This window comes from Moschus berezovskii, chromosome 7, assembly GCF_049115385.1.
Source record: "Moschus berezovskii isolate FMDL1 chromosome 7, NW_MosBer_1.0, whole genome shotgun sequence".
Taxonomy (NCBI): Eukaryota; Metazoa; Chordata; class Mammalia; order Artiodactyla; family Moschidae; genus Moschus; species Moschus berezovskii.
Genome location: NC_142466.1, coordinates 19,446,980 through 19,735,337, shown reverse-complemented (window position 1 = coordinate 19,735,337; position 288,358 = coordinate 19,446,980).

Genomic DNA, 288,358 nt, shown 5'->3' with positions numbered 1-288,358 from the left:
ATAATGGTAGACTCTAAATTTTAATAAGCATCTTATGTGATTCTTTGTACTCAAAGTATCTGGGGAAATGGTACTGTAGGCATTTCAGTTTGCAGCCCCGAGATGGTTAAGAACATGCAGCAGCATTAACCTCACAGCAAGAGTTGGTGATTTCAACACAGTATTAATTTATGGGAGTTTAATAAATGTGAGACACAGGAGATGCAGGTTTGATGCCTAGATAGGGAAGATCACCTGGAGGAGGGCACGGCAACCCACTCCAGTATTTTTGCTGGGAAAATCCCATGGACAGAGGAGCCTTTATCATGCCCTTCCCCGCCACACTGCGTCTGTCTGTTTCTTACCATAGTAAAGCAAAATCCCACAACACCAGGAAGGGAAAGAGAAGAGTGACCCTTGTAAGTCTTCTATCCTTGGCTCGTAGTAGGGGCTTAAGTAATATTTGCTGAATACATCTGAAAGTTGTAAATAAATCTTTAGGTATTTTCTAGTAAAAGTAGTTTTGTTGTATGAATATAAAGCGGCGAACTACAGTCCATGTGTTGCAAAGAGTTGGACACAACTGAAGTGACTGCGCATGCATGCATACAAAGCAGTAATGGTAACAGTAAAGATAAACATGATCATTCACTGAACATTTACTCTCTTCTGAGCATTATGTTAATAGTTAATTCTATACAAACATATTACATTTATACACACACAGTATGTAATTGACTCTTGACTGTGTGCTATTAATCCTAGCACCATAAATATTATTTCAGTGGTGTCAGTACTATTTTCCCCTGATTCAGAAAATGAAAACAAAGCCCAGAAAAAAATATATATACTATATTTTTAATGTTCTACAATTTTTACACATAAATTTTGAATCTGAACATAGGTAATATGACTTCAGAACTAACAACTCTAAACAAAATCCCTCTGCCCTATTAGTACAGATAAGAAATGATATCACAAGGAATAAATATAAAGGCATAGTGGTTAAAGGTGGATTCATGCTTATGTGACCTATGAATTCTTGCTCTCTTCAGAGTTTATAATTAATTTGGCAGATATCCCTGCAAAATAAGGCATGTTGCAGTTCATGGGCTTGTAAAGAGTTGGATATGACTTAACAACTGAACAACAAAATCATATTATAGACTTTGTCCCAAGAAGGTCTAGAAGAAACATATTAGTTATGATAAAACAAAGAGACTAAATTTATATGAAAACTGTGACTTGATATTGTGTATAAATTCACAAAATATAGAGACTGTAGCCCCCGGAAAGTTTTATTACAATAAAGTTAATTATATCCAATTTAAAGTAGAAAATATATCCATTGTTTTCAAGTATGGAAAAACAATTATTAGACTCATTGCCAAATTACTGAGTTATTATCTTCAAAACTAAATTCACCTTTCACTATTTCTTCCAGTATTTAGTATTGCATGGATGTTTAGGATAAACCTTATTTTGCTCTCTCATTCTTTCCTTCTCTCTCCTCCCCGTCCCATCCCAGTCTGGAGGCAGGGAAACTTCTTTATACTTTAAATTAAAAAATATGTCTCTAGAGTCTGGATTCTCATGAAGTGTGAATTTTGATTTGTTTTTTCATGAATATATTGTGCATATTAAATATGAATTCTAAATCGTTTCCCTTAATTGTCTTCTGGGAGTCTTACTGTCAGAGAGGATCTAGAAGGGAAGGTACTTACAGAATAGGAAGTGATGGTCAGCTCCTCCACCAAACAAAAAGCCACATAGTGAGAAGACCCACAGGTCCCACTCCGGATGGACTGATTCTGAGCTTACATTTTCAAGAGAGAGAGAGAGGATATTGGGGTGGGCAACTAAGTGACTTTCTTGTGCTTCTCTGTAGACTGTCCCACTCTGTCCTGGAAATATCTGTACAATGTTTGCTATTCTGAAGCCATTCTATCAATTTTATGGATAGAGAACATTTTGTCTAGCTTCTGGAATTTCTATTAGTATTCCTATAGTTGTCTCTGACTTTACTCTCTTTTATGTATGTCTTTATTTTATTGAGAAGCTGAGAAATTCTGTCAATTGTTTCAAGATAAATCTATCCTAGGAGTTCTTAAACCATTTGGTTTGGGGGGTTATTTCTAAGATACTAGTTCTACTCTGAAGTTGTTGTCCCACTTGAGACCCTCCAAGATTATTTATTTATTGTGAACCAGGGCCAGATGTGCTTCAGAATGTCTGCCCCTGCCATCTTTTGAACAGCTGTATCATAGGGCACTCTGTCAAGTGGGAAAAAAATAAATGTAGAAATGATTAAAGATTATAGAGCAAATGCCCAGTACTCATCTAAAAAGAATGCTAAATTATTTTATTTAATCTTCACAACAATCCTAACAGTAAAAAAATTATAATTATTTCTGGTTGAATGATAAGAAAGCTGTGGCTTTGGGACTTTATGTAATCTACCTAGTAAGAAACTAGGAGACACAGAGTCAAATTTAAACCTCAATTTTTGCCTAAATTCAAGAGCTGGACTCTAATTTATGTGTAAGGATGAGTTTGTATCCATACTGAACACTAACATAAGAAAAGACACACAGTAAGGAGAGTGCTTGTATACTGCTTTGGCTAATCAGAAAATGCAAATAGTCTAGAAAGTCCCAAAATAGTCAATTCTACCAATAACAGATGAAAAATTCTTTGGGGAAAATGTAAACTGTTTTGATAACACAGGCTGTTTTTCAGTATTTTTATCTAAGAATCATCTGCTTATTTTTTATTAGGAATATATATCATAAGACGTTGTCAAAGGAGAAACATTTTAGAACTCAAATCTTACTAAAAATCCCTAAACACCCAAAAGTCAACTTCAATATGTACACTACCATTAGCATATTATCATCAGAGAAAATATTCATAGGAGAGAGAAATATAGCGTGATAACAGAGGTGTTTTTTTTTTCTTCTTTCCTTTAGAGATCAGAATTATGACAGCTCTCATTGCTCATGTTAGAAAAATCTAATTTCACAGCCAGTTTCAAATCCTGCTGTTTCAGCAGAGCTAACAGAGATATGTGAATGAGTAAAGTCAGCCCTTATTGTAAAGCAGTTAAGAAATCTGTGGTTTCAATATCCTTTATGGGCAACTTTTATTGATAATGTTATATATCTTAAATGGGATTTCTATGGTGCTGGGCCCCTAAAAGTAGTAAGATACTCTAAGTGACATACATACCTACAAAGGCTAATGCCTCTTGCCAGAGAGGCATTTAATTGAATGTCTCAGTTAAAATATTGAGAAAGTAGGTTTTCATACAGACAGCATGAAAATAGGATGGACCAGGTAGATAGGAGCTGAAGTATACTAACATTTTATTTGCGAAGCCTGGAAATTGAAACTATAACCTTTTACACTTAAAAACTGGGGAGTCTGAAACTTTCTCTTAAATTTCTTCATTCTGAACATAGCAAAATTTTGCAGTAAGTAGTTTTGTTTTCTTGCATTTCCAAGGAAAATATTTATCTTCAGCTTTGTATAAAGTAAGAAATAAAACATATAGACTCCTTTACATTTTGCTAACCTACAAGGAATGTGGACAAACAATGTATCAAATTCTCGGTAACTGACAGGTTTGAGTGGTAGAATTTCACTTTTGACTACTACTACTACTACTAAGTCACTTCAGTCGTGTCCGACTCTGTGTGACCCCATAGACGGAAGCCCACCAGGCTCCCCCGTCCCTGGGATTCTCCAGGCAAGACTACAGGCTTGCAAATATTGTTAAATTACATCCCTAATGAACATGGTTTAAAGATTTGTGATGTTGAAAAGTAACAGTGTCATAGTGGATAATATTCATAGGTTTATTAATGCTCAAAATAATAAATATTTAATCACACAAGTATAAACTATATTTAATCTCTAAATATTTCTTTTATTTGTAATAAAGTTGACACACAAATCTACTTTTTAAACCTAAGAACTTAAAAACAAGCATTTTTATTACTAAATACTTATAAAATTTTGTTTTAATTTCCTAATACTAAAACATATTCTCTATTATTTATTCATTTATCAGTAAATATATAAATAGTAAAATCTTAAGTCATAATTTTAACCTTGTCTTATGAGAGAAGTGTTCCTATTATGACTCAACTAATGTTATTTTCATTATAACACTAACAATTATATTTAAGATGAATATTTCTAGAATATATAGAGGGGCAATATATAGAAATTAAAGTAGAACATGTAGAAGAGGAGTACATTATATGTCAAAATGATATTTATGCATATATCCACAGATGATTAAAACAGAGTAAACAATATCAGTCAATCAAGTGTATTTATCATTGGAGAGGATGTGGCACCAATTATCTTCATCTGTATTTTTCCCCACTACCTCTCCCAGTATCTTCCATATAGTGAAAGTTCAATACACACTTATCAACTATTTACTGAACATTTTCTATCTTTCTAGAACTATGAAAAAGTTAGTCTATTATTTCTTATATGCAGCACCACACTCTATTAATTTACATTCTAACGATATAAAGTTTTAAAATTAGTTTCGTAAGTGCCACTGGAGCATGTATTCACCATCATTTGAATGGTTCACTTCAGTTCAGTTGCTCACTTGTGTCCGACTCTTTGTGATACCATGGACTGCAGTACTTCAGGCCTCCCTGTCCATCATCAACTCCTGGAGTTTACTCAAACTCATGTCCATACAGTCGGTGATGCCATCCAACCATCTCATCCTCTGTTATCCCCTTCTCCTCCTGCCTTCAGTCTTTCCCATCATCAGGGTCTTTTCAAATGAGTCAGTTCTTCACATCAGGTGGTTAAAGTATTGGGGTTTCAGCTTCCACATCAGTCCTTCCAGTGACTATTCAGGACTGATTTACTTTAGGATGGACTGGTTGGATCTCCTTGCAGTCCAAGGGACTCTCAAGAGTCTTTTGCAACACCACAGTTCAAAAGCATCAATTCTTCGGTGATCAGCTTTCTTCACAGTCCAACTCTCACATCCATACATGACCACAGGAAAAACCATAGCCTTGACTAGATGGACCTTTGTTGGCAAAGTAATGCCTCTGCTTGTTAATATGCTGTCTAGGTTGGTCATAACTTTTCTTCCAAGGAGTAAGCATCTTTTAATTTCATGGCTGCAGTCACCATCTGCAGTGATTTTGCTGCTGCTGCTGCTGCTGCTAAGTCACTTCAGTCGTGTCCGACTCTGTGTGACCCCATAGACAGAAGCCCACCAGGCTTCCCCGTCCCTGGGATTCTCCAGGCAAGAACACTGGAGTGGGTTGCCATTTCCTTCTCCAATGTGTGAAAGTGGAAAGTGAAAAGTGAAAGTGAAGTTGCTCAGTGGTTTCCGACCCTTAGCGACCCCACGGACTGCAGCCTACCAGACTCCTCCATCCATGGGATTTTCTAGGCAGTGATTTTGGAACCCCAAAAAGAAAAGTCTGTCATTGTTTCCACTGTTTTCCCCATCTATTTGCCAGGAAGTGATGGAACCAGATGCTATGATCTTAGTTTTCTGAATGTTGAGCTTTAAGCCAACTTTTTCATTCTCCTATTTCACTTTCAACAAGAGGCTCTTTAGTTCTTTTTCACTTTCTGCCACAAGAGTGATATCATCTGCATATCAGAGGTTATTGATATTTCTTCCAGCCATCTTGATTACAGCTGTGCTTCATCCAGTCCAGCATTTCTCATGATGTACCCTGCATATAAATTAAATAAGCTGGGTGACAATGCAGCCTTCACATACTCCTTTCCCTAATTGGAACCAGTCTATTGTTCCATGTCCAGTTCTATCTGTTGTTTCTTGACCTGCATACAGATTTCTCAGGAGCCAGGTCAGGTAGTCTGGTATTCCCATCTCTTTCAGAATTTTCCACAGTTTATTGTGATCCACACAGGCAAAGGCTTAATCAGATTGATTATATTATTTGCAGCCAAAGATAGAGAAACTCTATACAGTCAGCAAAAACAAAACCAGGAACTGTCTATGGCTCAGATTAGGAACTCATTTGAATGGTAGTCTCAGTCAATTAACTCCCTTTTGAACATTTTGTATATTCACCATAATAGAATAGATTAAAGATCACAAAACAAATAGGCATACTCCTACACACTGAGATCCCTGAGAATGATGAAAACTGCAGACTATCCCCCAGAAAAATGTAATGATCTATGTATACTTTATTTCATGCTAATTTAGAAATGGCTCCTAAGACTAATGGACTTACAGTTTAAAAAAAAAAAAAAAAGACTGTAGAAAACTTCACACATGACAGAGTATCTGGTACTTGCCCTTTTACAACTAGAAATTTGACAAAACATGTAAAATAACTGTTTTTCAAATATTTCACAATAGACATCAGAGTACTTTAATCCTTGAGAGAAGAAACAATAAAAATGAGAAAATAATTGCCCTAGCTTTCTGACTAGACAGGCAAGATCTGCCTTTTCAGATCATGTCACAGGCAGAAGAAACCAAAGCACTGCAGTCTTGTTGAGTTGAGGAGACAGACGTTGAAGTGTGAGGAGGTCAAAGTAGGTGGAATTTAGGAGTAAAGTACTAAAAGAAAAAGTTACATAAATAATACTTCAGAAATATGCATAGGATCCCTTGAATTTTTGGAGGAATCTCAGGCAGCACACATGCAGTATTTAATTCCACTAAGCAGTGCCAAAAAAATGAAAATGCTTCTGGATGCCTATAAATCTAAACAATTTATAAAGTTCCTGCAAGCCACAAATGTTGAGTACAAACCACCACAATGGAGAGACCTTGCTGCATATTTGGGGCATAGAGCAAAGACCCAAGGAAAGTCACTCCTTGGTAGTAGGGATAAACAAGCTCTACAGAAAGACTACTATAAATCCACCTATTAAAAAAAAAAAAAAGTCTTATAAATGATGCATTGACTAAATTGTCCTTCAGAATAAAATCAAGTACTGTAAAAGGAAGAGAAAAAACTCCAGACACACATCAACATATTGATTTCATTTAAAGTGTCTGAAATTTTTAATTTCAAATGTCTGCTACAAAATATGCTTAAAAATTAAATTTTAAAAATTTTATATTCATTAAAACAGTAAATTATTTTTATTTATTTTATTCATTAAAGTAGTAAACTCTTTAATAGCAATTGCTTATAATAATAAACAATTAAATTATAAAAATAAGGGCAAAAAGCAAAATATGAAAATTTTATATCATGCAAGCTAAACATAAGACAGCTGCAATGGCTATATTACTAACAGTATGATCAAAGAGAAATTGGTAAATTCTTTAATGAAAGAGTTTGCAAGTCATCAACAAGATATAACAATGCTAAAAATGCATATATTCAATAACAGAGCTTCAAAAATAAATGAAAACTCAAAACAGGAAGTATATGTAAGCATATCCACAATTACAGGAGATTTTTAAACTCTCAAAATTGATTGAAAAAGCCACCAAAACGTTAGTAAGAATATACAAGATTTCCATAACTCAAATAAATGGACCGGGCTGACATTTGCATAAGAACCAAGGGGTAATGGAGCTGGAGTAATTATATCCATCAGCCTTTGGTCAAGAGCTACCCAGATATGCAAATTCTTTGACAATTCCAGCCTTTTGTGCTTGAAGGCAAAGAGAGTTCCGGTAGCCTAGGAGAACAAACCCTTATTAAAGGTATGCTGGTGCCTTCAACTGGAAGTGAAAGCCCAGCAAAAGACTTTGGGGAGAGAAAATAATATATAGAGCAAAAGGAGAAGACACTGGCAGTTTCAGAAATGGGATTAGGCAAAGCCCAGATAGCCTCTGGGAAAGAAAGAAAGGTGTTTATAATGACCAACAGAAGAGGAATCAAGATCCACAAAGAACAAATTAAGTTGGGAAAACATGAGCATATTTGTTACAGAGTAAGGGCAAATGTGTAGAATGTTTATAATGAGCGCTTGCAGGTAAAAGAGCAATTGTGACTCACAAAAACATTAAAATCTAAAGGACACAGAAAAATGTTATGATGGACTGAGACAGTGGAAGGAAAAAGGTGAGAATGAAGTAGAAAGAAAACCTAGTGAATTATTGGGTATTTACTATGAAGCACTGGTGGAGGGCATGGCAACCCTATCCAGTATTCTTGCCTAGAGAATCCCATGGTCAGAGGAGCCAGGCAGGCTACAGTTCAGGGGAGGGTCACAAAGAGTCGGATACAACTGAAGCTACTTAGTACACAAGCCCCATGAAGCACACATCATACCAGGAACTTTGGATGTATTAACATTGTCACTCCTTAATCTTTCAAGATATGTGATAATAACATTCCCATTTTCCAGATTAAAATTTTGAAATAAACGGAATACAAACAGTTAAACTGAAGCACTCTGGTTGCAGAGTCAAAGGCTTAGCCTACCTCCCTTCATGAATTACATTTTGTCTTATTACTTCAAATGGGATCTAATTCCTGAGGAGGAAGCCTTGGTTAGCCATCAGAGTAAATTGCTATAGTTATAAGAGGGTCAAAGTCCTAGCAAGTAAGGACATCAGAGGAGCAGAAGGCTGACCTAAATTTCTCACGGTGGGGCAGTTACTTGGAAAGAAATAGGAAAAATAAAATGAATGTGACAAAGGAGATAAAGTGAAAAATGGGGACTTTTACACTGAAGCATGCTTCATGAGCTTGAAGCATGTGAGACTCAATAGCAAATGAATGCTAACCTCATTTTAAATTTGAGGGACACAAGGTTTGCAGGAGAACGGAACCTTGGTATAGATTAAAAGAATCTCAGAAAACAATGATTAATACTACCTTAATGGCAAAATCTAAAATATATGAACCAAGTGGAACAGAATTCCTCAGGCCTGGAAGAGTTCGGTGGAAGTCACGGTGAGGCCTCCGTGAGCCCTGAAATCAGCTCCACTGCTCTGCAGAGTAGTGTTTCTCATCGCCTACTAACTGCATGGTAAGCCTCTCCTCCACACACAATCTGTTTAAGCTTGTCCTAACAGGAGGGTGTAAGAGTAATACCAAAGCAGGTCCCTTGAATATTATGATCATAGGCATAATTTTTTTTTTTTGGATGGTGGGGACTACTCTGTATAGCACGCTTCATTCTATCATTCTCACTCTTTGTGTCCTATTCTAAACCCCCTTCACTGCCTTGATTCTTCGCATTGTGACTATAATTATTTATATGTGTTTTCACTTAATATGTCCTAGGGCTAACTGCAGTCTCTTTCTGTCCAATCAGTTTGGATTGGGAGCGATTGAGGGTAGGAGGAGACGGGGACGACAGAGAATGAGATGGCTGGATGGCATCACTGACTCGATGGACATGAGTTTGAGTGAACTCCGGGAGTTGGTGATGGACAGGGAGGCCTGGCATGATGTGATTCATGGGGTCGCAGAGAGTCGGACACGACTGAGCGACTGAAATGAACTGAACTGAACTGAATGCAAACTTAATTGCTTATCTGTATTTGATCCTTGCATTCTGCTTTCCTATTGCTATGGAACAGCCACGCTAGGAAAATGGCCTTCCCTAAATATTTGTCTGCTCACCATCAATGCCTCTTAGCATGGATAAGCTGCCAGGGCACTCAAAATGGATATATGCCAATTTCATTCTTGGAATATCTCACATAGCAGTTATATAACTTATAACATATAGTAGATATTTAAATTATTAACAACATATACTAGATATTAAAATTATTAATACTATTTTTTAGTGCTTAAACATGAGCATGTGACTACTAAGAAAACTATAAATTTAGAGAAAGCAATTTATTGACATCCAAGGCTATCCATAATGGGAGAAAAAGGGTATGAAATGGAAATATACTAATTTATAATACTTTTTTCTACTTCTAGGAATAAAATTGGTTAAGAGAGTCAATGTAACACATAATTACATGTAACATTCAGCTACAGGGAAAGAGTATGCCAAAATGAGATTAATAGTAAGGATTTTAAACTGCTGAAGTGGAAAGTAAACACTCTTGCACAAACACATACTTGTTTTTGAAAGTTCCAAAAGAGAAAAATATTAAGCACTAATACTAAGCATTTTAAAGTTTAATGTAAGGTTTAATTTTATATATATAACAAATTAATAGAAAAAATATACTAAGCACTGATTCTAAACACTTTTAAAGTCAGTTTTAATTATGTATATATAAAAAATTGGAAATTTTTCTTATAGTGAAATTTAAGCACCAATATGAATGAATAATGTAGTACTTGAAAACTACATGCATTATGGATAATTTTGAAATGTATAAGCATAAGTCCTTCTGGATATATCAAATTGTTAATTAAAATTTCGAAAAAAAAGTATGATTAATGGAAATTATAACAGGAAAAGGTATATGGAAACATAGAATTTCAGTTAAGTTCAGTTCAGTCGCTCAGTCATGTCAGACTCTGCGACCCGATGAAAAGAACATAAATCACTTTTTTTTTTTTCCGAGATACAGACCATTTACTTATGAATGTGTAAAACTCAAGAAAGTCCACATTATTCCTACAACATGTTGAAAGTGCTTCAGAATTCACACAATACTAATTTTCTTATGGTTCTGGTTAAATTATATATACCAGTTTATAACAAAAGGTAAAATCTGTAACTCTGCTCAAAGTTTTAAAAGATTACTTAAGAATAGTTTCTTGTATTTCTATGCCACCTATATAGTTCTGGTTTCTCATTTCTTAATTAGTAAATTCAGCATGCAGGTTATATCCCAGGCTAATTTATACACTTCCGGAAGGAATCGCCTCTTAAATCCACAGAGTGTTGAGGTGGGGAACCCCCAACCACGTCAAATTCGTTTCACATATGATAATATACATGTTTCATGTATATTATCCCATGAATTTCATGTATATTACCCCATAAATCACAGCACGCCAGGCCTCCCTGTCCATCACCAACTCCTGGAGTTCACTCAAACTCATGTCCATCGAGTCCGTGATGCCACCCAGCCATCTCATTCTCTGTCGTCCTCTTCTCCTCCCGCCCCCAATCCCTCCCAGCATCAGAGTCTTTTCCAGTGAGTCAACTCGTCGCATGAGGTGGCCAAAGTATTGGAGTTTCAGCTTTAGCATCAGTCCTTCCAATGAACACCCAGGATTGATCTCCTTTAGAATGGACTGGTTGGATCTCCTTGCAGTCCAAGGGACTCTCAAGAGTCTTCTCCAACACCACAGTTCAAAAGCATCAATTCTTCGGCGATCAGCTTTCTTCACAGTCCAACTCTCACATCCATACAAGACCACGGGAAAAACCATAGCCTTACCTAGATGGATCTTTGTTGGCAAAGTCTCTGCTTTTAATATACTGTCTAGGTTGGTCATAACTTTCCTTCCAAGGAGTAGCGTCTTTTAATTTCATGGCTGCAATCAATATCCGCAGTGATTTTGGAGATCAAAAAAATAAAGTCGGACAATGTTTCCACTGTTTCCACATCTATTTCCCATGAAGTGATGGGACCAGATGCCATGATCTTTGTTTTCTGAATGTTGAGCTTCAAGCCAACCTTTTCACTCTCCTCTTTCACTTTCATCAAGAGGCTTTTTAGTTCCACTTCACTTTCTGCCATAAGGGTGGTGTCATCTGCATATCTGAGGTTATTGATATTTCTCCCAGCAATCTTGATTCCAGCTTGTGCTTTCCAGCCCAGCATTCCTCATGATGTACTCTGCATATAAGTTAAATAAGCAGGGTGACAATATACAACCTTGATGTACTCCTTTTCCTATTTGAAACCAGTCTGTTTTTCCATGTCCAGTTCTAACGTTGCTTCCTAACCTGCATGCAGGTTTCTCAAGAGGCAGGTCAGGTGGTCTGGTATTCCCATCGCTTTCAGAAATTTCCACAGTTTCTTGTGATCCACACAGTCAAAGGCTTTGGCATAGTCAATGAAGCAGAAATAGATGGTTTTCTGGAACTCTCTTGCTTTCTCCATGATCCAGAGGATGTTGGCAATTTGATCTCTGGTGTCTCTGCCTTTTTTAAAACCTGCTTGAACATCTGGAAGTTCACAGTTCACATATTGCTGAAGCCTGGTTTGGAGAATTTTGAGCATGACTTTACTAGTGTGTGAGATGAGTGCAATTGTGCGGTAGTTTGAGCATTCTTTGGCATTGCCTTTGTTTGGGATTGAAATGAAGACTGACCTTTTCCAGTCCTATGGCCACTGCTGAGTTTTCCAAATTTGCTGGCATATTGAGTGCAGCACTTTCACAGCATCATCTTTCAGGATTTGAAACAGCTCAACTGGAATTCCATCACCTCCAGTAGCTTTCTTTGCAGTGATGCTTTCTAAAGCCCACTTGACGTCACATTCCAAGAGGTCTGGCATTAGGTGAGTGATCATGCCATCGTAATTATCTGGGTCATGAAGCTCTTTTTTGTACAGTTCTTCTGTGTATTCTTGCCACCTCTTCTTAATATCTTCTGCTTCTGTTTCTGTCCTTTATCGAGCCCATCTTTGCGTGAAATGTTCCCTTGATATATCTAATTTTCTTGAAGAGATCTGTTGTTTTCCTCTATTTCTTTTCATTGATCCCTGAGGAAGGCTTTCTAATCTCTCCTTGCTATTCTCTGAACCCTGCATTCAGATGCTTATATCTTTCCTTTTCTCCTTTGCTTTTCACTTCTCTTCTTTTCACAGCTATCGGTAAGGCCTCCTCAAACAGCCATTTTGCTTTTTTGCATTTCTTTTCCATGAGGATGATCTTGGTCCCTGTCTCCTGTACAATGTCACGAAACTCCATCCATAGTTCTTCAGGCACTCTATCAGATCTAGTCCCTTAAATCTATTTCTCACTTCCACTGTATAATCATAAGGGATTTGATTAAGGTCATATCTGAATGGTCTAGTGGTTTTCCCTACTTTCTTCAATTTAAGTCTGAATTTGGCAATAAGGAGTTCATGATCTGAGCCACAGTCAGCTCCTGGTCTTGTTTTTGCTAACTGTACAGAGCTTCTCCATCTTTGGCTGCAAAGAATATAATCAATCTGATTTCGGTGTTGACCATCTGGTGATGTCCATGTGTAGAGTCTTTTCTTGTGTTGTTGGAAGAGGGTGTTTTCTATGACCAGTGCGTTCTCTTGGAAAAACTCTATTAGCCTTTGCCCTGCTTCATTCCATGCTCCAAGGCCAAATTTGCCCGTTATTTCAGGTGTTTCTTAACTTCCTACTTTTGCATTCCAGTCCCCTATAATGAAAAAGACATCTTTTTTGGGTGTTAGTTCTAAAAGGTCTTGTAAGTCTTCATAGAACCGTTCAACTTCGGCTTCATCAGCGTTACTGGTTGGGGTATAGGCCTGGATTACTGTAATATTGAATGGCTTGCCTTGGAAACGAACAGAAATCATTCTGTCATTTTTAAGATTGCATCCAAGTACTACATTTTGGACTCTTTTGTTGACCATGATGGCTACTCCATTTCTTCTAAGGGATTCCTGCCCACAGTAGTCGATATAATGGTCATCTGAGTTAAATTCACCCATTTCAGTCCATTTTAGTTCACTGATTCGGCCCTGGTGCAACTGACCACATGCAGAAGTGTGGCTGAGAAGAGCTGCCCCACGCCCAAGGTCGGGGGCGGCGGCCGAGAGGAGCTACCCCACGTATAAGAGACGGTGGCTGTGCGGGTGCAGGAGGGCCGAGGGTAGCTACTCCACGTTCAAAGTCAGCAGGGGTGGCCTTGTGGAGATACCCCTTGTCCAAGGTAAGGTGCAGTGGCTGCGCTTTGCTGGAGCAGCTGTGAAGAGATATCCCACGACCAAGGTAAGAGAAACCCAAATAAGACAGTAGGTATTGTGAGGGGGCATCAGAGGGTAGACACAAAATTGGAAGTGGTCAAACAGGAGATGGCAAGAGTGAACATAGACATTCTAGGAATCAGTGAACTAAAATGGGCTGGAATGCGTGAATTTAACTCAGAACATAGAGTTTAGGATTCCTAAAAATAGGGGAAACACAAATCCAAACAAAAAGGTATTGTTTACAAGTGAACTTTGTTTTAAAGAAATGTTTGCAGACTACGTAGATCAAGTGTATCCATAATAGATCTTTCTAGTAATAATGAATGTGGTGGGAAAGAAAACAATAATTGAGTAACAATAATTCAAATAAAGGATACTTGTTTAATAACTAAAGATATCAAAGGATAAAGTACCAAATGGATTCTCAGGGTTCTTAGGGTTCACAATACAATCCTTTAAAACAATTAGAACTATAAAACATGTAACTCTGATGTTCAGTTCAGTCACTCAGTCGTGTCTGACTCTGCGACCCCGTGGACTGCAGCACGTCAGGCCTCCCTGTCCATCACCAACTCACTCAAACTCATGTGCATTGAGTCGGTGATGCCATCCAGCCATCTAATCCTCTGCCGTCCTCTTCTCCTCCTGCCTTCAATCTTTCCCAGCATCAGTTCTTTTCCAGTGAGTCAGTTCTTCACATCAGGTGGCCAAAGTATTGTTCTGATCGCCAAACTCTGATGTTCAACTTTAGTTAAAAAGTATTTTGTAATGTAATTAACCCATCTTACTAGGTAACACAGTACTTGCTAGTGACTCAGTCCATTTTTTTTCCTTCCAGTAAATAAATTTATATTTTGGTATTAACATTTAGTCATCTGTTGTACCATTTTATCCACATACACATATAAGCCTGGCTCTACAAAAAAAACTGAGGCTGTGACACTAATAACATTAATAGGTCTAGAAATCCATTCCAAAGCTAGGAGTGTCCTGGAAATCATCTTTTCTGTGTCATAGATTCCACAGTTCAACACAAGGCTAATATTAAAAGACTTCCACAAAATATGTCTTTTGGCCGTATCTTTTTTCCTTAGAAATACCAAAGATCAAAGCTGACTTACTATAGTGGGTTAATTGTTTCTCGCCAAGAGATATGTTGAAGTCATAACTTCTAAGGTCTGTGAAAAAGATTAGATTATATTTAGAAACGGGGTCTTCGCTGATGCAATCAAGTTAAGATGTCATAATGGATTAGAGTGGGCTCCAAATGCAAGGACTGGTGTCCTTATAGGAGATACGGAGACACACATGCAGAAGGATGACAGCTATTTGAAGGCAGACAGAAACTGGAGAGATGCAGTTACAAGGGAAAGAATGCCAACTACCACAAGCCAGGAAGGAGGAAAGTGGTATCTTTTCAAGAGAATTTAGTGGAAGCATGGCGTTGCTGTCACTTTTGTTTTGAACTTCTGGACCCCAGAACTGTGGGAGAATACATTTTTATATTTTTAAAAGCTAAGTTGTTGGAATTTGTTATGGCAATCTGAGAAAACTAATATGTACTTTTGACAAACATCTTTGTATTTCTTTGTGTTTTCACCAAAGAATCACATTAGATTAGAGCTTCACTGGTCTTTTAATGTGAGGGAGATAATACATCATCTTCTTAGATACTTAGTGTATTAGAAAGGACATGAGCCTGGAGTTTGACCGACTTAAATTTGCTAAGTCTGAGATCAATGGCAACTTGAGCACTGTGTCGTTTTTTTGACTTTTGACAACATGATGCCTCAGTTTTTTGTTTTTTTGTTTTTTTTAAAGGAGGGGTTAATAAATTCTACTTTATAAGCTTGAAATATTATTTTTTGTGATAACAGATAATATATGGCATATAAGCAGTTCTTATATCTTAAAGTGGCTTTGATTTTAAATGATTACCTTCTCTTTTAGAATACACAAGGATATATGGCAACAGGGAACATTTCCACATTGATTTCCAGGATAAAATTGACAGCCAAAATCATTTCAGCATTATTTTCTTATTCTCTGTGCCCTGTGACAGCTCAATTTGACGTTCATTTGAGGACTCTGATTCTTATCTTTCATTATTGAAGAAAATGGGATCCTTTAATTATTTTAGTAACTCATTCTCATTTGGCCATCCTATAGTCTTTGTACAAAAGTACAGGAACCAATATGCCTCTAAGTTCTAAAAAGAAATATAAATTAGATGGGGCAGTGATTTTCACCTATAGATTTAAAATATACAACATGAAGTTTCCAATTATCATGCCAACACTGTGACAAGCCTCAAAATGAGAATTCAAAAAAGGCCTAAGAAGAAAGTTATATATGCATATTAATTTTAACCTAGGAATAATTTTTATAGTTTTAGTTTGTTGAAGAATTAATTATCTGACAGCAGTTCTGTTAAATGTAGCTAATATAAGTAGCCCAGACTAACCTTGTGTGTATGTGTGTGGACCTGTGTGAATGGAAACAGTATTTGCAAAAATCCTACTCATGCTTTCCCCACATTAACCCATTGAAGGCCAGATAAACAGAGTAGATTTAAGCAACAGAAATGCTTTATTATGAATGCTTTGCAATTAGTTCATTATAAAGGTGAGAACAGAAGAAATGGAAAGAAATTGATAACAATTAAAATAAATCTAACCTACATGGAAAAGATATGTGCATACTTTGAGTACTGCTTTTATAATATTCATGCAATATAAGTATAAACATGTGTTATTATTAATAAACTTCTCTAAAATGGGTCTTTATTAATATAACAATAATAATAGTAAAAAGTGTTGTATTATATATAGATGACATATAGATGACAGCACAACTCATAAGTATAAAACTCAAACAATTTTCACAAAGTAAACATACTTATGTAACCAGCAATAAGGAAATGACATAGATTTTACCAGTACCCTAAAATCCCCATGAAAACTTTTTTCTTTCATTACACCTCTGTGGAAGGTAATTACTCTCTTGTCTTTCATCTGTTTTCAAAGATGAATATAATTTCATATAAATGGAATCATACAGGATGTACCCTATGGTGTCTAGCTCCTTTGGTCCAGCCGTACATTTGTGGGATTCATTTTGATTGTTGATTTAGAAATAGTTTGTTCATTATTAATAATTTATAACATTCTATCATTTAAATACAACGCTATTCATACGATTGTTTCTGGGTTTCCAATTTTTGTTCATAATGAATAGTGCTGCTATGAACATTGTTAGTGAATGTGCGGTGCTGCGCTAAGTTGCTTCAATCATGTCCAACTCTTTGGACCCCGTGGACTTAGCCTGTCACACTCCTCTGTCCATGAGATTCTCCAGGCAAGAATCCTGGCGTGGGTTACCATGACCTCCTCCAGGGGATCTTCCTGACCCAGGGATAGAACCTGCCTCTCCTGTGGCTCTTGCATTGTAGGCAAATTCTTTACTGCTGAGCCACTAGGGAACCTTACTAGTGAGTATGAATAGGTAATTTTCATTAGGAAATGTTTTGGTGTCTGATTTTAACACAACTACTCATTCCTTTGGCTTCTTTCTGTGTTCTTATTTTAACATGTGCATCTAGTAATGAATTTATAGTTAAACTTTTTTAAAGATGTCTGAAAATCTTAGTCTTTGAATTTTTACTTCATTTACACTAATAAGATTCCTTTCATATCCAGCTTTATCCTACTAGTTCATTTAAATAGTTTTTCTCTCTTTCTTTCTTCTTGTAGATGATTCAACTTTAAAAGTATGTGTATTATACAGAGTGAAGTAAGCCAGAAAGAAAAATATCAATACAGTATACTAATGCATATATATGGAATTTAGAAAGATGGTAACCTGAACCCTGTATATGAGACTGCAAAAGAGACATAGGCATATAGAACAGCCTTTGGGACTCTGTGGGAGAGGGTGAAGGTGGGATGATTGGGGAGAACGGCATTGTAGCATGTATATTATCATAGTGATCAGTCCAGGTTCGACGCATGATACAGGATGCTTGGGGCTGGTGCACGGGGATGACATGGAGGGAGGATATGGGGAAGAGGGAGGTGGGAGGGGGGTTCAAGAAAGAGAACACATGTACACCCGGGGCGGATTCATGTCAATGTATGGCAAAACCAACCAATATATTAATGTAAGGTAATTTGCCTCCAATAAAATAAATTAAAAAATAAATAAATAAAAGTATGTGCTGCATCTACTTAGCCTGATAACTTACATTTTTTAGTATCTATTACAGTTTTCTCAAGTGTGGGAACTATAGCCTATGTCCAGGCTCAGGAAGGAGAAGAGATATGATTTCTTGATGAAAGTAGTCTCTGCCACAATGGTGAAGATGAACAGTTCACAGACTGCTAAGCAAAACTTGAAAACACAATGTGGGACTTCCCAGACACACAAAATTCTAAACTATACATAATCAAAAATATATTAAGTTCTAGAATAATTATGAGTTGAGTCGCAGTGGCTGAAAAGAGAATGCATACATGACATCTTGTATTATTTACTTCATATTGAAAAGTATGTTTTATAAATAAAAAGTGATGATATTCTGATTATAAAAGTATTGACATTTATTTTAGAAGCATGGGTATTACACAAAGTCATTTAAAAAATTCTCCTTCATTTCACAGTATGATACAGCCATTGCTAATATTTTTTTCTACTACCTACCTATTTTTATTCACATTGTATGTACTGTTTATGTTTTACAATATTAGAATTGACATAGTAAAAGACATCAAGCTGAACCATAAGAAAATGTTGATATTCAGCACTTTTGAATTATAAAGATGGCTATTTCATATAGCTTAAGGTCACAAACAGTAAAAATAAAGTGTAAAATATATCAGTCAGAAAATTAAACTATTCATACTTGCCTCTATAATGTTGTAATTAAACCATATGAGGTAGAATAATTAAATTAACATTTGTTAATTCATATTCTTTTATAAACAAGGTTTCTGAGGTTATTCTATATATGTTTTCAACAATATGAAAGAGGGAACTAATTGATAAGCAAGCATCAATAAATCTCTTTAAATTACTAAATGTAAAGAAAAATATATATTTATTGTGAAGATAATTAGAAAATAACAATTGGATGGGAAGGCCAACTAGAAAAAAACAATTTATATATATATATCAAAGCTATTTAAAACTTAAAAATAGCATTTTCACTAGAACATAATGAATAAGCCTTCAAAAAAACTGCTGTTTTACAGATAATGATATTTGTATAATGAACATGTTGAAATGTGAAGGGTATGATAGATGAGCTAATTCTATGTTATTAAAATTGTTGCTTCACCCAAAAGTTAATGATCTTCAAACTTGGCAAAGGTAGTAGCTATAACATTAAGTACTTAATGTTTTCCTAATTTTATGGAATATAGTAGGATAATAGAAGTTATTTTCTCTTATGAGATAAAACATGCAGCAAATTATTACCTTAAACAACCTTAATATATTAATTTAGTATCAGTTACTGAAAGACACGATTCACTGAATTAATGCTATTTCACTCAACAAGAGTGTCGATGCTTCAATAAGAATTGGACATTATTGAAATTTTATTAAGCTTCATTTTCTTTCTTATGTTTCTGTTTAATGTACTGAAGTGGAAATTTTCCATCTTGCTTGGTTGTTTCTACAAAGTCCTTGTTCTATCATTTCCTGTTCTGAAAAATTATACTTTTAAAATGACAACAACAAAACAAAACAAACATCTGGCAAAATTTGAGGTTGTGTGTTTTTATCATAAGTATTTTTGTATTTTAGCTGTAAAGAAAAAAAATACATGAGTGCACACATATATGATGACATGATAATATGTTTCAGAGATTTTAGAGACCTAATAAAGTCCAATCTTTCAGTTAACAGGTGAAAATATTACATATCACAGAGTTTCAATGATCTGATCTAGTTCTATTTCTTTGTGACTAGTTTTCCCTGTCATCTTGGCTTCCCTATTCTAGAAATTTATTGACTTAGGTTTCTTTGTATCTTCAGTTCTGTGCTGGGCACAGTTTTTAAAATTATTTTTTAGTGGGTTATCCAGTTGGCACTGTTAGTTGAGGAGTGATGGTCCCTTATATCTTTCTACAACTGACCCAGAAATGGAAGCCTTATTCACATTATATTTTTGTTTTCATCACAGGGGTTAATCTGATACCAACTATTTGATCCTATTCAGAACCAAATATTGTTAACTTATTAAATGGATTTTTCCTTCTAATATAAACTTTGTTTACATTTTAATTACCACATGGTAACTTTACTTCTTTATGAACATTCAGTTCAGTTCAGTTCATTTCAGTCGCTCAGTCGTGTCCGACTCTTTGCGACCCCATGAATCACAGCACGCCAGGCCTCCCTGTCCATCACCAACTTCCGGAGTTCACTCAAACTCATGTCCACTGAGTTGGTGATGCCATCCAGCCATCTCATTCTCTGTCGTCCCCTTCTCCTCCCGCCCCCAACCTTTCCTAGCATCAGAGTCTTTTCCAGTGAGTCAACTCGTCACATGAGGTGGCCAAAGTATTGGAGTTTCAGTTTTAGCATCAGTCCTTCCAATGAACACCCAGGATTGATCTCCTTTAGAATGGACTGGTTGGATCTCCTTGCAGTCCAAGGGACTCTCAAAAGTCCTCTCCAACACCATTGGATAACCTTTGTCTTCCATACAGTCTAGCCTATTTTACTGTCCTTTTACTTAGATTTCACTGTATCTTAAGTTACTCTTGTGTCTACAATTTAAAGTCCTCCATTTGATTTCTTGTTATTCCAAAAGGATTTTTTAGCTGTATAACGATCTTTTTTCTTATGCCAAGTACTTAAACTCTCATAATCTAGATTTAATATTTTATCTTTGATTATATGTATATTAAATCATTATCCCTGTTTCTTTACTCCTTTCTAAGCCCTTTGCCTTTTATAACTTGCAATATGTTTCATAGACATACAGTACACTCTGAACAACTTGATATATTTGATCATGTGACTTGATTCTTCAAGCAGTATATTAGTAGGCATGATGCCAAGAATGGGCTGAGATTTGCTTGCACATTTGGGTTTGCTCTCTTTTGTGTCTGCCTTTGCCATTAAATAAGCACACTCTGGCTAGCCTGCTAGTTCAGAGAGAGTAGAGGAGACATTGGGAGCCAACCAGTACTGAACCCTGAATTACCTAGCCAATGTCAATTTATATCAGCAAAGCCACTCCAAGTGATCTGAAGACAACTGATATATACATGATTACTATTTTTGCCACTGCTTAGTCTGTGTGTATGATTGGTAGTAAACACTGATTGATACACTGATTATATATATAAACTGAATGAATTCATGCTCTCATTATTTTCAACTATAGCACGGGGACAGCCAAATGTAAATTTTCTATTTTCTGTGATGATTTAACTCAACAATTGGTTCTCACTATTTGTACTGATGACTTCCTCTCTTTTCTTGCCTCATTTCCTTTTCAAGAAGAATTTATCTTTCAATATTGTTGTATTCTCTTTTTCTATTTTCCCTCCATTTTGCTAAAGGAGGGAATTGTGTCAAAAATTATCTTATTTTGGTTGACTGTCCCACTATTGTGAGAACTGTGTTAGTTTCTCCATAGAACTATAGTTAAAAGGTTGAAGAGTGCATACTGTGTTTATTGTCATGTAGTCTGAGGGAAAGGAAAGATCAGCTAAAGCAATGATCAATTTTGGTTGGTAGACCTGCTTTGTATTCTTTCAGCTCTGATTTTATTAAATGGGCCATACAGGATATATTCAACCTAATAAAAGTATTTTTCATTCTAATTTTAGGGAAGCCCATTAGACTTTAAAGATTGAGAACAAGTCATCTTTGGCCACTTTTCCCTGAATTTTAAATATCTTTTGTACATCAGCATTCATTCTTCACTCAAACTCAAAACAAGAACATGAAATTAATAAGTGGGTCAGTCTTTGACTTTGTTTATCATTGGAGGAGAGGAGCCTGGGGGAAGGGGAGTTTGAATGTCCCTAAATTTCTACTTCCTTTTAAGACAGTCTCCAATTTTCTTTTTTGTTCTTCCAATGGTTCATGTTGTTTAGGTTTCTTTATAGATGGGGACAGTCTGCAAGTTTCCCTTGAACTTATTATTGTTCTATACAGCATAAGCTGTGAAATGAAGAGAAGCAAAAAGCAAAGGAGAAAAGGAAAGATATAAGCATCTGAATGCAGAGTTCCAAAGAATAGCAAGGAGATATAAGAAAGCCTTCCTCAGCAAACAATGTGAAGAAATAGACGAAACCAACAGAATGGGAAAGACTAGAGATCTCTTCAAGAAAATTAGAGATACCAAGGGAACATCTCATGCAAAGATGAGCTCGATAAAGGACAGAAATGGTATGGACCTCACAGAAGCTGAAGATAGTAAGAAGAGGTGGCAAGAATACACAGAAGAATTGTACAAAAAAGAACTTCACAACCCAGATAATCACGATGGTGTGATCACTCACCTAGAGCCAGACATCTTGGAATGTGAAGTCAAGTGGGCCTTAGAAAGCATCACTGCAAACAAAGACTAGTGGAGGTGATGGAATTCCAGTTGAGTTATTTCAAATCCTGAAAGATGATGCTGAGAAAGTGCTGCACTCAATATACCAGCAAATTTGGAAAACTCAGCAGTGGCCACAGGACTGGAAAAGGTCCATCTTCATTCCAATCCCAAAAAAAGCAATGCCAAAGAATGCTCAAACTACCGCACAATTGCACTCATCTCACACTCTAGTAAAGTCATGCTCAAAATTCTCCAAGCCAGGCTTCAGCAACACGTGAACTGTGAACTTCCAGATGTTCAAGCTGGTTTTAGAAAAGGCAGAGGAACCAGAGAACAAATTGCCAATATCCTCTGGATCATGGATAAAGCAAAAGAGTTCCAGAAAAACATCTATTTCTGCTTTATTGACTATGCTAAAGCCTTTGACTGTGTGGATCACAACAAACTGTGGAACATTCTGAAAGAGATGGGAATACCAGACCACCTGACCTGCCTCTTGAGAAAGCTGTATGCAGGTCAGGAAGCAACATTTAGAACTGGACATGGAACGACAGACTGGTTCCAAATAGGAAAAGGAGTATGTCAAGGCTGTATATTGTCACTCTGCTTATTTAATTTCTATGCAGAGTATATCATGAGAAACCCTGGGCTGGAAGAAGCACAAGCTGGAGTCAAGTTTGCCGGGAGAAATATCAATAACTTCAGATATGCAGATGACACCACCCTTATGGCAGAAAGTGAAGAGGAACTAAAGAGCCTCTTGTTGAAAGTGAAAGAGGAGAGGAAAAGGTTGGCTTAAAGGTCAACATTCAGAAAACTAAGATAATGGCAATCAGTCCCATCACTTCATGGGAAATAAATGGGGAAAACAGTGGAAACAGTGTCAGACTTTATTTTTGGGGGCTCCAAAATCACTGCAGATGCTGATTGCAGCCATGAAATTAAAAGACGCTTACTCCTTGGAAGGAAAGTTATAACCAACCTAGATAGTATATTAAAAAGCAGAGATATTACTTTTCCAACAAAGGTCCGTCTAGTCAAGGCTATGGTTTTTCCCGTGGTCATGTATGGATGTGAGAGTTGGACTGTGAAGAAAGCTGATCACTGAAGAATTGATGCTTTTGAACTGTGGTGCTGGAGAAGACTCTTGAGAGTCCCTTGGAGTGCAAGGAGGTCCAACCAGTCCATCCTTAGGGAGATCAGTGCTGGGTGTTCATTGGAAGGACTGATGCTAAAGGTGAAACTCCAATACTTTGGCCACCTCATGCGATGAGTTGACTTACTGGAAAAGACCCTGATGCTTGGTGGGATTGGGGGCAGGAGGAGAAGGGGATCCCAGAGGATGAGATGGCTGGATGGCATCACCGACTTGTTGGACATGAGTTTGAGTAAACTCCGGGAGTTGGTGATGGACAGGGAGCCCTGACGTGCTGCGATTCATGGGGTTGGAAAGAGTTGGATACGACTGAGCGACTGAACTGAACTGAAGTTGAAGATCAATCGTATGATAATTGTTAGGGAAATCTACTTTTTGTATTTTTATTATTTTCATATTGAACTGCTTTCCTTCTCTGCTAATTTTAGGAAACTGTTGTATAAGATTGTGCCTCTTTCTTGCTTTCTGTTGTTTAAGATTTGCTAGGCTTTTTTTAATTTGTTTGCGTTTAGTTACTTACTGTAGAACAATATGCTACTATTGGACTTCACTATATCACTTTGAATTTCTGCATAATACTTAGGATTTTCAATTGATTTGCATTGCAATTAAAACTGAAAAATAAAACTTTCTGTCATATTTAATTATTTATATGTTAATTCACCAACATTTCCAATTAAGACTCTAGTATTAAGTTTGGAATATAAGTCTTACAATTGTTGGCTTATTTGATACACAGCATATATCTCAATTTTCATTAGTTTTTCATTAAAAATGATTTTTTGCCTCGTATTTCTTTTTACTTACTGTGTTAACACAGATATCTTAATCTTTGTAAGGTAAGAATGCTTCGCTAAAGTCATTTTTTATAAATGGTGAATACTTTAAACACGCTCAATGTCTTTTCTGTGGCAGCAGGTCAAATTAGGACTACACATATTTGTCTTTCATTTTCTATGTCTCCTAAGTTTTGTGTCCTTTACACCTGAAACTATATTCCATTCTCTCTATGACTATTTTTTCAATTTTAGTATGCATTCTTTTCTGTCTCCTCTGCTGAATTCTAGTTAAAACAGGTGGTTACTTTTTCAGACTGAAGCTCTCAAATCTCCAAACAGTGCATTAGAAAGCTTCAGAAGCGTAGTTAATTGAATAATTGAACCAACTGTACTAATTGCTAAACCCCGGTATTTGTACCTGTTGAAAATTCTCACAAGTGCACATTAGATGAAAAATGCAAGCTCTGCATAGATACAAAAGGAATCTCCAGTCCCTGATGTATTTTTGATTCTCTACAGCAAGAATAAAGTGAATTTGCAAATAATCTTCTTAAATTAATTGATTTATTAGTAACACATACTGCTCTCTTTCAAACAATGAATAACTATGAATGCTATACTGGGAATCACAATCATACTAAAAGATAATAGCAAACACTTTCGGCTTTTCTTACCTACAAAAATGCTCAAGTATATTTTATACCAGATGTTAAGTCTGTTGCCAAATTACACATGTTCAAGAAAATAAAACTTAAAATAACTGTAAAGAGAGAAGGATGCTAAGTGGGACTGTGTGTTAGTGTTCAGTTGTGCCCCACTCCTTGCAGCCTCATGGGCAGCAGCCCTCCAGGCTCCTCTGTGCATTGGATTTTCCAGGCAGGGATACTGGAGTGGTTTGCCATTTCCTTCTCCTAGTGGGGGTAAATTATATAACAGAATTAATACTGACCACTCAATATTCTGCTTTATAGTGATTTAATTTATATTATTAAGGGAAAAATAAGTGTGATACATTTTTAATATTTAAAATTTGTACTCAACTATTATTTTTATGTTTGTATTAACCTAAACTCAAATTCCAATTGATCAATAAAAGTGAAATACGACTGCTTCTGCTAAGTCGCTTCAGTGGTGTCCGACTCTGTGCGACCCCATAGACGGCAGCTCACCAGGCTCCCCCGTCCCTGGAATTCTCCAGGCAAGAACACTACAGTGGGTTGCCATTTCCTTCTCCAATGCATGAAAGTGAAAAGTGAAAGTGAAGTCGCTCAGTTGTGTCCGACTCTTAGCGACCCCATGGACTGCAGCCTACCAGGCTCCTCCGTCCATGGGATTTGTCAGGAAAGAGTACTAGAGTGGGTTGCCATTGCCTTCTCCTGGAGATGTATAAAAGAGAACATATTTGTAATGTTAGCAAAATGCCATGGATAGACTAAATCTTCAAATTTCCCAAAAGATAATATGACAAATAGCTCCAGATATTTAATGAGACCACACTAATACTGTTGTTTCTCCAGAAATGCAAAGGTTAATGTAATAGTGGGGCAAAAATAATATTTTATTTAAAATATTGCATGTAATTGAATTGATGAGCTATTTGTTCAGTTTCAAAGCACCTTCTTATACTTCAGTTTGGTTACTGTGGATGAGACTAAGAAACATTTCAGCTTAGTCAACTGATATCCTGTGAGGTAAGTCATTAAATATAGCAGCCTTAATTTTATACATTACTTAAAAAGAATATTTCATGGTCTACCTGGAAAACCATGTGGTCCCTTGGTAGATTAGGATTCTGATTTGCAGAAACTCTATTCTATGAAGAAAGACAACATAAGAAAGAGGATGTGACATGTCAACTGAATATGAACCTTGGAAGCACATCATGGACTGAAAGGGAGCAAGGGGTGAAACTGCTTCTGATGTGATCTTCCTCTCATTTGTCCATTCCCCTTTGAAATCATTTATCCTCACAAACAGGACCTAACTCTTCTATGTCTAAAGTCAAATAAGAAGCAGAGATTGCATACTGAGCAATTGTTAGATATGCGGAGGAGGTAAGGTTTTTAACAGATATGTGGAAATAGAAAATAATCAGAATTTGCTTTTTTAAAAATCTTGTTTTTTTCTATTTTTTGGCCACCCCTCACAGCAAGCAGGATCTGTGACATGCAGGATCTTAGTTCCTGAGCTAGTGATAGAAATTGCACCTGCTGCAATGAAAACACAGCATCTTAACTACTGAACTGCAAGGGAAGTTCAACATTCATGCTTGTAACTGCTATCTTTGGACGGAAAGGTGGTTTCTATCATCCATGTTCCTCTCAAAGAAGGATATAAAGGTCAGCAACCATTGGAATGCACAAGTCTGAAAATACAGGTGTAGCAATATCATGTTTTCTAATAACTTTCACTCTTTTCCCTCTAGATTTTACCATTTATTAAAATGGAAAAAAAAGATCCTTTAACATACACACAAGCAGAAAGAGAGTTAATACAATTTTTAGAAGTGATGAAATCATTCCTCAGCCACTCATTTACTGAAAATACCCTGTAGTGACTTTATTAGCCTATATTGTCCCTGCTTATCAATCCATTTGTTTCTGTGCAATAAGAAGCCTTGCAAAACTCAAAATGCTAAATTAATTATTTCTGCATTACTTTGCCAACAAAGGTCCGTCTAGTCAAGGCTATGGTTTTTCCAGTGGTCATGTATGGATGTGAGAGTTGGAGTGTGAAGAAAGCTGATCGCTGAAGAATTGATGCTTTTGAACTGTGGTGTTGGAGAAGACTCTTGAGAGTCCCTTGGACTGCAAGGAGATCCAACCAGTCCATTCTAAAGGAGATCAGTCCTGGGTGTTCATTGGAAGGACTGATGCTAAAGCTGAAACTCCAATACTTTGGCCACCTCATGTGATGAGTTGACTCACTGGAAAAGACTCTGATGCTGGGAAGGAGTGGGGGCGGGAGGAGAAGGGGACGACAGAGAATGAGATGGCTGGATGGCATCACCGACTCTGTGGACATGAGTTTGAGTGAACTCCGGGAGTTGGTGATGGACAGGGAGGCCTGGTCTGCTGTGATTCATGGGGTCGCAGAGAGTCGGACACGACTGAGCGACTGAACTGAACTGAACTGAATATTTACAATTGAAAAAAATTCTATCATTCTGTTTCAACATGGGTCCATTGTTCCCCTTAATGTTTCTCTTTGCTTTGTCCTTTTTAGCAAGGTCCCCCTTAGACACTATCAGAAATTATCATACTTAAATGACTGTCTTTATGTTTTCCTTCATCTGGTGTTATAAAAGAAAAAAGAGTCTAGTGGAAAAGAGTGTAACAAAATTAAAGTAAGTGTTTCTACTAAAACTTTTTTTTTTTTTAATCACAGGTCACTAAGTAAAGGAGTGAAAGGGAAAGTCTTCAAGTCCACTCTTCCCACCAGGAATTTTTTGAGAACTCTTTTTATGCCGGACACCATGTTAGACTGTTTTGTCAAAATAAATGAGATATACTTTTGTCTGATGACTGTAATTTAGATAGGAATTTACTGTGCTAGAAGATAAATACAATAATGCTGCTGCTATATTAAAAATGAAGACATTTAGTGATACAAGAGTAAAGCCAGCTCAGAACTTGAGATAAAACTTATACTAATTACCAAAAAATTATCTGATAACGTTTTTAGTAGTTTAAGATGATTAAGTAGTTAGGCAGTAAATGATTAATGGAGGCTGTAAGTAAGTCTTCCCAAACTAGAGTTCTGTTTGGCCATTCACAGGTTGTAAGATAATGGACACACTACTTACTCTCTTTGAGCATATTTCTCTGACTGTGAATTCAAAGTGATTATGGAACTGACTTTTTGTACTTTTATAAATATCAACTTCTTCTTGCCACAATTTGAAACTGAAAACTGATGGTACAGCTTTATATCTATCCACCTAAATGACGGGCAAATGCTGCTCTTAATTATTGCTATGGTATTTCTTGACATTTTTTTCCCTAAGTTGAAATTCTGCAATTTGTTTTTCAACTAAATGCTTCCTCTGTACTAGAAATACCATAAGACAAAGAGTCTCTTTATTTTGTCAACTTAATGATACAGCTGCTGCTGCTGCTGCTGCTAAGTCACTTCAGTCGTGTCCGACTCTGTGCGACCCCATAGACGGCAGCCCACCAGGCTCCCCCATCCCTGGGATTTTTCAGGCAGGAACACTGGAGTGGGTTGCCATTTCCTTCTCCACAATGATACAGCACTGTACCTGAAATTTTGTATTATTAAAGAAATAAACTTGCATATTATTAAACTATCACGTTTGTCATATTCTGGGCTTTCCTTGGTTAAAACTGTGTCAGAGAGAGATAGCCTGTTTCTTGTGAGAAAAAAAAGTTCTCCACCTTAAATCTTAAAAAAAAAAACAAACTGTGAAAAATTATCAGAGTATAAAAATGATGGATCTCAAAGACCTTCTGTTCAAAGAGAAGATCCATATTATCACTTCAGTCTATGATGAAATTGGGTTTCTTTTTCCTTTCTGGGTCAAAATAAATTTTGATTTTCAAAAACATTTTTCTGAATAAAGCAAATAGACAGCAAGGGAATGACATTAGTCAAGTTTTCACTCTTTCATATTCCATCTGGTCTCTGATCTTTTGTTTGAGGTGGGAATCTTTCATCTCTAAGCAGTCCAGAATTTTGTGTTTGGCCAGTTTACTCAGTTCAGCTCAGTCGCTCAGTCGTGTCCGACTCTCCGCGACCCCATGAATCACAGCATGCCAGGCCTCCCTGTCCATCACCAACTCCCGGAGTTCACTCAAACTCACGTCCATCGAGTCGGTGATGCCATCCAGCCATCTCATTCTCTGTCGTCCCCTTCTCCTCCTGCCCCCAATCCCTCCCAACATCAGAGTCTTTTCCAGTGAGTCAACTCGTCGCATGAGGTGGCCAAAGTATTGCAGTTTCAGCTCTAGCACCAGTCCTCCCAGGACTGATCTCCTTTAGAATGGACTGTTTTACTCAGAGATGAGGACAAAGATGATGTCTTGTCTTTTTGTCTTTGTCTTGTCTTTGTCAATTTGCTACAGAGTGACCTCAGATTTGCTATTTGCTATAAATTGACCTCCGATATTATACTTTAGGGGCCAGGGATTGAAGACTAGCTCGGGAGTGTTTCTCAAATGTTTTACTGTTTATTCAGGTTGGAAATTACAGTCATATGATGACATCTAAACACACACACATCCTTATTTACATTTTTCCAGATGTTTATTTGTATTTTCCTTAATCAACTATAAAAAATAAAGTAAAGTTTTCAATAAGAAATTTGGAAACTTTGACATGTCAATATTTATATATTATATCTTAATTTCAGATATTTAGATATTGAGAATTCAAATTTTCCACAGGAAAGAGGCAAATTTTCATTCCACTGGAGCTCAGAGACTTTAGCACACTTGATATAAAAACAAAAGCAAAAATCAGATAGTCTGTTTTCCTTCCCAGGAGAGTACAAGGTGGTACCCAGAGTATCTGATACGACACAGATTCGTTTCCCAAAGATATTCCATAGCAACTGGACAATCCAAATTAGAAAAATCAGTATAAATTTAAATTACCTGACCTCTGCTGCAAAGATTAAATATTATTTTCTCATTTTAAATATATATATATATATATTTACTGGGTAAGCAATAAACAACAAAAAAATCATCATCATAAAGTCATGAAGTTAATAGTATATTTTCGAGTTAACAGACAAATCACTATGATATCCTACATGCTAGGGTAGAAAGACCACAAAGTAGCATATAGGAAGTACAGGCTATAAAAGTGAAGGACATACTATTTCAGACAGGAGAAACCTATACGTAATGGGACAGACTTTAAAGAAAGTGTGATGCAGTTAGAGATGTATAGAACATTTAGTATGATTCCATTTTGTAAATGAGATGGTATTTAGCAGCAAACAGAAAAGATAAATTGAGTAGAGAACATCTTATAGGATATCATTAGAATCTGGGGCTTTTACCTTAGCACAGTAGGGAATCATTTCAAAAGTTTTATAGGAGAGAGTGACATGGTTATATTTGCATTTACAAAGATCATTCTGATCTCAGTGTGAAGTGTGTGTTAGAGGGAAGTAAAACTAGAGATAGTGGGATTGTTTAGAAAGCTGTTGAGTTAGTCCAGGGACATAAATGGTTTTCTGTTTTCATATATGTATGTTGGAGATGAATAAGTGGGCCTTTGTAATTTACTGATATGATTTGTGATAAAAAAACATATATGAATGAAACTAACATAAATATGGTAATCAATCATAGAAGAACTTCTGAACAGGGAAATTCCACTCATTTTTGTAATTGTGATTCATAAAGATTGTAAAACATACAATTGCACCTGGCAAAAAGTTGCTCAATTTATGGGTTTGAAAATCAGTAGAAATATTATAGTTGATGTTTACAGCTTGATTAGAGGTCATCAGGGTATGGATAATTGCTGAAGCCAAAATGTTACTGAGTGATTGCATCCATGAAATGTAAGATGGAAATAAAGCTTAAAAAGAACTGTGTAGATCAATATTTAAAACAGATGTTTAGGAAATGAAGCCCAGAAAAGGGCACTGGGAAAGGAGAAACACAAAACATGGACTGATAGCCAGAATTACATAATTAGTTATGCCAGTGAAAAAGAAAGTTCTGAAGAAGTGGTAAAGAGTTAAAATTGCTAAGACTGATCATGTAGGAGTAGTGCAGAGAGAAGTTAATTCGATGCACTAATCAAGAGGACACTGATGTCTTAGAGCAATGTGAGTTAAGTACAATAAATCAGATTCTATCAGTTTCAGTGAGGTGAGTGAGTATTTAGAGCAAATATAAACAACTTTTTCATGATGATTGTGAAGAAAAGGAGTTAGTACAGAAGTTGTTGTCAACTACAAATTGACACTTACCACGAGCATTGCCAATGACTGAACAACAAAGGCGTGTGCCATCTGCGTCTATGGAGACAACCCCATGCTGCTATAGCTGCTGACCTTCAACAACCCCTGCATAAGTTCAGGGTGGAGTGAGGCACTGTGTGCTCCAGGGAATCTGGTGGGGCAGGTCTTTAGATAGTTGGATGTTATTAGGAACAGATTTTGTGATTTCAATCCTTGCATCTCCTCATATCTGGAGGAGCACTAAATCCCTTCATGGTGACATCAGATCCTCATGACTAACAAAAAACATTTTGTAAATTGAGTGTTTCATGGTATTGAACTCCCCTTCACCAAAACCTTATATATTGACCTTCCCCGACTGCCACTTTGGAGCAGTCTCTCAGAGCTGAGATGCTGCTTCCCGGGTTACAGTCCTCATCTTGCACCAAATAAAACTTAACTCAAAACTCTCAAGTTGTACATCTTTTTTAGTTGACATTGTGAACAGAGTGTGTTTAAAGTAGAATTTGCTTAAGGTAGAGAGAATTCAGTTCAGTTCAGTTCAGTAGCTCAGTTGTGTCAGACATTTTGTGACAGTCCACCAGGCCTCCCTGTCCATCACCAACTCCCAGAGTTTGCCCAAATCCTTGTCCGTTGAGACGGTGATGCCATCCAACCATCTCATCCTCTGTTGTCCCCTTCTCCTCCTGCCTTCCATCTTTCCCAGAATCAGGGTCTTTTCAAATAAGTCAGTTCTTCACATCAGGTAGGGCTTCCCTTGTGTCTCAGACGGTAAGCGTCTGCCTACAATGTGGGAGACCCGGGATCGATCCCTGGGTCAGGAAGTTCCCCTGGAGAAGGAAATGGCAACCCACTCAAGTATTCTTGCCTGGAAAATCCCATGGACGGAGGAGCCCAGTAGGCTACAGTCCATGGGGTCGCAAAGAGTCGGACACGACTGGTGAATTCACTTCACTTCACTTCACATCAGGTGGCCAAAGTATTGGAGTTTCAGCTTCAGCATCAGTCCTTCCAATGAATACTCAGGACTGATTTCCTTGAGGATTGATTGGTTTGATCTCTTTGCAGTCCAAAGGGCTCTTAAGAGTCTTCTCCAACACCACAGTTTAAAACCATCAATTCTTTGGTGCTCAGCTTTCTTTATAGTCCTACTCTCACATCCATACATGACTACTGGAAAAAACATAGCCTTGACTAGACAGACCTTTATTGACAAAGTAATGTCTCGGCTTTTTAATATGCTGTCTAGGTTGGTCATAACTTTCCTTCCAAGGAGTAAGTGTCTTTTAATTTCATGGCTGCAATCACCATCTGCATTGATACTGTTGAGCTTTAAGCCAACTTTTTCACTCTCTTCTTTCACTTTCATCAAGAGGCTTTTTAGTTCCTCTTCACTTTCTGCCATAAGGGTGGTGTCATCTTTATATCTGAGGTTATTGATATTTCTCCCAGCAATCTTGATTCCAGCTTGTGCTTCTGCCAGCCCAGCGTTTCTCATGATGGAATCTGTGTATAAGTTAAATAAGCAGGGTGATAATATACAGCTTTGACATACTCTTTTTCCTATTTGGAACCAGTCTGTTGTTCCATGTCCAGTTCTAACTGTTGCTTCCTGACCTGCATACAGCTTTCTCAAGAGGAGGGTCAGGTGGTCTGGTATTCCCATCTCTTTCAGACTTTTCCAAGGTTAGTGGTGATCCACACAGTCAAAGGCTTTGGCATAGTCAATAAAGCAGAAATAGATGTTTTTCTGGAACTCTCTTGCTTTTTCTATGAGCCAGGGGATGTTGGCAATTTGTTCTCTGGTTCCTCTGCCTTTTCTAAAACCAGCTTGAACATCTGGAAGTTCACAGTTCACGTATTGCTGAAGCCTGGCTTGGAGAATTTTGAGCATGACTTTACTAGAGTGTGAGATGAGTGCAATTGTGTGGTAGTTTGAGCATTCTTTGGCATTCCCTTTCTTTGAGATTGGAATGAAAACTGACCCTTCATATTAAGATGAGGTGGCAAGAATACATACAAGAACTGTATAAAAAAGAGCTTCACAACCCAGATAATCATGATGATGTGATCATTCACTTAGAGGCAGACATCCTGGAATGTGATGTCAAGTGGGCCTTAGAAAGCATCACTACGAACAAAGCTAGTAGAAGTGATGGAATTTCAATTGAACTATTTCAAATCCTGAAAGTTGATGCTGTGAAAGTGCTGCACTCAAATGCCAGCAAATGTGGAAAACTCAGCAGTGGCCACAGGACTGGAAAAAGTCAGTTTTCATTCCAATCAGACACTTTAGGTTACAGTTATTTTTGTTTCTCCTTTTAGTCTATATCCCAATATACTAGGGACAGCAAAAAAATAGAAAAATCCAATAGTCCAACATATAGGTGAGTGATGTCTAGCCCAAGGCTTTCTAACACGCTGACTACAATATTATAAGCAAAAGCTTCAGAGTTTTGGGCTTTCTTTTACTCACTCGTAAAATGGGTGGCTGGAGGAAATATTCTATATACGATCTTTTACAGCACAACATCTTTTAGCTCAAGTTCATTTTTAAATTTAGAAGTCTGATGGATCCTATCTATTAATTAAACCACACACAACTTCACCAACTTTGAGAGTAATACACAACACACAGTCCTGATACCCACTTATTCCATGTAAGGGATTCCAGGTTACAGAAGCTAGTACTTATCATCTGTTAGGTTTTCAAATCATATTCTATATTGAATAAAATTGAGAAAGGTTTAATGATTCAAGATGTCACTGAAAAACACCACAAAAATAAAATTACACACTGCAAAAATCATGTAATTTCTTTTATATTAATTGTGAGATGACCGAATATTCATGAGCTAAGTGTACTCATTGCAGCCAAAGCATATGAGACAAAATTCCTAGAAAACTACTCCCATTGTTGCATATTAAATAATGAATGCAGATATCAAAATATCAGTTACTGCAACTGAGAGGAAGAGGAAACGACTCTCAAAAGGAAAAGATCAAGACTCACATATTACAGTGCAAAATTAATTTATTTCAGCTCATCACTGGAGGAAAATATTTTCATTCATTTAATGCCTTAAAAGGTGAGAAAAACTGCAGTGTGCATACAGGGGAAAAAAAGCACGAATGAAAACTAGGATGTAATAAGATACCATTTTGTTCGTTTTATGTCAAAAGGGTCAGAAAGCTAAGAAGCTATTGTTTCAAAAATATGCACTTTAGGAAATAACATAGCTTGTCATACAGTTGCAGTCCTATAATAGTAAGCCTTCCAAAACAATTGGATGACAAATCCGCTTAATAGTGAAATTCTAACATGATATTGCTATTCAAATAATACTGAGGATTGACCTAAATATATTTATTCCACAGAATACATTTTGAAGACTATATATATATTATATATATATATATATAATATATATATGCATATATGAACCAAGTAAATGAGCGGAAAAAAGAAAGTCTAGTAGCTTTACTAACTTGTGTCTGTTCTACATAATTTGAGATGGTCTAGTCCACTTCAGTATTACTAAACAAGTGAATTTACTCCAGGGCTTTAATGAGGGTCATACATGTGTAGTTTTAGTAAATTTAGAAGTGACTCTCACAGTGTAAATGCCAATTGAAATGGAGTTAGGAAGAAAGAACAGGTTAATTGGAAATAAGGCAGGGATATAAACAACCCAATCAAAAAATAGGCTGAAGACCTAAATAAACATTTCTCCAAAAAATACACATAGATGGCCAACAGGCACATGAAAAGATGCTCAACATCACTTAATTATTAGAGAACAAAACTATATTGAGATTTCATCTTATACCAGTTAGAATGGCCATCATTAAAAATTCTACAAACAATAAATGCTAGAAAAGCTGTGGAAAAAAGGGAACCCTCCTACACTGCTGGTGGGAATATAAATTGGTACAATCACTATGGAGAATAGTATGAGGTTTCTTCTAAAACTAAAAATAGAATTACCATATGATTCAGCAATCGCACTTCTGAGCATATACTCAGAGAAAAACTTAATTGAAAAAGACACATGTGCTGTAATGTTCACTGCAGCACAATTTATGATAGCCAGGGAATGGAAGCAAGGCAAATGTCCATCAGAGGAATGGATAAAGAACATAAGGTCCATATATACAATGGAATATTACCCAATCATAAAAAGAATAAAACAATGTCATTTGCAGCAACATGAATGTACCTGGAGATTATCATACTTAGTGAAGTAAGTCAGACAGAGAAAGACAAACATCATATGGTGTCACTTATGTATAGAATCTTAAAAAAAAAAAGATGATGCAAATGAGCTTAGTTACAAAACATAAAATGATTCACAGAGGTAGAAAATAAATTTATGGTTACCAAAGGGTAAAAGTGAGTGGGAGGTATACATTAGAAGTTTGGGACTGACAAATACATTCAGCTATATATAAAGTAGATAACCAACAAGGACCTACTGTACAGCACAAGGAATTCTGCTCAATATTCTGTAATAACATAAATGTGGAAATTATTTTAAAAATGTATATGTATGTATAAATGAATCACTTTCATCTACACTTAAATTAGCACAATACTATATATCAACTATTGTCCATTATAAAATAAAAATAAAAAGGAGGAACAAAACACCAAGACCCCTACCTTGCCCATCCTGGGTCCTGCCTGTTAACATCTGCACAGTAGTTAGCAGCATTATCATTGGCTCAGCAGGTCAGCCTTGTCCCTCCTGAAGCAACCCCTCCTGCAGTTACTCCACAAAATTTCCCTGGAATGGCTCCAATTCAGTCGGTTTGGGAAAATGTAAGCCATTCCACTAACTTAACTTGTGAAAAATGGAGAGACTAGGGAAATTCAGTCCCTCTTCTCCCCATCATACTGATTATTTGTGACCTCACTCCTTTCCTTTTATTTGACTAGTAGAAAGGGGGCACTCTTGGCATGATAGCATAGATTGCATCAGTTCAGTTCAGTCACTCAGTCGTGTCTGACTCTTTGTGACCCCATGAATCACAGCACGCCAGGCCTCCCTGTCCATCACCAACAACCAGAGTTCACTCAAACTCATGTCCACAGAGTTGGTGATGCCATTCAGCCATCTCATTCTCTGTCAACCCTTTCTCTTCCCAACCCCGATCCCTCCCAGCATCAGAGTCTTTTCCAGTGAGTCAACTCGTCCAATGAAGTGGCCAAAGTATTGGAGTTTCAGCTTTAGCATCAGTCCTTCCAATGAACACCCAGAATCTATCTCCTTTAGAATGGACTGGTTGGATCTCCTTGCAGTCCAAGGGACTCTCAAGAGTCTTCTCCAGAACCACAGTTCAAAAGCATCAATTCTTTGGCGACCAGCTTTGTTCACAGTCCAACTTTCACATCCTAAATGACCACTGGAAAAACCAGCCTTGACTAGATGGACCTTTGTTGGCAAAGTAATGTCTCTGATTTTTAATATGCTATCTAGGTTGGCCATAACTTTCCTTCCAAGGAGTAAGCGTCTTTTAATTTCATGGCTGCAATCAGCATCTGCAGTGATTTTGGAGCCCAAAAAAAAAAAAAAAAAAAACAAAGTCTGATACTGTTTCCACTGCTTCCCCATCTATTTCCCATGAAGTGATGGGACCAGATGCCATGATCTTTGTTTTCTGAATGTTGAGCTTCAAGCCAACCTTTTCACTCTCTTCTTTCACTTTCATCAAGAGGCTTTTGAGTTCCTCTTCACTTTCTGGCATAAGGGTGGTATCATCTGCATATCTGAGATTATTGATATTTCTCCCAGAAATCTTGATTCCAGCTTGTGCTTCTTCCAGCCCAGTGTTTCTCATGATGTACACTGCATACAATTTAAATAAGCAGGGTGACAATATACAACCTTGACGTACTCCTTTTCCTATTTGGAAGATTGCATAGTCACAGCTTATGCTTCCTCAACAATCCCCGAAGAAGCTGATTCTTTACAGTTTCATTTTCTCACTTCTATAATACACAAGGAAATAAGTGGAGAAGCATCCTCGTTATATCATTTTTATATAAAAAGCATGCCTGCAAAAAACAATAAACAGTACTAATTTCATATTAAAGATTAGAAATAAATATTCAAATTCCTATTATATAAAATTATAGATTCTTGGGAGAACATACAGTATTTCATAAATACTTAAAAATATTTCATCAGAGTATTTAGAAGTCATTTTATAGTTCAGAACATCTACAAGGCAATTCCAAAAAACAGCAATCATTTAACACAACCAACAAAACAAGAGAAGACTCTCCACAAGGACATCAGCAGATGGTCAATACCAAAACCAGAATGATTATATTCTTTGCAGCCAAAGATGGAGAGGCTCTATATAGTAAGCAAAAACAAGACCGGAACCTGACTGTGGCTCAGATCATGAACTCCTTATTGCCAAATTCAGTCTTAAATTGAAGAAAATAGGGAAAACCACTCAACCATTCAGTTCAGTTCAGTTCAGTCGCTCAATTGTGTCTGACTCTTTGCGACCCCATGAATCACAGCCTGGCAGGCCTCCCTATCCATCACCAACTCCCGGAGTTCACTCAAACTCATGTCCATCGAGTCGGTGATGCCATCCAGCCATCGCATTCTCTGTGGTCCCCTTCTCCTCCTGCCCCCAATCCCTCCCAGCATCAGAGTCTTTTCCAATGAGTCAACTCTTCACATGAGATGGCCAAAGTGTTGGAGTTTCAACTTCAGCATCTGTTCTTCTAAAGAATATTCAGGACTGATTTTCTTTAGGATGGACTTGTTGGGTCTCCTTGCTGTCACTCAGCTTTCTTTATAGTCCAACTCTCACATCCATACATGACTACTGGAAAAACCATAGCCTTGACTAGACGGACATTTGTTGGCAAAGTAATATCTCTGCTTTTTATTAAGCTATCTAGGTTGGTCATAACTTTTCTCCCAAGGAGCAAGAGTCTTTCAAGTTCATGGCTACAGTCAGCATCTGCAGTAGCTTTTGAGCCCAAGAAAATAAAGTCTGTCACTGTTTCCACTTTTTGGCAATCTATTTGCCATGAAGAGATGAGACCAGATCCATGATCTTAGCTTTCTGAATGTTGAGTTTTAAGCCAACTTTTCCTCTCTCCTCTTTCATTTTCATTAAGAGGCCCTTTAGTTCTTCTTGGCTTTCTCCTATAAGGGTGGTGTCATCTGCATATCTGAGGTTATTGATATTTCTCCCAGCAATCTTGATTCCAGCTTGTGCTTCATCCAGTCCAGAATTTCTTATGATGTACTCTGCATATAATTGAAATAAGTGACCTAGAAAGTCTATTAAAAAGCAGAGACATTACTTTTCTAACAATGGTCCATCTAGCCAAAGGCATCAAAGGTATGGCTTTTCCAGTATTGACGTATGGATGTGAGAGTTGGACTATAAAGAAAGCTGAGTGCTAGAGAATTGATGCTTTTGAACTGTGGTGTTGGAGAAGATTTGAGAGCCCCTTGGACTGCAAGGAGATCAAACCAGTCCATCCTAAAAGAATTCAGTCATGAATATTCATTGGAAGGACTGATGCTAAAGCTGAAACTCTAATACTTTTTCCACCTGCTGCAAAGAAATGTCTCATTTGAAAGGACTCTGATGCTCAGAATGATTGAAGGTGGGAGAAGAAGGGTACATCAGAGGATGAGATGGTTGGATGGCATCACCGACTCAATGGACAAGAGTTTGAGTAAATTCCAGGAGGTGGAGATGGACAAGGAGGCCTGGTGTCCTGCAGTCCATTGTGTCACAAAAAGTCAGACATGACTGAATACCTGCACTGAACTGTACACAACCCGGTTTTTGTTAATTTCTGCAAGCATTATTTTTCTTCCTGTCTCCATTCTTTGCTTATATTACCCATGTGCACACTCATGTTCTCAATTAAACTTGGAACATTGTTTTGTATTTACTGTATTTTCTTGACTGCAAATGCAACTTTACTACTGTTGCATTTTCAGTACTTCCAGACTCAAGTACTGCACACTATGCTTTCTAAAAAAGGTAAAATAAAAACCAATTTTCATTCTTCTAGGAGATAATATTTTTAAGCATTTAATAGGTAGCTCTGTGTACGGGTGTTTTGTTAGTAGTCCAGTCGAGTCCTACTGTCTGCAACCCCGTGGAATGTAACCCAGCAGGCCCCTCTGTCCATGATATTCTCTACCTATCATTAATTATATCTTTATTATTTGACACTAAAATGGCTGATCACACTAAACAAATACAGTTCAGGTGGGCACAAATGTTAAAAAATAAATACAAGGACTACTTTTACATTCCAAATTAGTCACCGGAACTGGAACTAATGTGCAATATGATATGTGGTAAATGCACAGCTACATACATGTGATTTTTTAAAATAAGGTTTAAAATCTAATCCTAACATTAAAACAAAGTGTCAGTAGATAGGGCCCCACTGCTATTCTTGAATTTGTTGAATTTCTTTACTTTGAGAAAGGCTCTCTCACCAGGTGGTAATGTACTCCTTTTGAGGAATTGCTCCAGTTAGGTTGCCGTGGGAGGTGTTTAGTTTTATTGCATAATATATCATTGCCAGGTATCTCTTATAGGAAACTTGATTTCTCCAGGAAATGTGTTCATTTGTGTGGCTTTTAGATAAATCAGTTTGGTGAATGGTCAAGAGACCTTCAGCTCTTTTTCATTGCTTTGTTAAAAGTTAAATGGGCACTCTCACAGTTTCACTGAGATGAGCAAGACAGCTGAAAAATTTCTGAAAATATATGTAAGCCTCTTAGGTAAAACACTGAAAACCTATATGATATTCAGAAAAATATAAAATAATAAGATTAAGTTCTAAAATGTATGAATGCTGTAAGGGGAGGAATTAGTACTAATATGTAGGCTTGGGATACAAATAAAGTGCTTAAAGAATTCAGAAAACATACTTGCAAAGTATTTACTCTCAACTAGTTCCTCTCCAACAGACGGAGAAACAAGCATCACAGCACATCTTTTGGGGAGCAGAGAGAGAGAACAGGAGATTTTATTGATAATTAATAGAACATCAGAAATCCATCTTAAATGAAACTATAGAAAAAATGCATTCAATGAAACAGGTTCAGTATCAGAATAAAAGGATTAATACAACTAACCATAAAAATAGTAATAAATAATTAATAATATATAAATGCTGATAATATTATTGAAATAAATATTAGACTTACAGTTCTACCAAAGGTAACAACTGAAAGAGAAAAGAAAAATATTATAATATAGTATGATTTATATAAAAGACTATAAATAATAGAAATTTAATGAATAGAACATGAGTCAAGAAATTGAGAATAGATAATAAACAGAGAACTCACTTTTTTATACAAGAATAAAATGCAGATATCAAAATAGTAAATCTAAGTATGCTCAAGATTTAAATACGCTACAAATAATACATAATTTATCATGCTACAAGACTAAAATGTGTTTTTTCTAATGAGGTGGATGAAACTGGAACCTATTTTACAGAGTGAAGTAAGCCAGAAAGAAAAACACCAATACAGTATACTAATGCATATATATGGAATTTAGAAAGATGATTAACGATAACCCTGTATACGAGACAGCAAAAGAGACACAGATGTATAGAACAGTCTTTTGGACTCTGTGGGAGAGGGTGAGGGTGGGATGATTAGGGAGAATGGCATTGAAACGTGTATATTATCATATGTTAAATGAATCGCCAGTCCAGGTTCGATGCATGATACAGCATGCTCGGGGCTGGTGCACTGGGATGACCCAGAGGGATGATATGGGGAGGGAGGTGGGAGGGGGGTTCAAGATGGGGAACACATGTACACCTGGGGCGGATTCATATCAATGTATGGCAAAACCAATACAATATTGTAAAGTAATTAGCCTCCAATTAAAATAAATAAATTAAAAAAAATTATCATGCTACAAGACTAGAATATGTTTTCTTTCTTTTAAATTTTTTTAAAAATTTAGGGTTTAAAGACATTATAATTAAAAGGACATTTCTCAGGGAGTTAAAGAATCCATTTCCTTTTGTTTCTTCTCTGAAAATTCAATTCATAAAAATGCTAATTCAAAAAACATATAATAAGGTTTAAAAGATAAAATTCATTGGCAAATTAAGGAGATGATTTTATTCTGGCTATTGTAAAAAGAAGATGCTTATCAGTTTAAAAATCTCAGAGAATGGAAGGAAACCTGGGATTCCATAAGAGAGGGAAACAAGGGAGTAATATGCAACGGTTAATGTGTCAACCTGTCTAGGCTACCGTGCTCAATCATTTGGTCTAATGCCAGCCTAGGTGCTGTGAAGGTATTTTTTAGATAAAATTCACATGTAAATTAGTAGAATCTGAGTAAAGATTATACCCTACACACTGTTAGTGGGCCTCACAAAACCTATACATTGGTGTTAATAGTAGCTTCAATTGTAATTGTCCAAACTTGGAAGCAACAAAGATGTCCTTCAGTAGGTTAATGGATATGTAAACTGTGATATCTCCAGAAAAATAAATTTTATTCATCTAAGAAAATGTAAAACTATCAACTCATGAAAAGATATAGGGAGAACTTTTTAAAAAGTACTTATTCATTTGGCTGCATTGGGTCGCAGTTGTGGCAGGTGGGATATTCACTGCATCATACAGGATCTTTTGATGCAGCACATGGACTCTAGTTGTGGTGCACAGACTCAGTATTTGTGGCATGTGGGCTTAGTTGCCCTACGGTAGTTCCCCAACCAGGGCCCAAACTCATGCCCTTCTGCAAGGCAAGGTGAACTCCCTACCACTGAACTACCATTGACGTCCTTATGGAGATCTTAAATGCATATTACTAAGTGAAAGAAGTCAACCTGAAAAGGTCACCTACTGTATGAAAGATATGCATCCTGCAAAACTATGGAGACAGTAAAAAGATCAGTGGTTGCGGGTGGTTAAAGGGAAAAGAGTGGGATGAACAGGCAGAGTGCAGAGGATTGGCAGGGGTTGGGGAGGCAGTGAAAATAATCCTATGAAAAGAACTCCTGTATAATAACATAATGATGGACACATATTGTTATACATTTTACCAAACTTATACAATGTACACAAAGAGTGGGTGATTACGCTCTGACAGTGTAAGTTCATCAACTGTAAAAAAGAAAAATGTACCACTCTGGTGGAAGACATTAATAATGGGGAAGTGAGTGGATGCAGGGGTAGACAGGAAATTTCTGTACCTTCAGCTCTATTTTCCTGTAAAGCTAAAACTGTTTCCAAAAAGTCAGGTCAGTTAAGGACTTCCCAGTGGTTAAGAAACTGTCTTCTGATGCAGGGGACACAGGTTCGATCCCTGGTCGGGGAACTAACATCCTCCATGCCATAAGGCAACTAAACCTGTACACCTCAACTACAAAACCTGCACTCTAGAGCCCACTGGCCACAACTACTGAAGCCCACAAGCTCCAGAAACTGTGCTCTGCAAAAAGAGACCTGTGCACTGCAAGGAAAAACCAGCACACCACAGTGAAGATGAACACAGCTAAAATGAAGAAATGAAAAATTAAAAATAAACTTTAAAAAAGTCAATAAAAAACCCCACATAAACACACTACTATATATAAAATAAGTAAACAACAAGACTCTACTTATAGCACTGAGACTATACTCAATATTTTATAATAACCTATAAGTAAAAATAATCTGAAAAGAACAGATATATATGTATGAAAAACTGAATCATTTTTCTGTATACCTGAACTAACACAACATTGTGAATCAACTATACTTTAATGAAAGTTGAAAAAAAAGCACAGCAAAACCCAAAAGAGATATACATTATTTGATATAAACACAATTATATTCTCATTTCTATCAATCAATGAAAAAATATAAGGTGTAAATTATGCTATTCATGAGATAATATTAACAGTTTTGAAGTAGGATAAATCAAGACAACTAAGAATGTTCTTAAAAACACTGCTTTCAATGTATTTCATCTTTGTAACCTTTACAGTAACTTCAAAATAATAATAAAAACTCCCATTATTTAATATTGATTCTTTGCCAGGCACAGAGGTATATTTTATATATGTCTTTTAATCATTACAGCAAATGAGAGAATACCATTTTCCATATTTTATAGTGATATGAGCAAGCCTTGGAGCTAGCCAGAGGCAGCAACAGAGGAGCACCTAGTCTAAGCAACTCCAAGCTATTCATCATCACTGTCTTACTCTGTATAAACATTTTATTTCTGATTTCAATGCAATAATGGTTAGTGAAGTAAGAAAATTTAAAAATGGTCTTGTATATAAGTGCTAGCTCATCAGTAATTAGGGAATACAATACAAACCTTACATCCTAATGACTAAAGCATTATTGAAAAGAAAATATGCTTACATTTATGCTCTTTCATAAAGAAAGGACAAGAAACACTGTTGTACTAAAATATATATATTAAAAGATACAAAAAATGGAAGACAAATGGCTTTAAATGTGGAAATTAAAAAAAAACCACTGGAAAATTAAAAAGAAAAGTCATTGCAAATGCCTAAATTATTTGGTTAATTCCACCACATTTCATAAAGAAACACAAAATACTAATTTAAAAAGATAACTGTGTGCGTGGCAGTACACACAATACTGGCAACACATGAAAGAATATTATATGCCATTATTTGGAAATATTTCTACTTTTCATGAAGAAATAACAGAGATTGAATAGATAATCTATAGAGTTTTAAAACAGGGGATGGGTCCATTTTAACATACAAGAACATGAAATAAAAATTTTAAAACCACTAAAGACTGCTTTGTCATTTCACAAAATTTCTAATATACAAGATTAGTATTTGAATAATGTGCACAGGTTTATATTCTCAGATAATTTTCACATATTTACCCTGAAAAATTTGGTCAGAAAAGGTAAACGTTAATTTAAATCCACATATTAAATAGTTCTCAAATAGATGGTATACATAACATAGAAGAGACATGTTTCAAATTGATTAATTCTATTTTCCATCACAATTTTTCAGGATGGAAATCATAAAGTTTCAAAATTCAGATATACATCTTTGCTGTGAAGATTTGTTAAATGTGTGCACAAAAGGTAAAGTCTCTTTTTCTGATCTCCACCCATCAATACAACTGTCATGGGAATGGTTAAGCAACAGCAGTATAGGAGTTGCTGCTGCTGCTGCTGCTAAGTCACTTCAGTCCTGTCCGCCTCTGTGTGACCCCATAGATGGAAGCCCACCAGGCTCCCCCATCCCTGGGATTCTCCAGGCACTGGAGTGGGTTGCCATTTCCTTCTCCAATGTATGAAAGTGAAAAGTGAAAGTGAAGTCGCTCAGTCGTGTCTGACCCTTAGCGACCCCACGGACTGCAGCCCACCAGGCTCCTCCATCCATGGGATTCTCCAGGCAAGAGTACTGGAGTGGCTTGCCATTGCCTTCTCCGAGTATAGGAGTTGCTATGGTGTAAATGGGTAAAATCCTGTACAGGTGTTGATGTCTAGGTGAAGCATCAATTCTGTGTTAGTTCTCAGGTTTAATGACAAAAGAACCTTTAGTGACACAATTTGTAAGAAGAGAAAATAAGAAATCAAGTGCAGGTTAATTTAATCTAAACTTTAAACAAAATGGAAGATCTTCAGAGATCAGTAGTATCAAACTGATTATATCAAGTAATAAAGCATGAAGTTGAAGAGATGGATGCTTTGTCCTTATGCTTTGATGTTTGTCTCAGAACAGCAAGTTGTTATGCTGGGAAGGTGATAATTGCACCTAATAATTATTAGAGACCTGCTTCTGCTCTGATATTTACAAAAGAAAAGATTAGGATCTGAAGAATCAAGATTTTTTCAGTACAAAACAAACGTCACATACTTAGCTGGATGAACTCCAAAGATCTCGCAAATATTTTACAAATTATAGAATCAAAGGATTCTAGAATAGGACGAGAGCAGCAGCGATCAAGCCTAAGCTGGCTGTTTCTTATGTAATGATAACAAGGATATAAGATGAGGATTAAGTTTGGTTTTGTCACAGATCTATCAATCATTAGCAATTTAAATAAACGTGTATCTGACAATGGTGATGAGAGATGACAGTGAGAATGATGAGTTGCTATTGTATTCATATGAACTATGAAACTAAACCCCTATACAATCCTCATTCCCAAATCTTATTCCCTTGAAAATATTCAAACAACTTCAATCATTGAGGGTGACTTTAATTAAATCATTACTCATTAAGGATCAAAGTGTATAACTCTTTTTTTCAACTAAATAAAATGATGTGCTATGAGATGTTGGGAGTTTAAATATTGGTAAGACATAATGGAGAAGCACTGGACCCTGAGTTGGAAGATACTGAGTTAGAAGTTACTGTTCTAGGCTCAGGATGCATAACTATAGCAAAATAGCTTCTACGCTACTCTGAGAGACTGAACAACTCCTATTTCAGTATTCCCTAGTACTTTAATTTGTTTTAATATCAAGAAGAGTGAAACTTTGTAACAGTTAATATTCATATATAATGTTATTTATGATTGGCATACAGATCTCAGAATTTCTGGCCAGCTAGCTTTGCAGCTAGAATATCACTGACAATTTTATTAGCTCAAAATAGCGTGTCTTCTCATTTCACGTAGTAATATTTTATTTTTACATCCTTTTGCTTTGGTTGTCTACTGTTGCGTAACAAACCACCACCAAAGCTGCAGATTGCAACAGCAAATCTTTTTATCTCTTATTGGTGACTGCAGCCACAAAATTAAAAGACTCTTGCCCCTTGGAAGAAAAGGTATGACAAACCGAGACAGAGTATTAAAAGGCAGAGACGTTACTTTGCCAACAAAGGTCTGTATAGTCAAACCTATGGTTTTTCCAGTAGTCATGTATGGATGTGAGAGCTGGACTATAAAGAAAACTGAGTGCCAAATTTATGCTTTTGAACTGTTGGGGAAGACACTTGTGAGTCCCTTGAACAGCAGTGAAACCCAAGTCCATCCTAAATTAAATCAGTCCTGAATATTCACTGGAAGGACTGATGTTGGAGCTGAAACTTCAATACTTTGACCATCTGATGCAAAAAGCTGACTATTAGAAAAGACCCTGATGCTGGGAAAGATTGAAGGCAGGATGAGAAGGGGATGACAGAGGATGAGATGGTTGGATGGCATCACTGACTCAATGGACATGAGTTTGAACATGCTTCAGGAGCTAGTGAATGACAGGGAAGCCTGGTGTGCTGCAGTCCATGGGGTTGCAAAGAGTCGGACACTACTGAGCGACTCAATAGCAGCAACAACTACAAGGTTCTGCGTACTGACTGGGCTAGGCTAAGCCTTTCTTCTATTTTGCTGGGTGTCTCTTTACTGGTTGCAGTCAGATGGCTTCTGGGGCATGACTCACCTGGAAGCTAGTACAGAAGGTCCAATGTTTGTGCCTCAATCTCTCTTGTTCTCTCTTTATGCAAATAAAAGTCCTCTCTCCCTCTCTGAAAGACCTTATGTGCAGTATCTGCCTATGACCATCTCAGTAATACAGAAAGATTTCTCATATGAGCAAACAGGTACCTCCAGTGTGAGAATCTCAGTGACAGAAGCTGACAACTTTCACAACAGCTAGTTTGGAATGGATTCAACATCCCTTAGATACATTCTACAATCACAATGAATCAGGAAAGACAGACAGAGCCAGACCCAAGGACTGGGCGTTTGGTAGAAGCAAAGCCACCTCCTTGTTTCGTACTTAATGAGACCATGATGCATGGAAGAACGGTATCTAAAACAGAAACTCTGTAGCATCCGAGCAAAAAACTCTGACCATGAAAACCATGGAGTACGTGATAGAAACCCACACATTGCTGATGACCTTCCATATATGGGGCTCAACTATTAAGGGAAATTTTAAGAGAAAACAGCTCTTAGAGTGCATGTTTAGTGTCTTCAGGAGACAGATACATAGGACTGGGAGCTGATGCACCTGGTGCAATCCAGACCCACATCAAGCCTCCCGTTAAGAAATATTCCACATCTAATCAAAAAGACACCACTCATTCAAAAGGCTAAAAATAAGATAAAAATTGGGATCAACAGTCCTGAATGGAGCCCTGCATTCATGAGGACTCTGGTGCTCTTCTCTGAGTAAGTAAATTTCACCTCTACTCTAAAATAAACTGCTTTTTTGTTCTTGCTCCTCAGCCTCAGTGTGTGTGTGTGTGTATCTGTGTTTACTTTTCCTTTAAGATTTGTGTTCCTCAACCAAATTCTTTTGGATGAATCAAACAAGAGCTTGAACATTTGATAAAGTTTTTCTTGTTTCAACAAGGTCAGCTTGAAATCCAGTAGGAGCCTAGGGGTCTCCTGGGCACAGAAGATTTTCTGTGTTCCCTGTTCCTTGTTTATAGGGGAAATACTTCAGTCTCTATGACCTTCCCTGAGTTCCAAAGGGCAGAGTCTAACAGTTGCTAATCCGGGATGGGAGGGGACACAGAGACAATGGAGAAGCAGTCAAGAAACAACAGTACAGCCTTGGGGCAGGATCCTGGTTCAGCCTCAAGGGATACAGATAATATTTTTGAGCTCTTTATAGTCAAGGCTATGGTTTTTCCCGTGGTCATGTATGGATGTGAGAGTTGGACTGTGAAGAAGGCTGATCGCCAAAGAATTGATGCTTTTGAACTGCGGTGCTGGAGAAGACTCTTGAGAGTCCCTTGGACTGCAAGGAGGTCCAACCAGTCCATCTGGAAGGAGATCAATCCTGGGTGTTCATTGGAAGGACTGATGCTAAAGCTGAAACACCAATACTTTGGCCACCTCATGCGACGAGTTGACTCACTGGAAAAGACTCTGATGCTGGGAAGAATTGGGGGCGAAAGGAGAAGGGGGCGACAGAGAATGAAATGGCTGGATGGCATCACCGACTTGATGGACATGAGTGTGAGTGAACTCCGGGAGTTCGTGATGGACAGGGAGGCCTGGCATGCTGTGATTCATGGGATCGCGGAGAGTCAGACACGGATGAGCGACTGAACTGAACTGATAGAACTAAAACTCCCAATAAAGGGAAGATGTTAGCATTCTTCATTCCAGAGAAACCATCTGAGGTCAGCTTAAAGGAACCAGAGAAGTTCATCAAGAGATTGTGTGTCCAACTCTGGTGTTCCATGGACTGTAGCCCATCAGCCTCCTCTGTCCATGGGATTTCCCAGACAAAAATACTAGCGTGGGTTGCCATATCTTCTTCCAGGAGACTTACGCAGGGATTGAACCTGGGTCTCCTGCATTGGCAGGTGGGTTCTTTACTGCTGAGTCACCTGGTAAGCCCTATCAAGACATTTTCTGAGACTAGATGAAAGGAGTGCAGGCCCTGTATACACCTTAATCCATATCAGCAACTCTGTCCTTGAACCACTGCAATAAAACTTACCATATGGGGTTGTAACATGCAGTTTTTGAAGGGTACAAATTCACTATTTCCCCGTTTTTATGGCAAAGCAAAGGAGCTATTCTTTTATACTTTACACAAAACTGTCTCTAAGATTTGATTTGGCACCAGCACACAAAGGCCAAGTTTTTAGCAACAAACCTAGATTCAGTATGTGAAAGACAATACAAGAGCATGACTAATGAAGATATGAGACATATAAGGTCATATTTGGAGATTAACTACTATACCCACTTTAGATTCAAAATGAGAAGGCATTCTTTATCCAAACAATAAGAATGTGTGGGGGCACTGAGGCACTTGCCTATTGCATGATAGAGATGGAAATGACTATGAAAGGGGAAGCTTAATGGATGGTTTCTGATATTTCCCCTAGTCTCTGCAACACCTAAGGAGTTACTTTTTCCTTTTTTTAAAAACTTCTTAAGTTTATATGTAGAATCTAAAAAAAGAAAAAGGAAAAAATACAAATGGACTTACTTACAAAACAGAATAAAATCACAGATGTAGAAAACAAATATGGTTACCAGTGGGGGGATGAGGTGGAGTAAATTTGGAGACTGCGATCGACATATATACACTACTATAGGTAAGGGGCTTCCCAGGTGGTGCTAGTGGTAAAGAACCCTCCTGCTAACACAGGAGACATAAGAGATGCGGGTTCCATCCCTAGGTCAGGAATGTACCCTGGAGGAGGGCACAGCAACCCACTCCAGGATTCTTTCTTGGAGAATCCCATGGACAGAGAAGCCTGGTGGGCTACAGTCCATGGTGTTGCAAAAGAGTCAGACATAACTGAAGCTACTCAGCAATGCACTACATGTAAAATAGATAATTAATAAGGATCTACTGTATAACACAGGGAAATTTACTCAGTACTCTATAATGATTTGTATGTGAGAAGTATCTTAAAAAAGAGTGGATGTACATGCATATTTGTAAATGATTCACTTTGCTGAACACCTGAAGCTAACACAGACTTGCAAATCAACTGCACCGCAATAAAACTTTAAGAAAGAAAACAAAATAAAATAATTCTTGAAACATTAACTCAAGACACTTATAGGACCAAAGCAGATCCAAAATTCATGAGGATTTAGTATAGAGAACTACATATGGAAACAAGCATCTATACTTCAATGTCAAATTTATTTATTTAGTAACAACTAACAAAGATCATGGCATCTGGTCCCATCACTTCATGGGAAATAGATGGAAAAACAGTGGAAACAGTGTCAGACTTTATTTTTTGGGCTCCAAAATCACTGTAGATGCTGATTGCAGCCAGGAAATTAAAAGACGCTTACTCCTTGGAAGGAAAGTTATGACCAACCTAGATAGTATATTAAAAAGTAGAGACATTACTTTGCCAACAGAGGTCCATCTAGTCAAGGCTATGGTTTTTCCCGTGGTCATGTATGGATGTGAGAGTTGGACTGTGAAGAAAGCTGATCGCCGAAGAATTGATGCTTTTGAACGGTGGTGCTGGAGAAGACTCTTGAGAGTGCCTTGGACTGCAAGGAGATCCAACCAGTCTATTCTAAAGGAGATCAATCCTGGATGTTCATTGGAAGGACTGATGCTGAAGCTGTAACTGCAATACTTTGGCCATCTCTTGTGATGAGTTGACTCACTGGAAAAGACTCTGATGCTGGGAAAGGTTGGGGGCAGGAGGAGAAGGGGACGACAGAGAATGAGATGGCTGGATGGCATCACTGACTCTGTGCACATGAGTTTGAGTGAACTCCGGGAGTTGGTGATGGACAGGGAAGCCTGGCTGCTGTGATTTATGGGGTCGCAGAGAGTCGGACACGACTGAGCGACTGAACTGAACTGAACTGATCCTCAATTAAGATTCCATTGCATTCAGGAATAGAAGCTGGCCATGTACTATGGAGGGGGCTTCATAGAAAAAAAGTTAAAAGCACGGACAATACCCTGGAGTTGATGAGTTCCCTGAACTGATTAGTCTTTTTTCACCCAGTTTCATTTCTTGTTACCATATATGTCCCAAATAAGGAGGAGCTTCATATTGGGATACTGCCTCCAAGTTATGAGTTTTAACTATGCTATTACCTATGCCATTACCTATGCTATAGCTATAGCTATAACTGTGCTATTCTTGTCATGTTGCTGTGTTCTGTATTCAATCTCACAGTAACATCAATTCTGGATGAAAGTCTGTTACATTTTGTAGCTTTATTGTCAATGTGACCAAGGCACACTTGGCAGTTGAGAACAATGCATGTGTACATAATCCAAACTATTTTGAACCTTGTCCTCATTTATTCTCTTAGACACAAGATAAGGTACTAACTCATTAGGTGAAACACTTTCCTTTGTGATGGATACAATTTATAGATTCAGTGTCACAGAAGTATCTTCAAGAATAGCATGGCTGCATGACTTTGACAGTGTTGGAGTGTCTGTGTTGGAGGCAGAGAGTGTGATCTCCCATTATTACTCCCTGCTCCTGTCACTTAGAATCATATCTACATATCATATGAAGCAGGGAAATTAATTTGGAGCTGATAAAGTTTCTATTCTGGAACTGATCAGTGCTGCAAGGCATCTAATTACTAGCAACTCAACTACATTAGCAAACTTGGAAAGAAAAGACAATGCTAGGTACTGACAAACCTGTTATCTTTCCTTCTTGGTCAACAGCCATATCATTTCCTCCAGCTTCTTTGTTTCTGTGTTTATCTGCATGACAAAATGTTGCCATGGAATTAGAGTGTAAATGACGCGTAACTTCCAGGGTAAATTGATCAAAAGTGAACGTATCTTTTCCATTGTTTTATTCCTCATTCCCTGATTGCATTATTTTAGGTCGATCTTGAAACTGCAGATTGAAGTTTGAGAGAGCTTAGGGCCCTGAATCATTGTTTGTGGAAGACTTCCTTCATGCCTACAACACAGATACACCATCCTATGCTGAATAATGGCAGAAAGTGAAGAGGAACAAAAGAGTCTTTTGATGAGGGTGAAAGGGGAGACCAAAAACGCTGGGTTAAATTTCAACATTCAAAAACTAAGATCATGGCATCCAGTCCCATCACTTCATGGCAAATAAAAAGGGAAAAAGTAGAAGCAGTAACAGAGATTTTATTTTATTTTTTTTTATATTCCAAAATCACTGTAGACAGTGACTGCAGAAATGAAATAAAAGACACTTGCTCTTTGAAAGGAAAGCTGTGCAATGCAGATGATGACTGCAACCATGAAATTAAAGGATGCTTACTCTTTGAAAGGAAAGCCATGACAAACCTAGACAGTGTATGAAAAAGCAGAGACATCACTTTACCAACAAAAGTCTGTATAGTTAAAGCTATGTTTTTTTTTCCAGTAATCATGTATGGATGTGAGAGCTGGACTATAAAGAGGCTGAGCATTGAAGAATTGATGCTTTCAAATTGTGGTGATGGAGAAAGAAGACTCTTGAAAGTCCCTTGGACTGCAAGGAGATCAAACAAGTCAATCCTAAAGGAAATCATTCCTGAATACTCATTAAAGGACTGATGTCGAAGTTTAAGCACCAATACTTTGGTCATCTGATGCAAAGAGCCCACTCATTGGAAAAGACCCTGATTCTGGGAAAGATTGAAGGCAAAGAGGAAGAGGGCGAGTAGAAGAAGAGATGATTAGAATCACTGATAGCATGATATCTTCATGATAGCTTCACTGACTTAATGGACATAAAACTGAGCAAACTCCAGGATACAGTGAAGGACAAGGAAGCTAGCATGCTCAGTCCATGGGGTCGCAAAGAGTTGGACATGACTCAGTGACTGAATGATAACAACAATGCTGGATAGTCAGTAAAAGGACTAATATATATGTTTTGGTTTTACAGCTGAAATTTTAGAGTTTATCAATTCTGGCAACTAACATTATGGACCTTAATATAGAAATTACTGCAAGTAATTGGAATTCTGGTCTGACAAAAATTAAATATTTGGATTTACACTACTGGGCAGCAAGAAATCAGTTCAGTTCAGTTCGGTTCAGTCACTCAGTCGTGTCCGACTCTTTGAGACCCCATGAATCACAGCATGCCAGGTCTCCCTGTCCATTACCAACTCCCGGAGTTCTCTCAAACTCATGTCCATCGAGTCGGTGATGCCACCCAGCCATCTCATTCTCTGTCATCCCCGTCTCCTCCCACCCCCAATCCCTCCTAGCATCAGACTCTTTTCCAGTGAGTCAACTCGTTGCATGAGGTGGCCAAAGTATTGGTGTTTCAGCTTCAGCATTAGTCCTTCCAATGAATACCCAGGATTGATATCCTCTAGAAGGGACTGGTTGGATCTCCTTGCAGTCCAAGGCACTCTCAAGAGCCTTCTCCAGCACCACAGTTCAATTCAAAAGCATCAATTCTTCAGCGATCAGCTTTCTTCACAGTCCAACTCTCACATCCATACATGACCACGGGAAAAACCATAGCCTTGACTAGATGGGCCTTGGTTGGCAAAGTAATGTCTCTGCTTTTTAACATGCTATCTAGGTTGGTTATAACTTTCCTTCCAAGGAGTAAGCGTCTTTTAATTTCATGGCTGCAATCAGCAGCAAGAAATAGAAAGCTATAAAGTTGATGATACATGTCTTTCAGATATTTAGAAAAATATTTAGAAAAATTGTTGTCTGTGAATAACTCAGGGAACAAGGTTCAAAATGGTAGATCTGATACTGTCTGGCAAAACAGCTAGAATGATGTTTTAGAGGCTTCTCTGGTGGCTCAGTGGTAAAGAATTTGCTTGCCAACACAGGAGACAAAGGTTTGATCCCTGGTCCAGGAAGATCCCACTTGTCGCAGAGCAACTAAGCTCATGCCCCACAATTATTGAGCCTACCCTCCAGAGCTCACCTGCCTGTGCTCTGCAATAAGAGAAGCCAGTGCAATGAGCAGCTCTGTGCACCGCAACGAGTGAGTAGCCTCGGCTTGCCACAACTAGAAAAAAGCATATAAGCAATGAAGACCCAACACAGACATAAATAATAAATGAAATTAATTAACATTTAAAAAGTTTAAATGTTCACAAGTTATTTTTAGCCACTTGACAGTGTGGTAAAATAAATAGAGGAGCTCAGGAGAATTACTACGATTTAAGCCAATATAAGAATACACTTGTAGAGTCTAAGAATTTGAATTCATTATGGTTAGAGAACTCTGAAGAGTAAGACATAAAAGCTTGAAAATATTGTTTTTAGAGAAAAATTTTTAGAGGTGTAAACAGTAGTAGGTGAATTATCACCATTGTACTCTGCATGGGGCAATAGCATGATATTACTAATGAGCAGAACTAAATGTCAGATTCTGTGAGATAATCCCTTAACTCTGGAATGTGGGGTTAACAAGATAAGTGATATCAGAAACATCAGTCCCTTTCCTAATGTGATCACAAGCTGGATTACCATTTTTCAGCTTTTGCTGAAAATGGTACCAGCCTTATCTTCCATCCTTGTTCCTCCTTTTAGCATTAATATTCAGAGTTGCTTTTTCTTTAAATCTGAGACATTAGACACAATTAACTATTAAGGCACAGAAACAAACAAATAACATTTTTATTTCCCACTTATTCTCCATCTACAGATGAGCTAATTAAAATTCACAGATAATAATGTTTTCTAAAATTTTTTTGGTAGTTTTAAGGATACTGATGTACCAATCCTGCTTAAATACATCAACGGGTAACTAATAAACTTCAAACAACAGTGTCACACCCAAGATAAGCCAATGAGAGTGATTGTGAAGGTGTAATTTGGGGAGATCATCTCCTAAAAAACTGACTCCCCAAAATATAATATATGGTTTTGTGGCTCAGATGGTAGAGAATCCACCTGCAATTCCAGAGACCTGGGTTTGATCCCAGGGTTGGGAATATCCCTGGAAAAGGAATTGGCAACCCACTCCAGTATTCTTGCCAGAAGACTACCCAAAATATGATATATAATAATATACAATTCCATTAAACAAACATTCAGGATTCATACAAACCTCTAACTTACTATTTCAGTTTTTATTATTAGTTTGTTGCAAATATTGGGGAAAAGATACTTTCTACACACTTGTTCAAAGGTGTCTGTGTCATTGGAGTCTATTCTTTGACCCTATAATAATTTTAACAGGAAACACATTATTATATTAAAAATTGCAATTTGGAATACTTTTGGATAGTTTCAAGTTATGTGTGTGCATGTGTGTGTGCACCCAACAAAGTATATTTAATTTTATGACTACTAGATACATACCTCGGAGAAGGCAATGGCACCCCACTCCAGTACTCTTGCCTGGAAAATCCCACGGATGGAGGAGCCTGGTAGGCTGCAGTCCATGGGGTCGCTGAGGGTCGGACACGACTTCACTTTCACGTTTAACTTTTCACTTTCATGCATTGGAGAAGGAAATGGCAACCCACTCCAGTGTTCTTGCCTGGAGAATCCCAGGGACAAGGGAGTCTGGTGGGCTGCCGTCCATGGGGTCTCACAGAGTCGGACATGACTGAAGCGACTTAGCAGCAGCATCAGATACATACCAAGTGGGTAACATAAAATGTTGGAATTTTATTAATTCAATATTAGAGAACTGATGCAATTTTTCTAAATTTTATTTAAATAATTTGATTTTATATACTTATCTCCTTGTTCAAAGCCCAAAGTAAATAGGATTGTCAACTTTAGTGCACTGGAATGTAATTACTTTGCTTATTACTCATTTATAAAATGAGCCATCTCTATATACAGTGTCCACTCAAAGGAAGAACAAAGAAAGTATAGGGAAATGGGAATAAGCAACTATAAATGAAAATCAAAACCTGTTTTAAGAATATTAGATTATTTCATAAAACACAAATAACTGAACAGCTGTATTTAGGAACAATTAGAATAAAATCAATGTAGATTGTGACTGCAGCCAGGAAATTAAAAGATGTTTCCTTGGAAGAAAAGTTATGACTAACCTAGACAGCATATTAAAAAGCAGAGACGTTACTTTGCCAACAAAGGTCCATCTAGCCAAGGCTATGGTTTTACCAGTAGTCAAGTATGGATGTGAGAATTGGACCATAAATTGATGCTTTTGAATTGTGGTGTTGGAGAAGGCTCTTGAGAGTCCCTTGGACTGCAAGGAGATCCAACCAGTCCATCCTAAAGGACATCAGTCCTGAATATTTATTGGAAGGACTGATGCTGCAGCTGAAACTCCAATACTCTGGCCCTCTGATGTGAAGAACTGACTCATTGGAAAAGACCTTGATGCTGGGAAAGACTGAGGGCAGGAGGAGAAGGGGACGAGAGAGGATGAGATGGTTGGATAGCATCACTGACTCAATGGACATGAGTTTTAGCAAGCTCCAGGAGTTGGTGACGACAGGGACGTCTGGTGTGCTGCAGTCCACGGGGTCTCAAAGAGTCGGACATGACTAAGAGACTGAACTGAACTGAAGAACTGGTTTATTGTTGGAGACTTCAGGAGCAGGTGTTCCTAAATATTTCAAAATGTCTGGGTTAGTCTAAATTTCTATGATCCTAAAAGTATTATTGGTCCAGCATGGATTCAGGTGTTTACTCCCAGAACAAATGATAAAACCACCGATGCTGGAAACCACTTCAATGGTGAGAGAGGGAAATCCAAAATTAGCAAAACAAAATCTAAATTTTGGTATCTATCTATTATAGATCCCAGAGACAAAAGGGGTAGGAGAAGAGCAGAAAAAAATAGTTAATTCTCTAGGTCTAGGTATTGCACACATATAAGAAATAAACTTGCTTAGCTCTTCCAATTTTCTAAGTATGTAGGGAGAAAAGCATATTCAGTACTGACCCATTCATTGGACTACTCTGCATGAAGCTTGTTATTCTGGTACTGTACATTAAGAATTCTATGTATGATGGCAAACATTTTTCAATGTTAAAACATTAGTACAATTATGTAGAACACTTCAATAGGTTGTATAATTGTGTTCCCTGAATGACTTGGTTAATATGCTAGTATGTCCTTTCATATATTTTATATTCCAATATGTGGTACAGAAAAAATGATTGGGACAAAAATATGACCTATCTGAATGATTTTTAAAGATCAAAGCATTACCCTCATTTATAATATATGTAAATTTTACTATTCAAATTGATACTTTATGCCATGGATTCAGTTCAGTTCAGTTGCTCAGTCGTGTCTGACTCTTTGCGACCCCATGAATCACAGCATGACATTAAGTCTGTTCAAATAGACTGTGATTAGAGCTATGAATCATATAATTCTGCTGTATTACAATGATTACAAGACTGCAAATTCATTTAAAAATATTTACTAATTCTTCGTTCACAGCTCTTGCAAATTGTTTCCATTTGAGTTTGTTGTCTCAACATTGGCATATACTTTTACTTTTCAAAATGCAATTTAAAAATTTTATGTAAAATATTTTAATTATTGAATAGTCATATTTATCATTCCTTTTAATAGAAGCTAAATAAGACTTTTACATTTTAAAAGCCCCTTCCATATTGTTAATTAAGACACTATTAAATGCTGTTATTTTTCATTCTCCTGAAAAATTTCAGCATACTTACTAAAGAGTATTTTATACTTCTACCAACTGACAGAATCTACTTATATCTATGTAAAACACACAAGCATAAGATTTACCATTTAAATCACATTAAAGTGCATAATGAGTAGCATTTAGTACATTCACAATTTTGTGCAGCCATCACCATTACCTAGTTCTAGAACATCTGCATTATACCCCTAATAAACCATACCCCTATTTCCTCCTCCCCTCAGCCCTCAGAAACCACTAACCAGCTCCCCATCTCTAAGGATTGGCACAGTGTGGTAATTCCATATAAATGGAAACGTACAGCCTGTGTCTGGCTTCTATCATTTAGCGCAGTGTATTATTTTTTAAAAAGCAAACAAAAAACAAGACAAAATGTTCACTGGAATTTAAACATACTTTTAGAAAAAGTAAATTCTTATTCTGACAAAAACTGCAGTACAGATAATAAAGTCAACTGATACAAGAACATGCTTATTCTAAACATGCATGTGTGCGCGTGCGCTTAAGTACAGAGAAAGCACTTTTGATTTATATCCGGTAAACCATAGTAGATGTCCTTGCTGTCAGTGACATCGTGGGATAAATTAATTATCTCCTCTTTTTTCCCAGTCTTATTTTTGTACCAACCAGGCAATAAGAAAATGAGAATTCACTTTTCGATGGCTTAACTATAAGGTGCTTTCTAATATTTCTGTCATTACAGAACCCTACTTATTGGCCATTTACATTTTAAAATATACAAATAAACTACTTTAAGGTAAAAGTGTAAATAGATAACTGATTTGCAACTTCCAGATAGAAACAAAAGAAAATGTCTCAGAAGATAAGCAAGAAATACAGCTCTGTATTTATAGAAATACAGCTAGCATTATTTGTGACACTACCTCAGTTGTGAAGGAGCACTATCCAATCTATATTGTCAAAGAAGTTTGGAAAGTTTTGTGTTCTTTCTTCTATTTACTTGTTTACTTCTCTGATAACTTACTGCTTTTGCACTTTATTGACTGTGTGCTTGTGCATGTGCTCAGTTGTGTCCAACTCTTTGGGACTCCAAAGACTGCAGCCTGCCAGGCTCCTCTGCCCACGGGATTTTCCAGAATTTGGCAAGAACACTGGAACAGGTTGCCATTTCCTACTCCAGGGGTTTTCCTGACCCAGGAATCAAACCCATGTTTCCTGTGTCTCTGGGCTTCCCTTGTGGCTCAGCTGGTAGAGAATCCGTCTGCAATGTGGGAGACCTGGGTTTGATCCCTGGGTTGGGAAGATCCCCTGGAGAAGGGAAAGGCTACCCACTCCAGTATTCTAGCCTGGAGAATTCCATGGACTGTATAGTCCATGGGACAGCGAAGAGTCGGACACGACTGAGCAACCTTCACTCACTCATTCACTTCACTCACTTGCATTGGCAGGTGTATTCTTTATCACTGAGCCACCAGGGAAACCAGATAAGACTGTGATAACAAAAATAATAGTTTTAAAGGAATGACTATCTCCTTTTTTCTACTTTGTGAAGTTATACTTTGCAATTAAAATGTTTCAAAGGCATCAGTATTAGAACAGAATCCAAAATGAGATCTGCATTCCCTGTATTCTTATCCCTAAATCTCAACCCTGAGGATGTCAGTCTTATCCCTAAACACTAAAGTGCTATTTTAAAGTGTATTTCTAACTAATACAACTCATACAAAAGAAAAAAAATATAACCACATATGATGAATAATTAAGAAGTGGCACAAAAAGCAATTTTCTAATTTGAAGATAAAAATAATTTTGTGAGCCAGATTAATCATATCAGTGTGTGAAACTCTAAGAAAGCTATTTTAGTTAAAATTCGTAGAAATGAAAGGTGATATTTCACAAATTAGAAAATATTAAAAATTATTTGAGACAGTAATAAACTCATACTTAAAAAAAAGTTTAGGTAAAAGAAACATCTACCTAATAAATTGCATCAGCAGATTTTAGAAATAATTCCAACATGATAATACTTTTAAGCAAAAGGCTTAGATAACGGGGGGTACTGTATGATTTTTTTTTTCAGTTATAATTTTAAATGAGACACTAATATGTGTAAGTATTGCAGTTTTCCCTAAGTCAGAAAAAGTTCAGCATGCCTTGTTATCACTTGAATGAAATGTTAGTCAAGATGATTTGGTTCTCTGATTGTTTTGATGTCTTGCTTACTGAAGCGAGTAACAACTTTGCCTAATACTCACTTATGTTTTTAATTTAAGCTAATATGTTTATAAAATTAAAATGATTTTTTGAACTTTGTATTAAACTAAAAGTGTTTAATAATCCTATTAGAATTATCATGGTTCCACTTTTCAGGGGGAGATCCTTTCTCTTCCTATTGAATATGAAGAAGATATATGCAAATCTGATGGCAACTTCCATGTACATAAAGGGACACTTCTTAGGGATGAAGAGATCAATGAAAACAAGAGAGTGAAAATCTGAGAGAATATGCATTCTCATTGGCATATATAACTCTCAGACTCTACTATTATTCTATGCCATTTTTCCTTTGAATTCCAAATACAAAGAGCTATCAAATTCCCCATTTATATAATCCAGTATGAACTAAAGCTGAAAGTGAGATAATTACTTCTCAATGTGTACATTCACTTGGGCAGAAATTTTGACTGTCCACAACAGTATACCATTGTCTCCTTCATCTTTCTTGTGTCAAAATGTTGACTAAAGTTTCATTTTCTTCTCTGTCTTGCATGGACATATATCTAGGTCCTGGCCAATGTGATACCAACAGAAATACATTATTGGAGCAGACGGTGAGAACATGTCAAAGAAAGGAGTTCTTATCCTTTCTCCCTTCTGATTTTTTTTGATATGTAGATATAAAGCTACAGCCTTGAGGACACATGTTTTACGTTAGTGGAGACGTATGGGAAAGGACGAAGCAGTTGTGTTGTCACCAGCTATTCATAACTGATTAGATGTTGATGATTTTTCACATGAGAGGGAAATAAATTTCTACTTTTTAGTTTGAGTTTATGTGTGGAAAGTCAAAACTGTTCATAGCTTACATTGAACAACAACAACAAAAACTGATTATTATTTGCTGGTTATTTTAAAAATAGGATTAAAATGTTCTATATATTAATATTACCATTTATTCATGAGTGTCCTGTACATTTGATTAGTGTGAATCTGTCCAACCATGGAACTCTAGTAGTATCCATGCTCCGAAACTAATCTCCGTATTTCAGCTGTGTGACCTTGGGAGGATACTGAACTTCGCTAGGATTTGTTTCCTCATTGTATCGCCAACAATGCATGCAAGCAACTCCTGTGTACAAACAGAAATCCTTTGATACATGTTGCTGCTGCCGCTGAATCACTTCAGTCGTGTCCGACTCTGTGTGACCCCACAGACGGCAGCCCACCAGGCTCCTCCATCCCTGGGATCCTCCAGGCAAGAACATTGGAGTGGGTTGCCATTTCCTTCTCCAAAACATGCATGCATGCTAAGTTGCTTCAGTCATGTCTGACTCTGTGCGACCGTATGGACACAGCCCACCAGGCTCCTCCGTCCACAGGATTCTCTAGGCAAGAATTCTCTGGAGTGGGTTGCCATTTCCTTCTCCATTGATACATGTTAGTTGTTGCTATTTTAAGACTTGAGAGAAAAGCCAAATGATGCTGACTCAAGTGAATTTTTGACCATTCTGAGCAAGCAACTGAAGTTCCACCACAGTTCACACAATTCTAAATTATATTGATTCCAAGAAGTGAAGAAATATGTGGCTCTTCAAGTATTCTACTCTGAGGTAAGGTATTTTAAAGAATTAAAATATTTTACTGAAATGCAATTAAAGGATTTAAATATTTTTACTGAATTACTTTGCTATACACTTGAAACTAACACAACACTGCAAATTAACTGCATGCATACTTCAGTAAAAAAAAATAAGTATTTTAAATAAACAGTCCAAGCATTTAAATATAGTTCCCAAAATAAGCATTGCAGAATTGATTGCATCTCATCCAGAGTGCAGAATATTATGAGGAAGTAATTATTGCTAATAATGGGGGAACAGTGAGGATAAAGGGGCATGGTAGGCAGATTTCTAAGACTGTCCCTGTATTACTTTCTAGGGCTACTCTAAAGCTGCCACAAACGGGATGGTTTAGAGAAATTTATTTTCTCACAGTTCTGGAGGCTATTAGTCTAAAATCAAGGTGTTGGCAGGGTAGGTTCCTGCTGAAGACTGCAAAAGAAAAATCTGTTCCAAGCCTCCTTCATATAAATAAGGCATTCTCCTTGGGTCTGTGTCCAAATATCCCCTACTTGTAAGGACACCTATCATATTGGATTAGAACCCACCCTAATGAACTCATTTTATCTTCATTACAAAGATTATATTAATATCTCCAAATAGGTCATATTCTGAAGTACTGGAGTAGAGAGTTCAAAACACAGGAATTTTGAGATGACACAATTCAACTTATGACATACAAGAGCCCAGTCCCCAGTACATGTGTTCCGCACTAACCCATGCTTTTGACTGCAAATGAGTAGTATGGGATAGCCACTCCCTTTGTTAGGTAATATTATATGGAAAAATGAAGGAACTTTTCAGATCTCCTTGAGGTTTCCAGTCGACTGAATTTATCTTAATCAAAACAGAAATAATTCCATGGGAGTCTGACCTAATTTGGCTGGTATTTTAAAAGAGGATCTAAAGATCAGAGGCAGAGATGCTCTTTAAAGACCTTGGAAAAGCAAATTGCCATGTTTTGGGAGAGGGTCAAATGGCAGTGAATGGTGAGCAGACTCTAGCACTGAAGACCTTAGTGTTTTAACTGCAAGAAACTGAATTCTTTCAACACGGAATATAGTGAGAAGATCCTGAGACTTTCTGAGATACAAGCCTCAACTCATACCTTGATTTCAGCCTGGTTGGGTAATGTGCAGAGCACCCAATTAACCTGCACCTAAGCTCATGACACATGGAAAATGTGAGATAATACATCTGTGCTCTTTTAAGCTGCTAAACTGTGGGAACTTGTTAAAACAATGCAAAAAGTAAACTAATACAAGAGAAAACATATGTTAACAAGTACATACCATATGAAAGGTCATACATCTTTGAAAACATATTTTACATAAAAATGAATATAATTTCAGTTCAGTTCAGTTCAGTCGCTCAGTAGTGTCCGATTCTTTGTGACCCCAGGAATCACAGCACGCCAGGCCTCCCTGTTCATCACCAACTCCTGGAGTTCACCTAAATTCATATGCATCGAGTCAGTGATGCCATCCAGCCATCTCATCCTCTGTCGTCCCCTTCTCCTCCTGCCCCCAATCCCTCCCAGCATCAGAGTCTTTTCCAATGAGTCAACACTTCGCATGAGGTGGCCAAAGTGTTGGAGCTTCAGCTTTAGCATCAGTCCTTCCAATGAACACCCAGGACTGATCTCCTTTAGAATGGACTGGTTGGATCTCCTTGCAGTCCAAGGGACTCTCAAGAGTCTTCTCCAACACCACAGTTCAAAAGCATCAATCTTCGGAGCCCAGCTTTCGCCATATCCAACTCTCACATCCATACATGACTACTGGAAAAACCATAGCCTTGACTAGACAGACCTTTGTTGGCAAAGTGTCTGCTTTTTAATATGCTATCTAGGTTGGTCATAACTTTCCTTCCAAGGAGCAAGCATCTTTTAATTTCATGGCTGCAATCACCATCTGCATTTACCAGGATATATATACTTTCCCAGACGGCGAAAATCTGCCCACAATGCAGGAGACCCAGGTTCGATCCCTGTGTTGGCAAGATCCCCTGGAGAAGGGAATTACAATCCACTCCAGTACTGCTGCCTAGAAAATTCCATGGATGGAGGAGTCTGGATAGCTGCAGTCTATGGGGTCACAAAGAATAGGACACGACTGAGCGACTTCTCTAATTTTCTTGAAGAGATCTCTTGTTTTTCCTATTCTGTTGTTTTCCTCTATTTCTTTGCATTGATCACTGAGGAAGGCTTTCCTATCTCTCCTTGCTATTCTTTGGAACTCTGCATTCAGATGCTTATATGTTTCCTTTTCACCTTTGCTTTTCGCTTCTCTTCTTTTCAAAGCTATTTGTAAGGCCTCCTCAGACAGCCATTTTGCTTTTTTGCATTTCTTTTCCATGGGGATGGTCTTGGTCCCTGTCTCCTTTACAATGTCATGAACCTCCATCCAGAGTTCATCAGGCACTCTATCTATCAGATCTAGTCCCTTAAATCTATTTCTCACTTCTACTGTATAATCATAAGGGATTTGATTTAGGTCATATCTGAATGGTCCAGTGGTTTTCCCTACTTTCTTCAATTTAAGTCTGATTTTGGCAATAAGGAGTTCATGATCTGAGCCACAGTCAGCTCCTGGTCTTGTTTTTGCTAACTGTATAGAGCTTCTCCATCTTTGGCTGCAAGGAATATAATCAATCTGATTTCGGTGTTGACGATCTGGTGATGTCCATGTGTAGAGTCTTCTCTTGTGTTGTTGGAAAAGGGTGTTTGCTATGACCAGTGCATTCTCTTGACAAAACTCTATTAGCCTTTGCCCTGCTTCATTCCGTGCTTCAAGGCCAAATTTGCCTGTTACTCCATGTGTTTCTTGACTTCCTACTTTTGCATTCCAGTCCCCTATAATGAAAAGAACATCTTTTTGGCGTGTTAGTTCTAAAAGGTCTTGTAGGTCTTCATAGAACCGTTTAAATTTGGCTTCTTCAGCATTACTTGTTGGGGCATAGGCCTGGATTACTGTAATATTGAATGGTTTGCGTTGGAAACGAACAGAAATCATTCTGTGGTTTTTAAGATTGCATCCAAGTACTGCATTTCGGACTCTTTTGTTGACCATGATGGCGATAAAGGACAGAAATGGTATGGACCTAATGGAAGCAGAAGATATTAAGAAGAGTTGGCAAGAATACACAGAAGAATGAACAAAAAGATCTTCACGACCAAGATAGTCACAATAATGTGATCACTGACCTAGAGCCAGACATCTTGGAATGTGAAGTGAAATGGGCCTTAGAAAGCATCACTATGAACAAAGCTAGTGGACGTGATGGAATTCCAATTGAGCTATTTCAAATTCTGAAAGATGATGCTGAGAAAGTGCTACACTCAATATGCCAGCAAATTTGGAAAACTCAGCAGTGGCCACAGGACTGGAAAAGGTCAGTCTTCATTCCGATCCCAAAGAAAGGCAATGCCAAAGAATGCTCAAACTACCGCACAATTGCACTCATCTCACACGCTAGTAAAGTCATGCTCAAAATTCTCCAAGTCAGGCTTCAGCAATATGTGAACCGTGAACTCCCAGATGTTCAAGCAGGTTTTAGAAAAGGCAGAGGCACCAGAGATCAAATTGCCAACATCCCCTGGATCATGGAGAAAGCAAGAGTTCCAGAAAAATATCTATTTCTGCTTCATTGACTATGCTAAAGCCTTTGACTCTGTGGATCACAATAAACTGTGGAAAATTCTGAAAGAGATGGGAATACCAGACCACCTGACTTGCCTCTTTAGTAACCTGTATGCAAGTCAGGAAGCAACAGTTAGAACTGGACATGGAACAACATTCTGGTTCCAAATAGGAAAAGGAGTACGTCAAGGTTGTATATTGTCACCCTGCTTATTTAACTTATATGCAGAGTACATCATGAGGAACGCTGGGCTGGAAGAAGCACAAGCTGGAATCAAGATTGCTGGGAGAAATATCAATAACCTCAGATATGCAGATGACACCACCCTTATGGCAGAAAGTGAAGAGGAACTCAAAAGCCTCTTGATGAAAGTGAAAGAGGAGAGTGAAAAGATTGGCTTGAAGCTCAACATTCAGAAAACAAAGATCATGGCATCTGGTCCCATCACTTCATGGGAAATGGATGGGGAAAGAGTGGAAACAGTGTCAGACTTTATTTTTTGGGGCTCCAAAATCACTGCAGATGCTGATTGCAGCCATGAAATTAAAAGACGCTTACTCCTTAGAAGGAAAGTTATGACCAACCTTGATAGTATATTAAAAAGCAGAGACATCACTTTACCACCAAAGGTCCGTCTAGTCAAGGCTATGGTTTTTCCCGTGGTCATGTATTGATGTGAGAGTTGGACTGTGAAGAAAGCTGATCGCCGAAGAATTGATGCTTTTGAACTGTGGTCCTGGAGAAGACTCTTGAGAGTCTCTTGGACTGCAAGGAGATCCAACCAGTCCATTCTAAAGGAGATCAATCCTGGGTGTTCACTGGAAGGTCTGATGTCACCGACTCTGTGGACATGAGTTTGCGTTTACTCCGGGAGTTGGTGATGGACAGGGAAGCCTGGAGTGCTGTGATTCATGGGGTCTCGGAGAGTCGGACACGACTGAGCGACTGAACTGAACTGAATTGAACTGAGCAACTTCACTTTCTTACCAGGAAAAGTCCTGTTTTCAGCACATATTGATAAGCCTAAAGATTCATGTTCAGAGCACTGGAGCTTATTTACGTACACAATAGATTTTGTATGAGAAAGGGGGTACTGGGTGTTTGGGCAAAAAGTTGCTGCTTGCTTCATACAATGTATTTCATGATTGTATCAGATATGTATTTCATCTGTTTTTCATGGAAAGGTATTTTATTTCAAATATATCTGTTTGCTCATGTCAATCCCCCAACAGCCTTCTCCCCTGGTAACTATAGGTTTGTTCTCTAAGTCTGTGAGTCTGTTTTGTAAAATAAGTTCATTTGCACCATGTCTTTTTAGATTCCACATACAAGTGATATCATATGATATTTGTCTTTTTCTGTCTACAGAACCTATTTTTGAGATATCAGATAACTGGTTGAAAAGTGAGAAGAATAGAGGGAAAAGAGAATGATGATTATGATTATTACTTTTTTCAAACTAGAAATTTGTTCATTATTAATTTGACTAATGAGGAACTCTGTTAGTAGAACTGATTTTAACCAAGTACTGACAAAATAAAACAAAGCTATAACATTAAAAAACAAAATATGTACAGCATCATTTAAAAGAATCTGTTTCAAAATCATCCAGATTTTGTTTTTTTAGCACTAGATTCTAAATTAGTACTAGATTCGAAATTTAGTACTAGATTACTGGTTGGTATGAAATTCATTTCTATCTATTGGCAAAGGAATTAGGGAAATACATAGTATTCCAAGGAATAAGATAGGTTTGCCTCAAGTCCTCATTGGTATGTGATTTAATATCACAAACTATGAAATCTACACTTTAATATGTCACATTTTTTAGACTTCAGTTCAGTCACTCAGTCTGGTCTGATTCTTTGCAACCCCATGGACTGCAGCACACAAGGCCTTCCTGTCTATTATGAAACCCAGATATACTCAAACTCATGTCCATTGAGTCAATGATGCCATCCCAACCATCTCATCCTCTGTCGTCCTCTTCTTTTCCCACCTTCAATCTTTCTCAGCATCAGGGTCTTTTCCAATGAGTCAGTTATTTACATCAGGTGGTCAAAATATTGGAGTTTCAGCTTCAGCATTAGTCCTTCCAATGAATATTCAGAACTGATTTCCTCTAGAATGGACTGATTGGATCTCCTTGCAATCCAAGGGACTCTCAAGAGTCTTCTCCAACACCACAGTTCAAAAGCAACAATTCTGTGGTGCTTAGCTTTCTTTATAGTCCAACTCTCACATTGATACATGACTACTGGAAAAACCATAGCTTTGACTAGATGAACGTTTGTTGGCAAAGTAATGTCTCTGTTTTTTAATATGCTGTCTAGTTTGGTCATAAGTTTTCTTTCAAGGAGCAAGCATCTTTTAATTTCATGGCTGCAATCACCATCTGCAGTGATTTTGGAGCCCCCCAAAGTAAAGTCTCTCACTGTTTCCACTGTTTCCCCATCTATTTTCCAGGAAGTGATGGGACCAGATGCCATGATCTTAGTTGAGTGAATGTTGAGCTTTAAGCCAACTTTTTCACTCTCCTCTTTCACTTTCATCAAAAGCCTCTTCAGTTCTTCACTTTCTGCCATAAGGGTGGTGTCATCTGCATATCTGAGGTTATTGATATTTCTCCCAGCAATCTTGATTTCAGCTTGTGCTTCCTCCAGTCCAGCATTTCTCATGATGTATTCTGCATATAAGTTAAATAAGCAGGGTGACAATATATAGCCTTGACACACTCCTTTCCGTCTTTGGAACCAGTCTGTTGTTTCATGTCCAGTTCTAACTGTTGCTTCCTGACCTGCATACAGGTTTCTCAAGAGGCAAGTCAGGTGGTCTGGTATTCCCATCTCTTTCAGAATTTTCCAGAGTTTGTTGTGGTACACACAGTCAAAGAATTTGGCATAGTCAATAAAGCAGAAGTAGATGTTTTTCTGGAACTCTCTTGCTTTTTCAATGATCCAGCAGATGTTGGCAATTTGATCTCTGGTTCCTCTGCCTTTTCTAAATCCAGCTGGAAAATCTGGAAGTTCATGGATCATGTATTGCTGAAGTCTGTCTTGGAGAATTTTGAGCATGACTTTACTAGTGTGTGAGAGAAGTGCAATTTTGCGGTAGTTCGAGCATTCTTTAGTGTTGCCTTTGTTTGGGATTGGAATGGAAACTGACCTTTTCCAGTCCTGTGGCCACTGCTAACTTAGGAAAGCCATTTTATTCTCACATTCAGTGAGGGTCATTTCATTCTTAAAGTGTAAGATTCATATTTTGTTCAGCCTTGCTTGCATAGACTGAAATTGGAAAAAAATGAAAATTTCTTTACTGCTCAAATATTTCTGTTTGTTTTCTTATTTTTAATCTTTTTCTGTATGGCTGTGGTTCTCAATGGGCTTCGCAGAAGGCTCAGTGGATAAAGAATCCATCTGCGATGCAGGAGACAAAGGAGACGTGGGTTTGATCCTTGTGTTGGGAAGATTCCCTGGAGGATGAAATGTTAACCTACTCCATTATTCTTGCCTGAGAACTCCATGGACAGAGGAGCCTGGTAGGCTATATTTCCTACGGTGGCAAAGATTTGGACATGACTGAGCATATGACACATGATTCTGGTTACTAGTTTTTCAATCCAGTGCACACCTCACCAATACCAAAATTTTACACTCTTACACTCATACAGTTCAACACTGGACCAAGAGAGAATGGATATTTTAGAATGAAGTTTTCTCCCCAGCTTCTGCCATATACCACTCTCTTCTTCCTGCAAGAGCTAAATGGCAGAGGACAGGACCCAATCATGTGTGAAGATGTTTACAAGACTTTGAAGTGATTCTTAATGCTCAGAAGTGGGGTAAAAAGAATACCCAGTGAAACAGAATAAATGCTATGCCACCTTTCAGGATTTTTTCTCACCTAAAACCTTAATTTTCAATATTTTCAAATACTGTTTCTTCTTAAATTCATCCCACTTCCCCCAACCCACCCCATAGGCAGTCACATTTTTGACTTTCTGGTTTTAGAAAATAATTCTCTTATAACCTCTTAATTTTCTTATAATGTGTGCATACTGGACTTAAGGCATTTCTATTAAAATCAATACACTAACATTTCACAAAATTTGGTTTATAACTTTCACATTATTAGAAATAGAAACTCCATCTCACTAACATCAGCAATGCTTTAAAAAAATAATACAGCACACTTTTTAAACCATCAGCTTTCATGATAGCTAACGCTCTTAGCTATTCAAAAAACTTTCCAGCCCATTTTCTATTTGATCAATTTCCCTGGTAACATATTTTCTATTATACCAGTTGATAATTATAGCACTACAATATAACATTTTAATCACTGATATTAACTGAATACCTATTCTGGTCCATTCTGAAGTTAATATTACTAAGTAATAGTAATGCTAATCTGTTTGTATATGTTCTGCATTTCTAAAAGGACTGCATTGTGTTGCTTTATTTCCTTGATTTCTAAAACACCTCTTTGGAAAATGCAAAATTATATCCTTACAGATAAAAACATGAAACTTCAAATACACACACTACATTGTTTTATAAATTACATTATGATTTAACACTTGAAGTACAAATCATTTTTCTTCAACTTTCACTGTCTCTTCTCTTTCATGAACAATAATGAAAAAGATAGTCATAAGAATATTTCATTCATTCTTCTTGATTTAAAATCTTATTCCAATTGATAATATAACTGCTAAGAATACAGATAAATCAAAAGAAGTAGGGATATGTAAATGATTCGTCCTTTCTAAGTTCATCTCTAAGTGAATCACCCAGCCTCCAGTATTTTATAGCTAATAGCCATTTTTTTGTTTGATATGAATCTTCCATGACAGCTAAGTCAACTAGGAATGGGTATATTTCCCAAGGGCAGTTCAACCAACTTCCAAAGGAATCAATTTTTGCTGGCAAGTAAAGAGCTGAAGTGGAAGAGTCAGGATCCTTAATGAGCCAGGCAGGAGTGTTTGCAATTTCTTGTAATTAAAATGCCTAAGTAGAACATTGAATAATGTCATTATCATTTATTTAAAATAATGCATAATTTAAAACTATTTGCCTCATGAAAAAATTAAAACTAGAAAGTGTTAGAATCTTTAATCCATTAAGTAGAGTTCAAATACTTCTTGATTTCTTTTCAAGTTAATACTCAATGTTCTTCTAGAACACATTTATAAAATACATATGTGATAGTTGAGACACAAAACTATTACATATAAGCTGGTATACATTACATATTACACATAAGCTGGCACATACACACATATGTATTGTGTGTGTGTATATATATATATATATATATATATATATAGATGGATGGATACATAGATGGATCATGAATAGTTTGAAAAGAATATCTGCACAGAGATATATCCATTATAACACTATGTACTTACATTTTCAAGCTTTTTCCATTAATGATCTGTAACTAACATATCAGTTTGGCCTGTCCCACAAAGATATTGTCAATTCATCTGGAACTGTGCTCCTTATTTATTTAGGGACACTAGTTTCTCAATTTTTAAAATTTCCTTTCAGGTTTCTTTTTCAATAGATAGATATGGTATATATGGCATAAGATCTTATTCCCTATTCAAAGCAAGATTATGAGATAAATGTGCATAGTTTTATAATCTTTCTCTTACTATGTCTTAAATCATATACAACAAGTCATGATGCAGATGTCAGTTGGGAAATTTGAAAGCAAGAAGATCTGTTGAAACATAGCTTTAAGCCAGTATTCTAGCCGATGTGAGAATTCTTATGCAGGAAAAAAGATGTTGAGAAAGTATCAAAATGTTGGGATTACATTAGAGAAATAAGATGGCAGTTAGAGGCATAGTGGGATGAATAAAAAATACTCATATTGCTCTGCAATGCACTTTAATTTTTTCAAAAATTTATCATGCACATATAAAAAGCATTTTTGTTGCTTTGACTGAGTATTCAAACCTATAATTTATATAAGTGATCCTCTATTGGTGGACATCTAGATCAGGTTCATCTAAATTCATGTTACAATAACTACTGTACATATACGACACTGACATATGTACATATGTCAATGTCTATGACTAAGGCTATATTTACAACCATTCATGTCTGTACTTACATACAGTAGGACAGTATCCATGGTCCATATTCCACTTGCTCCTATTTCACTTTTCCACTATCTCCTGACACTGCTATAAAACAGTTTCTTCAGGATAGAGTTGATTTTAGGAAAAAACTGATAAGTAGTATAAGACATCAGCTTGGAGAAATTATCACCTTTGGTAAAAATAAACTTTAAGCACCCAAAGTGTATAATTACCACTAATTTGTTACCATAGTAATAATATTTAAAATAGCATCTATGTTTACTGAAAAGTATCATTAGTTGCATGTTTACTTGGTAAGCCAGTAGAGGATTATGGTCTTTTCCCTCTTTTCCACTTGTGTGACATTTGGAAAGAATGGGCTCATAGAAATTAGTAATAGACATCTAGAAGATATGAAGTTTAGTAAGAAAAGTAAATGTAAATGTACTTAAATTCAGATAGATTGGAAAAAATTCCACAAAATGGCTTAAACCATTTACATTCCTACTAATAATTCATGAGGGGGTACCCTTCCCACACTCATAAGTACCCTTCCCCTATATGAAGGGTACATAAGTACACTTCCTAACTTGTGTATATGTATGGCTGAGTCACTCTGCAGGACACCTGAAACTATCACAACATTGTTAATCAACTCTACTCCAATACAAAATAAAAGGTTAATAAATAAATCAAATTTAAAGAAATAAAGAAAAATCAAGGAAGGTTTTCATAGAAACTGTGAGTATATTGTCTTTGTTAAAGGCTTTAAAAAAGATATATTATCAGAAATAAAGATGTGATAAGAAATAAATCAGTAAAACATAATATGATAGAAGCCAAGAGAGGATAAAGTTAAAAGCAGCAAAATGCATTTGACAATGCATTGGAAGGGACAAGTGGATGAGAGATGGATTGGGAAAATTGTATTGAAATCAGCAATTTTTAGGCTGTTCATTAAGCTAAGGAGTAATATCTCTTTTCTGGCAAGCTAGATACTAGACTGAAAGAGATTAAAAGCAAATTTAAAAGTTAGACAAATATATGTTTATACACATATATGAAATTTTTTTACAGAAGCATAGCTTACATACAGAAAACTGCAGAAATTATAAGTATATAATCAGAAGCTCCCCTTGTATCCTCTTCAAATCATTACCATTCTTTTAAACCAAAATTTAACTGCTCACTACTTTGACTTTTAATACTAGGATTTTTGTGCATTTTGGAATTTCATATAAAATGAAAAGGACTACATATATTATTTGATGTTTGGCTTATGTTGCCCAATATTATGAGATTCATCAGTATTTTTGCAGGTAACAGAGATAATTTGGGGCATTTCTGGTAGCTGAGATGATAAAGAATCTGCTTGCAATGCGGGAGACCCTGGTTTGATCCCTGGATGGGGAAGACTGTTTATTTTCATACTTGTATAGTTTTCCACTCTATGAATTCCTTGTAATTTGTTTTGTATCACTGGTGGACATTTAAGTTGTTGGACAGCATCAGTTCAGTTCAGTTCAGTTCAGTTCAGTCGCTCAGTCGTGTCCGACTCTCCGTGACCCCATGAATCACAGCACACCAGGCCTCCCTGTCCATCACCAACTCCCCCTATTCTATTTCCTCTCAGATCATCTAAGTTTTCCTGTGCCTGTAAACTGTCTCTGGCTTGCTAAAGATTTCTCTGCTTGAGCTCCTCAAATTTGTATTTCTTCTCTACTAGAGGGCCTTCTGAGACACTGAGGGAACTTGAACAGCTATGTGCAGACCCAATCTAGGAGGGAAATATAAGCCACTGGAGCAACTCTAAAACCATGGGGAGTGGAAACTAGTAGAAAATGCCCCAGTCTTCTTATCTTTCTGAGGACTAATTCTGAGCTATTACCCATATGTCACAGAGGGTCCCCAGACGGCTGGTCTCTAGTGTTTGCTGTTCTAAATTCTATTAGCTTCCCTTTCTTCCTTCTCTCACTTTCACCAAGCATATTCTCATCTGTGTTTCATAAGTAATCTACCTCATCCATGTCCTTGACAGTGTGTCTGGTTTGGTGCTGGAGGGGGTAGTGTTGGGAGTGGGGGGAAACCAAGACTAGAGCAGCTAGTCATGGAACTTTCCTTAGAAAAAGGACATCAATATTTTATTCTGGAATTTTGATGATCAAGTGGGAGCAAAAAACACACTGTTAGTAGAAGTTCGGTTGACAGCAATACCTGGCATTCTGTCACAATACTATCATTAAGACTTTCAATTTTGGTGGACAGGGATGAATAGTAAGTGGACAAGTGAGTAATTGTTATGCAAAAGTTCTGGCAATAACAGATTTAAGGCAGAAAGTAAACTGGCTGGCTGGCTTTTGTTAACTTCTCCAGAAGCTGGGAAGGAAGAGAAGGCCATGTGTTAACTTTTTTCTCATATTCTTTTCTGTGCCTCCCACATTTTTGTCTCTATTTGCTTGAACTTGAGTATTTAACTACAAAATATTGTTCAAAAGACTAATTTACTCTTTAGCTGTACTGAAAAGCTACTAAACACATCTTACATAAAGTTATTTTCTAGTACTTAAATTTCCATTTGATTTATCTTTGTAGTCCCTATTTCACTCCTGAAATCCTCCACCTATGTTTTATTTCCTGATTACACTATTTCAAAATTTATATCCCAAATTCTCATTAGTTTTATTCCCTTTGAGTGTCAAATTACTGTGATTTTCTTGAATTGTTAAAGTTCTCTTGCATGTTTCATGGGTTCTTGATTCATGGTTTCAAAAGGTATATGAATACTTTCATACATCATTTTAGTTCAGAGAAGAATATCCCTTTATATCTTGTTAAGAAAGTTAGACTAGGTGACAAGTATCTTAAGCCAATCAAAAATTGAAATGATGGTGAGCTTGACTTCAATTCTTGAGAGAAATGATCTATTTCACAGATACAAGAAGAACATTCCTCTTTTAGATCTTTGCTAGAAACATAACATGATTTGCCAGCTTCTTCACAGATTCTGCACTTTATTTGTTTCCTATCTGTATAAGAGTGCAGAAATATCTGCTCAAGGCATTCTTGCCTTGAGAATCCCATGAACATGTAATATATTTATATATTTAATATAAATAATATTGCCCTTGCTTTTATTGCAGATATTTGGGTAGTTTTTCTTACATATCTTCATAAACAATCCTGTATGATAAACTCTCAATACTATTAGTATATTGAAAAAAAACTATATTTTTGTTGTTTTTGTGTATTTTTCTTTTTTCCCTTGATGCTCTTAAACTAATGCTAAAATTGGATCTGTTTCAATTTAGCTAAATTTTTCTTGGTAATAAAAAGGATTTATTTTCATTTTACTCATCACTTTTCACTTTCTTGATTTGCAGTCACAGAATTGCATGTTATTTATCAAATTATAAAATACTTTTAGATGGCTGAAGCATTTGCTAATAACATCCTACAATGATATCTACCACATTTGACTCACTTGCAAATTGTTTTACTTATATGAAATATTCCATCGCGGAGAGTCAGACATGACTGAGAGACTGAACTGAACTGAACTGAACTGAATGCACCCTAGGAAGTACAATTTAAGTGTTCCTGTTTTGTTTCCTGAGAGGTAAAATTATTCCACTTTAAGATTCCAGGCAGTGCCTGATGCAATCACCTGCAACTTTATACATAGTGGGTTTTATTATAGAAAAAAATCGATCCAATTCTTAAATAATCTAAAGAATATAAACATAACAAAATTAAAATTGATAACTACTGTTCTAAGGACAACTAGCTTCCTCTGCCTTTCAACAAAGTAACATGTATGTCAGTATGATATTCTAAAACTATTAAAATAAGGCTAAAAAATCCCACAAAAGATATAGCATTATATAAAGTAAATGTTTAAGAGTAACTCAACAATATTAATTTTATAACTTTCTTTAAAAGAAAGATATTTTGAAATATTTTTATACCATTTAAAAACATTTTTCATCTTTAATAAATTTGGATATCTAAGATATCAACCTAAACTTTTTTCTGCCTTAAGACATAAACTGTAAGTTTTATACATATTTTATGTAATTTGAGGAGAGATACATGGGATAGATTTCTCTTAAAAGATCTGCTTTAAAGGTAACTATTAATTACTAAATATTTATTCTATTATAGCCACTCCTTATCGTCAAGGTAAACTGCTTGGATATATTTTTAAACAAAATTTCTTCAAGAATAACTTATTATAGTGTGCCCATTTTAAATGCACAGAGCAATACATTAAAAAAAACACAAAAACACATCCAGCTTCTCTGTAGACTATCCCCTTAGTCCCTTTGTAATCAATCAACTCTAGTCTATCAATGATCTGCTTTATACCATGATAAATTATAATTATGTCCTCTCTAGAATTTTCTAAAAATGATATTATATAATATGCACACTTTTTCATCTGATGTCTTTACTCAACTTACTGTTTTTGAGGGTAAAACTCAGTTTTAAATGTAATTATTTTAAATACTATACTAAAAACCTTTCAATAAATATATTAATCATGATATATACCTTTCTATACTCAAAATATGGGAGAAGGAAATAGCAAACTCCAGTATTCTTGCCTGGTGAAACCCAGGGACAGAGGAGCCTGGTGGGCTGCCATCTACGGGGGTCGCATAGAGTCGGACATGATTAAAGTGACTTAGCAGCAGCAGCAGCATACTCAAAATAAACAACAGTTAGAACCAAACACAGATCAACAGACTAGTTCAAAATTGGGAAAGGACCACATCAAGGCAGTATATTGTCACCCTGCTTATTTAACTTATATGCAAAGTACATCATGAGAAATGCTGGACTGGATGAATTACAACCTGGAATCAAGATTGCCGGGAGAAATATCAATAACCTCAGATATGCAGTGCTTCCCTTGTGGCTCAGCTGGTAAAGAATCTGCCTGCAATGCAGGAGACCTGGGTTTGATCCCTGAGTTGGGAAGATCCCTGAAGAAGAGAAAGGCTACCTACTCCAGTATTCTGGCCTGGAGAATTCCATGGATTCTATATTCCATGGGGTCGCAAAGAATCAGACATGACTGAGCAACTTTCACTTATCACTTCAGATATGCAGATGACACCACCCTATGGCAGAAAATGAAGAGGAACTAAAGAGTCTCTTGATAAAGGTGAAAGAGAGTGAAAAAGTTGGCTTAAAACTCAACATTCAAAAAACTGAGGTCATGGCATCTGATCCCATCATTTCATGGCATATAGATGGGAAAATAATGGAAGCAGTGACAGCTTTTATTTTCTTGGGCTCCAAAATCACTGCAGGCAGTGACTGCAACCATGAAATTAAAAGACTCTTGCTCCTTGGAGGAAAAGCTATGATAAACGTAGACAGCGTATTAAAAAGCACAGACATTACTTTGCCAACAAAGGTATGTATAGTAGAAGCTATGATTTAGCCAGTACTCCTGTATGGATGTGAGAGCTGGACCATAAAGAAAGCTGGGTGCCAAAGAATTGATGCTTTTGAAATGTGTTCAAGAAGACTCTTGAGAGCCTGTTCGACTGCAGGGAGATTAAACCAGTCAATCCTAAATGAAATCAACTCTGAATATTCACTGGAAGGACTGATGCTGAAGTTGAAGTTCCCATACTTTGGCCACCTGACGGGAAAAGTGGATTCATTAGAAAAGACTCTGACACCAGAAAACACAGAAGGTTGGAGGAGAAGGGAATGACAGAGGATGAGATGGTTGGATGGCATCACTGACTCAGTGGACATGAGTCCGAGCAAACTACAGGAGATGGTGAAGGAAGTGCAAGCCTGGCGTGCTGCAGTGCATGGGGTTGAAAAGAGTTGGATACAACTGAGTGACTGAACAACAGCAACAATACTCAAAATATGAATTATAATATTTAGTAACTTAGAACCCATTTGTTTCTTGGTTAAGGACACATGCTGACTTGATCACAATTCATTTTTATACTTTATTTTTACAATATATAGTCTTTATTAACATACTTTATTTTCCTTTCTTTTGGCATATATTTTGTCATGCAAGATATATTTTAGTTTTGCGCTCTGTGTATGTATATGTATTCATCCAAATATACAAATTATAATTAAGTATAATTTTTCTGAATTAAATTACAGATATAGGTCCATTTTCCACTGATCTAGTATATATTTCCAATTAAAAAATTAATATTTTCTTTTTTATAATGTCAGTTCAGTTCAGGTCAGTTCAGTCGCTCAGTTGTGTCCGACTCTCTGCGACCCTATGAATCACAGCACGCCAGGCCTCCCTGTCCATCACCAACTCCCGGAGTACACTCAAACTCATGTCCACAGAGTCGGTAATGCCATCCAGCCATCTCATTCTCGGTCGTCCCTTTCTCCTCCCGTTCCCAACCTTTCCCAGCATCAGAGTCTTTTCCAGTGAGTCAACTCGTCGCATGAGGTGGCCAAAGTATTGCGGTTTCAGCTTTAGCATCAGTCCTTCCAAAGAACACCCAGGATTGATCTCCTTTAGAATGGACTGGTTGGATCTCCTTGCAGTCCAAGGCACCACAGTTCAAAAGCATCAATTCTTCGGCGATCAGCTTTCTTCACAGTCCAACTCTCACATCCATACATGACCACGGGAAAAACCATAGCCTTGACTAGATGGACCTTGGTTGGCAAAGTAATGTCTCTGCTTTTTAATGTACCATCTAGGTTGGTCATAATTTTCCTTCCAAGGAGCAAGCGTCTTTTAATTTCATGGCTGCAATCAGCATCTGCAGTGATCTTGGAGCCCAAAAAAATAATGTCTGACACTGTTTCCACTGTTTTTCCATCTATTTCCCATGAAGTGATGGGACCAGATGCCATGATCTTCGTTTTCTGAATGTTGAGCTTCAAGCCAACCTTTTCACTCTCCTCTTTCACTTTCATCAAGAGTCTTTTCAGTTCCTCTTCACTTTCTGCCATAAGGGTAGTGTCATCTGCATATCTGAGGTTATTGATATTTCTCCCAGCAATCTTGATTCCAGCTTGTGCTTCTTCCAGACCAGCGTTCCTCATGATGTACACTGCATATAAGTTAAATAAGCAGGGTGACAATATACAGCCTTGACATACTCCTTTTCCTCTTTGGAACCAGTCTGTTGTTCCATGTACAGTTCTGACTGTTGCTTCCTGACCTGCATACAAAGAAGAGGTGGCAAGAATACACAGAAGAACTGTACAGAAAAGATCTTCACGACCAAGATAATCACGATAACGTGATCACTGACCTAGAGCCAGATATTTTGGAATGTGAAGTCAAGTGGACCTTAGAAAGCATCACTACAAACAAAGCTAGTGGAGGTTATGGAATTCCAGTTGAGCTATTTCAAATCCTGAAAGATGATGCTGTGAAAGGGCTGCACTCAATATGCCACCAAATTTGGAAAACTCAGCAGTGGCCACAGGACTGGAAAAGGTCAGTCTTCATTTCAATCCCAAAGAAAGGCAATGCAAAAGAATGCTCAAACGACCGCACAATTGTACTCATCTCACACGCTGGTAAAGTCATGCTCAAAATCCTCCAAGTCAGGCTTCAGCCATATGTGAACTGTGAACTCCCAGATGTTCAAGCAGGTTTTAGAAAAGGCAGAGGCACCAGAGATCAAATTGCCAACATTCGCTGGATCATGGAGAAAGCAAGAGAGTTCCAGAAAAATATCTATTTCTGCTTCATTGACTATTCCAAAGCCTTTGACTGTGTGGATCACAGTAAAGTGTGGAAAATTCTGAAAGAGATGGGAATAATGTCAGTTAAATTTCCACAATCAAAAAAACTAACATTGAAATAATACTGTTACTAACATATGATTTATATTTAGATATTAATAATTGTCACTGTAATGGCGTTGGTAAATAAAAGTCAAAGTATATTTATAGTTTGCTGTTTTTTTTTTCTCTAAGTATCAAAGCAAAAGAAAAATATACAGTATTTGCTTATGTATGCAAATACAGGAAGACAATAAAAACAATGAAGTAGGCTACAAGAAAGAAGTGAAAAGACACAGCATTAAAAGTATATCAGAAAAAAAATGCAAGAATAATTTTTGGAATATAGCTTTCTCTATATTTCTGACTTTTAGAATCATGATAATCTTTCATATAATGAACACAGAAAGAAAATCAATATGATCAACAAATAAATGCTGGAGAGGATGTGGAGAAAAGCAAACCCTAATTCACTCTTGATGGAAATGTAAATTTTTACAGCCACTGTGGAAGACAGTATGAAGATTCCTTAACAAACTACCAATAATTTACCATGTGACCCAGCAATCCTGCTTCTGGGCACACACCTTGAGAAACCACAATTCAAAAGGACACAAGTATACCAGTGTTTATTGCTGCACTATTTACAATAGCCAGGAAATGAAAGTAACTTTGATGTCCATTGATGGATGAATGAATAAACAAAATGTCGTGCATATATACCATGGAATATTCAGTTCAGTTCAGCCTCTCAGTCGTGTCCGACTCTTTGCAACCCCATGAACTTCAGCACGCCAGGCTTCCTTGTCCATCACCAACTCCTGGAGCTTGCTCAAACTCATGTCCATTGAGTCGGTGACGCCATCCAACCATCTCATCCTCTGTCGTCCCCTTCTCCTCCTGCCTTCAATCTTTCCAGGATTAGGGTCTTTTTCCATGAATTTATTCTTCATACAAGTGATCAAAGCATTGGAGTTTCAACTTCAGCATCAGTCTTTCCAATGAATATTCAGGACTGATTTCCTTTAGGATGGACTGGTTGGGTTTCCTTGCAGTCCAAGGGACTCTCAAGAATCTTTTCCAACACCACAGTTCAAAAGCATCAGCTCTCTGGTGCTCAGCCTTTTTTATAGTCACATCCATACATGACTACTGGAAAAATCATAGCTTTGACTAAATGGACCTTTGTCAGCGAAGCAACTTCTCTGCTTTTTAATATGCTTTCTAGGATGGTCATGGCTTTTCTTCCAAGGAGCAAACGTCTTTTAATTTCATGCCTGTAGTCACCATCTGCAGTGATTCTGGAGCCCAAGAAAATAAAGTCTGTCACTGTTTCCATTGTTTCCCCATCTATTTACCATGAAGTGATAGGACTGGATGCCATGTTATTAGTTTTCTGAGTATTGAGTTTTAAGCCAGATTTTTCACTCTCTTCTTTCACTTTCATCAAGAAGTTCTTCACTTCCTCTTCACTTTATGCCATAAGGGTAGTGTCATCTGTGTATCTAAGGTTATTGATATTTCCCCCAGCAATCTTGATTCCAGTGTGTGCTTCATCCAGCCCAGTGTTCCTCATGATGTACTCTGTATATAAGTTAAATAAGCAGGGTGACAATATACAGCCTTGACATACTCCTTTTCCTATTTGGAACCAGTCTGTTGTTTCATGTCCAGTTCTAACTGTTGCTTCCTGACCTGCATACAGGTTTCTCAAGAGGCAGGTCAGGTGGTCTGGTATTCCCATCTCTTGAAAAATTTCCACAGTTTTTTGTGATCTACAAGTCAAAGGCTTTGGTGTAATCAATAAAGCAGAAGTGGATGATTTTCTGGAATTCTCTTGTTTTCTATGATCCAATGAATGTTGGCAATTTAATCTCTGATTCCTCTGCTTTTTCTAAAGCTAGGCTGAACATGCGGAAGTTCCCGGTTCATGTAGTGTTGAAGCCTGGCTTGCAGGATTTTGAGCAATAATTTGCTAGTGTGTGAGATGAAAGCAATTGTGTGGTAGTTTGAGCATTCTTTGGCATTGCCTTTCTTTGGGATTGGAATGAAAACTTACCTTTTCCAGTCCGGTGACCACTGCTGAGTTTTCCAAATTTGTTGGCATATTGAGTGCAGCACTTTAACAATGGAATTTTACTCAGCCTTAAAAAGGAATGAATTTGAGTCAGTTGCATTGTGGTGGAGGAATCTACAGCTTGTTATACATTGTGAAGCAAAAAGGAGAAAAAATAATATTGTAAATTAATTCATACATATGGGATCTAGAAAAACAGTATTGTTGAACCTATTTAGAGAGAAGAAATGGAGATACAGAGATAAAGAATAGACTCGTGAAGACAATGGTGGAAGGAGAGTCTAGGAAGAACTGAGAATGTAACAATGTCATATACACACTACCACATGTAAAATAGATAACTAGAGGGAAACTGCTATATAACAGGGAACTCAGACTGGTGCTCTGTGATGACCTAGAGGGGTGGAATGGGAGTGGGGGAAGGCTCAACAGGGAGGGAATATAGAGATGTATATTATATATATTTTATGTGTGGGGTGTGTGTGTGTGTGTGTGTGTGCGTGCACACGTGTGTAAACTAAGAGCCCAGCATCTGGTCCCATCACTTTATGGCAAATAGAAGGGGAAAAAGTGGAAACAGGGACAGATTTTAATCTTGGGCTCCAAAATCACTGCAAACAGTGACTGTAGGTACAAAATTAAAAGATGCTTGCTCCTCGGAATGAAAACTATGACAAAACTAGACAGCATATTAAAAACCAAGAGACTTGAGTCATTACTTTTCTGACAAAGGTTCATATAGTCAAAGCTATGGTTTTTCCAGTAGTCATGTACAGATGTGAGAATTGGACCATAAAGAAGGCTGAGGGCTGAAGAACTGATGCGTTCGAATTGTGGTGCTGGAGAAGACTGTTCAGAGTTCTTTGGACTGCAAGGAGATTAAACCAGTCAGTTCTAAAGGAAATCAATCTGAATATTCATTGGAAATGAGAGTTAATTGTTAGGTAGGTTGATAAGGAGTCCAGGGCTCTCAAGGAGGTGAAAGGGGTCTGGGACCCTCAAAAGGAGAAAGGGACAAACTTTTTTCCCCCCCTACATTCCTTAGACTTTGTCACATATGATTTAGTCACACACTTTCTTTAAGCCCAGAGCTCATGATGACACAACAAAAATCATCTTGCTCAAGGGTAGATTTTCCTTAAGCTCTGTACTAATGATTATATAATAACAATTTATCTTGCTTGAGGATATGTTTCTCCTTCTTAACAAGAAAATTCTGACTCATCTTGTTATATTAAGACATGTGTTGTGGGAGTGGGTCTGGTAAGACCTTTCTATTGTTAGTTCTAATCTTGTTAATTTAAGATATATGTTGTGGGAGTTGGCCTGGTAAAAGTATATAAGGCCTTCATAACATTAGCAAGGCCTTCATAAGACTAGCAGTCTCCATCCCCCTTCTGATGTCTATGTCAGAAGCTTTCTTTGTCCCTTTTATACTTTAATGAAACTCTGCTACACAAAAGCTCTTGAATGATCAAGCCTGGTCAGTGGTCCCGAAGCTAAATCTGCTTCAGAGATCATGAATTGGACACCATTCACCATAAGCTATCAGAATGACTGATGCTGAAGCTCCAATAATTTGGCCACCTGCAATGAAGTGCCAACTCATTGGAAAAGATCCTGATGCTGGGAAAGATTGAGGGCAGGAAAAGAAGGGGGCAACAGAAGAAATATTATTATGAATTTATTAGTTTAATATAAATGTATGTAGACAGAAATCTATACAGAACTGTTCATGTGTATGCATAAATTCACAGATAACTATTTATATGCTTCAATGTATTAAATATACACATGTATGTGTGTATACACACACACAAGCACATATATTTGATTATGACTATACATGGACATTCTCTGACCCTGAGGGCTCAGTGGTATAGAATCTACCTCTCAATGTAGAAGATGCAGATTTGCTCCTTGGGACAAGAAGGTGCCCTGGAGAAGAAAATAGCAACTAACTCTAGTATTCTTGCCTGGACAGAAGCCTGGTGGGTTGAAGTCCATGGGATCACAAAAAAAGAGTCAAACACAACTTAGTGACTAAACAACAATAAATGGATATATGAACACATGGATAAAGAGTGTCAGAAAATTATACTTTTAAATTTTTCAAAGCTTGAAAATATTTTAAATGAATAGCTTTTAAATACCTTACTCAACTCATATTATTTTAAAATATTCTTCAAATTCTTTTTCCCTTTCTATGCATATTCTTAAGCAAAAGTGAAACATATACCCTCCTTTTCTTTCCTTCAAAATATTTTGCCTCTTTTAGTCTGTTCTGTGATGAAGCATTTCCTGTAGTTTCTCAGATTTTTGTTATTTTTCTTTACAACAGAACTTATTTGATGAGTTCAAGTAAAATGAGTGATTGAGGCTAGAAAAACCACTTCTGTCACAATAATTTTCATCTATTTATCAACTGAATCACTATTCATGTTTCCAGCCACTTTCTGCTATAAAATTTACTCATTAAGGTTGATCCATGTCATATTGTGACCATTAAAGTTAAGTATACTTGATATCATTCAGCAAAGATAATGACTTTAGAGTCCTAATATCTTTTCTTGTCAGTTATGACCAAAGTGACACAACTAAATATTCGTCTTGAAAACTGCATTTTTCTTTCTGATACACTGCTCTACACTTAATAAATATTTACAGTATCAGTTGTTTGTAAGTAACAATTACAGGATTTATCCAACAGTTTCATTTCTTCAATATGTCAATAGCTACTCAGCTTTGTACACAAAATTGTGTAATATTTTCCATTGCATTTATAGATGCTTATTACAGATCCCGGTAAGTGAATTTAATGGTGTGTTGGAGCTGGCTCATAGTGGCTCTCAAGACCTGACTGGGTATAACTCTTCCCAACTATCAACAGATATCTCATACTGACAGCTTAAAATCACCACGGTGAGCATATGACAATGTAGGAAGTGGTAAATGGTATCGACCAGCCCCTACTCCTGAACCCCTGCCCAGGCAAATTGAGAGTTAAAGTGTTAGTTGCTCAGTTATGTCTGACTCTTTGTAACCCCACAGACTATAGCCTACCAGGCTCCTCCATCAATGGAATTCTCCAGGCAAGAATACTTGTGGGAGGGCATTTCCTTCTCCAGGGGATTTTCCTGACCCAGGAATTGAACATGGATCTCCTGAATTACAGCAGATTGTTTACATCTAATTCACCAGGGAAGCCAAGGGAACCCTTTGCTATATAATTATTTGCACCTTATTGTTCTAAAATCTTGTAGGGATATGGAACATTCCATATTCATAAAATTTAAATGGAAATCTAGAAGTCTCCTCTTCATTTCAGCTTCATTACACAGTTTTTGCTGCTTTTCTTAGGACGTGAAAGCACTCAGTCATGTCCAACTCTTTGTGACACGATGGAGTATACAGTCCCTGGAATTCTCCAAGCAAGAATACTGGAATGGGTAGCTTTTCCTACCTCCAGGGGATCTTTGCAACCCAGTGATCAAACCCAGGTCTCCCGCATTGCAGGCCAATTCTTTACCAGCTGAGCCACAAGGGAACCCATTTCGTAGGAAAGTAGGCTCTAAAAGCAAGACTTCTACACTTGCTGTTTCCTCTGCATGGAACAGTATTTGTCCAGACAACTCCCTTCAGTTCTGCTAAAAAGGTATCAGTGAAGCTTCTCCTGTACCCTATGTGAAATAATTTCCCGGTGTACAAGCCTTCAGTAATCCCCTCTCCAGTCAATATAAGCTTTATTTTAATCAACAGCAGGTAACTCAATATGACGTACTCCTTATTGACTTCCCATTCATTCAGTTCAGTTAAGTCGGTCAGTCGTGTCCGACTCTTTGCGAACCCATGAAATCACAGCATGCTAGGCCTCCCTGTCTATCACCAACTCCCGGAGTTCACTCAACTCATGTCCATCGAGTTGCTGATGCCATCCAGCCATCTCATTCTCTGCCGTCCCCGGCTCCTCCTACCCCCAATCCTTCCCAGCATCAGACTCTTTTCCAGTGAGTCAACTTGTCGCATGAGGTGGCCAAAGTATTGGAGTTTCAGCTTTAGCATCAGTCCTTCCAATCAACACCCAGGATTGATCACCTTTAGAATGGACTGGTTGGATCTCCTTGCAGTCCAAGGGACTCTCAGAGTCTTCTCCAGCACCACAGTTCAAAAGCATCAAATCTTCAGCAATCAGCTTTCTTAACAATCCAACTCTCATATGTACACATGACCACAGAAAAAACCATAGCCTTGACTGGATGGACCTTTGTTGGCAAAGTAATGTCTCTGCTTTTTAATATACTATCTAGGTTGGTCATAATTTTCCTTCCAAAGAGTAAGCGTCTTTTAATTTTGTGGCTGCAATCAGCATCTGCAGTGATTTTGGAGCCCAAAAAAATAAAGTCTGACACTGTTTCCTCTGTTTCCCCATCTATTTCCCATGAAGTGATGGGACCAGATGCCATGATCTTTGTTTTCTGAATGTTGAGCTTCAAGCCAACCTTTTCACTCTCCTCTTTCTCTTTCATCAAGAGACTTTTGAGTTCCTCTTCACTTTCTATCATAAGGGTGGTGTCATCTGCATATCTGAGGTTATTGATATTTCTCCTGGCAATCTTGATTCCAGCTTGTGTTTCTTCCAGCCCAGCATTCCTCATGATGTACTCTGCATATAAGTTAAATAAGCAGGGTGACAATATACAACCTTGACGTACTCCTTTTCCTATTTGGAACCAGTCTGTTGTTCCATGTACAGTTCTGACTGTTGCTTCCTGACCTGCATACAGGTTTCTCAAGAGGCAGGTCAGGTGGTCTGGTATTCCCATCTCTTTCAGAATGTTCCACAGTTTATTGTGATCCACACAGTCAAAGGCTTTGGAATAGTCAATGAAGCAGAAATAGATGTATTTCTGGAACTCTCTTGCTTTCTCCATGATCCAGCAGATGTTGGCAATTTGATCTCTGGTGCCTCTGCCTTTTCTAAAACCTGCTTGAACATCTGGAAGTTCACGGTTCACACATTGCTGAAGCCTGGCTTGGAGAATTTTGAGCATGACTTTACGAGCGTGTGAGATGAGTGCAATTGTGTGGTAGTTTGAGCATTCTTTGGCATTGCCTTTCTTTGGGATTGGAATGAAGACTGACCTTTTCCAAACTGTGCCATTGCTGAGTTTTCCAAATTTGCTGGCATATTGAGTGCAGCACTTTCACAGCATCATCTTTCAGGATTTGAAATAGTTCAACTGGAATTCCATCACCTTCACTAGCTTTGTTTGTAGTGATGCTTTATTGACTTCACCTTCCAAGATGTCTGGCTCTAGGTCAGTGATCACATTATCGTGATTATCTTGGTCGTGAAGATCTTTTTTGTACAGTTCTTCTGTACATTCTTGCCACCTCTTCTTAATATCTTCTGCTACTGTTAGGTCCATACCATTTCTGTCCTTTATCGAGTCCATCTTTGCATGAAATGTTCTCTTGGTATCTCTAATTTTCTTGAAGAGATCTCTTGTTTTTCCTGTTCTGTTGTTTTCCTCTATTTCTTTGCTTTGATCTCTGAGGAAGGCTTTCTTATCTCTCCTTGCTATTCTTTGGAACTCTACATTCAGATGCTTATATCTTTCCTTTTCTCCTTTGCTTTTCACTTCTCTTTTTTTCATAACTATTTGTAAGGCCTCCTCAGACAGACACACTTAAATCATAGTCACAGAAAACTAGTTGATCTGATCACATGGACTACAGCCAAATGTGGTCCACTGGAGAAGGGAATGGCAAACCACTTCAGTATACTTGCCTTGAGAACCCCATGAACAGTATCAAAAGGCAAAATGATAGGATACTGAATGAGGAATTCCCCAGGTCGGTAGGTGCCCAGTATGCTAATCTAGATCAGTGGAGAAATAACTCTAGAAGGAATGAAGGGATGGAGCCAAAGCAAAACCAATACCCAGTTGTGGATGTGACTGGTGATTAAAGCCAGGTCCGATGCTGCAATGAGCAATATTGCATAGGAACCTGAAATGTTAGGTCCATGAATCAAGACAAATTGGAAGTGGTCAAACAGGAGATGGCAAGAGTGAACATAGACATTCTAGGAATCAGTGAACTAAAATGGACTGGAATGGGTGAATTTAACTCAGATGACTATTATATCTACTACTGTGGGCAGGAATCCCTTAGAAGAAATGGAGTAGCCATCATGGTCAACAAAAGAGTCTGAAATGCAGTACTTGGATGCAATCTTAAAAACCACAGAATGATTTATGTTCGTTTCCAAGGCAAACCTTTCAATATTACAGTAATCCAAGCCAATGCCCCAACCGGTAATGCTGAAGAAGCCCAAGTTGAACGGTTCTATGAAGACCTACAAGACATTTTAGAGCTAACACCCAAAAAAGATGTCCTTTTCCTTACAGGGGACTGGAATCCAAAAATAGGAAGTCAAGAAACACCTGGAGTAACAGGCAAACTTGGCTTTGGAGCACAGAATGAAGCAGGGCAAAGGCTAATAGCGTTTTGCCAAGAGAATGCACTGGTCATAGCAAACACCCTCTTCCAACAACACAAGTGAAGACTCTACCCATGGACATCACCAGATGGTCAACACCAAAATCAGATTGATTATATTCCTTGCAGCCAAAGATGGAGAAGCTCTATACAGTTTGCAAAAACAAGACCAGGAGCTGACTGTGGCTCAGATCATGAACTCCTTATTGCCAAATTCAGACTTAAATTGAAGTAAGTAGGGAAAACCACTAGACCATTCAGATATGGCCTAAATCAAATCCCTTATGATTATACAGTAGAAGTGAGAAATAGATTCAAGGAACTAGATCTGATAGATAGAGTGCCTGATGAACTCTGGATGGATGTTTGTGACATTGTACAGGAGACAGGGACCAAGACCATCCCCATGCCATTCATTACTACTTATTTATCATAAACGTAGATAGCATATTAAAAAGCAGAGACATTACTTTGCCAACAAAGGTCCACCTTCAAAGTTATGTTGTTTTTTCCCAGTAGTCATGTATGGATGTGAGAGTTGGACTATAAAGAAAGCTGAGCGCCGAAGAATTGATGTGTTTGAACTGTGGTGTTGGAGAAGACTCTTGGGAGTCTTTTGGACTGCAAGATTAAACCAGTCAATCCTAAAGGAAATTATTCCTGAATATTCATTGGAAGGACTAATGCTGAAGCTGAAATTCAAATACTTTGGCCACCTGATGCGAAGAACTGGCTCATTGGAAAAGACTCTTGTGCTGGGAAAAATTAAAGGCAGAAGGAGAAGGGGACGACAGAGGATGAGATTTTTGGATGGCATCACTGACTCAATGGACATGAGTTAGAGCAAGCTCCTGGAGTTGGTGATGGACAGGGAAGACTGGCATGTTGCAGTCCATGGGGTCTCCAAAGAGTCAGACACGTCTGAGCGACTGAAATGAACTATAACCAAAACAATGCAATTTCCATGACAACAGTCTTACTAACAATATTTCTTAAATTTCTATCTCTGAGGTATAAAAAAATGAGTCACATAAGTGACACTCAAAATATATGTTGAATGAATAACAATAATGAGAATAAAACTGTGAGTAGTATTTTAAAAATGCAAATTACATTTATAAAAATAGTTCAGAAGTATGCATATTACTAAAAATTGGGACTTTAATACATATAATTTCTGTTTTTTATTTATTTTACATTATCTTCATATATGTTTTCTTTAGATACTCCTTTATTATGACTTTTTATCCATATTACTAGGTATAGGTATTACATAAATAGACTAGCTATTATAAATATCACATTGAAGAGTTGTTTTGTTCATAAACAAATTTATGTTTTATGCATACAAAAGTTTTCTGTAAAAAATACATTTCTATGTTTTTTATGTGTAAAAGATGCTAACACTTTCAATACATGCTTTTTTAATTGAGAAAACATTTAAAATGTTCACTAATTGGTAAAACTATGTAATAATTTATAGTATAGTATGTTATTACATGTTCATTAATTCTTTCAGCAAACTCTCATTGATTAAATACCTTAAACATAGTTTCCTTGTACTAGCAACTTTATATCTTTATTTACATTTTTTATAATACTGAGGTCACAGAACTGAAATAGCATAAATTTAATATTTTATAATTGATCCCTACAATGGGGTTTAGTGTCACAAATTTATAGGTGATAACATCAAACAGCTTTTGATATATGAATCTGTTTTCCCTGGGAACAAGATGTCTAATTGACTTTCATCTTCCCAAATAATAACATCATCAGTTCAGTTCAGTTCAGTCGCTCAGCCGTGTCCGACTCTCCGCGACCCCATGAATCACAGCACGCCAGGCCTCCCTGTCTATCACCAACTCCCGGAGTACACTCAAACTCATGTCCACAGAGTCGGTGATGCCATCCAGCCATCTCATTCTCCGTCATCCCCTTCTCCTCCCGCCCCCAACCTTTCCCAGCATCAGAGTCTTTTCCAGTGAGTCAACTCATCACATGAGGTGGCCAAGTATTTCAGTTTCAGCTTTAGCATCAGTCCCTCCAATGAACACCCAGGATTGATCTCCTTTAGAATGGACTGGTTGGATCTCCTTGCAGTATAAGGGACTCTCAAGAGTCTTCTCCAACACCACAGTTCAAAAGCATCGATTCTTCAGAGATCTGCTTTCTTCACAGTCCAACTCTCACATCCATACATGACCACGGGAAAAACCATAGCCTTGACTAGACGGACCTTTGTTGGCAAAGTAATGTCTCTGTTTTTTAATATGCTTTCTAGGTTGGCCATAACTTTCCTTCCAAGGAGTAAGCGTCTTTTAATTTCATGGCTGCAATCAGCATCTGCAGTGATTTTGGAGCCCCAAAAAATAAAGTCTGACACTGTTTCCACTGTTTTTCCATCTATTTCCCATGAAGTGATGGGACCAGATGCCATGATCTTTGTTTTCTGAATGTTGAGCTTCAAGCCAACCTTTTCACTCTCCTCTTTCACTTTCATCAAGAGGCTTTTGAGTTCCTCTGCACTTTCTGCCATAAGGGTAGTGTCATCTGCATATCTGAGGTTATTGATATTTCTCCCAGCAATCTTAATTCCATCTTGTGCTTCTTCATAACTGTTAGATAATAAGTGAGAGTTACTATGAATGAATGAATTAATTAATTAATGAACAAATTTTCAGGATACTTGTATTAGAATTTCTAAGAAAGTAAATTTTTATAGTTATAATGTTGGAAAACAAATGAAGGACTCTTTCTTCAAAGATAAGTAGGAAACAACCTGGTTTTTCTTTTTTAATTGAAAAAAATATAAAGACAATTTTTAGAGCAGGTTTAGATTCACTGTAAAACTGCGGCAAAGGCACAGATTTTCCATAAACGTCTTGACCCTGTGCATGCACACCCCTCTACTTTATGAAAGCTCCTCACTAGAACAATGTATCATTACACATGACAAACCTACAGCTACACATCGTAAACACCACAGTCCATAGTTCACATTACTGTTCATCCATGGTAATGTGCATTTTTTTTGGCTTTGGACAAATTTATAATGACATGTGGGGCTTGCCCGGTGGCCCAGTTTTAAAGAATTTGCCTGCTGAACAGAAAATGTGGGTGTGATCCATGGGTGGGGAAGAATCCCTGGAGAAGGAAATGGCAACCCACTCTAATATCCTTGTCTGGAGAATTCCAGGGACAGAGATACCTAGCATGCTACAGTCCATGGGGTCATAAGAGTCAGACACAACTTGGCAACTGGGCACACACAGAGCATTTTCACTGACTTAAAAACCTAAAAATCATCTGTGTTCTGCCTATACATCCCACCATGCTCTCCTTCCATCTTACAGCAGTCACTGGGACAGATTATTCTGATCATACAAGGAAAAAAACCAAGGACAAGCTATTAAACTTACCTAAAAAAGTACTTATGATGATTCCAAACTCTGCCAAAGAGAATAAAAAAATTTGCTAGGTCAGTTCTATAAATTTCACCCAAACATCATTTTTGAGTATTTTTGGGATTGAATTTCTAATGTTTATATAACTTGTATATTTTAACAGGAAATTTTGTATTCCGAAGAGCCAATCACAGTATAATACTGGATATTCTTCTACACGTGAAATTAAACTTAGTACAACTTTTTTATATACAAATAAAATCACATCAAAAAATAAAATGTGTAGGAATAAACCTAAACAAGGAGGTGAAAGACCTAAACACTGAGATTTATAACACATTGAAAAAGGTAACTGAAGATGATGCAAAGAAATGGAAAAAATATCTGATGCTCTTAGATTTGAAAAATTAATATTGTTAAAATGTCCATACTAACAAAAGCTATCTAACGATTTAATGTGATTCCAATCACATTAACCATGACATTTGCACAGAACTAAAACAACAATCCTTAAGGTTTATATGAAGCTCCAAAAGACCTGGAATTTCCCAAGCAATGCTGAGGAAAAAGAGCAGAGCTGGACGCATACCCAGCCAAGATTTCAGACAATAACACAAAGCTACAATAATGAAACATGGTACTAGCAGAAAAATACAAGTCAATGAACAGAATACAGAGCCTAGAAATATAACCACATGTCTACTGTCAATTAGTCATCAACAAGGGAGACAAGAATAACAATGGAGAAAAGACAGTCTCTTCGGCAAGCGGTGCTGGGAAAGCAGGACACCCTCAAATAAATCCCTCATACCATATAGAAAAATAAACTCAAAATGATATAAGACTTAAATTCAGGCATGTATGTTAAGTCGCTTCAGTCATGTCTGACTCTTTGAACCCTATGGACTATAGCTCGCCAGGCTCCTCTGTCCAAGGGATTCCCCAGGCAAGAATACTGGAGTGGGTTACTGTGCCTTCCTCCACGGGGATCTTCCTGACACAGGGATCATCTCTTTATGTCTCCTGCATTGGCAGGCAGGTTCTTTACCACTGGAGTCACCTGGAAATACAAGAAATTAAATCATAAAATTCCTAGAGCACATGCAAAACATTCTGACATAAATTGTAGCAATGCTTTCTTAGATAAGGCACAAGAAATAAAAGTACAAATAAACAAATGGGGCCTAATCAAACTTAAAAGCTTTTGCATAGCAAACAAAACCACAAACTAAACAAACAAATCTAATGGACTTCCCTGGAAGTCAGTGGTTAAGACTTTTCCTTCTCATGCAGGGAGTGTGGGGTTGATAGCCGGTTAAGCAGCTAAGATCCCACATGCCTCATGACCAAAAAAAAATAAAAATAATAATAATGATAATAATAAAAAATCATAAAACAGAAACAACTTTGGCACAAATTCAATAAATAAAGACTTTAAAAAATATATTATGGACTGGGAGAAGATATTAGTAAATAATATGACCAATAAGGACTTAATTTCTAACTCACACAAATAATTCATAGAACTCAGCACCAAAAAATAAATAAAAAATAAACAGTCCAATAAAAAATTAGGCAGGAGAACTAAATAGGTATTTCTCTAAAGATGACACGCAAGTAGCCAAGGGGCACATGAAAAGATGCTCAACATCCCTAATTATTAGAGAAAGGCAAGTCTAAACTACTAAGAGATACCACTTCATACTGGTCAGAATGGCCATCATCAAAAAGGCTACAAATTATAAATGCTGGAGAGGGTGTAGAGAAAAGGGAACCCTCCTACACTGTTGGTGGGAATGTAAATTGGTACAGACACTGTAGAAAACATTATGGAAGTTCCTTAAAAATCTAAAAATAGATTTACCATATGAGCCAGCAATTCACCCTTGGGAATATATTCTGAAAAGATGAAAGCTCTAATTTGAAAGGGTACATGCAACCCAATGGGCTTCCCTTGTGGCTCAGCTGGTAAAGAATCTGCCTGCAATGAGGGAGACCTGGGTTCAATCCCTGCGTTGGGAAGATCCCCTGTATTCTGGTCTGGAGTATTCTGGTCTGGAGAATTCCATGGACTGTATAGTCCATGGGGTTGCAAAGAGTTGGACACACTAAGTGACTTTCGCTTCACTTCATACACCCCAGTGTTCATAGCAGCACTCTTTATAATAGTCAACACATGAAAGCAATCTAACTGTCCATCAACAGATAATGGAGAAATAAGATATGGCATACATATACAATAGAATATCACTTGACCATTAAAAATAATGAAATACTGCCATTTGCAGCAACATGGATGGACCTAGAGGATATTATACTATGTGAAGTAATTCAGACAGAGAAAAATCATTATATGATATTACTTACATGTGGAATCTAAAAAATAATTCAAATGAACTTATTTACAAAATATAAACAGGCTAACAGACATAGAAAACAAGCTTTTGTTTATGAAAGGGGAAAGCTGGGGTGAGAGGCATTTTAACAATATTAATTTTTCAAATCCAGATACAAACTACTACATATAAAATAGATAAAACAACAAGGATTTACTGTATATCACAGGGAACTATATTCAATATATTTTAATAACTGAAAATAGTAAAGAATCTGAAATAAAAAATATGTGTAACTGAAGGACTTTGCTGTATACCTGAAACTAACAAAATATAAAAATAGAAATTTTTCACTTTGAGTCTCAGTTTCTTCATCTAGAAAGGTTATTATTTTGGACAATCCTCTTTTTAAAGACTTTTTTGAGAAATAAATTGTCATAAAATTAAATTGCATGTGAAGCATACCCTTTGATCTCTTACTAGGTACTCATTCAATTTGGGTTCCGATTCTACCTTCACATTGATCACCCTCAGGATTCAAATTTCCAATTGATTTTAGTTTAGCTTTAGTTTAAAAAATGTATTATTACAAAGGGCAACATAACTCCATGTTATTTGTTTATGAGCCTTAAGCCAACTGCAGGAGACACACAGAGAAAGCCACAGGAGACATCTCTTTCTATTTAATAATTTATACTAAAATAAATGAAAACATTTCTAAGACACAAATATCTGTATGTTTTTTGTTGGAGAAGGCATTATTAATTTGCTCTGGGGAAAGCTGCACTTATTGGACATGATCTTTTTCCCTGTGCAGATATCCTCTTGCTTAGCAAAGGTACACAAAGAGAATGCCAGTTTAGTGCTCTGGAAAAGGCTGTCAGTTCTTCCTGAGCTCAGCTCATGCATCTTAATGCAGCATCAGATTTCTTGTAGACGACCACATTTCAGGCCCTTTGACAAAACCCATATAAAAAAGAAGACATGATGCTCAAGTAGAGGAGGTGGCTTGAATAATTTAACAGCTACATATAGACCTATGAAATATTAAAGGGACAATAGCGTTCAATGGGAATTTTATAGATTCTAGGTTGACATCAGTCTCCCCTTACATAACTAATTGGCTATTTGGCTACAGTGATAATATGTTATGATAGAGAGATGGTAATTACAATGGAGTTAATAAGTACTTTAATTAAAGCTAAACCAACTTGCTGACACTCAGGTATCTTAAAAAGTTTTTAAAAACTCAAATAATTTAAGCTTTCTACTTTGGCCACCTCATGTGACGAGTTGACTCACTGGAAAAGACTCTGATGCTGGGAAAGGTTGGGGGCGGGAGGAGAAGGGGACGACAGAGAATGAGATGGCTGCATGGCATCACCGACTCGATGGACATGAGTTTGAGTGAACTCCGGGAGCTGGTGATGGACAGGGAGGCCTGGTGTGCTGTGTTTCATGGGGTCGCAAAGAGTCGGACACGACTGAGCGTCTGAACTGAACTGAACTGAAGAATATTGAACTGATATTTTAAAAAAGGAATACTCTATCCTGGCTATTTTAAAATAAATTTGTTCTGAACAAGAACTGTTCAGCTAGCACTTGTATTTCTTTTACAAATATGATGGACTTCAAAAATCCCTTTGTAAAGTGAAAGGCAAGAAAGCAGGCACAGGGTCTCTGAGGTTGTTTTGTCACAATTTGAATTAATGCTTACCAATTCATATGGCACCTCCACACACTCTACCCCACTTTATTATCAGGAGCATCTCCATCAGAGACTGACTGTACTGCAGATACCCATATATGGCAGATGGCCTATGGAGGGACTTGCTTTTTTCTTAATTGTGAATCTTTAGGTTAGATATCTACAACATTCCTTAAAAGTTTCTGATTCTTTGTAAAATATATTTCTTTAATTTTCTTCACCTCTTTTGGCATAATAACGTGCTTACTTACAAAAACCTGTAATTAGACCAAAGTGTATTGTACCCACTTTAAGTGAAGTAAATTTTTGAGATATCTTATTTAAAAGAAAGGGACCTAATTAAACTTAAAAGCTTTTGCACAACGAAGGAAACTATAAACAAGGTGAAAAGACAGCCTTCAGAATTGGAGAAAAGAATAGCAAACGAAGCAACTGACAAAGAATCTCAAAAATATATAAGCATCTCCTGCAGCTCAATTCCAAAAATAATAAATGACACAATCAAAAAAATGGGAAAGAACTAAACAGATATTTCTCCAAAGAAGACATACAGATGGCTAACAAACACAAGAAAAGATGCTCAACATCACTGATTATCAGAGAAATGCAAATCAAAACCACAATGAGGTACCATCTCATACCTGTAAGAATGGCTGCTATCAAAATGTCTACAAGCAAAAAATGATGGAGAAGGTGCAGAGAGAAGGGAACCCTCTTACACTGTAGGTGGGAAGGCAAACTAGTACAGCCACTATGGAGAATAGTGTGGAGATTCTTTAAAAAACTGGAAATAGAACTGCCATATGACCCAGCAATCGCACTCCTGGGCATACACACCGAGGAAACCATAATTGAAAGAGACACGTATACCCCAATGTTCATCGCAGCACTGTTTATAATAGCCAGGACATGGAAGCAACCTAGAGGTCCATCAGCAGATGAATGGATAAGAAAGCTGTGGTACATATACATAATGGAATATTACCCAGATATTAAAAAGTAAACATTTGAATCAGTTTAATGAGGTGGATGAAATTGGAGCCTATTATACAGAGTGAAGTAAGTCAGAAAGAGAAAACATCAATAATACAGTATATTAACACATATATATAGAATTTAGAAAGATGGTAATGATGACCCTATATACGAGACAGCAAAAGAGACACAGATGTAAAGAACAGACTTTTGGACTCTGTGGGAGAGGGCAAGGGTGGGATGATTTGAGAGAATACCATTGAAACATGTATATTATCATATGTGAAATAGATCATCAGTCCAAGTTTGATGAATGAAGCAGGGCACTCAAAGCCAGTGCATTGGGATGACCCTGAAGGATGAGATGGGGAGGGAGGTGGGAGGGGGGTTCAGGATGGGGGACACATGTACACCCATGGCTGATTCATGTCAATGTATGGCAAAAACTGTTACAATATTGTAAAGTAGTTAGCCTCCAATTAAAATATTAATTAATTAAAAAAAGAAAGTATCATGTTATTTTGCTATTGCTTCTAATAGGCCTCAGTTCTGCACTTCTCATTACAGTGCTGTGAGTTTTTGCTTTGAAGAGACACCGAAGCATGAAGGAAGTGGAGGCAAAGGAGCTGGTTTCCCAAAGGGATACTTTTGTGCAATCGCTCTGATAGTGACCTCATTGTTAGAAAGTTTAACTCAGTTTTAGCAGAGATATTTCATTCCCACTGAATACACATCATATGTTTTAGGTTCTTGCGGTGTTTATGGAAATCTGTAGAGGCAATGTGTCTACAAAACAATGATTGCTATTCTCTGGACATTAATAGTCTCAGAATAGTCATAAAGTAAACCACTAACTAGTGAGGTAATTCTACTATCAAAACAGCCCCTTCACAATGTTTTACCATTTTTCAATTTCTTCCTCATATGCAACTTCAAAGGAAATATACTTAGCATAATGCCATGGGGAAGACTCGGAAAGAGGGGGTGCATTCCAGACAGAGGCAGTTCAGCAAACTAGACCTCGTCAATTACTGTGAATTCAGAGGTTCAGTTCAGTTCAGTTCAGTTCAGTCGTTCAGTCGTGTCCGACTCTCCGCGACCCCATGAATCACAGCATGCCAGGCCTCCCTGTCCATCACCAACTCCCGGAGTACACTCAAACTCATGTCCACAGAGTCGGTGATGCCATCCAGCCATCTCATTCTCCGTCGTCCCCTTCTCCTCCCGCCCCCAACCTTTCCCAGCATCAGGGTCTTTTCCAGTGAGTCAACTCGTCGCATGAGGTGGCCAAAGTATTGCAGCTTCAGCTTTAGCATCAGTCCCTCCAATGAACATCCAGGATTGATCTCCTCTAGAATGGACTGGCTGGATCTCCTTGCAGTATAAGGGACTCTCAAGAGTCTTCTCCAACACCACAGTTCAAAAGCATCGATTCTTCGGCGATCAGCTTTCTTCACAGTCCAACTCTCACATCCATACATGACCACGGGAAAAACCATAGGCTTGACTAGACGGACCTTGGTTGGCAAAGTAATGTCTCTGCTTTTTAATATACTATCAAGGGTAGTCATAACTTTCCTTCCAAGGAGCAAGCGTCTTTTAATTTCATGGCTGCAATCAGCATCTGCAGTGATTTTGGAGCCCCAAAAAATAAAGTCTGACACTGTTTCCACTGTTTCCCCATCTATTTCCCATGAAGTGATGGGACCAGATGCCATGATCTTTGTTTTCTGAATGTTGAGCTTCAAGCCAACCTTTTCACTCTCCTCTTTCACTTTCATCAAGAGGCTTTTGAGTTCCTCTTCACTTTCTGCCATAAGGGTAGTGTCATCTGCATATATGAAGTTATTGATATTTCTCCCAGCAATCTCGATTCCAGCTTGTGCTTCTTCCAGCCCAGCATTCCTCATGATGTATTCTGCATAGAAGTTAAATAAGCAGGGTGACAATATACAACCTTGATGTACACCTTTTCCTATTTGGAACCAACATCCTAAAAGATGATGCTCTGAAAGTGCTTCACTCAATATGCCAGCAAGTTTGGAAAACTCAGTGGTGGCAACAGGACGGGAAAAGGTCAGTTTTCATTCCAATGCCAGTGAAAGGCAATGCCAAAGAATGTTCAAACTACTGCACAATTGCACTCATCTCACACGCAAGTAAAGTAATGCTCAAAATTCTCCAAGCCAGGCTTCAACAGTATGTGAACCAGGAACTTCCAGATGTTAAAGTTGGTTTCAGAAAAGGCAGAGAAACCAGAGAGCAAACTGCCAGCATCCACTGAATCATAAAAAAAGGCAAGTCCAGAAAAATTCCAGACATCTACTTCTGCTTCATTGACTACGTTAAATCCTTTGACTGTGTGGATCACAACAAACTGTGGAAAATTCTTAGAGACAGGAATAACAGATCACCTTACCTGCCTTTTGAGAAATCTGTATGCAGGTCAAGAAGCAACAGTTAGAACCTGACATGGAACAACAGACTGGTTGAAAATTTGGAAAGGAGTATATCAAGGCTATATATTGTCACCCTGCTTATTTAACTTATATGCTTATTTAACTTATTTAACTTATATGCTTATTTAACTTATATATCATGTGAAATTACAGGTTGGATGAAGTACAAACTGGAATCAAGATTGCTGGGATAAATATCAAAAACCTCAGATATTCAGATGACATCATCCTTATGGCAGAAAGCAAAGAAAAACTAAAGAGCCTCTTGATGAAAGTGAAAGAAGAGAGTGAAAAAGTTGACCTAAAACTCAATATTCAAAAAACTAAGATCATGGCATCCAGTCCCATTACTTCATGGTAAATAGATGGGGAAACAATGGAAACAGTGATAGACTTTATTTTCTTGTGCTCCAAAATCACTGTAGATGGTGACTGCAGTCATGAAATTAAAAGACACTTGCTTCTTGGAAGAAATGCTATAACAAACTAGACAGCAAGTTAAAAAGCAGAGACAGTACTTTGCTGACAAAGGTCCATATAGTTAAAGCCATGGTTTTTCTAGTCGTCACATATGGATGTGAGAGTTGGACCATAAACAAGGCTGAATGAAGAATTGATGCTTTCAAACTGTAGTGTTGGAAAAGACTCTTGAGAGTCCGTTGGACTGTAAGGAGATCAAGCAAGTCTATCATAAAGGAAATCAGTCCCAGATATTCATTGGAAGGACTTATGATGAAGCTGAAGCTCCAATACTTTGGCCACCTGATGTGAAGAACTGACTCATTGGAAAAGATCCTGATGCTGGGAAAGATTGAACGTGGGAGAAGGGCATGACAGAGAATGAGATGGTTGGATGGCATCACTACTTGATGGGACATGAGTTTCAGCAAGCTCCCTGGGAGTGGGTGATGCACAGGGAAGCCTGGAGTGCTGCAATCTATGGGGTCTCAAAGAGTCAGACAAAACTGAGCAACTGAACAGAACTGATACAACATGGGTCACGCCTTTGGGAGCAAAGCTGCAGAGTTGGAAGAGCTAATAATCTTTGGAATCATTAGTAATTCTGTTTTCTTTTAAACAGTACCCAACTTTTCCAGCTTCACGACCACTAGTCTTACCTCTTTTGTTCTAAACTAGTTAAATGAGACAACTGCTGGATTCTATATATTCCCTGTTACAGGTATAGTAAGAAAATTGCCATAACTCATTCCTTGATCTTAGTGAAATAATCAATAATAGGACTATATATCACTGATGTGCGTCAGTAGAGTATTTCCCCAGGTAAACAATACCAATCAGTCAAATTGGCATTTGAAGTGAAATTCAGGCCTACTTCATTCTCACTTTCATCCTCTGATGCACTAATTTTCTTGGTCTTAGATACCTCTCACATAGTTCCAGCATGTACTTCATTAAATAGTGTTCTGATCTTGTTATTTAATAGTATAAACAATTTCCTTATTTAAAAGTCTCACACATTAGAGAGTTTACTTTGATTTTGTTACACAGTCAGGTTGCTTACATTCTTGTTTTATTTTGACACATTCTGTCCCTAGTTTATTCATTGGCAGGCCAATTCTTTACCACTATCACCACATACCATCAATTATTTTAAAAAACAAATTATAAATTAAAAATACAGAATCACCAACTGGTGAGAGGTTATAAGCTAACATGCTAAGCACACCACTTTACTCAAAATATTGCTTTAAAAGGAAGATTAAAGAAAGGTAATTGTGATGTTTTTGGTGGGAGAGTAAAGATTTAGGAAAAGCAAGAACATAGTAGGGAATTGGAGAGGTTCTCAAGGATATGATTATTTTTTGATCAATTCTGACATTTTTACTGCATTCCACAGGCATTCCTTTTATACATTTCAAAACTCATGATTATAGTCAATTGCTACTGTGGGTCAATTATCACTAGTTACATTTTCATCTATTTCTCTCACTACTCCCTGGAAAGTCTAGCTGTCAAACTGACCTGTTGTGACTGTTCATGGCCAGTGGGAACTGGCTAGTCAAAAGTATGAAACTTCTCCTTTTTAAATACCATTTCAAATATGAATTTTAACCTAAAAGACACAATTGTCTTAAAAATATATATATCCCTGCCCCTCATCCTCAAGTCAATAGTGATTTTCCTGTAACATAACTACATGCAATTTCACTACATAATTCTAATGCATGCCCAGAATTCTTCATACTCATGTTTTCCATTCCTTTTAAATCTAGTGCTTCTTGTTACAACCACCTATGCAGATGACATTTCAGAGCTTTGTGTCTAAACTCTAAGGTTAGAAATGCATGTTAAATTTTGCAAATGATTTATGGATTATAGGGTAGAATGATGTATATTATTATATAAGGGGTTCAGGAAGGGCCGTTTATGCACAATTAAGGAAAAACAGGTATAACTGTTTTTTCTCAAACCTTGGCCTTTTTCCTTTTAACCTTCTGAAAGTCATTATGTCATATTTCAAAATTCTTATTTTGCTTGAGGGAAAAATTTAAGTCACATAAGTAGGCCATAACAGTCAAATGTTCAAGGTTTGATTTTTTTTTTCTGTGTGATTTATAATAGTGCATGCTTTCATAATGTGTAATTTATCAGGTATGATGCAAGATTTTATGCCAGTTGTACAATTTATTCCTTAAATCTTTAATGGAAGAAGAGAAATTGATTGTTGAGAGTAGAACAAGTTGCCAATAATTTCTTCATGACATCTCTATAAGGCATCCATCACTCATTTCCATTTTTAAGTTGCCAACCTATCTACATATTTTTACCCCCATGTAGAGATTAGCATAGAAACCCAAGAGTAACTTTTCCAGTTTATTTTGCTCTCAATATACTATTTTCATTATTATCACTGTTGTCATTCTTACCAGCATAATATCTGTATAAATTATAGTGCTTCACAGGTTGAAAAATATCATGTCAGTTTCTCCCCACATTTTTTTTATTGAGGCAAAGATGGTGTGCAATATTGTATAAGATGCAAGCATACAATATAGTGAATCACAATTTTTAAAGGTTATATTCCATATACATGCTGTGCTATGCTTAGTCGCTCAGCTGTGTCCAACTCTTTGTGAACCTATGGATGGCAGCCCGCCAGGCTTCTCTGTCCATGGGGATTCTCCAGGCAGGAATACTGGAGAAGACTGTCATGCCCTCCTCCAGGGGATCTTCCTGACCCGGGAATTGAACTGGGGTCTCCTGAATTGCAGGTGGATTCTTTACCAGTAGAGCTACCAGGGAAGCCCATGTTCCATATATAATTACTACAACATACTGGCAGTATTCCTACGTTGTACAATATACCCTTGTGGCTTATTTTATAAATAAAAATTTGTACCTCTGTCTAACTGTACCTTGCCCCTGCTCCTTCCCCCTTCCTACTGGTAACCACTAGCTTATTCTGTGAGTCTGTTTCCTTTTTGTTATATTCACTAGTTTATTTTTTATATTCTACATACAAGTGATATCACACAATAATTGTTCTTCTCTGGCATATTTCACATAGTATAACATCCTCCAAGTCCATGTTACTGCAAATAGCAACATGTTGTTATTTTTATGGCTGAGTACTATCCCACTATAAATATATACCCCATCTTTGTCATCCGTTCTTGTGTTGATGGACACTTAAGCTGCTTCCATATCTTAACAACTGAAATAATGCTGCAATGAACACTGGGATGCATGTATCTTTTCAAATTCATGTTTCTGCTTCTTTTGGATATATACCCAGGAGTGGAATTGGTGGGTCATATGGTAGCTCTGTTTTTAGCTTTTTTGAGAAATCCTCATACAGTTTTCCAAAGTGGTTGCATCCATCTGCCTTCTATCAATAGTGTAAGACAATACTCTTTTCCTCCATGTCTTTACCAACATTTTTAAAGCTAGGCATTCTGACAGGTGTGAGGCCATAGCTCACTGTGGTTTTAACTTGCATTTCTCTCATGATTAATAAGGTTGAGCATCTTTTCATATGCCTGTTGGCCACCTGAATGTCTTCCTTGGAAAACGTCTATACAGATCTATTCTTTAGCCCATTTTTAAGTTGGGTTGCTCATTTTTCTGATGTTGAGTTACATGAGCTATTTGTATATTTTGGATAGTAACCCCTTCTCGGTCATATCATTTCCAAGTATTTTCTCCCATTCAGTAGGTTTTCTTTTCATTTTGTCAATAGTTTCCTTTGCCCTACAAAAGCTTTTAAGTTTTACTATATTAGGTACTATTTATTTATTTTGACTTCTATTTGCTTTTGGAGATAGATGCAAAAATTTAAAATACTGCTACAATTTATGTCAGGGAACATTCTGCCTGTTTTCCTCTGATTTTTATTTTTCCCTCTGGCTGGAAGCCATCACATCCATTAAGAGGGCCTTCACTGAACATCTGATCAGGAAAAATACTATCTTTTGAGCTCCTATGGTTAGTCACTCTCATGTGACCTTTAATATGTAATAGGCTAGACAATGTTTTAGTTGTGGCTAAAGTTATGACATGCTCTTTACATGATTATATGAATGATGAAATGATAATACTAATGTAGAGGGCAAAGACCATGAGTAATAACTCAGTTATCAAAGATTCCTTGAAGCAGTGTAAGTATTTGCCAATATCAATTACTATATATATATAAATAAGTAGCTCAGCAACTTTCAACATATCTACTGAAGGGTAAATCACATGCAATACAACTAACTTTTTTAAAGTATAAGACTCAATGGTTTCTAGTATGTTTTCAGTTCAAGGACCAAAAGGAACAAAATTCAGCCAACACCCTGAATGATCAAAGAAATGGAAACTATCTTAGAGCACTCATAATGAAACACAGCCTGCTAATATAGTGTTTTCAGACAGTGAGTATCACTGAAAAACAGAGGCATACGATGATATATTGGTATGGTTTGAGACACAAATATGGGGTAAATTGTTACAGAAGCATTCCCTTCTGGCCAGTAAGGTTCCACCAAATTTTTTTCTGATAGTTTCATAAGGGTTCCCTCAGGTATAACAAGTTGCATAACTGACCCCAGTTATTTGATCATAACTCTAACCAAGATACTTAAAATGAAGTCAAGTGTCTAAGAGAGTTTTCAGAGATTGGGACTGTACCATTTTATGATATTGTTGTTCAGTCACTAAGGTGTGTCCAGCTCTTTGTGAGCCTATGGACTGCAGTATGCAAGTCTCCTCTGTCCTTCACTATCTCCTAAAGTTTGCTCAAATTCATGTCCATTGCATCAGAGATGCTATATAATCATCTTATCCTCTGCTGCCTCACATTCTTTGGCCTTCAATCATCCCCAGCATCACAGTTTTTTCCCAGTGAGTCAGCCCTTCACATCAGGTGGCCAAAGTGTTGGAGCTTCAGCTTTAGCACTAGTACTTCCAATGAATATTCAGGGTTGATTTCCATTCGATTTCCATTCTGTCCAAGAGACTCTCAAGAGTCTTCTCCAGCACAATTTGAAGCCTCAAATCTTCAGCATTCAGCCTTCTTTATGGATCAACTCTCACATCTGTACATGACTACTGGAAAAGTCATCAATTCAGTTCAGTTCAGTCCCTCAGTCGTGACCGACTCTTTGCGACCCCATGAATCACAGCACGCCAGGCCTCCCTGTCCATCACTAACTCCCGGAGTTCACTCAAACTCATGTCCATCTAGTCGGTGATGCCATCCAGCCATCTCATTCTCTGTCATCCCCTTCTCTTCCCAACCTCGATCCCTCCCAGCATCAGAGTCTTTTCCAGTGAGTCAACTCATCGCATGAGGTGGCCAAAGTATTGCAGTTTCAGCTTTAGCATCAGTCCTTCCAATGAACACACAGGATCGATCTCCTTTAGAACGGACTGGTTGGATGTCCTTGCAGTCCAAGGGACTCTCAAGAGTCTTCCCCAGCACCACAATTCAAAAGCATCAATTCTTTGGCGATCAACTTTCTTCACAGTCCAACTCTCACATCCATACATGATCACTGGAAAAACCATAACCTTGACTAGACGGACCTTTGTTGGCAAAGTAATGTTTCTGCTTTTCAATATGCTATCAAGGTTGGAATTAACTTTCCATCCAAGGAGTAACCGTCTTTTAATTTTGTGGCTGCAATCAGCATCTGCAGAGATTTGGAACCCAAAAAAATAAAATCTGACACTGTTTCCACTGTTTCCCCATTATTTCCCATGAAGTGATGGGACCAGAGGCCATGATCTTCGTTTTCTGAATGTTGAGCTTCAAGCCAACCTTTTCACTCTCCTCTTTCACTTTCATCAAGAGACTTTTGAGTTCCTCTTCACTTTCTATCATAAGGGTGGTGTCATCTGCATATCTGAGGTTATTGATATTTCTCCCAGCAATCTTGATTCCAGCTTGTGCTTCTTCTAGCCCAGCGTTCCTCATGATGCACTCTGCATATAAGTTAAATAAGCAGGGTGACAAGATACAACCTTAACGTACTCCTTTTCCTATTTGGAACCAGTCTGTTGTTCCATGTCCAGTTCTAACTGTTGCTTCCTGATCTGCATACAGGTTTCTCAAGAGGCAGGTCAGGTGGTCTGGGATTCCCATCTCTTTCAGAATTTCCACAGTTTTTTGTGATCCACACAGTCAAAGGCTTTGGCATAGTCAATGAAGCAGAAATAGATGTATTTCTGGAACTCTCTTGCTTTCTCCATGATCCAGCGGATGTTGGCAATTTGATCTCTGGTGCCTCTGCCTTTTCTAAAACCTGCTTGAACATCTGGGATTTCACAGTTCACATATTGCTGAAGCCTGGCTTGGAGAATTTTGAGCATGACTTTACTAGCGTATGAGATGAGTGCAATTGTGCGGTAGTTTGAGCATTCTTTGGCATTGCCTTTCTTTGGGATTGGAATGAAGACTGATCTTTTCCAGTCCTGTGACCACTGCTGAGTTTTCCAAATTTGCTGGCATATTGAGTGCAGCACTTTCACAGCATCATCTTTCAGGATTTGAAATAGCTCAACAGGAATTCCATCACCTCCACTAGCTTTGTTCGTAGTGATGCTTTCTGAGGCCCACTTGACTTCACATTCCAAGATGTCTGGCTCTAGGTCAGTGATCACGCCATCATGATTATCTTGATCATGAAGATCTTTTTTGTACAGTTCTTCTGTGTATTCTTGCCATCTCCTCTTAATATCTTCTGCTTCTGTTAGGTCCATACCATTTCTGTCCTTTATCGAGTCCATCTTTGCATGAAATGTACCCTTGGTATCTCTAATTTTCTTGGAAGAGATTTCTTGTTAGAAAAGTCACATCTTTGACTATATGTCCCTTTGTCTGCAAAGTGATAAACCTCAATATTAAAGGCAGCTAGACTGTGGAAATTGAACATGAGTAAAGGGAAGTTTACTTCTCTTTACTCTGGATTAGTAAAATATCTGACTGTTATTTGGTAGACACAATGCCCTCTGTAATATTTGAATCCACTCTGGTATGAATTAGCCACATATGGTTAACAGAGATTCCATTTTGGTGCCAGAAAACATTGCCCCGAGAAAGTGGAAGAACTGGTATATTAAGTTGTTAATCTATTTCAATCCATCAATTTGAATATTCATTAAAACATGTCAGCAAGATAAAATGCAAATAAATAAGAAGACAATTTGCAAGGGTGTTGATAAACATGTGACACTGGTAAAATAACAACATAAAATTTATTAAATCAAGCTTAGATCCAATTAAAATCTTTCTAAGATTTTCAATGTTATTTCTCAAGGTATTTCTGTGTTTAGGAGGATGCAAGCCTATTTGTTTAGATCTCCATTTCCTCTATAGAGTCTACCTTCATATCTACAGTACATGATGCCTTTAGGAACAATTTTTTTTACCATTATCAGCTATCATTATACAGAAAACATTCAGGTTTATGTCTCTCAATTTGATAATTTAGCTTTGGCTGTAGATAATCTGATTCATAGTCCATCTACAGTGAATAATTGAATGTCAGAAATGTTTTAATTAAATTCCAACAAAGATGAAATGCTTTGTGGAGAAATCTTAATGTTTGTTAAGTTCCTGTCCTCCTTTTCATGGCCTCTTAATGGCTGCAATCTTGTATCCACTTTTCCAAAAAAAAGTCAGTACACTATTTAAGAATCTGTGGGGGGGAGCCTTCAGTCGTATTAAATTTCTCCCTCTGTGTTCTTTCACCATCTTAAGTACATTGTAAGCATAAAATAAAAAGTATAGCGATGGAAGAGGGTTTTTGACTGGGTGGCATAATTAACGTCATTACATATTTCATTTCCTGTTTATGGATGTAGATATAAGAAATAGGTCTGGTTAATGGTCTCTCATGGATAAATATAAAGAAGATTTTGGTGCAATTCAAGAGCAGTGGTCCTCCAATATATTCAATAGTCAACTGAGTTACCAACTGATAATATTGTAGAACTGGTAGGTAACTTATACATACATGCATTTTGATTTGTAGACTCAATAAATATTCTTATGTAATTGAAGTTCAGGGAAATTTGAGGTGTGCTGGCACTAATCTTGGTTTAGGGATAAAATATAAACTTCAGATAAAATTGACTTGGATTCAATTTCTAGTTGTTACTCTTTTATTATTTAGGTGATACTTGGAAAGTTATTAAATAATCTACTTCAATTTCCTCATTCATAAACTGGGAGGGAATTATATTGTCCTCATTTATTAATTCAATCAACACATATTTACTGTATATACATGATGAGCTAGCCATAACCAGCAAAGGATGAAAGATTAGACAACAAACCAAATTTCTACCTACATGGGCCTTAAATTCTAGTAAGAGACAATGAATGAGAAAATGAAATGTTTTAGATAATTATAAATATAAAGAAGTAACAGACAGAGAAATGATGTGAAGGTGGGTCATGGGTATGTGTATATATTTTGTGTGTGTACACAAGCCTTTCCCTAATTGTTTAATCAAGCAGTATTTACACAGTTTTTACAGTTTGGAGATTTTAATATATAATATAGTTTGCATGTATATAGCTTCCCTGGTGGCTCAGTTGGTAAAGAATCTGCCTGCACTGCAGGTGACCTGGGTTCAATCCCTGGTTTGGAAAGATCCCCTGGGGAGGGCATGGCAAGCCACTCCAGTGTTCTCAACCTGGAGAATCTACATGGACAGATGAGCCTGGTGGACTATAGTCCATGGGGTCGCAGAGAGTCAAAAATGACTCAGTGATTAAGCACCGCACAGCACAGCATTATATGTAACATCTGGAAACAGAAAAGTCAGCTATTATTTATTGGTAAAATAAACATTTCGTGTTGGAAAAATAGCTCCAATTTCATATTTCCTGCAAAACAGGAACCAGGTGTCCTATGGCACCAGAAAGGAAGACATAAAATTTCTAGATTCAAATGTGTTCTGTTTAATTATTAAAATACACACGAAGGGATGCTGATCACACAAGAAATGTTACTGAAGGCAGGAAAAACTGTCAAATTCCTGTGACTAAATATGCTAGGTCTAGCACGTGCTAAATGTTTTTTGTAACCCAAGAGGATTTTCAAGAAGAAAGCTTGACCCTGTCAGCAATTCTTCATCTGCTTTGGTTTCTTCTCTGTTCCCAAGAAGTGTGACTCAGTAAGTACATCCCTGTTGTGTGACATAGATGAAATCTATAAACATACTTGATGACTGCTTAACATGACACAGGTGTCTCGCCTTCTAAAACCCCCTATTAAATGGCTAACTCATTGTTACTTGCACCCCTTTACAAACACATCATTGCTGTAATGAACACATAAAACTTCAATATACTGTTTCTCACTGTTATGGGTTTTTGATGACCTGATTTTAAATTTTGTATGTTTTGGCTTTTTTATTGAATTAACAGACTAGTAAATCACCAGGCACATATTTATCATCATTAAAAAATCTCCACATTTTCTTACTTGCTCCTCTAAATATATTTGTGTTTTATGTGCTTGAAAGTCACAACATATAGGATCATCATATCTAAAATATATGTGGAGGAAAAAAAATCCTTAAATAATTGGTATTGTACATGATTTTTATTAATACTGTCCTATATTTTTTTTAAAAATTAATATTAGATTTTTAAAAAGTCTGTTCTGCAGTGTGCTCAGTTATATCGATTTTTTTGCAACTCCATGTACTATAGCCCACCAGGTACTTCTGTTCATGAGATTCTTCCAGGCAAGGATACTGGCGTGGGTTGCTATCCCCTTTTCCGGGGGAATTTCCCAATCCAGGGATTAAACCCACATCTCTTGCATCTCCTGCATTGGCAGGCACATTGTTTTTTTTTAAGTCACAGGTTAGAGAAAACAATTTTATATATACCAAATACTCTAAAATAAAAAAGGATACTAAGAAACTATCTCATCTAAAATATGAAACCATTTCATGTAAAATGAAAATTATCTAGAAGAACTAGGAGTGGTAATTGTTTTCACGTCTGATAACTTCTCCATAGTAAGAATATATCACCTTTACATCAAAAAAAAGTTTCATCTTAATAGCAAATTTTATTTTATATTATTTATCTGGATAGATGTCTTAAATGAGTTAAGTTCAATAATGTGTTATGATGATTCTCTTTCCGCTATCTAAACGCCCTAGGATAATTTAAACTTTGATAGATCATTGTCATCCACCAATAACAACTTTAAAATATGTATTTTATTAACTATATTGAGAATAGATTCCCAGATGCAGAATTTATCTCTAACACCAATTCTACTGCCACTGCCTAGTTAACCACCTGCTTCATCTCCAACAGGAGTTGCCCACTGTTGATTTCTGTCAGTATCGACAAAGAGAAGGTCCCCAAGCCAGAGACTAAGAAAAACATCAGTGTCATTTCCAAATACCGACTACATCCAGGACTTAGAAATAAACAGATATAGAGTGCCTGTGAGGGTCTTGGGATTTGGAGTACTAATCTGTACATAGGGTCTGTGGAGTCTTCCTCAGTGCCTCTTGGGTCTAGGAATTTACCCAGGAGTACCCATTTCAAACTACAACAAGCCTGACACCCCAGAAGGAACACAAGCAAAGAACTACAGAGGTGGCAATCAATCAGCTGGAGATGCGATTGGTGGGACTGAAACTTGTATGTTCTCAGGCTCCACTGGGTTCACCTACCAGATCATCTGGATTCAAGGGAATTCCCACACCAGTGTTTCTAAGCCAGACCTGCCCAGGGTGTCTAAGCCTGATATCCAGGGTCTGTCAGGAACCTGCATGCAGGCAAGAATGGAAGTCTCCTCTTAGGTGAACAGGTGGATGAAATTTGACAACCTTCCATGGGGACAGCTCTTAATATCTGTTGGATCTAAATGATTCTCCAAGAACATTCGTAACTAAGAGATCTGTCCATTTCCAGGTTTGCAAACTGGTTCTGAAAGGAGAAAAACTGCCTGCCCCTATAAGAGTTTAGGGTGCTCTGGCAACACTTACCTGACCCAAGCTTATGAAGCTAGGGCTTTACTATTACTGGGAAAATACCCAGAGATTCTACAGTCAGGGAAGGGCTGTCTACTTATCCACCCATTCTCCTGCCACATGCTTCCCAGCTCTGAATTTTATTTCCCTTCACAACCTTGGCTGGGTGATAAGAGAAACCAGAAGATCCTGGCCGTATCTAAGCTGTATTCAGAGGCATCCCAATGTCAAATAAAAGAAGGTACACAGATGAGAAATGTGACCCGTCTTCTTACATGTACACTTATCCTTGAATTTATACTCCAAATTTGTTTTTACTGGTTTGGAAATAATATTAACTGAGAAACCCTCTTCACCATTCCTGCTCACAGAAAGATCCGCGCCCCCGCCCCGCCCACCATGCTTTCTTTGTCAAGTATGAGATGAGCAAATTGTTATTTAGTGACTTTCTTTCCTATTGTTGTTGTTCAGTCATCAAGTCCTGCTTGACTTTTGTGACCTCACAGACTGCAGTGCACCAGGCCTCCCTGTCCCTCACCATTTCTTGGAGTTTGCCCAAGTTCATGTCCATTGAATCGGTGATGTCATCCAATCATTTTATCCTCTGTTGCCCTCTTCTCCTTCTACAGTCAATCTTTCCCAGCACCAGGGTCTTTTCCAATGAGTTGGCTCTTCTCTTCAGGTGGCCAAAGTATTGGAGTTTTAGCTCCAGCATCAGTCCTTCCAATGAATATTCAGGACTGATTTCTTTTAGGACTGGCTAGTTTGATCTCCTTGCTATCCAAGTGAGTCTCAAGAGTCTTCTCCAGTCCCACATTTCAAAAGCATCAATTCTCTGGTTCTATGCCTTCTTTGTGGTCCAACTCTCATATCTATATATGATTAATGGAAATACCATAGTCTTGACTGTATGGACCTTTGTTGGCAAAGCGAAGTCTTTGTTTTTAATATGCTGTCTATGTTTTCTTATAGCTTTCCTTCCAAGAAGCAATCATCTTCTTGTACATGAATGTGCATTCTTTTCTAATACATGTATGTATTTGAAAGGGTTGTGGAACATTCTGAAAGAGATGGGAATCCCAGACCACCTGACCTGCCTCTTGAGAAACCTGTATGCAGGTCCGGAAGCAACAGTTAGAACTGGACATGGAACAACAGACTGGTTCCAAATAGGAAAAGGTGTACGTCAAGGCTGTATATTGTCACCTTGCTTATTTAACTTCTATGCAGAGTACATCATGAGGAACAATGGGCTGGAAGAAGCACAAGCTGGAATCAAGATTGCTGGGAGAAATATCAATAACCTCAGATATGCAGATGACACTACCCTTATGGCAGAAAGTGAAGAGGAACTCAAAAGCCTCTTGATGAAAGTGAAAGAGGAGAGTGAAAAGGTTGGCTTGAAGCTCAACATTCAGAAAACAAAGATCATGGCATCTGGTCCCATCACTTCATGGGAAATAGATGGAAAAACAGTGGAAACAGTGTCAGACTTTATTTTTTTGGGCTCCAAAATCACTGCAGATGCTGATTGCAGCCATGAAATTAAAAGACGCTTGCTCCTTGGAAGGAAAGTTATGACCAACCTTGATAGTATATTAAAAAGAAGAGACATTACTTTGCCAACCAAGGTCCGTCTAGTCAAGGCAATGGTTTTTCCAGTGGTCATGTATGGATGTGAGAGTTGGACTGTGAAGAAAGCTGATCGCCGAAGAATCGATGCTTTTGAACTGTGGTATTGGAGAAGACTCTTGAGAGTCCCTTGGACTGCAAGGAGATCCAACCAGTCCATTCTAAAGGAGATCAATCCTGGATGTTCATTGGAGGGACTGATGCTAAAGCTGAAACTCCAATACTTTGGCCACCTCATGCGACGAGTTGACTCACTGGAAAAGACTCTGATGTTGGGAAAGGTTGGGGGCGGGAGGAGAAGGGGACGACGGAGAATGAGATGGCTGGATGGCATCACCGACTCTGTGGACATGAGTTTGAGTGTACTCCGGGAGTTGGTGATGGACAGGGAGGCCTGGCGTGCTGTGATTCATGGGGTCGCGGAGAGTTGGACACGACTGAGCGACTGAACTGAACTGAACTGAATAAATTTTAGAATCAAGCTTGTAGGTTTCACTTTTTTAAGTTCTTAGAGTTCTGATTATTATTTATAGATTGATTTAGAGTCTGACTGTCTTTACCAAAATGAGTGCTCTTTTCCAGACACCTGACATGCCATTCCATTTACTGAGACAAGTCTAGACTTACGTATTTTTTGAAAGTTTTTACAGGTTTACAGATTTTTTAATTACAGTGATCCTTCAGTTCTCTTGTTAAAAAATTCAATGAGTATTTACATTCAGTTGCCATCACTCATGTCTTTTTATTAACCTCCAAAGTTCTTGTATTTTCTTTTTACTATCGATGGAATAATTGACATATATTTTATTAGTTTCCAGTCTACAACACAGTGATTAGACTTCTATGTATTTTGACATCAATACAATAAGTTTAATTATCATCTGTCACGATTTAAAGTTATTGCAGTATGATTGACTATATTCCCTATTCTATATATTACATTTCCATGACTTATTTTCTTTATGACTAGAAGTTTGTGCCTCTAAATCGCTGTCACATACTGACTTGAAAAGAAGTGTTTAATTTTTAAATGGGTTATATGTGCCCACTGTAAATATTTCAAGAAGTGCTTTCATTTATATAATGTTATAAACTGGATCTGTCATTTCTTTCTTTTAAATCATTTTGTACATTTGAAAGTTTTTTGTACATAAATTTAAAATTCCTATATTGCTTATTTTAATTTCATTTACTATACTTTCAAGTAGAAAACTCGAAGAGTGTTAATAATACTCACCCTACTTAGTCTTCCTGAGCTTAGCAGTAATGCTTATTACAGTGCTATACATGACTTTGGTTTATGAATTAATTTTATGTTTACATATTCATCATTTTTATTTGTGTGTATGTGTGCTCAGTTGTGTCTGACTCTCTGTGACTCCACAGACTGCAGCCTGCCAGGCTCCTCTATTCATGGAATTTTCCAGGTAACAATACTGGAGTGAGTTGCCATGTCCTATTCCACTTTATCTTCCAGACTCAAAGATTGAATCTGCATCTCTTGAGTCTCCTGCAGATTCTTTACAACTGCACCACCTGAAGCAGTTTTTAAATAATATTTTGAACTTCATAAGTTTTCAAGGAAATTACTCTATAAATTTTATGCTGGCCTATTAATATGATGAATTGTATTAATATATTTCATAATAGTGAACCTTGTTACATTCTTGAATTAAATTTGTTTGCTGAATTTTTAGTAATAATTTTATACCAATATTAATAGTAAGACTGGTTTTGATATCTTCTCATTGCATCTGCTTATAAATGCATTATTGATATTTTCTGATTTCAAAAGATAATATAGATAATTTCCCTGGTGGCTCAGGTGGTAAAGAATATGCCTGCAATGCAGGAGACTCAGGTTCTATCCCTGAGTTGGGAAGATGCCCTAGAGAGGGAAATGGCAACCACTCCAGTATTCTTGCCTGGAGAATCCTACGGACAGAGGAGAATTTTTCCTACTTTAAAAGATATATATCTGGTGAATGTTGAGTTGTTACCAGGGCATTTTGAACCAAAATTTTTAATGGAGATTTATTAATGCTGTTAAAAATATTATTGATTTAAATGATTGGCTTGGTTGCTTTTGTGATAGTTTTGGAAAGTTATTTATCTAAGTATCCATCTAGTTAACATGAAAGTATGCTGTTTCCATATACATTGAGATGCTTCCATATTAATTATTTCCATCTAAAGTCTCAGTATTAACTCTGGTATCTATTTCATGTTGATTTTGAAATCAAAGTGATAGAATTTTAATATACATATTCTCTTCACATTCTTTCTAAGCAAATCCTTATTTGCATTCTACCTAGAGCATTTTAAAGTCATTCTCTTCAAAGAGAATGTGGTATTATTCATTTGCTTGTATCTTAAGAAGGCAAATTGTATGAAGGAAATAAATTTCGGGGACTGATACTTTTCTTGAAACTGTATATGAGAAATGCCCAGAAATTCATGGGTTGAATAAATAATAGTACAGAGTTACATGATCCGGTATACTATTTTCCTAAAGATACTAATTCTGCATAGACAAATCAGACAATTTTTTTTCTATTTTGCTGCATCATTGTTTTAGAATATCTGTGGCAAAACAAAATGTAAAAATAACAGTACTATAATACACATTTAGGAAAGTTTCCATTATTTTAAACTTAATATTTACAACTTTTTATTTTGTTCCTTCAGAAGTTGGGTGATATTTAATGTGATATTTTGACTCTTTTTAAAAATTATTGGTTAAATGCAGTAGATGAGTTGAGTCCATAGCTCGACTCATGAGATATATAGGACAAGAATTGAACAGAAGAGGAATGCACAGATAAATGGTGGCCCAGAATTGATGTGCCTTTCATTTGTATTACAACATGTAAAGTGATAGGTTGTTTTGTCAAGCCTAGGATGATACTCTCTGTATGGCAGAATCTCAGACTTCAAGCTGTCATTAACTTTCTCTGTGAGAGGAAAGCAGCACTCTTGAAAGGTAGTTCATTTCAAGCATAGCTGAACTCCAAGGCATTTACCACAGGTGGTTATAATCCACTCTGCCCTGTCCTGACAGAAAACAGATTAGCTATCTTTTAACTTTTTCTTCTCATAATCTGTATTCTAATTGTAAAGATTTAAGTGTTCAGTCCCTAAATTGCCCTACAGCAATCCTAGAGAACCTATTTACTCTGTAAGTGTAAAATTAAAGATTTATTAATCTGGCTAACATGTATGTATTTATGTTTTTTATTTCACTAGGATATTGACATGTAAGTAAAATATTCATGTCTATAGACTCCAGGTGCCTCACTGAGCTACCCTCTGATAAATAGGCTGGTTCTGCTAATTTAGGGAATTATTCAAGAAGCCTTCTTAAAATTAGTCATTATGTTCAACTACAGGACTGGAAAAGGTCAGTTTTCATTCCAATCCCAAAGAAGGGCAATTTCAAAGATTATGTAAACTACCACACAATTGCAATCATTTCACATGCTACCAAGGTAATGCTCATAATCCTCCAAATAGGCTTCAACAGTACATGAACCAAGAACTTCAAGATGTTAAAGGTGGATTTAGAAAAGGCAGAGGAATCAAAGATTAAATTGCCAACATCCATTGGATCATAGAAAAAGCAAGAGAATTCTAGAAAAAAAGTCAATTTGCTTCATTGACTACACTAAAGCCTTTGACTGCATGAATCACAACAAACTGTGGAAAATTCTTAAAGAGATAGGAATATCAGACTGCCTTACCTGCCTCCTGGAAAATCTGTATGCAGGTCAAGAAGCAACAGGTAGAAATGAACCTGGAACAACAGGCTGGTTCAAAATTGAGAAGAGAGTACGTCAAGACTGTATGTTGTCATACTGCTTCTTCAACTTATATGCAGAGTACATCATGCAAAATGCCAAGATGGATGAAACATAAGCCAGAATCAAGATTTCTGGGAGAAATATCAATAACCTCATATATCCAGATGACACAACCATCATGGCAGAAAGCAAATAGGAATTTAAAGAGACTCTTGAAGGTGAAAGAGGAGAGTGAAAAAGCTGGCTTAAAACTCAACATTCAAAAAATGAAGATCATGGCATCCAGTCCCATCATTTCATGGCAAATAGGGAAACAGTGGAAACAGTGCAAGATTTTATTTCCTTGGGCTCCAAAATCACTGTGGATAGTGAATGCAGCCATGAAATTAAAAAGATGCTTGCTCCTTGGAAGAAAAGATATGACCAACATAGACAGCATATTAAAAAGCAGAGACATTATTTCACCAACAAAGGTCTGTAGAGTCAAACCTATGTTTTTTTTTTTCCAGTAGTCATGTATGGATGTGAGAGTTGGATTATAAAGAAGGCTGAACCACAAAGAATTGATATTTTTGAGCAGTGGTGTTGTAAAAGACTCTTGAGAGTCCTTTAGACTGCCAGGAGATCAAACCAATCAATCCTAAAGGAAATCAACCCTGAATATTAATTGGAAGGACTGATGCTAAAGCTGAAACTCCAATACTTTGGCTACCTGATGCAAAAAGCCCAGCTCATTGGAAAAGACTCTGTTGCTGGGAAAGATTGAAGGCAGGAGGGTAAGGGGTCTACAGAGGATGAGATGACTGGATGTCATCAATGGACATGAATTTGAGCAAACTCTGAGAGATGATGAAGGACAGTGAAGCTTGGTATATTGAAGTCCATGGGGTCACAAAGAATTGGACATAACTCAGCTAATGATAAAAACAAGGATAATTTTAGAGGTTTATGAGTCTTTGTTTTTCTCAAGATGAGGTCGAATTAGAGGTACAGTTTTTTAAAACTCGAGTCTTAGCCACATTTTCTTGTAATGCTGTGCTCCTGATAGAGGTTTTCTTGCCTGTTACCTTAGCCAGTATTGACTTTTTGTTTATAATGTTATATATATATGTATGTATGTATGTATATATATATATGTTCATCCATAAGAATCCTTGACATGTACAGAGTATGACAGACTACAGCTTTCTGGAAGTTCTATGATATTAGAGTGTGATTAAATCAATTTCTAGTTAAAAGGGAAATAGTATGAGTTATTGGTGCTTGTCACCAGCACACTTGGGGTTCATGAGTTGGCTGCTGATAAAATAGTGACTAATCACGTGAAACTCTTTTTTTTAATCTTGAGTTTGGCAGTCACTGAAACTGTAAAGTAAAGGCAACTGTTATCCCAGAGTGTTAGCTTCAGCTTTCCAGTAACTTCACCAGGTTTCCACACTGTTGTACATTTTATCTAACGTCATTTTGTTGAGACTAATGCTAATGCTCTATTTTATGAGTGCTATATTTATCACTAGTATATGACAGTCATTAGAAGTACAACTTAAAGTGAAGTTTTATTACATATCCAAATAATATTTCAAGAAATCTACTTAAGTATGCTGGTGAATGCTTCCTGATATTTACAGTAAGTATGCTGCTGCTCAATCACTCAGTTGTGTCTGACTCTTTGTGACTCCATGGACTGTAGCACACCAGGCTCCTTGGTCCATGTGATTTTCCAGGCAAAAATACTGGAGTGGGTTGTCATTTCATTTTCCAGGGAATCTTCCCGACCTGGGTATCAAACCCAAGTCTCCTGCACTGCGGGCAGATTCTTTACCATCTGAGCCACCAGGGGAGTCAGTGAGTATATAAAATACTTTTCTCTGGAATTCTATAGACTATATCAAAGGAAATGGCAACCCACTCCAGTACTCTTGCCTGGAAAATCCCATGGACAGAAGAGCCTGGTAGGCTACAGTCCATGGGGTTGCAAAAAATTGGGCATGACTGAGCAACTTTTCTTTTTTTCCAACATAAAACCCCAAACTCCATCTAGTGGTATAATATTTAGATTTTGGTTATGATGGGAAAGGGAAGTCGCTCAGTCGTGTCCGACTCTTTGCGATCCTGTGGACTGTAGCCTACCAGGCTTCTCCGTCCATGGGATTCTCCAGGCAAGAATACTGGAGTGGGTTACCATTTCCTTCTCTATGATAGTTTGATTCAAATTGTTTGATGATTCTGACAATGACACTTTTGCAAGCTTTTTCAACAAAACATCACTATTTCATCTGACACTTTCTTGCAAATAGCATGGAATTTAAAAACCATGAATGTGATGGATCTTTAAAACTACATTGTCTGTAATTTTAAAATGCTATTAGTGTAAACAGATTGAAGGATAATAGATATATAGACAACTATGCCTCACAAAATGTAAAAATTAATTTGAGAAGGGCTTATCACCATGGCATTCAATTATCCTTATATTTCACTCAAGTCTGAGAGAAGGTAGTCCAACAATAGCCTATCATTGGTTCAGATGAAGATTGGCTTTAAATATAATTATTTTCATTCAGAGACACACTTTCTTTATCCTACACCTAATTTTTTTATCCTCCTCCTAATTCAAGAAGGCAATTAATTCAAATTTATGCAAGTATGGAATTTTAAAAGATGATGGTGTTGGAGACATATACACTTCCAGGTACTTCTGGCATAAGAAAGATCACACACATGCTGATGTACTAATTTACATCTTAAGCTTGAACACTGGACACTATTTTCATAGTGGTGGGCAATTACTTTTTAACATAAGACTAAGAAGTAATGAAAATGCTTCAAACTTGTATTGGGCTATTTGAAGTATTACTATAATTCTAACATGATGTATGGGCTTCACTAGTGGTTCAGTGGTAAAGAATTCCCCTGCCAAGGCAGGAGATGTGGTTTGATCCCTGGGTCACCAAGATCCCCTAGAGGAGGAAATGGCAACCAATTTCAGTATACTTGCCTGGAAATCCCATGGACAGAGGAGCCTGATAGGCTATAGTCTAAGGGGCCACAAAACAGTTGGACATAATTTAGTGACTACAACGTAACAAAATATGATGTATAATTATATTGTTTTATGATCAGAAAATAAATAGAAGTGATCCTTTATGAATTTTCCAGAATGCATTCTATGTGCTAGCTCATCCTCACTGAATGAGTGATTTCTATAATACCCTGGTGACACAACAAAAATGACAAAAATAACACTTACTACTTGCTAATGACAACTTTTTTTTCCATTTAGAGGAAGAAGGAATACATATAAAGCATGTTAAAAAAGCTGTAGAAATTAATAAATGACAGAAAAGAGAAGAGACAGGAATAATGTGGATGGGAAAACTGCAATTTAAAAGTACATTCTAATACCTGACACATCAAATTGCAAACATGGAAACAAATATTAAAATGTCTTTCTTTTAATATGAAATGATAAAGTTAAAAATAAGACCCAGCCTTACAGAAAAGAGCAAGTTTAATCACTAAATGGAACTCAAGATAAATCTAGTAAATTCCTGTTTTTTTATTTTTTCTTTAATGTTCAGGGGAAAAATTACTACTAATAGAGTCATGCTGGGATAAAAGTATGCTAAACTGTTAGTTTCTACACTTCAGAGGAAAACATCAAGGATTTATTCTTTTTTTAATTTTCTGACAAATATTTCCAAACAAGTACTGGTATTTTATTATCCAACATAGTACTTTATCTGTTATTTTATGAATTGTTCATTTACTTTGCATATTTGTAGACTATTTTTACCTCCAATGTCTAGACTTTAGTTCTGGACACATTTTACAATTGTTTGGCGGTAAATCTAATATCTCTGAAAACTCCTTATTTTTCACTAATTAATTTATTTTTTAGGACATATAAAATACATTCTAATGGGGCTTCCCTGGTGGCTCAGTGGTAAAGCATCTGCTTGCCAATGCATGAGACAAGGGTCTGAACCCTGATCCAGGAAGAGCCCACATGCTATAGGGTAACTAAGTCTGCACATCACAACTACCAAGCTCTTGTCCTGCAACCACTGAAGCACGTGCACCCTAGGGTCTGGGCTCTGCAACAAGAGAAGCCACCCCGCCACAAGGAGAAGCCAACACTGCAACTAGAGAGTAGCCTCCCACTCTCCACAACCAGAGAAAATTCTGCGTAACAATGAGGATCCGGCACAGCCGAGAATAAATAAATAAAATTAAAAGAAATCTGAAAAAATTATACATTCTAACTTGAATTAGTAAAGACTTGTTCAATGTCCTCTCTGATGAATTTAACTTTTATATGAAATTAGTATCTAAAATGTATGTATAGTCATCATGTATAGTGGCCTGCAGCAGGGTTGGGGGCACCTGGAGTAACAGGCAAATTTGGCCTTGGAGCACAGAATGAAGCAGGGCAAAGGCTAATAGAGTTTTGCCAAGAGAATGCACTGGTCATAGCAAACACCCTCTTCCAACAACACAAGAGAAGACTCTACACGTGGACATCAGCAGGTGGTCAACACCGAAATCAGATTGATTATATTCTTTGCAGCCAAAGATGGAGAAGCTCTACACAGTTAGCAAAAACAAGACCAGGAGCTGACTGTGGCTCAGATCATGAACTCCTTATTGCCAAATTCAGACTGAAATGGAAGAAAGTAGGGAAAACCACTAGAACATTCAGATATGACCTAAATCAAATCCCTTATGATTATACAGTGGAAGTAAGAAATAGATTTAAGGGTCTAGATCTGATAGATAGAATGCCTGATAAACTCTGGATGGAGGTTCGTGACATTGTACAGGAGACAGGGACCAAGACCATCACCATGGAAAAGAAATGCAAAAAAGCAAAATGGCTGTCTGAGGAGGCCTTACAAATAGCTGTGAAAAGAGGAGAAGCAAAAAGCAAAGGAGAAAAGGAAAGATATAGCATCTGAATGCAGAGTTCCAAAGAATAGCAAGGAGAGATAAAAAGCCTTCCTCAGTGATCAATGCAAAGAAATAGAGGAAAACAACAGAATAGGAAAAACAAGAGATCTCTTCAAGAAAATTAGAGATATCAAGGGAACATTTTATGCAAAGATGGGGTTGATAAAGGACAGAAATGGTATGGACCTAACAGAAGCAGAAGATATTAAGAAGAGGTGGCAAAAATACACAGAAGAACTGTACAAAAAAGATAGATCTTCATGACGAAGATGATCACGATGGTGTGATCACTCACCTGGAGCCAGACATCTTGGAATGTGAAGTCAAGTGGGCCTTAGAGAACATCACTACGAACAAAGCTAGTGGAGGTGATGGAATTCCAATTGAGCTATTTCAAATCCTGAAAGATGATGCTGTGAAAGTGCTTCACTCAATATGCCAGCAAATCTGGAAAACTCAGCAGTGGCCACAGGACTGGAAAAGGACAGTCTTCATTCCAATCCCAAAGAAAGGCAATGCCAAAGAATGCTCAAACTACCGCACAATTGCATTCATCTCACATGCTAGTAAAGTCATGCTCAAAATTCTCCAAGCCAGGCTTTTAGTTCAGTTCAGTTCAGTTCAGTTCAGTCGCTCAGTCGTGTCCGACTCTCCGCGACCCCATGAATCACAGCACGCCAGGCCTCCCTGTCCATCACCAACTCGCGGAGTTCACTCAAACTCATGTCCACAGAGTCGGTGATGCCATCCAGCCATCTCATTCTCCGTCGTCCCCTTCTCCTCCCGCCCCCAACCTTTCCCAGCATCAGAGTCTTTTCCAGTGAGTCAACTCGTCGCATGAGGTGGCCAAAGTATTGCAGTTTCAGTTTTAGCATCAGTCCCTCAAATGAACATCCAGGATTGATCTCCTTTAGAATGGACTGGTTGGATCTCCTTGCAGTATAAGGGACTCTCAAGAGTCTTCTCCAACACCACAGTTCAAAAGCATTGATTCTTCGGCGATCAGCTTTCTTCACAGTCCAACTCTCACATCCATACATGACCACAGGAAAAACCCTAGCCTTGACTAGGCGGACCTTGGTTGGCAAAGTAATGTCTCTGATTTTTAATATACTATCAAGGTTGTTCATAACTTTCCTTCCAAGGAGCAAGTGTCTTTTAATTTCATGGCTGCAATCAGCATCTGCAGTGATCTTGGAGCCCCAAAAATAAAGTCTGACACTGTTTCCACTGTTTTTCCATCTATTTCCCATGAAGTGATGGGACCAGATGCCATGATCTTTGTTTTCTGAATATTGAGCTTCAAGCCAACCTTTTCACTCTCCTCTTTCACTTTCATCAAGAGGCTTTTGAGTTTAGAAAAGGCAGAGGCACCAGAGATCAAATTGCCAACATCTGCTGGATCATGGAGAAAGCAAGAGAGTTCCAGAAAAACATCCATTTCTGCTTCATTGACTATGCCAAAGCCTTTGACTGTGTGGATCACAATACACTGTGGAACATTCTGAAAGAGATGGGAATCCCAGACCACCTGACCTGCCTCTTGAGAAACCTGTATGCAGGTCAGGAAGCAACAGTTAGAACTGGACATGGAAAAACAGACTGGTTCCAAATAGGAAAAGGTGTACATCAAGGTTGTATATTGTCACCTTGCTTATTTAACTTAGATGCAGAGTACATCATGAGGAACGATGGGCTGGAAGAAGCACAAGCTGGAATCAAGATTGCTGGGAGAAATATCAATAACCTCAGATATGCAGATGACACTACCCTTATGGCAGAAAGCCAGGCTTTAGCAGTTTGTGAACTATGAACTTCCAGATGTGCAGCAAGTTTTAGAAAAGGCAGAGGAACCAGAGATCAAATTGCCAACATCCGCTGGATCATGGAGAAAGCAAGAGAGTTCCAGAAAAACATCTATTTCTGCTTCATTGACTATGCCAGAGCCTTTGACTGTGTGCATCACAATATACTGTGGAACATTCTGAAAAAGATGGGAATACCAGACCACCTGACCTGCCTCTTGAGAAACCTGTATGCAGGTCAGGAAGCAACAGTTAGAACTGGACATGGAACAACAGACTGGTTCAAAATAGGGAAAAGAGTACGTCAAGGTTGCATCTTGTCACCCTGCTTATTTAACTTATATGCAGAGTACATCATGAGAAACGCTGGGCTGGAAGAAGCACAAGTTGGAATCAAGATTTCTGGGAGATATATCAATAACCTCAGATATGCAAATGACACCATCCTTATGGCAGAAAGTGAAGAGGAACTCAAAAGCCTCTTGATGAAAGTGAAAGAGGAGAGTGAAAAGGTTGGCTTGAAGCTCAACATTCAGAAAACAAAGATCATGGCATCTGGTCCCATCACTTCATGGGAAATAGCTGGAGAAACAGTTGAAACAGTGTCAGACTTTATTTTTTGGGGCTCCAAAATCACTGCAGATGCTGATTGCAGCCAGGAAATTAAAAGACGCTTACTCTGATGCTCGGAAAGTTTGGGGGCAGGAGGAGAAGGGGACGACAGAGAATGAAATGGATGGATGGCATCACCGACTCTGTGGACATGAGTTTGAGTGAACTCCGGGAGTTGGTGATGGACAGGGAGGCTTGGCATGCTGTGATTCATGGGGTCGCGGAGAGTCAGACACGACTGAGCGACTGAACTGAACTGATAATCATCAAATCTAGACATGTATATAGAGTATTTTTGCAGTAAAAAATAGAGTCATTTTGGCAAATAACTAAATTGAGTCAGAGTTTGGCTAGACCACTGAATAAACAGAAACAGGTATGCAAACTGCCTAATATTTTGTGAAATTGATTCTTGGTGATAATAAACTGCCACTTTCTTAACCAACATCCCAAAATTATCACAATGTAGTTTTTGTGATCAAGAAACTCACTTAACCACCAGTTTATTATTCTAACTTGGAAAAAACTCAAGATCTGAAGATGTTAAACAGCTTTTGAAATATATATGTGTTATGGATTGAATTGCAAGGCACTGGAGCCAACAGCGATAAGATACCCAATGACCAAGATCAGGAGCAACAGCAGCTGCTCAGTGCTGGGGCTAGCAGCACTGAGGAGATACCTCACGTCCAAGGTCAGAGAAACCCCGGTAAGACGGTAGGTGCTGGAGTGGCTGTGAGGAGATACCTTATGTCCAAGGGCAAAGGAGAAGCCCTAGCAAGATGGTAGGAGTGGCAATTTGCATTCAGAATCAAACCCCATTCCCGCCAGATGCTCAGAGGGTTCAAACAAACCTTTGGTACACCAGGACCCAGGGACCCCACAGAGACTGAGACAGAACTGTGCTTGAGCATCACCTGGGGAGGTGAGGGTCAGCAGGGGACTGTCACAGGGACAGGGGCTCTGGGTGCAGCAGACTTGGGTATGGCATAATCCCTTTTCGAGAAGGTCACCATTAACTCCACCACAGAGCTTCCAGAACTTACACAGGACCATGAAATAGTCTCTTGGAGGGCACATACAGAACCTTGAGTGCACCAGGGCCAAGGAGAAAGGAGCAGTGACCCCACAAGAGACTGAGCCAGACTTGCCTGTGAGTGTCCAGGAATCTTCAGTGGAGGCGTGGGTTGGCATTGGCCTGCAGCAGGGTTGGGGGCACTGAGTATAAAAGTACATGCATGGGACCTTTTGAATGAGATCATCCTTCCTTAACTCCACCATAGTTTCAGTTCAGTTCAGCCGCTCAGTATGTCTGACTCTTTGCGACCCCATGGACTGGAGCATGCCAGGCCTCCCTATCCATCACCAGCACCCAGAGTTTACCCAAACTCATGTCCACTGAGTCGATGATACCATCCAACCATCTCATCCTCTGTTGTCCCCTTCTCCTCCTGCCCTCAATCTTTTCCAGCATCAGGGTCTATTCAAATAAGTCAGCTCTTCGCATCAGGTGGCCAAAGTATTGGAGCTTCAGCTTCAGCATCAGTCCTTCCAAAGAATATTCAGGACAGATCTCATTTTGGATGGACCGGTTGGATTTTAGGATGGACTGGTTGGACCTCCTTGCACTCCAAGGGACTCTCAAGAGTCTTTTCCAACACCACAGTGCAAAAGCATCAATTCTTTGGCACTCAGATTTCTATACAGTCCAACTTTCACATCCATACATGACTACTGGAAAAACCACAGCCTTCACTAGACGGACCTCTGTTGGCAAAGTAATGTCTCTGCTTTTTAATATGCTATCTAGGTTGATCATAACTTTTCTTCCAAGGAGTAAGCATCTCTTTATTTCATGGCTGAAGTCAAAATCTGCAGTGATTTTGGAGCCCCAAAATAAAGTATGACACTGTTTCCACTGTTTTCCAATCTATTTCCCAAGAAGTGACGGGACCAGATGTCATGATATTAGTTTTTTGAATTTTGAGCTTTAAGCCAAACTTTTCACTCTCTTCTTTCACTTTCATCAAGAGGCTTTTGAGTTCCTCTTCACTTTCTGCCATAAGGGTGGTGTCATCTGCATATCTGAGGTTATTGATATTTCTCCCAGCAATCTTGATTCCAGCTTGTGCTTCTTCCAGCCCATCGTTCCTCATGATGTACTCTGCATATAAGTTAAATAAGCAGGGTGACAATATACAGCCTTGACACACTCCTTTCCCAATTTGGAACCAGTCTGCTGTTTCACGTCCAGTTCCAACTGTTGCTTCCTGACCTGCATACAGATTTCTCAAGAGGCAGGTCAGGTGGTCTGGTATTCCCATCTCTTTCAGAATTTTCCACAGTTTACTGTGATCCACAAAGTCAAAGGCTTTGGCATTAAAGCAGAAATGGATGTTTTTATGGAACTGTCTTGATTTTTCGATGATGCAGAAGATTTTGGCAATTTGGTTTCTGATTCCTCTGCCTTTTCTAAAACCTGCTTGAACATCTGGAACTTCATGGTTTACCTATTGTTGAAGGCTGGCTTAGAGAATTTTGAGCATGAGTTTACTAGCATGTGAGATAAGTACAACTGTGTAGTAGTTTGAGCATTCTTTGGCATTGCCTTTCTTTGGATTGGAATGAAAACTGACCTTTTCCAGTCCTGTGGCCATTGCTAAGTTTTCCAAACTTGCTGGCATATTGAGTACAGCACTTTCACAGCATCATCTTTCAGGATTGAAATAGTTCAACTGGAATTCCATCACCTCCACTAGCTTCGTTCTAGGTGAGTGATCACAGCATCATGATTATCTGGGTCGTGAAGATCTTTTTTGTACAGTTCTTCTGTGTATTCTTGCCTCCTCCTTTTAATATCTTTAGCTTCTGTTAGGTCCATACCATTTCCGCCCTTTATTGTGCCCATCTTTGCTTGAAATGTTCCCTTGGTATCCCTAATTTTCTTGAAGAGATCTCTAGTCTTTCCCATTTTATTATTTTCCTCTATTTCTTTGCATTGATCGCTGAGGAAGGCTTTCTTATCTCTCCTTGCTATTCTTTGGAACTCTGCATTCAAGTGGGGACATCTTTCCTTTCCTCCTTCACTTTTCGCTTCTCTTCTTTTCACAGCTATTTGTAAGGCCTCCTCAGACAACCATTTTGCTTTTTTTATTTCTTTTTCTTGAGGATGGTCTTGACCACTGTCTCCTCTACAATGTCACGAACCTCCATCCATAGTTCACCAGGCACTCTGTTTATCAGATCTAGTCCCTTGAATCTATTTCTCACTTCCACTTTATAATCACAAGGGATTTGATTTAGGTCATACCTGAATGGTCTAGTGGTTTTCCCCAGTTTCTTCAATTTCAGTCTGAATTTGGCAATTGATCAGTTTCAACTCTTTATCTACATTTGTAAGCTCAGAATGATTAAAAATAATTATGATTTGTGATTATATGTGTGTGTAAAAATGTTGTGAGTGTGTAAGTGCGTGTGTTTATATGTGTGGGGGTATGCAGGAATATACTCACTATAATTTTAGTTCCACAGAACTCCAGTTCTTACAGACCTTAATTTGTTCTAGTCACTGATGCAATTATTCCACAGCTATATTTAAGTTAATTTTTAGGAGTGCTACTTTTCTTTTCAAGCATTCCTGATTGTTTTAACTGCTGTTATGATCTCTGTTTTATACAACTATTACAAAACTAAATAAATCAAATGATTAAAAAAATTGGTTAAAATTTCTATATAATGGATCAAATAAAATAACAAGGATTACACTTCAGTTCAGTTCAGTTCAGTTCAGTCGCTCAGTCGTGTCCGACTCTTTGCGACCCCATGAATCACAGCACGCCAGGCCTCCCTGTCCATCACCAACTCCCGGAGTTCACCCAAACTCATGTCCATCAAGTCGGTGATGCCATACTCCTTAATAAATCAAAATGTATCTATTATGTAACAACCATTATACTCACTACTCTAAATGCTATTACACAATTTTAAAGCATAACTGCTACCATGAAAGGTCTTACAATTTAACTCAAGAAACAAGGATATATAATAATTCAATTCTAAACTCTGAACTCTAATAATTCTAAACTATGACAAAAGTATAATAGCAACACAGGGAATGGAGATTTATTACATTTCTGGTTAAAATCATTGGTAAATAGTTACTTGAAAGATTTGAAAATTTGTTATTTAGAGGGAAGAAATGTTAATATTTATGTTTTGTAAACTTTGGTAATCTTCAGTGCTGGTGCTAGTGCTAAGTAGCTTCAGTCGTGTCTTACTCCTTGGGACCCCTCAGACTGAAGCCTGCCAAGCTCCTCTGTCCTTGGGATTCTCCAGGCAAGAATATTGGAATGGGTTGCTATTACTTTTCCAGGGGATCCTCCCAACTCAGGGATCTAACCTGTGTCTCTTTTGTCTCCTGCAAGGGCAGTCAGGTTCTTTACCACTAGCACCACCTGGGAAGCCCTGATAAATCTTCATGCAAAGTGCGATGATTAGATATTTAACAATCATACACAAACAAAGAGCAGAGGAGGAATCTTGCTGAGATAGGCTCTGTCTCTTTAGTTCCTGCATCAATTAACAGAATTTGTAATAACAAACTTTGCATTGCTTTGGTAAATATGAAGCATTGCATTAATTTGAATATGCATATCTTGAGCTAAAACCAATATATAGTATTAATTTATTCTAAAATGGATATATTTTGAGTTATGCCTCATAGTTCTATTTTTTAAGGGCTTACCTTGTGGCTCAACTGGTTAAGAATCCACCTGCAAGGCAGGAGACCTGGGTTCAATCCCTGGGTTTTACCATAATTCCATAGATTAGTTTTTATAGAACCATTAAGTCCAATTTTATATGTAGTATTTTGCCATTACATTATCCAAGAGTAAGAAAATAATATTTAATATATCAAATGAAATATATTAAATCACATAGAAATTATAGTTCATAAGTGATCAAATAATAGACATTGTTTAGTGACCATTACAAAATGATCACTAAATCACTTTTATAAATCAGTATTATAAAGCAGCTATTTTGCTAGGCATCACACAAACTATATCCTATTTTTTCCTCACACAAGTATCAAATTTGAAATTTTTATATGCAAAGGAAAAATTGGGAAACTGTTTCAAAGTGTTTAAAAAACTTGACCTATTAATATGAAAGCATTGTTTATACTGTTTTCTTGAACTCCAAAGCCTGTTATACAGTAAAGCAAAAGTAACATATTCAGGAAGAAGGCAATGGCAAGCCACTCCAGTACTCTTGCCTAGAAAATCCCATGGATAGAGGAGCCTGGTAGGCTGCAGTCCATGGGGTCGCTAAGATTCGGACATAACTGAGCAACTTCACTTTCACTTTTCACTTTCACACGTTGGAGAAGGAAATGGCAACCCACTCCAGTGTTCTTGCCTGGAGAATCCCAGGGATGGGGGAGCCTGGTGGGCTTCCGTCTATGGGGTCACACGGAGTTGGACACGACTGAAGTGACTTAGCAGCAGCAGCAGCAACATATTCAGATTAAATTTAGTGTTTAAAAAATAAAAAATCTTAAATGTTAGTGTTACCAGATTAGGTTCTAGAGCCATTTCTTCTTTGCTATCTTTTTGGGAAAGTAAACAACCAATATCCTCATGGCTTCAGTTAATTTTATATATTTGACTCTGAATTATTTTTAAAATTCAAATCCATAAAGCAAACTAATCTCTCAACTTGAAGAAATCTATTACTTGATTTATCTATCACTGAATCACTGAACTTCTATTCCCCCAAACTTGCTCCTTTGGTATTGATATATTATTCAGTAATTCTACTCCTCATACATTATCCAAAGAGGAAGCCATGATATCAACATTGTCTTAACTGTCCACTGTTTTCACTGTTAATTCTAGCTCCTGTGTATTTTATTAGTCCTTTTCATCCTCTTTATGACGATAGCACTACCCTATAGGTCATTAATACCTACAGACTGAATTAAAACAGTTGAATGTAATTCTGCCTACCAGGAATCCACAACAAACTCAGAAAGACCTTTCTACAACAAAAATTAGATCAAGTTACCTCCAGCTTTAAGTGTTTTCAAAATCTCTCCATGTTCTTAATAAAAGCTCTGTTGCTTACCAGATTTGCAAGATTCATCATCTGGCTCAACTTTCAACTTAGTTTTTATTCTGACCTAAATTACCTGCTGAAACTATATTTTGTGATAGGTGCTCAGTCGTGTCCGACTCTTTGTGACCCCATGGACTGTAGCCCGTCAGGCTTCTCTGTCCATGGGGATTTTCCAGGCAAGAATGCCCTTCTCCACAAACTACTTTACTCCTTTTAAAAACTGGAATATTCCGTGTTCTCTCTTCTCTGCATTCTTTGAAATATGACAGTTTTCCAACCAGTGTGAGACCTTTCTGCCTCTTATTTACTGTGCTGCTTTCCCACCGCTACTACCAATTTTTTTTTTTTTAATTGACGGTTTACACTTTTTTGTGTGTGATATTGTATGACAGAATTCTGAAATGGGTCCGAATGGGCTACATTCATGCTGTTGGCAGGGCTGCACTGCTTTAGAAAGTTACAGTACAGAATTTCCTTGCCTCCTTTAAACTTCCAGGGCCTGCCTGCAGGTCCTTAGCTTGTTACTCTTTCTATCGCCAAGGCAATATGGCTGATACAGTGTTGTTCACATCATTTCCTCTGACACTGAGGATCCATCTTTTACTTATTAGAGCTTTTTAATTACATAGGTCCACCCAGATAATCCAGGGTAATCTTCTAGTCTCAAATTGCTTTATCATATTTGCAAATTCCTTTCTTTCCAAGTAAGTAACACGTTCACAGATTTGCATGGAACATCGTTATGGGTCATTATTTTGCCTACAATACTGATTCTTGAGTTTCCAGATTAAAGGTAAATTCTCCCGCAAAGCTCCATGTTAGTGTCACATGCCACTCCTATATGTTAGCATAACTTCTTAGTTGTTTTTACCAGGCACAAGTAAACAAGACAATCACTGATCCCATGGAGTTTATAATCTACTGAATTACAGAGAAGATTAAATAAGTATGTACACAATGCCAGGAATTTGGGTCACTATTGTATTCCCAGTGACCATCAAAATTCATTCCATCTAGTATGTTTAAGTATCTTAGATACTTAAATATTTTGACTGAATGAGTGAATAAGTAAGTAGAAAATGCATTTCCTACTTAAATATATTTAATACACCTCACAAAACATCTTCTAATCATTAATTTTATATGTATCTTTAAAGATATGTTTTAAACAATATCTCGTCCAGGCTTCAAGTCTTATCTACACTGTTTTCATTCTCTTTCTCCAGAAAAGGTATGCGTTACCCAAAACACTGATGACTTTGTACATCTGCCTCATTAAAAAAAAAAAATAGGGAAAACAATCTTCCTATACAATTGTTCATACACTCATATAGTCTTTCTGTATACTTGCAATGAACAACCTTGAAAATAAGAACACATGTTTCATAGTAAGATGAAAAAGGAAAGGAATAAAAACTAGGCATACACTTAACAAATGAAGTAAAAATCTTGTATAATATACAAAGAAAACCACAAAAGATCTTGAGAAATCAAATGATATCTAAATAACTAGACATAGAATCCATGCTCATGACTGAAAGATTTATCCTGTTAAAATGGCAGCACTCCCCAATCTTGTCTACAAGTTCAACACATTCCCCATCACAATGCCTGATGACTTCATTACTGAATCGGATAAGCTGATTGTAAAATTCGTATAAAATTATAAGTAACCAGAAGAGCCGAAACAACTTTGAAAAATAAAACACAATATATGACCTCATACTTTCCTACTTCAAAGATGGTAATTAAGACAGTATGAAACTCAAACTGGAACACAGATAAAGTTCAATGAAGAGAACTGGATCTCCCACAGGCTATCAGACAGTGTGAGAGTGACAGTGTGTGCTCAGTCATGTCCAACTCTTTGCAGCCCCCTGACCCTGCCAGGCTCCTCTTTCCATGAAATTTCCCAGGCAAGAATATTGCCATTTCCTACTCCAGGGGATCTTCCTGACCCAGGATAGAACTTTCATCTCCTGGGCCTCCTGCATTGACTGGCAGATTCTTTACCACTAATGCCATTTGGGATGCCAGTTAAATGGACGAAAACAGAAAATCCACACACATATAGCCAAAAGATTTTCTACAAAGGTGCCATGACCATCCAAAGAGAAAAGAAGAGTTTTTACAACTACTGATACTGGGACGACTAAATAGCCACATGCAAAACATCAAGATGGGCCCTTACCCTATAGCTTATTTAAAAATTAAATAAAAATTGATTGAAGACCTAAATATATGAGCTAAAGCTATAAAACTCTTTGAAGAAAACAAAAGAGTATTTCTCTTTTACCTCAGATTTGGCAAAAGATTCCTAGAATTGACACAAAAACATGGGCAATAAACAAAACAGAAAAACTGGATTAATCAGTATTAACAACTTATTGCTTCAAAGGCACCATCAAGAAAGTGAAAACATACAGAATAGGGAAAATATTTGCAAGTCATTTGTCTGATAAAGGACTTGTATCAAGAATGTATTAAAAAATTACAACTATAATAAAAATGCAAAAAAATTAAAAGATGAATAAGTGATCTGAATATTATTAGTATTTCTTCCAGGCAGATATACAAATATTTGGCCACTAAGCACATGAAAGGATGCTTGACATCATTAGAAATCATAAAAATGCAAATCCAGAACACAGTGTGATATTACTTCATATCTGCTAGGATAAAGTATTACAGGATAACAATGTATGATGGTGAGAAAATAGAGAATTGGAACACTGATATACTGCTGGTGGGAATATAAAATATCACAGCCACTTTGGAAAACAGACTGGTAGTCCACTCATGATTAAAGGTAGAGTTTTCCTATGACCCAGTAATTCTACTCCTAAATATATGCCCAAGATGAATAAATATATATGTCCACACCAAAAACTGTTTATGAATATTGAAACAGCATTATTCATATAAACAAAAGGTGGAAACAACATATATCCATCAACTGCAGGATAAATAAACAACATATGGTATGCACATACAATAGAATATCCAACTATAAAAGCAATGAAGTACTGATACATACAAGACAAATGAATCTTGAGACTATGTGGTAAATAGGGTAGTCAAAAATATCACAACTTCTATGACTGCACTCACATAAAATGATTAGAAAATAAAAATATAGAGACTGAAAAATAAATAATTGCTTAGGGATGGGCATAGAGACAAATGGATTAAAAAGATGATAGTCACAAGATATGGGGTTTCCTTTTGAGTTGATAAAATGTTTTACAAATGACCGCAGATTACTACACATATCTGTGAATATACTAAAACACACATACACACACACAAAATGAATTGCAAGCTTTGAATTGGTGAATTGTATGGCATGTGAGTCATTGCTCAATAAAATTGTTAAAAATAGTCAACTAATACAAATTTCATTGTATAATAAATGTAAAAAGGTCTTTAACATTTTATCTCTCAAATTCTAAACAATAAAGAGGAAAAATACACGACAATCCCACTATCTAAGGTAAATATATTTTTGTAAAATACTTAGGTGTTGCTTAATTTGCTCAATGCCTGTGACATCACTTGTATCTTAAAACAGACAAAAATGGAGACGAGTTTGGAAATTTTCCTGACCAGATGAAACCAGTTTAGTGCTATAAGCAAAGCTTAATTTAGCTTATTTTGCTAGATTAACATGACCTGGGTCACTTTTTATTTATACATATTGAAATCATAAACAGAACTAACAACTATTTCTCAAAATCTATAAGAGACAAACACAATTTCGTATCTATTAAGAAAATTCTAGTATTACAACCAATCTCTGTGAAGGACAGTTACTGCCTCCTCCTATATAAAAAAAAAATAACGATATACCCCTGAGTCTCATTCATGTTTGGTTTGAGTGCTTCTGGTTCACAAACAATATTTTTGATATGTGCACAATAAACTTTACTAAGAACTGCTTTGGTGATTCATTGGTTTTACCCCTGTTATTTCTGAACTTTTGACAGCACAAATATAGTGTCCCTTAGTGATAGTCAAAAGCTCCTTAAAGCTCTCATGTAGGTGTTTGAAATCAATTTCTATTCCTCTTTTACTAAATGATACATACTTATACCAAGCTGATACACTTAGGTTAAGAGAGACATTTCAATTTGTAGCTGTTTTATCTTTGTGCCTCTAATACTCTTTCTTTTATTCCTATTTATCACTTTATTCTAGTGTGTGTGTGTGTGTATAATATAATGAAACATCATAAATATCTTGACAGAGTAAGCACAATGCAAAATTATTTCAATAGTACCTAGAATAAAGGTCTGCCCCAAGAAGAGGGAGAAAATACGGAACTTACTTGTCACAGACTGACTTCTTTCAGAAGCAGACTCTGAAGCAGAAAGCAGGGAGGAGGCTGTGTTCTCTTGGGGTCATCAGCCGTGGATGAGGAAAAAGGAAGTTGAACAAGAGGAAGACATCAAGCTGCAAGGCAGTTTCAATGGAAGGTTCCAGTCATCTCTGCAACAAGTACTGAGGATGGGATGACCTATCCAAGTGGTTCCAGGGCTAGATGAGAAAGCATGACATTTTTACTCAGGCAGTCTTCATTTGAATCCAAAAGAAAGGCAATGCCAAAGAATGCTCAAACTACCGCACAATTGCACTCATCTCATATGCTAGTAAAGTCATGCTCAAAATTCTCCAAACCAGGCTTCAGCAATATGTGAACCGTGAACTCACAGATGTTCAAGCAGGTTTTAGAAAAGGCAGAGGCACCAGAGATCAAATTGCCAACATCCACTGGATCATGGAGAAAGCAAGAGAGTTCCAGAAAACCATCTATTTCTGCTTCATTGACTATGCCAAAGCCTTTGACTGTGTGGATCACAATAAACTGTGGAACATTCTGAAAGAGATGGGAATACCAGACCACCTGACCTGCCTCTTGAGAAACCTGTATGCGGGTCAGGAAGCAACAGTTAGAACTGACATGGAACAACAGACTGGTTCCAAATAGGAAAAGGAGTACGTCAAGGTTGTATATTGTCACCCTGCTTATTTAACTTAGATGCAGAGTACATCATGAGGAATGCTGGGCTGGAAGAAGCACAGCTGGAATCGAGATTGCCAGGATAAATATCAATAACCTCAGATATGCAGATGACACCACCCTTATGATAGAAAGTGAAGAGGAACTCAAAAGCCTCTTGATGAAAGTGAAAGAGGAGAGTGAAAAGGCTGGCTTGAAGCTCAACATTCAGAAAATTAAGATCATGGCCTCTGGTCCCATCACTTCATGGGAAATAGTTGGGGAAACAGTGGAAACAGTATCAGACTTTATTTTTTTGGGCTCCAAAATCCCTGCAGATGCTGATTGCAGCCATGAAATTAAAAGACGCTTACTCCTTGGAAGGAAAGTTATGACCAACCTAGAAAGCATATTAAAAAGCAGAGACATTACTTTGCCAACAAAGGTCCGTCTAGTCAAGGTTATGGTTTTTCCCGTGGTCATGTATGGATGTGAGAGTAGGACTGTGAAGAAGACTGATCGCCGAAGAATTGACGCTTTTGAACTGTGGTGCTGGAAAAGACTCTTGAGAGTCCCTTGGACTGCAAGGAGATCCAACCAGTCCATTCTAAAGGAGATCAATCCTGGGTGTTCATTGGAAGGACTGATGCTAAAGCTGAAACTCCAATACTTTAGCCACCTCACGCGAAGAGTTGACTCACTGGAAAAGACTCTGATGCTGGGAAGGATTGGGGGCGGGAGGAGACGGGGACGACAGAGAATGAGATGGCTGGATGGCATCACCGACTTGATGGACATGAGTTTGAGTGAACTCTGGGAGTTGGTGATGGACAGGGAGGCCTGGCATGCTGTGATTCATGGGGTCACAAAGAGTCGGTCATGACTGAGCGACTGAACTGAACTGAAGCAATCACTGGATATGGACTAATCAGAGGTGGGGTCATGACCTTTGTGATAGTCATGTTTAGTTGAGGCATTCATGAAGCAGGATGGTAGTAATCTCTTATAAGAACTGACAGCTGAGTGCTGGATGCCAGCAGCAGTCACATCAGCTGGGATACATGGATCATATCTCAAGACCATCACCCTGTTAAAAGAAATATTATCTTAAATAATATGGTATCTAAATTAATACTAAATAATCTAATTATAAGCAGAATGAAATAAAGCAGAAGAACACAATAACTTCACATACATTTTTTATTTTGAAAATGCATCTGTCAATCTTATTATTGCACATTTGAGGGCCTGTTTTTTCCCCCTTTGGCTGCTTTTCTGACTTTTTTCTTTTCTTTTTGCAATTTTCATTGCTTTTTCTAGACTTGGTTTTCTCTGTGTTCATCATATCTGGAGGCATAGAACTATTCTTAAATCCTTGGTGTTTTTCTTCCCTTTGCCCTGCCTCACTCCACTCAGTCCAATCTCCCAGTACTTTAATTAGGATAATTGACTTTCATTTTTGTCTCAAATGTTTCTTATGCCCTTTTCTCCATTTTCCATCCATTTTTGTCTTCAGATTGTACTGACCTATATTATACTTTTTCATGGGGTCGCAAAGAGTCGGACACGACTGAGCAACTGAACTGAACTGAACTGATATTATACTTTACTGATTCTCTTTGTGTTCATCCAATCTGCTGTTAAAACCATTTACGGAGATAGCAATCACTATACTGTATCTTCTTTTTTCTACTCCAACTGGTATCTCTTATGTATGAACTCTCCTGTGAAAATGTCATCTTGTTAGGTTCAGTTAGTTATGGTTCTTTTAATGTTTTTAATAACACAGTTTTGATTGTATTTGCGTCTATCTTTGTTGAATTTTTTGTGTTGGTTTTAAATAATTTAGTACTGTATTTAGATGTGTCTGGTAATTTTAGATGTAATACTAGTCACTGTGTATTAAAAAAGAAAAAAAGTTTTAGAAGTGTAGCCTTTCTCTCCCCCAGAAAGGATTTAATGTTTTGCTGACAATTATGTGTACTAGGATTCAGACTTCATAGGGAATGGCTTATTTATGGTTTACTTTTATTAGTAGAACATAGTTTTTTAGGGGACACAGCTACAAATCTAAAATATTCACTAGAGCTACTCATACTGGGTATGGCCTATACTCCACATTTTAAAACACAAATACTATAAGACAATCAAAAATTCTGATTAGTTTTCAGGACTCTTAGCTTCAGGATTCTGTTTGCCTTCCTGTCTTCTTAATCCATGCAAATAAATATGAAAATGCTTTCAGAGGTTACATGGCATAGACTATTAAGCTAATCTCTTTGCTGTTTTTTGTTTGTTTGTTTTTTCTTCTTCAGAACAGGCACCCCTCAGCTTTTGCTTTATCTTTGAATCTCTGAATTTCAGAGATTCTTGTGTTCTAACTCTAGGATACCACTAAAAGCACTGGGCTGCTACTTTCTTCTTTCTCTGTTGCCTATAGATAAGCAAAGGGGGAGGGTGACAGTCAATGCTTGGTGCAACTTACTAAAGCTCCCATTGAAGAAAATCAATAAATAAATAAATTTGAATTTTCCGTGAGACTAGTAAAAGGGTTTGTGAGCTACCCTGGGCTTTGAAGCAGAAATAAGCAATGCAAAAATGTAGAGGATACAGAAGGAGTGGAAGTCCCAGCAACAACCAGGCTACAGGGTTGCATTATGTCCATCACATTTGGCAGCACTGCCGTGATTCCCACACAGAGGATGTATCTAGCTTCCCTAATACTGAGGCAGCTGAATCAAGTGCTCAGAGGCCTGAGCAGTTGTGTTCTTGCTAGGCTGATCCTATGGCATGTTTTTCTCATGGTCCTTCAGCATTTCAGTGAGATGTCTAGTAAGTCTCAAATTATTTTCTGTTGTTTGTGCAGAATGAATTATATTGCATTCAACCAATTTATACTGTCACCAATGATGTTTACAAGTGTTTCCCACTCATCAAACTTTCAGGTTGCTGTCCACTGAATAAGTGAAAAAAGTATATTTCATTATTATTTTATTTAATTGAAATATGAGAAAAGACAATCATAATTTTGTATTTTTTAAAAAACAGCCATAATGTATTGATTGCTTGATATGTGCCACTTGTTTGTGACGTGTTTTACCTTAATCTTCCCATTTAACGCTTGGACTTCCCTGGTGGCTCAGATGGTAAAACTGCCTACAATTCAGGAGACCCAGGTTTGATCCCTGGGTTGGGAAGATCCTCTGGAGAAGGGAATGGCAACCCACTCCAGTATTCTTGTCTGGAGAATCCCATGGACAGAGGAGCCTGGTAGGCTACATTCCATGGGGAAGAGTCAGACACGACTTAGCAACTTCACTTTCACTTTCTTTCCCATTTAATACTTACCAACAGTAACACTTCTGATGTAGGTGCTAGCATCATTTCTATTGCATGATTGAGGAAACAAGTGTTTAGAAATACAAAATGACTTGCCTAATATACTATGACAATTGAGTTTGGAGATCAAATTTCAAGCCAAGTAGCATGGCTGCGAAGCCCATGTGTTTAAGTAATATGCAGCATTTCCACTTAATAGTGATATAAACTATTTTTATTTGTTCATTTAATTGACTTAAAATTGTCATATTTTTCCAAAAAGAAAACAAAAAGGTGAATCTTATTTTATAATCATAATGAAGACAATACAAATGAATTATTACTATAGAACCTTAAATACATGACCAGTGCTAAAGTAATTTAATACCTAAAGGTTAATAATTCACTAGGAAACTATCAGAAAAAAATGTAAAATTTAGCTATATGTTAGGTGTCCCATCACTTCATGGGAAATAGATGGAAAAACAGTGGAAACAGTGTCAGATTTTATTTTTTTGGGCTCCAAAATCACTGCAGATGCTGATTGCAGCCACAAAATTAAAAGACGCTTACTCCTTGGAAGGAAAGTTATGACCAACCTTGATAATATATTAAAAAGCAGAGACATTACTTTGCCAACCAAGGTGCATCTAGTCAAGGCAATGGTTTTTCCCGTGGTCATGTATGGATGTGAGAGTTGGACTGTGAAGAAAGCTGATCGCCGAAGAATTGATGCTTTTGAACTGTAGTGCTGGAGAAGACTCTTGAGAGTCCCTTGGACTGCAAGGAGATCCAACCAGTCCATTCTAAAGGAGATCAATCCTCGGTGTTGATTGGAAGGACTGATGCTAAAGCTGAAACTGCAATACTTTGGCCACCTCATGCGACGAGTTGACTCACTGGAAAAGACTCTGATGCTGGGAAAGGTTGGGGGCGGGAGGAGAAGGGGACGACCGAGCATGAGATGGCTGGATGGCATCACTGACTCTGTGGACATGAGTTTGAGTGAACTCCGGGAGTTGGTGATGGACAGGGAGGCCTGGCGTGCTGTGGTTCATGGGCTCGCGGAGAGTCAGACACGACTGAGCGATTGAACTGAACTGAACTGAACTGAACTAGGTGTCCCAAACTGGTAAAATGTATAAAATAAATAATTACTACAGACCTATGTTTTCTAACCAATTTTTTCTTCATATATATATATGTATATATATGTAATATATGTATATATATGTAATATATGTATATATATGTAATATATGTATATATATTATATATATATAATGCTATGTTAGTGTGCATACATATACAGAGACATATAATTGTATGTATGTGTGTGTGTATATATATATATACATATATATGTTTGTAAGTGTGTGCATGTGAGCACGTGTTTTGGGAGGTCTTCTGAATTAAAAAAATAATTTTAAAAAGTTCGATAATAACACAAATAGTGAAGAATGTTTTTAAAAACACTAAAGTGAAACAAGTCAAACAAAAGACACAGCCTGAAAATATTTCTTATGGGCTGGTCTTGAACAAATTATCTACTTTGCTAGAGAAACCATCTGTATCAGGAATTTGTTGGTCTCTAAATCAAGACTATGTAATCCTTTACATAGGAATCAAAAGTGATACCAGTAACATTTGATTAAATGGCCCTACATGATGGAATACAATATGAATATGTTCTCCAAAGGTATGTCAACTCCTCAGTGAATTGCTAATGGATGCTGTACGTTTTTACATTTTTGATCTGTGTCCTAAAGTCATCTTGGGGTTATGTTGATGCAATATAATTCTTATAACGTTTGTCCATTGTTAAAATTCTGAGAGTAATATCCAGAATAAGATCTCAATTTTGTTATCCTTTTCGCATAATTTTCCTTTCACATTTCTGACATTCACACCCAAAGCTTTATACTATGACAAGAACCAAAGGTATATTATGTTTGTAGATTGCTAATTTTTTTTTAAATATGATCATTGCTATTGGTATGACCTAGTTTTCTCTTTGGACTACTATATTTATGGGCTTCCCTGGTGGCTCAGCTGGTAAAGAATCCACCTGCAATGCGGGAGACGTGGGTTCAATCCCTGGGTTGGGAAGATTCCCTGGAGGCAAGGATACCCACTCCAGTGTTGTGGCCTGGAGAATTCCATGGACTGTATAGTTCATGGGGTCACAATGAGTCAGACACAACTGAGCGACTTTCACTTATGTACGTACTTACTACATTTATATCTCCATCAGTTCAGTTCAGTTCAGTTAGTCGCTCAGTCGTGTCCTACTCTTTGTGACCCCATGAATCACAGCACACCAGGCCTCCCTATCCCTCACCAACTCCTAGAGTTCACTCAAACTCATGTCCATTGAGTTGGTGATGCCATCCAGCCATCTCATTCTCTGTCATCCCCTTCTCCTCCTGCCCCCCCATATTTGAAGAAAAAAAAAGTCTGCTGCCCACTAGCATACTAACTCCTCTTCCCAATTGATACATTAAATGTACTCTTACTTTTGGCCATAATTCTACCAGTTTTTTAGTTCAGGGTTTTAATAAAAAGAGAAAGTGCAAGGAAACAACACTTGAACACATAGTTGATTGGAAGAAAATACGTTTTCTATCTCTCTTGAGAATAATAAGTTCCTGTCTTCTGACTGATTGTTTCTGGCCATAGCAATAAGTAAATATCTGAGTCAGGTTTAAGGCTGTCAGATTTGATCCACATTTGTTCTTCCAACAGCATACTTCTTAGAATCAGTCAAGCAGCAACAACCTTATTCTGCTCCCCAGACTTCTAAGATCAACCAATCAGGAAGAGCTACATTTAATAACATGCTTTCACAGAAGAAGTTCAGCCAATCCCTAAATAAGACCACTTTTCAAAGTCCTCCAATACATGAGAATTCTACTTCCTTTAACTCTTTACAAGATCAGATCACTATTCTTCCTCTCTCTAGGAAAAGACTGATTGCTAAAACAAAACAATACAATCTTTCTTTCAGGCAGTGAATGACGGTCTCTCCACTTCTTTATTCTTCAATGACAATGTAACTAAATACTCTTTACTGTTAATGTCAGATTCTGAAGAGAGAGAGAGAGAGAGACAGAGAAAACAAAGATAACCTTGATGGATTTACTAACAACTGAGATGAAGGAATTCGCAGGTGGAGCAAGTTTATGGGGCTAAGATGTGGAACTCAACTAGACATGCTGAATTGAAGAAACATAATTAGATAAACAAGAGTAGATTATGGCTCAACAAACCTGTCTTGATTTTAGTCTGGAGAAAATAGACAATCTATAAACAATCAATATATAAATGGAACTTTTAGTAATCATAAAAAAGAGATAAAGACCAACTACTGAGATCTGAGGCACTCCAACTTCAAGAGATCTTAAAATCTGGGGCCTTCTAAAGAGACCAAGAAGAAGCTACTTACCCGGCAAGAAGAAATCCGTGAGAGTGGGTCCCAGAAGCCAAGAGAAGGACTCCGCCCCTCCCCACGTATGAAGAAATGAGAGAGTGTACCAGATATGGCTTAGATGTCACAGAAGACGGTACTCCTGAAATATCCATTAAATCTAATAATTTGAAGGTCATTGAAAATTTTGACAAAAACAGATCTGATGGTCTCAGTGTATGAGCAGGAGTTATTAAAGGCTCTTTCAGGGAGTTAAAGGTGATATAAATGAAAAGTATTCATTTCTCAAGTGAATTTGATCCATGTCATCTTAATATTGTACATGTCTTTTTTGAATAAGCCTAAATTGATGTTCTAATATACAAATGTTGTGGATTTCTCAGGGGCTTATAGTAAGCAGTTCTTACCAAACAATGATAGAAGCCTTTTATTTTTTAAAATATTTGTAAACTTAATGTCCTATATATTTTGAAACTATAATCTTATACTTACTCATGCCTCTGGAATTTAAGAAAATTACACTAAAAGAAGGATTGATAATGTAAAACTAATTTAAGTACTCAGTGTTTTATAATTTTGCTTAACTGACTTTGTACTTACAGACTTCCAAAGTGGCTCAGTGGTAAAGAATCCACCTGCCAATGAAAGAGATGTGGGTTTGATCCCTGGGTTGGGAAGATTCCCTGGAGAAGAAAATGGCAACCCAGTCCAGTATTCTTGTTGGGAAACCCCATGGAGAAAGGAGCCTAGTGGGCTATAGTCCAAATAGCTGAACATCACTTAGTGGCTATGTACTTAGATGTTCTTAAATTGGCATGCCAAATCATATCTAATTCATGTCATGATTTAATTACTTTAAATTATATTTATGTCCCTAAATTCCTGAATTTAAATAATACTTTTAGGTCTCTCTAAATAATGGTATCTAAGCAAAACAGAAACAAACAGATTGAAAGTAGTCTATTAGTTCCTCAACTAGGAAGACAGCTAATCAAATGTCTGATGAAATGACATTTAATAATTTCACACTGAAACTGTAGCAATTCTTCATTGAATCCCTTAAGATTTAATACTATCAAGGTCATGGATTATCCCTCTTCCCTAAATTAAATACATACAATGTATGACTTTGGAGAAGGAAATGGCGACTTATTCCAGTATTCTTGCCTGGAGAATTCCATGGACAGAGGAACCTAGTGTACTACAGTCCGTGGAGTCACAAAGAGTCAGACATGACTAAAGCGACTTAGCACAATGTATGACTTCTCATGAGATGTACTAGCTTTAAAATTGCAGTTCTATTATTCAAGGCAGGAGTGCATAATTGTGTTTCTAACAGCATATAGTTTGTAATACCCTAATATCTCCAATAGAGTCAATTTTTACCTTTTTAGGAAATTGAAGGGAAAGCTGTTATTCATTAGGAAAAAGTACAATTCATTTATTCATGTATACAAATATGTGAGTTTATGAGTATAGATCCTTCTGAGGCATATTGGATACATATTATAGCATATAACAATTTGTTGTTGTTCAGTCACTCAGTCCGGTCTGACTCTTTGTGACCCCATGGACTGCAGCATGCCAGGCTTCCCTGTCCTTTACTATCTCCCAGAGTTTACTCAAACTCCTGTCCATTGAGTCGATGATGCCATCCAACCATCTCATCCTGTCACCCCCTTCTCCTCCTGCCCTCAGTCTTTCCCAGTAGCAGGGTCTTTTCCAAGGAGTTGGCTCTTTGGATCAGGTGGCCAAAGTATTGGAGCTTCAGCATCCGTCCTTCCAATGAATATTCAGGGCTGTTGTCCTTTAGGAATGTTTGGTTTGATTTCCTTGCTGTCCAAGGGACTCTCAAGAGTCTTCTCCAGCATCACAGTTCAAAAGCATAAACTCTTCCACTCTTAGCCTTCTTTATGGTTCAACTCTCACATCCATATATGACTCCTGGAAAAACCATAGCTTTGACTATATGGACCTTTGTTCGCAAAGTATGTCTCTGCTTTTTAATACTCTAACTAGGTTTATCATAGCTTTTCTCCCAAGGAGCTTTGTAATAACAGCCTTTTAATGAAGGCATTATTCTAATTTAACATGAAAGGAACTGAATGAAAATTAATATTTAAATTTTGCAATGTTCAACATCACATCAATATTTTTGCATATATTGGTTGCCTATCCTTGTGACCAAATTTATGCCTAAAAAATAAAATTCTAATTTTGTCCCATTATTGGAAGATATATATTTCATGGGTTTATCCCAAGACACAAGATTTAAATGATAATACTGTAAATCAATCTTTACAATTCTAGTGACATAATCTAAATTAATAAGACAGAATAAAGACTCTTGTGACTGTTTTTCCTGGTTTTACAAATGTCACAAGATAAATATCATTTTATAGGCTTTCCATACATTTTTGTAGGACACAATGTTGGGAGTTATTGTACTCAAGAAGCAAATAAGATACATTTCAAGACACAGAGAAGTTTATCAGACTTTTGCATTATTGAGTCACTGTATTAACTTGTCTTATAACAGCTTACCTCTGGACTTGTGGTTATTTGAGATAATAAACATCCTTAACATATTACCTGGATTCCTTTTACTTGCCAATGGAAATAAGTAATCTAGCTGGTAAATGTTGGTACAGTAATTTAAAACCATGACCTGTGATTCAAATTACTGGCTTCTTGCCATTGCAAAATCTGAAATATTTACAAACTTACAAACAACATTTACATCTATTGAAATGAAATGGTTATTGAAAATAGTTTTTTTTTTTCCTGATTTTTCAGTTCGTATAGTACAATCAGAGAATCTGCAGCATCAGAAAACAGTAAACAGGTAATATCCTCCCCAGGTTCTCTGGATCAGGAATCTGGGAGCAGGTTAACTGGCTGGTTCTGGTTCAGATTCTGGTTCAGCTACTCAGACTGTAGATGGGGTGTGGACTAGGGCTTGCAGTCATCGGGAGAGTTGACAAAACCTGGAGGATCTGATTCAAGGAGTCTCACTCACTGGCAATCAGTGCAGATCAGAGTCATGAGGGCACAGAGACTAGTCACTGGATCTCTCTAAAGAGATGCTTACATGTTCTCATGACATAGTACTTGGATCCCCCCAAAGCAAGAGTTGGACCATAAAGAAGGCTGAGCATTGAAGAATTGATGCCTTTGAACTGTGGTGTTGGAGAAGACTCTTGAGAGTCCCTTGGACTACAAGGAGGTCAATTCTAAAGGAAACCCAAATGCTGAGCACTGAAGAAACCCTGAATATTCATTGGAAAGACTGATACCAAAACTGAAGCTCTAATACTTTGCCCATCTGATGTGAAGAGCTGACTCATTGGACAAGACCCTAATGCTGAGAAAGATGAAGGAAGGAGGAGAAGGGGACAGCAGAGGATGAGATGGTTAGATGGCATCACCAACTCAATAGACATCAGTTTGAGCAAACTGTGGGAGATGGTGAAGGATAGAGAAGACTGCAGTCCATGGGGTCACAAAGAGTCAGACACAACTTAGCGATTGAACAACAACAACAAAGCAAGAAATCTAAAAGAGTGACGCAAGGATGAAGATGCAATGCCTTTTACAACCTAATCGAGGAATTTACACACTTCTGTCATGCTATTCACTACAAGCCATCCCCCTAGTTCACCTTGAACCGCTGAGAAGGGGTATCTAAGTCCTATCTCTCAAAAGGAACAATAGCGAAAGATCACAAACATACTGTTCAACCACTAAAGGATCTGTTTGGCTTTATTTAATCTAGATTTTCTACAAGTTACTTGACTTAGAATTCTAAAGTAAAAATGGTTTTAAGAATTCTCTGTGAGTACTCGACACAACAGAATTCTATGTGGCATAATTTGAATAAATAAATGAGAAAATTTTGTCATGCAAAAGTAAAGAGTTTTAGTATTTCTTAAATATTTAACCAGCTTGACAGCTTGATTTTAAAGATTTTCTTGAATCATATTTATAGTATTCACTTGCTTCTAATAATTTCTAACCACTGATTGTGATCTGCATTGGTAACCATGATTTTTGAATGATACAAATGGACATAACAATATAGATTTTGGAGACATTTCTAAATGCAACTTGGCATATACTGTTAATTTTTTTAGGTTTTAAATGTTTAAAATATTCTGGAATGTAGTGCTGTTCTAAGGAGGAGTGAAGTAATTTGTTTTGAAGTGAAATTTGTCTGTTTCCTCATTAGCTATTACATTGGCTGCTGCTGCTAAGTCACTTCAGTCGTGTCCGACCCTGTTTGACCCCATAGACAGAAGCCCACCAGGCTCCCCCGTCCCTGGGACTCTCCAGGCAAGAACACTGGAGTGGGTTGCCATTTCCTTCTCCAATGTGTGAAAGTGAAAAGTGAAAGTGAAGTCGCTCAGTCGTGTCTGACCCTTAGCGACCCCATGGACTACAGCTTACCAGGCTCTTCCATCCATGGGATTTTCTAGGCAAGAGTACTGAAGTGGCTTGCCATTGCCTTCTCCGATTACATTGGCAAAATGGGATATTTTTTAATGAATATGCTCCTTACTAAAAGCCTGAATCATACTTAGATGAATGGAACCCCAAAGAGTTCCTTAACCCTGACTGTAATAAAGGATTAATAATCAATGCCATAAAGGTCTCTCAAAGGTTTAACATAACTAGCCTAGTTCCTTAGAGTAGGCAAGTACATAGGAACTTAAATAAATGTCCTAGTCATGAATAATGGGCTTCAGGCAGCTTGAGTACCTCATAAATATCTCTCTACACAAAGAGTCGGACAGGACTGATGACTGAACTGAACTGAACTGAACTGAAGGTTTAAGTATCAACAAAGTCAGAATTACTTGAGGTCCAGGATCTTTTAAGAGATACTTAATATCTGCCATCATCAGTAAATTGCAAGATAATAACCAGAAAAACAGCAAGAGATAAGATACAGAAACATAAGTATGCTCAAACACAGGATGCACTTCTGGGAACACAGAGAAAATAAAACACAGAGCTTCATATTTGTTTTGTAGAGAAAACAGGACATGAGAAAGCCAACTGCTAGAGTTTAACTCTCCTTAGATTGCAGTTGCTTTCTTTATCTACTGTTTTGTTCCATACTCAGATTTCAGCAGAAATAGTACCCCATTTAGCCCCAGCATAAAGAATTGGACCTCTGGGAAATGACAGTTTTCCACAAGAGCAATTTTTATGTCAAAAAGACAACGGAAATATGAGAAGAATGGCTGTTGCTGTTAAAGTGTGTCCTCAGGATTATAAACTACATTATGCAGTCATGAACTTCTGTATTAATGTCATTTAACCTCTGGCAATATTAGTCTAGAGAGGATCTTGTGAAGGATGGTACATTAACTTTTAGAAGTGATGGGCTGTGATATTCCTGCTGTGATGTGGAATGGCATAGGCTGAACTTCAACACAGCCTTCTAAAGGACTATTTTCTTTCTACAGGGCAAACATAATGTGGGCAGAACTGTGAATTCAGATTGCTCAACCTGTCCTTTGAACAGGAAGACATAATGGTGCAATTTTTTAAAGGATTCTATAATATAGCCCACTTTCCTGGTTTCTGACCACCGTATTTTTAACACTTTCATCAATCAATTCATTCTATAAATAGACTAGGAGGCTGCCATGTATATATTAAAATAAATGTTATTTCCCCACAAATTCTGGACACAAATATTTAGCGTTAAATGTGGCTTGTGTAAATTACTGAGATAAATGGAAACATAACTATCTGACTGGATCAAAGGGTAAAGGCAAGCACTCCTCCTGGGAAGAATAAACACCAAGGTGATGGGTGGGGAAAAAGAAGAAGACAATAAATATGGAACTGAACTCAGATCAAAATAAAGCCCTTGCATTCTGGAACACTGACTTGACCTTTGCAGTTTGGCAACAAGCAAGAGGCTAGAAGGCAGTGGGCAGACTTGAAGAAAACTGGAAAAGCAGTGCAGTAAATGCTTCTGGAAGACAAGGGAAAAGTGACCATTTTTAGATACTACATACTAGTAAAACACTTCTAAATGCTCCTTGAGATATCCTGGTTATAAACTAACTTTTAAAATCTTCTGCTCTTGCTTTTCCTGCACTTCTGGAATGTTTTATCTCAAAATTGGTTAAAACAAGGAGGCTTAAATTTGCTTCAAAAATAAAATCCTTACTCTTCTATTTTTATCAGTGACTTTTGACTTACATGATATCTCAGTCATCTCATACTTCTAACAAATACTCCCCTTCTTCATTTTTATGTCCTAGAAGCAACTCAAATGAAATGTCCAAAATTTGTTCAAAATGAATATTTCTAAAACCTATTACATTTTCTGTGAAAGTATATACCTCTTGATGTAACCCAAACCTGATGAAATGTATCTCCATTTACTGATTCCATTTACATATTCTAGAAATTCAATGAAATTCCATGTACTACTAAGTATGTTCGAAATATTTCTCTGCAGACCCTCTTTTTGCTCCATCCCTTGTGACTTGGTGCAAACTTTCAGCATTTCACACTTAAGTGAGAACAAATTTCCAACAGGCAGTTCAATAAAAGTTGTCCTGCCACATAGCTCATTCCCCACCATGTGAGTCACATGATTTCTGTCTGATTCTATAATTTTTGCACAGAAACTGTCTAACCGCCAGTTGTTTTCATGATGTAGTCAACACTTATTAACAGCAAAATAAAGATCCTATTTTTATTCTTCCTAGCTGTTTTTGTTTCTTCTTTTAAAGACTCAGTTTTTGTTACTGTGGTTTATGAGCAATCTTACTTATTATATATTAAGCTTTTTGTAACTTTATCTAGATATAATTGATATACACAAAACTATACCTAATTATTATATATAATTTGATTAATTTGGACATATGTTTTTAATACCATCACTATAGACAAATTTCCATGGCCTTCCAAAATTTCCTTGGGTCACTTTGGCCCCCTCCACTTCTTTAAATCATCTTCTGCTACAAACACTGACCAATCCAATAGCAATAATAATAATCTGAAATACCTACTATTAATTGATTGCCTTCGGTCAGGCACAGTAATATGTATTTTACCAACATTTCCTACTCTAAAGGAGTTTATAATCTAGTGCATATACTTACCCTAATTTCATAGATGAACCCGTAGTGCATCAATTTAGTGAGTGACCAGAGCCTACACAGCAAGCAATTGGAGAACTCAGAATTGAATGTAGGTAATTTACTTCTAGAGTCCTTAGTTGTACATCACTGTATGTACACTGATTTGTGGTTCTTTGAATATCTTTTTTTTAACAATCATATGATTTTTCACATGTTCCTCCTAATAAGATATTACTGTAGTTCTACTTACACCAAACATTCACAACTGAATTTAAACACCTTCTCCAAAAAGTGTTTTTTTTATTACCTGACTCATTCATACTGAGATCCATGCAGATCTCTATTGCAGTCTCTAGTAATCCTGAGAGCAGGAGTGCCAAACTTTCATCTTGTATTATATAGTATATTCTATCTAAATATTTTCTGAGTTAATTTAGCAAATGATTGTACAACTTTTACAGAATCATGTTAACTTATTTATATCACATACTTTTCCTTTATGTTCTCCAAAAACCCATTAGTCCTGTTCCACACGACTAAATAATTCTTATAAAGTGTGAGTCAAATCGTATATTTCCGGTTTAATATATATGATACAAAATTCTTACTGCTCATTTATAACAAAATATGAACTACTTACTTGGTCTTTTGAAAATGACAGCACACAGTCTCTGCCACTTCCTCACCTCCTCACACCTTTCATCACAAGTTGTAAAATACTACAAATAAATTTTACTCTCTTATTGGGCAATTAGGGATGAGAATGACAGGGAATATACAGTCATGGAAAAAATGCTATTTGATTTATTTTAGGCAAAGAGTCAATTTAAAAGTGATGTTAACAAGTACTGACACAAAAAATGTACAGGAAGCTCTAGCTCTTAAAGGCTTAAACAAGTATTCAAAATGAAGACAATTTGAGAGGAAATATATTCTTCTATTTCTCTGTGTTAAAATGTAATGCTTATAGCTTATGGAGAAATTTAGCCAAAAAGTAAGATATAGTAAAATAAAAGTATGATCCTAAGGAATCGTGTTATAAAGATGACTTTTAAGTCTCTATATTTAAGTCTAAAAACATAAATTAAAACAGACAATTCTCTTAATAAGAATTATAAGACTATTTTCATTTCAAATCAGTTATTTTCAAACCAATACAACATTGTAAAGCAATCATCCACCAAAAATAAATTTTAAAAAATTTGAAATAAAAGTAGAAATCTCTATTATCTGGACACTGGGCTGAATTACCAGAGTGGTTATTCATGGTAACTAATTAATATTTAGTTAATTACTATGACTAAAACTGATATGTAAGTAGCCCAACTTGTGAATAATTTTTTCTCTATCTTGAGAGTAGCCGAACACTTCAAAGGACTGACAAAATTTTCCATTAGTTAGTGTTTGAAAAGTGCTCCCTAGGAGTCAGGGCTCAGACTTCAGTGAGATGAAGTAAAACCTCACCTAGAGATGAACTCTGAAGCAAATAAAAAATAAAATAAAGAATGTATATAGCAAAACGGAAGCAGACTCACAGATAAAAACTAGCGGTTGCCAGCAGGGAGACAGTAGAGGGAAGGAGCAAAATAAGGGTATGGGATTAAGAGGTATAACTACTATATATAAAACAGATAAGGAACTAATGAATTTATACATATCATACAGCACTGGGAAATATAGCCTTTATTTTGTAATAGTTTGAAATGGAGTATAATCTACACAATATTGAATTACTATGTGCTAAAACTGAAACTAACATTATACATCAACTAAACTTAAATAAAATAATGCTAAATCACTGCGAATGCTGATTGAAGCCATGAATTTAAAAGACGCTTACTCCTTGGAAGGAAAGTTATGACCAATCTAGATAGTATATTAAAAAGCAGAGACATTACTTTGCCAACAAAGGTCCGTCTAGTCAAGACTATGGTTTTTCCCGTGGTCATGTATGGGTGTGAGAGTTGGACTGTGAAGAAAGCGGATCGCCAAAGAATTGATGCTTTTGAACTGTGGTGCTAGAGAAGACTCTTGAGAGTCCCTTGGACTGCAAGGAGATCCACCCAGTCCATTCTAAAGGAGATCAGTCCTGGGTGTTCATTGGAAGGACTGATGCTAAAGCTGAAACTCCAATACTTTGGCCACCTCATGCGATGAGTTGACTCACTGGAAAAGACTCTGATGCTGGGAAAGATTGGTGGTGGGAGGAGAAGGGGACAACAGAGAATGAGATAGCTGGATGGCATCACCGACTCGATGGACATGAGTTTGAGTGAATTCCGGGAAATGGTGATGGACAGGGAGACCTGGCGTGCTGTGATTCATGGGGTCACAAAGAGTAGGACACGACTGAGCGACTGAATTGAACTGAACTACTATATTAATATCTTAGACGTTATAGTAATCATTGAATTAACAAATTTGTTTTATTTTTTAAGCCAACTTTTAAAATGTGTTGACCATATATCTGTCTTTTGTTCATGTAACAACTTCTATTACACCTCTGTAATTGTATTTGACAGAAATATTTGAGAAAAATTAAGCAATCAAATTTTTAAAAAATCATCAAAATTGTTAGAAAATCTATTAGTGGATTCCAATTGGAAATTTATTTGTAGTCTTCTTGACTTATTTCATTAACTTTTCCTATGTCTTCACCTTATTACCTCCTTCATCTCTGCTTTGCTGTGTGTTCTCAACATTTTCATATAAGCCCAGATTTCTTTGATCATAAATGTAGAATTTTAACATGACCCTAAATGATCCTAGTTTCCCAAATTGTTTCCCTTTCCATTTGTATAACACATAACTGAAGAGTGTGTAAATGCAATTTTTATAGAAAATATATGCTCAAACGTCAATAGATAACTATCAACAAGGTCAAAACAGACCAAAGTTTCCATTCAAGCTCGTCTCCCCATTCATGCCTACTCAGAAATTTATGAATCCATGGCAGTCTGTTCATTATGCTCTGAAGACATCATAGCTATTCAGTGTTTTAGGTCTTAATATTTGCCTTCTCCTGCCTTGCAGTAGTCTCCTACTTCACATATCCAGGTCCTACGTGCCCAGCTTTATTCAAATCTAACTCTGACTCATAATAATGTCTTCTTTCTATGAATTTATAGTATATTTTTCTATGCCAAGTAGTTGGCATTTAAATAGGCTTTGCTTGCTCTATCTATGTGACTATTTCCTAATAGTGTTTCTTGCATTTTAAAGTGCTTATCTTTATATCTACTTCGAGGAGTTTATCAATTCAGAGTTTACTTATTTGTATTCATTTATTAAACAAACATTATCAGGAATGTAATATAACTTTGACAAAATGTCTCGAACATTCAAAGATAAAACAATCTCCTTCCTACTTTCTGAGAGCTCACAGTCTAAGAGTAGAGATAAGAAAAAACAGATAATCACACTGCATTATACTTCCTTGTCACAGAGCAATGCATATATGAGGTGACATTATATAAATGCATATATAAAATGACTTTATACAGAGGTAACAAATAATTATTAGAGTCTTTATTTCCAGGCACTAAGTCATTCATAGATAAATAACACATTAAATTAATAAACATAGTGTCAGAAATAAATAATCCAAGAAGGTCTGCTTACAAAATTTAAATTTTAACTATCATCAGTGCTATTTTAGTTATTCCATTGCTTATTCCTATAAGGTAGGAAAGCATTTCTATTGAGATAAGGAGAATTGGCATAGGTATAATTATATAAAATTATTTTACCTTATTGTCATTGAGGTAGTATGTAATAAATCTAGAATTTAAACTCATCATCTTCATTCTAGGATCTGTGTTTTTCCAGTAAATAACCTTGACAAATGATTTTTCTCTCACTGCGTTATTAAAAAGTAAGAATGTGGTTGGGTAAGGACCATCTTATGCTAATACAAAATGAACTTAAAATTTCTTGGTCTGTCATTTCATTTCTCAACCAAGAGGCAAAGAATGAAAATATGAGTATTAGAGTGTGGCTGCTTTATTCTTTCCCCTTAGACTTTAACCCAGCTATACAGTTCAATCATACAGAGGTTCATTTAGTTTGTTCTGAAAACAGTAGGTGTTATTTGAAGAAATTTAACAGGGAGGTAAAAGGCAAGATTGATTTAAACAATGAGCATTGTCCACTTACAGCATTTTAACTCAAAACCTTGTATTTGAAGCTAGTACTTAGACTTTTAAATGCTGAGATTATCAGTTAATTTTCCATACATTTTAGAGAATGTGTGGGTCAGCCAGGGAGATTCCTGTCCAATGGGGCCTTCTTTTCAATAATGCACCATTTGCAGTCTCTCTGAATGAGCCTCGAAATGTTAAAAGTCCTCAGCACTACCGACTGGCACAGCCTAGACAATCAGTACTGTCTAAATGATTCATTATAATCCATCATAAATCTGAAAATGAGTAGAGTGAATTTATTAGTGCCATCCAACAGTGAGACCATAATATACTTTGTGTCTTTTTAATAATTACCACCATCACATGAATAGTGTATATAGTTATCACTAATAACATTTACCAATAATGTACTTCAGGCCATGCCACATCTTAAACTATATTAAGCACTTTATACACACAATCTCAATTTTATTAACTCTGTAAGGTAGCCATCACAGTTTTTTACCCTTTGGCACGTACAGAAACTTAGCCTTAGGTTAGGATATATAATCTAATACTTGGCAGAGCCTAGCTGTGGACCATAATTGTTGACACTAGGACTGCAACTCTTAACCAGTTCTATATACTGTTTATAAATACAGCTAGTTGGGAATGTAGGTCTAAAAGATAAAATAGGATGTCAAAGAACAAAAATAATGTCTTTTAAAACTGCAGTCTCAGCTACAGTTTTATTTATTTTATATTATGACATTTATCCAAATTATTCAACAGAAGTAACCATAGTAATCTCTCCTATTTTCATACATACTTTTTCTTAGAGCACTGATATACCAGTTGAGTCTGCCAGAGAACTTTCCCCTGGTTTCTTGATCTTTGGGATTTCTGAATTTCTGGTGAAGAGTCAGCTGTATTTTTATTAGAAATATGGGAAATTGAAGATTTGTTCTTTATCAAATGGGATCAAAAGTTATTGAGAAACATGTCGTGTTTTTATGACTTGCCTTATGAGATTCAACTCATAGTATCCAGCATGATAAAAGTATATTCATTCTGTATCAACATCTTTGGGGCTATATACCACACAAATCCAAAACAAATAAGAAGGTAGAGTTTTGAGGTGTTTTTTTTCTTCTTCTATGCATCATTAATAGAAAACTGTCTTTGAAGAAAAGTATCAATATATATTTTTCACTACTGATTATCACTCAAGGTTGTAGATGTAAGCCTAGCTTTTCTTCATAGTCAACCTCTGGCTCTAAATGGTTTGAAGGCAAATTTGACAACACAGCACAATTTAAGAACAGTGGTATTATTATCGGAGGTTTAAAATAAGCAAAGAGCATTCCTAATTTTTATGTATAAATTTTATGTCTAATTTTTCTCAACCGTTCATTTGGGAAAAAATTGATTTATATCAGCCTTGTTCCATTGCTGTGCTTAGTTGCTCAGTCATGTCTGACTCTTTGTGACCCTACTGACTGTAGCCCGCCAGACTCCTCTGTCCACTCAAATTCTCCAGGCAAGAATACGGGAAGCCATGCCCTCCTGCAGGGGATCCTCCCAACCCAGGGATCTAACCCAGGTCTCCAGCATTACAGGCAGATTCTTTATCACCTGAGCCACCAGAAAATCAGCCTTATCCCCAAATGTTGTGTAAAATATTACACAACATGCTGTTCCCAATGCTTTTTTATCTAATGAGAACTTAAAAAGCACTACACATACATGAAATGTAAATCTGGGAAACTTAGCTTCCGAAGTAAAACTAATTACATGTATTTTCATAGTTTCATGTTTATAAATTGATTTCATAACTTTTACCTTATTTACTTTTCACAACAGCTTGTCAGTCAGACAAGGCATAATCAGAATCATTTTACAGCAATTACAAATGCTCAGAGTGAAGAGACCTCCCTGCCACACATGAAAACAAATAGTAGGATCAGGACTCAAATTTTCCCACCTCTTCATTACTTCAATACATTTATTCGTCTATTATCCAATACCAGCCTAAAGAACAAATTCCTTGTATAATGAATATGCAACATTCATTAATATGGGATATCGAAATATATGTTTTAAGTCTAGCCATCTCATAACTTTTTGCATAGTTCAGAGTCAAAGCAATATTTTTTAGCTCCTTTCAAATTTGAAAAAGAATGTGCATTAACTATCAGAGTGAGAGGTATAATTGGCTGATTTGTTCTATGATATGGACACAAATTAGGCTTCATAAATATAAACTTAATCTATTTATGCTGTTCCCAGCAGGAATAAATAACTATTTTGAAATCTCAGAGATATAATAAATGTATACACTTTACTTAGCTTTTAGAACTTAGTACTTAATAAATGCTTGTCTTATTTTCATATACGAAGGAGAACCTCAATATTTTTAAAATATGCTCTAAACTAAATAAATATAAAGTTTAAAAGTTTATATAAGAATTTCAATATGAAGGCATTATAAGATAGACACTTTTGGATGTTGCTTATACTACAGTTATAAAAAAATATATGGAGTTTTACAAGTCCACAAAGAACAGACTTGTGGACAAAATGAGGGAAAGAAAGGGAGAGATGGACTGAAAGAGTAACATTGAAACATATACATTACCATATGTAAAATAGTGCAGGGGAAATAACTGTATATTTTATACAGTATAAAAATATAAATATAACCAAAATGGCACTATGGATATATATATATATATATATATATTTGAACATATATCTGCATATTCACATGTTTTGCATATGTATACACACAAAGGCAATAAATTCAGATATGCAGATGATGGATTCCCTGGTGGCTCAGAGGTTAAAGCGTCTGCCTCCAATGAGGGAGACCTGGGTTCGATCCCTGGGTCGGGAAGATCCCCTGGCGAAGAAAACGGTAACCCACTCCAGTATTCTTGCCTGGAGAATCCCATGGATGGAGAAGCCTGGTAGGCTACAGTCCACGGGGTCGCAAAGAGTCAGACACGACTGAGTGACAGAATGGAACGGAACCACCCTTATGGTAGAAAGTGAAGAGGAACTAAAGAGCCTCTTGATGAAAGTGAAAGAGGAGAGTGAAAAGGTTGGCTTGAAGCTCAACATTCAGAAAACAAAGATCATGGCATCTGGTCCTATCACTTCATGGGAAATAGATGGAGAAATAGTGTCAGACTTTATTTTTTTGGGCTCCAAAATCACTGCGGCTGCTGATTGCAGCCATGAAATTCAAAGATGCTTACTCCTTGGAAGGAAAGTTATGACCAACCTAGATAGCATATTAAAAAGCAGAGACATTACTTTGCCAACCAAGGTCCGTCTAGTCAAGCCTATGGTTTTTCCAGTGGTCATGTATGGATGTGAGAGTTGGACTGTGAAGAAAGCAGAGCGCTGAAGAATTGATGCTTTTGAACTGTGGTGTTGGAGAAGACTCTTGAGAGTCCCTTGGACTGCAAGGAGATCCAACCAGTCCATTCTAAAGGAGATCAATCCTGGGTATTCATTGGAAGGACTGATGCTAAAGCTGAAACTCCAATACTTTGGCCACCTCATGCGACAAGTTGACTCATTGGAAAAGACTCTGATGCTGGGAAGGATTGGGGTCGGGAGGAGACGGGACGACAGAGAATGAGATGGCTGGATGGCATCACCGACTCGATGGACATGAGTTTGAGTGAACTCCAGGAATTGGTAATGGACAGGGAGGCCTGGCGTGCTGTGATTCATGGGGTCGCAAAGAGTCGGACACGACTGAGCGACTGAACTGAACTGAACTGATGGCTGATTCATGTCGATGTTTGGCAGGAAGCTTTACAATACTGTAAAGCAATTATCACTCAATTTAAATAAATAAATAAATTTTAAAATGAAAACAACAACAAAGACACAAGCTGTTACCAACAAATTTAAATGTACCAGAGAACAAGCCACAAGTGTATTTACAGGAATATGGGAATATCTATCACTCAAAAAGATCAATTTCATAATTTTTGTCATTCAGTAAAAAAACTACCAGACATAAGATGAAGGAAAAATCAACCAAAAGGAACAGAGCAAGAATAACAGATTACAGAATTAATTGTTAAAGACGTTGAAATAGTTACTATTACTAAATACCATATAGACAAGAAGATAGGAAAGATATCGGGAATAGTAAGCAGGAATAAGAAAGATGTTTTAAAAGACCCAGTCAACCTTCTAGATGTAGAAAATATGTCTAAAATGAGAAATACACTGGATGGGACTAATAGAAGATTGCATGCCGCAGGAGAAAAAATTAGTGAGCTTGAAAGAAATCAGTAGAAACTATACGCAATAAGACACTGACTTGAGCATTTATGATACAGAAATGAAAATGTGTGTGAAAAGAAAGGCTGTACACAAATGTTCATAGAACTTCATTTGTAATTGCCCCAAACTGGAAATAATGCAAGTACCTTCAATGGCTGAATGGTTTGCAAAGTGTTATATCCATATCATGGACTACTCTGTGTGTGTGTGTGTGTGTGTGTGTGTTAGTTGCTTAGTCGTGTCTGACTTTTTGCAACCACATAGACTGTAGCCCACCAGGCCCCTCTGTCCATGGGATTCTCCAGGCAAGAACACTGGAGTGGGTTGCCAGTTCCTTCTCCAAAAGGAACTATAGAAAGAAAGTGAAGTTGCTCAGTCATGTCTGACCCTTTGTGACCCCATGGACTACCAGTCTCCTCCATCCGTGGAATTTGCCAGGCAAGAGTACTGGAGTGGGTTGCCATTTCCTTCTCCATCATGGACTACACTCAGCACTAAAAATAAATAATCTACTGCTGCGTGTAACAACTTCAGTTCAGTTCAGTTCAGTCGCTCAGTCGTATCCGACTCTCCGCGACCCCATGAATCACAGCACGCCAGGCCTCCCTGTCCATCACCAAATCCTGGAGTTCACTCAAACTCATGTCCACAGAGTCGGTGATGCCATCCAGCCATCTCACTCTCGGTCATCCCCTTCTCCTCCCACCCCCAACCTTTCCCAGCATCAGAGTCTTTTCCAGTGAGTCAACTCGTCGCATGAGGTGGCCAAAGTATTGCAGTTTCAGCTTTAGCATCAGTCCTTCCAATGAACACCCAGGATCGATCTCCCTTAGAATGGACTGGTTGGAACTCCTTGCGGTACAAGGGACTCTCAAGAGTCTTCTCCAACACCACAGTTCAAAAGCATCAATTCTTTGGCGATCAGCTTTCTTCACAGTCCAACTCTCACATCCACACATGACCACGGGAAAAACCATAGCCTTGACTAGCTGGACCTTGGTTGGCAAAGTAATGTCTCTGCTTTTTAATATACTATCAAGGTTGGTCATAACTTTCCTTCCAAGGAGTAAGTGTCTTTCAATTTCATGGCTACAATCAGCATCTGCAGTGATTTTGGAGCCCAAAAAAATAAAGTCTGACACTGTTTCCACTGTTTCTCCATCTATTTCCCATGAAGTGATGGGACCAGATGCCATGATCTTTGTTTTCTGAATGTTGAGTTTCAAGCCAACCTTTTCACTCTCCTCTTTCACTTTCATCAAGAGGCTTTTGAGTTCCTTTTCACTTTCTGCCATAAGGGTGGTGTCATCTGCATATCTGAGGTTATTGATATTTCTCCCAGCAGTCTTGATTCCAGCTTGTGCTGCTTCCAGCCCAGCGTTCCTCATGATGTACTCTGCATATAAGTTAAATAAGCAAGGTGACAATATACAGCCTTGACGCACTCCTTTTCCTATTTGGAACCAGTCTGTTGTTCCATGTACAGTTCTGACTGTTGCTTCCTGACCTGAATACAGGTTTCTCAAGAGGCAGGTCAGGTGGTCTGGTATTCCCATCTCTTTCAGAATTTCCACAGTTTATTGTGATCCACACAGTCAAAGGCTTTGGCATAGTCAATGAAGCAGAAATAGATGTTTTTCTGGAACTCTCTTGCTTTCTCCATGATCCAGCAGATGTTGGCAATTTGATCTCTGGTGCCTCTGCCTTTTCTAAAACCTGCTTGAACATCTGGGAGTTCATGGTTCACATATTGCTGAAGCCTGGCTTGGAGAATTTTGAGCATGACTTTACTAGCGTGTGAGATGAGTGCAATTGTGTGGTAGTTTGAGCATTCTTTGGCATTGTCTTTCTTTGGGATTGGAATGAAGACTGACCTTTTCCAGTCCTGTGGCCACTGCTGAGTTTTCCAAATTTGCTGGCATATTGAGTGCAGCACTTTCACAGCATCATCTTTCAAGATTTGAAATAGCTCAACTGGAATTCCATCACCTCCACTAGCTTTGTTTGTAGTGATGCTGTGTAACAACTTAAATGGATATTAATGGAATTATTCTCAGTGAAAATAAAAATATCAAAAAACACATTCTGTATGCAATCATTTATAGAATATTTATGAAATGAAAAGTAATTACAGAGATAGAGAATAACAGAGTAGTCGTTGTCAGGGGTTAGAGATTTAGACCAGGTTAAGAAATGAGGTTGTAAAGGAGTGGTCAGTTCTGTATCTTCATTGTACTGGTAGTTACATGAAGCTATGCACTGATAAATTCAGTATAAATCCATACAGACACACACAATACACAAAATGATAAATACATAATTTAAAATCTGAGTAAGCTCTCTGAGTTATACTATGTCAATGTCTTGGTTATAATACTGGATTATGAAAACAGAGTTATGAAAGATAGCAGCACTTGAGGAAGCAGAATGGAGGGATCATTAAATTTCCCTGAATGTTTGTCATTTCCTATCACCCTACAATTATTTCAAAATAAAATTTAAAAAAAAATGAAACAGAGAAAAAATAAGTAAATATGGAATTTGAAGTCACTATGCTAACTGAAGCAAGTCAGACAGAGAATGAGAAATATGGCATGGTAACACTTATAGGTGGAATCTTTGGGAAAAAAAGTCATATAAACAAGTAGAATAATGCTAGGGGCTGTAGTGTGGTTAGGGAGAGGTTGGTAACAAAGTATAAACTTTCAGTAATAAGAATGCTACCTTCTGAGGATCTACCTTGTAATATCTCTATGACAGTTGACATACTGTATTGTGTAACTGAAATTTGCTAAGAGAATAGTACTTCAGTGTTTTCAAACACAAGAAGCTAAGTATGTGAGGTGATGAATGTGTTAATTAGCTATTTAAGGGAAAGCTATTCACAATGTGTACATATATTAATTCATCATGATGCAGACTGTAAATGTCTTCCAATATTATTTGTCAATTGTAACTTTGATAAAGCTGAAACATTTTTAAATTACCAAGAACCTCTTTGCATCCACATTTATATTTTTTCTTTCTTTTCTGTATTTCCTCCATATTGCATGCATGCATGCATGCAAAGTCGATCCAGTCATGTCCAAATCCATGCGAACCTATGGACAGCAGCCAACCAGTCTCCTCTGCCCACAGCATTCTCTAGGCAATGATACTGGAGCGGGTTGCCATTTCCTTCACGATTCTCCATATTGCCTTTGCCCATTTGCATATGTGTTTGTCTTCTATGTCTCAGCTTCCTCATTTGTTAAGTGAGAATACACATAGATTCAACTCATGGAAAGTACTTAAAATGGTGACTAGGACAAAATAAGCATTCAAAATACTGGTTATTATAATTAACAGTATTATCAAACATTTTAACAAAAATATTTATTCACAATTCTACCATGGTAAAATAGAAACAGACTATTTTTCTATGCTCCTTTCTAATTCTTATCTATTTGCATATGTAATGTTCATAAAAATGGTTATGAAAAGATTAAACTTCAAACCAGTACCAAATTAAAGCTTTTATTACCACTTGCTATGACTTTCCTAAAATGTATGTTCATTTACTCAGCTTTTGAGGGGTATCATGGAAGAGCTAGAGAGAGAGATTCCATATGAAATTTAAAAATAATAAATGAGTTTATATTAATCAGAATATACCTGCATGTTAACATTATCTAATAGTTATTACTGAATCCTTAATTAAAGTAGCTGATAAAACTCTTAAAAAAAGTAATCAAAGTTATTTACAGACTATTTTATAACATGGCTTTTTTACAATAATGTTCAAACAATCATGCAATAGTGGGGGATGTCTGAAGCCATCTGTAACACAGATAGAAGAATTAGGGGTACAAAAGTTCAGTTCAGTTGCTCAGTCGTGTCCGACTCTTTGTGACCCCATGAACCGCAGCACGCCAGGCCTCCCTGTCCATCACCAACTCCTAGAGTTTACCCAAACTCATGTCCACTGAGTTGGTGATGCCATCTAACCATGTCAACCTCTGTCATCCCCTCTCCTCCTGCCTTCAATCTTTCCCAGCATCAGGGTCTTTTCAAATGAGTCAGCACTTCACATCAGGTGGCCAAAGTATTAGAGTTTCAGCTTCAACATCTGTCCTTCCAGTGAACATCAAAGACTGATTTCCTTTAGGATAGACTGGTTGGATCTCCTTGCAGTCCAAGGGACTCTCAATTGTCATCTCCAAAACCACAGTTCAAAAGCATCAATTCTTTGGCACTCAGCTTTCTTTATAGTAAAACACTCACATCCATACATGACGACTGGAAAAACCATAGCCTAGACTAGATGAATCTTTGTTGGCAAAGTAATGTCTCTGCTTTTTAAAATTCTTTTTAATATGTTGATCATAACCTTTCTTCCGAGGAGTAAGCGTCTTTTAATTTCATGGCTGCAGTCACCATCTTCAGTATTGATGGAGCCCAAAAATTAAAGTCAGCCACAGTTTCCACTGTTTCCCCATCTATTTGAAATAAAATGATGGGACCGGATGCCATGATCTTAGTTTTCTGAATGTTGAGCTTCAAGCCAACTTTTTCACTCTCCTCTTTCACTTTCATCAAGTGGCTCTTTAGTTCCTCTTCACTTTCTGCCATAAGGGTGGTGTCATCTGCATATCTGAGGTTATTGATATTTCTCCAGGCAGTCTTGATTCCAGCTTGTGCTTCATCCAGCCCAGCGTTTCTCATGATGTACTCTGCATATAAATTAAATAAGCAGGGTGACAGTATACAGTCTTGACATACTTCCTTTCCTATTCAGAACCAGTCTGTTGCTCCATGTCCAGTTCTAACTGTTGCTCCTTGACCTGCATACAGATTTCTCAAGAGGCAGGTCAGGTGGTCTGGTTTTCCCATCTCTTGAAGAATTTTCCACAGTTTATTGTGATCTACACAGTCAAAGGATTTATTGCATAGTCAATAAATCCAAAATAGATGTTTTTTCTGGAACTGTCTTGCTTTTTTGATGAAGCAGCAGATGTTGGCAATTAGATCTCTGGTTCATCTGCCTTTTCTAAAATCAGCTTGCACATCTGGAAGTTCATGGTTCACATATTTTTGAAGCCTGGCTTGGAGAATTTTGAGCTTTACTTTGCTAGTGTGTGATTGAGTACAATTGTGTGGTAGTTTGAGCATTCTTTGGCTTTGCCTTTCTTAGGGATTGGAGTGAAAACTGACCTTTTCCAGTCCTGTGGCCACTGCTGTGAGTTTTCCAAGTTTGATGGCTTATTGAGTGCAGCACTTTCACAGCATCATCTTTTAGGATTTGAAATAGCTCAGCTGGATTTCCATCACCTCCGCTATCTTTGTTCATAGTGATGCTTCCTAAGGCCCACTTGACCACATTTCAGGACATCTGGCTCTAGGTGAGTGATCACACCATCGTGATTTTCTGGGACATGAAGATCTTATTTGTACAGTTCTTGCCACCTTGTATTTTACAGTTCTCGCCACCTCGTCTTAGTATCTTTTGCATCTGTTCAGTTCAGTTCAGTCACTCAGTCGTGTCCAACTCTTTGCGACCCCATGAATCACAGCACGCCAGGCCTCCCTGTCCATCACCAATTCCCGGAATTCACTCAAACTCATGTCCATCGAGTCAGTGATGCCATCCAGCCATCTCTCTCTGTCGTCCCCTTCTCCTCCCACCCCCAATCCCTCCCAGCATCAGAGTCTTTTCCAGTGAGTCAACTCGTCTCATGAGGTGGCCAAAGTATTGGAGTTTCAGCTTTAGCATCAGTCCTTCCAATGAACACCCAGGATTGATCTCCTTTAGAATGGACTGGTTGGATCTCCTTGCAGTCCAAGGGACTCTCAAGAGTCTTCTCCAGCACCACAGTTCAAAAGCATCAATTCTTTGGCGATCAGCTTTCTTCACAGTCCAACTCTCACATCCATACATGACCACGGGAAAAACCATTGCCTTGACTAGATGGACTTTGGTTGGCAAAGTAATGTCTCTGCTTTTTAATATGCTATCTAGATTGGTCATAACTTTCCTTCCAAGGAGTAAGCATCTTTTAATTTCCTGGCTGCAATCAGCATCTGCAGTGATTTTGGAGCCCCAAAAAATAAAATCTGACACTGTTTCCACTGTTTCTCCATCTATTTCCCAAGATTCTGTTAGGTCCATACAATTTCTGTCCTTGATTTAGCCCATCTTTGCATGAAATGTTCCCTTGGTATCTCTACTTTTCTTGAAAAGATCTCTAGTCTTTCCTATTTTATTGTTTTCTTCTATTTCTTTGCACTGATCATTGAGGAAGGCTTTCTAACCTCTTGTTGCTGTTCTTGGGAACTCTGTATTCAAATTAGTATATCTTTTGTTTTCTCCTTTGTTTTTGGCTTCTCTTCTTTTCACAGCTATTTGTAAGGCCTCCTCAGACAGCCATTTTGCATTTTTGCATTACCTTTTCTTGGGGATAGTCTTGCTCCCTGTCTCCTGTACAATGTCATGAACCTCCTTGCATAGTTCATCAGGCACTCTGTCTATCATTCTAGTTCCTTAAATCTCTTTCTCCCTTTCACTGTATAATTGTTAGGGATTTGATTTAGGTCATACCTGAATGGTCTAGTGTTTTTCCCTACTTTTTTCAATTTAAGTCTGAATTTGGCAATAAGGAGTTCATGATCTGAGCTACAGTCAGCTCCTTGTCTTGTTTCTGCTTACTGTATAGAGCTTTTCCACATTTGGCTGCAAAGAATATAATCAATCTGATTTCGGTGTTGACCATCTGGTGATGTCCGTGTGTAGAGTCTTCTCTTGTGTTGTTGGAAGAGGGTTGTTGTTCGCTATGACCAGTGCATTCTCTTGGCAAAACTCTATTAGCCTTTGCCCTGCTTCATTTCGTGCTCTAAGGTCAAATTTGCTGTTACTCCAGGTGTTTTTTGACTTCCTACTTTTGCATTTCAGTCCCCTATAATGAAAAGGATATCTTTTTGGGTGTTAATTCTTGAAGATCTTGTAGGTCTTCATAGAACCATTCAGCTTCAGCCTCTTCATCATTACTGGTTGGGGCATAGACTTGGATTACCGTTATGTTGAATGGTTTGCCTTGGATACGAACAGAGATCATTCCTGTCGTTTTTGAGATTGCATTCAAGTATTGCATTTTGGACCCTTTCCTGACTATAATGGCTACTCCATTTCTTCTATGGGATTCTTGCCCACAGTAGTAGATATAATGGTCATTTGAGTTAAACTCACCCATTCCAGTCCCTTTTAATTTGCTGATTCCTAAAATGTCAATGTTCATTCTTGCCATCTCCTGTTTGACCACTTCCAATTTGCCTTGGTTCATGGACCTAATATTCCAGGTTCCTATGCAATATTGCTCTTTACAGCATCAAATTTTGCCTCCATCACCAGTCACATCCACAACTTGGTGTTGTTTTTGCTTTGGCTCCTTCTCTTCATTCTTTCTGGAGTTATTTCTCCACTGATCTCCAGTAGCATATTGGGCACCTACCGACCTGGGGATTTCATCTTTCAGTGTCCTATATTTTTGGCTTTTCATACTCTTCATGAAGTTTTCAAGGCAGGAATATTGAAGTGGTTTGCCATTCCATTCTACAGTGAACCATATTTTGTCAGAATTCTCCACCATGACCCATCAATCTTGGGTGGCCCTACCTGGACGGCATGTCTCAGGGCTCATAGTACATACATGCAGTTAAGGAAAGCTTTCCTTTTGGACAAGAGAGTTGCGAGTATTTTGTAGCTAATGAATAAGAAAAATCAGAAGGAATGGTATTTTATTCTGCTAGTGTGACATGGATTTCTTTAGTGTGATAACTTAGAAACTGATCACTTAAAAAGTCGATAATAATTCATCATTTTAAAAACCTGAGCAGAATTAGTTTTCTCAGAACACCTTTTATTACTTCAGTCTACAAAATTTTTAGGTATCAGATGCACTTCCTTGTTAGCACTATATTAGCTATTAACAAGTTAAATATGTTCCCTTTCAAAATATACTTTCCTCATAGCTCAGTTGGTAAAGAATCCACCTGCAATGCAGGAGACCCCGGTTCAATTCCTGGGTTGGGAAAATCTGCTGGAGAAGGATAGGTTACCCACTCCAGTATTCTTGGGCTCCCCTTGTGGCTCAGCTGGTAAAGAATCCACTTTCAATGTGGGAGGCCTGGGTTCAATCCTGGGTTGGGAAGATCCCCTGGAGAAGGGAAAGGCTACCCACTTCACTATTCTGGCCAGGACAATTCCATGGGCTGTGCAGTCTATAGTGTCGGAAAGAGCCGGACACGAATGCACAACTTTCACTTTCAAAGTATATTAACCTATCTTCATGTTACATCAAAATTTAAAATTTTTTATGCAGTGTAAAGATCAGGTCCAGAAATAGAAATTAAACATATTTTAGGACATTTATAAGCAATAGTTCTTAGAGAACCTGTATGTGCTACATCGTGGCTACATGTAGTTTAAATGTATTTAAGATCATAATTTAGTGATAGTTTCAGAGTTTCTTTCAGCATTACATTAAAAGCTTTTTCTATGTTTTAAAATGAAATTTATAATTAAAAACTTTACATAATTGTTCATAAAGGATTTATCACTTTGTTACTGGGGCACTTATAACCAGTTTTTAACTTACTTTCTCTGTATTTCATATATATTGCTAAGAATTCACAGGTTTGTATAACTGAATGGAATTGCAGAATTTCCTGGAGCATACTCATATCTGGCCTTTGAAAGGATACAGTACCCCACTGGAAATCTAAGAGATATACAGGTACTAGCTCCTGAAGTTCATTCTTATTCACACAAGAACCAACTTCATCTCCAAACTGAACTGCCAAGATTTGTGTGATGAATGTTGATTTCAGAGAGTTTATAGTTTATAGTCATGAGGCCCTTTACAATTCTCTGGTCAGCTAGCAAAGCCAAACTGGCAAATTGTTTATGCCGGGGGAAAGTAATTAACAATTTGTCCTTGGGTGCCACCAGAAGCATGCAAGATTTTAAATAGTTATTAAAAATCAGAATAAATCATAGTTGGTTCCCCTGTCCTGGCCAAAAATCGAAACATAACATTTAGTTTGTCCTCGTCCAGCTTAAAATAACTAATCCATCTAATGACCCACATATTTCCAGTTAGAAATTATAGTATGATTATTCATGCTTGTGCAATTTCTTTCCTTTGAATTCTTTTACTAAGATAAATTCACAAATGTAGAGAATGTAAAAGAATAAGCTTAATGATACTTGATAGATGTTATGCATAAAGAAATATGCTAATTTTGTCCTAACTCTACCAGTATTAGCTCATATATTTCTATAATAATCAATTTTTTCTTGATTACAAATGACATTTTATTTTTTCATATGTTTCATATGGATTATTCAAATAAGAAGTATTAAATGAAATAAAAATTAAACTACCAAAATGGCCATTTGTAAACTGAAGTATGTATTTTTGAAATGGTGATTCATGTAGCTCACATTATTTTTTGAGGAGTGATGGCATCTTTGGTTTACTCAACCCATATTGTCATTTTAGAAGTATTTGTGGCCACTGCCACATGCCTAAACGGATAGTGCCATATGCAAAGTCTGTGCATCAAGATCTTAATTTCATTAGCAGAGTTTTCACACCAAAAAAGCTAAATATATATGTCTTTTAAAAATACCATGTATGAGAATTTTTTTATATTTCTCAAAACTGTGATCCTACTTTTATGACCCTCTTGCAGATTTGTCTCTTCAATCCATTTCATAATGTCACATCATTGCTCTACAATAAAACAGTTCATATAATTTTCCTGCTGCTGCTGCTGCTGTCACTTCAGTCGTGTCCAACTCTGTGTGACCCCATAGACGGAAGCCCACCAGGCTCCCCCGTCCCTGGGATTCTCCAGGCAAGAACACTGGAGTGGGTTGCCATTTCTTTCTCCAATGTGTGAAAGTGAAAAGTGAAAGTGAAGTCGCTCAGTCGTGTCCGACCAGTAGCGACCCCATGGACCGCAGCCTACCAGGCTCCTCCATCCATGGGGTTTTCCAGGCAAGAGTACTGGAGTGGCTTGCCATTGCTTCTATTAATTCTTCTTTTCCTCTTTGGTCTCCTATTTTATCTAATTCTATCTTCTTGTTTTTGGCAATTATACCTGTCTCATATATTTAAAAAATGTAGGCTGTGTATCCAAAAATTAACCATTTAAACTCCATTTTTCTACACCCTTTTGTTTTAACTCCTCTCAAAACTATCTTACTCATCTTACAACCCTCTATATTGTACCAAAAGGATGCCAGATTGATTACTGCCTCTTGAAAAACCAAAAACTTGAGTAAACACACATATGTGAACTGAGAAATCCACTTTATTTATCTTATGAGATTTGATGTAAGAGCCTGAATATAAAGCAGCATTCTCCCCCAAACCCAATAGATAAGGCTTCTCCTTGAGTGTTCTTTAAATATTTTCCTGTTGTGGAATTTTCATTTTCCTAATGAAACATAAATATCACTGTCAGCATGCAAAGATCTCAAGTGAATTATGACAGTAAAATTTTGAAATTCAGGAAAAATCAAGGTTTATAATCCAAATGTCAGGAACAATAATTAAGAGAAGATGAAACCAATACCTTCCTGCCATACGGTTTATTCACAAAGTTTTCATCATTAGAGTTTTTTGAAGCATATTTGGTGCATTACTTAAAGAAATTGTACAGTTGCAAATTCTTCCAGGCTAGTGGAACAACAACAAAAAGCCCGCAGCGTCTCACTGTATATGGGCTTCCCAGTATACAGTGCTGGGAAGTGTACTGTGCTCACTTGCTCAGTCGTGTCTGACTCTCTGCGACCCCATGGACCATAGCCCTCCAGGCTCCTCTGTCCACGGGATTTTCTAGACAAAAATACTGGAGTGGGCTGCCATTTCCTAATCTAGGGGATCTTCCCCACCCAGAGATCCAACCTGTGTCTCTTGTGTCTTCTGCACTGGCAGGCATGTTCTTCACCACTGTGCCACCTGGGAAGCAGCCAGAACTGTCAAGTGGAGTAATGGGTATAGTCTATGCTCTTAGGATTCACAAGCTCTGTATTTGAATTCCATCCCTAACACCTTATTCTGGCCCAGCCTTCAGCAACTCCTTAACATCTCTCAACTTAGACTGGCAGTCTTATTTTCAAGACTACATAATATAGCATTTTTAAAACTTAAGAAGTTACCTAAAACATAGTAGGTATTAATTACTTTATTTGCTTTCTTCATTGCTTTATTTGCTTTGGTCTGAGAAAGACCTAGATTTAAACTCTTATTTTGTTATATATTAACTAAATAAGCATTGAAATAAGCTCTGTAAACTGGTTTCATCTGTAAGGTGGGAATAGTGATACTTTCTAACCTTAAAGAATTTCTCTAAGAGTTGAATGATGCATTGATAGAAAGCACCCTGTGCATTAGAACAGAGCTGCATGGGCTAAATGAATCTTCACCGTTGGTAAGCCTCACACCTCATTAAAGTGTAGAAAGTGACGAATAGTTCAGTTATCATTTTATAAGAATAATTAAGTGGACAACTTATCCAAGGTGGGCCTTTGTAAAGAAATGATTCTCAGGTCACTAATAATAGACCACATTTTAAAAGCATAACTTCCCTTTCACCATTAAGATGGTCATAATAAGAATTTTTGAAGAAGTGGCCAAAATACATCACCAGGATAAACCTCATACTGAACATACGATTGGCTTTGAAAGCAAAGCTGAGGATGTTAAAATTTATGCAGCAGACTAAAGGAATGCTTAAGTGACTTTTTAAAACAATTCTGAATTACCAGGCAGAATCTTAAAATATGTTGAAAGTAAAAGAACTTTGAAGAAGTAAAGCTACTGAAGAGACTAAGTCTAGATAAGCAATTCCGATCACCTTTTTTATAAGGGAATGGAGGTAGAGAGATATAGATGTGCATCAATAATGCTGACAGGGAGTTAGAGACATGAGGATGGAGACTTCCCTGGTGGCTCAGTCAGTAAAGAGTCTGCCTGTAGTGCCCGAGACTCGGGTTCAATCCCTGGGTGGGGAAGACTCCCTGGAGAAGGGAATGGCTGGCCACTTCAATATCCTTGCCTGGAGAATCCCATGAACAGACAAGCTCAGCAGTCTACAAGTCCATGGAGTCAGAAAGATTTGGATGGGACTGAGTGAGTAAGTGAAGGTTATTCAAATGAATTTTGAATATATCCCAGAATTCCTGTATTTTGGAGGGTGGAAAATTATGTGATAATAAAGTATCTTATAGGAAATGAATGACAAGAATCATGGAAGGAAAATAAAATTTTAGTCTAGGTCTTCATGTCTTCCAATATTCAACCTTGGGTCAAGTTGCAGAACCTGGAACTTAATGAAAAATCTCAGGAATTTAAGCATAATTTTGAATGTTGCCTGAACAAAAGATATGTACTCCTTTAACCACTAGTTGGACAAGTTCTAATTTATGATAAAGAAATGTAAATTAAAGCAAAGCATTTCAGAAACACTGCCTATATCTACATTGCTTCTAAATCCTTAAGAATCTATTAGTGCAAAGTTAGCAAAATCAAATTAAACAACAGATAACACTGTTAAAGAAATTGTGCCTCACTTAAATGTTACTAAAAATCAACATGTAACTGGAAAATATGGCTTAAATAAATGTAAAAATAATTCAGTGGGCTTGTTTTTAAAGATGAGTTTGATGAATATATGATATTATCATAGGGATAAACTTCAATGTAATATGTACCATACCTAACACACTTTCATATGGTGTATTTATTTTGTCAACCTAGCCTTTTTGTGCTTTCCTCTGAGAATCCATATGATATAATGAGACACAACAGACACAGTAAAATAAGACAAGGAAGAATTAACAACTCTTAGTATGTGGAATGTGATGTAAGAGTTGGACTATAAAGAAAGCTGAGCGCCAAAGAATTGATGCTTTAGAACTGTGCTGGTGAAGACTCTTGTAAGTCCCTTGGGCTGCAAGGAGATCCAACCAGTCCATCCTAAAGGAAATCAGTCCTGAATATTCATTGGAAGGACTGATGCTGAAGCTGAAACTCCAATACTTTGGCTGCCTGATGCAGAACTGACTCATTGGAAAAGACCCTGATGCTGGAAAAGATTGAGGGTAGGAGGAGAAGGAGATGACAGAGGATGAGATGGTTGGATATCATCACCGACTGTATAGACATGAGTTTGAGTAAACTCCGGGAATTGGTGACGGACAGGGAGGCCTGGCATGCTGCAGTCCATGGGGTTGCAAAGAGTCTGACATGACTGAGCGACTGGACTAAACTGAGCATCAGTTCAGTTCAGTTCAGTTGCTCAGTTGTGTCCAACTCTTTGTGACCCCATGAATCACAGCATGCCAGGCCTCCCTGTCCATCACCAATTCATGGAGTTCACTCAAACTCATGTCCATCGAGTCAGTGATGCCATCCAGCCATCTCATTCTCTGTCGTTCCCTTCTCCTCCTGACCCCAATCCCTCCCAGCATCAGAGTCTTTTCCAGTGAGTCAACTCGTCGCATGAGGTGGCCAAAGTATTGGAGTTTCAGCTTTAGCATCAGTCCTTCCAATGAACACCCAGGACTGATCTCCTTTAGAATGGACTGGTTGGATCTCCTTGCAGTCCAAGGGACTCTCAAGAGATTACAAAAAAATATGTCAAAGGTAAAAGAAACCAAAAGCTATACCACATGTTGTTTGGTCTTTTAAATTAATGTTTATGCTGAATTATCCTCTAGGAAAGATTCCCTTCAACATTAGCCTTGATGCCCATGAAACCAGTGAGTATACGATTAGAATGAAAAATAACAATTTCATGCTTACCAAAAGCAAACAATAAATATTTGTGGATGTCCTATTACGCATGGAAAACTCTTTAAAAGCTTGAAGTCTTAACATCATACAAAATGAAAACTGTGCCCATGCCCAAGATGCTTACTTTGGGAAAACAAAGGAATTAAGTGCTCACATAGAAATACAATTATTAAAAAATGATCCTCTAAAGGAAACAGAATGTCATGGGCATAAAGTCTGTTACATCTTTTAGGATGCTATTTAAACCAGAGACTAATCGTAAGTATTCAGAATCAAGTTGATTGATTTTATCAAGTTGATTCCGTTTAAAATTCAGAGGAAGAATTTGAGAGAGAACATTATATACAAAGGCCATCAGGTGATAAACATATCAGAGTATTTGAAGAACTGATAGTGGGTTGTAGGGATTACACTATACTAGAGTTGAGTAACGGGGGGAAAAATGGTTAAAAAAAAAAAGAGCTAGGAGAAGAAGGCAGGATAAATATAATTCAGGATCATGGTAACAAGTTTGAATTTTGTATTAAAACTAAACCCAATTATAGTTTACTAGATAATTGTAAATAAGAGGATACCATGATACCATATAAACTTTTAAAAGACAAATTTAGTATTTCCTCTTCCACCTATTGTGTAGAATGCTAGAAAGTTCAATGGCCCTGAAATAGCAATAAAAAAGTGTGAACAACACAATTATAGTTTTCTTGAGACCACCAGAGAGCTGAGTATACCAGATTACTAAATTAGTTTGAATGAGGGTGAGGATGGGATGATTTGGGAGAATGGCATTGAAACATGTATATTAGCATATGTGAAACAAATCACCAGTCCAAGTTCAACGCATGATACAGGATGCTCGGGGCTGGTGCACGGGGATGACCCGAAGGGAGGATAAAGGGAGGAGGGAGGTGGGAGGGGGGAGCAAGAAGGGGAACACATGTATACCCGGGTGGATTCATGTCAATGTATGACAAAACCAACCAATATAATATTGTAAAGTAATTAGACTCCAATAAAAAAAAATTAAAAAAAGAAGAATATGAGGGTTAGCTGTATTTGTCAACTTGACCATGTCACGGAGTACCCAGATATCTGGCTAACCATTATTTCTGGGTGTGCTTGTTTCTGATTGAGATTAACATTTGAGTCTGTAGACTGAATAAAGCAAATTACTTACCTGGATGTGGGTGGGCACCATACAATCTGCTGAGGACTAAACAGAATAGAAAAGCAGAGGAAAGAATAATTTACACTGTATCTGACTGGATGAGCTAAGACATTGGCCTTCTTCTGCATTTGGACTGAGATTTATATTAATTACATCAGCTTCCTTAGGTCTTTGGACTTTGGTCTTGAGCTGGAAGCACAGTAATTTCCCTGGGCCTCCAACTTTCAGATGTCAGATCATGGGACTTCTCAGAACCTATAATCCATTATCTGATTTTATACACACATACACCCACACACACATTTGAATATTCATTTTATATATAGTCCATATACATAAATTCCTTATATAATATAGACAGAGGGATGGGTAAATGGATCAGTTCATTTCAGTCGCTTAATCATGTCTAACTCTTTGCGACCCCATGGAATGCAGTACGCCTGGTCTCTCTGTCCATCACCAACTCCTGGAGTTTACTCAAACTCATGTCCATTGAGTCCGTGATGCCATCCAGCCATCTCATCCTCTTTTGTCCTCTTCTCCTCCCGCCCTCAATCTTGCCCAGCTTTACAGTCTTGGCAAATGAGTCAGTTCTTTGCATCAGGTGGCCAAAGTATTGGAGTTTCAGCTTCAACATCAGTCCTTCCAATGAATATTCAGGACTGATTTCCTTTAGGATGGGCTGGTTGGATCTCCTTGCAGTCCAAGGGACTCTCAAGAGTCTTCTCCAACACCACAGTTCAAAAGCATAAATTCTTTGGCACTCAGCTTTCTTTATAGTCCAACTCTCACATCCATACCATACCATCCATATCATCATCCCTAATGCCATTTCAGACTGTCTTTTCTTTTTTTTTTTTCAAATTAACAAACTGTAATTGTTTTCCCAAAGATACATTTTTCTTTCATACACATCCATCATACACTGTAACCTAAAAAAGCAGTGTACATGAAATAAGAGAAAATAAATTAAAAATCCATAGCATAGGTAAGGAGGCTCTAGTCTGGAGCACAGCTGAGTTTCCAGCAATATAAGGAGGCTCGAAAATTTCATTCATAAGAATGCCTGCTAGCAAGGGTTCCAGCCAGGTGGTTGGTTGGTCTGTAAATCAGTCTTGAGTACTTGAAACAGTTCTGTGTGTGTGTGTGTGTGTTTTACTTAGCATTTAGAATAGCCATCATTGTCCTTCAATAGGCAGAGCTATCATGTCCAGGAAAAATGAGTGAAGGAACCACAGAGGCAGCGTGAGACTACTGGAAAAACCATAGCCTTGACCAGACGGACCTTTGTTGGCAAAGTAATGTCTCTGCTTTTTAAAATGCTGTCTAGGTTGTTCATAACTTTTCTTCCATGGAGCAAGCTTCTTTTAATTTCATGACTGCATTCACCATCTGCAGTAAATGGATAGCTACATAAACAGACAGTTAGGGAATCACTAACAATAGGTTCTGCATTTAAAATTGTAGCTCTGGAAGTTAAAGGGGGCTCTGACAGTACGTTTATTTGATTGAAACATGGACTAAAAGCTGGTTTGCAGTGAGTGAGTTGTAAACACTGGAGCTACTTTATTCTATTGTATATGAGAGGATTCAAGATTTAGGAAGATGGAATGTTTTAGAGTGCACTTGTCATTTAAGACTTGCTCACCTAGACTGGAAAGGCCAGAAGATATATTTCATCAACACCATGAAAAATATATTTGTGAGGGAAACTACATCATCCTCCAAGAGTTCTATGATCTCTCTTCTTTGTAGGCCAGACGTTACAGTGATGTTTGCAGCCACTCAACTGAGAAACTGAATGGCAGTGGGAGTAACGGGTTCTGGGTTGGTAGGGTCAAGTGGCAGGATTCAGTCACCAGAAGAATGGTGGGTATGTCTACCATAATGGCCAGCAGAGCCAAGGGAGCAATTAGAATTGTCTGATTTATACAGAACCATGGTGCTGTTTAGTAGATCAAGGTATTCCTAGAACTGAAACAGAGAGGAACCTTATTCCATTCTCACTTGATAGGTATAAGCATAAAAGTCCTACATTAAGGCTAACTTGAATTATAAAAAACAAGAGAGGCAGAATACCTTAATCGAATTCCCAGTATTGAACCAGTGTGCAGACCCAGAACACCCTGAATGAAAGGGAGGCTGAATCCCTTTGAGGAAGAATCCCAGCATACTGACAGAAGCACACACTGCTAATATTTCAGCCTTCACCAAAGATACCTATAACCTTTCACCATGCACTGGAGAAAGGAAATAACCAGACCTTCAGGGACTACCGGACACTGACTTTGAGGTGACACTGATTCCAGCAGATCCAACATATTACTCTGGTTCACCAATCAGAGTGGGTGCTCATGAAAGTCAGTGATTAATGGAATTTTAGCTTAGGTCTATCTCATAGTGGAGCCAGTAGATCATCAAACTTACCTTTTCATTATCTACTCAGGTATGAATGCATAATTGGAAAATGGTTGGCAAAATTCCCATACAGGTTCCCTGACCTGTGGAGTGAGAACTACCATTGTAAGAAAGGCCAAGGGGAAGCCACAAAAACTGCATCTATCTAGGATAGTAAACCAAACGGGATACTTTTTTCCCCTGGAGAGATTACAGAAATTAATGCCACAATCAGTGACATGAAAGTTACAGGGGTTGTGATTCCTATCACATCTCTATCCAACCTACTTATGTGGCCTCTGCAGAAGATAGATGGCACTTGAAAAATGATGGTGGATTATCAGAAGCTTAGGCAGGTGATAACTACAACTGCAGCTGCATTATCAGATGTGGTTTTCCCTGGCAAGCAAATTAACACCTGGTACCTGTACAACCCGGAGAAGGCAATGGCAAGCCACTCCAGTACTATTGCCTAGAAAATCCCATGGATGGAGGAGCCTGGTAGGCTGCAGTCCGTGGGGTCACCAAGGGTCGAACACGACTGAGCGACTTCACTTTCACTTTTCACTTTCCACTTTCACACATTGGAGAAGGAAATGGCAACCCACTCCAGTGTTCTTGCCTGGAGAATCCCTGGGACAGGGGAGCCTGGTGGGCTTCCGTCTATGGGGTCACACAGAGTCGGACACGACTGAAGTGACTTAGCAGCAGCAGCAGCAACCTGATACAACCAAGGTGAGAGGTGGAACAATGAAATTAAAAGGTGCCTGCTCCTTGGAAGGGAAGTTATGGCAAACCTAGACAGTACATTAAAAAGCAGAAACATCACTTTTCCAACAAAGGTCCATATAGTCAAAGCTATGGTTTTTCTAGTAGTCATGTACCAATGTGAGAGTTGGACAATAAAGAAAGCTGAGCACCAAAGAATTGATGCTTTCAAACTGCATCACTGGAGAAGACTCTTGAGAGTTCCCTGGACTTCAAGGAAATCAAACCAGTCAATCCTGAAAGAAATCAACCCTGAATATTCATTGGAAGGACTGATGCTCAAGCTTAAACTCCAATACTTTGGCCACTTGATGCGAGAAGAAAAAGACCTTGATGCTGGGAAAGATCAAAGGCAAACAAAGGAGGAGACAGCACAGGAGGAGATGGTTAGACAGCATCACTGACTCAATGGACATGAATCTGAGGAAACTCTAGGAGAGAGTGAAGGACAAGGGACCCAATATGCTGCGGCCCATGTGGTCACAAAGGGTCAGACATCACTTAGCATCTGAACACCACCCCCACCTGATGCAAATACTGATTACATGTACAAGTCACTCCATATCTGTCAATAAATACCACTGGAAAAAGTTTGCTTTTAGCCGACAAGAGCAGGTACATACCTTCTTTGTCCTACCTCAGAGTTATATCAACTCTCTAGTCATCATTTAGTTTGCATGGATCAAGATCATTGTCTTTCCCTTTCACAAGAAATCACACTAGTCTATTATGTTGATGGCATTATGCAGACTGGACCTAGTGAAAAAGAAGAAGCAACTATTCTAGACTCATTGGCAAGACATTTTCACATCAGTTGGTGGGAAATAGATTTCACAAAAAGCTGGGGGTTGGGAACTTTTACTTCAGGGGTTTGAGGCATGTTGAGATATTCTTTCTAAGGAAAAGGGTCAATTTTTGCATCTGGCCACTTCCTCCACCAAAACAGAGGCCTAGTGGACTCTGGATACTGGATGGAATATATTTTGAGTGAACTGAAAAGTTGTTAGTTTTAAATGAGGCCCAAGACAAGAGGCCTCTGCAACAGGTCTTGGTAGCTGTACAAGCTACTCTGATGCTTAGGCTACATGATCCAGCAGATTAAACGATGCTCAAGTGTTCGGGGCAGAGAGATGCTATTTGGAGTCTCCTGAAAACCCCTATTGGTGAATCACAGCTAAGGCCCTTAGAAGTTCGGAGCAACGCTCTGTCGCCCTCTGTGGATAACTATTCTCATTTTGAGAAACAATTCTCAGCTTACTCCTGGCCTTAGTAGAAACTGACACTCAACCATATGCCACCAAGGTACCATGCAACCTGAGAATTCCATCATAAACTGGGTCTCACTGGACCCAGCAAACCTTAAAGCTGGGTGTGTACAACATTTCATCATCCTCAAATAATTGAGCCCAAGACAGCCCTGAAGGCATAAGTCAGTTAATGAAAAGTGTCTTGAATACCTGTGGGTCTCCAATCTTGCTAAACTTCATCTTCCCTCCCAGCCTGTACCTACTGTCTCATGTGAATTCACTCACTATCAGTTAACAGAGAACAAAAGACTGGGGTCTGGTTTAAAGATGGTTCTGCATGATATTCAGGCAACCCTTGAAAGATAATAACTGCATCACTCCAGTCCCTTTCAAGGGCATCCCTGAGGGACACTGGTAGAGGAAATTCTTCTAGTGAGAACTTCCAGCAGTGCACCTGGTTGCTGATTTCACTTGGAAGAAAAAATGGTGAGATGTGAAGTTAGATAACAATGAATGGGCCATGGCCAATGATTTGGCTGGAGGGTTAGAGACTTGGAAGGGACATAGTTGGGAAACTGATGATATGAGGGAAGAGGTATGAAGAAGGAAAGAAGATGGAATGAGGGAAGAAGTATGTGGAGAGACTTTTCTGAATAGGTTAATATGTGAAGGTACTGTGAAGTACCTGTAGGTACTGTGAAGTGAGTTTCTTGTGAAGGTACTGTGTCTTTCGAGAGTTTCGCTATGTTACTCCATTGTACTGCTGCCTCAACAAACATTTTGTTTGGACAAATGACTTACAGGGACTTTAACCTGACACTAGTTCCCTTAAGCAAGTGCACACCCTAGATACTGGTCTGCAGAATTATGTTTCTGATATGACCCCCCTAATAGCCTTGTGACCAACAGTTTTCTCTGCTTCCCAGCATCTGTATGCCTTATATAACTATTGAGTGAAGTCTCTCAGTCATGTTCGACTCTTTGCGACCCCATGGACTGTTCAGCCTACCAGATTCCTCCATCCATGGGATTTTCCAGGCAAGAATACTGGAGTGGGTTGCCATTTCCTTCTCCAGGAGGTCTTCCGGACTCAGGGATTGAACCCAGGTCTCCCGCATTGTAGGCAGACGCTTTACCATCTGAGCCACCAACCATTAGATAAAACTTTTATGGGTAATAATAAATAATCACACTTTATTATTTTATTAATAAATAAAACCCACTCGTTGATTTTATTTATTTATTTTTTCAGAAATTCCACAATAAGCACACACAGGGTGACTCAAGTCTATCATGCTGCATAGGATAATACTGTAACTACCTTCACTAAAAAGGTCTGGAAATGCCCAGCAAGTATTATGACATACTTAGACTGTGAAGGAGGCATAAATGGCTATTCAGACTTTTGGTTTTGACATAAGAAAGCATTGTTTTGAATTCTGCTTATACATTCCTTTGGTTCAAAATTAGTAGCAAGCAAAATATAAGAAAACCTCAGTTTTCCATGGATATTTTATGCCAAAGATTCTTGGTTTTCTGGTGAAATTGGCAAGTATTTTTTTTTCTTTTGTTATTATTTTATTTTCATAATAAGCATATTGTACATGCATTCACTTGCAAATTTTGGACATAATTTGACAAAATACTCTGAACAAAACTTTGATTGGGCAAAATCATTGATAGTTAATTATTTTACTTAGCTATTTTTTTTTGGAGACAAAAATATAACATTTATTTATGACAGAAACTCAGGGAACTAGGAAAAGAATGGAACTTTCTCAGCCTACAAAAGAGCATCTATTTATTTTATTTTATTTTTTTTTGATACTGAACTCAACTTTATTTTTTTTTAATTTATTTTAATTGGAGGCTAATTACTTTACATTATTGTATTGGTTTTGCCATACATTGACATGAATCTGCCCCAGGTGTACATGTGTTCCCCATCTTGAACCCCCCTCCCACAACCCTCCCCATCCCATCCCTTTGGTTCATCCCAGTACACCAGCCCCAAGCATCCTGTATCATGCATCGAACCTGGACTGGCGATTCGTTTAACATATGATAATATACATGTTTCAATGCCATTCTCCCAAATCATTCCACCCTCGCCCTCTCCCACAGAGTCCAAAAGACTGTTCTATACATCTGTGTCTCAAAGGAAATGGAAACCCACTCCAGTGCGCTTGCCTAGAAAATCGAATGGACCAAGGAGCCTGGTAGGCTATAGTCCATAGGGTCACAAAGAGCCGGACATGACTGAGCGACTTCATTTCATACATCTGTGTCTCTTTTGCTGTCTTGTATACAGGGTTTTGATTATCATCTTTTTAAATTCCATATGTATGCATTAGTATATAGTACTTGTGTTTTTCTTTCTGGCTTACTTCAGTCTGTATAATAGGGTCCAGTTTCATCCACCTCATTAGAACTGATTCAAATGTATTCTTTTTAATTGCTGAGTAATACTCCATTGTGTATATGTACTAAAGCTTTCTTATCCATTCGTCTGCAGATGGACATCTAGGTTGCTTCCATGTCCTGGCTATTATAAACAGTGCTGCGATGAACATTGGAGTACATATGTCTCTTTCAATTCTGGTTTCCTTGGTGCATATGCCCAGCAGTGGGATTGCTGGGTCATATGGCAGTTCTATTTCCAGATTTTTACGGAATCTCCACACTGTTCTCCATAGTTCTATGTGTTATTATTATGCTATCTTATCATTAGGTATACTTTTCTGAACCCTTTTAATGGATGAATTTTAATAACTCAAAAAGATTTGTATTTCCATTACTCAAACTGGGCAAAAGATAAGACCCAACTCTACACTGTCTTCAAGATGTTAACTTTTATTATGAAGATCTGTATAGTTAATGGTTCAGTTCAGTTCAATTCAGTTGTTGCTCAGTCGCGTTCGACTCTCCGCGACCCCATGAATCACAGCATGCCAGGCCTCCCTATCCATCACCAACTCCCGGAGTTTACTCAAACTCATGTCCACAGAGTCGGTGATGCCATCCAGCCATCTCATTCTCAGTCGTCCCCTTCTCCTCCCGCCCCCAAACTTTCCCAGCATCAGAGTCTTTTCCAGTGAGTCAACTCGTCGCATGAGGTGGCCAAAGTATTGCAGTTTCAGCTTTAGCATCAGTCCTTCCAATGAACACCCAGGATTGATCTCCTTTAGAATGGACTGGTTGGATCTCCTTGCAGTCCAAGGGACTCTCAAGAGTCTTCTCCAACACCACAGATCAAAAGCATCAATTCTTCGGTGATCCGCTTTCTTCACAGTCCAACTCTCACATCCATACATGACCATGGGAAAAACCATAGCCTTGACTAGACAGACCTTGGTTGGCAAAGTAATGTCTCTGCTTTTTAATATACTATTAAGGTTGGTCATAACTTTCCTTCCAAGGAGTAAGCGTCTTTTAATTTCACTGCAATCAGCATCTGCAGTGATTTTGGAGCCCCAAAAAATAAAGTAAGGATAGAAAATGATATACTATGCAAACAATAATTAAAATACCAAGGTATATTATGTAATAGGCAGCCTTTAAAATCCTCCCTAATGTTTCCCAATTTGTATTCATGCTTTTGTATAATCTCTTCCTCTTGAATTTAGAATGAACTCATTGATTCATTTTTAATGCATAGTAGCTAGCATGAGTAATTGGATGTCACTTCTGAAATAAAGTTGTAAGAGGAATGTGGCTTCAATCTTGCATGTTTTCTCTATTTTGTTCTCTTGCACACCTTCTGGAAGTCAGCTGCCATGTTCTGATCTGTCCTCTAAAGAGTTCCCCTTGGCAAGGAACTGAAGGAGGACTCTGGCCAAGAGTCAGTGAAAAACTGAATATTCAGTCTATCAACCCGCAGGAACTGAACATTGCCAAACAGCACATGAATTTGTTTGTAAGAAGATTCCCCTCAAGCTGAGTCTTCAGATGACACCTTGATCAACAGCTTGACTGCAATCTCATGATATATGCTGAGGCAAAGTCATTCAATTAAGCTACATTTGAGTCTCTGATTAAAACAAACTATAAAAATTGAATTTTTGTTATTTTTAAAGCTCCTAAAATATAAATAAATTGTATATGTGTGTACATGTATATGAAAGTAAAGTGAAAGTGTTAGTTGCTCAGTCATATCGAACTCTGTGAGATCCCATGGACTGTAGCCCGCCAGGTTCCTCTGTCCATGGGATTCTCCAGGCAAGAATCCTGGAGTGGGCAGCCATTCCTTTCTCCAGGTGATCTTGCAGGCCTAGGGATTGAACCCTGGTCTCCTGCATTGCAGGCAGATTCTTTACCATCTGAGCCACGGGAAGCCCTACATATATATTCACACACACACATACATATGTACATATATATTCTTACATATATATATATATCCCTATGTATGCATGTGTGTATATATATATGTGTGTGTGTGTGTGTATACACACTTATTTAATGCCAATGATCAAGCCACCAAACTTACATAGGCATAAGTCATTTTATTGCACTTCAGTTAACTGTGCTTGAGAAGTGGTGTATATTTCTTTTTTAAAGTTTTGTTAGAATTGTTTTAGCAATAAAGTACTTTAACTGAGGCATTTACATTGTTTCTTAGACATATGCTATTGCACACTTAGTAGACTACAGTATACTGTAAACATAAATTTTATATGCACTGGGAAATTGCTTTACTGCAATACTCACTTTATGACTCACTGGAAAAGTCTTCTGCTGGGAAGGATTGGGGGCAGGAGGAGAAGGGGATGACAGAGAATGAGATGGCTGGATGGCATCACCGACTTGATGGACATGAGTTTGAGTGAACTTCGGGAGTTGGTGATGGACAGGGAGGCCTGGCGTGCTGTGATTCATGGGGTTGCAAAGAGTCGGACACAACTGAGTGACTGAACTGAACTGAATCTGTGGTAGTCTGAAACTGAATCCACAATATCTCTAAGGTATGCCTATATATTAGCTATAAATATATATACATAAAATATCAAGCTGTGATGTATCAAAAAATTTGAATTTTATTCAGTGTTTAAGAAAGGAGCTATTTTGAATGTATCTGAAAAACATTGTGGGAAGTGAAAATGACAAACTCAAAAAAAAATGTATAGCATATAATTCCTTTTAGGTAGTAGTTTGGAAAAGGACAAAACTACGGTGATAAAATATAGATCAATATTTGCCCAGCGCAGAAGGAAAATGGGAATGTGGAAATTGATAATAAGGGGGCAAAAGGGAGAATTTGGGGGATGACAGAAATACTATCTTGACTGTAATGGTGGTTACATGATTATATAATATACCATGACCTATATAAATTTACATCCAAAATAGTGAATTTGATCATATGGAAATTAAACCTCAATAAACCTGACTAAAATCAAATCAAATACAAAACTATAAATAGATGGTGCTAGCCATACTGTATGAATGGTAGACCATATGAAGTATACATAGTCACACAAAGGTTACTATGCAGGCAGTAATCCAGTGGGAAGATAATGGTAGTCTTGGATAAATTAACATCTTGTAGCCATGTCAGCAACTAAGGGTACTGCATGTTTCAGGAGGGATTTCTACTTTGATTAGGATGTATTCAATGGAAATGGGAGAAGGAATGAAGATGTCAGACCAATAGCCTGGGGGCCTATGCTCTACTTCCTCTTAGGCTAAATTAGTTACATCAGTTCAGTTCAGTTCAGTTCAGTCACTCAGTCGTGTCCGACTCTTTGCGACCCCATGAATCACAGCACGCCAGGCCTCCCTGTCCATCACCAACTCCCGGAGTTCACTCAAACTCATGTCCATCGAGTCGGTGATGCCATCCAGTCATGTCAGTCTCTGTCATCCCCTTCTCCTCCTGCCCCCAACCCCTCCCAGCATCAGAGTCTTTTCCAGTGAGTCAAATCTTTGAAGAGTTGACTCACTGGAAAATTAGTTACATAGCTCTATATAACTAGCAGAAAAACTCAGAAATAAAGTTGAGCCATAGTACCTAGAAGTAAGACAGAACAGGTTGTGGGAAAACAGATAATCTTAGCTACAGAAACCAATTAATATGGTTTGGTAGAAATATTCAGTTATTAGTAATTAATTTAATCATCATTTATTTACTCATTCTTTTAATTTATTATGAAACATTATCTTCCACCCACTGTGCTTCAGGCACGTCAGAGAGTTTATTATTTGAATAAATAACACTTGAGGCATCTTCTTCAAAATCCCTTTTTAAAAGAAATGGAGATTTCAAGTAACTATATTCCCTCTCTTCCTTCCCTGAAAATTCCTAAACTATGTATATTCACCAATTTTATATTATCAAAAGATAAAAGAAACAGAAAGAAAAATATTTTTCTGGCTAAAATAATATTGGCAATAATATTAAAATTATATCAATCATCAACTGCACTTATGATAATACTAAAATATCCATAAAATCAGCACATAATGAGAAACCTCTCTTGCCACATATTTTTTAAAATATTTTATATTAAGCTACAAATAAGTGTGTAAGATATCTATAACAAAATTAATAAAAAAATTCTGTAAGACATGAAAGAGAATACATGAAGAAACAAAACTTTGGATGAGATAATATAATTGTAAAAACAGAGTTTATCTAAATTAAAGCATAAATTTAATGCAATCTTTGTCATTATTTGGAGAAGGAAATGGCCACCCACTCCAGTATTCTTGCCTGGAGAATTCCATGGACAGAGCAGCCTGGCCAGCTATAGTCCATGAGGTCGCAAAGAGTTAGACACGACTGAACAACTAAGACTACACTTGTAATCATTAATATAAATAAACTCACATACAATGTGGTTTAGCAATTCCAGCAAATGGAAACCTTACACAAAATTTGGAAGCATTTGTGTATGTGTGTGTGTGTGTGTGTAAGCTATGATAGAAGCTTACACATCTATTAAGTGGGTTATAGAAATGGTAAAAACATATTCTATCACTTCCTTTGCATTGAATAACTTATATCTATTTAAATAACTGAATAGACATGAAATAGATACAATATCAGGGCTTCCCTGGTGGCTCAGACAGTAAAGAGCCTGCCTGCAGTGTGAGAGACCCAGGTTCGATCCCTGGCTCAAGAAGATCACCTGGAGAAGGAAATGGAAACCCTCTCCAGTATTCTTGCCTGGAAGATCCCATGGACAGAGGAGCCAGGCAGGCTACAGTCCATGGGGTCACAAAGAGTTGGACATGACTGAGCGACTTCACCATCTTTCTAACAAGCATGCATAAATATAAAGAAGAATACATAGTAAAAAGTCATCAATTATACAAACCAGACTGGTAAGTGTTACATTGTCTCTGAATGAAGGGTAAAATTGCATAGGCTGAGAGAGGAGAAATTTAACTTTTCTAATTTACATAGCTTAAATCTTTTAAACAAGAACGTATCATCCTTGAAATTAAAACTAAAAATTCTGAAAGGAGACAGATAATGTAACTCTTCTAGTGCAGCTATCTGAATTTTTCCTTTTTAGTTTGTATTCTTCCGAACTAATACTGTGGATAAGAAGTCATGACCGATTAACCACTTAGGACAGTATCTTTATGACAACAAATAGAAAGAATTAGATACACTTCTTTGATCTATAGAACTTATTTGAGGAAGATTATGGAAGATGGAAAAATAAAGCCTAGGGTAGTATACATCATTGTTTTATCTCTTTATAATTAAAGCCTTGTCAGCCAAGGGTGGGGACCTAGTACCTTGAACTGCACCAATATTATAGATCAATAGATCATGAACCAAAATTAAAAATCAAGGACAATATTTAAGAGGACTTTGTTGATCAGTTAATATATTTTTGTACCTCTCATATATAATAGATTAGATTTCACAACAGGATCATAACTAGAGCTTTATATTAAGAGGAGTTTCTGCTGCTTCCCTATAGTTTCTGTGTAATTTACAGTATTAACTCAGTATTATTAAAACAGTGAATACTGAAAAGGGTTGAATAAAATTATATCCTTCAGTAGAGAGCTTCACTCTTAGATTATGTGTCATGTACTTCATTTAAACTTTGAGGCAAACCAAAGCACTTCAAGAGAAGTATATTTCCTTCAAGTCTCAATGTTATCTGCCATAAGGTTATTACAGGTGATTAAAACAGTACCTTGTCCTATACAGTTGGACTTTATTGTTTATCTATTCTGCATGTAATAGTTTGTATTTGCTAGTCTCGAGCTCTCCCAGTCCATCTTTCCCCTCTACCTTTGGAAACCACAAGTCTGTTCTCCATGTCTCTGGTTCTGTTTCTGTTTCAAGTTCAATTGTGTCATATTTTAGATTCCAAATGTAAATGATATCATAAATACAATACCCTGTGATAAATAATAATGGAAAGGAATAAGAAAAAGAATATATACATAGTGTAACTGAATTATTTTTCCATGTAGAAATTAACACAACACTGTAAGTCAACTACACTTCAATAACATAAATAAAAATTTCTTGCACAAATTAAAAAAAAAAACAATTTTGAAAACAAACAAAAAAACAGTATCTCGCTGCCATTGTGATCACTTTAGTCATTTGTATGACAGACTGTTTTCTAGGCTCTAGCCTTATTGAGACCCCGTGGACTGTACCCCACCAGGCTCCTCTGTCCATGGGATTCTCCATGCAAGAATAATGGAGTGGGTTGTCATTTCCTTCTCCAGGGGACCTTCCTGACCCAGGTATCGAACCCAGGTCTCCCTCATTGCAGGCAGACACTTTACCTTCTGAGCCACCAGGGAAGCACCAGGAATATAGGCAGAAATAGACAATTAGCTTAGTTTAATGATTTCAAACTTTCCTAATTTTCCAATTTATGTGTTTCACATTATATATATCTATCTAAGAACTGTTTCCACTGCAGCTCAAAAGTTTTAAGTTCTATTTTCATTTAGTCTGTCTTTAAACTCATGTAAGACTTCATTGACCCTTGTGTCAATTTTAAGTCTGTTGCATAATTTCCAAATATTTTAGAATTTTCCAGCTATATTTCAGTTATTGATTCTTAGTTCAATCTCATTGTCTCAGAACATATGCTATGTGATTTCTATTCTAATTTTATCAAGGTGTGTTTTACTGCACAATAGATGGTCTGTTGTTATAAATGTTCCCTAAGAGCATGAGAAGAATGTGTACTCCTAAGGTGTTTACTGAAGCATTTCACAAATGTCAATTAGATTGCATTGATTGATATTGCTTTTCAGATCACTTTTTCTACATGCTTGATCTATCACTTACTGATGGTGGGTGGATTTGTAGTCTTCAACTATTCTGAATTTAGCAATCACTTTTTATTAATTTTTTGCCTCAACTATTTAGATATTACATTGTTACATTAATATTCATTTAAGATTATAATATATTTGTGAAGAATTGATACCTTTGTCATTACATATCCTTCTTCTCTATCTCTGATCATTTTCCCCGATATGAAAATTGACATTTCTGAAATTATTATAACTATTTTAGATTTATTTAGAAAGTTTTAGCATGGTGTAACTTTCTTCACCAATTTAAATTTATCTTCTCAGAATCTTTATATTTAGGGTGTCCTATGGGCTTCCCTGGTGGCTCAGAGGTTAAAGCGTCCGCCTGCAATGTGGGAGACTGGGATTCGATCCCTGGGTCAGGAAGATCACCTGGACGAGGAAATGGCAACCCACTCCAGTATTCTTGCCTGGAGAATCCCATGGATGGAGGAGCCTGGTGGACTATAGTCCATGCACAGAGTCAGACATGACTGAGTGACTTCACTCACTCACCTCACTCAAGCTGGACAATATATAAATGGATTTTGTTGCTTTAAAAAATAATTAACCAAAACCTGGTAAAGAACCCACAAAAAAAGAAAACTACAGGCCAATATGACAGATGAACATAGATACAAAAATCCTTAACAAAATTCTAGAAAACAGAATCCAACAACACATTAAGAAGGTCATACATCATGACAAAGTGGTCTTTATCCCAGGAATGCAAGGATTCTTCAATATCCGCAAATCAATCAACATAATACACCACATTAACAAACTGAAAAATAAAAATCATATAATTATCTCAATAGATGCAGAGAAAGCCTTTGACAAAATACAACATCCATTTATGATAAAAACTCTCCAGAAAGTGGGAATAGAAGGGACATATCTCAACATAATAAAAGCTATATATGACAAACCCACAGCAAACATTATTCTCAATGGTGAAAACTGAAAGCATTTCCCCTAAAGTCAGGAACAAGACAAGGGTGCCCACTTTCACCACGACTATTCAACATAGTTCTGGAAGTTTTGGCTACAGCAATCAGAGCAGAAAAAGACATAAAAGGAATACAAATTGGAAAAGAAGAAGTAAAACTTTCACTGTTCGCTGATGACATGATCCTCTACACAGAAAACCCTAAAGACTCTACCAGAAAACTACTAGAGCTAATCAATGAATAGAGTAAAGTTGCAGGATATAAAATCAACACACAGAAATCCCTTGCATTCCTATACACTAATAATGAGAAAATAGAAAGAGAAATTAAGGAAAATATTCCATTCACTGTTGCAATGGAAAGAATTAAATACTTAGGAAGATATCTACCTAAGGAAACAAAAGACTTGTACATAGAAAACTATAAAACACTACTGAAAGTAATCAAAGAGGACACTAATAGATGGAGAAATATACCGTGTTCATGGATAGGAAGAATAAATATTGTGAAAATGAGTATACTACCCAAAGTAATTTATACATTCAATGCAATCCCTATCAAGCTACCAACGATATTTTTCACAGAACTAGAACAAATAATCTCACAATTTGTATGGAAATACAAAAAACCTCGAATAGCCAAAGCAATCTTGAAGAACAAAAATGGAACTGGAGGAATTAACCTGCCAGACTTCAGGCTCTACTACAAAGCCACAGTCATCAAGACAGTATGGTACTGGCATAAAGACAGAAATATAGATCAATGGAACAAAATAGAAAGCCCAGAGAGAAACCCACGCACCTATGGACACCTTATCTTCGACAAAGGAGGCAAGAATATAAAATGGACAAAAGACAGTCTCTTTAACAAGTGGTGCTGGGAAAACTGGTCAGCCACTTGTAAAAGAATGAAATTAGAACATACACCAAAATAAACTCAAAATGGATTAGAGAGCTAAATATAAGACCAGATACTATAAAACTCCTAGAGGAGAACGTAGGCAAAACACTCTCTGACATAAATCACAGCAGGATCCTCCAAGACCCACCTCCCAGAATATTGGAAATAAAAGCAAAAATAAACAAATGGGACCTAATTAAAATCAAAAGCTTCTGCACAGCAAAAGAAACTCTAAGCAAGGTGAAAAGACAGCCTGCAGAATGGGAGAAAATAATAGTAAATGAAGCAAATGATAAAGGATTAAACTCCAAAATATACAAGCAGCTCATGCAGCTCAATTCCAGAAAACTAAGTGACCCAATCAAAAAATGGGCCAAAGAACTAAACAGACATTTCTCCAAAGAAGACATACAGATGGCTAACAAACACATGAAAAAATGCTCAACATCCCTCATAATCAGAGAAATGCAAATCAAAACCACAATGAGATACCATTTCACACCAGTCAGAATGGCTCCTATCCAAAAGTCTACATGCAATAAATGCTGGAGAGGGTGTGGAGAAAAGGGAACCCTCTTGCACTGTTGGTGGGAATGCAAACTAGTACAGCCACTATGGAGAACAGTGTGAAGATTCCTCAAAAAACTGGAAATAGAACTGCCATATGATCTAGCAATCACACTCCTGGGCATACACACCGAGGAAACCAGAATTGAAAGAGACACTTGTACTCCAATGTTCATTGCAGCACTATTTATAATAGCCAGGACATGTAAGTAACCTAGATGTCCATCTGCAGATGAATGGATAAGAAAGCTTTGGTACGTATACACAATGGAGTATTTTTCAGCCATCAAAAAGAATGCATTTGAATCAGTTTTAATGAGGTGGATGAAATTGGAGCCAATTATACAGAGTGAAGTAAGCCAGAAAGAAAAACATCAATACAGTATACTAACGCATATATATGGAATTTAGAAAGATGGTAACCTGAACCCTGTATCAGTTCAGTTCAGTTCAGTTCAGTCGCTCAGTCGTGTCCGACTCTCCGCGACCCCATGAATCACAGCACGCCAGGCCTCCCTGTCCATCACCAACTCCCGGAGTTCACTCAAACTCATGTCCACAGAGTCGGTGATGCCATCCAGCCATCTCATTCTCCGTCGTCCCCTTCTCCTCCCACCCCCAACCTTTCCCAGCATCAGAGTCTTTTCCAGTGAATCAACTTGTCGCATGAGGTGGCCAAAGTATTGCAGTTTCAGCTTTAGCATCAGTCCCTCCAGTGAACACCCAGGATTGATCTCCTTTAGAATGGACTGGTTGGATCTCCTTGCAGTATAAGGGACTCTCAAGAGTCTTCTCCAACACCACAGTTCAAAAGCATCGATTCTTCGGCGATCAGCTTTCTTCACAGTCCAAAGAGACATAGGCATATAGAACAGTCTTTGGGACTCTGTGGGAGAGGGTGAAGGTGGGATGATTGGGGAGAACAGCATTGTAGCATGTATATTATCATAAGTGACCAGTCCAGGTTCGACGCATGATACAGGATGCTTGGGGCTGCTGCACGGGGATGACATGGAGGGAGGATATGGGGAAGAGGGAGGTGGGAGGGGGGTTCAAGAAAGAGAACACATGTACACCCGGGGCGGATTCATGTCAATGTGTGGCAAAACCAACCAATATATTAATGTAAGGTAATTTGCCTCCAATAAAATAAATTAAAAAAAAAATAAACACACACACACACAAAATTAACCGATTCTAATAATCTCTGTTTTTCAATTGGTGTTTTTAGACAATCACAATTAGAGCAATAATGCACTTTGATTAACAACTTCCATTTTAATAACTATGTTCTACTTATTTCTGGAGGTTTTCAGTTTTAGCTAAGCATTTTAATTCCATTTGATCTCTTCTTTAAGTGGTTCGGTTATACTTCATTTTTAAAAATTAGTGGTAAGCATAGAGTTTGCTGTATACACTTGTAACTACCCTAAGTCCACCGTCACGTAACACTGTCTGCTTTGTGTATAGTGCATGTGCTATGCAACAGAATATTCCCATTGCTCTCCCCTTTCTTTTGTGCCATTTGTACCACTCATTTCACTTACGCACACACAGACTCATCCAACTAATTGTCACTTTCATTAAATCAATTTTGTATAAAATCAGCTGCAAATAAGAAAGCTCAACTATTTTATTTCACTTTCATTTACCCCATTGGCAATGCTCTTTCTTTATGTAGATCCTTATTTCTGAACTATACCACTGTTTCTATTGGAAAAACTGAATAACATTCCATGAAGGGCAGGTAACCTACAAATGAAATGCCTCAGTTATTGTTTGATAATGTTTTCATTTGTCTTTAAATTTTGAAAGATAATTTCAATGTATGCACAATACTAGATTTCTTTTTCTTCCCTCACTTTAAATATACCGTATCACTCTCTTCTTCTTTGCAAGGTTTTAAATGTAATTTTGATGAAAAGCCTGATATAGTTACTATCCTTGTTCCTCTATGGATAAATTCACCCACCTCCCAACAACTCCTAGCTTTCTTCAAAATTTTCTTTTTCTTTTTGACTTCCTGCAGTCTGACTATAATATGATTAGTGCTTTAGTGTTTGTCTTGTTATTTTAGTGCTTATCTTGCATTCTCTGAACTTCCTGGAACATGTTTTGATGTTTATTATTAATTTGGAAAGTCTCAATCTTGTGGCCTTATGGTGATTTCACTAGAAGTGTGGCTGTCTTTGATACTGCTGTAGTTAACTATGTCAGAGGCTAAAAATCTCCTTAGTGTCCTATTCTGTTCTTTATTTTGGTCTCCTTTTTCATAAGTCAGCTACCCTAATGCTTTTTTTTTTCTCCAGAGTGTCTGTATCTTGCAACTCCTCCAGATGCAATTCACTATTATTATACTGGAAACTTGATGTGGTGGTAAGGTGACGGTAAATCGCCTCTGCCTCTGGTCTGTGAATTTTACAAGTATTTATTTCTTCCTCATTTAGTTGACACAGGAAGACTAGAGGGAGTTGAAGAGAAGGGAATGCTCTTCCCTTACCAGTAAAGGGCAAAACTCTGGTCAATCTTTTCTCTAGAATAGTAGGCCTTTCTCAGGTAGAATGATCTCCATGAGGACTACTTTTCCCCCCACACTGTCAAAGCCAGAGGACCCTTGAAATTTTACTGTGAGAACACTGTAGGTTTCCTGGGGATAAAGTGTGAGTTCTCTCACACACGACCAGAAACCCCAGGAATATCTTCACTCAAAGTCCCGCAATCAGCTTCCCGATTTTGCCAAAATTGCTATTTAAGTTGTTCAACCATTTTATTTCACCAGCAGTTTCTGCTCTAGGTAAACAGATCTTAGCTTTCACTCTCTGTATTCATCTGTTTCAGAAAATACTTTGCCGTTCAAACTCAGTTCTTTGATGGATCAAAAAAAAAAAAAATCCCTGACTTTTGGTTTCTTCCCCTTTTTTCTTTGTTTAAGGATGGGAAGGACAACTTTCAAACACTACACTGGGAAGCCTAAAGTTTCACTAATTTACTTATTATAGTAAAGGAATGCCTTATTAAGCAGATGCTATTTTATTTGAGATCTTTATGACAAAGCAGTTCTAACCCTGTAATAATAAAGGGGGAAGTATTTTATGCAAAGCAAACATCATATTCAAGTCCTCTGAGAAGGAATGGCCTAGTAAATTCAAATCTAGTGTGGCTGGAACATGAAAAGTCAGTGAAAGAGTGCTAGAGAAATAAGTAAAAATGCAGAAGCAGGCAAGAAGAGATTTTATTCTGGGTCATGATAACAAATACAATAGTCTTCTAAATATATTGAAAAGTTACTGGAAGTTTTATGCAGAAGGATCACATAGTCCAATTCACTTTACACACAAAAAAAGTCTCTATTTTGTGGGAGTAACAATTGTCTGGGGTAAGAGCAGATAAAAGAAGACCCTTTGGAAGTCTACTGGAATAGCTTCATTAAGAAGAGAGTTGAACTAAAGTAGTAGGATTGAAAAGGAAAAGAAGTAGCTAAATTGGGAATTTTTTAAGAGATAGAACCAGATGACTTTCTGACATAATTTGTTGGGAAGCATAGGTACAGGCTGAAGCCAACTTGTTAACATTATTATAGGAAAATAACTTAGATGACTCATAGATTAATTAATCCATTCCCACGTGAATCAAACAGTCCAGAACGATGACAAAATTCACCCAATGATACAAAGCTAGCATGATCACAGCCTGGAATTAGATGACTCTCATAACAGGCTTTTTAGTCATCATAACAGTTTTGTTCACTCTCTGTTTACTGAGTGTTTTTATTTACGCAAAAATAATATATTTCTACTTAAAATTTATCTATATATGGCATCTCCTTTCCTAACTTTTTAAAAAGAGATGCAAGCCAGACTTTAATTTCTTTAAAAGTTTGCCAACTGTCATGTACTTATTTCAAAACTCACACATGAACATATTTGCTAAAATTGAACTGAAAGTAAGACAAAGGCTCAGCCAGTTAAAATTTTTAAAGTAGAACTGTAATGATAGCTCAGCTAGAAACAATTTTATACTACAGTATCAAGTGACTGTCTTAAAATTATATCATAGCGATCCTATCCAATTAGTTCTTAAAGGGAAGAGTATAACCATCAGTTCAGTTCAGTCGCTTAGTTGTGTCCGACTCTTTGCGACCCCATGAATCACAGCAGGCAAGGCCTCCCTGTCCATCACAAACTCCCTCCCTGTAAATTCAAATGCACTGGAGAAGGAACAAGATGGCGGAGGAACAGGATGGCAAGACCACTCTCTCCCCTACAAATTCATCAAAAGAACATTTGAACGTGGAGTAAAGTCCACAAAACAACTTCTGAATACTGGCAGAGGACATCAGGCACCTAGAAAAGCAGCCCATTGTCTTTGAAAGGAGGTAGGAAAAATCATAAAAGATAAAAAGAGAGACAAAAGAGGTAAGGACGGAGCTCCATCCCTGGAAGGGAGGCTTTAAAAAGAGAGAAGTTTCCAAACACCAGGAAACACTCTCACTGGCTAGTCTGTGGCGAGCTTGGAAATTCAGAGGGCCACATAACCGGGAGGAAAAAAGAAAAAAGAATTAAAACCCACAGATTACCCGCCAAACGGTAACTCCCAGCAGAGAAGCAGTGCAGACGCCTGCATACGCCATTAGTAAGCAGGGATTTGGCAGGGAGGAGCCGGCTGAACTGCTTAGAGAGAGGACTGGGCTTGAATGCCATGAGAACAATCTGAGAGATCTAACAGGGGATAGTAAAGCAGACTGGGATAGCTTCCCCACGAAAAAGCAGAAAGCTCTAACCTAAGAATCCGCCAGCCCCGCTCACAGAACAAAGGGCTTAGCAGAGCGAGCTGGCTGCGGTCGGCCCATCCCCCATCCCCCACCAAGAAAGGCAGGGTGGTCAGCCAGAACTGGAGGGGGCAACTGCAGCCCCAGAAAAGCATCCGATACAAACTGCAGGAAGGCTTGTTGCTAATCAAGACTTCTTGGGCTCGGGCCAGTCGATATCCGCCTGAGAAGGTGTGCCGGTTGTACACCCAGAAAACCGAGTGGCAGGGACTGGGGAGGCAATAAGTTGCAGCGACCGCGCTCGCCAAACACCTGTTCACCTGAGCTGCTTGGACCGGGGAAGGCACAAAACGCAGACCCAGGCAAGTCTGCGCCTTTGTGGAGTACCCGAGAAACTGAACTTGAGACGCTCAGACCTGGGAAGTGCATACAACCCAACGCTGGCCTTGGACAGTTCCCGGCAGAGCAACCTAGAGCCTGTGCAGTGCAGACTGGGACAACACACACGCTGTGAGCGGGGGCAAACCCAGTGTGGCTGAGACGCTGCGAGCACTCCCCACAGATGCCAGAGATATTTGTCTGCAGCATTCCTCCCACCCCAGAACAGGACTGAACAACTGAGCCTTAAAAAGTGTCCACCCGCCCGCTAGTATCAGGGCGGAAATTAGACACTGAAGACACCAGCAAACAGAAGCTAAAACAAAGGGAACCACCTTGGAAATGACAGATAGAGAAGTCTAGAGACTACTCCAAGAAGAAGACCAAAAACCAGAGGCAAGAGGCTTAAGCCCAAATCCTGAGAACACCAGAGAACTCCTGACTCCAGGGAACATTAATCGATAGGAGCTCATCAAATGCCTCCATACCTACACTAAAACCAAGCACCACCCAAGGGTCAACAAGTTCCAGAGCAAGACATACCACACAAATTCTCCAGCAACACAGGAATATAGCCCTGAGTTTCAGTATACAGGCTGCCCAAAGTCACTCCAAACCCACTGACATCTCATAACTCATTACTGGACACTACATTGCACTCCAGAGAGAAGAAATCCAGCTCCACCCACCAGAACACCGACACAAGATTCCCTAACCAGGGAACCTTGACAAGTCACCCATCCAACCCCACACACAGCGAGGAAACTACATAATAAAGAGAACTCCACAAAAGGCCAGAAGAAGGAAAGGCCACCCGCAAGCAAAGCAATATAAGGAAGATGAAGAGGCAGAGAAATACCCAGCAAGTAAAGGAACAAGATAAATGCCCACCAACACAAGCAAAAGAGGAAGATATAGGGAATCTACATGAAAAAGAATTTCGAATTTTGATGGTGAAAATGATTCAAAATCTTGAAAGCAAAATGGAGTTACAGATAAATAACCTGGAGAAAAGTATTGAGAAGATGGAAAAAAGGTTTAATAAGGATTTAGAGGAAATAAAAAAGAGTCAATATACAATGAATAATGCAATAGATGAGATCAGAAACACTCTGGAGGGAACAAACAGAATAACAGAGGCAGAAGACAGCATAAGCGAGCTAGAAGATAGAATTGTAGAAATACATGAAACAGAGAGGAAAAAAGAAAAATGAATTAAAAGAAATGAGGACAATATTAGAGACCTCTGGGACAATGTTAAACTCTCCAACATGCAAATCATAGGTGTCCCAGAAGAAGAGATAAAAAGAAAGACCATGAGAGAATACTTGAGGAGATAATAGTTGAAAACTTCCCTAAAATGGGGAAGGAAATAATCACCCAAATCCAAGAAACCCAGAGAGTCCCCAACAGGATGAACCCAAGGCGAAATACTCCAAGACACATATTAATCAAATTAACAAAGATCAAACACAAAGAACAAATATTAAAAGCAGCAAGGGAAAAGCAGCAAATAACACACAAGGGGATTCCCATAAGGATAACAGCTGATCTTTCAACATAAACTCTTCAGGCCAGGAGGGAATGGCAAGACATATTGAAAGAAAATAACCTACAGCCCAGATTACTGTACCCAGCAAGGATCTCATTCAAATATGAAGGAAAAATCAAAAGCTTTACAGACAAGCAAAAGCTGAGAGAATTCAGCATCACCAAACCAGCTCTCCAACAAATGCTAAAGGATCTTCTCTAGACAGGAAACACAGAAAGGGTGTATAAACTCGAACCCAAAGCAATAAAGAAAATGGCTAAGGGATCATACTTATAAATAATTATCTTAAATATAAATGGGTTGAATGCCCCAACCAAAAGACAAAGCCTGGCTGAATGGATACAAAAACAAGACCCCCATATATGTTGTCTACAAGAGACCCTCCTCAAAATGAGGGACACATACAGACTGAAAGTGAAGGGGTGGAAAAAGATATTCCATGCAAATAGAGACCAAAAGAAAGCAGGGGTAGCAATACTCATATCAGATAAAATAGACTTTAAAACAAAGGCTGTGAAAAGAGACAAAGAAGGAAACTACATAATGATCAAAGGATCAATCCAAGAAGAAGATATAAAAATTATAAATATTTATGAACCCAATATAGGAGCACCACAATATGTAAGACAATTACTAACAAGTATGAAAGGGGAAATTAACAACAATGCAATAATAGTGGGAGATTTTAATACCCCACTTACATCAATGGATAGATCAACTAAACAGAAAATTAACAAGGAAACACAAACTTTAAATGATACAATAGACCAGTTAGACATAATAGATATCTATAGGACATTTCACCCCAAAATAATGAATTTTCACCTTCTTCTCAAGCGCACACGGAACCTTCTCCAGGATAGATCACATCCGGGGCCATAAATCTAGCCTTGGTAAATTCGAAAAAATTGAAACCATTCCAAGCATCTTTTCTGACCACAATGCAGTAAGATTAGATCTCAATTACAGGAGAAAAACCATTAAAAATGCCAACATATGGAGGGTGAACAACACGCTGCTAAATAATGAACAAATCATTGAAGAAATCTAAGGAGAAATCATAATATGCATAGAAATGAATGAAAATGAAAACACAACAACCCGAAACCTCTGGGACACTGTGAAAGCGGTGCTAAGGGGGAAGTTCATAGCAATAGAGGCACACCTCAAGAAACAAGAAAAAAATCAACTAAGTAACCTAACCCTACATCTAAAGAAACTAGTAAAGGAAGAAATGAAGAATCCCAGGGTTAGTAGAAGTAAAGAAATCGTAAAAATTAGGGCAGAGATAAATGCAAAAGAAACAAAAGAGACCATAGCAAAAATCAACAAAGCCAAAAGCTGGTTCTTTGTGAAGGTAAATAAAATTGACAAACCACTAGCCAGACTCATCAAGAAACAAAGGGAGAAGAACCAAATCAATAAAATTAGAAATGAAAATGGAGAGATCACAATCAACAAAACACAAATACAAAGGATTATTAGAGAATACTATCATCAATTATACGGCAATAAAATGAATAACCTGGAAGAAATGGACAAATTCCTAGAAAAGTACAACTTTCCAAAACTGAACCAGGAAGAAATAGAAAATCTGAACAGACCCATCAGAAGCACGGCACTAGCGGCTGTAATCAGAAATCTTCCAGCAAAAAAAAGCCCAGGTCCAGACGGCTTCAGCTGAATTCTACCAAAAATTTAGAGAAGAGCTAACACCTATTCTACTCAAACTCTTCCAGAAAATTGCTGAGGAAGGGAAACTTCTAAACTCATTCTATGAGGCCACCATCACCCTAATCCCAAAACTTGGTAAAGATCCCACAAAAAAAGAATATTACAGGCCAATATGACTGATGAACATAGATGCAAAAATCCTTAACAAAATTCTAGAAAACAGAATCCAACAACACATTAAGAAGATCATACATCATGACCAAGTGGGCTTTATCCCAGGAATGCAAGGATTCTTCAATATCCGCAAATCAGTCAACGTAATACACCACATTAACAAACTGAAAAATAAAAATCATATGATTATCTCAATAGATGCAGAGAAAGCCTTCGATAAAATTCAACATCCATTTATGATAAAAACCCTGCAGAAAGTGTGAATAGAAGGAACATATCTCAACATAATAAAAGCTATATATGACAAACCCACAGCAAACATTATCCTCAATGATGAAAAACTGAAAGAATTTCCCCTAAAGTCAGGAAAAAGACAAGGGTGCCCACTCTCACCACTACTATTCAACATAGTTCTGGAAGTTTTGGCTACAGCAATCAGAGCAGAAAAAGACATAAAAGAAATACAAATTGGAAAAGAAGAAGTAAAACTTTCACTGTTCACTGATGACATGATCCTCTACACAGAAAACCCTAAAGACTCTACCAGAAAACTACTAGAGCTAATCAATGAATACAGTAAAGTTGCAAGATATAAAATCACTGGTTCCAAATAGGAAAAGGAGTACGTCAAGGCTATATATTGTCACCTTGCTTATTTAACTTATATGCAGAGTACATCATGAGGAACGCTGGGCTGGAAGAAGCACAAGCTGGAATCAAGATTGCTGGGAGAAATATCAATAACCTCAGATATACAAATGACACAATCCTTATGGCAGAGAGCAAAGAACTAAAGAGCCTCTTGATGAAAGTGAAAGAGGAGAGTGAAAAGGTTGGCTTGAACCTCAACATTCAGAAAACAAAGATCGTGGCATCTGGTCCCATCACTTCATGGGAAATAGATGGTAAAACAGTGGAAACAGTGTCAGACTTTATTTTTTTGGGCTCCAAAATCACTGCAGATGCTGATTGCAGCCATGAAATTAAAAGACGCTTACTTCTTGGAAGGAAAGTTATGACCAACCTTGATAGTATATTAAAAAGCAGAGACATTATTTTGCCAACAAAGGTCCGTCTAGTCAAGGCTATGGTTTTTCCAATGGTGATGTATGGATGTGAGAGTTGGACTGTGAAGAAAGCTGATCGCGGAAGAATTGATGCTTTTGATCTGTGGTGTTGGAGAAGACTCTTGAGAGTCCCTTGTACTTCAAGGAGATCCAACCAGTCCATTCTAAAGGAGATCAATCCTGGGTGTTCATTGGAAGGACTGCTGCTAAAGCTGAAACTCCAATACTTTGGCCACCTCATGCGACGAGTTGACTCACTGGAAAAGACTCTGATGCTGGGAAAGGTTGAGGGCGGGAGGAGAAGGGGACGACGGAGAATGAGATGGCTGGATGGCATCACCGACTCTGTGGACATGAGTTTGAGTGAACTCCGGGAGTTGGTGGTGGACAGGGAGGCCTGGCGTGCTGTGATTCATGGGGTCACGGAGAGTCGGACACAAGTGAGCGACTGAACTGAACTGAACTGAATAATGAGAAAATAGAGAAATTAAGGAAACTATTCCATTCACTGTTGCAATGAAAAGAATTAAATACTTAGGAATATATCTACCTAAGGAAACAAAAGACTTGTACATAGCAAACTATAAAACACTACTGAAAGTAATCAAAGAGGACACTAATAGATGGATAAATATACCGTGTTCGTGGATTGGAAGAATAAATATTGTCAAAATGAGTATACTACCCAAAGTAATTTATACATTCAATGCAATCCCTATCAAGCTACCAATGATATTTTTCGCAGAACTAGAACAAATAATCTCACAATTTGTATGGAAATACAGAAAACCTCGAATAGTCAAAGCAATCTTGAGGAAGAAAAATGGAAGTGGGAGAATTACCCTGCTGGACTTCAGGCTCTGCTACAAAGCCACAGTCATAAAGACAGTATGGTACTGGCATAAAGATAGAAATATAGATCAATGGAACAAAATAGAAAGCCCAGAGAGAAACCCACGCACCTATGGACACCTTATCTTTGACAAAGGAAGCAAGAACATAAAATAGAGAAAAGACAGTCTCTTTAACAAGTGGTGCTGGGAAAACTGGTCAACCACTTGTAAAAGAATGAAGCTAGAACACTTCCTAACACCATACACCAAAATAAACTCAAAATGGATTAGAGAGATAAATGTAAGACCAGAAACTATAAAAGTCCTAGAGGAGAACGTAGGCAAAACACTCTCTGACATAAATCATAGCAGGATCCTCCATTATCCACCTCCCAGAATATTGGAAATAAAAGCAAAAATAAACAAATGGGACCTAATTAAAATCAAAAGCTTCTGCACAGCAAAGGAAACTCTAAGCAAAGTGAAAAGACAGCCTTCAGAATGGGAGAAAATAATAGCAAATGAAGCAAATGATAAAGGATTAATCTCCAAAATATACAAGCAGCGCCTGCAGCTCAATTCCAGAAAACTAAGTGACCTGATCAAAAAATGGGCCAAAGAACTAAACAGACATTTCTCCAAAGAAGACATACAGATGGCTAACAAACACATGAAAAAATGCTCAACATCCCTCATAATCAGAGAAATGCAAATCAAAACCACAATGAGATACTATTTCACACCAGTCAGAATGGCTGCTATCCAAAAGTCTACATTGCAATAAATGCTGGAGAGGGTGTGGAGAGAAGGGAACCCTCTTGCACTGTTGGTGGGAATGCAATATAGTAAAATCACTATGGAGAACAGTGTGGAGATTCCGCAAAGAACTGGAAATAGAACTGCCATATGATCCAGCAATCGCACTCCTGGGCATACACACCAAGGAAACCAGAATTGAAAGAGACACATGTACTCCAATGTTCATTGCAGCACTGTTTATAATAGCCAGAACATGGAAGCAACCTAGATGTCCATCTGTAGACGAATGGATAAGAAAGCTTTGGTACATATACACAATGGAGTATTACTCAGCCATTAAAAAGAATGCATTTGAACCAGTTCTAATGAGGTGGATGAAACTAGAGCCTATTATGCAGAGTGAAGTAAGCCAGAAAGAAAAACATCAATACAATATACTAACGCATATATATGGAATTTAGAAAAATGCAAATGATAACCCTGTATACGAGACAGCAAAAGAGACACAGAAGTATAAATCAGTCTTTGGGACTCTGTGGGAGAGGGTGAGGATGGGATGGTTTGGGAGAATGGCATTGAAACATGTATATTATCATATGTGAAACGAATTGCCAGTTCCAGTTCGATGCATGTTACACTATGCTCGGGGCTGGTATGAGGGGATGACCCAGAGGGAGGATAAGGGGAGGACGGAAGTGGGATGGGGGTTTGGGAGGAGTAACTCATGTACACCTGGGGCGGATTCATGTCAATGTATGGCAAAACCAACCAATATAATATTGTAAAATAATTAGACTCCAATAACAATTTAAAAAAATTTTTTTCAGAAAAATCTTCAAGACGAAATTACAAAGGATATAGCATTTCCTACAGTTTTGTGGCAAACAAGTAAGCTGTGTACCAAGATGTTGCTAGAAAAACAGAGTATTATTTTAACTTTCCTGTTATTTAACTATGTTTTGGATAGGCCTTAGTATTGCAGCTGAAAATACCTATCACACGAAGTTCATTTTTGCATTCTTCACTGTGTGTCATAACAAAAACTCTGTTCTACAACATTACTAATTTTAAAAAATGCTTTATTCAAGTAGCACAAATAAAATTACCAAAGGTAGATTTTTTTTTTTAAGATTTGCTTGTAAATATGGTATCTGTTTGATGAAATACTTTGCAAAGAATTTTAAGTAGTGAGAGGCATTGACACACAAGTAAACTTTGGAGTAAATAAAACATTGCCTAAATGAGCACATGCTTTGGGTTCAGCAAAAGGTTATTTTATGTGGTTCAGGTCTTTATTGTTATCAAAAAAGAAAACCATGGAGCAACAAAACTGATCATTTAAATTGATACATATAAAATCTGTGCAATTGTTGGTGTCTAAAACTACCAAATCAACTTATTTTCTCTACCTCAAAACAGGGCTCACAAAAATGTTCAAGAAATATGTGCTATGTAAGTTCCTAAATTAACTTAATACGACTGAGCGACTGAACTGAACTGAACTGAACTGAACTGATAGAATGGGACTTCCCTGGTGGCTCAAACAGTAAAGAATCTGATAGACTAAGTAACTGAATTAACCATGGAACACCTATGTGATGGTAAATGATTTTGTTATGAAAAGTGAAAGTGAACATAGGGCAGTCAGGTCGAACTCTTTGCGACCCTATGGACTATATAGTCCATGGAATTCTCCAGGCCAGAATACTGGAGTGGGTAACCTTTCCCTTCTCCAGGGGATCTTCCCTGACCCAGGAATTGAACCAGGGTCTACCACATTGCAAGTGGATTCTTTACCAACTGAGCTATCAGGGATTTTGTTATACTATAGTCTAACTGATGTGAGTATATAACCGTATTTTATAATAAACTACTCTCTAGCAAAAAAAAAAAAATATTCAAATGCACCTAGGGGTCTTAATTGAATAAATTAAATGTGCAGGCATATGTAAAAGTATAAGATATAAAACTGCAACTTGCAACACTTTTCGGAGAAGGCAATGGCAAGCCACTCCAGTACTCTTGCCTAGAAAATCCCATGGATGGAGGATCCTTTTAGGCTGCAGTCCGTGGGGTCGCTAAGGGTCGGACACGACTGAGCGACTTCACTTTCACTTTTCACTTGCATGCACTGGAGAAGGAAATGGCAGCCCACTCCAGTATTCTTGCCTGGAGAATCCCAGAGACAGGGGAGCCTGGTGGGCTTCTGTCTAAGGGGTCACACAGAGTCGGACACAACTGAAATGACTTAGCAGGAGCAGCAGCAACACTTTTAAAAAGTATCTGTCTTTCCGTTCCGTCGCTCAGTCGTGTCCAACTCTATGCGACCCCGTGGACTGTAGCCTACCAGGCTTCTCCGTCCATGGGGTTCTCCAGGCAAGAATACTGGAGTGGGTTACCGTTTCCTTCTCCAGGGGATCTTCCCGACCCAGGGATCGAACCCGGGTCTCCCGCATTGGAGGCAGACGCTTTAACCTCTGAGCCACTTCAGTTCAGTTCAGTTCAGTTCAGTCGCTCAGCGTTTCCGACTCTCCATGACCCCATGAATCACAGCACGCCAGGCCTCCCTGTCCATCACCAACTCCCGGCGTACATTCAAACTCATGTCCACAGAGCCACTTAACTTCTACTAAATCTTGATACCTATTTTTGAGGACTGAGCCTTATATTACAGTGTTTTAAATAATGTGCTATCATAGTTTTGCCTTTGGAAAAGATTCTAGAAACAATCTTAGTTTAATAAACAGAAATAGTGGTTCTATAGGACTGTGAAGAATTATTAGTATTTAATTTACTTAATAACCTGAACTTTGTTGTCTTTGAATATAATTAAAACTTTTGAAAAGAGAAAAGCATTAACATTCCAGTTGTACAAAATGATAGCTGCTACGTACTATGTGCTATTGGCCAGGCACTCTCAAGTATTTCACATGTAGTGCCGGTGGCTCAGACAGTAAAGAATCTGCCTACAATGCAAGAGACCTGGGTCCGAGACCTGGGTCCAATCCCTGGGTTGGGAATATCCCCCAAAGAAGGACATGGCTACCCATACCAGTATTCTTGTCTGGAGAATCCCATGGACAGAGGAACCTGGTGGGCTACAGTCCACAGAACTGCAAAGAGTTGGACACAACTGAGTGACTAACACTTTCACTCTTTTCATTTAATTTAAATCTAACCTACAAGAGGATTTTCTTTTTAAATCTTCTCATTATACATGAAGAATTTGGGATTTTAACAGACTATATTATTTCTTAAAGGTCACATTGCCAGTAATGAAGGACCCAGGATTGAAACCAAGATAATCAGACTCCAAAATCTGTGTTCTCATTTAACTGCTACACTGCCTTCCTGTTACATGATACTGTCTTCTTGTTCCATAATGAAAGTACCCACTTCCTTATACTATTCTTCATAAAGGAAATGAAAAAAAAAGTACTAATTTTAAGTATGATTATTAAATATGACTATAACAAGGAGATTCTATTTGTAGCTTCCCTGGAGGCTCAGTGGTAAAATAATCTGTTTGCCAATTCAGGAGATGTGGGTTCAATCCTAGGTTGGGAAGATCCCCTACAGATCACGACAGAGAACACAGCAACCCACATCAGTATTCTTCCTGAAAATATCCCATGGACAGAGGAGGCTGGTAGGCTACAGTCCATGGAGTCACAAAGAATCGACACAACAGAGCAGCTGAACACACGCACACATGCACACACACACATTTTCACTTATCATTTGTCTGTTACTTTATTCAACTATTTAATCAATGAAAATTTCTTTAGAAGTTCTTAGGTATTAAGGTTAGCAGAAGACTTAAGATTAAAGACAAAGTTCCTGTTCTCCCTATGTATGAAAGAATGTAATTAGAAAATTTCCTAACACCATTCACAAAGATAAAATAAAAAAAGGATTAAAGACCTAAATGTAAAACCAGAAACTAAAAAAAAAAACTCTTAGAGGAAAATATAAGCAGAACAGTCTATGACAAAAATGACAGCATGATCCTCTATGACCCTCCTTCTGGAATAATGGAAATAAAAACAAAAATAAACAAGTGGGACTGAATTAAATTTAAAAGCTTATTCACAGCAAAAGAAACAACAAGCAAGGTGAAAAGACTACCTTCACAATGAGAGAAAATAATATCAAATGAAACAACTAACAAAGGATTAATATCCAAAATATAAAAGAAGCTCATACAACTCAATATCATAAAAAAAAAAAACCAGTTAAAAAAAAATGGGTGAAAGACCGAAACATACATTTCTCCAAGAAGATATAGAGGTGGCTAACAAACACATGAAAAGATGCTCAACATTGTTCATTATTCAGTTCAGCTCAGTCGCTCAGTCATGTCCGTGCGACCCCATGAATCACAGTACACCAGGCCTCCCTGTCCATCACTAACACCCGGAGTTCACTCAAACTCACTTCCATCGAGTCGGTGATGCCATACAGTCATCTCATTCTCTGTTGTCCCCTTCTTGTCCTGCCCCCAATCCATCCCAGCATCAGAGTCTTTTCCAGTGAGTCAACTCATTGCATGAGGTCGCCAAAGTATTGGAGTTTCAGCTTTAGCATCAGTCCTTCCAATGAACACCCAGGACTGATTTCCTTTAGAATGGACTGGTTGGATCTCCTTGCAGTCCAAAGGACTCTCAAGAGTCTTCTCCAACACCACAGTTCAAAAGCATCAATTCTTCGGCAATCAGGCTTCTTCACAGTCCAACTCTCACATCCATACATGACCACAGGAAAAATCATAGCCTTGACTAGACGGACCTTTGTTGGCATAGTAATGTCTCTGCTTTCAATATGCTATCTAGGTTGGTCATAACTTTCCTTCCAAGGAGTAAGTGTCTTTTAATTTCATGGCTGCAATCACCATCTGCAGTGATTTTGGAGTCGAAAAAAATAAAGTCTGACACTGTTTCCACTGTTTCCCCATCTATTTCCCATGAAGTAATGGGACCAGATGCCATGATCTTAGTTTTCTGAATGTTTAGCTTCAAGCCAACATTTTCACTCTCCTCTTTCACTTTCATCAAGAGGCTTTTTAGTTCTTCTTCACTTTCTGGAATAAGGGTGGTATCATCTGCATATCTGAGGGTATGAATATTTCTCCTGGCAATCTTGATTCCAGCTTGTGCTTCATCCAGCCCAGCGTTTCTCATGATGTACTCTGCATAAATTTAAATAAGCAGGGTGACGATATAGAACCTTGATGTATTCCTTTTCTATTTGGAACCAGTCTGTTGTTCCATGTCCAGTTCTAACTGTTGCTTCCTGACCTGCATACAGGTTTCTCAATAGGCAGGTCAGGTGGTCTGGTATTCCCATCTTGTTCAGAATTTTCCACAGTGTATTGAGATCCAGCAGTCAAAGCTTTGGCATAGTCAATAAAGCAGAAATAGTTTGAACATCTGGAAGTTCACGGTTCACATATTAATGAAACCTGGCTTGGAGAATTTTGAGCATGGCTTTACTAGCATGTGAGATGAGTGCAATTGTGCGGTAGTTTGAGCATATTTTGGCCTTGCCTTTCTTTGGGATTAGAATGAAAACTGACCTTTTTCAGTCCCGTGGCCACTGCTGAGTTTTCCAAATTTGCTGGCATATTGAGCAGCACTTTCACAGCATCATCTTTCAGAATTTGAAATAGCTCAACTGAAATTCCATCACCTCCACTAGCTTTGTTCGTAGTGATGCTTTCCAAGGCACACTTGACTTCACATTCCAGGATGTCTGGCTCTAGGTGAGTGATAATCACCATCGTGATTATCTTGGTCATGAAGATCTTTTTTGTACAGTTCTGTGTATTCTTGCCACCTCTTCTTAATATCTTCTGCTTCTGTTAAGTCCATACCATTTCTGTCCTTTATCGAGCCCATCTTTGCATGAAATGTTCCCTTGGTATCTCTAATTTCCTTGAAGAGATCTCTTGTCTTTCCTCTTCTGTTTTTTTCGTCTTCTTTGCATTGATCGCTTAGGAAGTCTTTCTTATCTCTCCTTGCTATTTTTGGAACACTGCATTCAGAGGCTTATATCTTTCCTTTTCTCCTTTGCTTTTTGCTTCTCTTCTTTTCACAGCTATTTGTAAGGCCTCCTCAGACCGCCATGTTGCTTTTTTGCATTTCTTTTCCATGGGGATGGTCTTGATCCCTGTCTTCTGTATATAGTCACGAACTTCCGTCCAGAGTTCATCAGCACTCTGTCTATCAGATCTAGTCCCTTAAGTCTATTTCTCACTTCCACTGTATAGTCATAAGGGATTCAATTTAGGTCATATCCGAATGGTCTAGTAGTTTTCCCTATTTTCTTCAATTTCAGTCTGAGTTTGGCAATAAGGAGCTCATGATCTGAGCCACAGTCAGCTCCTGGTCTTGTTTTTGCTAACTGTATAGAGCTTCTCCATCTTTGGCTGCAAAGAATATAATCAATCTGATTTTGGTGTTGACCATCTGGTGATGTCCATGTGTAGAGTCTTCTCTTGTGTTGTTGGAAGAGGGTGTTTGCTATGACCAGTGTATTCTCTTGGCAAAACTCTATTACCCTTTCCCCTACTTCATTCCGTTCTCCAAGGCCAAATTTGCCTGTTACTCCAGGTGTTTCTTGACTTCCTACTTTTGCATTCCAGTCCCCCATAATGAAAAGAACATCTTTTTTGGGTGTTATTTCTAAAAGGTCTTGTAGGTCTTCATAGAACCGTTCAACTTCGGCTTCTTCAGCGTTATTCATTGGGGCATAGGCTTGGATTACTGTAATATTGAATGGTTTGCCTTGAAAATGAACAGAGATCATTCTCTCGTTTTTAACATTGCATCCAAGTACTTCATTTCAGACTTTTATTGACCATGATGGCTACTCCATTTCTTCTGAGATTCCTGCCCACACTAGTAGATACATTGCTCATCTTCATTAAATTCACCCATTCCAGTCCTTTTTAGTTCACTGATTCCTAGAATGTCGACGTTCACTCTTGCCATCTCCTGTTTCACCATTTCCAATTTGCCTTGATTCATGGAACTAACATTCCAGCTTCCTATGCAATATTGCTCTTTATAGCATTGGACCTTGCTTCTATCACTAGTCACATCAACAACTGGGTATTGTTTTTGCTTTGGCTCCATCCCTTCATTCTTTCTGGATTTATTTCTCCACTGAACCCCATGAAGAGTATGAAATGGTAAATGATAAGACACTGAATGAGAAACTCCCCAGGTTGGTAGGTGCCCAATATGTTCATTATTAGATAAAAGCAAATCAAAACTACAATGAGATATCACCTCACATCAGTCAGAATGCCCACCAACAAAGTCTATAAACAGTAAATCCTGGAGAGGGTGTGGAGAAAAGGAAACACTTTTGCACTGATGGTGGGAATATAAATTGATAGAGCCACTATGAAAGACAGTATGGAGATTCTTTAAAAAGCTAGGAATAATACTATCATATGACCCAGCAATCCCACTATTAGGCATAAACCCTGAGGAAACCAAAATTAAAAAAGACACATGTACCTCAATATTCACTGTAGCACTATTTACAATAGCTAGAACATGGAAACAATCTAGATGTCCATCAACAGATGAATGGATAAAGAAGTTGTGGTACATATATGCAATGGAGTGTTATTCAGGCATAAAAAAGGAATACTTTTGAGTTGGTTCTAATGAGGCGGATGAAACTAGAGCCTATTATACAGAGTGAAGTCAGAAAGAGAATAACAATCATCAAATACTAACACATATAAATGGAATTCAGAAAGACGGTACTGATGAAATTATTTTCATGACAGCAATGGAGACACAGACATAGATAACAGACTTATGGACACAGGGGGTGGGGAGAAGGAAAGGGTGGGTTGTAAGGAGAGAGTAACATGGAAACTTACATTACCATATGTAAAATAGATAGCCAATGGGGATTTGCTCTATGACTCAGGGAACTTAAACCCAGACTCTAACAAGCTAGAGGTGTGGGATGGGGAGGGAAGTGGGAGGAAGGTTCAAGAGGGAGGGGACATATGTATACCTATGGCTGATTCACGTGGATGTTTGGTAGAAACCAACACAATTTTTTAAATAAATTATCCTTCAATTAAAAAATAAATGCAAAGAAAAGACAGGAAATGACAAAAAAGAGAAAAATTTGCTGTCCTCAATTATTTTCAAGTCCATGGGAAGCCTACAGAAATTTGCATAACCTCTGCATGATTTGAAAATAATCAGGGAGACAAAGCTAAATAGGAAAAAAAAAAGCACTAAAATTTAGAATGATGAACACATGAATGTAACAAAAGTAAGTTTCACTCTAGTAAAATTAAAGACGTGGTAAGGAAAATTTTAGTGTGACTTCTTCATTCTCATGAGGAACATTTCAATATATTGTGATCCTTGGACAAGCAGCAACTATATCACCTGGAAATTTGTTGTTGTTGTTCAGAATGTACAATTTAGAGCCTCATCTCAGATCTACTAAATGAAAGCCTGTATTTTACCATGAGCCCAGAGTAATTTATTTATAAAATAATTTATTAAATTTTTAATAAGTGATTTATTTATGTACATTGAAGTTAGAGAGGCAGTGTTATAAAGACATATACCTTGAATGTTTATGTTTCCATAGACTCCTTATGCATATTTGATGTTCAGTCAGAAAGTCATGTCCAAATTTTTGTGAACCCATGGACTGCAGAATGCCAGGATTCCCTGTCCTTCACTATCTCCATTGAGTTTGCTCAAACTCATGTCCATTGAGTCAGTGATTCCATTCAGTCGTCTCACCCTATGTCATCCCCTTTCCCTCCTGCCCTCAATATTTCCTAACATCAGGGTCTTTTCCAATGAATTGGCTCTTTGCATCAGGTGTCCAAAAATTGGAGCTTCAGCATCAGTCCTTCCAATGAATATTCAGGGTTGATTTCCTTTAGGATTGACTGGTTTGATCTTCTTGCTGTCCAAGGAACTTCCAAGAGTCTTCTCCAGCACCACACTTTGAAACGATCAACTCTAAGTTCTTACCCTTCTTTAAGGTCCAACTCTTACATCTGTACATGACTACTAGAAAACGTACAGCATTGACTATACAGACCACTGTCAGCAAAATGATCTCTGTTTTTTAATATGCTGTCAAGTTTGGTCATAGCTTTTCTTCCAAGGGGCAACCATCTTTTAATTTCATGGCTGGAATCACCGTCCACAACGATTTTGGAGCCCAAGAAAACAAAATCTTCCACTGTTTCCATTTTTTCTCATATATTTGCTGTGAAATGATGGGACTGGATGCCATGATCTTAGTGTTTTGAAAGTTGAGTTTTAAGCTAGCATTTTGCTCTCCTCTTTCACCTTCATCAAGAGGTTAGTTCCTCCTTGCTTTCTGCCATTAGGGTGGTATCATATGCATATCTGAGGTTTTTGATACTTCTCCCAGAAATCTTGATTCCAGCTTATGATTCATTCAGTGAATATGTAGCTTGTTAAAGCTCCCTCTAGGATTCATTCCTGTCACTACTATGTCTTTGGGGGCCCACAATTAGTCCCACTTAAACTTGGAATAGTTGATATTGCTTAACTGTAGAATGTAGAACAAGAATGATTTTTGACAAGCATTTGGTCTTTTTAACATTTGGCATTGTGGTCAGAATTACTATTATACAAGATGATTTTAAAAAAAGAGAGATTGTATGGGAAAGATCCTCATTTGTAAATGAGAAGGCATTTGGGTTGTTTAGAAATTCAATAGAAGAACATCATTAATAACAGGGTTCAGAAAATTATACCCAATAATTAGCTAACGAATGATGACAGATACAGAATTAATATGCAGACTCCATCACCATAGACTCCATCATCCTTACTACAAAAAATTGTAGAATGATTGAACGTGTGTGGCATCATGCAAGAGCCATTTTAAAGACTAGATCTCATCATTGTAGAACATAAGTTGCTGTTTGATAAAAGATACTAAGATAGAGGGGATTTTAATGCAGGCAGTGCTTAAAATCCCCAGATTTTTACAGAAGTTTATTACTAATACTATGAGCCGTCCTTGGGTTGACTTCTTAGAAACTGCTATACTATCTGTGTGGTCAACGTCAATAAAACAGAATTTCCAAATCAGCATGGTCTTTGCCACAATGAATTCTTCTACTACATTTAAATTATAACAAAACTTGAAAGGCAAAAAGAACCAGATATTAAGGATATTACTGGAAAACTAAGCTCCAGAGATAAAAATAAGCTAAAATCAATTCTCAGACTCCTAGTCCCCAGATAAACTTCCCCGACCTCTAATGTATTTTCATAAGAGACTCTATTCTTTAACTATACAAAATTTCCAGTAATACATTGTAGAGATATTAGAGTTGAAGTATAAGAAGCTAAGAGAAAAAAAGAATGAAACAGTCAAGAAATAATTTGTTAGAGAATATTCACATTGCAAAGAGTAGACTCTGGCACATAGTGAAGTTAACAAGAATTTTTATGCTGTGAAATTTGAGAGTCAAAAACAATTAAATAAACCCTTATTGCCCTACAAAAATATATATCAAATTATTTTTGCTAAAACAGTAATAACAACATACATAAAAATATGTGCCATACCTTACAGGATGTTTTCATATGAATTATACATAATTAATTGTGAACAACAAATAGATAGTTTGTTATCCTATATTAGTAATTTATCTCAACTATGGAAGTATAGTTATACTTGACAGTATAGTTGACAGTATATTAGAAAGTCAAAGGTTTTATTGTCAGACAGACCTCAAATTTATCATTCTGTTATTTTTTAGGGTGTGAGATCTTAATGGACATCTCAATTTTTCATCTATATTTTGAGGTAATAATCTCTACCTTGAGAGCCAGGTTTTCAAAATATAAACCAACTCAAAAGGTTTAAGAGACCTTGAGAGAGTACAGATGTGATGACTCTTAGTCACCGATTCTCATCTGTTAATAAAATCATTCATATTCTGAGCTATCTTCTGAATTTCCTCCATTGATTACAATCAAATACATGAATACATCAGTTCCCTTTCCTCCTCTACTTCACTGTGCATGTCTGGTGCCCTTTTGTTTCTTCCAAAATGACAACTGCTTTCTTCCTCACGTAAGTGATCATTCACCCTTGAGCCAAGGAAATATTGCTCACCAGAACAATATTTAGTCTACCACTTTCAAAGAATTCAGGACAGTGCTATCTGTCACTGAAAAAGTGGATTAAATGTGAGGATTCTTACTACATAAGAGTCATGTTAGAAGGAGTTATTGATTTACTGTCAACAGAAACAAACTCATGTTGATAGCACCTGGAAATCAATTTCATCATCTTTAAACACAACTTCTCAAAAAGGAATGTGCAATTGATGCAGAGAACACAAATTGTAGAGTGCAATACACACATGCTAATTTGAGAATACACTCTTTGTCCTAAATGTTTTCATATTCATTAGTACCATGATAATTTCTGTGGTAGTTTCTTTACTGAAAATCATCGGTCTACGTTCTATGCCATGAATAAAATACAGTGACAAGAACTTTTGGTTTAGTTCTAACTAAAAGTTCTCATCGATGCATTTTATCCGTGGCATATAATACACATATTACATGCATACATACATATATTTATTTATGCATACAATGCAAAACCACAGATATATATATATATATATACACTAGATATTTTATATAAAAAGTACATTCAAATATTATTTATCTAATTAAATGAGATTTCAGAAAATTTAGAAATAGGAAAATAAAAATAGAAGAATAAAGAAATGTAACCACAAAAGTAAGAGCTCAACTTTTTTTCTGTTTCTCAGTATGAAGAATAAGATCTTCTAATTTTCAGAACTGGCTCAAAGTGACTATTAATTGGCAAGAGAGCTGCCTAAGACAATAATTGGAGTCGTGCTAAATAGCACATGAAGCACAAAAGCACATGGTTAATCTTTTGTCATTTTGTTTATAAAAGAAAATGATGTTGACCCATTCAGTGTATTTATTTTTCTTATTTCACTAGTAAATATTTACAGTGTCTAGTAAATAAATCACTCATTCTCTACTAATGTCAAAAATACCAGGAATAATCGTACATATATGTGACTTTTTATTCTGTACTATTAAAATGATTTTCCTTATTGCCTGAAATTTAAATACACATCAATTCACTTGGGTAATTAACATACTTAAATAACCATCAGAAATGTTCATATTTCTAGTTAGACTACCTGGAAAATATTACCAAACTACCATAAGCATGATGAGATACAAATACTATGGTAGCTGGTGAAGTCTTCCACAAGCTCATACATTTTCATAATATAAAAGTTACAGCGAATATTTTGATAGGGATGATTCTGGAAATAATTTCTAGGAAAATTAATATCATTTGTAATGTGTTCTTAATTCAGGTAAATTATTGGTAGATAAAGCTAGAACTGTAATATAGAGGAAACTTCATAATCTATTACAAGTTAATCACTAACTATGTTGCCTATACAAATAAATTATACATAATTACCCATCTCTGGGAACCCTGTCTCTCAAATAATGAGCATTATATGAAGATACTTTTATTTGTCTCACAGAAAACATCCTAACCAGGCCCACCTGTGAATGGCTACAGGCAGGAAGAAATTAAGACATCTCCTCCAGAAATTGGCTGGAACAGGACTTTACCCTCTCCTCTTTTAGTATAAAAGCAGCCTGAATTCTAACTCATAGAAAATGGCTCTGTTTGAGACACTAGTCCACTATCTTCTCTGTCTGCTGAGAGTAAAGTCACTATTCGTTGTCCTCAAAACTCATTTCTTGATTTACTGGACTGTCATGCGATGAGCAGTACAAACTTGGAAATAATAATGACAGTATGGATTTCATTTCAGTAGATGAGAGAATGTAGATAAAATATAACGTTGTTCAATATACATGTGTAATCTTAGAAAGTCTAAAATTCTTTAAGCATGTATACACTAAGTTATTTTATAAAGATAAAATTCACAGAGAGGGCAACATGATTAGATAACTGTTAGAGCCAATGAATAACAGTAACAGCTTGGCTTACTTAGAAAGTCCAACAAAATGGATGAAACAGAAAATCCAAACTAAAGCAGAATACTAATTCTAATATCAGGGATACTAATTCATGACGGGCTACTAATACTAGTCCTGTCACATTCAACAGAAAACATCACACCTGGATGCATGCCTGCCAGTGAATCCGCCTTTCCAACGGTCTTTAACAGGATCATGTGTTTTTAATTTTATTTTAAAGCTATAAATACAGAGAAAATTGTGCACCTCCCAAATTTTATAGAGAGCTTTATAGAGTAAGTTAAGATAACCAAACAGAGAAATCTTATAGTCTGGGCTGAGAAGAAGTACAAAAATATGCTGCAATGCCCTTCTCCAGAAAGTACACTCAAGGAGAAAAGGCTTTGATTGTTTGAGTTTGTTCCTGCAATTTTGCACACATATGTAGGGGGATGTGTGCACAGGGTGATTTAAGAGGCAAAAGGATAAGGAGAGACAAATATACTTTAGAATCTTGGGCCATGGTAGTTTAAACATATATATATTTGTATCACTTGATAATTTTAGTGTGAAAGCAAAAAATAAATAGTGAAGTAGTTACTAACAGAAGTAAAGGAACATTAATAAAAGCAGAACTGCAAAAGTTCAGTATGCAAACCAGGTGGAGTTTAGAATGAATCACTTGGTATTGATGCAAATTTCATCTTTTCTAGTGTAATAATAGATAAATCATGATGAGCTGTCTCAGGACATTAAAACTGAGACTTAATTCTATAGACCAAAAGCGATTCTAAGATTTTATTTATATCGATGAATACTTTACCATAATTTTATAAAACAGTCTCACCAAATAGTTTGAGTGTCTAGGCAGTAAGAAATTCCTACCTAGCCTGAAGTTGAACAGCTACAACATGGCAGGTGCAGCACTCCAACACAGTGTATTGAAGGTTGAAGAGATGCAGACTCAAATTCCATGCTGTGAATTGCTATGCTCTACTCTGATGCTCTGATGGAACAGAGCTATTCCTATTTCTTCACCAGCTCCGTTATGGTGAAATACTGGATTAACACAGCTTGTGCATAGGTTTCCCTAAGCACAAAAGTAAATATAATGGAAGATACAAATATCACAAGATATTTAGGAAAAATCATTATACTCATACACACCCTTCTGAAATAAAAATAACACAAAATTCACCATTTTAACCATTTGAAAGTTGTATGATTCATTCAGAACATGACGATGTTATGCAGCTATCACCACTATCTAGTTCTAGAGTATTTCATCACCCTAAAAGAAATCCCATACCCATTAAGAACTCACTCCATGGTCTCCTCTCCCCTCTATCCCTTGACAAACAGAAATCTGATTTCTGACTCTAAATATTTGCCTATTCTGAATTTACATAATGAATTTGAATCATATAAATGGACTTGGGGGTCTGGCTTCTTTCATTTAGCATAATGTTTTCAAGGTACTTACCTCTAATGTGTACTAATATTCCATTCTTTTTTACTGCTGAATAGTATTCTATCAAACGGATATACTATGTTTGTTCACCTTTTCATCAGCTGATGGATATTAAGCCTGGTGTTATTTTGGTTACTGTGAACAGTGCTTCTATACATACTTGTGTTCAATTTGTGTTTGTCATCTTTTAAATTCATTGGGGTATATACCTAGAAGTGCAGTGGCAGGGTAATACAATAATTCTGTGTTTAACTTTTTGAAGTGTTGCCAGTTTTATACAGTGGCTGTAGCATTTTACATCCAACCCTGACTATATATAAGAGGTCTAACTTTTTCATATACTCATCCACACCTGTTATTTTCCCTGTTTTGCATTACAGCCATTCTATTGTGTATGAAGTGTTATTTCATTATGGCTGTAGAAGTTCATTTATGACTACATGCACTGAGCATGTTTTAATGGGTTTGTTGGTCATTTGTGTGTGTGTATATATATTCTTTGGAAAAACATCTCTTTAATCCCCTTGACCTATTTTTAAAAACTGCTTAGTTTTTTTATTGTTTTTGAGGTGTAATCGTTCTTTACATATTTCAGACTCATATGTATTTTATAAATATTTTCTCTATTTTGTAGGTTGCATTTTTTTGATTTTTGATAATGCCCTTTGAATATATAAAACTTTTTAAATTAGATGAAGATAAAAACTTCATTTGCTGCCTTCACTTTTGGTGTCAAATCAAATAATCCATATCCAAATTCAAGATCATGATTTATTGTTTTTTTCCCTAAGTATTTGAGAATTTTAGGATTTAAGCCTATGCCTTGATCAATTTTAATTAATTTTTATATTTGATCTGAGATAGACTTTCAGCTTCATCCTTTTACATGTGGATAACCAGTTTCCCTCGGAGAAGGCAATGGTAACTCCATTACTCTTGCCTGGAAAATCCCATGGATGGAGGAGCCTGGTAGGCTGCAGTCCATGGGGTCACTAACAGTCGGACGTGACTGAGAGACTTCACTTTCACTTTTCACTTTCACGCTTTGAAGAAGGAAATGGTAACCCACTCCAGTGTCCTTGCCTGGAGAATCCCAGGAACGGGGGAGCCTGGTGGGCTGCCATATATGGGGTCGCACAGAGTCAGACACAACTGAAGTGACTTAGCAGCAGCAGCAACCAGTTGCCCTAGCACCATATGTTGAGGAGAATATTTTTTCCCAATTGAATGGTTTGGGCATTTTAGTCAAAAATCTGTTGGCTATATATGTATAGGTTTATTTCAGGATTGTCAATTATATTCCTTTGATATGTTTGTTTATTCTTATACTGTTGCTTCTGCTAAGTTGCTTCAGTCGTGTCAGACTCATGCCCCCAATCCCTCCCAGCATCAGAGTCTTTTCCAGTGAGTCAACTGTTTGCATGAGGTGGCCAAAGTATTGGAGTTTCAGCTTTAGCATTAGTCCTTCCAATGAACACCCAAGTCTGATCTCCTTTTACCATTACATATTATATTATCTATGAGTTTCTCATAAATACCTTTTATAATGTTGCAAAAGTTATCTTAATTTCCTATTTTTATACAGTAGCTATTGCTATGATCCAAAAGTGGTGAACATATATGTATTCAAGAGTCACAGAGTTGACAGCCTCTTCAAAGTAAATATCCTGAATTCCTCTTTTCATTATTATTGTTTTTCTAGTCTAATCATTTTATGTTATCTCATTGTTCATGTACCTGAAAAAGTAATTTAGAAATTCTTATAAACATATCTGAAGCATAAACTGATACAAAAGAAGAGTAAGATGTGTAATTAAGCTCAATTAGTTAAGAGAAGGGTAAATATTTGTTGATTACCTGGAATAATGTAGTACCCCAGTTATATTCAGACTCTTCATGAAGTCAAAAGAATTAAAAATCAAAAACATAATTTTTGATAAAAATATTATAAACTACAAATCATTATTGAAGTTGATTTTGGAGGGCACAAGCACTAACCACACCATTAATAATATTTGTAGCCACCTTTAAACTATATCCCAATACACATAATTCTCTTTGTAAAATTTTAGTAGTAATTATCACATTAGGCAAAGACCCTTCTCCCAAACAGTGCTGAAATTTAAATAATGTGGAGATACAAGGAGATTTTCATAATTCATAAATAAGTTCCTTCAACTTTGGTGCTTGTTAGTCACAGTGGGTATTACTGAAAAGATCACACTAGCTCAGCATGTCCTCTGGGTTTATCTAGCACTAATTACTCAAGTGACCTTCGAGCTCACAAAGTCAAAATGTCACATTAACACTGGTAATTCCTTTGATGTGCTTGCCAGACTTATACATACACAGTGCTGTAAATTGTGCATAAATGTGCTTCAGACATACCCCTTTCCAGTGGCTGAGCAAGGATGATTTTCTGACACATTTTAAAGTTACCTAATAAAAGCATTATCACAAAGCTTTAAGACAAAGGCTACTGAAAGGAAAGCAGAACAACACATCTTAAAACATTTCCCCTCCCAAATGAACTTAACAGTTTACACCAGAAATAACCTCAGATAATAAGAGTACTCTGCCTAAGAAAACAGTTACTTTCTACATACATAGAATTTAATAAAAAGACTAACCCTAGGAAAAAGGCACTGATTTCTGTATAGAGACAGAGACTATGTCTTGTTAGAAAACTCCTTTTCTTGGCAATCATGCCTCTAAGCCTGCTGCCCTTTTTAGTGCCAACAGACAGCTGCCAAGGGACACTTTGCTGAAAGAACAAAAGATGCATTCTTCAGCTGCAATGAGTTTGCTATTTAACTCGAATTCTTAGATAATGACTAAATATATCTCCTCTGTTACAAGTCAGAATAGCTGAAGAATTCACAGGAAATTTCTTTACAAAGTCTTTGTGGAGGATGGGGATGGTGATGTAGGGGTGAGGAATTTTTGTCGTCATGACATTTAAAACGAGACAAGATCTCTCAGTGGAATTTGAAGACGTGATGGCTCTAATTTTAATGCAAGTCATTTTAAAGTCTTCATTAGAACCCTGGAGTTTCAAAACTGAACTTTGCACTTCTTACCACTGCATTCATCAGACAAGTGCCTGAAGACAGATTTTTTTTAAAAAACTTAAATCTTTAAAGCTATAAACTAGAACTCCAAAAGTTATCCCTCCCTTAAATATGAGCTATTTACGCTATACAGATAGACTCCAAATATTATGGCAGGATTTTTCTCTCTTTTGTTTCACTACAATGGAATGGTTTCTATCATTAGGTTGTCTCTGCTGCTTTCTGATCCATTTTGAACTCGACCAAGAAATTGCTCAGATTTGCTTTTTTGTCTAACATTATTTCCTTAGTCTAAATTAAATGATAAAATAAACAAGTAATGTTATTAACAAAAGAAAAAATAAAGCAAGATATGTGCATTAAAATTAGGTATAACATAGCCACATTTATTTAAGAATGCATTCTCATATCAAATGGCATGTTTCAAATATGAAAAAACTATAATTACTTTTGCACCAATCTAATACCACTATCTATGGGGCTTTCCTGGAGAAGGCAATGGCATCCCACTCCAGTACTCTTGCCTGGAAAATCCCATGGACGGAGGAGCCTGGTGGGCTGCAGACAATGGGGTCTCGAAGAGTCGGAAACTACGGAGCGACTTTACTTTCACTTTTCACTTTCATGCATTGGAGAAGGAAATGACAGCCCACTCCAGTGTTCTTGCCTGAAGAATCCCAGGGACTGCGGAGCCTGATGGGTTGCCGTCTATGGGGTCGCACAGAGTCAGAGACGACTGAAGCGACTTAGCAGCAGCAGCAGCATGGGGCTTCCCAGGCAGCATTAGTGATAAAGAATCCACATGCTGATGCAGGAGACAGAAGAGATGCAGATCTGATCCCTGTGTTGGGAAGATCCCCTGGAGGAAGAAATGGCAACCCACTCCAATACTCTTGCCTTGGAAATTCCATGGACAGAGGAGGCTGAAGGTCTATAAAGTTCAAAGGGTTGCAAAGAGCTGGATGTGACTGACCATCTGTGCATATTAGAAACTCATTCCATTACAGATTATAACAGAAAACTGCAAAGGTGGAAGAGTCAAAGAGCATCAAGGTAGGGAGATGTGTGTTGAATGCATTTTCTTGGTCTAATCTCCAAGCTTAACATTCAGTACTCAGGGGAAAGATCAGAGTAAGAAGAAATAGTATGAGTGGTGAGGCTCTAATATTATTTGAGAAGATACAGATTGCCTCAGTAGTTTTTGTAATTCCATGTGTAGTATCTTAGAAGAGTGAGCGAGCAGATGGAAGACTGATATTACATATCACACAGTAGAATACCATTGATTCTTAAATCTTCAAACAATAGCAATGCATGTGAATGTAGATGTTTATAATAGAAGTATGAAATAACTAGCTCTGTGTGTAATTCATTACAGTGATTGCCTCCAGGGAGAAAAAGAGAGGACTGTGAAGATAAGGGTAACATAAAGGACTTAACATTTATCCTCAACATTTTACTTTTTAATAATTAATAAGTGAATCAATTGTTAATACAGTAATAACATTTATTCTGGATGGATGTAGAATGAGTGTTTGCAACTATACTCATGATTCATAGTGATTTCTTCAAATAAAAAGATAAGGTGCGTTTTCAGTTTGGGGACAAGATGTCATAGACTCACTTTCCCCTGCCCTTCTACTCTAAATATGAGTAAGCACTCTGGGAATAATTCAGTAATTGTAGAAAGTGGAAAAATAAAAAAGGATCTAGAAGGTGGAAAGAAGATGTTGGACTGGAAAGGACTTAAAGAACAGCACTGTGACAAGTTCTGTGGTTTTATGTTTGCTATTTTGCTTTTTTTTTTTAATCTCCTACATAACTCAAACTGAGTGCCAGAGAGACCTGCAACTACTGACGTCAGTTGCTCAGTTGTGTCTAACTCTTTGCAACCCCATGGACTGTAGCCCATCTGACAGGCTCCCCTCTCCTTGGGATTGTCCTGGCAAGAATACCGGACTGGGTTGGCATTTCTTCTTCCAAGGAATCTTCCTGATCCCGGAAACAGATCTGCATCTCTTGCCTCTGAGCCACTGGAGAAGACCCCTGAAGCTATAAAGGTGCAATAGAATACAGGCAAGGGAAAAGCAAGGAGAAAGATGGGGAGGAAAAGAGAGAGAAAAGAAAGGAATAATAAAGGAAAGAAGGAAGAAGGGAGAAACAGGAGGAGATGAATGAAGGAAGAAAGGAAGAGAGAAAAAACGGGAAGACAGACACAACGGAAGGAAAAGAGAAAAAAAAAACTGTTCTTTCTGGCCAAAAGAAAGAGGAACAGAGGACTACCTAATGTGAAAACCTATACCTAGTGTCAGCAGTGTCTTGAACCTGCTTAAAGATCAAAGTCTGACCTTTGCCCCAGGATGAGCTTGCACCAGCAGCAAATGTAGGAGTGGGCAAGCTAACTAGCCCATGCCTCACATCCACAGGTAAAAGACAAGCTCTTATTATATAACTAAAGATGACAACAGGCCCACCATCTTCTGACCCTCTACCCAATGACAGAAGGCCATCCAGCTAAGTGCTTCTTCCACCAGTGCTGTCAGTAAAGATAGCCTAGGAAGACCTTTGGTATTGGGTAGTCAGGGAAAAGGTCAAGGTCTCCCTCTGTCATGCAGTGGCACCTATCACTCTCCCCAAACCCCACCCCATCTAAGGACACTGTGGATCAGAAAAGTGCCTTGTTCTTCATGGATTCTATCAGTAGAAATATTAATATAACCTAAGCTCAAGTGAAACCAGGTGATAAAGACACCATAAGAGCTCTGTAAACTAAATTGTCATTGGAACTACAGATCAGGTCAAATCTGACTTGTTAGACTTAACCAGGGCAATTGTTTACTGAAATACAATATTTAAATAGAACCAAGAATCTCTTTACATGATAGACAAAAGGTATAAAACACATAAAAATCACTTGTAATACCAAGAACCAGGAGAATCACAAAATGAATAAAAAATACAATCAATGAATGATAGCACTAAGATGAACTTGACACTGGAAATATTTGATTAGGAATTTAAAGTGAGTATACCACAAAAAAGCTTCAGTAATCAATTATACATATTTCTGAAAAAAAATAGAAACTCTTAACAAAGAAAATGTCTTTTTCAAAGAAATAATCAAATGCATATCGTAGAATCAAAGAAAACGGAATAATACAATCTCCAAAATAAAAATATTGTTAAATGGGTTCATTTGTAAAATAAGCAGGCCATAAAAATCAGTGAACTTCATGACAGATCAATAGTAGTTACTTAATTTGAACAAAAGAAAATAAATAGGATGAAAAGAAAATGAAGAGCCTCAAGGGTCCTGCAAAACATAAGAACTGACATTTATACTTGGGGTCCCAGAAAGAGAGGATAGAGAATGTGAGATTGAAAAAACTATATGAAGAAATAACTTCTGAAAACTTTCTAAATTTGATGAAGACAGAGACACAGGTTCACAAAGCTGATAAATCCAAAGAAAGTCACGCTAATGCACATTGTAATTAAACTTTTGGCTAAAGAAAAAACAAACCTGCTACAGTTAACAGAAAGAAATAACACATTACCTATATGAACACACCAATTTGTATAACAAAGACTTCTCATCTGAAATCACGAAGCCCAGTATGAGGCAGAATAACATTTTCAATAGTTGAACAAAAAGAACATTCAGCACCAAATTATGTATTTAGCACAGATATCCATCAGGAATAAAAGAAAAGTAAATACAGTCTCAGAAGTACAAAAGCCAAGATAATTTGCCACCAGCCAACCTATCTTTAAAGAGTGGCTAAAGCAAACTGCCTAGTCAGAAAAACAGTGAGAGAATAAGGTTTGGGAAAGACAGAAAGGAAGGAAAGGCAAAAGAATAGGTGACTGTAATCATGAATGTAATAGATGATTCTTTTCATGAGTTTCTTAAATTACACTCAATGCTTGAAGCAAATGATGATATATGTACGTATATATCACAATATATACGTACATATATACATATATATATATATGATAGTGTATTTAGAGGAATATTGAAAGAAATGTAAATAAGAAATGGAAGGATAAATAAAGTAAGTGGAAGTACATTTTCAACATTTACTAAAAGTTGAAAAATATAAAGAAAAGCAGGCTATAATATTAGGTATATGTTTTGTATCCCTAGAGCCACCACTATAGAAGAAAGAAAAGGATAAAAAATAGCGAGAAATAAATAAACAAGAAAAATAGATAATAAATTGCAACAAACCTATCAATAATTACTTTTAATATAAATATTTTAAATGCACAAAATATAAGCCATAAATTGGAAGAGTATATTTAATCTTCCAATCATAATACCCAATACAACTACTAGGCACATAACAAAATTAGTAATTATATAGAAACAACTGAACTGTACCATCAACCAATAAAGTCTAAATGACATTTCTGGAATATTCCAGCTAACAATTATATATATTTATATATATATTTATTTATATATTTATATATACATATACATTTCTAGCATCCATGGGACATTCATTAAAACATCATATTCTGGTTCATAAATAAATCTTGAAAAGTTTTTAGAAATCATGTAAGTCATATTTTCAACTGAAGTGAAATCAAGTAGAGAAAGTGTAAATTTTGCAGAAAGGCAGAAATTAAACATGTACCTCTAAACAACCAATGGGTCAATTTTTTTTTTCCAAAAGTAATTTTAAAAATCCACAGAACTGAATGTAAACGAAAACACAACATATCACATTTGTGGCATGCAGCTTAAGTGGTCAAAACAAAAATTTATAGCACAAAATGCTTAGATCTTAAAAGAGGAAATATTTCAAATCAATAACTTACATTTCAATCTTTAGAAAAAACAGAATAAACTCAAAACAATCAGAAAGAAGGAAATATAAAAGCAAGTGATAATACATATAATTTTTATCTATGATTTGCAATATTTCATATATACACATGTTTCAGTTCAGTTCAGTCGCTCAGTCGTGTCCGACTCTCCGCAACCCCATGAATCATAGCACACCAGGCCTCCCTGTCTATCACCAACTCCCGGAGTACACTCAAACTCATGTCCACAGAGTCGGTGATGCCATCCAGCCATCTCATTCTCGGTCGTCCCCTTCTCCTCCCGCCCCCAACCTTTCCCAGCATCAGAGTCTTTTCCAGTGAGTCAACTCGTCGCATGAGGTGGCCAAAGTATTGCAGTTTCAGCTTTAGCATCAGTAAAAAATACCAAAATGTTTACATATATTTTCCCAGAGATAACCAAATGTGTAGCTTAGAGTTGTTTGCTATACAGTTTATTCATTTTACTTGATTCTATTATGAAGTGCTCTTTCAAATGTTTTAAAAGGATTGCTATGGATTGACTTTATTTTTTTAATTATTTTTTTTAATTGGAGGCTAATTACTTTACAATATTGTAGTGATTTTGCCATACATTGACATGAATCCGCCCCGGGTGTACATGTGTTCCCCATCCACAACCCCCCTCCCACCTCCTTCCCCATCCCATCCCTCAGGGTCATCCCAGTGCACCAGCCCCAAGAGCCCTGTTTCATGCATTGAACCTGGACTGATGATCTGTTTCACATGTGATAATATATATACATGTTTCAATGCTATTGTCTCAAATCATCCCACTCTCGCCTTCTTCCACAGAGTCCAAAAGACTGTTCTATACATCTGTGTCTCTTTTGCTGTCTCGCATATAGGTTTATCGTTACCATCTTTCTAAACTCCATATATATGCATTAGTATACTGTATTGGTGTTTTTCTTTCTGGCTTACTTCACTCAATATAATTGAAATTATGTTTTGAAATGGTAAAATGGATATAACTCCTTGAGAATAATGTCTTTTACAATTCTCCTTACTAAATAATTTGAAAGGAAAAGTAAGTATTTCTGAAAATGCTTCATTACATAGTTTAGGAAAAAGTTTCTATGTATATACTGCAGCTACAGCTGGAAAGATCACATAATAAAAGTGAGCTTTGAACAGAAAGTCAGTTTGTGCCATTTTAGTCAGATGCCCCATCTCCTGAACTAGGGATATAAGATGATTTAAATTTTCCTTTTCTTCATCTAATTTGTTACTAAGTTATTTATTTCTTCCCTTGAAAGTTTTCTCAACTAGGTTTATTCATGAAAACTCCCCCTTCCCCTAGGCCATCCCTTCATCAAGATGAATCTTCAGAAAGTTTTATTTCTTTATGATCTGTGGCTCAGACCATCAGCTCCCTATTGAAAAATTCACGCTCAAATTGAAGAAAGTAGGGAAAACCACTTTCTGTTTACTTCTATATCTGTTGACAATATTGGATTTTTGACTTGCTTTTATGAGTCTTCTAATTTCTAAAGGAATGCGAAACATCAGGTATACAAAATAGTAAGTCACAAGATTATCATTTATGCCCGGAGTTTTCATTTTTAATTATTATTATTGTTGTTGTCATGCTGCCAGTGTGGGCAAGGGCAAGGGTTGAGTTACCATTTTTAATCATTGAACTGGGTTGGGTTTTGTTGTGGAAGCTATAATATTTGGTGAGCCAATATTAAAATTCCTCCAGCAGTAGGTTGTTATTATCTTGTGGGAAAGACTAGAGATCCCTTCAAGAAAACTAAAGATACCAAGGGAATATTTCATGCAAAGATGGGCACAATAAAGGACAGAAATGGTATAGACCTAACAGAAGCAGAAGATATAAAGAAGAGGTGGCAAGAATCCACAGAAGAATACCAAAAATGATCTTAATGACCCGGATAACCACGATAGTGTCATCACTCACCTAGAGCCAGATAATGTGGAGTGCGAAGTCAAGTGGGCCTCAGGAAGGATCACTAAGAACAAAGTTAGTGGAGATGATGAAATTCCAGCTGAGCTACTTCAAATCCTTAAAGATAATGCTCTTAAAGTGCTGCACTCAATATTCCAACAAATATGGAAAACTCAGCTGTGGTCACAGGACTGGAAAAGGTCAGTTTTCAGTCCAATCCCAAAGAAAGGCAATGCCAAAGAATGTTCAAATGACCATATAACTGAACTCATGTAACATGCTAGCAAGATTATGCTCAAAGTCCTTAAAGCAAGGTTTCAGCAGTACATGAACTGAGAACTTCCAGATATAAAAGCTGGATTCAGAAGAAGCAGAGGAAACAGAGACCAAATTGTCAACCTACTCTGGATCATAGAAAAAACAAAGACATTTAATAAAAATCTACTACAGCATCTTCATTGACTACACTAAAGCCTTTGACTGTGTGGAGCACAATGAACTGTGGAATATTTCTAAAGAGATGGGAATACAAAACCACCTTACCTGCCTCATGAGAAAGGTGTATGCAGGAAAAGAAGCAACAGATAGAACTGGACATGGAACAATAGACTGTTTCAAAATTGGGGCAAGAGTACATCAAAGCTGTACATTGTCACTCTGTTTATTTAACTTATATGCAGGGTTCAGTTCAGCTCAGTCATGTGCGACTCTCCACGACCCCATGAATCACAGATCGCCAGGCCTCCCTGTCCATCAGCAACTCCTGGAGTTCACTCAAACTCATGTCCACAGAGTCGGTGATGCCATCCAGCCATCTCATTCTCGGTCATCCCCTTCTCCTCCCACCCCCATCCTTTCCCAGCATCAGAGTCTTTTCCAGGCTGGATGATTCACAAGCTGGAATCAAGACTGCCAGGAGAAATATAAAAAACCTCAAATGTGAAGATGATACAACTTTAATGACAGAAAATGAAGAAGCACTAAAGAGCCTCAAGATGAGGGTAAAAGAGGAGAGTAAAAAGCTGACTTAAAACTCAACATTCAAAAAGCGAAGATCATGGCATCCAGTCCTATCACTTCAAGGCAAATAGATGAGGAAAAAGTGTAAACAGCATCAGATTTCATTTTCTTGGGCTCTAAAATCACTGCAGATGGTGACTACAGCCAAAAAATTAAAAGATGCTTGCTACCTGGAAGAATTTGAATATGACTTTACTTGCGTGTGAGATGAGTGCAATTGTGCAGTAGTGTGAGCATTCTTTGGCATTGCCTTTCTTTGGGATTGGAATGGAGACTGACCTTATCCAGTCCTGTGGCCACTGCTGAGTTTTCCAAATTTGCTGGCATGTTGAGTGCAGCACTTTCACAGCATCATCTTTCAGGATTTGAAATAGCTCAATTGGAATTCCGTCACCTCCATTAGCTTTGTTCGTAGTGATACTTTCTAAGGCCCACTTGACTTCACATTCCAAATTGTCTGGCTCTAAGTGAGTGAGTCAGGCTTTATTATTTTTGGACTCCAAAATCACTGTGGATGCTGATTGAAGCCATGAAATTAAAAGACGCTTACTCCTTGGAAGGAGTAAGTTATGACCAACCTAGATAGTATATTAAAAAGCAGAGACATTACTTTGCCAACCAAGGTCCGTCTAGTCAAGGCTATGGTTTTTCCAGTGGTCATGCATGGATATGAGAGTTGGACTGTGAAGAAAGCTGAGCGCCAAAGAATTGATGCTTTTGAACTGTGATGCTGGAGAAGACTCTTGAGAGTCCCTTGGACTGCAAGGAGATCCAACCAGTCCATTCTAAAGGAAATCAATCCTAGTTGTTCATTGGAAGGACTGATGCTAAAGCTGAAACTCCAACACTTTTCCACCTCATTCAACAAGTTGACTCACTGGAAAAGACCTGATGCTGGGAGCGATTTGGGGCCAGAGGAGAAAGGGACGACAGAGAATGAGATGGGTGGATGGCATCACCGACTCGATGGACATGAGTTTGAGTGAACTCTGGGAGTTGATGATGGACATGGAGGCCTGGCGTGCTGTGATTCATGGGGTTGCAAGGAGTCGGACACGACTGAGCAACTGAACTGAACTGAACCTGGAAGAATACCTTTGACAAACCTAGACAGTGTATTAAAAAGCAGATATCACTTTGCCAACAAAGGTCCATCTAGTCAAAGCTGTGGTTTTTTCAGTAGTCATGTATGGATGTAAGAGTTGGACCATAAAGAAGGCTGAGCACCAAAGAATTGATGTTTTGGATTGTGCTGCTGGAGAAGACTCTTGAGAGTCCCTTGGACTGCAGGGAGATCAAACCAGTCAACCTTAAAGGAAATCAACCCTGAATATTCATTTGGAAGGACTGAAGCCAAAGTTGAAGCTCTAATACTTTGGCCAAGTGATGTGAAGAGCTGACTCACTGGAAAAAAGACTCTGATGCTAGGAAAGATTGAGGGCAAGAGGTGACAGAGGATGAAGTGGTTGGATGGTATCAATGACTGGACATGAGTTTGAGCAAAATCTGGGAGATGATGAAGGACAGGGAAGCCTGCTGTGCTGTAGTCCATTGGGTCACACTGAGTTGGACATGACTATGTAACTGAACAGCAATGATTTTCTCCAATTTCTATCTTGTCCTATGCCTAAAATATTCATACAAGCAATAAACTTATCTTAAAATCCTCCTACTGTCCTGTCATTCCCCTGAACTGTGCATACAATGTGCCCTTCTCCCCTTGATATGTATTGCATCCAAAAAAGCCCCTCCCATTCCATTCAATTGTGCAGCATTATTTTCACACAAAATGCACTTTTTCTACTCCTTTCTCTTGCTCCTCAACTCAGTGATACCTTATGTATTATTCCTCATCTACTATACCATGAAAACCAACACTGTCATTATTGTTTTCTATCATCTCTTCATTCTACATGGTTAGACCTCACATGAGAGTGCCTGGCATGAGGTTTTCAGTTAGGGTCATGCTGCTTCAAATATAACGCTATTCATTCTATTTTCTGAGCTAATGAGACATAGTAATAAAGGTGATAAATCCATACTCTTATACATATACGTTACTGTATTTCATACCCTTTTGTTTATGTCACTGTTCCAATTTAAAATCTGTTATCAGAATATAACCTTTAAAATTTGTGAACCACCCTGCTGAATCTGAATATTATTCATTAATTATACAACAATAATAAAATTAAAAAAATTAAACCCGTCTAACTTTGAAAGCTTGATGTTGCTATTAAAATCTCTCATTCTGTATGTATAGAATACATTTCATAGAAATTCAAATTCTCTTACCCTCAATTATATTTTTTAACTCACACTAAATGCATTAGACATCTAGATTTAATATTTTTAAATTGCAAAGCCAAGTCACATTAAATTTATACATATATATGAAATATGAATTTGATAGTGATAGAACTATTTTACTTCACTTCTAATTCGATGATTTACTAGTACATAAAACACAAAATACTTAACCAATCATTTTAGCTGTAAAACACTTTACGGAATCTCAGCTTATCTTTCAGTTCAGTTCAGTTCAGTCGCTCAGTTGTGTCCGACTCTCCGCGACCCCATGAATCACAGCACGCCAGGCCTCCCTGTCCATCACCAACTCCCGGAGTACACTCAAACTCATGTCCACAGAGTCGGTGATGCCATCCAGCCATCTCATTCTCTGTCGTCCCCTTTTCCTCCCACCCCCAACCTTTCCCAGCATCAGAGTCTTTTCCAGTGAGTCAACTCGTCGCATGAGGTGGCCAAAGTATTACAGTTTCAGCTTTAGCATCAGTCCCTTTAATCAGTCATTTATTTAATTTATATTTACCATAGCTTATTTAGAAGTGGCTTTTAAAATCATTAATAGTAATCTTTTCAAAGTTAGTGAAGAGATAATTTAATCATTGTTCATTTAATAATTTTAGTACCAGATTCATAATATATTTGTATATCTATAAATTGGGAAAGGAGTATGTCAAGGCTGTATATTGTAACCCTTCTTATTTAATTTATATGCAGAGTACATCACGCAAAATGTCAGGCTGGATGAAGCACAAGCTGGAGTCAAGATTGTCGGGAGAAATATTAACCTCAGATATGCAGATGACACCACCCCTATAGCAGAAAGCGAAGAACTGAAGAGCCACTTGATGAAAGTGAAAGAGGAGAGTGAAAAAGTTGGCTTAAAACTCAACATTCAAAAAACTAAGATCATGGCAGTCAATACCATCACTTCATGGAAAATAGATGGGGAAACAATGGAAACAGTGACTTTATTTTGAGGGGTTCCAAAATCACTGCAGATGGTGACCACAGCCATGAAATTAAAAGATGCTTGCTCCTTGGAAGAAAAACTATGACCAACATAGAGAGCATATTCAAAAGCAGGGACATTACTTTGCCGACAAAAGTCCATCTAGTTAAAGCTATGGTTTTTCCAGTAGTCATGTATGGATGTGAGAGTTGGACTATAAAGAAAGCTGAGCACCAAAGAATTGATGCTTTTGAACTGTGGTGTTGGAGAAGACTCTTGAGAGTCCCTTGGACTGCAAGGAGATCCAACAGGTTAATCTTAAAAGAAATCAGTCCTGAATATTCATTGGAAGGACTGATGCTGAAGCTGAAACTCCAATACGTTTGCTACCTGATGCAAACAATGCACTCACTGGAAAAGACCCTGATGCTGGGAAAGATTGAAGGCAGGAGAAGAAGGGGGTGACAGAGGAATATATGGTTGGAAGGCATCACCGACTCTGTGGACATGAGTTTGAGTAAGCTCCTGGAGTTGGTGATGGACAGGGAAGTCTGGCGTGCTGCAGTCCATGGGGTTGCAAAAAGTGTCACATGACTGAGTGATTGAACTGAACTGAACTGATATACATTGGATTGATTTTAGTTAAACTAATTTTATAGTTTGTCTTCCCTTTATGTAAATGCTAATTTTTTAAAAATTTTTATTGGAGGCTAATTATTTTACAATATTATATTGGTTGGTTTTGCCATACATTGACATGAATCCGCCCCGGGTGCACATGAGTTACCCCTCCCGAATCCCTCTCCCACCTCCCTCCTCCCCTTATCCTCCCTTTGGGTCATCCCCTCATACCAGCCCCAAGCATCCTGTAACATGCATTGACCCGGAACAGGCAATTCGTTTCACATATGATAATATACATGTTTCAATGCCATTCTCCCAAACCATCCCACCCTCACCCTCTCCCACAGAGTCCCAAAGACTGTTTTATACATCTGTGTCTCTTTTGCTGTCTCGTATACAGGGTTATTATTTGCATCTTTCTAAATTCCATATATATGTGTTAGTATATTGTATTGGTGTTTTTCTTTCTGGCTTACTTCACTCTGTATAATAGGCTCTAGTTTCATCCACCTCATTAGAACTGGTTCAAATGCATTCTTTTTAATGGCTGAGTAATACTCCACTGTGTATATGTACCAAAGCTTTCTTATCCATTTGTCTGCAGATGGACATCTAGGTTGCTTCCATGTCCTGGCTGTTATAAACAATACTGCAATGAACATTGGAGTACATGTGTCTCAATTTTGGTTTCCTCGGTGTGTATTAATCTAGAATATTGATATATTCTCCATCTAAAAATATTTTTTAAAGTTACAGTTTTTGTTTATTTTGCCTTATGTTATAGAAAATGAACACACACATAACTTCATCTAGCTTAATATGTTATAAATGCAATAATATATATGATGTATATTCCATTTATCACACCATTTCCAAGTTTACACTTTTTTATGAGTTTATTTTAAAACATTAAAAAACTGCTTAAATCAAAGACAACATTAAAGCTCTGAACCATTTTTATGACCATGCAAAATTAATAAGCATTTCATAGTCATAGAGGTTACCATTTGATTAGAATCTGTCAATTCTATGATTTGATCAAAATTAGAAATAAAATAAAACACTATATATTGCCAACTAAACTTAAAAATCTCACTGTGGATTGTATAGTAAGATCGGTACAGAGATGACTTCTATGAAACTTTGTTATTCTGCATTATATTGAAACTCCAGGTTTTTCAGGTGATGTGGATTTTCGTATCTTTACACAGTGACTCCTAAATTATACTGGATAATTTTATGTATCAATACTTACTGACTTCATCAGCATACAAACATGATCATGTCATGTTATAAATTTAAAGAAAATTTTACAGAATTGTGTGTCAGTACCATTTCTTCTTATGTTGCTGAATACAATAATTCTATTTTTCTGAAATTTCAAATCTTCATTATGGCTAAAAATAAGTTTACAAATTCAGTTTTGGAAATATACTTGTTTAGTGTACACACACACACACACACATATAAATTTTACTTAAAAAAAAAAAAAGATTCCATTACCTTGGTTTCCTGTAAAACTAGATGCCTAAACTTATTCTGGAATTCCCAGGTGGCATTAGTGGTAAAGAATCTGCCTGCCAAATCAGGAGATGTTAAGAGAAGTGGGTTCCACCCCCAGGTCGGGAAGATCTCCTGGAGAATAGTATGGCAACCCACTCCAGTATTCTTGCCTTAAGAATCCGATGAGCAGAGGAACCTGGTGGGTTATAGTCTTGGGGTTGCAAAGAGTCGGACACAACTGAAGCGGCTTAGTAACAAAAAGCAACAAGTTCATTTTAAAGTTGTTTGGGATTCTATGATTTCATGATTGCCTCACTAATTTACAGGGAAAAACAAATCAGCGTATACAATTTAAATCAATTGCATAACTTGTAATAGATTACTCCTTATTTTGTGATTATGAAGGCTATTTTTCAGGGTAATATATGGAAAGTGCTTATCATAAAGACTAGTCAGCAAAACATTCAATAAAACAATTGTTCTTCTGATTGCATCATTATTGGATAACTGAATATTTTTGTTAGCAAGATAAAATCTACATACAATAAAATATATAGATCTTGTATTCAATTTGATGTTTGAAAATTGTGTATGGCCATGGAATCTGATGCTGAGAAGGATTGGGGGCGGGAGGAGAAGGGGACGACAGAGAATGAGATGGCTGGATGGCATCACCGACTCGATAGACATGAGTTTGAGTGAACTCCGGAAGTTGGTGATGGACAGGGAGGCCTGTCGAGTTGTGATTCAGGGGGTCACAAAGAGTCTGACACGACTGAACTGATATGATGGAATCACCAGCCAAACTTGAACATCAAATTTTTCTATCATTTTTGGCAATTCCTTTTGCTTCTATCCCAGCAATCAAACCTCCACTCAAGGCAATCACTATTCTTTTTTTTTTTTTTCAATTTATTTATTTTAATTGGAAGCTAATTACTTTACATTATTGTATTGGTTTTGCCATACATTGACATGAATCTGCCCCAGGTGTACATGTGTTCCCCATCTTGAACCTCCCTCCCACCTCCCTCCCCATCCCATCCCTCTGGTTCATCCCAGTACACCAGCCCCAAGCATCCTGTATCATGCATTGAACCTGGACTGGAGATTCGTTTCACATATGATAATATACATATTTCAATGGCAATCACTATTCTAATTTGCCTTTTTTACTCTGAATTCTTCAAGATTTTCTGTCAGCCAATTGATTAGCATGTGCCTAGATTCTTTATTCTTTCATTAACTTCTATGGAATTTGGTGATTTTTGGTTAGTGTGGGGATTTTTGTGGTTTTTTATCAGATGTGGGAAATAATTGCACACTACTTAGAAAAAAAACAAACACTTGCTACATTATTTCTGTCCTCACTCTAGAACTCATGTGTCATGTAGCATGATCACTGATTATATATTGATTTTTGTTAGTTTTTAGTCTCTATTCCTCAGAATAAGTAATTTTTATTTATCTATCATCAAGATTGCTGACCCTTTCTCCTTCATCTACAATTTCCTGTTAGTTCCATCAATATCTTCTAATTTATATATTAATAATTTCACTTTTAGAACTTTTTTAACTCTTTATGATTTTCATTTACCAGCTGAAATTCATTTGTTCATTCATTATGGCACTTTTTTTCCTATACATCCTTAAACATGTGTATAATTGCTGCTTTAAAATTCTTGCCTATTAATTCCAGTGTTTCCATTTATTGCTTCTTCTTTTTACCAGGATCATTCCTGTTTCTTCACTTGTCTAACACTTTTTATTACATATAATGACATGGTGATAGAGAGCAACTCCAAATACTGCAATCATGCTCTGCTTTATGTTGTGTATATTTCTTTTCATTTTCTTAACTCATGAACATCACAGGGGTCAGCCAAAGTTTGGGGTTTAGCTTATGCGAGATATTAGGGATTCTCCCTCTGTAGCATCTTCCTATTTGGACTCCCACTCTCACTTTCCAGACATTCTTACAGACTCACACTCTTTTCTCTGATTCCTTATATACTTGAAGTTTTCTGTTTGGATTTCAGATATTCCATACCAAAGGGAACTGTTTTTTAAATACTGCACTGATTTCTGAGAATTTTTTTATTTTTATGCATATTTTGCTGAATATTTGTAATTGATATTTGAAGGAAAGGTAATATAGCTTATAACTAGACCTCCTTTACCATCACTGTTAGACAGTTCATTGATAAGGAATTCTGCATTGACATTTATTTTTCTCTTAGCATCTTAAGTATATTATACCATTGTCTTCTGCTCTCCCTTGTAATATATTACAATAATATTTGTAATGGTTCCTTGTTATACCATATATATTTTTCCCTTGGCTCTTTTTAATATTTCCTTTACTATTAATTTAACTCCTTTGGCTGTGATATATTTAGGTAAAATTATAAAAATTTTTGGTGTTATTGAGATTCTGGCATCTTGAGTTGCTTGCTCCCAAAATTCATATATTTAAGTCCTAACTTCAAGTAACTGAGAATGTGGCTGTATTTAAATATAGGAACTTTAAAGTTATAATCAAGTTAAAATGCAGTCATTAAAATGGGCCCTAACTCAGTATGACCGGTATCCTTGTAGACATTAGGACACAGACACACACAAGACAGCATTTAAAAGGCACGGGGAAAAGACGGCCATTTAAAGGCCGACGAGAGAAGCCACAGATAAATCAACCTTGCTGGCAATGATTTCATACTTTTAACCCCTAGAATTGTGAGGAAACAAATGTATAATTTTTAAACAATCCAGTCTGTGACATTTTGTTAAACCAGCACTAGCTAAGTAACACAATTATTTTCAAATATTTCTTCAAATGTTTTTAGGTCTATTCTCTTTCCTGTTTCTCTGTCTTTGGTGTATTCACTGAGTTGTGCAACCATCATCACAATACAATTTTATTTAATTTCCATCAACTCCCAAAGAAATCCCACACCCATTCGCAGCCATTTTCCCCCCTCTATTAATCCTTATTGCTGTTCTTCAGTCGCTATGCCATGTCTGACTCATTGTGACTTCATGGACTGCAGTACGCGAGGTTTCCCTGTCCTTCACTATCTCCTGGAGTTTGCTCAGATTCATGTCCATTGAGTCGGTGATGCCATCTAACCGCCTCATCCTCTGCCACCCTCTGCTCCTCCTGCCTTCAATCTTTCCCAGCATCAGGGTCTTTTTCAATGAGTCAGCTCTCTGTATCAGCTGGCCAAAATACTGGAGCTTCAGCATTAGTCCTTCCAATGAATTTTCAGGGTTGACTTCCTTTGGGATTGATTGGCTTGATCCTCTTCTGTTCAAGGGATTCTCAAAAGTCTTTTCTAGCAATATTCACTAATATTTTTTCTTTCCTTGTTGCCTATTTATTCTGAACATTTCATATACATGAATTGATAAAGTATGTTGACTTTTGTCTTTAGCTTCTTTCATTTAGCTTGATTTTTTCAAGACTCAACCATGCTGTAGCTGTTACCAGCACTTCATGTCATCCTTAAAACTTGATGATTAACAATCCATTGTAGTAATATACTTTATTTGTATCCACTTCCCAGTCACAGACAGTGCATCGTTTTCACTTTGACTATTATAAATAATGCTGCTATAAACCTTTATGTACAAATTTTTGTGTGAACATATTTTTCTTGGGAAGATGACTATTGAAATGTTGGGTTATATGGTAACTCTGTATATAACTCTGTTTTGAGGAGCTGCTAAAGAATTTTCCAAAATAAACACACCATTTAATTCCCAGCAGGAGCAATGTGCTGGGTTTCTACTATTTTTTTCCCCAAAACTCTTTGTTATCTTGCTTAGTATAGATATCCTAGAGGTTGTAAAGTTGTATCTTACTTCATTTTCATTTCCCCAATGGCTAATGGTATTGAGCATCATTTTGTGTACAGTTGCATACTTTCTTTGGAAAAATATTTATGCATTTTTTTTTCTTTGGGAGGGGGGATGCAAGCCATGCATGGCATGCAGAATCTTAATCCCCAGACCAGGATTCCAACCTATGGCCCCTTCAGTGAAAGCCCAGACTCTTAACCACTGGACCACCAGGGAATTCCATTTATATGCATTTTCTTTGCAAAAAATTTAATTCCGTTGCTTCTCTTTTTATATGTGAGTTGTTCAATTCAGTTCAATTCAGTCGCTCAGTCGTGTCCGACTCTTTGCGACCCCACGAATCACAGCCTGCCAGGCCTCCCTGTCCATCACCAACTCCCGGAGTTCACTCAAACTCATGTCCATCGAGTCGGTGATGCCATCCAGTCATCTCATTCTCTGTCGTCCCCGTCTCCTCCCACCTCCAATTCTTCCTAGCATCAGACCCTTTTCCAGTGAATCAACTCGACTCATGAGGTGGCCAAAGTACTGCAGTTTCAGCTTTAGCATCAGTCCTTCCAAGGAACACCCAGGATTGATCTCCTCTAGAATGGACTGGTTGGATCTCCTTGCAGTCCAAGGGACTCTCAAGAGTCTTCTCCAGCACCACAGTTCAAAAGCATCAGTTCTTCGGCGATCAGCTTTCTTCACATTGTAAGCCTCCTTTATATGTTCTGGATACAACTCCTTTATCAACCATATAATCTGAAAGAATTTTCTTCAACACTGAGCTTTGTGCTTCAAGTTTCTTAGAAGTATCCTTTGTAGCACACACACACACAAAGAAAGAAATGTTAATTTTGATTAAGTCTACCATGTCTTTCTCTTCTTTTGGTGCTTGTTCTTTTTGAGCTGCATATTAAAAAAAAAAAGTCTTCCTTAAGCAAAAATCACACAAAAAAATGTACTCCTATATTTTCTTCTAAGTTTTATATAAGTTTAGCTCTTACATTTTGAAGAAGGCAATGGCAAGCCACTCCAGTACCCTTGCCTAGAAAATCCCATGGATGGAGCAGCTGGTAGGCTGCAGTCCATGGGGTCGCTAAGGATTGGACACAACTGAGCGACTTCACTTTCACTTTTCACTTTCACACATTGGAGAAGGAAATGGCAACCCACTCCAGTGTTCTTGCCTGGAGAATCCCAGGGATGGGGGAGCCTGGTGGCTTCTGTCTGTGGGGTCACACAGAGTCGGACACGACTAAAGTGACTTAGCAGCAGCAGCAGCAGCTCTTACATTTAGGTTTTTGATTCATCTGTACTTTATTTATTCATTTATTTAATAAAGTATCTTTTTGAATATGGTGTAAGATAAGGTTCCACCTTCATTCGTTCATATGTGTATATCCAGTTGGTCCAACACCATCTCTGTTAACAGAATAAGTTATTATTTTCCCATTGAATTCTCTGGCATAGGATCTGGTCTAAACCTATCAAATTAATTCTTCATTCTTTTATTACGGTTTTCATTTCCTGGAAATTTCAGTCAAACTCTTTTTAACTCTGTACCAATTTTTCTCTCATATGTTCAACACAGTGTTCTTCTTTTCCAATTAATCCTTTGGCGTACCTACATTATTATCTTAAACCTATCTGCTAATTTTAGCGTTGAGGCTATCTTTGTAAATGTTTTTATTGTTTCCTTGGTAATCACATGCCAGGTATTTTTCCTGTTTCCTATGTCTCATGATTTTTTAAATTTATACTGAATAAAGTAGGTAAGTAAGCAGATGAGATCAAAGTAAGTAGTATTTATCTCCAGAAAGTGGCATGCTCCTTTTCAGGCTTTTAGTATTGGGTGAATATTTAATCTTGTCTGTATTCCTCTTACTTTAGGCCTTTGTTCACCTTTAGATGAATTTATTTTGATATTGGCTTTAGATGTCTTAAGAGACTATACATTGCCATCCTCTCAGAAGTATTTGGAATATGAATACCAACAAGACTCTGGAAATCATCATTTCTCTTCCTTTCCATTTTTTTCCTTTTTAACCTGTTTACCAGCTTTGTGGATCACAGGAGAGTTTTCCTTACTACCTAACTTTATTTATTTTTTTTTTTAATTTTTAAAGAGTGTGCTTTTATTATTTTTTTTTTGAAAGCACTACCTAACTTTATACTTTTTTTTTTTTTTTTTAACCACGGAACATTTTATCATAATCCCTTGCTATCTTATCCCCAATTATTCTCAGTCTGGGCCAAAATTGCATTGAAAGGATTAACAGAAACTGCTGCAATGCACACAGCTTTAGCAGTCTATTATTTTGCATGTAATCAAGTCACCATAGATCCCAGTTTCTTTCATCTCTCTGTCTACAACTTTCAAAATGCTCTTAGTGAATGACCATGGGAAAGAGCTGGCAGGTAGTTACAGGTTTGCTCTGTGGCTGCTAGATCTAGTAAGTTAATTAAAAAAAAAACAGTGAACTATGATGATGTAGCTTTTCCAGATTCTCTTTATAATTATGTCTCTTGCAGTGTTTTACATCCTAAAGTGGAAAGTCTGAATAATTATATAAGTTTGGAAGTACTGGGAATTGAGCTTTTTAATTATACCTTTAAATGCATATGCCATTTGTTACCATTTCTGTCTACATGTTTCATAAGAATAACTTGAACATCATCATCACGGGTATTAAAATATCTATCAGTTCAGAAGTAAGGATAACTGCCAACTAAGGATGCTAAGAAAATATTTCACTCAATACAGAATTTACAACAAAACATAGTTTAAAAATTTGGTTTTGTCAAAGGGGGGCAGGAGGAGAAGGGGACGACAGAGAATGAGATGGCTGGATGGCATCACCTACTTGATGGACATGAGTTTGAGTGAACTCCGGGAGTTGGTGATGGACAGGGAGGCCTGGCATGCTGTGATTCATGGGGTCGCAAATAGTCGGACACGACTGAGCGACTGAACTGAACTGAACTGACAGATGACAAAAAAATAAAAAAAAGAAAACCAAGATCAGGACAGTGGAGATGTTTGAAATATATTCGACGTTATGGTATAGAGACTCTAACTGCAAACCACAGTAATACTTTTGAGCAGGAATGAAGCTTTTTCTGAGTGTTGGGTATAAACCGAATGGCACAATTTATGTAATTCTATTTTTTGTTGTTGTTGTTCTAGCCAATGACCAATAGCACCTCAAGTAGAAACTTAATTAATTATATTTGAATTCAACTCATTTGATTATCAACAGACTTTGACCGTAATTATCTGGACTTCCCTGGTGGCCTAGATGGTAGAGTCTGCCTGCAATGCAGGATACCTGCAATGCAGGATACCTGGGTTCAATCCCTGGGTCAGGAATATCCCCTGGAGAAGGAAATGGCAATACACTTCAGTATTCTTGCCTGGAAAATTCCATGGACTTGGACATACTACAAGTCCATGGGTAGTAAAGAGTCAGACACAACTGAGCGAGGTTCACTTAATCTGCATTTATCTTGACTGCAATAGCTACAGTCACGTTGTTTTCCTGCCCAGAGATATTTGTATACCAAAATGAAAAAAAAAAAAAATGTAAGAATAAAAAAATGTTTTAACAATTTAATTGACTAATATTAGAAAATATAACTGTATAAGTTATTTTTTGCTGTTATCAAAAGGTTCAGAGCAATAGAGCAAGCCCTTTTCTAAATGTTTAAGCACTTTATTCTTATCTATTTTTTTCAGAAGTGTTTAGTTGATTTTGTTTTCTTTCTAATCTTGGTTTTTATTTTCCGTTTTAAAAGGTTTCATTATCTTGATATTTGATCTCTTTTCCAATCACTAGTTGAAAATGTTTAAACATTTGTATTATATATTTTAACATTATTTATTAAAGATATATTCAACTAATTTTATATTAATGAATATTTTGGCTATTTCTCATTTCATGAATTCATATTAAAATGGAAAATCAAGAGGTAAGTAACATATTCTCTAAAAAATTGAATAGTTTCAAGTCATATATCTAAATAAAAAGCTTTTCATTTCTATAGTCCAAAATGATTAACAATGAAATAAATAAACTGTGATTAATAAGTGTTTTTCTATCAAATAGCCAACTTATTATTTAAATTATAAACTGTTTGCCACTTTCCATCTTCAGTTCAGTTCAGTTGCTCAGTCGTGTCCGACTCTCCGCGACCCCATGAATCATAGCACAGCAGGCCTCCCTGTGCATCTTACCCACAAGGAAATTCTAAAAGTTGGTGTGCACTATACACTGAAGAAAAATGGAAATAAGTGGAAGGATAAAAAATGAATATGTAAATTAAAAACAAAATGAGATATACTTTCTTGACAATACTAATTCTCAATGTAACATTTGTAATTTGAGAAAGTATGCAACTTAAAGGAGAATAGCATTACTAAGCACTATTAATTGATTAAACGTATGGATGTGAGAGTTGGACTGTGAAGAAAGCTGATCGCCGAAGAATCGATGCTTTTGAACTGTGGTGTTGGAGAAGACTCTTGAGAGTCCCTTATACTGCAAGGAGATCCAACCAGTCCATTCTAAAGGAGATCAATCCTGGATGTTCATTGGAGGGACTGATGCTAAAGCTGAAACTGCAATACTTTGGCCACCTCATGCGTCGAGTTGATTCACTGGAAAAGAGTCTGATGCTAGGAAGAATTGGAGGTGGGAGGAGACGGGGACGACAGAGAATGAGATGACTGGATGGCATCACTGACTCGATGGACATGAGTTTGAGTGAACTCCAGGAGTTGGTGATGGACAGGGAGGCCTGGCGGGCTATGATTCATGGGGTCGCGGAGAGTCGGACACGACTGAGCAACTGAACTGAACTGAACTGAACAGCATATTATGGTAAGGACAGATTTTTTGGTGAAGTATGGTAAGGGCAGATCTACGGGAGTGTTTTCTGTCATAAAAGGATCTGTTTTCTTCACTGACGAAAGATTAAGAACAAATATAACAAGGAAAAACCTAGTATCTCCTTTCCCATGGTTATAGTTTGCGTTCTCAAAAAGGCCCAGTTCTTAGAGATGTTATATTTTGAATACCAAAACAGTTTAGGAGAAAATTACAGGACAAAATCATTCTCACTCTAACATACACATCACGGTTTCTAAACACGTTTATGCAAGATAAAGGGAAAAATAAAGAAAAATGTCTTTTGCATTGTATATCACCACAAAGAATTTCTGCTAAAGTTATTTTTGTTGTAAATATTAATATAAGAGTTGGTTTAACAGATGTTTCTAGATCATAATTTAGTCTAACTACAAGGGAAATAAGTAAAATGCATCAATTTTAAATGGACAGTCTCATTTTTCACCTATTTTCTATACTCAGCACAAATAAAGTTTTCTTGTAAGCATAAAAAATACAGATATGATGTTGCAAAATTCAGCATAAGCTCATGAATCTTAAATTTGTGTACAACTTTCAAAAAGTTTTTTCCATTTAATAAAACAGGCACCTAAGTTTGAATGTGCTGTTACACTCAAGAAACTGAGTATAACAACTTACTCCATAGAATCTTCATTGCTAGAGTTATCCAGAAGCACAAAAGAATCATAATTATATAACTACTTACACATGTACTAGTAAAATGAATTATTTTAAATATCCAGGTTGCATTCTCTGCATCAACATTTGTTCTTTTCACTGCTGTCTAATTGAAATTCAAGTTGGAAATTCAAAATAATATGAAGTACAACTACATCATCCATACTATATTTAAATATTGTCTCTAATCAGCAGCTCAAACTGGGGGAAAAAGTCACAAATGGGAATTAAACTACCCTTTAGGAATCCAAAACAAAGGAAAAAAATATAAACTGAAAATAACTGAAGAAATATACAGAAGCTGAAGAATCTACTGACACCATATGTAAGCAATCACTTAGCAAATGAAAAGTAACCTGGAACTTCCCTGGTGGGCCAATGGCTATGACTTCACCTCCCATTGGTTCAATCACTGGTTGGGAAACTAGATACACAAGCTGTAACTAAGAATTCTCAGGGTGCATTTAAGATCCTGCATGCTACAACTAAGACTCTGGGACAAATGAATAAATAATTATTTAAAAAAAAAAAAGAGAGAGAGAGAAAAGTAACCCACCCAGATAAATTTCAGAAACTCCTATCACACAGCTTTACATGGCTCCTTAAACTTATCAGGGTCAGCTTCATGGATATGTGACTTATGCTGTGGCACAAGCCCTGCATTCAAAGGTCCTGCACTTGGTTTAATGCTCTGCTTTCTTCAATAAATTAAACTCTTAACCATCTAGCCTTTGAATTGTGTTTTGTAAATGAAGTCTGTTCAGACAGTGAAGCAAGAGCATATGCAGAGCACCATATGTATAATGTGTGTGTCAGCTACAGAGTGGTAGCTGTAGTTCCTTTTCCTCTCTGTTCTTTCTTACTCATGAATATACTGAAGGTTTGATGCATTGGCATTATGCACATGAATCAAGAAACATAAACAGGTGAGTTAATGTGTGGACCATTTTTAAGGTTCTGAGAAGAAAACAATATATGTGTATGTATGAGTGATGGAATAAAAACTTTGTAATTTTGTTATTACCCATAATAAGTGAAATGCTTTTATATTAGCATTTAAAATTGGTATGGCATATTGTCACCCTATTTAACTTCTATACAGAGAACATCAAGCAAAATGTTGGCCTGGATGCATCACAAGCTGGAAATAAGATTGTCAGGAGAAATATCAACAACCTCAGAGATGCAGTTGATACCACTCTAATGGACAAAAAAGAAGAGGCCCTAAAGGGCCTCTTGATGAAGGTGAAAGAGGAGAGTAAAAAAAGCTGATTTAAAACTCAACATTCTAAAAACTAAGATCATGGCATCTGGTCCCATCACTTCACGACAAATAGAAGGGGAAAAATTGGAAGCAGTGAGAGATTTTGTTTTCTTGGGCTCCAAAATCACTGTGGATGGTGATTAGAGCCATGAAATTAAAAGATGCCTGATCTTTAGAAGGGAAGCGATGACAAACCTAGACAGTGCATTAAAAAGCACATACATCACTTTGCTGACAAAGGTCTGTTTATTTTAGCTTATAAACAACGAAAATTTATTTATTTATTTAAAATTTAATAAATGGTACAAAGCACAATGCCATAAACATTAACAGTTAAAATATCACCAAATGAAAAAAAAATACTATAGAATACACAGTTACAAAAAGCTACATTAAGTTATTTTACAACTGCCTCAAGCTGCAAAAAGAAAAAAAAACCCAATGCCTTACCAAGTTATCCCTCTCTCAAAATAATGCCATTTATATTATAAACCATGAGCTCCCCATCAAAAGACGGAAACTGCTTTTGTTAATTCATATATATATATATAACTGTATCACTTTGCTACACACCTGAAACAAACACAACACTTTAAATAAAATATAGTACAATATAAAATAAAAATAAGTAACAGATCTTTGGGGCTTTACACCGAGTTAGAGTTCCTGTCAGAGGGATAAAAGCACCACAGCCATACTGAATCCACATGAAGGAGCCACATGAATGACTGGGCTACAAGAGGTACAGGAATGAGAGCTGCTCACTTCCCAGAAACCACAGCTCACAGAAAACCAACAAAGGCACGAGATACAGATCATTCACTTATGAATGTGTAAAACTCAGAAAAGTCCACATCACTCCTAGAATGTGTCGAAAGTGCCTCAAAATTCACACTATACCACTTTCTCATGGTTCTGGTTAAATTATATATACCAGGTTATAACAAATGGCAAAATCTGTAACACTGTTCAAAGTTTTAAAAAATTACTTAAGAATAATTTCTTGTATTTCTATGCCACCTTTATAGTTCTGGTTTCTCATTTCTTAATTAGTAAATTCAGTGTGCAGGTTCTATCCCAGGCTAATTTATACACTTCCGGAAGAAACGGTCTCTTAAATCCACAGAGTGTTGAGGTGGGGAGCCCCCAACCATGTCAGATTCGTTTCACATATGATAATATACATGTTTCAATGGCATTCTCCCAAATCATCCCACCCTCGCCCTCTCCCACAGAGTCCAAAAGACAGCTCCACACATCCAAGTCTCTGCTGTTGTCTCGTATACAGGGTTATCGTTATCCTCTTGCTATATTCCATATATGTGTATTAATATACTGTATTGGTGTTTTTGTTTCTGGCTTACTCTACTCTGTATAATAGGCTCCAGTTTCGTCCACCTCATTAGAACTAATTCAAATGTATTCTTTTTAATCACTGAGTAGTACTCCATTGTGTAAATGTACCACAGCTTTCTTATCCATTCGTCTGCGGATGGACATCTAGGTTGCTTCCATGTCCTGGCTATTATAAACAGTGCTGTGATGAACATTGGGGTACATGTGTCTCTTTCAGTTCTGGTTTCCTCAGTGTGTATGCCCAGGAGTGGGATTGCTGGGTCGTATGGCAGTTCTATTTTCAGTTTTTTAAGGAATCTCCACACTATTCTCCATAGTGACTGTGCTAGTTTGGATTCCCACCAAAAGTGTAGGAGGGTTCCCTTTTCTCCACACCCTCTCCAGCATTTACTGCTTATAGACTTTTGGATAGCAGCCATTCTGACTGGCGTGAAATGATACCTCACTGTGGTTTTAATTTGCATTTCTCTAATTATGAGTGATGTTGAGCATTTTTCATGTGTTTGTTAGCCATCTGTATGTCTTCTTTGGAGAAATGACTGTTTAGATCTTTAGCCCATTTTTTGATTGGGTCATATATTTTTCTGAAATTGAGCTGCAGGAGTTGCTTGTATACTTTTGAGATTAATCCTTTATCATTTGCTTCATTTGCTATTATTTTCTCCCATTCTGAAGGCTGTCTTTTCACCTTGCTTATAGTTTCCTTTGCTCTGCAGAAGCTTTTGATTTTAATTAGGTCCCATTTGTTTATTCTTGCTTTTATTTCCAATATTCTGGGAGGTGGGTCTTGGAGGATCCTGCTGTGAGTTATGTCGGAGGGTGTTTTGCCTATGTTCTCCTATAGGAGTTTTATAGTTTCTGGTCTTACATTTAGATCTTTAATCCATTTTGAGTTTATTTTTATGTATGGTGTTAGGGAGTGTTCTAGTTTCATTCTTTTACAAGTGGTTGACCAGTTTTCCCAATACCACTTGTTAAAGAGATTGTCTTTTCTCCATTGAATATTCTTGCCTCCCTTGTCAAAGATAAGGTGTCCACAGGTGCATGGATTTATCTCTGGGCTTTCTATTTTGTTCCATTGATCTATATTTCTGTTTTTATGCCAGTACCATATTGTCTTGATGACTGTGGTTTTGTAGTAGAGCCTGAAGTCCGGCAGGTTGATTCCCCCAGTTCCATTCTTCTTTCTCAAGATTGCTTTGGCTTTGCGAGGCTTTTTGTATTTCCATACAAATTATGAAATTATTTGTTCTAGTTCTGTGAAAAACACCGTTGGTAGCTTGATAGGGATTGCATTGAACTTATAAATTACTTTAGGTAATATATGCATTTTCACAATATTTATTCTTCCAATCCATGAACATGGTATGTTTCTCCATCTATTAGTGTCCTCTCTGATTTCTTTCACCAATGTTTTATAGTTTTCTATATATAGGTCTTTTGTTTCTTTAGGTAGATATATTCCTAAGTATTTTATTCTTTTCGTTGCAACGGTGAATGGAATTGTTTCCTTAATTTCTCTTTCTATTTTCTCATTATTGGTGTATAGGAATGCAAGGGATTTCTGTGTGTTGATTTTATATCCTGCAACTTTACTATATTCATTGATTAGCTCTAGTAATTTTCTGGTAGAGTCTTTACGGTTTTCTGTGTAGAGGATCATGTCATCTGCAAACAGTGAGAGTTTTACTTCTTCTTTTCCTATTTGAATTCCTTTTATGTCTTTTTCTGCTCTGATTGCTGTTGCCAAAACTTCCAAAACTATGTCGAATAGTAATGGTGAGAGTAGGCACCCTTGTCTTATTCCTGACTTTAGGCGAAACGCTTTCAATTTTTCACCATTGAGGATAATGTTTGCTGTGGGTTTGCCATAGCTTTTATTATGTTTAGGAATGTCCCTTCTATTCCCGCCTTCTGGAGGGTTTTGAGCAGAAATGGATGTTGAATTTTGTCGAAGACTTTCTCTGCATCTATTGAAATAATCATATGGTTTTTATTTTTCAATTTGTCATTATGGTTTATTACATTGATTGATTTGTGGATATTGAAGAATCCTTTCATTCCTGGGATAAAGCCCACTTGGTCATGATGTATGATCTTTTTAATGTGTTGTTGGATTCTGATTGCTAGAATTTTGTTAAGAATTTTTGCATCTTTGTTCATCAGTGATGTTGGCCTGTAGTTCTCTTTTTTTGTGGCATCTTTGTCAGGTTTTGGTATTAGGGTGATGGTGACCTCATAGAATGAGTTAGGAAGTTTACCTTCCTCTGCAATTTTCTGGAAGAGTTTGAGTAGGATAGGTGTTAGCTGGATGTGAGAGTTGGACTGTGAAGAAAGCTGATCGCTGAAGAATTGATGCTTTTGAACTGTGGTGCTGGAGAAGACTCTTGGGAGTCCCTTGTACCGCAAGGAGATCCAACCAGTCCATTCTAAGGGAGATCGATCCTGGGTGTTCATTGGAAGGACTGATGCTAAAGCTGAAACTGCAATACTTTGGCCACCTCATGAGACGAGTTGACTCACTGGAAAAGACTCTGATGCTGGGAAAGGTTGGGGGCGGGAGGAGAAGGGGACGACGGAGAATGAGATGGCTGGATGCCATCACCGACTCTGTGGACATGAGTTTGAGTGACCTCCGGGAGTTGGTGATGGACAGGGAGGCCTGGCGTGCTGTGATTCATGGGGTCGCGGAGAGTTGGACACGACTGAGAGACTGAACTGAACTTCTCTAAATTTTTGGTAGAATTCAGCTGTGAAGTCATCTGGACCTGGGCTTGTGTTTGCTCGAAGATTTCCGATTACAGTTTCAATTTCCATGCTTGTGATGGGTCTGTTAAGATTTTCTATATCTTCCTGGTTCAGTTTTGGAAAGTTATACTTATCTAAGAATTTGTCCATTTCTTGCAAGTTGTCCATTTTATTGGCATATAATTGCTGATAATAGTCTCTTATGATCCTTTGTATTTCTGTATTATCTGTGGTGATTTCTCTCTTTTCATTTCTAATTTTATTGATTTGGTTTTTCTCCCTTTGTTTCTTGATGAGTCTGGCTAGTGGTTTGTCAATTTTATTTACCCTCTCAAAGAAACAGCTTTTGGCTTTGTGGATTTTTGCTCTGGCCTCTTTTGTTTCTTTTGTATTTATTTCTGCCCTAATTTTTAAAATCTCTTTCCTTCTACTAACCCTAGGGTTTTTCATTTCTTCCTTTTCTAGTTGCTTTAGATGTAGAGTTAGGTTATTTAGTTGGGTTTTTTCCTTGTTTCTTGAGGTATGCCTGTATTGCTATGAACCTTCCCCTTAGCACTGCTTTTACAGTGTCCCAGAGGTTTTAGGTTGTTGTGTTTTCATTTTCATTCATTTCTGTGCATATTTTGATTTCTTTTTTGATTTCTTCAATGATTTGTTCATTATTCAGCAACGTGTTGTTTAGCCTCCATATGTTGGAATTTTTAATAGTTTTTCTCCTGTAATTGAGATCTAATCTTACTGCTTGTGGTCAGAAAAGATGCTTAGAATGACTTCAATTTTTTTGAATTTACCAAGGCTAGATTTATGGCCCAGGATGTGATCTATCCTGGAGAAGGTTCTGTGTGCACTTGAGAAGAAGGTGAAATTTATTATTTTGGGGTGAAATGTCCTATAGATATCTATTTGGTCTAACTGGTCTATTGTATCATTTAACTTTTGTGTTTCCTTGTTAATTTTCTGTTTAGTTGATCTATCCATAGGTGTGAGTGGGGTATTAAAGTTTCCCACTATTATTGTGTTATTGTTGGTTTCCCCTTTCATATTTGTTAGTATTAGTCTCACATATTGTGGTGCTCCTATGTTGGGTGCATATATATTTATAATTGTTATATCTTCTTGAATTGAGATTTTGATCATTATATAGTGTCCTTCATTGTCTCTTTTCACAACCTTTGTCTTAAAGTCTATTTTATCTGATATGAATATTTCTACTCCTGCTTTCTTTTGATCTTTATTTGCGTGGAATATCTTTATCCAGCCCTTTATTTTCAATCTGTATGTGTCCCTTTTTTTGAGGTGGGTCTCTTGTAGACAACATATATGGGGGTCTTATTTTTGTATCCATTCAGCCAGTCTTTGTCTTTTGGTTGGGGCGTTCAACCCATTTATGTTTAAGGTAATTATTGATAAGTGTGATCCTGTTGCCATTTTCTTTATTGTTTTGGGTTCGAGTTTATACACTAATTCTGTGTTTCCTGTCTAGAGGAGGTCCTTTAGCATTTGTTGGAGAGCTGGTTTGGTAATGCTGAATTCTCTCAGCTTTTGCCTGTCTGGAAAGCTTTTGATTTTGCCTTCATACTTGAATGAGATTCTTGATGGGTACAGTAATCTGGGCTATAGGTTATTTTCTTTCATCACTTTAAGTATGTCTTGCCATTCCCTCCTGGCCTGAAGAGTTTCTATGGAAAAGTCAGCTGTTATCCTTATGGGGATCCCCTTGTGTTTTATTTGTTGCTTTTCCCTTGCTGCTTTTAATATTTGTTCTTTGTGTTTGATCTTTGTTAATTTGATTAATATGTGTCTTGGGGTATTTCGCCTTGGGTTTATCCTGTTTGGGACTCTCTGGGATTCTTGGACTTGGGTGATTATTTCCTTCCCCATTTTAGGGAAATTTTCAACTATTATCTCCTCAAGTATTTTCTCATGGTCTTTCTTCTTTTCTTCTTCTTCTGGGACTCCTATGATTCGGATATTGGGGTGTTTAAAATTGTCTCAGAGGTCTCTGAGATTGTCCTCATTTCTTTTAATTCGTTTTTTTTTTTTTCTCTCTGCTTCATTTATTACTACCATTCTATCTTCTAACTCACTTATTCTATCTTCTGCCTCCTTTATTCTACTGTTGGTTCCCTCCAGAGTGTTTTTGATGTCATCTATTGCATTATTCATTGTATATTGACTCTTTTTTATTTCTTCTAGATCCTTATTAAAACTTTATTGCATCTTCTCAATCCTCGTCTCCAGATTATTTATCTGTAACTCCAATTTGCTTTCAAGATTTAGAATCAATTTCACGATCATTATTTGGAATTCTTTTTCAGGTAGATTCCCTATCTCTTCCTCTTTTGTTTGGGTTGGTGGGCATTTATCTTGTTCCTTTATTTGCTGGGTATTTCTCTGCCTCTTCATCTTGCTTATATTGCTGTGTTTAGGGTGGCCTTTCTGTCTTCAGGCAGTTTGTGGAGTTCTTTTTATTGTGGAGTTTCCTGGCTATGGGTGAGGTTGGACGCGTGGCTTGTCAAGGTTCCCTGGTTAGGGAACCTTGTGTCAGTGTTCTGATGGATGGAGCTGGATTTCTTCTCTCTGGAGTGCAATGAAGTGACTAATAAAGAGTTATGAGATGTCAGTAGGTTTGGAGTGAGTTTGGACAACCTGTATAGTCACTTCCAAGGTGGTTCCCTCTGCTTTAGCTTCTGTTTGCTGGTCTCTTCAGTGTCTAATTTCTGCCCTGACACTGGGGGGTGGTGGTGGACACTTTTTAAAGCTCACTTGTTCAGTCCTGTTCTGGGAAGGGAGGAACACTGCAGAGAAATATCTCTGGCGTCTGTGGGGAGTGCTCACAGTGTCCCAGACACACTGGGTTTGCCCCCACTCACGGCGTGTGTGCTGTCCCAGTCTACACTCCACAGGCTCTAAGTTGCAGTGCCGATAACTGTCTGAGGCCGGTGCTGGGTTGCATGCAAGTCTCAGGTCTAAGCCACTCAGATTCAGGTACTCGGGTACTCCACAAAAGCGCAGACTTGGTTGGGCCTGCGTTTTGTGCCTTCCCCGGGCCGAGCAGCTCAAGTGACCAGGTGTTTGGCGAGCACAGTCGCTGCGACTTATCACCTCCGTGGTCCCTCCCACTCGGTTTTCTGTGTATACAACTGGCGCACCTTCTCAGGTGGATGTTAACCAGCCAGAAACCCAAAAAGTCTTGGTTAACACTAAAGCCTGTCTGTAGATTGGCATTGGATGCCTCTCTGGGACCGCGATTGTCCCCTTCTGGCTCTGACTGCCCTCCCCTGCCTGTCTCGGGGGGGGATGGACCCTCCACAGCCGGCTAGCTCTGCTCAGTCTTTTGTTCTGTGAGCAGGGCTGGCAGAGTCTTAAGTTAGGGCTTTTCACCTTTTCGCGGGGTAGCTACCCCACAGTCTACTCTGCTATCTCCAGTCAGCTCCCCCAGACTTCCCTCACGATATTCAGGCCCGGTCCTCTCTCTAAGCAGTTCAGCTGGCTCCTCCCTGCCCAGGCCCCGCTTGTTAATGGCGGATGCGGGCATCTGCTCTGCTTCTTCCCTGGGAGTTACCTTTGGACATGTAAGCTGTGAGGTTTAATTATTTATTTCTTTTTCTCCTGGTTAGTTGTGTTGTCCTCTGAGGTCCCAAGGCTCGCTACCACCTGTGAGAGTGTTTCCTGGTTTCAGAAACTTCTCTCTTTTTTTATGCCTCCCTTCCCAGGACAGACTCTGACCCTACTTCTTTTGTCTCACTTTTTATCGTTTATGTTTTTTCCTACCTTCTTTTGAAGACAATGGGCTGCTTTTCTGGGTGCTTGATGTCCTCTGCCAGCAGTCAAAAGTTGTTTTATGGACTTTACTCAGTGTTCAAATGTTCTTTTGATGAATTTGTGGGGGAGAAAGTGGTCTCGCCATCCTATTCCTCCACCATCTTGTTTCAGCTCCCTGACAAAGGTCTGTATAGTCAAAGCTATGCTTTTTCCAGTAGTCATGTACTGTTGTGAGAGTTGGACCATAAAGAAAGTTGTGTGCACACTAGATCATTTCAGTAATGTTCGACTCTTTTCAACGCTTTGGACGGTAGTCAACCAGGCTCCACTGTCCATGAGATTCTCTAGGCAAGACTACTGGAGTGGACTGCCATGCCCTCCTCCAGTGGATCTTCCCAACTGAGGGATCAGACCTGTGTCTCATCTGTCTCCTGCATTGGCTGGAGAGTTCTTTACCACTAGCACCACCTGGGAAGCCCTGTCTCTGTTGATGTTATTGGATACTTTTTCTTACATTTCTTTTAATACCCCTCCTACTGGATTCCCCTGTTATTTTTCTTTCTCTCCTTTAAAATTCCATAATGCCATCAGTGTTACTGTTCTAAAATGCAAATTCAACGAATTAACTCCTTAACTCCAGTTTGTCTATGTTGCCTGCAGAATGAAGTCTGCATACCACACAAGGTTTTTCACTAGCTTGGCCTTCCTTCTATGTTCAAGCTCATATTAGAGTTTGCGTCTTTCCCCAAATCCCCTGAGTTCCAGCAATAACAAGTTGAATTAGCCATAGTTCCTTATGTGTCCTTTTTCATTTGCCTTTTCCCCATCCCCTATCCTCTGCCCTTAATATTCTGGCATTCTTGATTTTCCTTTATGAAACTGTTACAAAATATGAGCAGAGGCTACATAGAATAGTGAAGAGAATAGCCATAAATTATGATTACCCAGGTCATCTTGCATTCACTACTTGTAGGACACTGATTAAATCACTTAATCTCTGGTCTACAGTAGGGAGAGACATGTTTATGGCCAACCTATTATTCCCTCTATCCTTGTGGAGCTGTAGGAGGGAATATTTGAGCTCCATTGAATTGTCTTGGAAACCTATTCCCGTTCAAACAAGCCGATGATATTTACTATCGGGAAGATATAACGAGTCTTTGGGGGAAAATTATAATAGACTATACTTGGTCTATCTTGAGTATCTTTTGACAATAAGCTTGGAGTTTATAGATTGATGCGGCATAACTGCATGGAGAATGAAAATTGTTCATGAAGAACTTTACTATCCATATGACAACTAGAATACATAGCTGAGAAGCTTTGAAAACTTATAATACAAAACTCACTTTAAGAAAACTGTTCAATAAGCACAGTAAAAAGGTCTTTCCTCAGTTACACCTAAACCAAAAGTGTCCCAGAGGGGGATAAAGGGACAGTTAGGAAACTCCATCTTCAGATTTGACACCTCTGGAGAGGAATCCTTTGTGTCTGTCTGTTTCTTGCTTGTATCCTTTGACTTATTAGTAAAGTTAGTTTGGGGGCTGGGTATAAGAAACTGCGATGCTACGTTGACAATTCAACACTTTGATGCAAACACAGTGACAGCACTGGCTTATTTTCTTTAAGGCCCGTGAGTCATAAAAGACAATGCATTCTTGGGCAAGAACAGGGAGGATGAAGATAAAGATGATAAGTTGTTATCACAATGTTGTTCCAATGTGATTAATGGCACCCCACTCCAGTACTCTTGCCTGGAAAATCCCATGGACGGAGGAGCCTGGTTGGCTGCAGTCCATGGGGTCACGAAGAGTCGGACACGACTGAGTGACTTCACTTTCACTTTTCACTTTCATGCATTGGAGAAGGAAATGGCAACCCACTCCAGTATTCTTGCCTGGAGAATCCCAGGGACGAGGAAGCCTGGTGGGCTGCCGTCTATGGGGTCGCACAGAGTCGGACACGACTGAAGCAACTTAACAGCACAACAGCAGTGTAGTCCTTAGAGAACTAACTAAATTGAAAGACAGAAATCACAAAGCAAACAGAAAGTTAGCACACATACCATTTCTTGGTCATTATTAGCAGCTCTAATATCATCTAAAGGAGAAAATGTAGACTTTGAAAGATTTTGAAAAAGAAACTCTTTTTCTGATTACTATAAACACTTTATGTGTTTCCTTGTTCACTTAGAAGACTACATTTATGAGCTAAGTAATCCTGTTAAGACCATGATTTCTGCAGTCTATTTATGACTATTAAAGTAGCTATGTCAGTTGACTACGAAAACTGATAAGCATCTTTACTATTGTGATTATGCAACTATTACTTGCTTAATACCACTGTATCATCATTGGTCAACAAAAAAATAATGGAATTCTACATCACAAAAATTACCACTTAACAGAAAAATCTGTGATCACTTTCTAAAATTCAGATGCACGTCAGAATTATCTTGGGATTTTTTAGAAAAATACAAATGCCCAGGTACTGCTGTTTTGTTTTTTTTTAATTGGAGGCTAATTATTTCACAATATTATATTAGTTGGTTTAGCCATACTGCTGTTTTTTATCTAGAGCTCCAGATGTATTTCTAATGAGCAGCCATGTTTAAAAATATCTGGACTATATAATGATCTTTTACTTTTATCTAGTTTGTTTCACCTTTTCTATTTTATATTCGGTGTTCCCATTTCATTTAGTGTATGCTTCCCAATTTCTCCAACATATTTTTTTTGGTGCTTTATCAAGCCTTTATCAAGCATAGAAAAACTTTTGTGTATATATATATATATATATATATGTATAATATATTTATTTGATAACATTTATGCATTTTTGCCTAAATAAAAAAATTATGACATTTTGATTTCACTTGTTTGATTTAGTATGAATAGAATTCTAGATATCTGATTAAAAATGGATATGCAACAAGCAACAATGGTTTACTGTACAGCACAGGTAACTATGGTCAATATCTTATAATAATGTATAATAGAAAATTATTTAAAAATAATAAATTATATATGTACAACTGAATTACACTGTTGTGTACCTGCAACCCTGTAAATCAACTATACTTCAATTATATATATATGTATGTATGTGTGTGTATATATATATATAAAGAAAAAGTAAAGTAGCTAGGGCAACAGCTAGGTAATCAAAGAACCAAGATACTATACAAAGATTGGGAAACTTTACAGAGCAATGTCAGTAAAGACTGATTAACCCCAACTAACATTCTCTGAATCAACATCCAATTGTCACATGATTTGTTTCCTTACATATTAGAGTTGTTAACAGAATTCAGTTTCTTGAACTTTTAGGACTAAAGTGACATTTTCCTTGTTGGCTGTATAGCCTGAGGATCATCCCCAGTTTCTAGACCCATTCATATTTCTTGACTCGGGTTGCTTTATTGCATCTTCAACAAAAGTAATCTTCAAAGTTAGGGTTGAGTTTGCCTCCTGTCATGTTTCTGACATGAATCTCCTGGATTCCCAAAGGGTGATTTACTTCCTACTGGTGATTTTTCTTCCAATTTGGGCTACTGATTAGAGACAACATTTAAATACAATATTAATGATATATTCCTGCTTCATATTAGCTTGCATTTCCAAATGATTTCAGTTTTCCAGAAGCAAAAACAAATGCTGATTCTAAGTATGTAATCTGCATATTTAAAATAATTCATTTTAGTAGGACATGAGTAAATAGTTAAAAATTTTACCCTTTCTTGCTTTCTGAACAACTCTAGCAGTGAAGATTCTGTGAGCAAGCTTTTAGAATCAATTTCTTGATTGTAACAGCACTTTAAAATGTAAGTGCCTATTTTACTAAGAATTTTTTTGAAAGTTGTGCACTAATTTAAGATTCATGAACTTATGCTGAATTTTGAAACATCACATTTGTCTACTTTTTATACTTACAGGAAAATTTCATTTGTGCTGAGTATAGGAAATAGGTAAAAAAATGAGACTGTCCATTTAAAATCGATGAATTTTACTTATTTCCCTTGTAGTTAGACTAAATTTTCTCTGTCATTTTTCTCGACCACATTTTCTTCCACTTTTAAAGACTCATATAATTAGATTGGGCTAATCAGGATAATCCAGGATAATCTTTCCATTTCAATGTTAGGTTCATTACCAATTTGAATTTCATTTGCGACCTTAATTCATTATTGAAAGGTAATTTGTACTAATTTCCACAGAATAGGGAATGCATATCTTTGGTGGAGGGCACTAACCTCCTTACCAAAATAGCTATCACAAGTATAGTTAAGACTTGATAATTTAAGATTCTGGAGGAAAGACTGTAAGAGATGATCCCTGTGTTCTAAAGAAGCAGTTAACCACTTTGTTAGTAAACTGATCAGAGGATACATTTCTGACTCAAGAGCCCAACCTATTCTGTGTCTAATATGGTACCTCTCTGTATGAGTAAGAACAGAACCAATATAGCTTCCAAATAAATACATAAGTGAAAAGAGTCATGTTTCCATTTACACCAGGTGTTCTCTTTTCTGCTTATGTTAGGATTTCATTCAAAATTATATACGGTTATATATGGTGCATCAATATTCCAAAATCACTATGGATGATGACTGTGGCCAGAAAATTAAAAGACATTCGTTCCTCTGAAGAACAGCTGTGATAGACATAGATAGTGTATTAAAAGGCAGACATCACTTTGCCAACAAAGGTCTGTCTAGTCAAAGCTATGGTTTTTCCAGTAGTCATGAACAGATGGGAGAGTTGGACCACAAAGAAGGCTGAGTGCTGAAGAAATGATGTTTTTGAATCATGATGCTGGAGAAAACTCCTGAGTGTCAATTGGACACAAGAAGATCTAGCCAATCAATCCTAAAGGAAATCAACTCTGAATATTCACTGGAAGGACTGATGCTGAAGTTGAAGCTCTGATACTTCGGCCACCTCTGATACAAAGAGTAGACTCAAGGAAAAGACCCTGATGCTGGGAAAGATTGATGGCAGGAGGAGAAGGAGGATGGAATGCTTGGATGACATCATCAACTAAATGGACTTGAGGTTGAGCAAACTCCGAGAGATAGTGAAGGACAGGGAAGCCTGGAATGCTGCAGTCCATGGAATCACAAAGAGTTGTATATGACTTAGCGACTGAACAACAACGACAATCAAAAAGCAATAAAAAGATGGATTTTCAAGAGGATAAAACAACAAAGGACCTGTATATTACTTTGCATAGTCTTGTTACTTTCTTAGAATGTATTGAATGATATCACCTAAGTAAATTAAGCTGAAAATGATTAGAATTAATGCATACAATATCAAAGATGCTCTAGGTAGACATTTTTTACAAACATATCCCACTGGTTGGACACATACTTAATCAGAAAAAGTAAGGAACATAATTTACTGAGTACTGCTTTATGTATACCACAGAAATATACCTGATGAAGATATTTTTCATGTTTGTATATAAATTATGTGATGTGCATTATTTTCTCTATTTACAGATGAAGAAACTGAAACTCACTATGGCTACATAACTTGGTCTAGGACATTTAGATCCTAAACAACAAAAGTAATATCTCTGCTTTTTAATGTGCTGTCTAGGTTGGTCATAACTTTCCTTTCAAGGAGTAAGCGTCTTTAATTTCATGGCTGCAATCAGCATCTGCAGTGATTTTGGAGACCACAAAAATAAAGTCAGCCACTATTTCCATTGTTTTCCCATCTATTTGCCAGGAAGTGATGGATGGGACTGGATGCCATGATCTTAGTTTTCTGAATGTTGAGCTTTAAGCCAACTGTTTCACTCTCCTCTTTCACTTTCATCAAAAGGCTTTTGAGTTCCTCTTCACTTTCTGTCATAAGGGTAGTGTCATCTGCATATCTGAGGTAATTGATATTTCTCCCAGCAATCTTGATTCCAGCTTGTGCTTCCTCCAGCTCAGCGTTTCTCATGATGTACTCTGCATATAAGTTAAATAAGCAGGGTGACAATATACAACCTTGACATACTCCTTTTCCTATTTGGAACCAGTCTGTTGTTCCATGTCCAGTTCTAACTGTTGTTTCCTGACCTGCATACAGGTTTCTCAAGAGGCAGGTCAGGTGGTCTGGTATTCCCATCTCTTTCAGAATGTTCCACAGTTTATTGTGATCCACACAGTCAAAGGCTTTGGCAGGGTCAATAAAGCAGATATAGTTGTTTTTCTGGAACTCTTTTGCTTTTTCGATGATCCAGCAGATGTTGGCAATTTGATCTCTGGTTCCTCTGCCTTTTCTGTATGCATATAATAATAATGCATTGATATTATGTCATACAATGTATTATTATTGTAATAATAATGTAATAATGTGCTACTATAATACATAAATTTTATTATAACATAAAGTACTTTATATATATATATATATATATGTATGATAATATAGTTGTTCCATATGTATGTCCTCGGTTCTAAGAGGTAGGGTCCTACCTGGGTGTCATGTTCAACATGAGACTGAAAAGAAACCAAGAAGAGAAGAAGCTTCACTCAAATACTGTATTATATTATGTAGATGTCAGCTGAAGAGGGAGTTAAGCAACACCAAGTTTCCATAAGTATCAAATTCATCAAGAGTTTTCAGCACCAAGAAATAACTAGGAAGTTGCATTCTAAGAGTGTAGATTTACATATGGAGGATACAGGAATCTACTTTGCAACTCAGGAATGCTGACATCATTCTAAAGCTTTGCTATCTCTCAGCAGAATGGTTTAATCAATCTCAACTAGCTTTTTCTAAGCTATTAAAAGTAAGAAGATGAGCCTCTTGGGTCATTCAGATTTAGAACTCTTCAAAAAGTATGGCTTGTTATAAATATGCATATTTAATTTTATATCATCTCCCAAATCAAAATATGCATATTGAATTGATGCTAGCAGTACCAAATTACTCTTAATTATCTACTATAATAATCTTCATTAAGCAATAAATTAGAATAGGTATGCTAGATTTAAAAGAATTGGACAAGAAAAGCAAAAGGATCTGGCTCGGGGTGGGGGGGCAGTATGTTAGACTGCATGTTTACAAACAAAGTGTTAGATCTCATGAATATGGCACATCAGAAAACAATCTAGATTTCTACTTTCTTTTCGTTATCTGTAATTTTCCTTATTTCTTTTCAAGCATTCAGGTTTTAATTTACATTTTACTCTTCCAAAATCATTGTTATTACCAATATTTGTCTCTCTATTTACTTCAGGTGAGTTTTGCGCATATTGCCACAAGTAACAAATATTAAAAGTTTTAATTAAATAATCATCCCTAAATTAATCTATATATTTATGCAATCTTGGTCAAATTATCAGTGGCTATTTTGTAGACACTGTCAACCTGATTCTAAAATTCATATGAGGACTTCCCCGGTCATGGCTAAGACGCCACATTCCTGATCAGAGAACTAGATCCCACATGCCACAACTTAAAGATGTTCATGCCCCAACCTAGACTGAAGATCCCACATCCCACATGTTGCAATTAAGACTGAGCACAGCCAAATCAATAAATAAATACTTTAAAAAATTAAATAGCATTCATATACAAGTAACGCGGTCCAAAACAGTTAAAGCAATAATCACAATGGCGAATAAATTCAGAAAATTTAGATTATCAGATATCAAGATTTTTTCTTAAATCACCATGATTAAGGCAGTGTGATTATTTTTGACTAAACAGCCACAATTAAGAAAATGAAAATGTATTTTATAAATAATTTGTTAATAATTTTAAAATAGTGAGTTGTCAGTTAAGTTTCACTTGTATAGGCATAAAGTGTTTCTATTCTTTATATTCTTAATGCTTCTATGAATAATTCCCATTTTGAATATTGTTTATTTGCAAGGTTTTTCTGGTTGATTATTGTTACCTGATGTTTCCCTTTTTAGAGAAGCTTTTTAAGGCAGCTTTGACTCTGCTGAGCCTCTCAATTTTATCTTTACTTTTATTGTATTAATACCTGGTATGTATTAGGGGCTTTCTTTTCTTTATGATTATTCTATTTATCTTGCTAACTTCTTAAACTGGCTGTATACTTGTATACTTCTGTTTATCTTGCTAACTTAAACTGGCTGTATACTTGTATATTCATTGCTTTTCCTTTTTATGTAAAGTCTACTACATTTAAGGCCTTAGTGGATAATGTTTTCCATATCTTGTAGGTATCAAGACTTTGTATTTTTGTTATTTTTCTGTAATGATGCTTTTTTTAAATGCCATGTACTCAGTGAGTGATATAAACACATTGTAAATTTCAGTTTTCTAATAAAATTTACCAAAAAAAAGAGAAAAGTTTCACTTGGGACAAAATGAATATAATACAACATGTGAATTATGAGTTAAGTTTCATTTGAGGGAAAATGAATATTATAGCCCAGAGGAGAGCCTGTCAAACAGCTCTGAGGAACTGCTCTGAAGAGGTAAAGGAGGAGGTCAGCACATATGTGATTTTGGTGAAGAGGGATACACACAGTCAAGCACGCATTTTGGCAGAAGACTGCTGCTAGCCACAAGAAGCAGATGCCTTTGTCAACAATTTTGGTGTTTTTCTGACACAAGATGCAATAAACTGGGCTCATAAAATCTTCTCCTCAAAATATCTATCCATCTGAAACCTGTTCTGTTAGTTTTTCCCAGGTACAGAGTGCTTCATTTCTGATCTCCACCCTGAACTCCTTTCAGGGTGTGTTGAAGGTCGATGACTACAATGGCTAGTTGTTTCACTCTTGTAGAAACCAATGGTCACTGACAATTTTTAGCTGGTGCTTCTGTTATATTCCAGGCACCACAGTTTCAAATTTAAAAAATAATCAATAAAGTTTCTTAAAAAAAAATTAGAAGACTACCATCAGGCTCTTAATTTTCTTGTAGACATGAAATGAGGCAATAAATAACCATTGTGAACAGAAAATTAAAACGGAGCTGGTATTGCTAGGAGAGCTCTCCAAATGGACCTGAGAGGACAGTGAGGTAGTGCAACAAATGCACCACTCAGCCGGGATAGAAATTCAACTTCTGACTACTTGTGGTTCTACAGATGATATTCAAAATATTTCTCAGAATCAAGGAACTCAGAAATTCAAGAAACTCAAGATATTTATCAGACCCTTACCCTAAAATAACTCCTGACAGCCTATGTGCTTATTGGAACTTTTGGAAATCCCATGGAGAGAGGAGCCTGGTGGGCAACAATCCATGGGCTCAGAAAGAGTCAGACACATCTGAAGTGACATAGCATCATAAAACAACTTGTGACAGCCTATTCTGTAAGGATATATATTTGTGTCAGAGTATGACCTTGTGACTTTTGCCTTTATAAACTCTGAATCGTTCCCTTCTCTGAAACACTCTTTCAGTTTTACCAGAAACTGTGTCTCTACATGTAGTTCTTAAGACCCCCAAATAAGCTCTTTGTTCTCTACAGGCTTGCTATTGATTATTGTTTTAACACCACAAAGGAAAACCAGGGCCCTATTAAAATTCAGAAATTTTCATCAAAAGGTACCATGAACAGAGTGAAAATAAGCCTCAATATGATAAATATATTTTCATAGAATATCCATTAGAGGACCCATCCTAAAATATGAACAACTCTACGTGATAGAAGAAAATAAGACATAATTTCTATTTAATTCATGATAGATGATTGCCTCAATCTACCTCCCAATTACCTGCCCTAACTAGTAAAGAAGTTAGGGTTGAGTCTGTCTATTAAGAAGAACAGAGTAGGTATTCAGATAGTAGAAGACACAAGTAGATAGATGAATACAGAGAAAAGTAGACAAACAAATATTTTATCAATAATTAACCATTCCCTGGTGTCTCAGAAGGTAAAACATCTGCCTGCAATGCAGGAGACCTGGCTTTGATCCCTGGATTCTGAAGATCCCCTGGAGAAGGAAATGGCAACCCACTCCAGTACTCTTGCCTGGAAAATTCCATGGATGGAGGAGACTGGTAGGCTACGGTTCATGGGGTCACGAAGAGTTGGGCACAACTGAGCGACTTCACTTTCTTTTTCTTTCAACCGTTAACAAAAATAATTATTAGTAAATAAAATAATTTCAAACTGTGGTGCTGGAGAAGACTCTTGAGAGTCCCTTGGACAGCAAGGAGATCAAACTAGTCAATCCTAAAAGGAATCAACCCTAAATACTCATTGGAAGGACTCATTTGAAGCTGAAGCTCCAAAGCTTTGGCCACCTGATATGAAGAGCAGACACACTGGAAACGATCAAGGCAAAAGGAGAAGAGAGAGACAGAGGACAAGATGGTTCGATGGCATCACTGACTCAATGGACATGAGTTTGAGCAAACTCCAGGAGATAGTGAAGGACAGGGAAGCCTGGTGTGCTGCAGTTCATGGGTCACAAAGAGTTGGACACGACTGAGTGACTGAACAACAACAAAATCACTAGTAGCCTTAATCAAAAGCTTGAATCATGTTTGTCACACAAGTAGTATTATTATCTGATTTCCTACTCTCACTTGTACTTGTGTTATCACATTGTGGTACTTGATTTCTGATTAGAAAATACTGAAGATTTATTAATAAAGACACATGCATGACTTTTTTCTTAACCTAAATTTTAAAAATTGTCAATATGTGAACTGTTTTGAAATATTCTTCCCAGTCATCTCCATGTTTATTAAAACATAAAATTTAATGACAAAATGCATATAGTGGACAAAAGGGATTAAATACCACAAGCAAATCAATATCTGTGTACATTTTCTGGTACTCTCCATTTTGTAATATCTCTTGCTTTCTGCTTCTTTAGGATTTTAGTATCTGATGATTTGATTCTTTCTTTCTCACTCTATTGGTACTTAATAGTGGATGACAGCCCGCACAACTGTGAACTGAAAACCTTATTACACTTTTGTGTTTATGCTCATAAGATTATTTTCATGTTATCCCAAGGTTCAAACAATCATTTTATTTAGAAATTATTGTGTGAAAAGCCTTGCACTAGGTGCTATTGTAATATACACTTAAGAAACTAAACAAGAAGGTGACTTGTGTAGGTTCACAAATTATACAAACTACTGTTCATCAATTGTGGTTCATTCTATTTCATGCCCCATTTTGAATATCATATTTATGTTTCACTTTTATTTTAGTGAAGAATAAACTTTTCAAATATGGTGACTTTTTTGTCTCCTTTCAACTAGAAATGTGATTTCAGACTCAGCAAAATTAATTATCCTTTTCTTCAAGTTTCCCTTTCACATACTTTTCAAAAGCTCTTTTCAGGACGTGATTTCTTCTCAATTTGGACACAACTGACATATATCACTATATAAGTCTTAAGTGTACAATGTAATAATAAGTTACTTGTAGATATTGTAAAATGATCACAAGAACTAGTTATCATTTAATTTCAAATATTTTTTCCTGTGATGATAACTTTTAAGATCTATTCTCTCAGATACTTTCAAATACACAGAGTATTATGAACTACAATTGACAACTGTAAATTGCATCCCTGACATTCATTGTACAGCTGGAAGTTTGTTAAGTTTTAACTGTTTCACCCATTTTGCCTACCCCATCACTGCTTCTGGGGATCACCAATCTCTTCAGTATATCTATGAATTTCTGCGTGTGTGTGTTTTTATTCTACATGTAAGGGAACTTGTATACGGTTGTCTTTGATTTGTTTCAGTAAACATACTGCCCTTGAAGTCCATTCACGTTGTCACAAATGGCAAGATTTCCTTTTTTTATGGCTGAATAATACATCTACATCTATTTCATTGTGTGTCTACACACACATCCCCACACAGCATGTGTGTGCGTGTGCATGTAGACTACACAGCATGTGTAGGCTTCCGTGGTGGCTCAGTGGTAAAGGATCTGCCTGCCAAGGCAGGAGATGCAAGAGACATGGGTTTGATTTCTGGGTCTGGAAGATCTCCTGGAGGAGGAAATGACAGCCCACACTAGTATTCTTGCCTGGGAAATCCCACAGACAGAGGAGCCTGGCAGGCTGCAGAGTTGAACACTACTTAGCGACTGAGCACACATGCATGTATAGACACATGATGAAACAGATGTAGATACAGATGCATAACATTGTCTACATCCATTTCTCCACTGATGAATACTTGGGTTGCTTCTGTGTGTTGGCTATTGGAAATAATGCTGCAGTGACCATGAGGCTGTAGATATCTTTTACATATAGGACACATTTCTAGGTTTGTCCTTAGCTTAGACCTACCATCCTATTTCTTTTGCTTTTTAGATAACATTATATTTACATAATATTAATATTAAATATTCTTAAATGAATAAAAAAATAATGTTTTCAAGTTCATAAGAATCATCTTACATGTTATGCTTCATTTAATAGCATGGTTACTCAAGTGGAAAAACCACCCACTATAAAATGCTTTTCATTCTTCCTTAATAGTATCAAAATAATGTTTAGAAAAAAGTATTACTTTTTTCTTTCCTCTGTGAACAAACATTCCTTTTTTTCTCTTCCCTCTGTGGACTCTCATTCTCCTGAGTAAATTTTATAGTTCTGTTTTGTAATAGCTGAGAAAAATAAGGAGCTTTAATATCCATTCATACATAAAAAATCATTGCAAATATTATGATATTTTTATTTTAACACACATGTATATGGCATGTATTTAAAATTAAGACGAAAAAGTCATTTAAATTAATCTACAATATACCTTAATATTTAATATTATCTATAACATGATTTCATCTTAAAAGTTAGTTTAGTGATTGTATCTTAAAAATAATGAAAGTTTTCATTGTTTCATTTTGCTGCTAACCTATCTCTTCTCTTCTGCTCTGGCCAGTCTAGGGGCATGCTTCTTCTATCACACATTCCTAGACTGTTTTGGCATTCCATTCCTTAAATTACAAACATTTATTTACCTGTGATTCTGTATCTCTCTTCTCTGAGTCTCTTGAGGGTAAGAAAGGAATGTTGGAAAGGAATGTTAGTTGTGTTTTTATAATTCACACAGGCTTGCATATAATAAGTCTCCTGCTAAATTTTGATTAATGAATGAATGAATGCATGAATGGGAATCAATTTCTAACATCTGTCCAGGGGTCTGCATTACATTTTTTATGCATTTTAAATTGAACTAGAATTGTTATAGTGAAATTAAGGAATTATCTTTTTGGAGTAGAGCCTACACAAAAGCGTACTGGATATTTCAGTTCAGTTCAGTCGCTCAGTCGTGTCCGACTCTCCACGACATATTAGGACCCCCCATGAATACTAAATTGAATTTATGCCCGTTAATTCTACCAAGTGTACTCTTACTCAACTTTTTTTTTAATTGGAGGCTAATTACTTTACAATATTGTGTTGGTTTTGCCATACATTGACATGAATCCACCCTGGGTGTACATGTGTTCCCCATCTTGAAACCCCCTCCCGCCTCCCTCCCCATATCATCCCTCTGGGTCATCCCAGTGCACCAGCCCCGAGCATCCTGTCTCATGCATCAAACCTGGATTGGCGACTCATTGCATGTATGATGATATACAGGTTTCAATGCCGTTCTCACAAATCATCCCACCCTCGCCCTCTCCCACAGAGTCCAAAAGACTGTTCTATACATCTGTGTCTCTCGCTGTCTCACATACAGGGTTATCGTTACCATCTTTCTAAAGTCAATATATGTGCGTTAGTATACTATATTGGTGTTTTTCTTTCTGGCTTACTTCACGCTGTATAGTAGGCTCCAGTTTCATCCACCTCATTAAAACTGATTCAAATGTATTCTTTTTAATGGCTGAGTAATACTCCATTGTTTATATGTACCAAAGCTTTCATATCCATTCGTCTGCAGATGGACATCTAGGTTGCGTCCATGTCCTGGCTATTATAAACAGTGCTGCAATGAACATTGGAGTACATGTGTCTCTTTCATTTCCGGTTTTCTTGGTGTGTATGCCCAGGAGTGCGATTGCTGGGTCGTATGGCATTTCTATTTCCAGTTTTTTAAGGAATCTCCACACTGTTCTCCATAGTGGCTGTACGAGTTTGCATTCCCACCAACAGTGTAAGAGGGTTCCCTTTTCTCCACACCCTCTCCAGCATTTATTGTTTGTAGACTTTTGGATAGCAGCCATTCTGACTGGTGTGAAATGGTATCTCATTGTGGTTTTGATTTGCATTTCTCTGATTATGAGGGATGTGGAGCATCTTTTCATGTGTTTGTTAGCCATCTGTATGTCTTCTTTGGAGAAATGTTTCTTTAGTTCTTTGGCCCACTTTTTGTTTGGGTCGTTTATTTTTCTGAAATTGAGCTGCAGGAGTTGCTTCTATATTTTTGAGATTAATCCTTTATCAGTTGCTTCATTTGCTATTATTTTCTTCCATTCTGAAGGCTGTCTTTTCACCTTGCTTATAGTTTCCTTTGCTGTGCAGAAGCTTTTAATTTTAATGAGGTCCCATTTGTTTATTTTTGCTTTTATTTCCAATGTTCTGGGAGGTGGGTCACGGAGGATCCTGCTGTGATTTATGTTAGAGTGTGTTTTGCCTATGTTCTCCTCTAGGAGTTTTGTAGTTTCTGGTCTTACATTTAGATCTTTCATCCATTTTGAGTTTATTTTTATTTATGGTGTTAGGGAGTGTTCTAGTTTCATTCTTTTACAAGTGGCTGACCAGTTTTCCCAGCACCACTTGTTAAAGAGATTTTCCTTTCTCCATTGAATATTCTTGGCTTCTTTGTCAAAGATAAGGTGTCCATAGGTGCATGGATTTATCTCTGGGCTTTCTATTTTGTTTCACTGATTTATATATCTGTCTTTATGCCAGTACCATACTGTCTTGATGACTGTGGCTTTGTAGTAGAGACTGAAGTCTGGCAGGTTGATTCCTCCAGTTCCATTCCTCTTTCTCAAGATTGCTTTGGCTATTCGAGGTTTTTTGTATTTCCATACAAATTGTGAAATTATTTGTTCTAGCTCTGTGAAAAATACCATTGGTAGCTTGATAGGGATTGCACTGAATCTATAGATTACTTTGGGTAGTATATTCATTTTCACAATATTGATTCTTCCAATACATGAACATGGTATATTTCTCCATCTATTAGTGTCCTCCTTGATTTCTTTCACCAGTGTTTTATAGTTTTCTATATATAGGTCTTTAGTTTCTTTAGGTAGATATATTACTAAGTATTTTATTATTTTCATTGCAACAGTGAATGGAATTATTTCCTTCTATTTAAAATTGTATTTCTTTTTTAACAGACATAACTAATTCAGGCTGTTAGCACTTAAGACATGGTTATACAGGATGGTGAGAGAAAGTAGCAGTTATGGGTTGGCATATAAAGGCATGTTCTGGGATGCTACTAACATTCTCGGTGCAAGTTATATGCATATATATACTTACTTTGTCAAAACAATCATTGTCCTGTATATTCTTTCTTGCAGATTTTCTGATAAATACATTTTAATTAAAATTACTACAAAATATTTCTTTATTTCATTTAAAAATATAACAAATTATTGTTAAATTTTTAAAAACTATTCTTATTTGTTATTAGAACAAATTTTCTTACGTGGGGAATGACTATTAGTAAATCAATCAATTAAGAGCAATAACAACTCCAATTTCTACCATAGTAATTCACTTCTCCAAAACTGAGGGCTACTAAGATTATGGCTAATGGCCTTTCATTTCTCAAATTGTTCATTTATACTTTCTGATTTTCAATCCACAGTCAATATTTTCAAGTAATTTTAGTTTACCAAATCCATTTTTTGTTTTTACATTTTATTTTTTATAAGAACACTTAACCTTTTCCTAAAGACCCACTTTCTTAACAAATCTTCAATGGTATAATGCATTATTGTTGGCTACAGTTATAATGTAGATCAGAGCTCTAGAGTTTACTCATCTTAAGCAAATTGTTGCTGCTGCTATGGAACGCTGTATTGAAGTTCCGCAAAAAATTAAAAAATAGGCCTATCGTGTGATCTAGCAATTCCACTTACAGTTGTTCATCCAAATGAACTGAAATAGAAGTTTCAAAAGACATAAGTACTCCCATGTTCACTCCATCACTATTCACAAATAGCTAAGATGTAAAAGCAATCTAAATGTCCACTTGCTGAAATGGATACATAAAATATGCTATACATATGAAATACAATAATTCTCAGCCTTAAAAAGAAGGAAATTCTATAATATGACCAACAGAAATGAAATTTGAGAACATTATTCTAAGTGAAGTATGCCAGTCATAGAAAGACGAGTCTTGTATAATTCAAATTTTACCTAAAATAATCATAATCATAGAATCAGAGTAGAATGGTGTTTGCCAGAGCCTGTGAGAAACAGGAAATTTGAGCTCCTAAAAAAAACCATAGCATTTTTTAATCATTGTATATTTTATTTTTTAATCTTCTTTAAATTAGTACTAGAATGAGTCAATGTGTTCCCAGTTGCTCTCTTTCAAGAAACAGTCTAATTTCAGCTTTCATTGTGTTTTCATCATCATATCTGTAAATGCAAAAAAAAAAAAAAAAAATCTATTTCTTGTCCTATGCTTCTGTTAGTTCAATAATAAACACATCAACTTTACTAATTTTAACATGCTCATTTTGGCACTAAACAAGGATTATACAGACCTAGAGACTATCTCTTGTGAAATGAATGTTATTAACAAAGGATTCTTTGCATAACCACAAACACATAATTGAGAGTATAATTTTACCTATGAAAATTGCTTTCTACAACTTTTCATAGTTTTACACATTTACAGGATAATTACATCATTTCTCTCCATTGAAAAGGAAATTGTAAAAATGCAGAAATGAGTTCACTTTGGAAGTTATAATCACTTATAACAATTTAGTCCAAATTGTATGGATGAATTTATGCATGTAAAGTTTTGTTATATGTGAATAAAATGCTTCTTTTGACAGTTCTAGTTGCAGGTATTGTCCACAAACATAACTTCAAACACATATGTCCACACATTTATGAACACATATACATGCACAGATAAGCATAAACTGACAGAGAATATTTCTAATATTCATTTATTTACATATTTTTAATGATTTATTGTATTATATATTGGATTACCCTATCTATCCAAATCAACTTTGATGACTATGAATTTTCTTTATAGATTCAGTTCCTACCATCCCCTTCAGAATAAATCATCTGCTTTTCTGTTTTGCTATTGCATTTCATTCAACCTCTACAATTGTGTACAAATGCAGTAATGTCAATCAAGTGGAATTTTTGGGCTATGTAACAGATTCTTCTTGATACAACTAACTCTGCTAGGAGATTATAAGCTTTACTCATATTTAAATACCTAGTTCTAAGGATAAAACTTGGCATACAGTTGCTGTTCAACAAATATTTATTTACTTGATACATGTTCATTCTAAAAAATATAGGGTGTAATGTTTATAAAATAGTAACTTTCCAAAGCTGATTCTATTAAAAGTTATACTGTACCTCTTCAATTATTATTTTTCAAAATTATGATCAATATAATTACATATGGGTGTCCCTGGTGGCTCAGACAGTAAGGAATCCATCTGCAATGCTGGATACCTGGGTTCAATCCCTGGATCGGGAAGATCCCCTGAAGAAGGAAATGGCAACCAACTCCAGTACCCTTGCCTGGGAAATCCCATGGACAGAAGGAGCCTGGTGGGCTACAGTCCACAGGGTCATAAAGAGTCAGACACAACTTAGTATCTAAACAACAACATAAACACATATGCATTAAATTAGTAGAAACTTTAGGCAATCAGAAATATCCTAAGAATATAAGTGTCCATATCACATGCCTAAATGTCACATACAGTTTAATCAAATATGGAAATGTGGGCCATTGTTCTATTTTCAATTGTCATACCACCACTGGAATCATTAAAATAACACAAAAGAGGAACTTACTCATCTAAAATTAATATGCCAAGTAAGAGTCTAAGTGCTTATTTTGGAAGAAAAAGGTTGTCCTTGTCTTTAAATAAAAATAAGGTAACTCACAAATTCACTAAATCATTTTTTTCTATTATTTTTTAAAATGAAAGTAATATATGTTCATTGGTTAAAAAACGACATAGAAAAGAGTAAAGAATTAATTTAAACAATAAACTGTACCCCTATAACATAAAGACACCCATTCTAATATAAAAATGATACATTTCATTTTAAATATTATCTGTCCATAGACATATATGTGTGTATATTTCCTTGCATATGTGTCTGTCCTTGCATATTTGTGTTTATTCACAAAAAGTGTTGGTATGATGTGACTGATTGGAATCTAAGGTTTTTGTAGTCTGCTTAACATTATTTATCACTATCAAGATGAAATGACAGAGTAGTATGGAAACATATACATTACCATATGTAAAATATAGTGGGGATTTGCTGTATGATGCAGGGAGCTCAACAAAGTGCTCTGTGACAACCTAGAGGGGTGGGATAGGAAGGGAGGTGGCAAAAAGATTCAAGGGGGAGGGGACATATGTATTCCTACAGCTGACTCATGTTGATGTATGGCAGAAACCAACACAATATTGTAAAGCCATTATCCTACAATTAAAAAGAAAAAAGAAAAATACTAATAAATATTACATTAAAATATTTTAAAATTCTGTCATCAATATATTTTATTATTTGCATTACAATCTATTGAGTAGGTATCACAGTTTACCTATCTTCTTTAATCAGATATACAATTTAAAAATATTTTGTGTCTATAAATTATTCTGCCAATGATCTTTGCATCAACCTATGCTGATATGTCTGAGATAATCTTGCATGTGCCTCAGATTTAAGGCCAATATCTACGTTTGCGATGATTAACTAATGTTTTCATTCTATAGTTCAAGTAAATTACTTGACTGAGCATGTTTTTATGATATGTCAGAACTTCTATAATTAAATTTGAGTCTAAATATTCAAGAAAATATTTTATTGATATTTCATATATTGTTTGTTAGAGACTAAATGAAGTATATAGAATGCTTTGCAGAGTTACACTTTAATATTCATTACCAAAACTAGATATGAGAATCAATATTATATTTCTTTACCACTTCAAATAAGATACAGTTCATTAGAAGAAAATGTATTCATTTTTATTTCCTTAAAGCTTTATGTAAATATTATGAGTTACTCTAACAGTACAGGATAAAAAGTAAGTAAAAAAATCAACATTAAATATATGAAAATAGGTCACATTATAGTGCTATGTGATACACATGTTAATTTTTTTTATTTGTTTTATTGACTTTTCTTAGATTTTAGAAGTTATTTCCAATGGCAGGAAATTGTGATAACAGAATCTTTAGATAAAATCTCCCCAGTATAAAATGACATAAAAAGTACCCTCATTTTATAATTTCTTGTTAGAGAAATTAAGTGTGTTCAAAATTTAAAGTCCAAACCTGGCAGATGATAAAATTAGTGAGCAAAAATTTTTGAGTGACTACTGTAACCTTCACTGCTTGAATAACAGAGTGATGGTTATACAATTCAACTGTCTGTGCTGACTGCAATACAAATTATAACACAGATTACCTACTACTGTTTGCCAGCAAATATTTTTCAGAAGAGATTATGTAACACAATTTATCTCAGATAAATTGTCTTTCTCTACTGTGGGTTGAGTGCATCTATTCCTTTAAACATTCAGAAAATGTGAATAATAGAGTCCTGAGTAACTAATCATACCATATGAAAATACAATCATATTAAAAATGTATTTTTCTTCTAGCTTTAAAATTACCTCTGCGGTTAAATTACTGGGAAGCAAGGCAAATAATATTGGTGCATTTGTACAGCTCTTTGACATCATGGAAAATAAGCATTAAAATTAAACTTAAGCTGAACAGGACAGGTGACTGGAGTGGAAAGAGCATTTTGATGCAAATGGAAAGAGAAAGACTTCTTGCAATAATAAAAGAAGCAATGAACCTGAGCTGAGCATGACTGTCTATGAGAATCTTGTCCCCACATATATAGTTCACAGCTCCTATCTCCTCTCAGACTCTGTCCAAATTCATTAGAAAGGTAATTGCAACTGTCTGTTCAAATACTGGAGAACAGCAATTGCCTTTTTCCCTCTTTCCTTTCTATTCCATTCACAGGTAATCTCTCTACTACCTCTGCTCATGATAAGCAAGGAGCAAACCTTGAATCCCTTGTAACCACTGGGCTATTCACAGACAGAATGAAATCCAATCTCTGGTATTTAAAGTAGATTTAATATTTTTATGCACTATAATTCTTGGTAGGAGTTAGTGTATATTAATGTTAAAACTCTGTTAAAAGAGGATTACTCTTCTATCTGAGAAGCCAAATCAATGCAGGTCATTTTTAAATACTTCTGGCATTCCCATACTTAATCTTTTAACATGCACCGCTGTAAAATGTATTTCTACCTTAGAGGAAAGAGTGGATTCCTCACAGAGATTAGGTCTGTGTCTTAACTGTCCATCATCATGACAAATGCAGTTTTCTTACTAACTTTCTAGTGTAATTACCATCATTACTAAGTCATTTTTCAAGCAGCTAAACCCCATAATCTACTAAGCAGATTAAACTAATATGTAATCTAACATAAAGCCATGTTCCTTAACCTAAATTACATATGATACAATGGAAAAAGCAATGGTTGGAGTTAGAGCTTAGTTCTAGCTCTAACATGTGTTGGTCAACAGGTTATCATCTTTAAAATGCAAATAACATACCATCAGTACAGTACTGTTTCAAGTAAATAAGGCATTCCCTTAAGTCAGACATATAGTGATTTCTTATTAAATTATATATACATACTTTTATAATCTTATAACCCTTTCTCAAACATCTCTTTCATATTTTTATTTTTGTTGTTTCTCCCCAAAAAGAACATACATATTTATGTGTAAGTTATATTTATGTTTATTTAAATTATTTTTCAAGGATTCTCTCAAATGTCACTGGGCAGTCGAAAGGATTTTGGTCCTTATATATGTCTCCATAACTTATGGCAAAGCGTATAGAGAGAAATGCATTGATTTGACTTCTCAGATAGAAGAGCAATCACTGTTGAACAGAGTTTTAACATTAAAATGTTGTTCAGTTGCTAAATTGTGTCTGATTCTTTGCGACCCCATGAACTGCAGCACATGCCAGATTTCCCTGTCCTTCACTATCTCCCTGAGTTTGTTCAAAATCATGTCCATTGAGTCAGTGATAACATCCACCGATCTCATCCTCTGTCACCCCTTTCTCCTTTTGTCCTCAATCTTTCCCAGCATCTTTTTTCCATTAGAATATAATCTCTGATGGGCCTCTTTTTAATAATTTTATTCCCCAAAAGACTAAATGCAGGTTATCTATCACTGTATCATGTCACATAATAATTTAAGTTGACATGAATTAAAATTCAGGCATAGCTAAAGGAGTTAAATCTTTATTATTTATTTACATTTTCATGTAGAACTCAAAAGTAGTTTGCAAATTTCATGAGCACTGTTACTCATCTCCAGTTTATACAGACTTTGCTTTTTTGTTTCTTTCTGATCCATAATTATGTCAAAAAGCAAACGATAAACTAATTTGCATAGCACCTGTTGCAGTCATCTTTAAACATCAAATCCTGTCATTTTGCTGTCTATAAAGTACAATTGCTTCCAGAAGTTTCATGATGTTAATTGTATGTCATTATTTATCAGACTTCAATAGGAGACAAAAATACACACTTAGAGATTCTCACAATATTTATGGATATTATTGCTATCTTGAAATACCTGGATTATTTATTAAGACAGTTTGAAGCCCTAATTATTCAATGGAAGATAATGAGTTTATAAACATTGATAATTGTATAAAGTCTGTTTTTATATACTATTACTGAAAGTTTTAACAAATGTATTGTACTGTAAATACTCTGATATATAATCAATAAATTTGAATACATTTTGAAACCACAAAACAATACTGAACAATGCCAAGCCTATAAGTGACATTTTTCATTCAGTAGATTCATTTTTTCAAGTAAATTTTACCTTTTGTAGGTGAGAAATGTGGTACTCAAAGACCCAATGTACCTTTGCATTAATAATTCTTAGAAAAAATACAGATATATAATATACCTATATGGGTATGTCTCACCAAGTTTTCCCCATTTAATTTACCCTACTATGAAAGGTAAACTCTTCCTTATGAAGAATTGGGAAAGAGACAATTCCACAATAAAACTTCAAAGTTACTTCTTACCATATTTATAGCCTATTTTACAGTTAGGTACATTAAATGGAAATTAATTTTGATATGTACCTCAGTAAATTATAAGGATTCACATTTTATGTTCTTGCCTAGAGAATCCCAGGGACGGGGGAGCCTGGTGGGCTTCCGTCTATGGGGTCACACAGAGTCTGACACGACTGAAGTGACTTAGCAGCAGCAGCAGCAGCAGCAACAACAACTATATAAGTAAATTTTAGCATAATTCCTTGTTTTCTCTTCTGTATTTTTTGCCTGCATGATTATCATAGGTAAATTAGTAGTCTATTAAATCTCTCAAAAATCATATTTCTTAATTAAACAAAGAAGATAATAAAAGGTGGCATATATTTTGTTATAACATGGACTTATCCAAATTATTAACTATATAGAATAGTTTCATGCTAGAGAAGGAAATGGCAACCCACTCCAGTGTTCTTGCCTGGAGAATCCCAGGGACGGGGGAGGCAGTCTATGGGGTCACACAGAGTCAGACACGACTGAAGTGACTTAGCAGCAGCAGCAGCAGAGATATCCAAAGCTATGGTGGTGGTTTAGTCTATAAGTCATGTCCTACTCTTGAGACCCCATGTACTCTAGCCCACAGGCACCTCTGTCCATGGGATTTCCAAGACAGGAATACTGGAGTTGGTTGCCATTTCTTTCTCCAGAAGATCTTCCCAAACCAGGGATCAAACATGGGTCTTGTGCACTGTAGGCAGTCTCCTGCATTGCAGGCAGATTTTTTGCTGACTAAGCCACCAGGGAAGCCCATCCAACTATTATAAGTTACAATTCATAGGAGTCATGGTTCCTTTAGCTTGTACATACATTCAAAAGAATAAAAATATTCATCATTTTTATAATGAACATATAACGGACACAGGAAATCATTAAGAAAATCTATGATAGTACTTAAGTCTTTGAAAACTCACCTCCTACAATGTCTTACTATCATCTCTCCCAAAGCCTTTCTTCTTCTGGTCAAATACAGTCTGTTCTCTTATTCATCTTATATGAGTTCAGTTCAGTTCAGTCGCTCAGTCGTGTCTGACTCTTTGCGACCCCATGAATCGCAGCATGCCAGGCCTCCCTGTCCATCACCAACTCCTGGAGTTAACTCAAACTCACCTCCATTGAGTCGGTGGTGCCATCCAGCCATCTCATTCTCTGTCATCCCCTTCTCCTCCTGCCCCCAATCCCTCCCAGCATCAGAGTCTTTCCAGTGAGTGAATTCTTCTCATGAGGTGGCCAAAGTATTGCAGTTTCAGCTTTAGCATCAGTCCTTCCAATGAATATCCAGGATTGATCTCCTTTAGAATGGACTGGTTGGATCTCCTTGCAGTCCAAGGGACTCTCAAGAGTCTTCTCCAGCACCACAGTTCAAAAGCATCAATTCTTCGGCGATCCGCTTTCTTCACAGTCCACTCTCACATCCATACATGACCACAGGAAAAACCATTGCCTTGACTAGACGGACCTTGGTTGCCAAAGTAATGTCTCTGCTTTTTAATATGCTGTCTAGGTTGGTCATAACTTTCCTTCCAAGGTCAAAGTCTGGGTCACAGTTTTATAACAAGTACACCAGCACTGTCCAGTCAAGTACATTCCATGTCTGTGGTGATGGACGTGTTCTACATATGCTCTTTCTATTGTGTCAATCACTGGTCACATTTGGTTGCTAAGCACTTCAGATGTAACAAATATGACTGAAGTACTTAATTAAAAATAAATAAACTTTTTTAGCAGCTATATTTAAATAGCTGCATGTGGCTAGTTGCTACTGAACTATAAAACATAGAAATAGAGTTTTTAAAGGATCTTTCCTAAAATCAAACACAATATCACAGATGTGATGTGAACAATACTTTTTCTAGAAGGATTTGTTCCCACTTCCCATGGTATTCTCTAGGTTATTACTATCACCTGTAACTAAACTTGGTCAAGCTGTATCATAAACCTAGCTGTGGATACGCTAAATTTGCTAAGAGAGGAAAGGGACTGTATTCCAAAGGAGTTATTAAACACTGGCAGTGTATACTTAAAAATCACGAATTCACAAAAAAGCAGAAAATTGGAATCAACAAAATAAGGGAAATTTAAAACAACCAGAAATTAATGAATAATAAGCATTAGTAAGTTCATATCTATACTATTTATTTAATGTTAACGAATTGGATTTTCCAATCATATGGCAAAGAGTGGCTGCTGCTGCTGATGCTAAGTTGCTTCAGTCGTGTCTGACTCTGTGCGATCCCATAGATGACAGTCCACCAGGCTCCCCCATCCCTGGGATTCTCCAGGCAAGAACACTGGAGTGGATTGCTATTTCCTTCTCCAATGCATGAAAGTGAAAAGTGAAAGTAGAAGTAGCTCAGTCGTGTCTGACTCAGTGACCTCATGAACTGCAGCCTACCAGGCTCCTCCATCCATGGGATTTTCCAGGCAAACATACTGGAGTGTGGTGCCATTGCCTTCTCTGCAAAGAGTGGCTGCTGCTGCTGCTGCTGCTGAGTCACTTTAGTCGTGTCTGACTCTGTGCGACCCCATAGTCAGCAGCCCACCAGGCTCCCTGTCCCTGGGATTCTCCAGGCAAGAACACAGGAGTGGGTTGCCATTTCCATCTCCAGTGCATGAAAATGAAAAGTGAAAGTGAAGTCGCTTGGTCGTGTTCAACTTTTCACGACCCCATGGACTGCAGCCTACCAGGCTCCTCTGTCTATGGGATTTTCCAGCCAAGATTACTGGGATTAAAACAAGCAAACAAAGAAAAGAACAAAGACCCAACTACATGCTGCCTAAAGAAACTCATATCAGCTTTAAGAACACATAGTTTCAAAGTTAAGACATGGACACAGATACTCTATGCAAGTAGGAACCAAAAGAAAGCAATAGTTCAACTTACATCAGACATGACTCTTTAAGCCAAAAATAATAGCAAGAGATTAAGAAGTTTATTATACAAAGTATTCAATTCATCAAGAAGATATGACAATCATAAATATATACCCATGTAAAACTGATACTAAAGCTGAAACTCCAATACTTTGGCCACCTCATGAGACGAGTTGACTCACTGGAAAAGCCTCTGATGCTGGGAAAGATTGGGGACAGGAGGAGATGGGGACGACAGAGAAAGAGATGGCTGGATGGCATCACCGACTCGATGGACATGAGTTTGAGTGCACTCCGGGAGTTGGTGATGGACAGGGAGGCCTGGCGTGCTGTGATTCATGGGGTCGTAAAGAGTCGGACACGACTGAGCGACTGAACTGAACTGAACTGTACTGAACACTGATACACTCAGTGTTACACTCATACACTCAGTATGAGGAAAATACTAACAGATCTAAATAGATAAATAGACCATGATACAATAATAGTAGGGGACATCAAATAGTGCACTTTCAAAAATGACAGATCATCTAGACAGAAAGTCAATAAGGAAATGTTGGACTTGAACTGCATTCTAGACCATAGATCTAACGAGTATTAATAGACCATTTCATTCAACAGCAGCAGAACACACTGTACTCAGGAACACATGGATGGAACATTCTCCAAGACACATCATATGGTAGATCAAAAAAAAATTCAGTAAATTCAAGAAGACTGAAATCATAGCAAATACCTTTTCTTATTAATTACAGGCAGAAAGCTAAAAAAGTTTTAAATATGTGACAATTAAACAAAGCACTCATGACAATGGATATGTCAAAGAAGATATTGAAAGATATATCAATAACATATTGGGACAAATGGAAATGGAAACAAAAAAATCCTAAGAGATGTAGCAAAAGCAGTTCTAAGTGAGAAATGTACATCAACAAGTGTCTTAATTCAGGAAAAAGAGTGATCTTAAAACAACCTAACATTATACCTCAATAAACCAGGCAAAGAATAAAGCAATTCCCAATTTAGCAAAAAAAAAAGAAAGAAAAGATGAGAGCAGAAATAAAGGTAGTAGAGATCAAAAATGATATAAAAGATCAATAAAACTAAAAGTTGCTTTTTTGAGAATATAAACAAAACTGAGAAACCTTTAACTGCACTAAAAAAAAAAAAGAAAAGAAATTTCAAACATAATTAGAAATGAAAGAGGAAGCATTACAACTGATAGCACAAAAATACAATGAAAGAAATTACTATGAAAAATTATACCGCAATAAATTAGATAATCCAGCATAAATGGTTCAGTCAGTTCAGCTGGAAATATACAATGTACAAAAACTGAATGATGAAGAAGTGAAAAATTTTAACGGACGAATAGTGAGTAAGGCAACTGAATCAGTGATCCAAACCATCAAAGAAAACCCAAGGATCAGACAATTCCCTGGTGAATTCACCCAAACATTTTAAGAATTAACATCAAGATTTCTCAAACTCTTTCTTTGGAAATCATTAATCCAACTTTATAAGACCAGTATTGTCCTTATACTAAAAACAGGTAAGAACTCTATGGGAAAATGAACTATAAGCCAATATTACAGATGAATGCCTATGCAAAATTCCTCAAAAAAATTAGCAAACCAAATATAAGAGCACATTAAAAAGAGCATATACCATAATAAAGTGGGATTTATCCCTGGAAGGCAACAATGGTTCAACACAAGCAAATTGATATATGTGATATACCACAATAAGAAAATGAAAAATAAAATTTATACGCACTTCTCAATTAATTTAGAAGATGCATTTAAGAAAATCCAACATCTCCTTATGATGAAAACTGTCAACAAATTGAGTATTGAAAAAATATACCCCCAAGATAATAAAGGTTATATGTGATAAGCCCATAGCTAACACCATATTCAATAATGGAAAGCTGAAAAGTTTTCCTCCAAGATCAGGAACTAGACAAGGGTGTCCACTCCTACTACTAATAATCAACACAGTATGGGAAGTTCCAGCTATAGCAACTGAGACCAGAAAATAAGTAAATAAATAAAAGGCATCCAAATCAGAATATAAGCTAAACTCTGTTTGCAAATATCATCTTACATATATAAAACCCTAAAGACACATCAAAAAGCCATTGAAATTAATCAACAAACTCAGTAATAGTTACAGGATATAAAATCAACATACAGAAATCAGTTGAATTTCAATATAGAAAAAGGAAGTTTCTGAAAAAGAAATACAGAAAACAACTCATTCACAGTAGCATAAACAAGCAAAATACTTAGGGATATATTTAACCAAGGAGGTCAAAGGTCTGTATACTTTTACCAATGGCTGATTCATATTGAGGTTTGACATAAAACAACAAAATTTCTGTAAAGCAATTATTCTTCAATAAGAAAATAAATAAATTTAAAAAAGAAAAAAGAAAAACAAATGAAAATACACTTTATGAACATGGATTAGAAGAATTAACATAATTAAAATATTCAAACTACCCAAAGTCATCTATAGATTCAATGCAATTCCTATTAAAATTCCTATGCTATGGTATTTTTTACAGGAATTGAAAACAAAATATAAAATTTGTATGGGACGAGAAAAGACCCTGGACAACCAAAGAAACACTGAGAAAGGAAATAATGATGGAGGCATCACACTCCCTGATTTCAAACTATATCAGAAATCTACAGAAATTAAAACTGTATGAAATTGGTAAAAAATAGACCAATAGATGAAAAAATATTTCAAAACTAAACTTGCAATATACAGTGAATAAAATGACCAAAGCCAATAATACTCAATGCAGAAATTATAGTCTCTTCAGCAAATTGTGCTGGAGCAAACTAGATAATAATAGCAGTAAAATTAGGTTGGAACCCTATCTCACACCTCTCACAAAGCAAATTAACTTGAAATAAATGAAAGATTTAAACATAAGAACTGAAACTGTAAAACTCCTATTGGAAACCAAGGCAAAAGCTCCTTGACATTGGTCTTAGCAAGAAATTATTTGGATGTAATACCAAAAGTGAAGCATTGAAAGCTATTAACAAAGTGTAAAGGTGACCTACACAATGGAAGATGACATTTGCCAATCACATATATGAAAAAGGGTTCCTATCCAAGATATTAAAGGAACTCATACAATTCAATAGAGAAGAAGCAAATAATGTTTTTTATTTTTTTTTATTTTATTTTTTTTCCAATTTTATTTATTTTTTTCAAGTTGAACAGACTAAATTTCTTTAAACAAACTTACTTATACTCCAGAGTCCTTTAAAAACTTAATAGCATTTATACACTGAAAGTATTTGATTTTCTTGTAACTAGCACTTCAAATGCAACAAGCATTTGAAGCAACAAGCATTTGACCCAACAAGTAAAACTTTCTACAATTCATAACTTTTATAAATAAAATAAATTAAATGTACAGTGAATAAGTTATCTGAAATATTTCAATATTTCTGCAGGTTTAGTAACATCGTAAAATACATTTCAACTAAAATTCACAAATCTAAAAACCTGTTAGGCATTTTTAGGCGTTTTAAGATGGAAATGAAGACCAATGTTACATCGTAATATGCCAATTACAAATAGTACTTCAAATAGCAAATACTACAGTTTGTCCCAAACTTTAAAAACTACTCATGAACTCAACACTGAACTATTGATGACTATGAGAAAATGGACAGATAAATCAAACAGATATTTTTCCAAAGAAGTCATATAAATGGCCGATAATTACATGAACAGATACTCAAAATCACTAATCAATGGGGAGATGACATTAAAAAAACACAATGAGAAACCACTTGACATCAGTTAGAATGGCTACCCTAAAAATGCCAAGGGAAAGTGTTAGCAAGGATATGGTGAAAAGGAAACCCTTGTGCACTGGTGGTGGGAATGTGAAATTGGTTCAAACACTGTGGAAAAATAGCACAGCAGTTATTCAAAAAAACCCAAAAAATCCTACCATATAATACAGCAGTCCTACTTTCGTGTATTTATTTAAATGAAACAAAATAATTATATCAGAGATAATGTACTCCCATGTTCAATGCAACAATTTGCAATAGACAAGATATGGAAACAACCGAAGTGTCCATCTGCAGATGAATAAATAAAGAATATACAAAATATATACACAATGGGACACTATTCACCATGAAAAGGGGAAAATCTTGCCAGCTGGGACAACACGGATGGACCTAGGGAACACGCTGCTAAGTGAAATAAGCCAGACAGAGGACACAGGCTGTAAGTACGTATATTTGGAATAAAAAAAAAAAGGACAAACAATAGAATCAGAAAGTAGTATGGAGGGTTGTTGCCATGAGCTTAAGAAAAAGATCTTTAGATACCTAAAGATCTCTTAAGGTAAGAGAAATCAGATGTTTGTCAAAGGGTACAATCTTCAAGTTATAAAACATGCAAGTTTTGGGGATCTAATATACAATATGGAGATTATAATTTATAATAGTACCCTACATAGTTGGAAGTTTCTAAGAGGATATTTTAAATGTTATTACTACACACACACACAAAACAAAACAGTAAATATATAATGGCAATATTAGCTAATGGTACTCTAGTAATCATTTCACAATATCAAAACAATATGCTGTACATCATAAGACTTTAATAAAACATGTGAATTTTATCTCAATAAACTTGGACAAATATTAGTGCTACTTTGCTATGCTAATAATATAAAAACAGTAGATACAACAATTACACCATACCAATCTCCCTGAGCAACTGAACTGAACTGAATCTCCCTCAAATATGATATATTGAGATTTGATATTTGTAATACAATTTGCACATTACCTTACTAATGGCATTAGAATATTTGGAGTACACACCCAGTACCCACTGCTTTATTGCCTTCACTTTTTTTGTTGTTGTTGATATCCTATTAACTCACTCCAATATACCACAGTTCTGTATCCTATAATTACTGTGCATCCTAGGAATAATGAAACATAACACATAAAGTGAACATATATATAAAAGCATGGGGAATTCTGCACCAAATTGACTGTTTGTACATCTAATTCTCTCTTTAAGAAAATATTCATGTCAGTAATTTTTTTTAATAAAAATATCAGGACCAAAAGATGCCCAAGGCCATATTTCAAACAGGAAGATGAAAATAGTAATCGGTCCAGATGTCTGCTGAGAGATTTTTCTCTTCTGCTAGAACATAAACAAACCACCCATAAATAACTGCACTGGCAAGGTGTAAACCTTTACCCCTCAGTCTTATTTTAGTAAAGCTTTGCAGAATTTATTTATCCTTACATTGTACCTACTATTAATATTATGTCAAAACAGCTTACTGGGCCTATTATTAGCTGATTATTGTAACACAAAACTGAATAAGCTAAAGATAAAATAACTATTTAAGAACTAAAGCCTATGATATTGCTTATGATTTTAATGTTGCCATACTACTGCATAAAATAATGGGATATACAAATGTATTTATAACAGCTCTATTGGAAGATTGGGGTAGGGTTTATTTTCTTCATGTTATTAAATTAAAACACACACACACACACACACACACACACACACACACACTGCATCTGCCACATTCCACTATAGGACTCCAAAGGTAGTTTCAATAGTCTATTGAGCATATGTGCAGTCCCTGATCTTCTGACATCTTATACTGTATATCTATTCATATGTTTCTGCTTTGCTGCTCAAAAAATTACTTTTATGCATTATGGTTCTGCATCATAACACACCACAAGTGGCCTTGGATAAGCATGGGTGAATCACTGTATTGGCATCATCATAAAGATAAGTGTTTTCTATATTCAGGGTGAGAGATCCTATCAAAACAATCACCCCACCCTGTTCTTAAACAGAGAAAGAAACATGATGATGGAATCTGAGCAGCAGCTGCCATGTTAATCCATGTCAGTTTTCCTATGGGAGAGAGAGTGGAAAGGTGTCCCTATGCTTTTCTTTCTTTCCATATTCACATTCCAGCTCTATCAATTATTAGCTATATTCTTCTACAAATTAAACTCCTTGAGTCTCGGTTTCTCAATAGCAGAACTCTACCACTCCTTTCAGATCATCATGTCTGGCCAAAAATAAAGTACTTTTTTAATGAAAGAGAAATTTGGATTAAAAAAAAACAACACCAAATACCTGATTTTTTTTGTGCTAAAACTAGGTTGTTTTTTTCTTTTTTTTACTGATTGGTAAAATCCCACAACACAAGAGATGAGTAGAAACTACATATTTATGATCATCAACCTACCTGCCTATAAATTCTATTGTACCTTTGTGGTCCCTGAATTATAAAATGCAGTGGCCATTACAATTAGCCACTCTCTTCAAATTTCCTTTTATCATCCTGATTCCCACCCTGTATGTCTCTCTTACTGGCACTGGATTACTTAACATTGTGTTTTATAAGATATCTGGAGTTGTGAGACATAAACCCCTCAACCACCAAACATGCAGGTGGACTTACCTCTGCAAATTATCCCATTTATTTAAACACAGAAGTTTTTATCAGTTAACTAAAAGTTTGTAACCTTCATTAACTTTTCTATGTAACTTTCTGTTTCTTCCTCTATTGTGTCTCTATTCCTGATTTTTTTTTTTTTGTTTTGATATTTAGTATTTCCCTCCTTTTACTTATTTTGTATATAGTCTTATTTTTCTAGTCCATTTATTTAACATGGCCTTATTGCTCACTGATTTATCCATTTTCTTTAATACAGTCAGTTATAGAAAAATATCCTTATTAGTACTACTTTAACATACATTCAATAACATTTTGGTATGTTGTGTGTATATGTGTGTTTCCACTCATCTCAAGGTATTTTCTCATTTCTGTTGTGACTTCCTCTTTGATTCACTGTTTTTTATTTAACTGTTATATTTAATGTCCACATGGCTATAAATTTCCCAAATTTCCATCTGTTATTTTCTAATTTCCTTACACTATGGTCTGAGAATACCTATTGTATGATTTTGATCTTCTTATATTTATAGCATGTTTTATGACCTAACATACAGTCTTTCTTGAGGAAAGTTCCATATACATTTGAAAAAAATGCATACCCTGTACCTTGTGTGGAATGTTCTATGTGTGTCTATTAGGTCTAACTGTGTTATAGTGTTATGTTGCTCAGTTCTAGTTTGCTGTTCATCTGCCTTTTTATGCTATTTGCTATCAAACATATTTTATCATTCTCCTCAATTTTATATTTGTCTCAATTCTCTCATTTTGATTTATATGTTTTGATACTTTGTTATTGTATGCGTTTACAAAGTTTATTGTTATATTTTCTTGACTGAAAATTTCATCATTTCAAAATGTCCTTTTAGTATGCAGTATCGACTTTGTCTTAAAATTTCTTCTATTTCACTATTGTTACTACAGGTTTTTTGTTTTTAGTTACTATTTGCATCCTAAAGGAAATCAAACCAGAATATTCACTGGAAGGACTGATACTGAAGCTGAAGTTCCAATACTCTGGCCTTCTGAAATGAAGAGGGGACTCACTGGCAAAGATCCTACTGCTGGGAAAGATTAAGGGGAGGAAAGGAAGGGGATGACAAAGGATGAGATGGTTAGATGGTCCATCACTGACTCAATGGACATGAGTCTGAGCAAACTCTGGGAGATAGTGAAAGACAGCAAAGTCTAGAGTACTACAGTCCATAGGGTCATAAAGAGTCGGACATGATTTGGTGACTGAACAACAACAATTTGCATCCTATATGATTTTCCACTCTTTTATTTTCAAATAAATGTAGCAGTTTTCAGACTTCTTTCTTTCTTCTTCTTTTGCCCTATTGTCTTCCTCTGAGACTTCACTGTGCATAAGTTTACACACTCACTATTGCCCCAGGGTCTCTCTCTCAGCTTCTAAGACTGGATATTGTAAGTTGACCTATCTTCAAGGTAACCTGTTGTGATTGCAAATCTGCTGTTGACACCCTAGTACATTTTTAATTTTAGTTATTGTGCTTTCCAACATGATAATTTCCATTACCGTGACAATTATCATGGCTCTATTTTATGATTTCTATATCTTTACCAATATTCTCTAAATAATGAGATAACTTTATATTTGTCAGTTCTTCAGAAGTTCTTTACTTTAATTCTTTTAACATATTTAAAACAGCCAATTTATGTTTTCCATTTAGTAAAATCTAATATTTGTGATTCCTCGAGGACAGTTTCTATTGACTTTTTATTACCTATGTATGGGTTATGATTCCTTCTTTCTTTACTTATTTAGTTATTTTTTTCCAATATTTTCACTGCTTACTTTATTTTTTTTAGTTTATTTATTTTAATTGGAGGCTAATTACTTTACATTATTGTATTGGTTTTGCCATACATACATGAATCTGCCCTGGCTGTACATGTGTTCCCCATCTTGAACCCCACGCCCACCTCCCTCCCCATCCCATCCCTCTAGTTCATCCCAGTACACCAGCCTTGAGCATCCTGTATCATGCATTGAACCTGGACTGGCGATTCATTTCACATATGATAATATACATGTTCCAATGCCATTCTCCCAAGTCATCCCACCCTCGCCCTCTCCCACAGAGTCCAAAAGACTGTTCTATACATCTGTGTCTCTTTTGTTGTCTCGTATACAGTGATTGCAGCCATGAAATTAAAAGATGCTTACTCCTTGGAAGGAAAGTTATGACCAACCTAGATAGCACATTAAAAAGCAGAGACATTACTTTGCCAACAAAGGTCCGTCTAGTCAAGGCTATGGTTTTTCCCGTGGTCATGTATGGATGTGAGAGTGGGACTGTGAAGAAAGCGGATCGCCAAAGAATTGATGCTTTTGAACTGTGGTGCTGGAGAAGACTCTTGAGAGTCCCTTGTACTGCAAGGAAATCCAACCAGTCCATTCTAAAGGAGATCGATCCTGAGTGTTCATTGGAAGGACTGATGCTAAAACTGAAACTGCAATACTTTGGCCACCTCATGCGACGAGCTGACTCACTGGAAAAGACTCTGTTGCTGGGAAAGGTTGGGGCCAGGAGGAGAAGGGGACGACAGAGAATGAGATGGCTGGATGGCATCACCGACTTGATGGACATGAGTTTGAGTGAACTCCGGGAGTTGGTGATGGACAGGGAGGACTGGCGTGCTGTGATTCATGGGGTCGCAAAGAGTTGGACATGACTGAGCGACTGAACTGAACTGAACTGATACAGGGTTATCGTTATCATTTTTCTAAATTTTATATATATACGTTAGTCTACTGTATTGGTGTTTTTCTTTCTGGATTAATTCACTCTATATAATAGGCTCCAGATTCACCCACCTCATTAGAACTGATTCAAATGTATTCTTTTTAATTGCTGAGTAATACTCCATTGTGTATATGTACCACTGCTTTCTTATCCATTTGTCTGCAGTTGGATACCTAGGTTCCTTCCATATTCTGGCTATTATAAACAGTGCTGCGAGGAACATTGGAGTACATGTGTCTTTTTCAATTCTGGTTTCCTCAGTATGTATGCCCAGGAGTGGAATTGCTGGGTCATATGGCAGTTCTATTTTCAGTTTTTTGAGGAATCTCCACACTGTTCTCCATAGTGACTGTACTAGTTTACATTCCCACCAACAGTGGAAGAGCGTTCCCTTTTCTCCACACCCTCTCCAGCATTTATTGCTTGTAGACTTTTGGATAGCAAACATTCTGACTGGTGTGAAATGGTATCTCATTGTGGTTTTGATTTGCATTTCTCTGATTATGAGGGATGTTGAGCATGTTTTCATGTGTTTGTTAGCCATCTGTATGTCTTCTTTGGAGAAATGTCTGTTTAGTTCTTTGGCCAATTTTTTGATTGGGTCATTTATTTTTCCGGAATTGAGCTGTAGGAGTTGCTTGTATATTTTTGAGATTAATCCTTTATCAGTTGCTTCATTTGCTTTTATTTTCTCCCATTTTAAAGGCTGTCTTTTCACTTTGCTTATAGTTCCTTTTACTGTGCAGAAGCTTTTAATTTTAATTAGGTCCCATTTGTTTATTTTTGCTTTTATTTCCAATATTCTGGGAGGTGGGTCATAGAGGATCCTGCTGTGATTTATGTCGGAAAGTGTTTTGCCTATGTTCTCCTCTAGGAGTTTTTTACTTTCTGGTCTTACATTTAGATCTTTAATCCATTTTGAGTTTATTTTTGTGTATGGTGTTAGGGAATGTTCTAGTTTCATTCTTTTAAAAGTGGTTGACAAGTTTTCCCAGCACCACTTGTTAAAGAGATTGTCTTTTCTCCATTGAATATTCTTGCCTCCCTTGTCAAAGATAAGGTGTCCACAGGTGCATGGATTTATCTCTGGGCTTTCTATTTTGTTTCACTGATCTATATTTCTGTCTTTATGCCAGTACCATACTGTCTTGATGACTATGGCTTTGTAGTAGAGCCTGAAGTCTGGCAGGTTGATTCCTCCAGTTCCATTCTTCTTTCTCAAGATTGCTTTGGCTATTCGAGGTTTTTTTGTATTTTCAAACAAATTGTGAAATTATTTTTTCCAGCTCTGTGAAAAATACCGTTGGTAGCTTGATAGGGATTACATTGGACTTATAAATTACTTTGGGTAATATATTCATTTTCACAATATTATTCTTCTAATCCATGAACACGGTATATCTCTCCATCTATTAGTGTCCTCTCTGATTTCATTCACCAGTGTTTTATAGTTTTCTATATACAGGTCTTTTGTTCCTTTAGGTAGACATATTCCTAAGTATTTTATTCTTTTTGTTGCAACGGTGAATGGGATAGTTTCCTTATTTTCTCATTATTAGTGTATAGGAATGCAAGGGATTTCTGTGTGTTGATTTTATATCCTGCAACTTTACTATATTCATTGATTAGCTCTAGTAATTTTCTGGTAGATTCTTTAGGGTTTTGTGTGTAGAGGATCATGTCATCTGCAAACAGAGTTTAACTTCTACTTTTCCAATTTGGATTCCTTTTATGTCTTTTTCTGCTCTGATTGCTGTGGCCAAAACTTCCAAAACTATGTTGAATAGTAGTGGTGAGAGTGGACACCCTTGTCTTATTCCTGACTTTAGGGGAAACTCTTTCAATTTTTCACTATTGAGGATAATGTTTGCTGTGGGTTTGTCATATATAGCTTTTATTATGTTGAGGAATGTTCCTTCTATTTCCGCCTTCTGGAGGGTTTTTATCATAAATAGATGTTGACTTTTGTCAAAGGCTTTTTCTGCATCTACTGAGATAATCATATGCTTTTTATTTTTCATTTTGTTAATATGATGTATTACATTGATTGATTTGCAGAATTTAAAGAATCCTTGCATCCCTGGGATAAAGCCTTTACCTATTTAATATAATTTTCATTTGTTGAAAAAAAGCTAAATTTTAAATAACATATAACAACTCTGGAACAAAGATTCCGCCCATCCCCCCAATCCCTGGAGTTTGTTGTTATGGCTGTTTGCTTATTTTGGTGCTTCTCTGAATTAATTGCTTAAAGTCTATATTTGCCAGCCATACCAACTGAAGTCAGCTTAGTTAGTTTAATGATCAGATAATGACTTGAGCAAGACTTTCTTAAATGCCTCAAGCAAATAATTCTAGCATTTGCTGAGGGACTCTGTGTGCAGTTTAGGGCATATCCTCAGTGCTCAGACAGAAAGTTTATGGCTCTGGCTAGACCCCATGAATCACAGCACGCCAGGCCTCCCTGTCCATCACCAACTCCCGGAGTTCACTCAAACTCATGTCCACAGAGTCGGTGATGCCATCCAGCCATCTCATTCTCCGTCGTCCCCTTCTCCTCCCGCCCCCAACCTTTCCCAGCATCAGAGTCTTTTCCAGTGAGTCAATCGTCGCATGAGGTGGCCAAAGTATTGCAGTTTCAGCTTTAGCATCAGTCCCTCCAATGAACATCCAGGATTGATCTCCTTACATCATCCTCAAAAGTCAGCACCATCTCAGGCAGCTGCACTGGTAACCAGTTGCTACAAATTGTTTTTCGTGTTTTTTTTTTTTAAACAAACAAAACAAAAAAACAGGCAGAAGGCTATTGTTATCTTTGCAATGTCTGTCAGTAAGATCAAATAAAGAAGAGTCTGGTGAGTGGTGTTTTACAGGAAATCATTACACAGGTCCAGTAATGACCACTCTGTGGATATAGGACTTAGGGGGAGCTACAATTCTGTTGCATTCCCTCCACTGGGTTCTAAGCTCTAGGTTTTCATAACCATTTCAGTCTGTGGGTGTCAGGGTTATCCCAGAGCTGAGGGGACAAAAACTGGAACAAAAATATTTGCAATACCACTATTACAAAATTACAAAGCTCACTATTCTTACCTAGATCTAACCATTTTTTGAAGAAATGCTCCCAAGATTGTTGCACATTCTGGTTAACTTCCCAAGTACTGAAAAAGTTGATAATGACAATTTTTGTCAATACTTTCACTGTTTTTTTGTTAAAAAAAGATAGGTTTTCTGGAAGTCCTTCCACCATTCCTAGTGGAACATTCCCATCTCTCTTTTACATCTTTGAATATCTATATTTTTAGTTTCACTTTCTTTGGAACACCAGTTTCACATTTGTACTTTTCTACACTTATTATCTACCTTTAATTATTGTATAGGTTGCTCCTCTACCATTCAAAGACTTGTAATTTCCTCTGTCCTTTCCACAATATGCCTGACTATATTTAACATCATATGTGCTTTACTTCTCCCAGTTTATCATTCAGCTCTAATTAACATTTTAAGTTTTATATAAATATTTCTATTTTCACCTTTACTTCTTTGAATCTCTATTTTCTCAGAATCTCATTTCTGAGGCCATGTAACTCTTATTTGAAAAGAAAAATTAAGCCTAGCATTTCTTTGAAATTCTAGAGAAGTTTTCCCTGAACTCTGCTCCTATTTCACTGAAAATCAAATGAGAAAAATATCTTTTAATCTTTCATTTGCAAGTGGTTATTCCTGCCTTTTTTTCTTTGATATCATTACATAAGTCTTGAAAGTTCTTTTGACAATACTACTCATTTTTTTTAAATGAAGGCAATTTTCCTCAAAACTATCATGATGAAGAGTGGGAGGATAAATCACAGCTTCAATTCACATTGTTATATCCAACAGCTACTTGCCAAATATTTATTTCCTTTGCCTTAGGAGCTTATCTTCACTCCATTTTTACTATTCAGTTATTTAATGTGCACATAATGATACATGTCAACTTGATATTGTCATATGGCCACTGTTGCCTTCTCTCTCTATTCATTTTGAGAAAGTCTGAAAGCCTGAGCAAGAGACTATGAAACATGGTACTACCTCTGCTTCCCAGTAATGCATTCATGTAGAACTCCCTGCACTGAGTCTTGTCCAAGCTCTTTGATCTATTTAATCACTGATCTTCGGATATATATTTGCTTGGCTAAAAATCAGCTTCTATTTTAAAATACTGTATTTTGATGGTTAACATTTAATTGTATAATAATGGGCTTTACTGTTTAAGATCAGAAGTAATATGTGTCCTATCTCAGTTTCTGCTTTATTTTGATCTATCTACTCCAGTATATGACACAGATGAATAACACTCATTTTGGATGACAGCTACTTTTCTGTTAAAATATTAAAATTATTCTTTTCCTTCCTTCCTCCCTCCCATTCTTCCCCCCTCCTTAATTCCTCCTCTGCTATTTAAAGAAAAAAAAAAAAAACAGCTTCAAAGATGAGGCTCAGAGAAATTACACTAACATGAACTTATCTTTTTAAGAAGTGTTCCTTTTAAGATCTTTTAAGAAGTCACACTCAAGAGTTAGAATTTAACTATTGAGACTTTACTGCTAGTTCCATTATTTATCATATTATCACTTCTTAAAATACATCAAACTCAACACCATCACACTGAAATACATGTACCTAAATCTGACTGCTTTCTACATAATTGAGTTCAGTTCAGCTGCTCAGTAGTGTCCAACTCACTGCAACCCCATGAATCGCAGCATGCCAGGCCTACCTGTCCATCATCAACTCCCAGAGGTCACTCAAACTCATGTCCATCGAGTCAGTGATGCCATCAAGCCATCTCATTCTCTGTCGTCCCCTTCTCCTCCAGGGCTCAATCCCTCCCAGCATCAGAGTCCTTTAAAATGAGTCAACTGTTCACATGAGATAGGCAAACTATTGGAGTTTCACTTTAGCATCCGTCCTTCAAAGGAACACCCATGACTGATCTCCTTTAGAATAGACTGTTTGGATCTCCTTGCAGTCCAAGGGACTCTCAAGAGTCTTCTCCAACACCACAGTTCAAAAGCATCAATTCTTCAGCGATGAGCAATCTTCACAGTCCAACTCTCACATCCATACATGACCACGGGAAAAACCATAGCCTTGACTAGACGGACCTTTGTTGGCAAAGTAATGTCTCTGCTTTTTAATATATTACCAAGATTGGTCATAACTTTCCTTCCAAGGAGTAAGCGTCTTTTAATTTCATGGCTGCAATCAGCATCTGCAGTGATTTTTGAGCCCCAAAATATAAAGTCTGACACTGTTTCCACTGTTTTTCCATCTATTTCCCATGAAGTGATGGGACCAGATGCCATGATCTTTGTTTTCTGAATGTTGAGCTTCAAGTCAAACTTTTCACTCTCCTCTTTCACTTTCATCAAGAGGCTTTTGAGTTCCTCTTCACTTTCTGCCATAAGGGTAGTGTCATCAGCATATCTGAGATTATTTATATTTCTCGCAGCAATCTTGGTGCTTTTTCCAGCCCAGAGTTCCTCATGATGTACTCTGCATATAAATTAAATAAGCAAGGTGACAATATACAGCCTTGATGCACTCCTTTTCCTATTTGGAAACAGTCTGTTGTTCCATGTACAGTTCTGACTGTTGCTTCCTGACCTGCATACAGGTTTCTCAAGAGGCAGGTCAGGTGGTCTGGTATTCCCATCTCTTTCAGAATGTTCCACAGTTGATTGTGATCCACACAGTCAAAGGCTTTGGCATAGTCAATGAAGCAGAAATAGATGCTCTTCTGCAACTCTCTTGCTTTCTCCATGATCCAGCGGATGTTGGCAATTTGATCTCTGGTGCCTAGGATTGGATTATCTTGATATTGAATGGTTTGCCTTGGAAACAAACAGAGATCATTCATCGTTTTTGAGATTGCATCCAAGTACAGCATTTCAGACTCTTCTGTTGACCAAGATGGCTACTCCATTTCTTCTAAGGGATTCCTGCCCACAGTAGTAGATATAATGGTCATCTGAGTTAAATTCACCCATTCCGGTCCATTTTAGTTCCCTGATTCCTAGAATGTCGACATTCACTCTGGCCATCTCGTTTGACCCCTTCCAATTTGCCTTGATTCATGGACCTAACATTCCAGGTTCCTATGCAATATTGCTCTTTACAGCATCAGACCTTGCTTCTATCACCAGTCCCATCCACAACTGGGTATTGTTTTTGCTTTGGCTCCATTCCTTCTTGCTCTCTGGATTTATTTCTCCACTCATCTCCAGTAGCATATTGAGCACCTACCAACCTGGGGAGTTCCTCGTTCAGTATCCTATCATTATGTCTTTTCATACTGTTCTACATAATTATAGCATATATATTCATTATTTCACCTGATGCTAACAAAGCTTGTTTTGTCTTTCCCTTGAAATGTTCTCTTTTTTGACTTCAAGAGATTAAACGTTACATGTTTCTATTTCAATATGCCTTCTTTTCAGTTATTTCTTTATTTATTTTAATCTTATCATGTTTCTTTTACTTTTGGTTATTTTAATGATTCATGTCTAGGTCTTCTTTTTCTCTTATTCTAAGTATAATACTTTCCTTAGTCAATTGAAACCACATGCATTTTTCTAAACAATACATTTATAGAA